This window comes from Argiope bruennichi, chromosome 1 (genome assembly GCF_947563725.1).
Source record: "Argiope bruennichi chromosome 1, qqArgBrue1.1, whole genome shotgun sequence".
Taxonomy (NCBI): Eukaryota; Metazoa; Arthropoda; class Arachnida; order Araneae; family Araneidae; genus Argiope; species Argiope bruennichi.
This window is the reverse complement of record NC_079151.1, coordinates 27,269,392-27,513,184: the sequence shown is the minus strand read 5'-3', so window position 1 is coordinate 27,513,184 and position 243,793 is coordinate 27,269,392. Positions and strand designations below refer to the sequence as shown.

Genomic DNA, 243,793 nt, shown 5'->3' with positions numbered 1-243,793 from the left:
ATTAGATAAATTAAATTAAATAATTAATTTTGTTAATTAATAATTAAGTAACAAATCAAGACACATCATTTTGTCTGAGATAAAGAACTGAAGCATCTAAGTTTTTGACTTACTAAAAAAATTTGTCAGAACTTATGCCAACCTACATAATTTCATACAAAGATTGATAAGTTTGGTGGGAAGCATACTTCCCACTGCCCTAGAAAGGGTTAAATAAGAATTATTGATATAAAGATGAAAGCTGGAAATAAAATTGATATTCTTAGAAAAAGTAAGAAGATATTAATAAATAAAGCTCCTTGAAAATATTCGAACGATGTTATTCAGAACACGTTAAAAAAATCGGTTTGTGTTTTAGGTCACTCTTTAAGTTTCGTATTACATATTTTAAGCATTGATAAATATTACACATTTTAATTATTGGTATTAAGTATTAATCTTTCGATTAATTTTTATGCATTATTAAAGTTTTTTTAAAAAAATTACGAGGAAAATTTATCAGTCATAATGAATTTTAAAATAATATTTTGTCATTAAAAAAAGGTTTCATATGCGATAAGTAGGTAATGCATTTTTTGAGAAGAAAATTTGGAAGAGATTCGAACCTCTAATTTGAAACATCGGAGATGATATTATATAATGATTAATTCTTCTATCCTGATTATACATATATATATATATATTTAAATTTAGCAGCAAATGAAACAAAGCCTTTTCTCAAATCGTAAATGCCTACCGCAGGGTGTCCTATTCGTATAAAGGAACTGGACAGGAATTACACTCAACAGGTGTTCCCCTTCTGTTATTACTCTGAAGAAAAGGACGATTTCATACTGTTTTAGTAACCTACCTCGGATTGGGTTTTGAGGATTAAAATCCTCACATTCGCCGAATTCATAGATATTGGATATGTTAATATTGTGGTGAATTGCATATAAGCCAGTAACAGCGCTTCTACCCGAACAGCTATTTTGGTGTAATTGATAAGTTACTGGACTGCTAACCACAAGGTCCAAGGTTCTATCCTAGCGCATCCCTCACCGCTTCATTGGTGACCTCGGACTCTGAACCTTCAACCTTCGTACAGCTGTTGTGGCGCCATCTAACCGCAAACAAAGTCGTCAGACACACTTGGCACATCAGCACCCACACACGCTCGCCATAACGCTTGGCGCTTTTCAAACTGGGTACAGGTCCATTAAGACAACAGCTACTAATAATAATAACTCAATACATCACCACTCAACATCCGTATCGTTCGTCTCCCCTTCGACTCACTGGAGGGAGAGTACTGTGATGAATTGCATATAAGCCAGTAACAGCGCTTCTACCCGAACAGCTGTTTTGGTATAATTGTTAAGTTACTGGACTCCACAAGGTCCCAGGTTCAATCTTAGTGCATCACATACCGCTTCAATATCATACAAATTTGCACACAAAGTTTAAATTAAATTTAAAATCATGTGGAATTCATGATCACAATGTGTATGCGATAATACGTGACGAGGGAAAACAGGTTAAAAGAGAGGGAGGGGAAGATTTCTATTCACAGTGTTATTGAAAGTGGGTTCAATCATTCACAAATGTTTCCTGCTATGTTCATTATAGTGTGCTCCAAATGTTGCAATTTTGTGGAAAGTCACATCCAACATTCCACAATAATTAAATTCCAATACAGGCCGATTTCTGTGCACAACTTTCGCAGTTTCTTCAAATAATACTAATTACAGTGACATGCGATCTCGAATGATTTGAAGTAGAAATATTTGTGATTAAAAGAGGAAAATGAATAACCGTTTACCATTAATAGAATTTACCGTTTTCCTTTGTAAAAAACTTATCCCATTGAATGGAGTGTTAAGCTTATTTCCTTCCGTCCTAATGTTAACAGACCATTGCTTTAAAATATGACCTCCTTCTTTTTTGGTTTTGCTCAGAAAACCATTTTTATTTCTTTATCCCTTCAAGGGGAGAGTTTTATTTTATGTGGAAGCTGAAATGTATTAGTACTATTTGTGAAATATTCCTTTGGAAAATGAATCAGAATTCCTGTTCTCGAGGGTAACCGAATTAAATATATTGAATTGGGCCCTTTAATTGATTGAATTACTGACTCAAGAGGGGTAATTGAAAAAAGATTTTGTTAGAGTTATATCAGTGATTGAATCATAGCTCCTAGGTAATACTTTACTATTATGGTATTTTTGAGTATTTGATATTGCATAAGCCAAATATTCCACATCCATCCATCGACTATCGATGATGCCAAGAATTACTGCTCTTTTCGCTTCTTCGGTGGTTTATTATTACCTGATGCACATATTTTTATTTGATGAAAAACAAAAATAAAAATGAAGAATACCAAGCACAAAGTTATTTACAAATAGGAAGAAAATTTTTTAACTTATTTAAAAATTCTCACATTACAAATGTTGACAAAATTCTAATTTATTTATTTACCTTGTGTTTGTTTATCTTTTTATGGCACGTGATAGTCGAATATCCGGAGAGCTAATATTTTTATCGTATGCGGCTGTGAGTTCCAAATATTGCTGAAAAGTACCGCATTACGGTTCAAATAGAAATAAAGCTTTCACTATGTTAGAAATAAAGGATTGTATTCATGGTCCGGAAAGAATAATTTTGAATTAAAAAGAAACTTAATATCGATTACTAATAAAGTAATTTCAGTAATTTTTTTTTTAAATTAAGAAATAAAATATGGTTTTCGAATCACTTGTAGCAAGTCTTTTAAACAAACTTCTTGGAGATTATGTTGAAAATTTTGACAGTTCTCAGTTGAAATTAGGCATTTGGGGCGGTAAGTAAAACACTGTTTCGTCTTATTAAACTTTGAAAGTTCATAACGAAACCGAAAACGCCTGTCATATTGCCGAGTACATACGCACTATGATCCACCCATGACTCATCCACATATTTAGCTCAAATTTTTCCAATATTAAATAATAAAATTTAACTCTAGCCATTTTACTTTAGTATAGTAGATTCAAATAAATTATCCGATTTCATTCTAAGAAATAATTTTAATATTGTTTCCTGAAATAAATACAATGCTTGAAAATTTTATTGGATTATTTAAAAATTTAAATATTAAAATGGGACATGCTATATCTCATCTTTAATGATTTTATTAAAGTATATATTATTTATTAAGGATTATGGATTTTATTAAGTGAAATATTAATTGTAATTGATAAATTAATCTTTAATAAATTATTGATGCATGAAATTAATACCTTTGATTAAAACATGTACATTAAATATAGAAAATTACTTTTTACTTATTGACTTCATGATTAAATATATATGAACCTTTAATAAGTATTACAATATAAGTATAATTATAAGTATACATGTATATGAGTATTCAGTACAATAAGATTCATGATGGCCTAAAATTAATTTTATATTTTCATGTAAAGGGCTTTAATTTGAGACACATACATATCTTACATATTCAAATATTAGATGTGAATGAAGGCATTAAAGAAAACTAAAATTAAACATGACAAAAAATAAATTATTAAATATATAAAGAAAGCATTTTTTTTTTTTTTCTATCAGCAATATATATGCTTCTTGCATTTTCATTTTTAAACTGAAATGGATTTGAAATAATTTTTGTTTCATATTATCTAAACTGTTTCCAATCAAAAATATTTTTAAAGTTGAACGAGAATTTAACTAGATTATACTTTTCATTGTCTGATTAAAATGTGTTTTATAATATATTATTTAACATAACATATGTCATTTATAATATTAAAAAAGTTTTTGAACTTTTCAGTTTTACCCAATTAGTAAATGTTTAATGCAGTTTTAACAGTATATTTATCGTATTAATTAATATTTCTGCTATAGAAATTTGAAGGGATATTTTGAGTATTGATGATTCACTTAATTTGTAATTTTTGGTTTTTGTTAGATATAGTTCTTATGCTCAAAATTGCAGGTAACTGCAGATTTATTGGTGAATTTTACTAAATGTATCCTTATGATTATCTATTTAATCAAATATCAAAATATATTTCTTTTTAATTATGTTGCTGTTTTAAATGTGAATCCCCCCCCCCCTAATAGTTTATCCCATAGTATGATTCAATTAATTGCACCAAGTTTTTTAATTTTTTTTTTTTTATAATTTTGATATGAATAAGCAAAAATCTATTACCTTACTTTTAAACCCGTTTAAGTTGGAAAACACTTTCTACCTATATTTTCAAAATTATGCAAGTAAGTTAATTGCTTGCCCAACCATTCATTCTTTAGAAATTTCATGAAAGAAGAATTCAGCTACAAAGTGAAATATATCTGTATGGCAAAAAAAAAAAAAATTATATTAGATTGGAAAGAAATATCCAGAGCTTGACTAAGGCAGGGACATATGGGACGGTTGCCCTAGGCCCCCACATCAGAGGGGGCCCCAAATCGAATAAAAAGTTTATTTTACATTTCCTTCTTTAATGAACTATTTTTTACTTTATAGCTATTTTAGGTTCTGTTCAATTTTCTTATTATATATCTATGATGAAGTGAAAAATTTAAATACTTCCATAAAGTTTGGTTCTTCATATTAAAGTAGTGAAGCATAGAGGGCTCTCAAAGAAGTTTTTGTCCTGGGCCCCAATTAGGCTAAGTCGGGCCCTGGAAATATCCCATATAAGAAGCACATCCTTAAGATATACCAAATATTTGCCTGCTGATTTACATCTGATAGATTTTTTTAAAGATAGGTTTAATTTGACTATAATCAAAAATATAAAATATTTAATTTTGAAAAGACAACTTAAATTATTATAAATTGATTTTCAGTTTAATAATGATGATTTAATGCACAAAATATTACGAATAAATGAATGTCCATTCTATTGATGCATTCAGTGTGTTGATTATTTTGCTTTGTTAAAGTTATTTTTACTAAGCTAATTATCTTATCAATCACAATGATTGTACCAAAGTTAAGTTCTGTATTTTAATATTGCTTTTGTATATTGATTGCAATTATTTCTCTATTTTTCTTATTATGTACAAACATTTCTGTAAAAATTACATATCTGTAATTTACTGTTTGTCCTATAGGAGATGTTACTTTAAAGCATCTTGATGTAAAAGAAAGTGCATTAGATGATTTAGATCTTCCAATTAAAGTTGTATCAGGACATTTAGGTAAGTAAATATAATTAAATTATACAATCTTTAACCAAAGTGAAACACAACTATATTCTTCTATGTTTTCATCATGATTTCAGTCATTTAAAAATCTACAGCATTTTATTATGACTACCTTAAAAATATTTCATTTTCAAGAGTGCTTGTATGTTACTTTTCTCTATTCATATTCTTGCTATCTTTGATGATAAGAGAAAGGATTCTTATTTTATCATAAGAATTTTATCTTGTATGTCTGGATTTTGAAATTGCATTATTAATTACAAAATGAAAAAATGTTAAAAAAACATCAGATGTATTAAAGGAGATAAAATTTAAGATCCTAGATATTTTTTTAACCTTGTATTTCATTAGTTATCTTATCACACATTTCAACATTACAGTTAAAAAAATTATCTGCAAATCCACATAATATCTTTCTTTGAACTATTTCTATTTTAAAAGATAAGGTATAAATTTATAAAAAGTTCAAGTAATTTTAGAATTATTTGTAGTATATTTATAAAAATTAATACATATGCATACATTTAAAATATTCTAATTTTCAATATTTTATTTATGAAAAACTGAAAAAGCTTTATTAGTTGCTTTAATTTAAAAAATATTATTCTTGTAAGTTTTAAAAAATTTGTAGTAAATCCCTCCCTCTCACGTGATTATTGAAAACAATTTTTTAATTACTGTATTCTGTATAACCATTACCATATTTATTTGGGCTTATTTTGAAAACTTAAATACAATGTAATGTTCCCAAAAAACATTTTTAAAATGAAAGTGAAATAAAGCATTGACTTTCCAATATCCTTCTTGAAAAAATTAAATGATTTTTTCCAATATTTCTAATCCATATTTGTTTCATAAAATACTATGCATATCAGTTAAAGTTATTGTTACGTGTAATCACATCAGACATAATCAAATTCATTCGTCATACAAAATTGATTTTCATATATGAAAAAGTTACACAAGATGCAAAAGATGTCATCAGTACTGTATGATTATCTTTAAGTGTATAATCATTTCAGTTTTGATAAATAATTAAATATGAGTTTTTTTTTATTAAGATTTCTTTTGAATGGTTTTGCTTATTAATTTATTTTTTTTTATTATAGGGAAATTAATTCTCAAGATTCCTTATAAAAACATTTATACAGCTCCAACAATAGCTACTATTGAAGGATTGTTTGTTGTGGTTATTCCAAATACTGGTAAACATTTTTTAAAGGAAAAATAAATAAATCATTCTATTTTTAAAAATGTATCAAGTATATATGTTAACAAGTTTTAAACAATAAATATCTTGTATTTAACAATTATGTTCAATTCATCTTAGTTTATAGTAAGAAAAACATTTTGTTTGGCTAAAATTTGTATTCAATATTTCAAATAAAATTATGAATACTTTTTAAGATTTTATTTATTAAATAATTTGCAACCAGTTTTTTCAATTTTATTTTTTTATCATTAGATAAGTTTTAGTGCTGAATAACTCCAGAAAAAAAAAGCAAAAATATTTATAAGGAAATTATTTAAATTTTATTTCAATTAATAATTAAAGATTTTTAATGTGTGCCTTTAACCGATATCTGTTGCTTACTATACTCTGTTTCACCCTAACTTGGCAGTATTGTAAAAGGTAGAAAATGTGATGCTCCACGTTGGAAAAGAGTTCCCCATGAATTCCGACTTTAAAATAGTTAAAATGCACGGAAATTTATCAAATAATATCATAAATTACAGAAATCTGTTTTTTGATCAGTATGTATTTAAAATTATTCTCAAGTTAGAAGTGCTTATCTGTTAAGTATTTTGTAAATAAAGCGAATGAATAAAACTAAAAGATTGACATAATGAATTCCACTTTGGCTAGGACCGGTCTTCAAGGTCAAATATTTCGCGCTTTTTTCCGCCAACTCAGCTTCATTCAGTTCGCAACCGTTATCATCTTTCGTACTTCTTCATTCTCGCTTTTTTACCAGCTGATATTTTTGATACTATTAATCACATTAGTAGTTATTAGTTTTGATTGTTGAATATTTATTCGATTTGTCATTTTTATTCACTTCTAAAATATCTGATAAATAGAAAGTGTTATCACCGACTAAGCTGTGCACACCTTCAAGACGAGTGAAACCAACAAAAAGTGAAGCATGCAGAAACATATTAAAATGTTTATTCTCGACTCCGAGAAAACCCTCAAGATTCTATTAATCAAATCGTCGATAAAATTTCGCACCATACAGTTGTTTCGCAATGAACAGTTTCCTTTTTGAAAAAAAAATAAAGGCATCCAGTCCTTTAAGTACCCCTGGAAAGAAGCGACCTGGCTTAGTAGGTAAACATTCAGGTCTTGTAAAATATGATGATTTTACATTATCCTATATTTGACGAAAAATCCATGCATTTTTTCGTAGAAATGAGATCCCAACATTAGATAAAGTTTTAAAAGATGTGAACGATGATACAGATATCTTTTCAAAAATCATTAACCGAACTACGCTTTACAGAATATTGAAAGATTTAGGGTTTTCTTTTGAGAAACGATGAAACGAAATGAAATAACATTAATGATTTATTAAAATGTATCAATATTATTGAAAAAATAATGAAAATAAGGAAACAATTAATTCTCCGAAAAAAGTGATAATATAATAAAATAAATAAATATTTACTATTTGGCGAAAAATTTGCGAGATAAAGTTTCGCCAACGATCTGCATTTCTAGTAACTTTGTACTTTAAAGTAACCCAGTTCCCCTGACAACGACTGCGATTTCGCTAGCCTAGAATATACACTACTGCCAAGTTAGGGTGAAACAGAGTATATCAAAAGCTATGCTCTTCATATTCTTCTGAATATCACCAGAAAAAAAAAATAAGTCAAATTATGAATCTACCAGCCTACTTTAAACCATACTTTTAAGTACCCTCAGTATATAAAGGGTTAAAAACTGGTTGCTAAATGTAAAATATTACAATTTTTTGAAAAAAAATTAATTAAAAAATTAATATTGCTAAACTTTATTATACTGTAAAATATAAATTAAGGATAAATAAGTTATAATTTTAAATCAAAATAGAGCATGGTAGTTTGATAGTTTTTATAAACAGGCCTTTTGCTCAGTAATTATAATAATATAGGCTTCCACTTAAGATATTGAAAAAAACATACATATAAAAAAATTCTAATTCATGAATAAGAAGTATTTACATTAATGCTAAAAAATCTCAGGAAGCTCTTCTACTACAGCTTTTTTATTCTCTTGTAAGTTTAATAAATTATGTCTAAAAATAATCAGTATTCTTTTCATAACGGAAAGTGGAGAGTTGTCTTCATAGGTATATAAAATGATGCATTGCTTTTGTATTACTATCACAAGTGAAAATTCAAAATTATAATCCAAGTTCCACCTCTCCCTCCTTACAATCAAATCAAAACTGATATAATCATCTAGTCATAATTAAACTGCAACAAAACTCATAATGCAATTAAAAGTATACTATTAATCATAATCATCAATTCTATTATAAATTATTATTAAATGTATACTATTTAATTTTTCTATATAAAGCAATATATTTGAAATTATTTTGATTATTTGTAGAGATTGAATAATAATCTATACATTTTTACTTGAGGATTGCATGCAAGCTTGTAAAAGTAATTTCTATTGAAACTGAAACTTTCTTCTCTAATGAGATTTGAAATGTTTTGGAATAGTTTCAATCATAATCATCATTTAGCTATCAAAAGGTCATTAAAACAAATAAAAGTGTTATATTTTGCTAATTAATAATGACTTGATTATATTTCTATAAAATGTTTTTAATGTTTCAGGTATAAAATATGACGCTGAGAAAGAAGCTAAAGCTGCTGAAGCAGCCAAGAAAGCCGAGTTACAGAAGCTGGAAGAAGCAAAATCTAAATTAAGTGAAAAGGGTAATAAGTAAATTTGTCTTAAATTACTCTGCTCACAAATTCTTTAATACATTTTTATTTGTTGCACTGATTCATTACTGATTAAATAAATCATCAAGATTTACATGTTATTTTATGTTGTCACATTTAGTTAATATTGCATAATCTGAAGAATGATTTTCTAATTAGCACATTTCACATAGTATGTAAACTATTTCCATTGCTTTATATACTATATTACTGATCTTTTATTTATCTTTGATTCTTATGTTAGTTTCTAATATCTGGTTTTATAAGTATAATTTAAGGATTTATTCACTTGTTCGTATTAATTTGAAGAATATACTTTTTTTTGCATATTATTGAGAAATATTCATTGAATTTTTCACAATTTTAAAGGTTTATTCATTTTAAATAAGGATTTTCTGATGAAGAAAATATGGAGAGAACTGTGTTTTCAGAAGTTGATTCAAATTCAAGAATTCTAAAAATTTGGAGAGTGTATAAAAATGCAGTGATCCTGAAAGTTTTCTTTTCTTCTGAATGATTTTAACAAATTACATTACATGTTATTATTCTGAATAAATTTCATTTTCAATAATAGAAGAAATTATTTTGATACTAAATTGTCTCCTTTATTGACCATATTTATGTTACTGTCGCTTCTTTCCATTTTCTACTCTAAATTATTATTATTAAATTTTTTTCCGTAATTTGCTAAGAGGCTCAGATAAATTTCTGTGACTGACACTTTTAGATGATAAAAGCAATTAAAATGGTTTCTGTTGTCAAATCTGAAACTATCTACAGTATTCTATTATTTAAAATTAAATAAATTGACTGTTCTAATTTTAAAAAATAGATTTCTATTGTAAGTTGTATTTGAAATTTTTCAATAATCATTTGTGCTTATTACTTGCATATTAAATCATGCCATCTAAAGTTGTTAAATTTGAATTGAATTGGTTACATTCGTTCTAATTACATTTTGTGTCTTGAAAATAATTAAATTGTAATTTTTGAAATATTAATAAATGTAATATTATGCTAAATTGTTTTTGTTTCAAATATTTTATTTTGTTTTAGGGGATGGAAAAGATGACAAAAAAGATACATTTACTGAAAAGCTTATCACTCAAATCATTAAGAATCTACAAGTTAAAATTAAAGACATTCATTTAAGGTATGAAGACAGTTTTTCAGATCCAAAATATCCATTTAGTTTGGGTTTTACTCTTCACAATTTATCATTTGAAACTACTGATGAAAAATGGATTCCAGCTATCATTCAAGAAAATGTCAGTATCATACATAAGGTATGTAATTTTTATATATCAACTAATATAAAAAGTCATATGAAAACTAAATTAGTTGCCATAAAACCATCATGAACTAATATATAAATATCAGAATTTAATTAATGAAAAAAGTTCATAAATTCCACTTCCTCCAGTTGTAATCTTCAGTCATCAATAGTTTTCTTTGTATTATTAATTTAAAAGCATAGTTCCAGATATTTTTGTTTCGTTATATAAATTATAACTTCTTTGTTTATTATTGATGCAATTCCTTATTTTATTTATTAATTGATGCAGTGTCTTGACTATAGTTTTTATCCTGCTTGAATTGATTTGTATATATTTTCTATTTGGAGTTGTTAGATGAATAATTTATCTATTTATTTACGTAATGAATTGTATATATATATATATATATATATATATATATATATATATATATATATATATATATATATATAATGTTATCCTGATATAAGTAATTTCTATCCAATTATAATATATACAAATATTATAATTTTAAACATTTAAAATTATAATATATTCTAAGCAATAAATTCTAAATGTTATTGAATGCAGGAAACAAGTAAGTGAATGTTCAAACCTCTTACTTTTATAGCAATGTCTCTTGTGTTCTGTTTCTGTTGATGTCTTTTTTTTGCACCTAGTCTTCACACTTCTTTATTCTTATAATTTTCTACTTTTTATCCTAATGCAATATTATTTGAAGCGACACAATGTTGGAAATTAATGTCAAATATTGTGTAAGTTATGTTTTTTTATTTTATTTTCAGTTGGTTGTTTTGGATAGTTTATCCGTGTACTGGAATAGTAGATCTGAATTATTTCATAAACTCAGTGCAGATGATCGAGAGGTAAATATTTTCCTATCACTCTGGGTTTTTTCAATATTTTTAATTAAATAACTTTTTATTTTTAAATTTGCACACATCCAAGTATTGTGCATTGTTTTTAATGAATTACATTATATATTATTATTTAGTTATTCATATAATGTTTTATATTATTTTATTATGCATTATTTATTATTTATCTATATGATATGTATTACTATTGTGTTACGAAAGGCTATTATCTCCTGTTAAAAGAATTTCTGACTTGGAGAATCATATATGACATTGAGTTCAATTTAAACATCTAAAATACATTTGGGCCTGCATGATGAATTGATCTCAAATCTTGATGATGTGGTATAGAATTCTGATGTCAGAGATGTCAGTTCTCTCTTACTCACACTCTCTCTTTTTATTATGATAACTCAGTTACTTGATATCTGATTATAATTGCTTGCATAAAACTATAAAACAAAATATTAATTTAAAAGAATAAATGATTTTGTTGTAGGCGTTATTATCTGCTATCTTAAACCATTTATTAGTGCCAACAATTTATGCTTTGCTGTCTTTTATGAAGATTTTTTCTTGATTCCTGAGTAGTTGCACATATTAATTTTATGATTATGTAATATTGGCCCGATTCATTGTCTACTCCATTATTCCCTACATTTTGTTCTTTATGCTTCTTAAATATTTTATTAAATTATATTAAAATCTGATTTTAAAAATTTAACAGAGAATGCTTTTACATTGGGCAAAAGTAACATTTCAAATTTATTAATATCATTGCAATTCTACAGATTTTGGAAACCTTCAGATGTTTAAGGTTGTAAATGGCTTCTTTCTTTTTTTATAATTCTTTTCCAAGCTTATTTTTTTGCATAAGTCAATATTTTTAATTTTATGCAATACATTATGATATTATTAAACAGATTATTTATTGTTTGTCTTTTTCAAATGTCTATGAATATAATCCTGTAATTTTTTTTGATCAGGTAGCTATGGAAAAGATTATAGCCACATCTACTTTTATCCCAGATAATGTTAACTACAGTATGTATTATAAATAAATTTATATTGTGTGTATAATATATTAGGTATATTTTGAGTATTTTATTAGCACTGATATGAATAATATATTTTAAAAAATCAAAATTTTATTGTTAAACAAAGTCATTATATTTTAATATTTATCCTATGGGAAATATAATTCTAAAATTCTTTTATATGAAAATAATATTATATTCAATTGTACTGTCAGTTCTAATTATTTCAAATAAAATAAACTGAAACAATGTGAAGTAAAATGCTAATTGGAATGTCATTTCCTTTTGAAACCAAATGACTTTAAATTAATTTTTTTCTTTTGAAATTAACATTTTTTGGAAATACAGCATATTTTTTTTTTTTTTTTTTTTTTTTTTTTTTTACTATTTGACTTTATAAGACAATTTATACTATATAGATTTTTAAAAAAAAAAAAAAAAGAAAAGTTAATATTCATAAGTATGTTGTTTAGTTTCTAAAGTAAATAAAAATATTGAAATATATCATTTGATTTTTTTACCTTTTTATTTTGCTATTTTTTATTGTTATTATATTTATTAAATAAGTACAATTTGTATGCTATGGAAACAATAGTTTAATAAAAAGTCTATTTACTTATTTAAATTGGTCATTTATTTGTTTGTTTCAATTAACTTAATAATTTTTGCATGCAGTTTTGAAAATATTTTCATTTTATACATATATTTTCAATGAAATATATATAAAGTATATCTTTTATGAATAAGCATCTCTACTTTATTTTAATAGTATCTAAAAATGAAAAGGTTTGTGTTATAAAAGGAAATTTATTCGATTTATGTTAAGAATCTTCATTTCTTTGTTTGCTTATTTTAATTTTTAAAACTTTGGCGTAGAATTTGGTGATTTATGAGAACTACTTTTTCATTTCTGTAAAAGACTTACTTTCCTTATTATTCTTTGCATAACAATTAAACAGATTTCAGTATGTATTAAAAAATTTCCCTTTTTAACCATAATTAAATCTATATATCTGAAATAATAAGGATAAATAAATGTATCAGACTCCCAACTTTAACTAACTGTTCAATTTGATTAATTTTTGTTTTAAATGAAAATTCTTAATTTCTAGATTTGTTCTTCAAGGGTTTTATTTCACTATATTTTGTGTGTGGAGAAAATCTGTAATAAAGTTTGCCAGCCATAATCATCAAACCGATTTTAATTGTTTTTATTTCATATGAAAGCCTATGATCTTTAGATATACTATCATGGGTGATTTTTCCTTATCTATCCTTCATTTTTGAGAGAAATTAAAGAAACATATCACTGCACAATTCTCTCTCTCTCTATATATATTTCTTATTAAAGTACATGATCTCTAGTTCTTCCATCAATGATTTTCCACCTGTTTCTTTTACATTTTGAGAATCATGCTACATAAATCTTGGCAGAGCCATCAATCAATTGAATGAATTTCATCAATTTTTATAATCAATTTGAAACTTTTGTCTGTTTGAATTACAGCTAACCAATCATAATGCTTTTCTATTATTGTGTGAGTATAATTTAAGATAAAGATTTTGTTTAATTTTACTCGCATTATTATTAATATATTTTTATTTTGATAAAATTTGATCAATTAAATATAATGATATGGTAAGTTAATCTTTTTAATACTGGATGATAATTATGGTCACATTAATAGCACAGCAGAATAATTTGCAACATAATTTTTGCCAAGTTTGATTTCTAAGCTGTTTCATAATAACATAGGCATGCTGATTTCGAAACTACAGTTAGTTATGTTCTATCACATCCTTTTCTCTGCATTTACTCTCTGCAGATCAAACCTGGATCATAGGAAACACTGTTGCTTTCCTATTGATTGACATAAATTTTCTCTGATTGGCATTGGGTGAATGATACTGCAGGAGACCAGTGACAGGTGGCTTCTTGTCTAGATTGTTCAGCTATGTATGAGATATTGAAGTGAAATGTTTGTTTTTCTGAGATAGTGAAACTTTTTTCAACTTGGAGTCCAAATTCTTGCTTCTATACAAGGTTAGCAGTGCTTATTTTTTTTATTTATATATGAATTGAAACTTGTCCTTATCTAACCAACCAAACATTCTTTTTAAATTCTGTCATTGTGCCAAAGAAACATTCATCTTTAATGAACTGCTGAATATGCAGATCATCAAACACACCAGGCTAGGAAATTAAAAATAAAATACTTGAAACAGTCTCCTTCAATAAACATAGCTTTAACAAATTGCTTTACGAGACCCAGTTTCATATACAGAGGTAGAAATATAATGTTCTTTCTGTCAATAAATGATTGATGTAGAATGTTTGGATCACCTGGTTTCAGTTAAGATTGTGGGAGTCGATTCAACTGTATCAATGCTTTTCTCGAATTTTGTTGTCCCCAAAACACAAAAAATAGGGAAATTTGGCATATCCATGTTGTTGGCCAAGGATGCAGCAGACCATTTTAAAGTCGACATAGATGATCCATTGATGTATGTGATATTGCAACAAATCAAAGACTCTCTTTAAATCTTCATATTCTTCATGCAAATAAACTGAATGGCCTATTGTACCAAATAAATTCCCATTGGTAAGAAGGGCACTTAAAGCTCCACTTTGAACAACAGATGAGTAATTGCCATTCAGTTGTATTATAGGCTGAAATTCCATATATATTAAACCATATATATTATGGTAATACACAAATCCATCATTTCTAAAGTATTGCAGAGACACACTTTCCTTTGATTGAAAGTAGGATACCTAAATTCCTTTTTCAAACAAATTTTTCTTGTGCAATCTTGATACTAACAGCCTCTGAAGCTTTTCTTTATTAGTATTAATTAGCTAAATCATTCAACTCATTCTACTCATATCAAAATCCTCATCATTGGTGTCACTTTGATCTGCACCAGATTTGATTGCCTTTATTTCCAAAACGGATAATTCTCTGATGATTGATACTGGGATTTCAAATGCATGAGCATACAAACTAAAATAGCCTGTTTTATATACAAATTTTTTCTGTTATATTTTGTTTTCGCTGTACAACAATAACAATCCTTTGATTGATCTCAGAGTTCCTGTCAAATATAGGTAAATGGAATTTCATTATGTGTTGCCTTTGTTTACTTTTGTAAACTCTCTACACACTGCATGCACATTTTGAGAGGGCCCATGAATTATCTTAATTATCTATATTGACTTTAAATAGCTTTACCTGACAAATGTACTGATGTTTATCTGTTGTCTAGGAATGGTAAAGTTGATACATATATACAAAAAAACGAGTTATTTAAGCACTTATGATCTGAACTAGCAATGTTTCTTTGGAACGATGACATAATTTAAAAAGAATGTTTGGTTGGTTAGATAAGGACAAGTTTCAGTTCTTATATAAATAAAAATGTTCAGAAATGTTGTCAAATACTTTCTTAGAAATACACTAGCCTCAGAATTAATTGAAAGTGTCCAGGAACTCTTGAAGATCTACAAAATGATTGGCTACATAATTGCATTTTTTATACAACATTCTTGCATACTCCCCCCACCCCCACACATAAAAAAAATCTTATTGCAGTCATTGATGAGCAGGATGAGCATTCCACCAAGATAAGAAGGTCATGCAGGCATGGTATCAAGGTTGATAAAATGTTCATATGATGTCTGATTGAGTATTAAGTAAAAATATGAACAGATTAAGCAGCCCCTCCCCCTAAAAAATATATAATATGTTTATAATTTAGAAAAAAAAAATCAGTTCTATTATTCAAAACAATTCTATTTGTATGAACACAATTTAACTTGCAGTAACTATATTGCCTTTGTAAGAATAAAGCTATTCTTTGTGAACAGTATATCTGATAACTCTATCAGCAAAGGGTATTGTTCGATATTTCGAAAAAAAAAGACAAGATCTAAGACATTGAAATTGCTGTTCACTATGTAATGTTAATATAATCATGTTGATTTTGATGTACCATACAGCTATCAAAACAAAGAAATTACAAGTTGAAATTATGGTCGCATAATGATGCTGCATTCTGATTGGTTAGCTGTGTTTTCAAAGTTATAAAATTAATTGGTGGTGAAACTTGATGAATTCCTTCCTATTTTTGAGTTCTATCTATTCAGGTTAATATTCTCTTAAGTTTTATTTTGCAATAGCTTTTGCAAATGAAGGTGGTAAAAGCAGATGACTGTTGATAGTATATTAGGCGTTATTAGCATTCATATGAGATAAAAAAAAAAAATGGTGAAATTAGTTGTGTAGTTGTTGCTTGGATTTGGTGTGTTGGTTTTATCACTTATTTTTAATATAACAGCTGATTGCTGAAGGGAGGAGGTAATGTTATTTTATTATGAAATTTTGTCGATCAACTTATATCTGTTAGTTTTATAATAATTTTTTAATATATTACATTCTGAAATTTGTTAATTGGCCATTCAAACTCCAGTTCCAGTGTTTTCTGAATGTATTTCAAATATTCATTATAGCATATATGAATAAAATTTTGCAAGTTCTGTATGACTTTCAATATAAATTGTATTAAAATAGATTAAGAATTACTGCATGGATAAATGATAAATGTTAAATAAAGTAAATATAAGTCAATATAAATAAGTATAAGTAGTATAATTAATAAACATTGTTTTATAATTATTAAGGTTATTTCTTTGCAATAAGTACTCTAGTGCTATATTCTGCATGTTTATTAATACATTATTCAGATTAATGGTGCTTCTTTTTGTTAGTGTTGGGACCTATTAATTCTAAGGCACAATTAAGATTGAATTCAAAACCTGAAGGAGATGGTTCAGGATTCAAAATCCCTAAAGTCTGGTTGAATGTTGTTATGGAAGAAATAGCTGTTGGTCTATCAAGGTTGCAGGTAAAAAATTTTTTTTAGAAAATATAACTCTAATTTTACAAACACATTTTATATTTCATTATCATTTTAACAATGCTTAAATTATAAATTTTGTGAATTTTAAAACCTATGTTTGGTATTTTTTTGTCATTAACTTAAATTTTTTATAGGAATGCAGATACAATATATTTGTCACTAATACTTTTCTTTCCTTTTTTTTTTTTTTTTTTTTTTTTTTTTTAGTATCAAGATTTGATTAAATTACTGGAGTCTCTAGATCGTATGACTATAGCCTCATTGTACAGGAAATACAGACCTGATGTACCAAAAGCTGGTCATGCTAAAGAATGGTACCATTGAAATATTTTTTTATGTGATAATTTTTTTACTTATCACGAGGCTTATTTTTAAAGGTATTTTCTTATGTTTATGATCAGAAATGCAAAAGAACCTGTAGAAAGACCTTAAGATATACTGTTATGTAAGTTCTCTTTTAGGCTTAAAAATTTGTAGAAAATGGCTCAATCAGAATAAAAATAAAATAATCATAAATTACTAAAAAAACAAACTTTTAAGTTACCAGTTTTCACAGATTATATTATAAGCAAATGCTGTTGTACATAAAAACAATCACATTTATAAAATATCAATTGTGGTGTCAGAGATGCTGTTCATTAATATTGTTATTTAGCTCACATCAGTTTTTGCAGTTGGGGAGATTATTTTTATATATTTATTGTTGATTTCTGGGAAGGCTTTTTTTTAACAAAAGAAGAAAATGTATTTATTTGCTAATAGATATTATGATTCAGTCATTGTATCAATATACTTTTGCTGAAAAATTTGATTTATTGTGATGTATCAACAAACATTTAAATAACAAATATTTAGATATTTAAATAAAAAAAAAATAAAATTTTGAAATGTTTAAACTTTTTACTAAAAATTTTATGCCCTTTAATCTTCATATACTGTAATTTTTTTAAATTATTGATTTTGAATAGTTATATATTCTTTTAGCCCTTAGATTTTCAATAATTCACGATTTTGATTAGTTACTATACTCCACAGAATTTCAATATGTAATTTTCATTTGTAGTTATTAAAAGAGTTCAATTTTAGGTGGAAATTTGCATTGGATGCTGTTCTGGAAGAAGACATACGCCGAAAGAGAAGGAACTGGTCATGGGATCGTATGAAGCATCACTTAGATTCTTGTAAAAAATATAAAGAATTATATGTTTTAAAGCTTCAAGGGAAGAAATTCACTGTTGAAATGACAAATCAATTAAATGTAAGTTCATCTTTGATTTTCAAAATTGAGTTTGTCTTATTAATAAGTAAAAATAAATTATGAAATCTTATCAGATTTTATTTGAAAGTTTTTAAAATAATAGTTGACAGAATTTATGTTCTACTTTAAAATAGCAGTTAATTAGCAATTTTATTAATCCATTATTTTTCCCAAATGGTTTACTTCCTGTTTATAGAAATTTTATGCATTTAATGTTTGTGCAAACATTTAAAAAAAAATTAATAGCTTTGAAAATATATTTTTAAATTATTTGTCTTCAAATTTGAATGATTTTTTCTCTTTATTGGTAATTGAAATATTTTATTATTTGGATTTTGAATTGGAATTTATGATGGAACACAATGACTCAAACACACAAGGGCTTCAATATATAAACTTCCATATATGGGTTTTTGACTGCAAGTTTGATGTTGTGTCAAATTTTGATTTCAATGAATGAAGAAAAGTGCATCTGAAGCACAATTTCTATTTTTGAATGCCGTTAAGTGTATGCCAGAAATCAATCACCAAAAGATTACTGGATAGATTCAATAAAAATGATAAATTCATGCTGAAGGTTAATATTTCATAACTATTATCTGGCAATGCCATGTAAGGCATTCCCTAGAATAAAATTTTTGTTAAAAAGTGTGCAAGAAAATTTTGGGAAAACCACTTCTGCTGATTGTATTAAAGTAACCGATTTCAATATTTATTATTTTTATTTTAGGGTTATGAAAGAGATCTGGATTTATTTAACATCACAATTATGAGAAAGCAGGCAGAATTGGAAGTAAGTAAACAATACAAATTATCATTCATAAATTTATTGAAACATTTTCTTGAAAAAAAAAAGAATTAAACAATAAGCTTTCTTAAGGCTTTGCAGTTTCTTTTTACAAGTTTTCAATATGTTGCAAATTGTCATGCATATATCAGCAATATTATTTAAGAATCATTGCAGTATGTAGAACAGCTTTGTCTTCAGAGCATAAAAATTAAATGCTCTTTTCTTGAAGTCACAAGGTTAAATCAAGAAGATCTTCCTTCTTTGTTTGAGTGCAGCTTTTAGTAATTAAGAAAAAATAGCTTCATTTTGCTTCAGAAAGCAATAATCATGTTGCTTCCTCATTTTTTGGTCTCTCTTTTGTACACTTGAGGAAGTAAGTTACTGACTCATTTCTTGCTTCTTACTTGCTATTCACTCATATTATAAACAATTTTTAAAAAAAAATGTTTGGCTTACCAACTGCTCAATCAATATCTTAAAAAAAGCACATATTTACAAAACAAATTCTCTTTGATAACTAGGCTTTATTTTTATCATTGAGTGACGGCTTATATTGTGAAGCAAAGACTCGTCTTTATATATTTTAAAATGTTACGTGAGAAACTAAAAATCAAAATTAATTCCAAAAAACAAAACTTTAAAACAATTATTGTAAGATCTAAAATATTTAGCCTTTAACTCTGATTTTAGAAATTCTTGCATTTTTCTTTGAATGTAATTTATGTAATGTATGAAGAACTAAATTTAATTTGAAGTTCAGGTTTCTCAAACTTCATGCTTATGATCTAATTTTTTATGCTTCCAGATTATATTTTGAAATTGTTACTTTATTCAATAGTAGAATCATGGTTCTTAATGAGTATTTATTTTAAATTGGTTAATGTGAAGTATTAAGTATTTGATACCTGAATTTATAAAATGAAATTTTAGTATGAATGATAGAATATAATCATTTTTCTTTTATTGGGAAAATATTAATTATTTTTCTATTTTTCTTTTCTTCTAATTTTTATTTCTTCTGATATTATTGCTTCAGAAGAAGAATATGGTAGGAAAATAAATTGTTCGATATGATTTTTCGTCTCCTGATTAGTAATTTATCATAATTTTTAATTTTTAACTGAATGTAATTAAACAAAATAATCTAAACTAGATTTATGTTCTGAATGTATTTTGTATACTTTAATACATAGGGTACTTTCTAAAAAGTTTTTAAATGTAATATAATCCATTTTCAATGTACCATAAGTCCATTTAAAAATATTAAAAAAAATAATAAAATGCTGATCGATGAATGGCATAACATTTTTCAGAAATTTTTGTGTTTTAGAATATTGCTTTTAGTTTCATCAATATTTTAAAAGAAATCAAATTCTTTACTTATAGTTTTCCAGATTTAAAGTATTTTTATGAATAAAGCAAAATGTTTTAATAACTTTTATTTATTTAAATAAATAATATAAATAATAACTTTAACTTTATTTAATAATTTATTTAAATAACTTTTTTACTGAAATTAACTTTTTTGTAATGTTTTAGAAAATATATTCATTATTTCTTAAAATAGTTACATGAATTATGTGACAACTAAATTACAATTATAGCTAATGATAAAAAAAAACCAGTTCAAATTTTTAGGATTTTACTTTATGATATGAATACACATTAAGGTGTACATACGCACTTGAAACTTCGAAAATCATTCAAAATATTGAATATTTTTTTTATTGCTTCAAAACGTTCTCTGATCCTTTATCTTTCAAACAATACCAGGATGTTCTCAATATTCGGAATATTTCTTGAGTTATAATTATTTTTCTTGTACTTTCACTAAAAACTCTAGTTTCATTTTTTTTAAAAACTCATTTTATGAAGAATGATATTTTTCCACAATGCTGCTTCATTCAAACAATTATAACTCAACAAGAAATTTACCAAATGCAAATTATTTATATATCAAAATAATAATATCTGTATGAAACAGTGGATGTTTTGCGCCTCAATCAAAGTTATATTTATAGAAATAAATGTTTAATAGCTATTTAAAATTACAGAAAAAATCTCGCTTTTTCTATTTATCTTCAATGAAAAAATTGGTTAAAAAAAAAAACTATGTATTTTTATAGCTTGATTGAGGCATACAACATGAAGACTAATATGAAGCATAATTTCCAGCTAGAATTGTGTGTCTGTACAAATTCGATTTAAGATATCATGTTTCAAAAAATATGCTAATTAGCTCATTAAATATTCAATTAATAATTAGTGTAATATGGATTTTTCTCACTGAAATGAGTTTAAACATGTATTCATGACCTACTGTGAAAAAAACTGGATTTTTAAAGTTAAAATTTTTAAAAAATCTTCTAGTGTGTACTTATACCTTAAAGGTTTTTTTTAAGTTAATATTTCTGAAATCTTAACTGTTTATTATTTGAAACTGAAGTGTTTTTTAGAACACTAATTAAGGAATTAGTGTGTTATGGTCTTTTAAATATTTGATTTAGATGTCATGATCATAAAAATTTTTGACATATTAAAATAATTGTTAAATTAGTATGCATAGCATCCTCATGATTTTTTTTGCTAGTCTTAATTTTTTATTAATTATCCATTTTATTAAAATTATTAAATTATTACATCATAGTTGAATTTTATTGAAGAGATTTATGGTTAAAAATATCAAAACATACAAAAAAAAAAAAAATGGAAAATTAAATTTTACATGCTTTGTTTAAAGTAAAAAAAAAAAAAAAAAAAAAAAAAAGAGAGTGAGAGAGAGAGAAATGGAAAATTTGAGTATATTGCAAATTTAAATACTAATATAATCAACTTTGTAGAAGCATTAAAAGTAATTATACATTACTTTCAAAGTTATTGATTACTATTTTAGATATGTAATAAAAGTAGTTATGGTTTGTGTAGTTTCTTTCCATTTAGGAATCCTTTTTGTTTGAATTTGAATTTTACCATGCTTTACATCAATGACATGAATTATGTTTAGAGATTAAAACAATTAATAGAAATTTGATTGCAGTTATTTCACTTAGCATGTTTACCATTTCTGTTGATTTAATTGCTTGTCTATTGAAATGAATTTTTTTTTGTGCTTCATTATTTAAAATTAGATACTGGAGAAAATGCACCACCTTTTCCTAAAAATTAAATGGTTTTATATCATGTTTTTGATTTGACTAGTAAAGTTTACTCTACTTTTCTTTTAACATTTAGTTAGTTATACCCATTTTTTGTATAATATTCTATTTGTATAATTTGTCATGCAAAACTTTTATTTTTTGCACCTTGAGGCACAAACAAAGCATCACAAGGTGAGTTTGCAGCCTTCTGCTTTTAAGCTTCTGCATTGATTGACGTTTTAAAATTTACATATTATGTATTGTTTCATTAAATGTTTTATTTATAATTATATTTGAAAGGAATTTTTTCTATGTGTTAGTCAGTACTGTGTATATCTTTCAAATGGTACTTTTTTGAATATTTTTAAAAATACATTTTTTTTACACACCTTGTTAATGCTTCAATTTAGTTGTTATATTTTTTTTTCTTGTAGCAGTGTGATGCTGAAATATTTATTATAATTTTAAATTTAAATTCACTTTAAATATCAATATAAACATAACCTGCATTCCTATCTTGCCATTATAGTATTAAGAAAAATTTCTTCTGACTGTTGAGAGAATTAATAATATTGCTTCTGAGTTTGTTGTTATTGAATTTCATTTAGATCACTTTTGTTATTAAATGATTCTATAATGGGAATTTCCTAAATTTTTATGCAGATGGTGATGGAATATTTTCTGCTACCCATTTATTTTTATTTAGTTTGTGTTTGAAGTGCAGAGTCAAATACTTTAATTCCAATTCCTTTAAAAATTTTAAAATGTTAACTTTATCAGTTTTGTATATTTATAAAGATTTACCCCAAAAACGTTTTTGTATTTTAATTTTATATATTATCATTTAGTAAATAAAGATGTAAATTACTATAATTCTTTCAATTTATATATTTTATATTAATATTTAAATAATCAATTGACAAAAAATATGTTGAAATTATCCAGATGCTTTAATAAAAAAAATATTGCACAGTAAAACCTCTTTAATATATGGTTAAATGGGTAATTGAAAAGTAATACATATTTAAATACTGGTTCATTATGCAACAGTTATACAATACTAGCTGTCTTTAGTGACAAGCGTATTCATCTAGATTGACATTTTAGGCTGTTAAATAGTTAATATGTGATGCAGTTTTTAAAAATTTACCTTGTTACTTGATATGTCAGGGAAATATGAATATAATTGAATTATTTTTCTGCAAATTAAAAAGTATATATATGCAAAATAAAATCAGAAAAGAGAATCTTACTATAGTGTTAATGATTAGCAAAAGCTTGCAATTGAATGCTTTGATGGATGTGTTTGAATTTCATCATATCATTTCAAAACCAATTGTGCATCAAATTGAGTAAAAAAATAAATAAATAAATAAATAAAAATAAGAGGAAAATGAGCTAAAATGAAATTAATATAATTAAAAAAGAAATTTTTTGAGTCTTAAGATAATATAAAGACCATTTTTGAAGATAATTGGTTTTTTTTTTTTTGTTTTTTTTAGAAAATATGAACATTAATTTCCATAGGCAAATCTTGGTTCATTCTGGTCACTTTTAAACACATCTTAAAAAATCGGATGAACAATTTTTTCTTCATTATTTAAATATTTATTTGAATTGAAAAATTGTATGAACAATTTTTTCTTCGTTATTTAAATATTTACTTTTGTGAAGCAAAGTATTTTTCTTTCAATCTTCAACTGTATAAATTTCAGACTTAATTAAAATTCTATTAATAATTCTCATTATTATGAAAAACAATGCTATTCACAAATGTTTCTAGTAATTTTAATATACTATGATTGCTCCTTTATTGGATCACATCACTGATAATAGTCTCTTCAGATTTTTTTAAATAAGTTTATTGAAATGTAACTGTGGTGGTAACTTCATAAGCCAGATAACAACTTGCGAAAAGGAATGTACACTTTTGCCTAGTGGTCTTGTTACTGGGCCATGAATGCTAACATAACGACGTCAAACCTCAACCTTGCACATAACTTTATTTCACTGTGTGTATTTGAAGTTTTGCATCATAGAAATGATTAAAACTCTTGAATATTTTTGGATAACGAAACACAATTTATCTATTTTTTAAAAATTTTATCTCTTGCAAAGTGTGTTGTGCATTGATTCATGAAAAATAAATAAATAAATAAAAAAGCAATTTTTCACTTTTTTCAACACTATCGAATATTTTTTTGAAGTCCATCACTATCCCAATCTTTCCTTTGTTTTCATAATGCCAACATTTAAATCATTTTGATTTTTCCGACTTTTCTGGTTTGTGCTCTTTGAAGTTGATATAACTATTAAAAGTAGCTAAATTTTAAACATCTGGTATTTTATTCATCATACATAAAAATTTTCTTCTATTGATTAAATGAACTTCTCAAACTCATCAAAAGTATCATTACCACATTTACAGTGTTTATGAAGTAGAATTAAATAATTGCTATTCTTCAATAATTTTTTTCTTTTATGGAAGATTCTAAATTGAAAGAAAGGTTGTTAAGTAAAAGACTGAGTAGAAGCTCAATTGGGAAGATTTTGAATTGTCTTATTTAATTTTTTTTAGCTTTGTTCTATAAAAAGAATGCCAGTATTAAAAAGATTGATCATTTTATAGGAAATTAAGAATAGGTAACATTCTTTGAGGATTTTATAGAGTTTATTTTGCTCTGAAATGATGTGAAGAACAGCGTTAAAATGGCATGTTTATGAGAAATATACTAAAGAGGTTTCACTGTTGTCTTTTACTTCAACTTTTTATAATCAAAGAATTAACTCGTTCTTCAGAATGACCAAATATGATTATTAAAACTTTAAATTCTGTTGGAGAAAGAATTGCTGACAAGTTTATAAATGTAAGCAATTTATGTTTGAGTTTATTGAAATATGAATGTAATTCTTTCTTTTTTCAGAAATTATAATAAAAGAAGTAATTCTTGACATGAATTTTGGTTTACATGAATATGATCGTATGGGCATTGGATTTATGCAACATCGAAAAAAAAAAAAAAAAAATCCAAAAGTAACTGAAGACTTTTTATGCAAACCAGACAAACATAAAAATCAATGAAACAAATCACAATAACTGATATGGTGCATTTATATTAAAGTTATTCAGCTTGTCTACCAAGATATTAGGCTGGTGTGGTGCATCACTATACCTTTACAGCTGATAATAGCATGTCAGCATCAATGCTACTGGCTTTCCTTCATGTAGCATCTTTCAAATCCATCGAAATAGCTTAGGTACACACAAGACTACATATTCCCAAATTTGCCAGAAACAAGTCTAGCAATCATTAGGCCCACTTAACAATCTAGATTTATCATTCGGTCTTCAGCGAAAATGGCCCACCAGAACATCTTGACCTTACACGAAGTAGCACCACTCTTCATGAAGGTGACAACAGGAAAGGCAGGCATTCCTGCAGTGGTCATAAAAAAATGTAAAATACTGTTCTGTAGTGACTGTACAGGTTTCTGGTCTGATATATAACAAAAAAAAAAAAAAAAAAAAAAAGAGAGAGAAGGTTGAAAAATGTAATGATGTCACACCAAAACGTTATATGAAAAGAATGCACTGGCTTGGATAGGTACTCATGAGCATTTCATATTGTGCAGATGCGACAGTTTTGAATATAGAATATGTGTTTCATTCATTTCTGGAGCTACTTCATTTATGCTGCACTCATGTAGCAAAGTTTAATCTTCAGTATTAACTGTTGAAGTGCCTGTGTCTAGTGTGGATACAGAATTATGATTTTTGATTAATGAATTGAAGATTCCAGAATTCTTGTTATTCTTCCAGCTTTACTGCTACCTTCTGCTGATGTCTTGGCTTCCAATTCTTCCATAACAACATGAATACGGTCCGTGTTCATGGATGGTCTGCCACTTCATGGACAATCCTCCAATTTCTCAAAATGTCATACTGAATTCGGTATCCCATTCACTGAAATTAGGCCTTTTTTGCCTTCTGTCTTTTCTCCAAGTGAAGCTTCTGCTGTAGAATAATTGTGAACTCGCCATTTTTGTAGAAAAGTTTAATTAACAATGCTTTATATGATTAAGATAGCATGCTGCTAGAATCAAATGACGAAACCATTTCTAGCCATGTGTTTTATTGCTTGCTTATTTGCATAAGATATTTCAGTATGACATGTCATTGCTCTCTTTCGATTACTTTTGTAATAATGTTTCAGTCCATGGGAAGAAAGAAAATTCCATGTCTTTCTAAACATATTCTTGCAAATTGAAATTTTTACGAATATTACTTCTTTTATTATGAATATTTGAAATTTGCAACAGGTTATTATGCTGTCTCTTTATAGATAAAAAAAATATTTATAACTATATTAAAATTTAAGTGTTTTGATAATTAAATGGAAAAATACATTCATATAGAATTTTAATGAATAGCTAAATATTAAAACATTTTTGTCTCTTCAAAAGATTATCTTTTTTTTAGTATTGTGTTTCTTAAGACCTAACCATGTGAAAGCATATTTTAAATAAAATCTTTCTCTTTTTTTTGCATTTTATCAAAGAAAAAGAAAAGACTAAAGGTGAGTTAATTTGTGCAATGTTATGGTATGTAATTAGCACAAATATAAGAACAAGTTTAATAATTTTTTTTACAGTCAATTTGCATGGTGTAAATCTGTTAAATATAAATTATTTATATAACAATTGAAATTTTAAGATTCATAAAGATTTAAATATTTCTTTTTGTATTAATTGCACATAAAAAATAAATTTCAAGGTTTCGAGGTCTTCTAAAAAGGAAGTAAAACCGAGTTGGGGTGGTTGGTTTGGAAGCTTCTTTGCCAAAGATAATCTTCAAGAAAATGCTGAGGATGAAAGCACAGGAAAGAAAATTGGTAAACAATATTTTGCAAGTATTTAAATATGCTAACAATTTTTGATTTATATAAGTATTTACAAGCTTCACAAAAATGCTTGTATAAGTTTATACAAGTATTTTTGTCAAAAACTTGAACATTTCATTTTATAATTAAAGTGTCTTTTTTCTTTAAATGTTTCTTATCTACTGATAAAAGGATAGATTACATTTCCTGGAATAAATGCTATGATTAAGTAACTGCTGTTTCAAAAAAAAAAAAAAAAAAAAGTATCTCTTTTTTTGATTTTGAAAGAATATGAATCAGTTAGTTTATTTTTGAATATTATATGTAATACTTAAATTCTATCTACAAATTACCTAGTTGTAGCATTTTATGAATCTTGCCTAAAAGTATTTTTTTTTGTGCGCTAATAGTAGTAATAGTACCTAGGATTATTAGTAATACTACCTAGATATAGTATTCACTTCATGATACACTAAAAGGATTGTTATTAAAGATATAGCAACTATGTATTTCTTTCTTCATATTGCAGTTTCATATTGCTTACAATATTTTCAGACAGTTTTACTAAATTGACTAATTTTTTATTTTTCAAGATGTGTATTTGTAATCAATTTTTCACTCATTTCCTTAAGTACTAGAATTCTGAAATTTTATGTTCTCAATGATAGTATGCTGTTTTTCAGAACTTAATTCTCAGTTAATTTACTAACATTTGATTCCATAATATTGTGTCATTATCTAGTAATGAATATATATGTGAGCAAGATATAATTAGTCGTAATTAAAAATCTGTGAAGTAAAAATTAATTAAAATAAAAAAAATTGTAATTTTATGTTCATCAATAAAAAGGTTTCTAGTAACTTTTACCTAGTTTTTTTATTTATATTCTTATATATATTACAATTTTTTTAAATATTTAACTACTTTAGATGTTCAAATGAAACTATCAACTAAACTAATACAAAATGAGAGAGCAAGTGTAGTCTTAATGTAATTGGATTAAAGAATTGATTAAAATTAATGTCTGCTACAAAATATGAAATTTGAATTTTTGTGCTTTTTTAGCAAAGCAAATTGAAGAAGCCATGACATCTGAAGAGAAGCAGAAATTATATGAAGCAATAGGTTATGAGGAGCAACCTGTTGTTACAGAGTATCCAAAAGAGGTAAGAAGAAGAAGAAAAAAAAATTATATATTAGTGATTATTGTTATTATTTTATTTAGCTGGTGTATTATTTATATTTAGCTGGTGTCAATTTTGTAAATAATGACAAAAATGGTTTTTCTTTTAGTTTGTTGAAAACAAATTATTATTTCTTCTTCATAATTTAACTGTTACTCTTTCTGATGATACAAAAAGGTAACTGATTTTAGTTTTCTATATTTAAAATTTTGTTTTGTTAGTCAGTTAACCTAAAATAGATTTGATGGCTACATATTTTCTTTTACTTTTTAGCGAACCTCAAGTATTAAAGGTGAATCTTAAAGAAGTTTCTGCATCTGTGGAACAACGACCAGCTGCTCAAGCAATGAGGTATATCCTGAGACAAAATGCTAAATTTAATTTTTGTCTCAGAGAGTAAATAAATAATTTTCATCAATTTTTAAGATTTTATGTGTGCTGTGTGATTGACATCTTTAAAAAAATTTATTAGTTTTGATGCCAAGATTGAAAGTTTTATCGTAAAAGGAGTACCATTAGGCAAAACAGTACCCACAATTGTTACATCTCGGCAGTTTGCTGGAACAAATCAACCTTTGCTCAACATATGGTTTGAAACTAATCCCCTTGATGAATCTTGTGATCAGCGACTTCATCTTTATGCTCAACCATTGGAAATTATATATGATGCAGTGAGTATAAAATTATTTTCATTGAAATGAAAAGCATGTTAGCAAGAAGTTAAGAAATTTGCCTTGCCAAAAATTAAAATGAAAGTTAATTTATTAATTAGCAAATTTTAACAATATACTTGGGACTGATTTTTTTTCTTTTTATATAAAATTCCACATGCTCTGTATTTCTGTAATCACTTTTCCATTTATTTCAGTCTCTACTAATAATTAAAAGAGAATGTGTACATGCATTTGCACACTTTGGGAGTGAACATTTAACCTTGAGCTACCAAATTTGGCTCAGATATACTTGGAGTGTGAAAATGTGCTTCTTGGTGCAATTTTTTAAAATTGAATTTTAATTAAAAATTAAGATTTTAGAAAGTTTTTTGCAATAACCGAAAATATTTTATTGCATAAAACAGAATTTTATCTTATTTTAAATTTTAAAAAGTATTATTTTATTGATACAAATTTATTTCGAATAAAATTCTTTTTTGAACTTTGATTTTTTTTTTAAAATATTTGCTTTTTGCATAATTTTTAATATTTAATTTCATTGTTGCAGTGAAATCTTGTTTTCATTGTTTCATAAATTATTTAATTGCATGATTTTCTTCCTTTATTGAAAGCTAGGAATTAAACATTCCGATTCTTTATGTAAACTGTGCAGACAATTAGTTGAAAGATAAATTATATCATTGCCAGAGATAATGTGCAATTTGTTATAGATTACCCAGTTGTTTAAGTTTTCAATGGCACTCTAATATTGTGGAACTTGATTCTATTAGGCAAACTCTTTATCTGTTCAGAAAATCAGAGATTAAATTGAAATTAAGTGCTATCAGTATTTTTTGTGAACCATTTGTTTCTAAAGGTGGTTAATCTCTAATAATAATGAAGGAGAGTGTGTATGTGCATACATGTGCTCATGTTATATAAGACAGGTCATTATTCTTAGAGCCACCAAATTTGATACCAACATAACTTAAAAGGTTGGCATATATACTTCAGAGCAATTTTTTAAAATTTAATTAAATATTGCCTATTTTACTTTCTTCTGTTATAAATTTTAAAAATATTTCATAAATGTGTTTAAAACTATTTTAAATTTTAAGGTTATTTTTTCAATCTTGCTAATTTAATCACCAAGTAATATTTAATTTTAATAGATATTTTTATGCAATTTTACAATAATATTTTTGTTGCAATGAAACTCAAATCATAAGATTTATAAAGTTACTACTGTATTTAATATTTCCTGAACTAATTGTTTTAAAAATAAATACACTACGTGCACAGTTATAAGTATTTTTCTTGTATATTACTTTGAATAAATACCTTTTAATAATTACTAATACCTTTCTTTGGTACATGTTGATTTTCACATTGACCTCTATTAAAGCAATGCCAAGAATAATACCAAGCTAAAATTTCTCGTAATGTAAAAATGTGTATGTAAAAAATGTAAAACTATGTATGTAAAAAATGTAAAAGTGTGTACAGTTGCTCTTAATTAGGCTACTTTTTTTTTTATATGATTTGGTGGTTTATTGCAGTCACCATGGAAATTCAGTTGTGTCTTTTCTTTTAATTACTTAAATATTTTCAACTTAAATTTTAGTTACTGAAATCATGTAACATTTTTGTAAATCATAGTAGAATGTAATATGTTACATAATGATTTCTAATTGCATTTAAAACTTAAGTGTTTTAAAATTTTATATTAAATGTCAGTGATGAATATATAATTTTTTAGTAATAAATATCAAGTTAAAAGGAAAAAATAGAATCCAAATTAAACCAAATAAAATAAGAATCCAGCCTGAAGACTTTCTCAAGGGTCACGCTCAGGCAAGGATTCAAAATAAGGGATTTTTTCTGTGAGAATTCTGACTTTAATCCAACAGTATTTAGCCCTCGTGACCCGAAAATCCCCTAAATTAAGGCCTAAGAGATATGTCATTTTTTACAGAAATGAAACAAAACAATAAGTTATAGAAGAATATGACCACCAATTAAGCAAAAAATACAATAACATAAAATAAATTATATAAGAACTCTCTTAACCAATTATTAAAACAAAAAGGAAAGAACATACCAGCAGCAGCCAAAAATTATTTTACAAAAAGTGTCTCATCTTGTTCTTTTTTGTTCCCTGCATCTTATTCTGTTTCTGCTTCTGCTTATGCCATTCAAGGTAATAAATAATTGGAGGGTCTCAGCGCCATCTATTGAGTTAATATGCAACGAAAAGTCTTTTTATTTTAGACAAAAGATTAATACCAAATCATCTCTTTTTTTTTAATTAAAATATCAATATTGCAGTAGTCTCTGGGAAATTCATTATTAGTTAAATTTTTAATGAGATTATTTGTTGCTTCAAAATAGGAAATTTTGTTATTACAAACTCTTTGAATCCTGTTAAATTGTGAAAAAATTAAAATTTTGAAAATTTTAGAGTTTAGATTAGAATGGTAATTACAAAGTTTCGTTATTTTAAAGTTAAATTCATCCCTTTTATCGTAGATACCAACCATTGTTTTATCATTAGCAATTTCGATTTTTAAATAGTAATTAGTCACAATATTGGTATTATTTAAGCTTATCAAAAGTAAGTCATCAATATACCTCCAACCATGTATTAAATTATATTTAATTATTTTTTTCTCATAGTAATGTAGGAAAATATTGGCTAAAGCACTTGAGAAAACTTTCTCATTGGAATGCCCTCTACTTGTTGATAAAAATTAATTCCACTAAAAACATAATTTTCGGTAATATTAAAATTACATAATTCCAGTCAGTTATTTTTAGTAATAACACTTTCATTTAGATATTCGTCATATATGAAAGTACAGACATTTATTAATTTTTCATAAGTATTAAGTTTATTAATGTTGTTATCTTTAAGAAAATCCAAAACTTCATTGTTACTATTAATTATAAAGTTATCTTCATCTTTAATTTTACCCAGGATAATTTTTAAATATTTAAAGAAATGTTTTCCCATATAGTAATTATAACTGCCAGTGCTACAAGTCAGGAATCTGAATTTTAGTTATTTTTTTATGAAATATAACTGTTGGGAACAAATAAGGATAGTTTAGAGAGCTAGTCTTAATTTTGGTTTTTTTTTGCGAAAGCTACAATTTTTTTTATCTAATTCCTTTTGCCCCGTGCTCTTTAAAATATATGTTGCATTAGAGTTATATTCATTAATTAATAGTTCTTTACAATAATATTTACAATTTAAACAGAAATTATTTGCTGATTTATCTATTACAGAAATAAAATTCTTTTAAATTTTTTATTTCTTTAATGTTTTGCTAAAATAAATCCCTTGTTCTTTAGATCTGTCAATATCTGTATTCATTTTTGTTTTAATTTCCTCTAAAATTCTTTTTTTCCATTTCTGAAACCTTTTGCAGGCCAATGGTATTTTCTAGATTATTTAATAATGAAAATATCCAGATCTCTTCCAATAGAATTTAAGGTTTTATTCTTGTTTACTTTTTCTCTTAGTCTAAATTTAGTTCCTCTTTCCATTAACTCTCTTAAAGAGCTGGATTCAATAATTATTAAATTTCCTGTAATAATATAACTTTTATCCACATCTATAAAATCTTTATAGATTTCTTTGTTACAGTTACAGTCTGTTTTGTTTATTTTATCTAAATTTTTTCTATAGTAATTACAAACTTGTTTCCTTAAAGTTGATGTATAACTAAATGCTAATGAAACACTTGCTTTATCCATTAAAGGAAAAAATATAATATTGTTATGCACAATTTTAGGTAATTTTAGTTTCTCGAATATCCAAAAATTTTATCACACAGAATTCTTATTTTTATTATTTATTAATAAATCGTTTTTTCCTGCATTAAACTTACATTTAATTAGATCAAGAATTATACATTTAATGTACACATTTTTAATCTTAATCTACTAATTTTTTATAATATATTTTTATTTGAGACTGTTTTATTCATTATTTTTGTGATGCTTACCAATACATAACTATTGCATATCAACAATGCATTTAATCAAATTATATTTTATAGATTACTGTTAATAATCTGGTAGAAGTTTTTAAGCCTCCTGAAAAAGCTGCTCTGCGACAGTATGTTATTACATTTTGTTGTTATTTTCTAAATCATGTATACTATATTTTGTTGTTATTTTGCATCAGAATTAATATGTATGGTAGTACTTAATTTGATCATTTTAAGCATTTTTACTAAAATCTTAGATTTTACTTTAAAAAAAAATGAGTATCCTTTTTAAATTTAATTTAAGAGGTCATTTTGCCATCCTCTTATCTATACAATTTTTGTCTTATAAATTTAATAGCTTATTCCTGTTAAATTCCTTCAGTCTGTTAAAGAAATTATTTTTTCTTATATAAATTTTAAATGGAAAATGATAAGGTAGACAAATAATACTTTATACTAAGCTATACATTTAAAAAAAATAATGCCAAAAAGTTTTTGTAAATAAAAATATAATGTATTTGCTTGTATTTAACTATTAAATTTCTGGTTTTAAAATTTACTGAATTTAATTTTGAAAATCTGGGCTTTTGTATTTATTATAGATATTTTATATTGTATTACAATGTTGCAGACTATTGAAATTTGCCCTATGAAATTTCATAAATTCTGAAGTCAAAAGCATTTAAATGCTTTGGAATTATATGACATAATTTTTCTTTCTTAATTCATAAATAATCTAATGTAGTTATATATTTATATGTGCACCTTGGGTGAATCAAAGGTATTTTCAAGATCTTTGTATAGCACAAAGGAATTTTTTCTTGACAAATTGAAGACTGTAATTTGCATCTATTGATAAGTACTGTAGTTACTGAAGTATTGATAATTACTGTAATTATTACTATAATCCATGTAAAATCAAGGTTCATTAACTATTTATCCAACATTGAATGAAGCCTGATCTCTGCTCTTTAGGGACAAAAAGATTAAGAAGCATTTAATAAAACTTGAAACAATATTATATTAATATATGTGTGCATTTGTTTATAATACAATGCAGTGTAGCTGCTTGTATAGATTGAACATTATTACAATATATTATATATAAATATGATTTTGTTTATCATTAATTATACCCTTGCTATTTGATTTTCTGCTGATTTTTATCAGCTGTCTTTCAATTCTTCAAATGAAAGCTAACAGTTAGCTAATTTTATCTTAGCAATCAACATATCAAAATATTGTGTGACAGTTTTTGATCTTTATATTATAGTGAATTATCACCAGCCATTGAAATTTAGAAAACTAATTTGCTCTTATCAGAATCTATGAAAACTTAAATGCCAATAATGTCAAGTTAATTCCAAAATAATGGCATCTTTGAAAATTCAATCATTTTCAAAGATGCAATTTTTAGTAAATTAAAAAAAAAAAAATTGCAATTAACAAAAGGAAAAAAAAATGATTCAATAAAATGTAATTTTAGTACAAAAATGGAGGCATGTACTTATGAATGCTTATGAAATTTCATGTCAGTGACTCTTCATAAATATATCGCACAAGCAATGTAGTGTACTAGAGAGACAGGCTGATGAAATTATTTTAAGCAACGTTTTGTTACAGGAAAGAATACTACATATTAAAAATGGCATCTTTTGAAATACAAGTAGTCTGTTTATTCTTTATTACCATGTGAAAATTAAAATAATAGTACATTGATTATAATTATGTGTATATCTTATTTAAGCTTTGGAAGTCTTTTACTAAAATAAATTACAGCTGTTTTTTTTTTTTTTTTTTTTTTTTGCTTTGCATCATATATTTAATGGTTTTGAAATAGCTTTGAAATTATTGCCATTCACAAATGATTTTTTTAAGACTTCAGGCCACTGCAATGTTAAAGCTGGAGGATCTGAAAGAGATGTCAGCTTTTGGTTTACAATATGCTATTGAACAGCATAAATATCTTGATCTGAAGGTGGATACCCAGCCTCTCTTTATTGTAGTTCCAGAGAAAGGTGTTTTAGAAGAGTAAGTTTACTATATAATTTATCTTAAGGTAAAAAAAAAGTATATATTTTTTTAAATTAAAGCTTTTAACTGCTTAACTTGAAATTGTATATTTTTATTTGACTATTTTAGACAAGCATTTCAAATTTAATAAAAATAACTTTAAAAAATTACTTCATCCACAATATTAACGAAATCAGTATAATTAGGTACTCAGTCAATTACCTTTTGAAAGAAATAGTTGTAATATCTAATAATAATTATTATCACAATAGTTATCACGATATTTATTATTATTAAGATTATAAGGCTTATACTATATTTATACGTTTTTCTTTTACTTTGTTCTAATATTTAAAAATTATTTCTCATTTAATAATTTAGTTATTTTTATTATATTTGGTAGAATAATTTCATTTAAATGTTATGAAATATTTTCACCAACTTGATTCGTATTACCTTCACATTACATTAACTAATTAAAAAATTTGTAGGAATTCATCTTTAATCATTATTAGCCTTGGTAATTTCAAAATAAACAGTCATAAAAGGGATCCCACATCTCCGAGTGTCAGAAGTCTTGTTAAAGCTGGAAGCACCGAGGTATGCAAAAGAGTTCTTTATATTGTGTTTGAGATATTAATTATGTATTTATGTAGAATTCTGCCATTTAGCAGTTACAAGTTTAACAGTTTCTAAGTTAACAGTTTTAAGAATTAAAGAATAACTGAGATATAAAGTATTTTCTAATTGACCTTAATATATTTATTGGATATTAGTTTGAGTAGAAGAAATAACATAAAATGAGATCTTTAATGAAATACTATAGTATGATAAGCATAAAAAAGCATTATGATTGCAATATAAAATATAGCAAAATATAATTTATATATTTAATGTATATATAAAAACTATGGAAAATATTTTATTCTTAATAATTTGTTTAATTTTACAGTTCATGACGCTTTAAGTAAAAATGATATCTTGGAATAATTTTTTATAGAATAATAATTCTTGGCATATTTTTTTTTGAATAATAATTCTTGGCATATTTTTTTTTAATAATAATTCTTGGCATATTTGTTTTTTTTTTTTTATAATTCTTGGCATATTTTTTTTTGAATAATAATTCTTGGCATATTTTTTTTTGAATAATAATTCTTGGCATATTTTTTTTAAATAATAATTCTTGGCATATTTTTTTTTTTTTGAATAATAACACATTTGGCATAGTCTAAATGAAACTTTATGCTGTTGAGATTATAACTGACCATATACTGAATTATTTATTGTCTTAATATATTAGCTTTTCTGTAAATAGTAGACTAATGTCAAATTTTTTCTAAGCTATATTAGTTTCAGTTAACTAATATAGCTTGGATGGATGGTTTGGATAAAATATTTCTGATATTGTTATAAGTGAATCAAATATAATATATGAAATTTTTCTATTTTAGCCACAAGAAGTATATAAATACATAATTAAAAGTTTTTGTGTAGATTTAATAAGTCAAGCTTATTTTTTTGAAAGGGCAGTCATGCATTATTATAAATAAATAATAAGAGCATTTACCATTGATACTAATTATTATTCTACTGTAATTATGTGATGATTTTTTTTCTCTCTAATGTTCCCTACTTCCTTCCTCATGTAATTTTCCTGATGAATGTGTGATTGCAATTTAGAGCTGTTTGAATGTAATATACAATATGGGCCGAATGAATGTGCATTTATAATTGAAAGGAAGAGGGGAAAAAAACCTCTGAGATCTAGAATTACTATGATTCAGTTCTATAAGTTTTGAAACTAATTACTAATAATAAGATTTTTTTTCAAAATTAAAAAATTGGTAGTAATAATACTAAAATGGCAGATGTCATAAAAAAAATGACTTGCTAGTTAAAAGTTGCTAATTATTTTCTCTATTAATTTATTTAATCTTTCCTTCTTTTTGTTTCAATTTTTTTTTTTTACATCAAGTATTTAGGTTGATGTATTTATACTAAAAGAAAGTTTTCATTTGAAATTAAGGGTAAAGGAAATGCAAAATTTAACTCTGACTATCTTTTTTGACTCAATTGTGAGAGTTTTTTTTTTTTTTTTTTTTTTTTTTTGTGTGTGTGTGTGTGTGTGTGCACAAATTTATCAATTTTTTGAAGTAACATCATTCTGATTTGAATGAAAATGTAACAAAATGAGTTGTGATTATTTAATGATGAAAAGAGGGAATATTATGCTTATTATTCATTATTTTATATTTCATTATCATTATTTTTAAGTAATTAAACAATTTGATAACTTTACTTTTCAGGAGGAGGTGTTATCTACCATGATAGACAAAGCTTATGATAAATTTGATATATCTATTAGAAATATTGAAATACTTCTGACAGATTCAGGTATGTACAAGTTATCATGTGCTTTATTAGATTTTAAAGGATTTTTTTTTGTACAAATTGTATGGATTTTTTAATATAACAATTTATTTTCTTTGCCTTAATCAAGTCAACTTCCTTCACTTGATTTAATATATTACTATGACAGTAGGGTTTTTTCCCTGCTGAATTAAAAAAAATATATATTACCTTTATTAAATTATTTTACATTTATGAAATTATTTCTTTCATCCAATTTTTTAAAATTGTTTTTTTTTTTTAAATAATTTATTTAGGTGATGACTGGAAAGAATACATTGGGAAATTAGATGATCCTCATCATTTATTGTATCCCTTGACAATTAGTGTAGACTTTCATCAGTCAATAGTCACAATTGATCCTAGAATGCCCAAGTAAGTTAAATAGATTGCCGTTACTTAAGAAATATAATTTGTTATTGGTATAATATGCATGGTATTTCTTTTACATGTTCTTTTTATTTTGATACTTTAAATCAAGGGATACGATTTGCTGTTTTTTTACTTCCACTTTTAGTTAAGTTATGTAAATAATGGCAAATAAAATCGATTTCAGTTCTTCTATTTTTCTACTAATTAAAAAAAAAAAATTTGTGATTCTTTAATTATACACATTCTTCACTCTCGTAACCTTTTTTTTTTGTTGCAATTCTTATTATTGTATTAACTGTTTAATTTTGCATTTAATTTTACAATATTAAAGAATTTCTTCATTCATATTGGTAGGATGAAAGTTGTTGGAGTTCTTCCTTTATTGGAAATTTCAATTTCTGACACTCAGATGTTTAAGTTAGTGAAAATTGGAACAAGCATTCCATTACCTGAAAGTGAACCATCAACAGAAACAGTTTCTGACCCAACCGTGGTAAGTTATAAAACAATAAGATACATTTATTCATAAACATAATATTCAGTATTTTTAATTGAGATATGGATATTTATTCATTCATGAGATTTTACCCTTTTACTATTGTTCAATTTTCATAATAAATTGCATGATTTTTTTTTTATGTTCTATTTCTTTAATGGCATAATGGCATGATGACTGAGTTTGCTACTTCTTTTTTTTTTTTTTTTTTTTTGGTTTCTTTAAAAACAGAAACCTTTTACATATTTAGTATGCTTTATTTGACTCGTGAAAGCCTGGAACTGCTGCTGTGCAGTGAAGTAAGCATCAAAAAGTTTGCAGAAATATTTAGCAAAGTGAAAAATCTTAGTTTCTGTAGAAAATTTACTTTTATACTCTATTCTAGAATACACAATTTCTGAGTTATACTCAATTTTGAATAAGTTATCATTGTAAGACTTGTATTAAAATGATTTCTTTTGTTTAATATTTTGGCAGTTATTGATTTGTATGTAAGTGCTGTCATGCTCGACATATATAAGACGAAACAAGCTCTCTCTCCCTTAAAAAAATATAGTCTTCAAAATGAATATAGAAAAGCATACATCTGTTAAAATTGTTTTTGGACTTTGTATGAATCTCTTAAATGTAATGTAACAAATCTTAAATGAATCTCCAACAGTTTTGATAGAATTTCATGCTGCTATTTGATTTTCTCCATATATATTCTTTTTCATTTGCCCAAGATACAAGCTGAAGTCCAATTCTCTTATCTCAAAAATGTAGATGAGCAAGTGAAATTGAATTGTATTTAGCATAGATAATGATTTGATGCAATTAGAACGTGAAACATTTCTGGATTTTAATGAGAATGTTTTTATAGACATTATTTGTTTAGCACTGATGCATTAAAGAAAAAAAAAAAAAAATGAGACTTCACTTTTAATTTAGTGACCTTTTGTTACTGAAATTGCACAGTTGTTATCCCAAAATAATAATTAAAAATGAACAAATTAAAGGTTTATTTCATGAAGATCTTGCAGATAGTAATCATCATAAAATTTATATTTTTGTTGAAATGAAATCTTATTATGAACAAAATTGGCAAATTTTCAACAACAACAACAAAAAGATTTTATAGTATTTTTATGCAGTTAACATATTGAGTAAATGCATAAAATATGAAGAATATATGTTTAATGTTGTTCAATCTTATATTTTGCATTTGATAATTTATTCACCTATTTAACTTAAAAATTGCTATTAAATATCAAAATATTTCTTGCAGTCATCTGCAGCAGCTGCTGCTGATTTAGTAAATGTGAAAGTGGTACGAGATATGAAAAAAGAAGCTGTGAAAACTATAAAAACTGTTTCATCAGAATCTGAAGATGAAGACATTGTTGATCAGACAAAAACAGTACCTGTTCAAAGTACAGACTTGGATCTGAAGTTTGAAATACATGAAGTGCGTATTTATTTTAATTGCACTCTTCAATTATTTTTCATAAAAAAAAACCTTAAAAATTATTCTATTTTTCTTTATTTGTAAGAAAATAATATCTAATAGGCTAAAGTAAAAGCAAAATGTTTAAAAGTAACAAATTTGTATTGTTTTTAATTCATCTTATAAATTTTAAAAATAAAATGAGACAGTATTAATGTTTTTTAGTATAGTATACTACTGTTATCAAAAAATACTAAAATGCTTCATTTAAAATACATAATGTTAGAAATAATTTGCAAATTTTCATTGCATATTTTTTCAGTATCTGTAAATATATGATAATTCAAAATATTTAATTTAATATTTTAATCTGGAAATAAATTTTTTTCACTGAAATAAGAATTTTAACTTAGTTGGTTTTTGAAATTGATTGTTATTGAACAAAGAGTATGAATTAATTTTTTTCCCCCATTTCAATTTCTGCTATAAAAACATTTGAAAAATCGCAAGAAGTCCTTTAAAGACATTTTTAATTTTTATTTTATATGTTTATTTTCTTTATCAAAGATAAAGATATTTGAATGGTAAAAAATGTTTAAAAGTATAGGATTTTCCAATGATGAATTACATTCTAGTATGCTTTATACTTTGTTTAATCATCATATCCATCAAATCAGAGAGTTAGTGTTTAGTAATTGTCATTTAATAGTTAATGGCATTATTTAACAAGTTTTTATATTGAAAAGGACCAAAATCATAGATAATTCATTGTATTTGTACCTTTTCACAATACCAGTATTATTATTTCCGAGTTTTTTACAAGAAATTTGCAAAGCTCTGTATTCATCAAATATATGACTTATGCTTGGAATTGCCTCTTTATAAGCATAGTTTTGAATCTGTTGATGCAATGAAAGGAAATTTACTGTTAATCCTGAAAGAATTTCATAAAAGAAAATTTAAAATTTGTTTCAATAAGCAGAGAAATATTGTACAAATGCATTGTAATAAGAAGAAATTGCTTTGAAAATATAATATTGATAAGTTAATTGATACAATTAGTTTTATGATAACATTCCTATTATTTTTTGATAAAAGCTTTTCATAATAGGCTTTTCTAACAAAAACTTTCTTTTATATTTAATGAAATTATTTTCTCTTTTTAAAAATTGTTATTTTTGCTATATGATTTAACAGAACTTTCATTTATTATTTTCTTTTTTTCTTTTCCCTTAGTTTTCATTTGGCATATCTCGATCAACAGAAGAACAAGATATTAATCTTTTAAAATTGGCTTTTCATAACTTTGGAGCTGGTTTGATAATGAGAACTTTTGATATGACAGCAGATATTTATTTGGGAGGAATTGTTCTTCATAACTCAGAATTTTCTAGTAAATATGATTAGTTTCATTTTTTTGTTTTTATGTGTGTGTATATATATATATATATATATATATATATATATATATATATATATATATATATATATATATATATATATATAATATGGTGCTGGCATTCTGTTTGCATTTAAATCTGAAATTACTTTGAATTATTTCTTTGAAAAAAAAAATGTTGCAATTTATTGTTGAAGGATTTAAAGTAACTAGTTTCCACATTGTGCTAATGTAACTAATTCCCCATTGTTCCCTATTAAATATTAAGTAAACATTTAAGTATTAGTTTGTGTATCTGGCTAAATTTAATTGTTAGTTGAAACAAGGCATGATCTGCATTATGCTGCAAGAACAACTCTTTGATTCTTAAAATGTTTGTTTTGCAATATGTCTTCCTATGTAAATTATTCAGCCAATTTCATTGAATTATTGTTATATGTTGTCATATAACTTTTATTGCTTGATATAAAACTATAATAGATTCAAAATTTAAAAAAATTGTTAATTTTTATTTTTATATATGATTATATGCATCAATTAATTGCTCAATGACTGTATACATCAATCAATAGTTCACTGATTATATACCTAATCAAAAAAGTTTGACAATTTTAATTTAAATAATTTTGAAAACCTGTCATTTTGTTCCAGTTTCGAAAAGGATTTTCTAATTTTTTTATTATAATTTTTTTTCTATATTGATTTCTAATCTTTGTTTTTTAAAAAATACAAAAGTTTATGTGGCACTAAATATATACAATGTCTATTAAATATTTTTGAAGATTGTTAATTAGTCAAATGCCTCATTATATGTCTCATTTTGAATGTTATTACATTTTTATATAAATTATTAATGAGCAATTCTACATTCATTGCACTGATTTGTCCACCAATGATTGAGGGCATTTAGAATTGGGCAATGCAGCAAACTATTACAACTAAATCTTTTTAATATTTGTAGTATTAAAAATGCATTGCCATTATTTCAAAGTGATATTACTATCTTTCTTCTGAGATATTTATCTAAAAAGGAATTGTTTATCATTTACCTAATATTGTTTTTAATTTACAGCTCCAAAAGGAGAACCTTTAAAGATGATTTCATCAGTTGCAAACAATTCTGATGAACCTTTATTTTCATTGAGTTACTTATCTGTAAGTTCAGAAATTTTTTGAAACAACTATAAAGATTTACTTCTGTCTAATCTCTTTTAAATTTGTTTACTTAGTGTTTTCTAATAAAATTTTGTATTCATTTTATTTTGCTTATTAGAAGTGATTTCATTTTCAGGCTTAGTAATGTTGTAATTATTCATATGCAATAATGGTAATAATAAAATTTTATAAAAATGCATGATCACAGAATTGGAAATCAGAATTTTATTGATCTGGGAAAGGTATGGAAAAGCCAGAGCTCTTAAAAATATCTAAGAATTGGGAAAATGAATAACAAGAGCCTTTTGCACCAAGCTCGAGTGTGTTTGGCAATTTAATGTAATCTGCATCCAAAGCTTTAATTCACCAAAATGATCATATGTCATACATATAAAATAGCAACTTTGGAATGACTTTCTTTCAAAGGTACAGCAACTTTTTAGAATTTTATTATAATAAAAACCATAAGCTGATGAATATGTGTAATAACTTTTTGAAAAGGTCTGTGTTCACTCTTTAAAAGGCTGAGTTAATAATTCTGCTCTTGTAATTTTGCAATGATGCTATATCATTATCACTGTGGTACTTTCCTAAGGTAACAATAATGTTGAGAGAGAATAAAAATGGATGGAAATAGAATTTGGGAGAATGTGAAAGGATAAATGCTTATTGTAAGAAGAATTGTTTATGATAGTATCTAAGCAAATGATGGAATCAGTAATTTTGAAGTATTAAAATAATTGATTGCAATTGCAAAGAACTCATGAAGAGTATAAAGAGAAGGAAAATGAAATGGAGGAAAGGAATGAAATGAAACTTTGAAAAGAGAAAAGAAAAGCAAAATTTCAATTTAAAGAATAAATAAATAAATTCTAATAATAAATAAATAAATTCTTTAGGCAGTCCCCAATGAGAGTTTGAGTTGAGAAAAAAAAATTATAAGCTGCAAAATTTTGCAACAGAAACTTTTAAAATTGTTTTATTTATTTAAAGCTGTACAAATATTTTTTATTACTATTTTAATAATTAATGTTTCAGTCTTGAAATTAATAATTATTATTTATAATTCTTTGCATTTTAAGTATAATGTGCAAGTATTATTTATTACAGAGGCTGTTATCTGTAAATCAGTATCTTATGCTTAGCATTATTTGTAATGAATGCAATTAATATTTATTTCTAAAAGAATAAGTTTAGGATTAGGACAATTAATTTCTTATGATTTGTTAAAAAATATTTGAAGTAATATTCAGGCAGTTACTCTTGTGTAAATCTTTGCTAAAATGTATATTATTCGGTAAGCATAATTATACTAATTTTATATTTATGCTGCAATATGTTAAAGAATAAGCTGCAATAAGTTGTTTTTGAAAGGCAATCCAACTCAAAAATGCTACTACTAAAAGTTTTGACATTTGATAATTTTTTATTCTCGAGAACCAGTTTAATATCTTTAATTTGAAATTGACATGCTCTTAATTTGAAACTGAGATGATATAGAAGAATCCCCCATTTTTTTCTATTTTATAATTATAAAGCAATTCATTATCCTGATTAAAATGAATTTCAAGAATTTTTAGCTATTGCCTTTTAGAATTGGGTTATTAGTATTGGATTAACCTTTAAAATTTAAATTATGTTCTTGAATTTTTTAATGTTTTATAATATTTTCAGATAAATAAAAAAGCTCCAGACTTTGAAACATTGTATGAATCCACTTTACAAACCATTTCTGCAAAGTTTAGAGCTATAGATTTTATTCTTCACCAAGAAGCAATTTTAAGCATGATGGATTTTGCAAATTCTATTTTATCTAATGTACAACCAATATCTGATAAGCCTGCTTCAATAGAAGTTCCAAATGAACAGAATTTAGTAAAAAAGAGGACATCTAGTGAAGAAAAATCTTCACAAAAATCATCAGGTATATAACTCAAAATATACTTTTTTTTTTGAATTGCCACTTAATATTATATTTGTGAGCCGATTCATTTTGAATTTATAATTGATTTAATGTTTGTTTTGAGCTTTTACTGATGTAATCTTCCAAATTTTAATGTTTTTGCTATATATGGGTTATTTTAATCTCATATTTTTCACCTTGGAGAACTAACTTTTGAAAGATTTAAAAAAATAACTTTTGAAAGATTTAAAAAAATAACTTTTTTAATTTTTTTTTTAAATTTACGATATAATTTTAATTTTAATAAAAGACATGTTACTAATCAAATAATATATGAAGACTGCCTATACATGTAAATTAATTGCTTTTGAAGGGAATTAACCCTATTTTTTATGTGTAAGATTTTTTTTGAATTTTAAATTTAATATAAATTTAAGGTAGAATTTAATTTTTTTTTTTGAAAACATAGTACTAATCAAATAATATATAAAGTAATTTAGGCTGCTTTGATACTGAAAGAGTCAGGTTGCCTGACATGCTAAAAATCTTTTATTTACAGTTGTAATATTTTTGCTGGACGATAGTTTAACATGTTATCTGCCATCACTATACTCTTCAAGATTAATTAGATAGCATATTATAGATTTCAAACTAGGCTTAAAAGTCTCTTTATACTTCACTTCTGTCACTCCCCTCATCTTTAAAATCAGGACTTTAAAGTTCTGACTACATTTATTGTTGTAGCATTTCAAATTTTGAAGGTTTAATAAAAGTTATGTGTGTAAGTTGTTTATGAAGTTATGATCTGTTTGATTTGAAAAGAATTTTAGTAAGGCAAGTCTATATTTAATTATGTTATAAAATTCATTATTTTTATGTTACAATTATTGGTTACTTTTCCATTAGCCGGCGCAAGCGAAAAATTGCCAAATAATGTAGAATTCTGCCAAATTTCTTACGCCAAATTCGCATCTGGCTCACAATTAGCGACATTTGCACCCGGCTAACGAAAAAGTACCAATTATTGTAGTTTGTTATTAATTTGTTAGATACATTAAATTGCATTATGCATTCTACATCTTGTTTTTAGCCTCAAAGAAGAAAGTTATTTCGCAAATAATTGATTTGAAGTTGAATGCTGCATTAGAATCGATACGAGTTGTTGTTTGTAATAAAATGTATGATTTGACAGACATAAGAATAAAAGGTATATTTTACTTTTCTTTTTTTTCCTGTACTTAATTTAAATGCCTGAATTTGCTTTTAACTTTGACTTATACTCTTATAGGAATGAATGCTTCTGTTACGATGCAAAAATCAAAAACTTGTGTTTCTGCTTCTCTTAAAGATGTAATTGTCTCAGATCCCTCTGAAGGAGCTTTGTATCCCCAGGTGAGAAAGAAATTTGGGAAAAAATTACCTGAGTATTAATCAACTTTTATAATAAAATATTTAGATGAAAGATGATACCTTCTGAAAAAAAAATGAAGATCTGCTGTTGATTAATTTGCTCTTCGATTTAAAATAAATGTTTATTCCCTTTTGCTACTAACAAGAGCTGCTGAATTTGCCTGTATAACTTTTGATATGTACAAATAGCTGTTACTTCGGAAAAAAACCCAATGTAATAAAAAAATTCTTGTGTTGCTAATTTGAATTTTATTTAAGTAATAAAATTTATATATTAAGTAAATATAAAAGTTATTTGTCCATATTTGTATATTTATATATTAATTAAATATAAAAGTTATTTGTCCATATTCCTAGGCAATTTAGAAACATTAAATATGTAGCAAGTTATAAACAAATATTTAATTTAAAAGGTATTCTAATTTAAAAATTTATAAGCTATTAAACATATGACATTAAAATAATTATTGCAAATCAGTTTTTATGTTTCATATGGAGTGAACAGAAATATGAAAAGAAAAAAAAATCATTCTTTAAAAATGACAGGTTTTTGCACTATTTAATATTTTATTTAGTTAATATTGCTGATAATTGGTATGATTAGAAATTTTTAGGTATTGATACTTGCATTCTAAATTCATGTATACTTAATAATCTGTGATGTTGCATGTTCCATATTAAAGCACAATTTCCTTGACTAGAATATTGTATATAAATTAAAGTTACTTTAAAGGAATTTTGATTTTGTCAATGATTTTATATACAAGTAAAGCAATATTCTTATTATTTTGACATAAAATTAGTATAAGAAATTAAAATTTGTGTTCTCTTAAAGAATTTTCCTTCCATCTCCCCCATTTTTTTGTGTGCTCATCAACTTAATTAATTAATAATTATTATTGTCTCTGTATCTTCTAATTTTGGCATTAAAAAACTTTTTACAGATTATAACAACTGTAGCTGGGGAAGTGCTGGATGTAAAATTTACTATGTTTAACAATGCTACTGAGGATGAAAATTATTTTGATATGTCTGCAGTGGATATGAGTGTTTCTGTTAGTTTTGGCAGGATGAAAATAATATTTTTGAACAAGTTTGTTTCCTCCTTGTTGGTAAGAATTTTGTATATGAAATATATAAGCAAATGATAGTAGTAAAAGTTGCATATATGTATGTGTGATTACCTTATAAATATTTAAATAACAAGAACTTTTTTTTTTTCCTTTAAAATAAATTTTAAGAACTTTTTTCTTTCTGAGAACCTTTTTTTCCTTCTGTGGATATTCAAAATATTTCTTTTAAATGCTTCTCATTTTAAAATAGATATTTTATATGTTGCTTCAAAACAGATATTTTATTAAAGTTTTCCTTTTTATATTTTTGAAAATATACACTTGCTTTTCTTTACTGTTTCTCTTATTTAATCTTCCAATCTATTTAAAGTAAATTACATGATCAAAGTATTTTGCAAATGTATCTGTTGTTAAAGATGATGAGATTATTTGAGGTATATGCTTGTTCTTTGGCTGCTTTATCTCAAATGATCCTTGATTCCAGCTGTTAAGCGACATATTGTATATTTCCTTTCAAAATTGTTTTTCCTCCCATTCAAAACAAATCTGTTATGTATTTGTGTTAGTGTTTTAAGCAATTTTTAATTTATTCTATGTACCCATTTGTGTATGCTTAAGGATATAGTAATTTTAAAATGGTGAAGAAGTGTGTAAAAAATATTATTCTTTTTGGGTACATATAATTTAAAAACATGAATGTTATAGAATACTTATTTAATAATTTTCTATAAGATGAATATTTTTAAGTAATTTTATCAAATCAAAATAATGATTTCTCTGTAGAATCTTTTATGTATTATTTTTTATGTCATATAATTAATAAATTATAACTGAATGATATTGGTTTGATATTTATTTCTTTTATAAATCTGTTATATTCATCTTATTAATGGTAATAAATATTCAGAGATAATTGTTTCATTTTGTTTTTTTGAAATTCATATGAAGAATTTTTGAAGCTATAATTATCCAATTCGTGTTTTGGTCTATAATTTGTAACTTTTATCATTTTTTAATATCTAGCTCTTCTTGGACCATTTTCAAGCTGCAAAAGATAAAGTTGCAGAAGCAAGTGCAGCTGCAGCTGAAATTGCCAAGCAAAATATGGAAGAAGTCTATGAAAAATCAGTACGGATATTGCTGAATATTATTATTGAAGCTCCTGTGATCATTACTCCCCAAAACTCACTATCAACTAATGCTATAGTTGCTGATCTTGGAGTTTTAAAGATACTGAATAAATTTACTCTTGGTGAAAAAAGGAATGAATTAGGCATGCCAGCAATATTTGAGAAAATGAATCTGCATTTGACAAATCTTCAGCTTTTCAGGTATTTCTATCAAGGAACATATTATTTATTAGCCTTTTCTGAACTCTGTGTTTTATATTTCTTCTACCATATCAGTAAATTATTTTAATTGGAAAAATTAAGAATTTTAATATACTAGTGTTATTAGAATATAAAAAAAATATTATATTAAAATTCTTGTTTTTAAATCTTCATTTTTATTATTTTTTGTGAATAAGTAATTACTTATAATGAATAATAAGTAATATGAATAAGTAAGTAAGTATGTCTTATTATGTATTTTTTCTACTATTTGAATCATTAAATATTTTTTTTATTTTACATACTAAATCTGTAAATTAAATTGATTGTTTTTGAAAATGTTCAAGAATTTTTTCAGACACTAGAATTGAACTCTGTGTTCATTTATAGAAAGTTTTATATTTTGTATACAATTTATTTTTTTGTTTATTTAGAGCCATTGTGAAACCAGATACTGGAAATATTACTGCAGAATGTTTAATGTTAGAACCTGTGAGTTTCATCCTGAACATTATTCGAAATCATTCATTTGGTTGGCATACTGAGCAGCCAGAAATGCATATATCTGGTGAACTTCTTGCTGTTAAAGTAAGAAATTTAATTTTTATTCTTATTTTGTAAAATCTTTTCAGTCTTAGGGATTTTTCAGTGAAAACAATTTCTGTAGAGTGGTAGACCTATTTTAATATAATACTCTAGATAGTATATTGAGTATCTCAGAGAGTCTTAAACAAACTTCATGATCTATCAGATAACGATAAACAATTTTTGCAAAGGAAATTATATCAGTAAATACAACCATATAATGGTGATACACAAAGGATGAAGATATGATGCTTATTAGTTCTTAAATAGTAGTGTTAACATGTTTGTATTAATGTAAGTTACAGCAATTCATTTAGGGAAAAACATTATGGTTGCATTCCAAAAGTTAGAACCTTCTCTTAATGTCCCTTCTCCTCCACCCACAAAACAAACTGATACTTAATCTAGTTGCCACCTGATGCTATGCGTGTTTCTATCTCTATGGGAAAAAATCTTTGGTAATGAAATCTGTCAAATAATTGTCTGTAAAGTATTCTTTGTATACGTGTGCTTTAGGCTATCCATTGTTCCATATAATTAATGTATATTCAACAGCTCTGAATAACCCTTATTCAGAATTCTTGTCTCATATGGATATTTGCATGTTCTCTAGGAAATCCTACAATGTCCTGTAGCAGTTTCCATATACAGTCTCCTTGTTAAAATAGATTTAGTCAAATCATTGAGTAAATTCTCCAAATAATTTTTTGATAGATATCTTGCATATTACTCAAATATATCATAAGTATTAATTCAATATAAGTAAGCTATCTAATCTCAAATCGAAAGGTGTAGTTAGGACATTTTTACCAATTGCTTGAGTGCTTATAAGTAATTTTAATTTATAATTAGAAATTGACTATAGAAATAGTTACATTTTCCTGTTATTTGCCTGTAACATTGGTTTTACATTTTCAAATATTGTTTCTCTCTTCTCCCTCCCCTTTATTGTTTAACACTTTTACTACTAATCCATTCTTACCAACATGCAAATTCTATACTGGGGGCTACTTTCTGTTTTAAGCAAGGAATGCAAGATATAAAGTGAGAACATCCTTGTTGATAACTCTAACTTAACCTCTCATTTGAAACAGAAACTAACCTGCCAGTATAGAATTTGCATGGCAAGTTGGGCCAGATGAGTAGTGAAAGGGTTAAAATAACAAAATAATAGGAAAATGGGAAAAAAGGAAATACAAATCAAATTTAATTGAAAATTGTCAGGTCATTAAATGAGTTAGAAATATTCATATGAGCACGAGTAATATCTTGAGTTCTAGTCTTTAGAATCAGTGTCTTTTCTTTTTCTTTTTTTCCTTTATACATACATAATCACTACTTTTTCTGTAAGATAAAAAACAATGAATTTAAAGACATTGCATTTAAATGGCTTTGAATGCGAGTATGTCATATAATTAAAGTCGGATTATTTTTCTAAATTTTTATTTGAATATTAGATTCTATTTTAATCAATGTTACTTGAAAAAAGATAGTATATTTTGTAATTAGTGATTCATTAAACTAAGATGATTTCTAAATTTTCAGCAAATAAAGCTTAATAAAGTGTCATCTTGGTTGTTTTTAATAGGTTACTTTGAGCCAAGATGATTATAACACAGTTATGAGTGTACTTAGTGAAAATTTAGCAGAAACTGGAGTTGAGAAGCAGTCTACTACTGTAGCAGTACTGTCCGAACATTCTGACAACAAACCACATACAACATCAGGTAAGATATATACTTTAAATAGACTTGTAAAAAATAATAAATAAAATTTTAAAAACTCCATTTTCTACAGTAAATGTAACTGTTATTTTAAGAACTTGTATTGAAAGTATATATAATCATTTGTGTTGTTGTTTCTGATCTCAGGTGGTTTAGCTGCACTATACCACCTCCATGAAACCAAAGATCCCTAAAAAGTCTAAAAACTAAAGCAGGTCCTATAAAATCTCAAAAATAGTAAAATTTAAACATGAAGAATATGATTGGGGGAGGCTTGATCTGTCTTGCACCAAGGACATTCAGTAAAGATCGTCTGGCCATGTTGGAAGGTGAGGGATTTGGTATGTCCCCTCAAAAAGCTAGAGAGCCATTTGCTGTTTTCTAGAGATATCCAGATGGTGACACTAACATTTACCGGACACAGGACATTTACCAAAGTACCAAGGGTGAGCAGGTGGGACCCTCCAAAGTGTAACCGACTCCATCTTTTTGATCGAGGAGATTTCAAAATAGGTTAGTGTTGGGTCACCATGAAATATGTTAGCTGAGACTGTCTTTGCTAAGTTATCGGCTATCTTATTACCATTCAAACCAACATGTGAGGGGACCCACTGAAAGTGTACAGAGTGTTCTGTGGAGAGCCTGACAATAAGGTATAAGATATTCATGCTAGTCTTGTTCCCCACTTTCGTCCAATGAGAAAGGTGCTGTATAAGGAGCACGACTGATGCTCATTTGTAAAACATATATTTGATTCATATGCATCTTAATCCATTTGTGCTTTAGATTGTTAATGCAGAAAAATAACTTCTTATTAAAATTTTATTACCTTGAATTTTTATTTTTAATGGGAAATTTATTAGTCCCTTGTGATATGCATCTTTTTATTAGCAATGAAGGAAATTTGGAAATATATATTCTGAATAAAAATATTACAAATTTTTTTTTTCAGAAAATATATCTGATAAATGTATTTGCTATTATAAAATATATTTGGTGTTTAATATGTGTCAGAAATTTGATATAAATTGATTGTTATTATTAATAAAAATATATAAAATTATAAATTCTCTTGTTTTATATTTTATGTTTTATTTTTGAAATTTTTTAGAATATTAATTAATGGATAAATATTAACTATATGTAAAGCTGAGAAATTAGATTGTATTATATTGCTGATTTGTCTCTTATTTATTTTATTTTATTTTATTTATTTTTTTTGCTGCATTCTACAAGTCGCTTTATTTGAGTATATATAAATTTATTTTGAATGTTGTACAAATTTTCAGTGTTTTATTTCAAATCTATAATAATTATTTTCCATTCAATTAAATATTGTAAAATCATTTAAGAATATTTTAAAATTTGTTGGATAACATGCTTTAATAAAGTGTAACATTTTCAGAAATTTATCTTAAAAAAGTCATACTTTTGTTATTTCTCATGCTTTAAATAATTAATAAAAAATAAACTTTTTGTTTTTATTTAGTTACACGTTCAAGTGAGAAGAGTGTTGCTACTTCTGATATTCTTGTTGCAAAAGTTCACCCTAGATTTAAATTCGATTTTGTTCTGCAAAGTGTTTTAATTACTCTCTGCTATGGTGAAACACCTTTGGTAAGTTAAAAAGTTAATTGTTTAGGCCTATATTCCTTTCTTTATATCTGTTAGTCTGCAATGTTTGAAAAAATATTTTATCTATAGAAATTTTTTTGTTTAAAATTACAAAGGTTTTAAAAAAAATATATTCTTAGAGTACATAATGCAATAGTTATTATCAAAAAGCATTCATGTTTTAATATAATTTCAATGTTTTTTTAGTGTTCTGATTAATTATACATACATCTTCAGAATAATCTTTTTAGGTTACATATTGCCAACTTTTCTCTCTAATATGCAGTAATTATAACTTTCACAGCTTCAGTTATATTTTTATTGAAAATGCCAAATTTTATGCAAATTTCAGATTAAGTACTTCTACTTAAGAATATTTTATTGCATAATTAATTTTTTTTTTGTTAAAATTTAAAAAAAAAAATTTGTTAAAAATCGCAATTTAAGAATGTTTTTATTTTAAAAAAAATGTTGTGTAGAGTTAGTCACAAATATCAAATATAATTAAAATAAATATCAAATGTAATTAAAAGTCACAAATATCAAATATAATTAAAATAAATATCAAATGTAATTAAAGTATTTTATTCATTCAAATGCACTGATCAAAACATTGAGGGCTTACGATTTCAGATTTTAATTGTGAATCAAGAAACTTTATTAGCTGACAAATGATTCATAAAAGCTTTAAGGCTTTGTGTGAAAAATTGTGTGCAACAAAGAATAATTAAATTTAGATTATTTTTGGAGAAAATTAATACATTTTTTTTTTCAAATAATAAAATCTATTAAAAATGATCTATCAAGTTAAAATTACTTTTAATGAGGTGGGTAATCTTAATCTCAATAATACTGTGATGATATTGAATATTAGGTCACTTGGATGCTACTAATCTGATTAAATCATATTATTAAGACGTTTTTATAGTGAGAAAACATTTAATACGTCATTTGTTTCCAATATCACTTATGTAAGCAATTTTGTAAGTTGCTTTCAATTTTTTTCCAAAATTTTCATGTTAGAATTAGTAGACAATATGTTGATATGAGTAAATAAACTTTCATTTAAAATTAATAAATTAAACGGTTATTTCATACTCAATCATATTTCTTTTAAATATTATAAACTGCTTATATCTTGCCAACTTATGTGTTTAGCAATGTTGTTTAAAAAGCAATTTTCCTGAACTATGTATTGAATTAATGGAGATGAAATTCATCAATAAAATAGAAATTTTTTTAAGTTGTATTTTAATTTCTTTTAAAATTGCAAGATATAGTATTGAAATGAAATCTCATGTGATGAAAATTACTGCTATATTCTTGTCATATAAATACAAATTGAAATTATCTCTGTTGTATGGAGAATATTTTATATTTCTATAAAATACACATTTTTAAGTAAGGAGAGGCATATTATTTTTATTTGACTACCATTTCTCTTGTTTTTTTTTCAATTGCTTATTCATATTTCAATTTTATCCTCTGACTGGAATATCAGTTGTTATGACCATTGAATTATATATTAAGTAACCAGGTTTATGGTTTGCACATACATCTACAAAAGTTTAGTATTTTGTTTTGAGGAGTGACTGTAAGAAGTAAATTGTTAATGCCTTGAATCTTACTACTCACTAAGACACCAAATGACAGAATGAAAGATCATTGTATAAACTATAGATGAGATTAATTATTCATTTGATTTACTGAATGAACACATTTTTAAAAAGAACACTCCTATAATCATTCTTGTGCTTTTGGAGGTCGCATTGAATTATTAATGAAGTTCTTTTTTTTAATGCCTGAAAATAAAATTAATTAAAGATCAGCTTCAGTTCTTAGTATGTGAATTATTAATTTACTAAAACTTAGTAATTATTAATTTTTATGTAAATTTTCTTTTCAAAAGTTTTAAATCTCAAAATTGGTTTATATTTTGATGACTGCAACAAAATAAATTTGCATTTTTAATATAATATAGAACAAATAAGTTTTCTTTAGAACTATTAGTCAGATTTAAAAAAAAGTGCTCAAATAATCATCTAATAATTTCTGTTAAGTAATGCTATTTTAAAAATAATTTTTAAAAAAAATCTAATCATTAGACTGTTGGGATCTGTGAAAGAAAAGAATCTTGCTCCATGGCAGAAGTCGAGGTAAAAATTTTAGAAGCACATGCTGAAATGATGACGGATTCGTCTATGTTAGCCCAAGTATTTTTAAATGATGTTCGACTAGATGATACAAGGAAAACACGAAAGTCTGGTATTACAAGGTACATTTTCAGATTTGTTAATAATTTTCACAAAGAATTTTTACTCATTTAAATAGTTTAAGGACAAATTTAAATTTTCTTATATTAATTTGTGTTTTTAGAAAGTGAATTATGAGAAAAAAATTATATTGTTATATTTATAACAATTGAATATTGTGCATTAAAATATTATTTTGAAAATTTGTATTATTTACTCTATCCTTTACCAACAAATTATCCATTTTTTCTTAGATTGATACTATTATTTTATATTGTATTTAATATTATTTATCATTGAACAGATTGATGCAGCGATCAACTTTAGACGAATCGGGTAATATGATTCACATAGAATTTAATCAAAATTCTTTAGGAGATAAAAGAAGTAAGATATTCTTTAGGATTTCATATTTTTTCAATGTTTATTTAAAATAATTGCATAAATAATGAATATATCATAAATATATTTAATTAGAACATTCTTATTTTCAAGGTATTAAATTTCCTATTTTGAATTTTATGGAATTCTTATCATTCTGGAATATAGGTATTTTTTCAACTAAAAGAGATTGTTTATTTTCTAGTTCAAGCAACTGTATCAAGTTTTTCATTAGTGTTTTGTTTAGACTACATCATGATGCTTCAAGAATTTTTTGCTGGCTCTTCATCAAAACCTTCAGATACAGCAGGTGACTATATTGTTTGATAATAATTTGAAAAAAAGAATTACTGCATTTTTTGTAAAAGTCAAAAAATTTCAAATATTTCACATTTATATATTTATTAGTTACCCCTTTTTGATTCTTAATTACTTGCTGATAATTTTTGTGAAACATTAAAAATTAGTTGTGAGAAAAACCTACTCTTTTTTATTTGCTTGAATTGTAATTACTGTAGTTTGTTTATTGTTTGTGGTTTATTTTTAGTTTAAAAAAAATTATTAATCAGGGTCATAATATGATGAAAATTGCTAAAATTTGAAAATCATTTTTTAAGTACTGTGAAAGTGCTTAATTTAAAAAAAGAAAAAAAAAAGTTCTTAAAAAGTTTTCAGTTTTTTCAGGAAGCACAAATAAAATTTCTTGTTTTGTTTCCCCACACATTGAATATGATCATTAAAAAGCATTGTTATTAGGGTTTGTTTGCCAAATGTTTCAAAGAAGAAAGCTAATAAAAGGGTGGAATTTGGAGAAAGAATCCATGGCGAAATAGATCTTGGGGTTTCAACATATATTAAGAAAACATTTAATGAACTTTTTTTTCTGCTTCCTCTTCCTTTCACAATATGCATTGCCATTTATTGAAATGCTCAAATAGTTATTCGAAAGTTTCACTACGAAATGCATGCTATGCCATAATTGTTGTTTCTTGAAAAATGTTTGATCTTCAATTTTTTATGTTTTAGATGTTTAAGAATTTATTTGTATGCCTGTAAGTGTATGTTTAACTGGTAGCCATATGTTTTCAATGATAATGAATTTCTCTAACTCTTTTTTAATGTTCCAATCTATTTGAACGCTTATTGGACTAGTCCCACTAAATTTTAGTTTTTTCTAACAGAGAGAAAGAGAACATTTACTATATCTGGTACTTAAAATTTTGAAGAGAATTTAAAAAGTTTTTCAGAATTTTTATTCTTTTGAGTTCAGATTCTATCATTATATAACAGTTTTTTTTTTTTTTTTTTTTTTTGTTTGTTTAAACTCTTATAGAAATTTTTCTACGTGTAAAGGTTTGTCTTTATTGACAGAACAATAAGAAGCATAAGCCATTGAAATTAAGATAATGAAATTTGGAAAGTTACTTCTTGGGTATTAGAGGCCCTCTAAAAACCAATTTTTCAAAATTTTAATTAGAAGTTTGAAGTTTTGTTTTTATTTTTTTTAATTAATCTATTCTTACTATAACATCAAAGCATATTATTATATAAAAATTATTTTTATACTGTTTTAAAGATTACAAAAATAGCTATTCAGTGACACTAATTTTGTTTGAATGAATGCATTTTTTCTTTAGTTTTAGTAATTTTTGAAAAAAAAAAAAAAAAAAAAGTTTTGGTTCCAATTTGTAACAATGAATATTATTACAATAAAATTCAAAACAATATCATTGCTTCTTCAAAGCATTGAGTTTTTAACATTGTAATAAAGAAAAGGGGGGAGTTTTTTGCTTTAATTTAAACTTAAAAACTTTAAAGCACTTCATTGAATAAGATCCTTTATTTGATCTGTTTTGTTAAATTTTGAAGCAATGTGATATATTTTCCCACCTTGGCTTCAAAAAATACAAATATATATATATATATATGCAAAAAAAAAAAAAAAAAAAAAAAAAAAAAAGGAAATAAAAAATTTATTGCTTATTACCATTTTTGTTCTTTTTTTTTTTTTTTTTTTTTTTCTAACTACATTTTTTTTTTTTAACTTTATAGATTTATTTCTTTTACTTATGAAAACTAAAACTTATTAGAGTTCATTTCTTTGCAAATTATATAATTTTGTCTTTTTGTAATTTTTTTTACTATTATAATAAGTTTTTTTTTTTTTGCATATAAATAGGTTTTATTAAATTTTTGATATGTCAAATGTTTAAAAAGTCTGTTACTAAACTTCAGAAGTAAGAACTGATAAGACAATTTTTTATAGTCTGACTATTTCTGAACTTTATTATTCATTTGTATTAAAATTATATTAAAAAAATGTGTTAAAAAGTTCATTTAGAACATGGCATTGTTTTATTGTGAATTTTGTGGCAGTTTTGCCAGTCTTATGATGGTAGTTATTCCAGAATGTTTTCTTAACTTTATAAAACTGCAAATAAAATTACTAAATTTAGGGAGTGAGTGCAGAGGAAATTTATACTTTCCATCCCAACCATATCAAATCCTAATTTGTTGTTACATATATAAAAATCAAATATGAAGTTTTTGGTTGTTATATTTCTTCATCAATATTAACATTTTCAGAAATGATATTTCATTTAAATGAACTAGTAATTTGCTAATTTTAAGAAATGTTAAAATGGTCACAGACTGAAATTGATTTAATTTTTTGATAAGTGGAAATTTTTCATTTTTGTAATCATTTTTAAGTATTTGCAAAAACCAAAAAGACCTCATTTGTTTCATAATAGAAGACATTCGGCAAATATAGAAATAAACATTAAAATTTTAAGAATGCACATTTAAAATTAAATTTTTTTCATTAGTATTTGTGCATTATTATAAAGCAGAAAACGTCCTATTCTTAAAAAGTATGAGGATTTATGTATGCATACATGTGCTACACTGCTTAGTTTTTTTGGGTTTTTTTATGACTCAGCTGTTTAAAAAGTGCTTAAAAGTAGTGAATTCTTGCAGAAATTTATCCCTATGCACCTTGTTAATGACTCTTCTGTTAGATTTATTTTATAAATATTAATTTTAAAAAGTTTAAATATTTGTATGAATATTTTTATGATATGCATAATCTTTCAGCCATACCAAAGTTTAAAAAAAATAATAATAGGAGCAAGTTTTATTAATTTTTTAAATTAAAAAAATCAATAAAAAATATTTTTCTTTTTTACATTTTCCTTTTTTATAAAAGCTGTTGAGGTTAATTTTTATAATATCCAAATGTATTGATGAGAGAGAAGTATTATTTATTTATGGTATTATATTGTTTATGTGTAATATTATTAGACATTATTTTATTACAGAAAATTCCAAACAGGCAGTCCCCACAACATCACACTCAGTATCTGATGATAGCCTTAGTCAAACAAGTGGTGCTACTGTGATATTTTTAAAAGTACAAAAGCCTGATATTGTGCTTGTTGAAAATATAGAAGATGGGGATTCAAATGCTATCTTCCTCAATGTATGTTTTTAAAATGTTTTGATTTTTAAACTTTCAGTAAATGTCTAATTTTAATTATTTCCATCATCATCAACAAATCATAATAGAATATTTCAAATAAAATGCTTAAATGTTAGTAAAAATTATTGATATGTATATTATTTTGGAATGAATTAAGGAAAATATCTTTCAGAAATAATATCAAGTTATGAATATGCAAGTTTTAATATTTCAGTACATATTTGAGATATTGTAACTTAATCTTTTTAAATAACCAAGTCTTTCCTAAATTTCTTATAATAATTCATAACTAATCATTCTTCATAACCAAATCAAATAATTGTTGATATTCTGGAGTTGAAAAATTAAGCATTGAATTAAACCAACGTTATTTTTCTTAATGAAGCTACCTAAATATATTTAATTTTCAATTTTTAAATATCTATATTGTGTTCAAATTAATGATTTTTACAAAATATGAAATTTGGTTATGAAATCTGTGGTCTTCCAGGTATTTGAAGGAGGCCTTTCAAAATAGTGCAATGCATAAATTGCATTTGAAAGATGTATAAAATTAATTTTATAATGGAAATGTTATAATGGTTTAAAAGTGATTTTATAGCTTGCAAGATTCAGTAAGTTTCTTTGTTTTTTTTCTTGTAACCAAAGGGGCTTAACTCATTTTTATGATAATGGAAATTTAGTTTGTTAGCTTGTGTGTGTGATTTCAATTCATTCATTTTTCTAAAAATAATTATTTCCTAATGAAATTTCATTTTAATACCTTTTTCTGAATTACTGGAGAGGTTCGATAATGATGACGGACCTTTTTTGTATTTTAAAGACTTTATTGTTTCTCCGCTTTCGGGAGTTGGATTGAGCCTTGCCTTTCGGCGTTGCTGCTTCGTCGATGATGTTACAAAGCCTGATGGTTTTTTACATATACCGCTAGAGGGCGTTACAAGTGAGAGGCGGGGCAACATGCTTACGTAACATACTCCCGCTTTGAAATTGCACAATTTCAATATTCAGACACTATATGAATTTAACACATCACAATAAATTCGACAGAATTATTACAAAAAATGAATAAATGTAAAAACAAATAAAAAATACTGAAATAATTCTTATATATAAATTTACACAAAATAATACTGAAATAATTCTTATATATACACATTTATACAAATGAGTTAAAGTCTCTATATATTATTTACTATCATATACACATATAAATCCAATTAATTTTTTGGAAGTAAACAGATTTGACTAATGCCTCTTTTAATAACACCATTCAAAACTCTTATTACAACAACTCTGACTAAACCATCTGAACCTTTTATTAATTCTTGAATTCTACCCAGTCTCCATTTATATGGAGGCAAATCTGGATCTTTGATTACAACCATATCATTAAGATTTACATTATTCTTATCAAACTGCCATTTGTTTCTAAGATGTAAATTATTCAAATAATTACGTTTCTAATTTTTCCAAACTTGTTGTACTAATTTAGTTAATTTTGCCATTTTGACAAATAATTAATTTCCTCTGAAAATTCAGAAGATTGCACCTTGCTGACCATGAAGTTGGATGCTGCTTGAATTTCCATTATTATTATCTTACCTTTTATACATTTTAGAAGAACACTTCAAATGATTAATAAATCTGAAAAGATAACTTACAATTTTAGTATAGTTGTTACTTAAATTTAAAATATTCAAATAAAATTATTAGAAATATTAGTTAGTCAATTCAATTCACAAAGAGTTTTAACTTCTTTCAGAAAGTCATTATTGATTGGACACACTCGCGATTCACTTCACAGGATTTATTTTTTGAACACACTTAGATGACTGCAGTGTAGGCCTTATTTGAGGCATCACAGAAGCAATGTAGATCTATGGTGGTTGGGTGGAAACCCATTTGTGAAGTTGCATGCCTCCTTTACTTAAAGGTTCTATTAAATGCTGTTGTAAAGCCTTGGTTTCTGGTAAGTTATTTGAACCAGTTAAAATGTCAACATAGACATCAGTAAGAAGTGCTGCAGATGCTTGAGGAAATACACTTTTTTCTTTCTCAGCTAATGCCTTGAGTGTTCTGGTGGCTAAAAATGGAGCACATTTTGTTCCATATGTCACAGTCCGTAGTCTGTATGTTTCCACAGGAGCAAATCTATTAGGTTTACACAGAATTTTTTGCAGGTCTCTATCTGTTTCTGCGACCAAAATTTGGCGATGCATTTTCTTTATATCTGTACTAAATGCAAACTGATATGTTCGGAATCTTGGAATGATGCAAAATAGTTCCTGTTGAACTGTTCCACCGTTCAATAAAATGGAATTAAGTGAAACTCCATTGTTAGAATTTGCAGATGCATCAAAAACGACACGCAAGGGTGTTGATGTGCTTTCTGGGCGAAACACGGCATGATGAGGAATATAATATTCACTACTGGCAATTTCAGGAGAATCTAAAATTCTTTCCATATGATTTAACTGGAAATATTCATCCATAAAAGCCTTGTATTGCATTGACATTGTTTTATTTTTATCTAATCTTTTCCAAAGTAAATTTAAACGTCTTTCCGCCATTTCTCTTGAATCGCCTAGTGTAGAATGTTTTTCTTCAACTATTGGTAATTTAACAACATACCTTCCGGTACTATCCCTCTGATGATTGGAAAGAAAATGTTCCTCACAGTAAGTTTGTTCATATGTTTTTGATTCGACTGAATCATCTGTATTATCACCAGGAAAAGATTCTAAGTTAAAGAAATTTTTAACAGAATTCTCCAGATTATCATTTTTAAAAATTAATCCAGAAAAGAAATGGGAATTTCTGCTGTTGATTGTTCCGGTTACTAAATATCCGAACACACTATTTTGTAATAAGAGTGAATTATCATATGATCTAAATTTTTCTGCCTTCAATAAATCAAAGAACAACTCACATCCAAGTAATGCATTAATTTGACTAGGAATATGAAAAGTGTCATCCGCAAGTTTTATCTCACTTGGGAAGTTAACTTTTGAGATATCAATTTCTTTAGAAGGAGTTAAATGCGTTATTTTAGGCATAATTAAAAATGATACAGTTCTGGAAAAATCATTGTCTTCATTAAAAATGGTAGTGTTTAATTTATTTTTAACGAAGAATTCTCCTCCGTTAATACCAGAGATGGATGCATTAACCTTTTCCCGCTTCAAATCTAAAGAATTGGCCAAATCTGCAGTTATTATGTTTACCGAACTCCCTGAATCCAACAGGGCTTTTATTTTTATTTTTTGACCAAATGCGTCTTCAATAAATAACTGCGCGGTGCATAGAAGGTTTGAAGATAGTTTCGAGTTGCTTGCAAGCGCTGACTCAGCCTCAGGGGTCAGTTTTTGGGGGAACCTCGACGAGCCAGACGGTTCATTGTTTACATAAAGTTGCTCCCCCGCGTCTGGGGGCGTTACCTCTGCTAGGCGCGTACTTAAGAGTTTAGGATCCAGATGTATCAAAGAATTATGGCCTGATTTTTGACAGCTTCGGCAGAGGAATGTGGATTTGCAGGGTGGCTTATGCAATTTCAAACAGTTCTTGCAAATGTTATATTTTTCTAAAAGCTCGATTCTTTTAGTAACACTCAATTTTAAAAATTCAGAGCATCTTTGTAAAGGATGTTCAAATTTACATAAAATACATGGCTTTGCATTACTTAGTTTATTCGTATTAAGAAGAAAGTTTTTCGGCTTATTTATTGAGCCTTGAAATTCCTTGTGGAATTTGTTACTTGTAGGGTATTTCCCTAATTGATCGAGTACCATCGCTCTTGATTCTAAAAATTGCAAGAGCTCCTTCAATGAAGGTATTTGTTTTGATTGGATGGACATTTCATATGCCTTTCTACTCTCTTTGTCAAGTCTTTCTAATATTATATTTACTAATATAGCATTTGTTAAGTCATTACTTTCTAAATTCAAACTTTTTAAACCTCTCAGACTTTTATTTATTGTGTCTGTGATATTTCGTAAGCCCTTTGCAGACTCAAAATTTAATTTTTCTAGTTTTAGCATATTTTGAATGTGAATATCAACAATTGCTCGCTTATTTTCAAAGCGTTCTTCGAGAGCAGCAAACAGTGACTCAAATGTATCATCACTTGTTTCTATATATTTAGCTTTACCACGGAGGGCAGCTTTTAAATAAAATAACTTTTGATCATTCGTTAATTCAGTATTATCGTTTATTAGACACATAAATTGATTTTTGAAATTACTGAATTCTTCCATTTTTCCGTAAAATAGCGGGAAGGGAATTTCCGGAAGTTTCGTTTTTAATTCAATATGATTGATATAAGCTTTCAAATTTGAATTTTGATCATTTATATTATGAATTACATTTTCCTTAACATTATAATTAGAGAGTAAGCATTTCAAACTTACCTCTAATTCGTTTCTTTCTTCTTCGATATCCAATATTTCTTGATCGCACTTTTGGCTTAGCGTTTCATCTTCGTCGATTTCTAAATAATCCTTGAATAAAATTTCTAATTCATTTTTTATTTCTTCCACAATTGCCAGCTTTTGTTGACAGCTTAATATGAATTTATTTTCTTCTTCAACCGTTGAACTACTTTCAACAAACTTTTTAACACTTGTTAGTTTCGCCTTTATCCTTCCACGGATTCTATTTAACTCTTTGGCTTTTTGAGTTTTATTCTTTTCCATCTTTTCGCTAATTCGTCTCCGGCTCGACGGACCAGAATGGAGAGGTTCGATAATGATGACGGACCTTTTTTGAATTTTAAAGACTTTATTGTTTCTCCGCTTTCGGGAGTTGGATTGAGCCTTGCCTTTCGGCGTTGCTGCTTCGTCGATGATGTTACAAAGCCTGATGGTTTTTTACATATACCGCTAGAGGGCGTTACAAGTGAGAGGCGGGGCAACATGCTTACGTAACAATTACATCCATTCCTGGTTTTCACACTATATGTGTTTATAATAGATACTATTACTTGAAAGTAGGGAAATTCCCTTGTGATTTTGCATAAGCTTTGAATGCATTTCCATATCCCTTTTTTCCTTGCTTTCTATCTTCTTATTCAAATTGTATCATTATCTGATGATAGATTTAACAAAGGTTTTTTTTAAATAGAATCTGAAAATGGAGCATTTTTTATAATAATCATGAAGGGATTAAAAACATTGTTTAAAGAATGTGTTACCTGTGTTAATTTTTAAAGAATTTTCTATGTTTGCTTATGTTGCAATATCCTATTATTAAAAATTGCTAAATCACATTACTTGCACATTATTACTAAATCACATTTACTGTTTTACAGCAAATGTGATTTAGTCAAATTTCTAAGTAATGATTAAATTTAGAATTCATGTAGATTTAACTTGAACTCAGTACTTTATTTTGAGATTTTAATTTTCTTTCATTAAATTCACTATCATTTTCATTCATTAAATTTTCTTTTGTTTATGTCTCCAAATAGATGCTTGTTTATAAAAGTCTAAAAATTGAGTTTTTAACTTCTTTACACATTACTTATCTTTAGTGACCAACTTCTTAACAGTAATACTGATTGTTTAATTTCAATAGAATGTCTGTTTGGGATGATTGGTAAAGACCTTTTAAGTCTTTTAAATTCAAAATAGCTTGTATAGCTAGAAAAGTAGCATGTACTTTTAAATGACTGTGAGGAATTTATTAAGGCACTACTTAAGGAGGTCATAAAAAAATGACTAAAAAAAAGCAATTGAGCAAAAGGTCCAATTAGAAAAAGGCATGTTATACCATAACAAAAATGCAGCAAAATTTTCTGTACAATTGACAGGGTATTTGTGATTAGAATTATAAAATTTCTAGTGACTTTAATAAAGGTTAACCTAAAATTGAAAAATGTATTCTGTGGCATTATCATATAATTTTTCCAAGTTAAGCAATGTCAAAGTTAAATTTCCTTGAAACAAAGTAATTTTAAATTTAAGATTGTGGCAGATATTTAACTCATATTCTTTTAGTTTTATTTTCTATTTTTTGTCTATATTAAAGTTTCTAATAGTGATGTCCCATGTCCTAATTACAATCATCAACCAACGTATAATTGCTTGTTATTTTCTTGTTTCTCAAGCATACCAAAAAAAAAAAAAAAGCAATTAAATTTAAGCAAATTTGGGCTTACTGGATATTTTCCTAATATTCTTATTATCTTGAAGAATTTTGCTCACAGTGTTATTTATTTATTATTTTTTTTTTAAAGAAGGTGTAATAAAAAGTAAAATTCATTAATTATTTCTAAAGAATACAAAAAGCAGAATCTTCATTTTTTAACTTTCAACAATTGCAGATTAATATGCAAATATCTGTATGAACAATGAAAATTATCTAAATTTCATTGAAATAATAGAGTGCATTGCTGTGAATTATGCATAGAAATATGTGTGAAGCATTTTTTTTCAAATTAGGAAAGAGATTGGATGCATGAATTATAACTACATTTGGTGTCATTAGGATGATTTTTTTAAACCTTAAGATAGAATAAAAAGTTTCATCTATAATATTTTTGAAAGTTATAACCTAAAAAATGACTTTTATTTAATTTTTAAATAACAATGTAATTATATTTTTTAAAATATTCCAAACTTTCCAGAGTTTACATGTACTGAATTTGGGAACTCTAGATCAAATGGTATGCCTTGGGAAAAATTTTAAATAACATTTTCCTTTATTATTATAAACCATCTGCCTTTGATAACCAGCTGGTTCACTGGAAATATTTGTTTTATTTAAAGTTTGTTTTGCTATGCATGATTTGATGTCTTCAACAACATTTTTAAGCATCAAATAGGGATGGGCATTAGAGATATGTTATTTTAATAATCTAAAGGTTCATGTATAATGAGTGTAACTGAAGGAAATAAGTTCCATGATATCCTAAAGCCATTAAAAAGTTTTCTATATAGTTAATCTATTTTCTCATTGCATGCTGTTTAATGATACTGCATTTTATTTATTTTTTTTAAAGCAAACTGCACTGATAATAGAATCTTTCTTCCTCGACTTTTATCAAAAGGGAAAAATCACATGATTAAATATCTTATGAAATATTGAAAATTGTTGGTAAATTATGCAAAATACATTTTTTTAATTGCTTAAAATTCAGATAAAAAAATTATATCAATTGAAACCTTTTTTTGAAATAATGTGAAAATTATTTTTTATGTAGTTACAATTATGGAAGTTATTGTAGAAAAAAATGTTAGCATCTTTTTTGGTTTTTAATAAAAAAAAAATTTTTAAAAAAGGATTCATATTTGTCAGATTTAATAAATTTATGTCAATGGTCTGATGTCTAGAACAGCAAGAAATGCATGTTCTCTTTTACTTTTGGCAGAAAAAGTTAATTTGAACCAGTAGAATAGTTTTGGATTCTACCCTATCCATTTGAACTTTCCATAAATTATCTTTTATTTTATTTTCAGAATGAAGTTGATTTAAGAGTGACTATGTCTGGCTCTTCCCAAGCAATAACAGGTTCAATAAAAAATTTGACATTTTATACTGCATGCTTCAATTGTGATAAAAGGCATGAAACTTCTGCTAAGGTAAATTTTGGCTTTAAATTTTGTTCTTGAAATTTCAGAAACTGAAATTCCTTTTATTGTTTCATATATATATATGTTGATTGTTAGAATTTGAATTATTGAATTTTTGTTTGGTAAATTTTTCATAAATATAATGAAAATTTTTAATTTTTAGTGTCTTTTATTAGAAAATATATCTAATCTTGTTTAGTTGAATATTCTTAAAGAGTTATATTCTGTTATAAATGTAACATTATGCATGTAATAGAGTAGAAGTAAGTTACAAATTTAAAATTAAATATAATCAAGTATCTTATATGTACTTTGTTCATATATGTAAATGGGTTTATTATTTATTATAGCTATATAAATGAAACTACACCATAGTTTGCTAAAATATGTAATATTGCTTATAGCATTGTGTTATAAAACTAAGTACTGTGTTATATAACATTGTGCGCAGTCTAAAACTAAACTTCCAAGCTTTAGAAACTTAACTATCTTAAATTTGGAAATAAGTATCAGGTTTTTATGACATTGCAAACCACTCTTGGATTTTCAATATGTATAAAAATATAAAATTTCATTGTGATGTTATATTAATAGCTCCAAATTTCAAATTCATATCTAAATTAGTTTTAAAAATATAATTTTTCACCCAGAAATTTAAAAAAAAAAAATTTGGATATGTAATTTAAGAGAAGTTAAAAGGTTGCATGTTTATTTATCTTCCCTTATTTTATCAAATTTATTATTAGTTTAACTTGTGATTATTTTCCAGCATTATTTCTTTTTAAATGTATCTCATTGTGACTTATTAACATAAGAATATATTCCTTTCGGACAGTTTTCCTTTCTTTCGTGTTTCCTTTTTAATTATTTGTTTTGTGAGAAATTGAGATTCTTTTCAGTTATCGGATATTAACACTAGTTCTTTTAATATTCAATTCTTATTTCATTAATATATCCACAAGGGGAAGTTAATACAAATATTTTATATTAACTTCTTGTTTTTTTTCTTGCATTTTTTTTTTTTTAAAGGAGAAGTAATCTAATACAATTACTTCAGACTGTGCATAAGTAGTAATATTTTTTAATTTCTTAAAGTCATTCTGAAATATGCTACTGTAAGAATTGCTTGAAATACAGTAATACCTTTTTGAATCTAAAACTCTTCTGATATTTGTTATTAAAACTAAAAATATTTTTTCTTATATACTTATGCATTACAAATAAACCTATAAATGTTTTTCTTTATATTATTCAATACCTTGAATTTGAATATCTTATACATAATTTGTGTGTAAAAATAAGGATATATTTTATAAAATTTTTGTATTAAACTTTCTTTTATTATTTTTTTCATTTATTTATTCATTTTTATAGATCTTGAGTCCTTGTGATATAGACATCCAGTGTAATTTTAGAGAACATTCTCAGCATATGGATATTATGTTTAGAGATCTTATTTTACATATTTCTCCTGGCACTGTTCATCTTCTGACAAACATTTTGTCATCTATAGTATCTGAACCAGTAAGTTTGAATAAAATTTTTCAAACTCTTAACAATAATTTATACAAATGTTTATATTTTTACATGTGGTGATTTTAATATCTTCTCGGCTTTTGTAAATGTTTTGTAATTAATAATCAAAACTTGATTAAAAGTAATAATTTATTGATTTTTAAGGCATTAAAAATTATTGATTTTTAAAGCATTAAAAATTATTGAAAGAAATCACAATGTAACCAATAATATTAATGGATTCAATTAATTAGTTGTATTAATTTGCTGATATGAGATATATATTTGAACATTACATTCACAATACTTTAATTTTGAAAAAAAAAAAAAAAAAAAAAATTCTTTTATTTTTTCTATAAATGATTCATGATTTTGTATACACTTATCAATAATTCAGTCAATAAAACTTTTGCATTCATAACCCCTTTCCTCCATATTTTTTCAAAATTGAATTTATTGTAAATTTCAGTTCTTAAACTTATTGTAACTATGCTCAAGATTTATTATATAGGAATTTTATCTTTAAAAATATTGCATAATGTAGTGTTTCTTATAGAATATACCACATACATTGTATTATCATAACAAATTGAAAAGTAAAATTCTTTATATATTTTTAAATATTTTTATTGGATTTATATCATAGAGAATTAATTCCAAAAATCACATTCTGATATACAGCTATTTTCAGAAAACTATACAGAATTCTAATACTTCAACTTCTCCAGATGAATCAATGCTGTAGTGATATATGTTTTTGTTCTCGATGTATAAACTCCTTGTGTGCCAACAAGTATACCACAAGGCTTACAGATGTAAGTCAGTACGCAATTGACAGTAGAATAAATTTCAAATATAAGGACGCAGGCACAAATGCAAAGAAAGAAGAAAGAAAAATGGGGGGAAACAAGTAGATACACAAACAAAAGCAAAATGAAACAAAATTGGTCACATAGTAACAGAAACATACAGTAAATGATATAAAACAATTGAAAAAGCATGAACAAATAAAATATTCAAAATACAAATACAAAAGTATATATGCAAATATATGTAGACAAACACACTGAAGTAAAGTTTAAATCATACGGGGGAAAATACTTTTAATATATGTACAAAAGGAAATGAAAGATGATTTACTCTGTACAAAGGCAGATAAATGAAGAGGCCAAGCTATATTGTTCTTTAGAAGGCAGTTCCTGAGTTACGTCTTTCCGGAATAAACTTTGTACATTCAAATATCAAATGCTTGGCATCCTGGACTGCACCACTGTAGCACGAACACCTATCAGTCGGCGACATGTGTAGTGATATATGTTGTGAAACAGATATTACTACAGCAGTAATTTGTGAAACAAATATCAATGAGTTTAATTTTGAAAACAAGTTAATAAAAACATAAGAGTTTTTAATAATGAACTTAATCATTTGTTTAATCTAGAAAAATAAGAATTTTTAGTACAGATTTTCAATTTCTTTGATAAACATAAGTTTTGTCCTGTTTAATACATTACTAAAACAACTGCTGTATGAAAAACTTGTTTACATGTTCTACTTAATTATTTTCCCATTAAATATCTGTTAAATGTTTCTCAAGGTTATATATTATTAATGTTCTTTGATTTAAACAGTTAGAAAATATACCTTCCACATACATATATATATAGCAAATTGTACAAAAAATATAATTTTTGTAATTTGTTATTGAAAATATGTGGGAAACAATGCATTTTTGAAAGTTGAATTATAATGAAAAGTCTTGAAAAATTAGATTTTTTATAAATATTGAAATACTATAATTTTTTCAGGTAGTGGAAGAAAGTGAAGTAAAGAAAGAAAAAGAAGACTATAGTGATTTATGGAATGAAAAGTCTCTAACTGACAGCAAATATTGGTTTTTAGAAACAGTTACTGGCGAAGATGCACTTGTTGAAGAGAAAGAAGAATCTCTTGGTACACCTGCCCCTATCATCCATCAACAGGTTAATCTTTTTATCATTGCTTTAAATTTAGAATGATAATTTTATGTGGGAAACAATATTATTATATGCTAAATGATGATGTCTTGGTAATGAGTTGGTGTCTTATCCAAAAGTACTATCTCTTAATTAAATGTTTTGAAATTCAGATATACATACTTTTCAAAATAAACAGTATAGAATTGGAAAAATGAATTACTTTTAATTATGTTTGATATTGTTTAAAAGATGAAAAGTTACAGAAACAGGTTTTTGCTTGATGACCACCTCTCATTTGTGATTTCTCTTTATGGCAAAGTTTTTAAATCATCAGACGATTTAAGTATAATATAGTCATCAGCTTCACACATTTATTAAGTGCCTATCCTAATTTTATTGTTAGAATCTTATGATCCATATTTCCTTAACATCCTGTCATAAAAGTATATACTGCTATATTTTTAAATATTGGTTACATGATTTTTCATTCAAATCAATAATTTTGAAAGAGTTGTGTTGATAAAGTTGTAGACATTTTTGAAATTTTCATTTTTTTTGTTTTGTTTTAATGAGAATTTTAAAACGATGGCATCTGAATTAAGTTTAAAAATTATTTAAAAATGTTTTTTAAGGTAAATTCTATCTAGACAAAGCTGTTTCATTAAATTGTTGAATTTTATGTAAATTAAGAAATTTATTTTATAAACTTTACCTTTTCAGATAATATTGTGTAATTTCCTAAAAAACTTCTTAGATTATTACCAGAATATGATAAGGAAACTACTTTTCTCAATAACATATTCGAATGTATTTGGCAATTTAGAGTTTTTATTTGCTATTATCACTAAAAGACTATTTATTTTTCTTATAAATTTAAGAGCAAATACTATGCTGTTTATTGATAGATGCTCTTTACTATGAGAAAAGTTGTCATAACAATAGAAGCTGGTGTGGGTACACGCACTGTTCCTATGCTGCTCATGGAATCATCTTTTCAAGCTGATATTCGTGATTGGGCAAGCAATGTAAGTAGTAGCAATTTGGTTTTTGATATTATATTTTAAATGGTTTATTTTTTATTGATATGATCAAATATATTTATGTTCATTTTTTTTTGTTCACAAATAAGAAAAAATTGTATCATTTAGCACTGTAGTTTGGAAAGATTTTCATTTATTTAAGTGAGTATAGCTATAACCTCCTCATAGTAGTCTTTCTCAGAAACTTATAGTATGAAAGTCAATCCTCACTTAAGATTTTTATGTGTTGAGAATTTCTACAAATTTGACTGCTACAGTATTGCTGCTACTCTAATCTTGTTTTTATGATGAATATTTTTTTGAGTATGTTGAAATTTTACTATGAATTTTGCTTTGTACTGTAATGTTTCTAGTTAATGGTTGTTTTAGTCTCGGTGTTTTCAGAAGGATCTTTTGAGAATGTTTGCAAGAAATAAAAATATGCCTTTTTTTTTGATAAATTGCTTTAACATTAATGATACATTACAATCTTTTATATCAAAATATGTTTTTTTGAAATCAAGGATAGTAATATTAAATATAAATTAATCTAAAGATAAACTTATTCTGAAATTAATAATTTCAGTTTTTAAAAAATTTAAATCACATGACATTCCAACTATAGCCATTTAAGTAAATTAATTGTATTTACTTGTTAAAAAAAATTTACACAATAATAATTATGATAAACAGACTGGGAAGATTTCTGTTTGATTTGAAAATTTTATATTTGTGTTTGAGTTTTTCTACTTTAATATCACTCATGCAAAAAAGATTTTAAAAAAAGTTTGTTCAAGTATAATAGAAAATTTTAGATTAATTGACTTAATTGCTTAATAATTTAATTCATTTAATAGTATAATTTTGGATTTAGATTTCAAGAGTTTTACAAGAAAAACTGCTTTTTGAAAATTGCTTCATTCATTTTTTAAAATTTATTTTAGATATATATTGGAAGTTCATTCAGCCTTGAAATGTCATATTACAATGAGAAAATTGCTGTTTGGGAACCCTTAATTGAACCAATTGAAACATCCAAAGGCCATCGCTCATGGGAATTAATGATGGAGGTAAAAGTTTATTATTATTTTTTAATTTGAGAATCGTTTATATAAAAATATCTAATAGTTCTTCCTGTTATTTTTAACAAAAATCTTTTTTTTTTAAGATATCAAAAGGACATGATGCATTAGAATTAAGTACTGAAGAGGAGGAATCTGAAGAAGTAGTTTTTGAACCTCCTCAAATGTCAATTCAGATTGTTGCCCAAGATGTTCTTGAAATGACTGTTAGTAAAGCTTGCTTGGATGTTCTGACAAATCTAGGACAGGTATATGAATAAATATTTATTAGTATTCCTTTTATTTAAATATCTTGAAAAGGTAAGTTAAAACTAAATTATATAAACAAAATATAAAATAAATGTTATTTTTCAGGCATTTCAAGAAGCAGTTAATAAAGCTGTGGGAAAGAAACCACCTGAACCATATTCCCCTTTTCATGTTAATAACTATCTAGGTATCCCTATCAACATTATCCTGAGTAATGGAATTTTTCAGGTTAATTTTCGATTATGTTTTACTTTTAATATCTGAATGTTTCAGCTATCTATTTTGAGATTAAATAAATTATTTTTTGTTTGCTTTTAGATTCTTGATGAAAGCAAAGATTACAGCTGTGTGAAACTGGAGTCAGGATGCCCGCCTTTACATTTAACATATACTTCTAGTAGTACTACTGCTTATAACCGTTTATCAGTTTTAAAGAAACAAGATGCTAAAGATGAAACCTTCTTTAATATAATGGTAGGAGTATTCAATCTTACTTTATAAATTAACTATTGTACTTGTGGCTCCACCAAATTTATTAGTTCTATAATATATGAAGGGGAAAAGCAAAATACACGCACTTTTACATCATGTAATTTTCAACTCTTATTTTTACCCCTTTAAAACTTTTTTAGAATTCTCAGTTTTAAGTAATAATACCTAAATTATTTACTACTGTATAACAAATTTGGATAAATAACATTTTTATTCTCACTTTTAGCATGTATATGCAAAGATTACTTGAAGCTGTCGCTTTAGAATATCTGGTGATAATTGGACACACAAGAATAGTGGAATTTTTAGATTGAAATCAGTAACTTTAAAGCATCAAAATGTTGCACCTTTTTGAATTGTGTCTGAGAGGAGACATGCATGTGCAAGTTGTTTAAAGGAACAAACAAACTTGAAATCAAAAGTGTTGTTTCATAAAAGCAGCATATTTCTTGGGATAAACAGGAATGAGGAAAACATAAAAGTTCTTTAAAAAAAGTTGCTTGAATTATGTTGGACATAAGTCTGCTCATTTTCAGCCACATTTACATAATTTAAGCAAATATAAATTTATGAGTACATGATGGGCAAACCAAGTTTTATATTCGATTTGTATGATGCTAGGTAGATTAAAAGAACTTAAAAATTTTATAAGATAGCAAAATGAATGTTCTTCATCCATCATAGCATACACAGTTTCATATGTAATAAAATTTCCAGACTATGCTTTAAGGACAACTGATTTATTTTAGTAACATTTTCACCCTTGAAAGTTAAAATAATGAGTTCATAAAGTCATTGTTGTTCTTAAACTCCTCTTAAATTTCTGGGGAAACATTTTGCTTTAATTCTTTCAAAGAGATCATTGATATTTAAAATTAGATGAACTAGAGACTAAATTTAAGGCTCTTTTTTTGGAGTGAGTCTTCTATCATACAGGCCAAGCAATTGTCATGCGAAGTTTTCATAAGGGATATCTCTAAGTACCAGCACTTGTTTGTTAAGTAATAAGGTTTTTATGTATTATTTAAGTTCTTGGCTTTTCAGGCACTCATTGAAATTCATCTTCTGCTGTTGAAATGACAGGTAGAATTGAATTAAATTCCATACATAATTTTTCTGTTATTTTCGAAATCATGCATAGTTCAGTCAAAAACTTCAAAACTCCTTTTGTTTGACATCATATATTCTGCCTAAACAAGAAGTTTGTTAGATTTTTATGATGATTACTGTAGTAGACTATTTGATTATATTGCATAAAGAATTCTCAATTTCAGCCAATTTGGGAGGTAATTGTAGCACTGCATGCAATATACATAATTCAGATAGTGTATAAGTATTTGATATATGCAAAATAAAAAGTCCAGAATGCCTGTTGCCATTTAAATAAACACATGTATTTATATTTTTGCTTATATATATTATAATACTTTTTTATATACTTATTTTACATATTAATAGATTTCGATTTTGAATTCTAATTTGAATCAAAAGGTCCAAGAATAAAATTTTTATTTATATTTTGTGATTTTTAATTTAATTAAAGAGAATTTTAAATATGAGCATTCAATAATAAAATAAATTTTTATGATATCACTAAATATTTTAAATGCTAGAATGTATATAAATGGCTTTATTATTGTTATTTTATTTATCATTGCAGATAAATGAAGAAGATATGACTGTTGAAAGAAGAATATCTGTTGCTTGCACGGATAAACGTTTCTTTCAACTGCCTCGAATTACTTATCCTGGAAATAGATGGGGATTTGTTATTTCTATACTATCACTTTATGGGTCCAAATTTATAACATTTCATTCAATTCTACAAGTAAGGTTTATTTTAGTTTTTTCATACAATTTCAAAATTTTTCATACTAATTTCTATGACCTTGAGTTTAATTTTAATTGTTGCCATACATATGATACAACTTAATCTCATTAAGATGGAAACATAAATCTACTATTTAGTACTGCAGAAATCTTTTTGTAATAAAAATTTCAAATCATCATAAAACTCTGATGATTATTATGAGGGTTATTAAATTGATGCAAACCAATCAGTTGAAAGTAATCTGCTTTTTGACTTTTTATTATAATCTACTTCTTGACTACTTATTTACTTGAAATGTATAGAGTTTGATCTCTTATTTAACAAAACTTTGACTGTCAACATATTTCTACTGAAAAATTGATTGCGTATATAGCTATAATCAGTATCAAAATATTACTAATGTATATCGTGCAACCTCTACAGAATCTCTGCAATTGCTATTAAGTTATGTGAAAACTAGAGAATTATGAAAATATAATGATAAACTGAGGAAAATTACAAGAAAAAGAAAAAAGAAACCAGCCAAACATATCCACTTTCCAAATCCTTGGTCACAATAATGCCGCTGATAGTGAAAGAATTGTTAACATGTCTAGAGAAAACGTACAAAATCTTATTCCCTCATGAACATGAAAATACTAGAAATGCTCCTTATAACAAACATGTACATGGAGTTTATTCTGTTGTTAAATTAAGCAATGATGATTTTTTAAAAAGCAAATGTTTTGCTATTTAATAAAGGGGGGGGGGGACTAAATTTTTTAAACAAATAATTTGTTTGATCAACAAAATTGTGTTGTATGATTTTTTAAATAAAAATTATATTATTAGTATAATTAGGTAATAATAAATATTTGTTAAATAATTTTGAATAATATTTGGAAATATTTATTCTTCAGTAATTTGTTGATACTACATTAAATATAATATTTGTAAGAACTGCTACTGATGTCTTGGTAACCAATATTAGACAGTATGCTAATATGGTTAGCAGTAAATTGAAATTGCATTTACATCTTTTTACTCAAATTGTTGTTTAATAATATTCATTGATTATTCAAAAATGGATAAAGTTGTACTTAATAACTTCTTAAATATTTTTAATATTTCTTTTCAGCTATTAAGAGAAAGAATAATGTTACATACAGGATTTTGCAGATCTGATCCTTATTTTAAAATTAAAAAAATGTCACAATTGTGAAAAGATTTTGAGATGTTCATTCAAATTTTTTGTGATAATTACCACTGTGTGATTTTGATTATCTAGTAATGAAATGTTGAGTATCTTAATAGATAAAAGGCAAAAATAATGTAAGAATAAATGGAGATTTCTTTAAAATAAAATATTATTAAATGTTGGTATTTGATCTTTCTTTGAAGCCATTAACGTAAAATTTGTTACTTATAATTTTGTCAGCTGATCTTTAGAAGTTTTCACTAATAACTAAATATTGATTAGTTATAAAACAGTGCTAAATTGTTTAAAAAACTGTCCTTATTTTTTGCAGGTTCATAATCATTTTTCTGTACCTATTGATATTTACTTCATGAAGCCATCTCTGAATGAACTAGAATGGTGCTGCTGTGCTGATCCAAATAAAACAGAATATATTCCTTTACATGCAGTTTATACATCTACTAGTGAACTATTTTTTAAGCCAAAACACCTTGATTCTTCGTAAGCCTCTAAAAATTTGATGTTTTTAAATATTTATTATTGTGTTGATTAATAACATTATAATTTTGCTTGTATTGTAAAAATTTGTGCATGTAATTTATTTTTCATGTCTGTTTGGTTAAACTTGAAATTTGTTTAAATTTTTTAAGTTTTTAAAGATTTTCTATTATTTGGGCTTCTTTCAGTAGAAATATCTTTTTTTAAGAACAATGTTTAACTTTATCCAGGATTTTTTCATATTTTATAGGATAAAACATGTAATTTCCTATTTTTAAATTAGACTTTTTTTTGGCCTTTAAAAGTTATTATAATGTTCCATATTTTCTTTGAAATTTCTCTTATTGTAAATCAAATATTTTTATTATTGAATGTTTTTATTATCCACTGTTTGGGAATTTCCTTGATTTTGAATTAATTAATTTTTGCTCTTAGAAACTTCTTATTATGCTCCCATTTATTGGGAAATTTCTTTCATTCTGAAGCATTTTAAATCACTTAATCATATTAATATCTTGTAGGTAATATACTTTGTATTTTTTTTCATGTGTTTTATAACTTTATTTTTCAGATACACTCTCTCTTTGCCACCTTTTGTGTGGAGAGATTTAACAGATGATCCATCCACACAAAAAATTGTTCATTGTAAGGATAAGAAAGGTCCTGGAAAGCCCTTTTATATGAGTGTAAGATATTTTACATTTTTAATTCATGTAAGATGGGAAACTCAGTACTATATTATAAATGTTTATTTTGGTGTTTTTTGTAGGTTGCAGGAGAGGCTGAACGTATCTATTATGAAGAAACAAATCGTAAAACAATGGCTAGCTCACTTTACAAGTTAAATATAACTCCTACTGTTGTATTAAGAAATCTTCTTCTCTATCCAATTAATTATTCCATGCAGGTAGGATGAAAATAAACTTTCTTGTTATTAGATTGTTCCAGATTTAAGCACCTGTTATAATTAGATTTTTTTTTTTTGTCATATTGCAATTCTCCTTCTATTATATGACAATAACTACTGAAAAATTGCTTCTGAATTGAAGTTTAATATGATTTTACATTTAAATCGTTATTTAATCAAAGTAGCTATGTATTAGTCTCCCATCCCCAAATATTGGTTCGATTTTGCCAATTTTTGTTTTCATATGAAAGTACATGATCTTTTGATGCATCATCAATGGTCGTATGCCATCTTCCATTTGTGACAGAAATTTAAAAAAATACATTATCAATGGAGAAAACTTGTGGCATAGTTTCACAACCATTGTGCTGATTTTGAATTTTTATCATTTGAACATTCTTGATCTCCATCCCTCCCTCAAATCTGTCATCACTTGTCTTTACTTTCTCTCTCGTCGTTTCAAGAGCAATTATAAAATGAACTTTAACAGGTCCATCAACCTTAGTAATGTGACCATTTTAATTTTTGTTTTCAACTTGAAAATTTTGCCACTTTGAGTTATAGGTTAATAAACAGTATGATCTATCATTATTGTACAACTATATAGGTACAAATATATGTTGTAGTTCCTTATGTTGTAATAAATTATACTTAATCAAATCTCATTGATTTAAACTGAATGAATTATAATTGTGAACTAATTGGCACAATCAGCAACTATATTAATGGTACTATATAGTTACGTCAACCATTTTATATCTAGACGTCATAAGCTTTCATATGAAATAAAAGTTGGCAGAATTTGGTGTATTAAATATTTTGTTTAGTTGTTTTGACTCAGAACTATGTCAATGTTTTTTTACTTAGAGGAAGTGCTATAAAAAATGCTTTTGAAATTTCCCTCAGAAATGGATAATGATTGATAGAAGGGGATCATTGGTGAGATATGAATATGAAATTAATTTCATAAGAAATAGAAAAATTGGTACAGTGTTTATATTTGGGGGGAATTGATTTTTTTGTCTGTTTTGCCAATTATTTTAACTATATATATGATACTCGAACAAAAGGTTGTTGCAAGTTATCTAGAATTTTACATTATCAGATTGGAGTTACATGTTACCTAAAGTCTCTGTTTTGAGGGAAATCATGTATATGGGCTGAGCAGTCTTCTCGTTTTCATAAAATTAAAGGAGTAACTCTGAAATTTTTATATGCACTTGAATTAATTTAAGCAGTGATAAATTGCAGAACTATATAAAGATCAAACAAGTATATGAATCTATAAATAATAAAGAGTAATAAATTTGAAATTAGATAAGAATGTATATTATATTGTTATTACTGTAATTATATTAAATTCGATGTTAAATATTATTTCATTTATTAGATGAAACTACAATATTTAACAACTGAATATATTATTTTTCAGGGGGTTAATGAAGATTATAAGCTGGCTGAGGGAGAAAGTAGTGATTTATGGGCTGTGGATTTAGATAAAATTGGACTAGAAATCAGAGTAGGTTTTGTTTTCATATATATATATATGATTTTTACTGTCTTTATAAAATAAAATCATTTGTCATTTTTTTTTTCAAAAGTCAGATTTATATTTAGAATGTTATGCTTATTTTTTGTATAAGTTTTGCAATAATGTTTAAAATAATATGAAGTACATACTCAAGCAAAAGCTTTAGTTAAATTGTGATTGATTCAGTTCATTAATATTTTATGACAATAAAAATTTTATTTACTATTCATATTTATACATTTTATGATTATGGAAAGATTTTCTATTCTTGTAATATGCAGATGTGAAAGTTTTTTTATTTTTAAGTATTAAATTATAAAACCTTGATAAATGAAGACAACATATTTCAGTGCTAATATTGTTGAAAAAAATATTGAATTGTAATTAATTGAAAAAAATATTAATAATTATATGAATCGTATTTCTTTTATTAGCTGAACAATTATTTGGATAGGAATTGGTCTTGTTTTAAAGTATTAAAGAAAGAAATGGATGAATTAAGCATTTGGCCATTTGAATCTCCATCTAGTGATAAAACACTGTATTTGGTAAGTACGATGCTAATATTAAAGTATTGCTGTTTTTGCAAAGGCATAAACCATCAGCATTTTGTATATTATTTCCATTTTATATTGCTTAATTTTAAAATTTAATATATTTTTTTAAATGTATGCTAATTGTCTGTAAGCTAAATAAATATCCCTTAAAAGATATCTTTAAATAAAAGTTATATTCTGAAATTTGTTAAAATAATGTTAGAGTTTTATCAATAATCCTTGTTATTACCTTTTAATATTTAGAAAATGTTTTCTATTCTAATGGGATATCATTTTTTTTAGTTGATTTGATTTTAATAAATAAAATGAAAGTATTTCCAAAAAGTATCTTTTTCACTAATTTATTTTTCTGCTTGCAATTATTTATTAATAGCTGCTAAACTTTTCTATTAAAACTTTTTCTTGTAATGATCATCTAATTCTGTGAGATTAATGCTTTCTAAACTTTTCAATTAAATATTTTATGTAACTTGGTCTATTTCTGCAAAATATTTTTAGTCTTGAAATTTTAATAGTCTTATATTATTAAGGCCTTAAACAATTAAGTTATTTTTTTTCTTATAAATTAAAGCAAAAGAAAAATTTTTATCATTGTCAACATAATCAATAAAATATTTTCATACATTTTTTTCAATATTTTCATGATTTTTTTAAAAATCTGTTTATATTTTCACATTGATCTTTGTTTTGTGTTCTAAATATATCCATTATTTGTTGTCATTATCACATTATAAAAAGAATTTCATATGCTAGAGTATTTATTAGAACAGCGTTGCCATGGCACTGGAAAAATGGGGGAAAATACAAGATATTGAAAAATTTGTGAAAAACAGGGAAAATGCAGGGTAATTTAAAAATTTCCATTAAAACCGGGAAAGTACATATAATTTTAATTTTCCTAAATTTTTTTTTCTTCTAAAAAAGATGCCAATATCTAAACATACAAGAATAAAATATATTAGATAGTTGTTCCAAAAATGAAACTGCACAATTCAAGTTTTTGTAATCGAGACAAGTAATTTTTGCTCCTCTTTTTTTCTGCAAAGATTCAATCATTTTGAGAGGCAGTTATTTTCCTATTAGATTCCCGAATTGTAGCTAATGAGACTGAGTGAGAGAATAGAATGAATTTCTCTGGCGGGTGTAGCAACATTCAATCTGTGGAAGCATTGTGGTAGTGTTTATTTGCTCACCTGTGAGTTTATTGAATGGTTTGTTTATTATTTGAGAAATTCTGAGCTTATTCAGAGGTTTGGGAAATATTTTTAAATAATGAGATGCCCCAAATCCGTGTTTAATCCAGATTGGATGGATGAAAATGTTATTTCAGTTTTTGCTGAATGGATTAGAAAAGTTCCACAAAATTTGTTTTGCCGCATACTGCTCGCTTTGTAAGAAGATATTAAGCTTTAGTAAAAGGGGAAGTTTGCACTTACTAGTTACACTAAAAGTAAAAAACATATTAAACTATATGTCAGTTAAAAAAAATCATCATAGATATTGGATTTTTTATCGAAAAGGAATGCAGGAAAAGAAGTTATGTTAAATCCGTAAGCAACAAATTCGATGTCCGAAAATATGTTGATTTCAAACTTTTTGGTTCAAGAACAGTCATGTAAAGCTGAACTTTTAAAACTTGTTGCATCACATTTGTCCTTTAATGCATTCAATTATATATCTTAAATATTTTAACATTTGCTATTTGATAGTGAAATAGCCTCCCCCCCCCCCAAAAAAAATTGCATATTAAGGCATGCAAAAATGTCATACATTATTTGTTACATAATAGCTCCATTTTTTAACAATATCTTAAGAAATTTTTAAACTATGAATAATTTGTAATATGCTTTGATGAAGCTTTTGAACTGCATTTCTCAAAAATGCCAAATGGACCTTATTGTAAGCTACTGATATGAATCAATCAATAGAGTCAGTCCCCAAATATAATGGAATTCAGTATTTTTAAATCATACCACTCCACAAGAACTGCTTAGAATTTCAAAGACATTATATCATGTTTGGACATACAGCTACTTTTACAAATTAGTACAGATAGACCAAATGTAAATTAAAAATTTTTAGATCATATCAAAGAAAAATTGTCTTGTAAAAATGAGTGGAAAATTTTAGATCTAGGTACTTGGCAACTACACATAATCTATGTAATATTTCAGTATGAACATAAATCTTCTAGATGGAAAGTAGATGTTACTCTTGGAGAAATGTGTAGAAAATATTTAAAGATAGCCAGGCTAGATGTGCTGGTTTACTGGAAATTATAGGTTCTTCTAAATTTCATTAAAGTTTTGTTCTACCCACTGGGTAAATTGTCAGTATTTGCAAACATGCTGTAGAAGTTATTGACAGCATAAAGATATATATAGATTTCAGTAAGAAAAATTCACTTATATCTTTAAGGAATGATAATATAATAATGCTTCTCATGATAAATTAATTTTGGCTATAATTAGTCAAAATCAATCTTTCTTATATTACTAATATTCTTCAGCCGTTTCTTAAAAAATTTCAGACATCTCAAAAAATGGTTCACTTGTCTTTCACGATCACTTTCTAATATGAAAATCTTTTCATTCTTGTTAAACAGTTAATGAAAAATATTGTCAAAAGAATCATAATCAAAAAAGAAAAAAAAAAAAAAAAAAACTTTAGACAGCTTATTTTTGATAAAGCTTGATGATGATAAAAACCTGAAATAGGGAAAGTACTGGTATTGGAATTGTAACTAAAAACTACTTCATTAATAGTGGAGTTACTGAAAATGGAAAAGAGGGGCTTTTTAATGGAGGGTTTTGTATTTGTAAAAAATAATGTAAATATATATATATATTTGAAAACGTCTAAAAATTTTGCTGTTTTAAAATCTGCTCTTATTGAAGGGCAATGCATTATGTGAAAAATGAATGGTTGATTTGCTTCAATTTCGTCATTCCAAGGCATCTTCAGAATATGCAAAGATCCTATTTAAAATTGAATTGGGGAAAAAACTAAAAACTGAAAATAAAGAATGCCTTGATTCGTTTAATGAAAAAATTGTTTAAATTATTTCTATTCTAACATTTTGAAGTCAAAAGAATTTCCTAATTTTTGGGATATTGTAAAATAATTCTTGTATTGATACATAACAATGCGACTGTGGAAAGTGGATTTAATATCAACAAGAATATGATTGTTAAAAATCTGAGAGTAGATTCTTTAATTAGTCTTAGAATTAATTATGATGTCATAAGTTTTTATGAAGGCATTTTAAATGTTAAGACTTGCTTTAGTGTACTAAATTGACATGTGCAATGTATTATGAAGCTTTAGTAAAGCAGAAAAAAGTTCAGAAGAAATAAAAATAAAATGATTTCAACAGTCGTAAAGCAGCATTGCAAATGAAATTGTTGCAAATATAAACATTTTCTTTATATAATATGCATATGAATGCTGTGCGCACATTTCCTTTTATATTGCATATATGTACAGCGAAAACATAGATATTTTTTTCTGGATTTGAGTGGAACCCTATTAGAAACACACTCCATAAAGTTAACAGGGTACATTTATTATATAAATGATAATACAAAAAAGTTTATGAATTATTTATGATATAATTTTATTTATAAAGTTACTTCCTTATATAACTTATAAATAAATTGATATTTTTCTTGTATTTTTTTCCTTGTAAAATACACTAAATACAATCTGAAGTATGGATACTCTTTCAGTGCATATCAGATGTTATTTGCATTTATATGATTAAAATTGTTCCATTAATGTTGAATATTTTGTATTGATTTCTGAAATGTTAATTATCTGTATGAATGTATTATAGCCTTGTTACTTTAAGCAGTAAAGAAATGAAAATCATGAAATCCTAAACAGTTGATTGTAATTAAAATATTCAGACATTTATTACTATGTTTATTATTGCCATTATTTGTTGTCTTGCAAATGTGAAAATATTCATTTGGATAATAGACCTTTCTCTAAGGTTATTTTCACTTATTTTATAATGAGAGTTTATTGAAATTTTCTCAAATTATCAAAATTAATATACTTTTTTTTTATGTTGTAGGAGTTAGGAATGCATGTGCAAAAAATTAAAGGCTCATGTGTTATGCAGTTGTATGCTCCATTTTGTATGATTAATAAAACTGGTATGCTGTTGACATACAGGGTAAGTACTGCATTTTTTTAAAGTTCTATTTTATAGTTTCAAAAGGTATTTTTCTTCTCTGCCTGGAAAATGATGGACTTTGCACCATTGTGATTAATATCAGTCATATAAATATTTGTAACAAAAAAAGGTGGAAGTGTAGTTTTATTTATTTTAAATATTCTGAATATTATTTTATGAAAAGTGTCCTTTTAAGTAACATGGATTTTTCTCCTTAAAAGATTCCATAGATTAAATTCGTAATTTTAAAATTTTTTGTTAAAATTTATTTAGATATAGTTTTAAATCAAGTAAACATTTTTAGCTTTTTCCTTTTTCATTAAGACAGCCACTCAATCAATATGATGCAAAATTTAAGCATAGACTATAGAGTTGTTGCTGCTTGATTTTTCATGGGAGCTGGTTTTTGAAGTAGAAAATACTTTTGGAGATTAAACACCACATGTTTAGGTGATATTTATAAAACATTTTTTAATCGCACATGCACATGAATTTTACTATACAAAAATGAAAAACAAATATATAACAAAAATATGTAAATAGTTAATAACCATTTGCTCATGCTTATCTATAATAAAACATAACTTCAGTGTGTATTTAATTTTTAAGATTTTAATTCATAAAATAAAAAAAAAATTCTTGGGAAATAAAAGATTTTTGATGTTATTACTTTCTAAAAATGTAGCAAATACTGCAAATCACTAAAAGGGGAAGGGGGTCATTTTTTAAACATAATTACATTTTTTTAAAATATAGCTGAACAGCATGAGACATATTTGATATATATTTTATTTTGTATATCTTTATAAGAAATAAAAGAATAAAATATAATAAGCATAGCTTAAATAAATGATTGTTAATTTCCTTGTAGATGTAAAAACTTCTTCATTGTTTGCTTAAGTTGGCCATGCTTAGATGGAGTTTATATGCATGGTTTTAAAATTAATTATTCAGATATTTTAAACCTACAATATTTGCTTAAATTTCCCAAATTAGGTAGATTTTTGTTTACAAAACATTCTTTTTAACAATCTGGTTCAGAAATTTGGAAATGGGATGCCATATGGTTTGCTGTTATCCTTACCTGCCTTTCAATTCCATTCAATGCCATTCTTCAGTGCCTTTTTCCCACTAAAAATGTAAAACAAGATATAATTGATATAAAGCTTAATGTAGTGAATTTTATTATCAGTATTAATTGTATATGCTGAGTGTCTATTCTAATTGTGTCCGAAAGCTAATTTTTAAACCATGAGAGATAGATAGCATATACATTCTGTTGAAAAAAATAATAAATACTTTTATTTTGTTATTTGAATTAATAAATGTAATTCTGAACAAATTACATCTAATTTTATTTTGGTTATAATAGCCAGATTAGTTTCGATTATAATAGTCATTTGGAGCAAAAAAAGTTTCATACTTTTGCAAATAAAATAAACAGTTATTAGACCTAATATCACTATTTTAGGCCATTTTAATATATTTTACATCATTTTGCCCATTTTTACAACTGGAAGTCATGCTTATCCATAAAGGTTAAGAAATTGGCTGCTGAGTCACACATAGATTGACTGACTGTATATTTTTTATATGGTATCAGCATAGTTTCAATAAAGAGTTGTCAGCTTCTATGAAGTTATAAAGCTTCTTCAGTAAGTTTACCATGCTTAGATAGTTTATATTCATAAAAGAGTAATTGAATTTTCAAAGTGTCTGTATGACTTTGTAATTCTCTATAATTATGTTTGTGTTTATTGGTATTGTTTTAAATTCATTATTCTGATCAAAATATAGTTCTTGTGCATACTTATCTGTTATGCATTGTTTACTGTAGATAAAAAAAAAGTTAAGTATAAATTCTTTAAATATTTCAACCAAGTTACTTTTCTATTTTGCCTATTATTTTATTTTTGTGCGTGTGTAAAAGAATCACTATCTTGAGTTCTCTTTAGAATATGATTATAGTGATCAAAGTAAGTATTCTGATATATCAATAATGTTTTTTGAAAATTTATACACATAATTTTGATTTAATGTGTAATTTTTTTTAACAATCCTTCAATTAAGTAATGAATCTTGATTGAATTTTGCATTTTTACTGCTTAACTATTTAGACAAAATAGTGGATATTTCCTAGTTTCAATGAATGAAATTTATTGGAATTTATTTCCATTATTTATATATTAATAATTTTAATTTTCAGATGAAATATGTGCAATTTCAAAGTAGAAAGTTGCTGAATTGCTAAGTAGTATTTCTTGGTGGATATTTCATGCTTAAAATGATTTTTTCTTAGAATATTTTATTTTTGTTTCACTTTGAAAATTTCACAATTTTCTTTAATTAAGGGACCTAATTATATTAATAGATATTTTTCTCCTTTAGTAACATACTTTAGAAGTTTATAATATAACTATACTTACTATATAACAAATTTTAAAAGATTAAAAATATTCTGTATTGTTGTTATAAATTTAGCTGATAAATATTCTCAATTTGATTATTTAGAATATCAAACTAATAAAAGCATTTTTGCAGCTTAAAAAATATTTTCACGATACAAAGCTTATTTTACTAATAAATTTCTTTCCCTTATGCTTGTTTTTTATTACTTTTCCTTTCAATACTTATTCCTGAATGTACTGATTAATCATTTCACACTATTTTATAGTGATAGTTGATTGTAGAATGAATTTTAAATCTGTTTAAAGAGCTTTATTTTTTAGTTTTCTTGTGTAATTTTTCTTTCTATTTGAGAATGTCTCAGGCTGCAAATGACTATATTTATTCATTTGTTACCTTGATTTTCTTTCTCTGCGCAGCGCTCAAAGAAGGGGTTCGAGAAATTTGAGGGAAAGAATCGCAAGGTGACTTTCAAAGTTTTAAATTTTGCATGAATTTTTGTTGCTTTTTTTTCACTTTCTCGCCTATGGTTTGCTGTAAATGGGAAAAGTCTTAATTTTTTTTCAGAAATTAAAGTTTCTCTTAGTTTTAATTCTGCAGCTGAAATGTAATACTTTTTTTTATGTATTGACTAACCTCTATTAACAAGAAATTTTGTATTCTGAAGCTGAACTCTTCAACATGCACTTTCTATTCTTTGCAATTAATTTTTTTCTGTAATGAAATAAAATCTATATAAAACTAAATTTTTTTGTAATATTCTCATTTAATTTTAAAATTTTTTGATTGTAAATAAAACAGTGATCTTTTGTTTAATTATGTTAAATACGTAATTTTGCTATTATTTTTTTAATTTCCATTTCATGATAAAGAGACACTAAGACCTTAACATTTTTAATCAGCTTAATTGATGTATCTTTTTATATAATGTGTCTAATAATACATTTCTGAAAGTATAAGCTTTTCGGCTTATTACACAAATTTTATTTTTATTAACAATTTTATTTCATATTGTTGATTGTAACTTCCGTACATAAATTTGCTTTTACAATACTAAAATCATTAAACAGTATTAAAATCATTAAATTATATATGTGTGTAGGGAAAAATAAAATATATAATTTAAAGCAGTGATAATGTAATATTTTATTCATTTTGAGATGTAAATATAAAGAAATAAATATTGTTTGATTTTAATATAAGAATTTGTTTTAACAATTCTGTGCATAATCAAATAAAATAGAGACAAAATATGCTACAATAAATAGAGATTATTTAGATACTATTTAAATAAATGTGCTTGATAAATTTTTAATACATGCAAAGCTTTAATTTAATTTTATGTTAGAACATGTCTCTGAATATCAAAATTTTAAAAGTACTTTTGATCTTCAAATATTGGTCCATTTTTAATTGTTAATAAATATATCTAAATGCTTATGTTATGAAACTAATAGATATTTATATATCAAATTACTACTGCACACATTCCCATTTCTAGAATGTTAAGTCATTTCTGTTCAATTTGAAATGGATGTGAAAGAAAAAAAAAAATAAAAGATAGGGATTTTTTTTTAAATTTATGAATAGGCAACGAGAGAAGTTTTTGAAATTATATAAAATAAAATTTTAAAAATTATTTATATATAATAGCAAATGAGTTCTGATAAATGCAAAACTGTAAAAATATAATTTTAAATTGATCTATAATATAATATTATAACCTATGAAATCACAAGGAATAATTTAGACCTATTTTTATGTTGACTGATATAAAAACATCAAGTAATTTGAAGCTTTGAAAAAAAAATCTGTATGTTCTTATTTACTCTAGTAAAATGTTATTGAAGTAAATTTAAATAAATTTACTCATTTCAAGTGGCAATAACTTCTTGAAAGGAAAAAAAATAATAATAAAAATAACATGAAATGTTAAATTATTAATGTACAAAATTGTATTAAAATATAAAGATGTTTTTCTATTTCCTTTTTTTTTCTTTTCCATTTTTGTTCTGCTGTTATTAGGGTATTTACTATCACAATTTTTTCTAATATTCTTATTTAGAAATATTGTTGGCTGAAATGCAGTACTTGCTGCTTTGATGATCACATTTCATCTCATGTGAGTTTATAAGTAACAAGCATATTCTGTGTCATGAGATTTATGTTATGCAAAAAATATTTAATTAACAAATGATTCTAATTATGATAATTAAATAATTTCTTCTGTAATTGCTTTTGCTAAGGAATTTTTTTTAAAAAAATTACTTTAACTTTTAATGAATGAAAGCATTTTTATTTCCATTATTTCTAAATGCTTTTGTAATTATTTCTTATTTTTTATTGGTCTTAATTTCCAGTTGTTTCTATAGATTTTACATTTAATTATAATGCTCTGTAAATTAAAAATCTATGAATTTTATTGCACTGTTTACTTAATGTATGAACAATAAAAATAATATATCAGTTTTTACTGCAAAGGGAATTATAAACTTGGTATTGATGTTTTGCAAGTTTTGGAAGGAGTTTCATCTGCAACTAGAAGTCTTAAAAATGGTCACCAGTTTAATGAATAATATTAGAAATGTATTTTTTAAATATATATTTGCCTTCATTGTACATTAATTAAATCTTATTTTATTTGGTATTATTTCTCATTGTTATTTTACTTTTGCTTTTCTGTATAAATGGAAGATTATTTTCTATTTACATTGCAGTTTATTGAAATAATATTTTGCAATAAATATCAATAATTCTAAAAAAAAAAATGTTTTCTCAAAATAGTTTTTATTGTGAAATTAACTGCTATGATCATAATTTTTAGAATTAAATCATATATGTTTAATGATGTTTTATGGCTTTGTTTTTATTTAAACCAACCAAATGATTAGAATTCCTGTTTTGTTCATTAACCCAGAAAAAATTTTTTCCCTTAAATTATGTATTGACAAAAATAACAAAATTTAAATTTGTGAACATTTTAATAAATAATTTCCTTTTTACTAAATTTATTTTAAAAAGCAATTCCATTTAGGATCATAAAAAATTTTTCTGTCCCATTATTTTGAAAATTTGTAGCTGAGTTTTATTTCAGAGTTTTAACTAATGCATATTTATGCAACACAATTTTTATTATTAAAATGAAACTATTTGAATTAAAACATTCATTGAAGTTAATGAGCATTAACTTAAATAACAAAAACCTTTTTAGAAAAATTAAAAATAAATTTAAATACTAGTTATTTATCTTTTTTTGTTATAATTGATTTTTCAAACTTTTGGTTAACACTTGAAAGAAAAAGGAAAATTTTTTTTGTAAAGATACTACTACATTGCTGATATGATCATCAAAAATAGAAAGTGCTGCATTTTATTATTTTTAAATGGACTATAATAATGCAAAATAGCTGAAAGCATATAAAAATCAGATGTGAAAATGATGCGTAATTTCCAACAGTTTTAAATTTTTCATGATTATTTTTTTTAATAAAAAATTATCTTTTTTACTATTTTGAGTGAAATTAATTTATATTTAAATGTTCTCTGGAAGCTGTCCAATTGGTCAGATACTGAAGATTCTGGATCTTCTACTCAATCCTTGGCTTCTGTGAGTTAGATGATAATTTGACAGCTTTGCACTTTTTTTCACTTCAGCTTAGCTGCTTTTATTCATTATTAATAACTTTATGTTATTAAATATGCAGTTTGCACTTTTTGTTTCTGCATTTTTCTCATAATTGTAAAATTGATGTGGTCATTCATATTGTATTACAATGTAAAAAAGTAGTATTTTTCTCAATAGAATTTTCATTGTAATACATTAGTTGATTTTTCTGTGAATAACTTTAAGAAAGTATTAAGCTGGATAGCATCTTTTTGTCACGCAAAATGAGTGTAATATTTTTTTGTGAATTTTAAGTCTTATTGTTATTGAAAATTTTCAATTTAGTGATTAAAGAGGAAATAATTCTTATATCTGACTTGATTTTTATAATTATGTGATCCAACTTCATGTAAAACAATTTTCAATTTTTGGAATACATTTTGGAGGAAAGCAGTAAGTATGCAGTCTTCTGGATGAAGGTTGAGATTAAGGATGAAATGGAAAGCAGACTTTGTTAATAAATATTAATTCCAAAGCATTGCAGCAGTAAAGCATCCATTCAGTAATTATTCAAAAGAAAAATACTAAAATAGCAAAAGCTTTATGCTTTAAGGAGAAGAGAACTAGTAATATGTTCCATAGTAACTTGTATTAAGAGTTTTATATGCTTTTGTGCTTTTTATAGATCTTAATTTCAAAAAATATTTTAAATACATAACAACTTATAAAACAATAATCATAATAAGATACTTAAAAGAAAATGGTGTAATTATCATAGCAAGATAATAATAAAATAATATGTAGTTGTAAAAAGTTATTAAAAGCTATATTTTTAATTAAACTTGTCATATGAAAGCAGCATGTCTATTATTAGAATATGAAAATTATTTAGTTAACTAATTAGTTTGATATTATTAAAATTTAAGAATGCAGGGAATGAAATAAGTATTGAAAAAATATCAAATATTAATTCTATGTCATTACAAATGTTCATATTAAAAATCATTCTATGAATAAAAATTTTTTGAAAAATGTTTACAAAAAGAATAGTAGAGAAAGTATTCATCATTTTATTATTTAAACTCCATGCCACTTTTATGTTTATGTGTATATATATTTAAGTTTGTTTAAACTGAGAAATAATATTTGGTACACTTGGCATCAGTTTGTTAAAAGCTTTTCATGGCATAATAAATAAAATAAAAAGTGATGTAAATAAAAGATTTAAGCAAGCATAAAATCTAAAGCAGCAAAATAATTGCATCAAAATGGAATGTGATCTCCTTTATTCTTTTTTTGTTTGTGATGATTGTGCTTTAGTAACTATGTAATCATTTTTCTGGATTTATTTAACAACACTGTGTGTCTTCAAAGAAGGACAATGAATGGAAAATTTATTTTATGTTTGAGTGGTTCAAACAGATTTGAATGTTGAAGCTTAAATTGTCATTAGTGTGCACTAATGTTTTTATTAAAGGAATGTTTGCATCTTTATTTAGTAATAATTGAATTGCATTTATATTCTAATGCATTTCAAAAATTAGTTATTTTTTTTTATATGCTTCTCAATTTTCATTCGCAAGATGAAATATATTTTAATATTTTGATTTTTTAATTTGAATCACTTTTTTGTTTATTATTGAATTTATAAAGGATTGTAAATTCGATTTGTAGGAGTTAACAAAGTTGTATATAATTTACCTATTTTTGTATTAATATTTTTTCAAGTAATATTTTATGTTCATTGCATTTGTACCTGAATCTTTTTTTTTTTTCTCCTCTTTTAAAGCCCTTTCTTTTAATTTATTTTAATCCAATATATTTGCAGAAATGCTAAAGTACAAAATTAAAACAAAATCCTTTTGAATTTGTAAATTGTCCTCAAGTATGGAAATAGCTAAATAATTATTATAAAAATATTCTGTATTTGATGTAATATTATAATGTAATTTTTGAGTAATTGCAAACTTTGCTATGCATATTTTTGGCATTCCTTTATAATTTCCTTTTTTAAAATTATCATTAAAAAATATCAACTTTTTATCATAACTAATTCATTATATATTGAATTTTATTGCAGTGTGAAAATATAAATTCTTTTACATTAAAAAAAAAAATGTTTTCAAGTTATTAATGTGTACTTTTTGGTTAATTGAAAGATGAAATGTTTATTTTTCTTGTAATTTAATTTAGATGTGCCTGTATCTTTTTATTAACATGATTTATTTTGATATTCTTTATTTTTATATATATTTATATAGGGTGAAGATGATAACATCATATACCATCCACCTGAAATTAATCCAGTTTTATTTTCGTTTAAAGCTAAAGCTTTTTTTGCTAAGAAAAAGGTAATATAAATGTGTTTTTTTTTAAATCCCTCATTATTTGATAAACTGAAAATACTAAACTTCTCACCTCAAACTATTGATAAAATTTTAATATATGTATATACATATATATATTATGATTTAGGCTTCCTTAAAGATTGGAGATTCTGAATGGTCAGATAAATTTTCATTAGATGCTGTGGGTAGTTCTGGAACAGTGGTGGCTAAGACTAAAGACGGTCGTACATATGGAGTAAGCTCAAATTTCATTTCTCTAATTTAATGTATTTTGCATGCAAAATGTGTTATGCATTTTTAAATGTATCATAATAAAGTATTAATCATTATTTTTAAAAAGTTGATGCAAAACGAATATAAAGGAAAAGAAAAATGTTTTTTTCCAAGATATATACTCATGCCCAAAATAAGGTCACAAGCATAAAATCTGTGAAAATTGATAAACTGTGTTGCCATGAAATTTGGTGCATATATATTGCAATGAGAGAAAGAATATAGCAACAAAACGATATAGAAAAAATATTAATTGTGAATTAAGAAACAGGGTATATCAAAAAGTATTAAATCATAAATCATAAAAAACTTATTTTCTGAAAAGTCTGTATAATATGAAGTGTGACCACCATGCATTTCTATACAAGCCTCACAACGGGCTCTCATACTGTTTATGAGTGTGTCAATAAATGTTGTGGCAACAAAGCCCATTGTTTCAAAATTGCGGCCTTTAGCTCCTCTTGGGAGGGGAATAGCTCTTCCTAGACCATCCCATACCTGTTTAATAGGATGGAGATCTGGAGACTTCGAGGGCCATTTGATACAACAAATATCCTCTTTTTCAAGAAATTATCAAAAATCCGAGTTCTGTCAACTTATGTCTTTTGTTTGATGCAAAGTAGTGATCTTGTACTGGTATCATTGCTCTGTGGTGGCCTTGTCCAGCCTTTCTGGTGACAGTACTACTTGTTTGGAATTGATTCTATAACCTGGATACCACTTTCGGTAATACTTGTTACATCGAGTCATCTTAAGTTGAGATTGGCCAGTTTCAAACCTGTCAAGAGTTCTCTGTCTCAAGGAATCATCTAAATGATTATGATTACTCTTTCTCACTTTAAAAAAGCTAACTTATTTGTTTTAATACAGTATTCGCGGAACTGCCGGCAAATAACCGAGATGCGTAAACGATCTAATACTCCAAAAACTAACACTAAACTTCTTTCTCTAAATCGGAGGTTGAAATTGTGCTACCCATTCTTCAAATATATAATTTCTATCAATAAACTAATATAATTTCTATCAATAATAATGGTAGAAATTTAGAATTATCTTGAAAAACATGGTTGTAACCTTAATTTTGGACATGAGTATAGAATCGAAATTTTATTAAGTGACTATGATTGTTGTAGATATAATGCTTATAATAAAAATTCGTTTAAAAATAGAAATTTTAAAAGTTTTTTTAGGTGGTACTATATAGTGGTACTATATAGTTTTGAAAACAATAAATACATTTTAAAATTAAACTATTATAAAAAAGAAAAAAATCATACTTTTATTGGCTAAATTGAATACTAATTATACATCTCTATACTAATTGTGTTGTGTTCATGCAAATAGGTTTTAATTAAAAAAATTAACCATAATTTAATATGGCAATTTTCTTTGAATGTTAAGTACAACGTTATGCATGGAAATTTGTTAAGAATGTTTTTTTCACTAAAGTTTTGACTAGCAAAATTCTTTAATGATATTCCAGCTAAGTCGATTACATTTGTGAAAGAAATTGGGTAAAGAAAAATTAATATTTCATATTTTTCTTCATAGTCATTTAAATGGCTGGGGTTAAAAAGGTACTATTGCCTCTACTATCTAGGTAACATTCTCTCTTTGATAGGAATGGAAAAATAATTACTGTGACAGTAAATTTGCAAGTTTTAAAGAAAGGAGGAAAAATGTATAATCAAAACTTTGCATCATAGAAATAAATTTGTGTGGTCCTTTTTTTTTTTTTTTTTTTTTTTTTAAACCTCAACATATTTATAAACAAGGATTATTGTGACTGACTGTACATGGTCCTTGCAGTTATTATGAATGAATGATGAAGTGGCATTTAAATAAAAAATGTAACAACTGTGCTTTTCTGTATATTATTTTTAGATGCTTACATTTATTTTATTGTACCATTTTAAATATTGGTACTAAACTTACCTCATTAAATTATTTGGAAGCCATAACTGCTCATAAATTTATATCTTGCTCCAAATATAATTTTTATTTCAATGCTTATATTTTTGACATTAAAATTGGCTAATTCTTTTTTTGTAAATGTAAATTCTGATAAATGTTGTTTGGAAAATAAGATTTTTGTTTTAAAAGTTTTATCCATATTTAGATCCCAGAGCAGTGATTTATAGGTTGTGTATTAATATAGAACTGTGCTTAAACAGTATTCTTTCAAAATCCTTGAATGTTATTTTGCTACTTTCAGACCCTAAAAAAATAGTTTGATTTTTGACTGGGCCCTTGAGAAATAGGCAAAACCTATACCTCTTATTTTTTTAAGAAAGAAAACATAAACTGTTTACGACTTTTTTTTTTTTTTGCCTTGAGAATTTAAAATTTCTAATAGAAAAAAGATCTTATTATGAGAGCACTGACAACCATCAATCTGTTTTCTTTGTGTAGTTTACTCTCCCTTTTTTTCAGACAGAATTGTTGCCACAATTGCCAAGAAATCCTCAGTAGACCCAGTAGTTAGAGATCATTTCTTTGTTTATTCGTATTGTCTTCATGGTGCTTAAATGCAGAAATAAAATGAGTTTTGAATTGTTTTGAGGTTACTATTCATATAACTCTTCAATAGAGATTACAAACTTGTTTAAAAAAATGTTCCCTAGTTGTAAGAATGCTGAAAATTTTTTCTGTAGTGTAACAAAATGTTTTATGATGTGGATTGCATTTCAACTTTGAAGAATTAGAAATATCCAAGATTCAACTTAATTTCTTATCAAAATATTTAAAAAATAAATCAAAAGTTTTATCAAAAATTATAGGAGATGATTAAGATTCTGGTAATGCTATCCATAAGTAGGCTTTTTATAAGGAATTTTCTTTAAATAATAATATTGAATTTGTAAATCGTGAACAAGAAACACATATTACAGAATATTTGGTGGTAGAGAAGTAAATAAATAAATTTAAAAAAAAAACAATATAGTAGAGAATTTCCAAATCATGTAAGAACTTGCATATGGCTATAGTTATATGGTGGCTATTAGTAAAGGCACTTATCTCAAAAACCTACTTTGGATTTTTTTAGTTTTATCTTGATAATTGCGATATGAACATAACAAAAGTCTTTAACTCATTAACAAGTATTGTAATACTAAACAAGAAAGTAATGATGTATTCGAATACAAAAGAAAAGAAAATATTTGAGTTAAATTTATCTCTTGCATTTTTATATCTAAAATATGTAATTTAATGATCCTAAAATTTCCTTACATTTCGTCTTGTTTTTTACTTTTTTTATTTTATTTATATATTTATTTTTGTTTAAAGTTTCAATAAGAGTGAGAACCTGCTTAAATCATCAAGCTTTTTTATGTTTGAAATTTCTGTGTTAAAGATGTTTTTATGTTTGAATCTTATAGATAGGAGTGCAAATAAAACTTAGTCAAGCTGGATTGACAAAGATGATTATTTTTACACCTTATTATCTTCTTGTGAATAATTGTGATGTAAGTTGTTAGAAATATTTGTTTTGTATTAATATTTAATAGTTATTTTAATTATAACTTAGTCTTAGTTAATATGTAATAAATGTGAAATGTTTTTATAATTTATATGCATTAAAATTAAGTGTTCAAAATGAAACAGTGTGATTTTTATCATAGTTTATTTTATTGTTATTCAATAATGTTTTCATAATGTTCAATTTTGTTTCATAATGTTTCAATAATGTTCAATTCTAGAATATATAGTGAAATATATAATTCTGAAAATATATAGTGCAATTCTAATGCTTGGCAAATACTATCTTTTTCATTCTTTTTAAGAAGTTACAATTTAATATATGTACCAGCTTTTAAAATAATTGTAGTAAACATTAAATAAAGTAGATCTTGGAATATAACTTTACATTAATAATTAGACACTCATAATGTCAAAATTGTATAAGTCCACTTTCTTTTTTGTGATTTTTTTAATAGCTGAAATGATAAAACATCAAATTGATATTAATTTTCACATTGTAAAAACTTTAAAAAAATTAAATGTCATTGATAAATAAAAATCATAACAGCCATCTATCTGAATATTCAGGTTGTACATGTTCTAAAAATAACTAATTTTTTAAATTCATGTCTATTAGGAGTGCTTTTCAGAATATTTTACATCTTTTTTTTTAAATAAAAATATGAACAGTATAATAGTAAGAATAGTCAAACCTCAAGTCAAATATTTTGTATCTTTTCTTTCAATTCAATTAATTCATGCCAAGCAATAAAAAGTAAACAGACATTTTATTGACTGTATCAAATGAGGTATTAATGTCTTAATTTATGACATAAAATATGGACATTAAATAATTTTAGTATTCATTATATATTCTAGAGCATATATAATGTTATTATTTATATACGTGATAGATTTGATCTGATTTTTATGAGTGTTACTTAAAAAAAAAAAAAAAATTCTCATTGTTTGCTTAATTTCTCCCTTCCCTTTCTAGAAAGAAATAGAAGTTATGGAAATAAATTCTTCAGAGGAATGGATAAAAATACCTAGTAATGAGGTACATATTTCTTGCTTTTCAAAGTTTTGGTTTAATTAGAAAATATTATATATCTGATGTGGCTGCCATGGTTTTATATATTTTATACATTTAAAGATTATACATTAGAGCATGTATGAAATTAGTTTATTAGATTTTTATATTAAAACCTAAAATTGAGATTATTTGCAAGATACAATATATTGAATAGTAAAATAATGATACTAGATTATTTTAAATGTATGATTTTAAAATCTTCTTTCTTTAAGACTATTTAAACATATTGTTATCTTCATTCTTTACAGCAAATTTTAATCATAAGCAGAAAATTATGCTACAATCTAACGAAAACATGATCATTTGTAGAAAACTTGAAAATTAGAAAGTTTTTGCAAGAGATTTTATGTGGATTTTACTTTAAATTCCTGTAGATCTTGCTTTAATGCCTAAACTTTTTATTTATTGCTTAAAGTAATGGATATTAAAGGTAATTTAGTTGAAGAAAGGATTTAAAATGTTAATTGGAAAAGATACATATTCCTGCTTTTTATCTATTCTTATTAATGTTATATGAATAATCTAAATGTAATTTCATTGTTATTAAAAGCAAAATTTAACAATACAAAATGCAAATAACAATACAAAATTGTTATTTTGTATTGTTTTATTAATTTGTGTTCTCTTATATTAATTTTGTAAGTTTATTTGACATTTCTTAATATTTTCTTTAAAAAATGAAATTAGTTTTTTTCTAATGCTTTGTAAAATACCTAATTACTTTTTTTAATATTGTTTTATAGAAAATTCAGCTTAAACATATCTTTCCTGATAGGTTTTTAATATGTTAGTAAAATAAAATGCAATGCTTTTAACCAACAGGGGTTATCAGCAGACTCTTCAACTGAAACAGCAGAGAATGTATGTAAAGATAATTTTTATTATGATTGCATTGATTGATTTTGGCGAAGTTTTAGCCATAGCGCGCTTTCTAACAAGCTTTCTTACTAGATGCTTTTTAGAACACATTTTAACATTTTTGAAAACTAAATAGCATGAATACTTTAAAAAAAAAAAACTGTCAAGATTGTGCCTTTAATTGTAGCAGTTATTGATTCTATAATTTTGCTCATAAAATTTAATTGTCTTTTTCTTTTATTGAAAATTTGTATATGACTCATTTTTTGTAAATTTTTATGTCAATTTTAATCAGTTTAATAATTTTAGGAAATTTATTAATTATTTTTTACTCTGTTATCTCAAAATTAAAGTGGGATGTATAAAAAATGGATCAGTTTCTGCTGCAGCACTCAGTAATTTAATGAAGAAACATGCAAGTGTTGTATATATGCAGCATGTTCAATTTTGTACTGCTTTGCTAACTAAATGAAAAAAATTGCTTCATATCTTTTCATGAAGTTTTAGACTTTTCTGTAATAAAACTTTTTTTTTTTTGCTCTTTTTTATTATAATATTGAAATAAAAACAATATTAAGAGTTGTTTTTTTATAAGGTTTTTTCTTTGTTTTTTATGTGTAATTTTTTGCTCACGAATGCTGGCAAAATCGGACAAGGATGAACTAATTTTGTAGTTTTTGTCAGATTTTTACAATTACACATTTGAATTTCTTTTTGTATTGTGCAAGAGCTAATTGAACAAAAATAACCAGCATGATTTTTGTTTAAAATATGAAAGTTATTGAAAATTTCACAAATTCCAGTCAATTACATTATTAATTTATGTCTTTCTAGTCATGTCCATGATTTTGTCTTATGAATGAATTTATCTTTACTAATAATGACAAAAAATGTGTATGTGCATGTGTGTATGTATTGACTTTCTATAGGCTAGATCATGAACTTAACATTACTAAATTTTTCACTTATATATACATTGGAGGATGAGAACAAAACGTTTGGTGGGATTTTTTTAGAATTTCAATTAAAATTAAGTGAGATTTTGGCATTTTTTTTTTTCCCGTAAATAACTTTGGAAAATATTTTTGCATAAAAATGATTTTTACAGCTTTTAATTTTCCAAAAAATTCTTTTCAAGAATATTAATTTAATGTTTGTAAAATCCTTTATTCTACATTTAATTAACTTTTAAATGCATTTATAAGTACATTTTACAGCAGTATTTTTATGTTATGAATGAACCCCAAATCATTTTTATTGGTGCTTCTAATATTTCATCCTGATTTTTTTTTCTTCCATTGTTAACAATCAAGCTATGAAAATTTGACTTATTGTTCCAAATTGTATGAGGTTTTGTTTAAAGCATGCTTTTAATAAAACCTTAGGATATTGCAACATTTGCAGCTAATATTTAATTTCAAATGTAAGCAATTATTAACTTTTCAGGAAAATACATTTTCTTAAGCACTTTTGCTTTATTGCTTTTTTTAGCATAATGTTTTGATTCCTCACTAAAATATTCAGTTTTTTTTTTTTTTTTTTTTTTAAATTTTGAGTTATAGAAATTACCATCTAATAATCCTCTGATATTCTGTATTAATTCAAAACTTCAATGTCAATTTTTTTCCCTTATCTTTTTAACAAACATACTTCAACACGTAATTTGATTTTTTAAAGTCATATCACTTCTGATTCGGAACTAAATGTCAGATTTTGGATGAAAAGAATAAAAAAAATTGAAAAATGTGTATCACAATGAATGGTAAAAGATTTCTTAAATATTACAAGTTTTATAACTACCAAAATTTTTTAAAATATTTTTTTAAATTTTTTCTTTTATATTGTTAGTGGATAACTTAGTCTTTAAAAAGCCTTTAAGACTAAGTTATTCACAAAAAGATTTAATTGAAATTTTATGTTAACCAATATTTTGGCAAAGCAGCTTATCAGCAAATTTAACTAGTTGAATTATAAAAATGATCTGATTAAGATAATGCCTTAAAGACATTTGCATAATAAGCAGTGTGATGTATTTGAATGCATTCATCAAAAGTTTTTTTCTGTATTTCAGAGGTGCCCCCCCCCCAATTATTTAAATATGTTTTTTGCATGTGTTAAAAATTTAAAATATTCCATTAAATGATGTAATGTTGGTCCCTAACATAGTATCATTTTTGGTACTATCTCATAATATGTATAAACTGTACATAATATTTCTTTATGTTGTTCTTGTGCTATTTTCTGCTCCAATTTTTAATAGATTAATAAAAAATAATAAATGTGGAAACTTTTGTGTTTGAATATTTTTAATTAATGGAAAGATTTCTATGTTTCATTACATTACATGTAATTTTGAGAAATTTATCAACATGTATTACATGATGACTATAATTAATGAGTAGTGAATTTGCATTAGTTACAATACTAATTATTTGATACTTGTAGTTCAGCTTTAGGAACATTTTTAAATCTAAAAACTTTATAATTATAAAAAAAAAATGTAAATATATTTTAACAGTGGAATATATATATAAAAAAATATTTTTATAGTTATTATTTAATAATTATTATTTTCTTATTCTTATTAGCTTGTGAAAATTTATAGTAAAACAAGAATCGTTTTTGTGTGTGTGTGTGGATGTGTTCATTCTTTCTTATTTGTATGAACAAAATACAGTATTTGAATTGGCTCTTATGATTGCTGGAAGTTATTTTTGTGACATTAAAGTATTATCCTTGATTCCATTCTATATATCTACATAGCTCTTATGACAAGTTTATTGATACTTACAGCATTACATTATTTTTCATGAAATAATTTTAAAATGATTTAAATAGCAGGGATATTGAATCTGTTGTGTTTGGTAAACAGAAATGGAATAATTTAAGATTAAAAGTTAATACATTTTTAGTTAATTTTTTAAAGAAACTCTCAATTAAAAAATCTGCAAGTATTTGTTTTTTCTACTGACTGAACAATAAAATAATATGCCAATTTTTTTTAGCATTATTTTATTTTTATATTATTTGCATACTATTAAAGATGTTTTCTTTTATGCCATTACTAGTTTTGATATTAATATTTTTATTTATTATAATTTTGTTGAAAATCTCAAGAGTTATTCATTTTATGAACTTTCATTGCTTAATTTTGATTTCTTATTTATTCTTCCTTATTTAAAGATCATTACAAATTTGCATGTTAAATACCAATTTTTCAAAAATAATATTAAATTTTGTAGATCAAAATTTTAGTTAACCATCCTAATTTTTTTATTTTATATTTCTCTTTTATTACATGTGTGTATGTGTTATATCTCAAAACATTCTTAAAGTGGCTGAAATGGCCAGTCACAATAATCCCTGTTTATACGGCTTAATTCTGTGGCAACGGGGTGGTTGGCTTTAATTTATTTTTTTTGAAAAAAAGTGACAGAAATGGAAGGTTTTTAGATTATAAATTAATATTTTTTAATTATTAAGCAAATTATCAATTAAAAAATCTATGCTTTGGGTATTTATTCCTTTTTAATGTTGTATAAACACTTCTGTTTATACCACATTGAAATGGAATTTTTTTTATTAATTTAAATATTTTTTGTGATGGATGCATTTCTTCAATCAAATTTTAGTGTATAATTTATTGCTTTTATAATCATACAGTGCAGTCGATTTTGGCCAAAAGATACAAATAAAGCTCAGATGGTTGCCCGATATGTTGGTGAATCTCAGCAAACTTTGCCTTTCTCATTTAAAGAAGTGCATCGTACTCTCATGAGTCTCAAGACCAAAGTAATAAAATGTTATTCAAATTTAATATGTTTTTGACACATTTACTTAAATTTTACTATGCACTAATTTAAAAAAATGCTCATGCAATTCAAATATACATATATAATGTATCTTTGTACTAACGTCATCAAATAAATTTTTATACATTATGAGCTTTGAATTATTCTTTCTGTTATTGTATTTAGGATGGTGGAATAATGGTAGATTGCCAGATTGCTCAGTCGTCTGTCATAATTACATTTGAAGATTATGTTACTGGACATTCTGCTGCCCTCTTAGTTAACAACTTGGAAAACACCCCTTTAAGTTTTCATCAAAGGTTTGAAAAAAAATAACTTTGTATTAACAATATACACTATTTGCATTTATTATAAAAATAAGTGAATAATGCATTTAGAATATAATTCAGTGTATATTTATAATTTATCTTTATTTTGTATCATGTAAAATTGAAAATATTCAATTCCCCCCCCCACATAATTATAAACAGCAGGGTTTTTGTGGATTAAACAATATTTTAAAAAGGTTTTTTTAATCACAATATAAGAAGGAAACATTTTTTTTCCATATAGCATTTAAAGCATCTTTAAAGTTAAAGCATATAGTAAATATAAATTTTCTATATTAAGTATAATAATAAATATTCGAATGGTAACTTTTTGAAAGATCAAAAACTTACTATGAAAAGGAAATTTAATAAAATTTTTAAATTACATATTATTTATTTATTATTTAATTGGACTTCCTTTGGCCTCAGTCATTACTTTGTCTTTGAATTATGCCATCAACCAATTTCTGTATTGTCTCTTGTTTGATATTATGTTCCTCAACTTCAATCATCTAAAAAAAACATTATTATTTTTTTCAAGAAGCAGTTTGTAATAGAAAAATCTGTAGTAATGTGTGCTTTGGGTTATTATTTTTTTTTTTATCTTATTCTGTTTTATGATGCATGTTTATAAAAAAATACATCTTCTCTTTGGGTACTGTTGATAACCCTGAATTCTTGATTCAGCTATGAACTGTAAACTTTCACTTTCACGTCTTCTATAATTTCTACCAATGGTAAATCATTTTTCATCTAGGTTTGTCTCATAATTGTGCAGTCTTCCTTTACACTTATTTCCAGTTTGCTTACTTGCAAATCTATATGAGGAAAAAAAAAATACATTTCACTTAAAGAATAGATTTCCCACATCTCAATTATTGAGACATTAAGCCATATTGCAGCGATTTCTTTTTATCCTAAGATAATATGATAAATGATCCAGAAAAAATCTTGGGCTATACTAGCTATTAAAAATTGCATTTCATTATATTCGTAAAAAATGTATATATTTTAGGCATAATATAAAAGTGTAATCTTCTTACTATAGGCATTTATTAACATGTAATATGCAAGTAATATTAAGTCAGATTATCTTGATCCCAAGTACTTTTTATGTTAAAAACAAAATTATATCTGTTAAATTTTTTCTATTTATACATTTATTTATTAAAAAATTATTGTTTTTAGTAATGTATGTGATGAAATTAAACTTGCTCCTGGATCATGTATTTTGTATGCTTGGCAAAGTCCTCTTGAAAAGCGATTGCTATGTTGGCAGTGTGAAGAGACCTCTGGTGAACATGATTTAGTGAAGGTAAAAGTCATTTTTTTGCATAACTCTAATTTCTACTGTTGAAATTGGCGTTTTTCATTCTAAAGATATATTTTTAAAATTACTATTACAGTTATTTTGAATTAGTTTTGATATATTTAGCAGTTTGGAGATGATATTAACACAGCAATAAACTGCAATTTTAAAATTATTTATTTATCTTAAGAATGATTGAAAACTTAATCTTTAAAAAGATTTCTGCATACTTTCAACATGAAACCTTTTTAAAATATTTATTATTTTTTAAAGACATTTCTGTTTAAAATAATTTTAGGTGATAGATATTTTTAAGAAAATATTTGGTAGAATTGTAGGAGGAATATTTTGAGAACTGCAGGACTAACCTGTAATTTTAGGAGATAGATATTTTTAAGAAAATATTTGGTAGAACTGTATTATTAACTTCAACAGGCTTTGTCTGAATTTTATAGTTCTTTACTTAACACTTTTTTATAGGATGGAATTGGAGAAGCTACTCTCAAAGAGAATTTAAAAGTCTATTGGGTGTCATTTTTAGATGGTATGCAGAGAGTTTTAATGTTCACTGATGACCTTGCTCTTGCTACTGCTGCTCTAGAAGTAAGAAATAAAAGGAGGAAAAAGTCATTATTTGGATATTTATATTGGAAATACTACATAAAATCAAACGGGGAAATTTTTGAAAACTTCATTTATTTTGTTGAAGATTTTAAAGGAGATTTAAAGACCTGATTTAATTATTTTTGTTATAAATTTTAAAGCTCTCAAAATTTAGACAAAAAAAAAGTCTTTAAGATTTTTCATTTTTGTATTTCTGATTACTTTTGCATGGATACTTATTTAAATTGTTTTTCTTTATTTCTTTACTTTTTTTACAATAATATATTTTTGGCTTATCCATTTTTTTTATTTACTTACTTACCCATTTACTTATTTTCATCAATGCATAAAAACAGTTTTTTTTAAGATAATTTTATACCTTTTTAAACACATTTTAAGTTGAAAATTACTAAACTCATTTTGTGCATTAACATGGACAAAATGAGTCCCATTAAAATTTTAGGGACAAAAATTTCTTTGAATTATCAGCTTGATTAAAAATCTATAGTTAGTTTGTGCAGAGATAATTTTGCAGCCAAATTTCCAAAAAATATTTTGCTATATGATGAAAGAACAGCTATTTATATGTTTATATACAGCAGTTCAAATTTAGATGGATAAAATAGATGTAGAATTTGTCTTATTTGTTCTTTACATTTTTAATTTGAAAATATAAAGGCCTGTGTCTGTTGAGAAAATATATAACATAATTAATATTTTTATCCTTATATCTTCTCATTTCTGCAGAAACAGAAAAGAAGAAAAAAAAAAAAAAAAAAAATTGGGAAAATAAATGTTCTGCTAAAGAGGAAATAAGAATAGGTGGTAGATGCAGTTTTATTAACTATAAAACTATGTCTAGAAAATCTATCATAACATTTACAAACTGAGAAAAATAATGTAATATTGTTTTAGATTTAATTGTATATTTTTTACATTTAGTTTATAATATTGATATTTCCGCATTCTGTTTGTTTTTGTTTATTTAATTATTATTGTGACTGGTATTACTTTAAATATTTAGATGTACTTAAATTTTTTAATTTTAAAATTTGGTGAAGAAAATCATATCTAGCTCAAAAACATCGAAAACCGAATATTAAAAGCAGAAAAATCAGAATTTTCTTATTCAAATTGTTTTTGTGTCATTTTAAAAACTTACTAACTTGAATTTATATGTCAGTTAAGCAGCTTCTATTTTCATATATAATATGAATTAAATCATTTGCAAGTCAAAAATATTTACGTTGTTAAAAGTGATGATACAGTCTCATAATTTCTGTTTTGCCTCTTTTTTCCCTTGTTAAATGCTGACTTATATTTAATACATTATATTCTGTTATAATGAAGATTATTTATTTTTATTCGTAACTTGCTTAACAGGCTGGAGAGTTGGAATGCATAGAACAAGAAATTACTGTTTCACTTCAAGGGGTTGGAATATCTTTGGTAAACAATGATACAAAGGCTGAAATAATGTACATGGGTATGACAAGGTACTAACTTCTATTTCAAAAACATTTCACTTGCCATTTCTGCAGGCTGTTCTATAAATATATAAATGAAATATTAAAATTTTACAGTACTGGTGTAATATGGGAAGGTAGAAAAAAGAAAAGCAAGCGTTACAAACCTTTAAGTGTAAAAGAAGTAGAAATTATTGAAATTGCCTATCAAAGATATCACAATGAAGTAAAAGTTGGCAAGAGAACAAAGCCAATTGTTCAACTTGAAGGTAGATTGGAGGTCTGTATATATATATATTTTTAATCTAATAAAATAATTTCTATTAAAAAATTGTTGTAAAGTGTGTATTAAGTATTTCTATTATGTATGCAAGATTTATTATTTATGTGTTTATTGTTTGTTTTTTCATTGAATTAAAAGTATTCTATATTATATTTATATAATATTCTTATTTTTTGTTGTATTTGAGGAAATATTTTTTTCTCTATTAGATTTTCTTTTCAGATAAAATATTTGATTCATTATCCAAATTAGAAATTAATAGATTTTTGTTCATACATGAGATATTTCATCTATTGTATTTCACCTTTAGCTACATAATTAATCTAAAGCTTTTTAATTAAATAAGCCCATTAAAAAATGAATGTTTTTTTTTATCATCATTTACCACTTGAAAGAAACTTTATATTTTTTACTATGAATCACTGAATATAAGATTAAAAAATGAATTTGCATGATTACCAAATACTATCTCAAAATGAAAGTTTATGCAGTAGTTTTTGTATGAAGTAAGTATATTAAAATGAAATTCAAATATAGAAAATCATTTATTACACTTCCCTTCAAATTTTACGTTGTTAAAAGTGATGATACAGTCTCATAATTTCTGTCGCCCTTTAAATTGAATAATTACACACATTTAGTAGCTGGAAAAAAAGACACCAGTATTTTGAGTAACACAGTTTAATTTAATTATTTTTTTAATATCTCAATATACTATTTAATCATTTTAATTTATAGATTGATTTTGAGAATATGATTATGCTGAAGCCTCTAGTTAGATGTCTTCGAAGAACATATGTTTATGGTCTTTGGCTGCAGTACAAAACATCTCCCCATCAACTTCAAATCCATGCACGTATAAATAGGCTTCAGGTATTTATAAAATTATGCATGTTCAGTTTATTCAGCTCTTTCATTTTATCCTTGTGTTTTCTAGAAATGTATGTCTTCGGCATAAAAGTTATATTACTTAACTCATGTGGACTTAATACTTTCCTAAAATATTTACTTTTCTTATAGTTTAGGCATTTTTTTAATTCTTTAGATTGATAATCAGTTGATGGACTGTGTTTTCCCAGTAGTTTTCGCTCCAGTAGCTCCTCCTAAGTCGGTTGCGGCAGAAACAGGTATTTTTTTTTTAATGCAAATTCATCCTAAAAGTAAATTGCATTCATGTATTCATTAAATATCAAATTTAAATTATTGTATGTCACAGAAATATTGGCATAATTTGGATTAAAGAAAACATGTTTGGAGATTTTAGATTTGTAATCAATAACTTTCAAGAACTTTTTATTGTTGTAAAACGAAGTAGCATGGTTCTTTGGTGTGGTTCTATGGTTTCTTAAATTTTATATATAATATCCTGTAATAACAATGAAAAAATATTATATTCTTGATGGAAGTAGAGGGGAAGGATTAACCACCCTTCCAATTCATGATTAAAAAGTAATTTTTATCACGGTTTTTATGGCTATTTTTATTGGAAAAGAATAAAACTGTAAACTTGTTTTTATGCATTCAACTGAAAAAAAAAATGTAATTATTTGCTTAACATATGCACTTTCTTAACAGTTGTGCACATCTGATATTTATTTCTAAGTAATATTATAATGGGAAAAAAATCATTAAATGCTAAGACTGAAGACAATAGCTTCATTTTTCTTCATTCATAGACCCAATTTTCCTTTGAAGAATTATGTGCAAGAAACTAAAAGTGTGCTGTAATGCGTTAATTGCAGCTAATTAATTCTAATGTTTCTCAGTTTTTTCTCAAACAATTCTTACTGTTGCTGGAGTTATATGCCAATTTGTCAGTAAATTATATGAAATTTTTTCTGGCTATTTCATTAAAAATCATTTCATAATAAAAAAAAAAAATAATTTAATATACAAATATATTCATTAGTGAAACTTGAAAATTTGCTATTACTTTAAGTTTATTTAGTTTGTACTAATTACTGTTTCTGCTAAATTTATGTAGTAATCCATATTGTTTACTATGATATTAACTGAAAATTTATATTACAGAGCCCAAGCCTTTTACTGAATTGAGTGTAATGCTTCGTAAAGCAGAACACAGTGCTGTTCCTCAATTTAAGTAAATTCATTTTCATTCATTAAGAATTTGAATTTATGAATTATTTCTTATTCTTATTATATAATGTAAATATATAACAATCTTTTGAACTTTAAAATATTTTGCAGGTATTGCAAGATATTGATACAAGAGTTTCATATTAAATTAGATCAAGGTTTCATAAATTCTATTCTTCTGTTTTTTACTGCTGATGAAGCCTCAGAAATTGATCATGTAAGAAGTCTTTTAGCTTTGATAATAATATTTACTTTAATAATTTATTTCTTTGTAAATTCTTTTATAAAGGAAATACTTATTTTTCTCCTCCAAAATAATCCAATTAGTTGTTTATAATTTTGTTTAAATTTAGATTTGTTTTCATATTTTTAATGTTTATTCAACAAGCATTTTTCCCTATTATTTCTCCTAATTTGAAACATTTGAAAGTAGCACAAGTACAAAAATTAGTGTGATAATAATCTATATACATATTTGATTTTTGATTTATAAAAACTGTTTAATTGAATAACTGTTTTAATTGAATTTTTATTATTATAATGTTACAGATTTGCATTATTTGGGAAACAATAATTAGTTGATTTTAAACTAACAGTTAATGAAAACTGAATTTTAATAAAATTATGGGTGTTAGACTGCTCCTAAAACATTTAACTTGATTTGGATCTTTTCACTTTTTATTTTACGAAGTATAGCAAAAGAATTGTATTTGTCTAAAAACTCAAACTCGAGATTTTGATAAATTTTATGTTTTAGCCTTTCTTAATTTAAAGACAGAACACTCATTTTTCAGCCATTAATGGTGAAACAAGATTTTATTGAAATAATTTTTTTATAATTAATTTAATTGTAAGAAATGTAGTTAAATGCAGATGGTCACCTCTCTTCCTAAAATGTTAATTCCTACTTAATGTTATTGTTTTTACTAAGCAATTTCGAATTTGTAAACTTTGAGCTGAAATTCATTTTATGGCTATTAAAAATATCAGAACTTGAGATGCTTATATAAAATGCAAACTTGAGATAGTATTCTTTGTTACAATAACATGAATGAATTACTAATCTCTTTTATTTCATTAGGTCAAAATATTAGCTATTGATAAAGCATCAGCTTTGTCTTCTTTAAAAGACGTTGCTGCTGTGTATTCATCTCAGGAGAAACAACTCTACTTTGATAATCTGCATTTTTCACCTTTAAAGGTATATAATTTTGTACTTTTAAGGTATTATAATAATCTGATAATTTTTCATCTTTGCTTTTTTTTTTCTGTACTGTAGTAATATGAACTCCCGATTTTCTACAGTTGTTAATCTTGAAATATTATAGAAAATACTTTAATAATCCAATATTTTAATACACACACATACAAAAGACTGATTCTTTGTAAATAAACCAATAATTTGTAAATACAGAAAGTTCGTTTTTTAAACATAATTACAAGGATAGGTTCTATATTTTAAAATTTAATTTTCCATAATAAAAAATTAAATTTTAAAATTTAAATTTTAATTTCATGTTAATTTGTGTCCTTTTTTTAGTATCTTTTAGGATTTTTTATGGAATTATTTTACTCACATTTGTTTCGTTACTTACATCCATGAATAATATGGAATTGTTTCTATATAAAAATGGCATTGTTTTGGGATGCATGCTATATTTGGCAGAAAGGGAATCCTCCTTGATCAGAGGCCTACCTATGCAAAATAACATCCTGAACAAATACAAAAAAAAAAAAAAAAAAAAAAAAACGAAGCTTTTCCAGTATTTTATACTCCAATCCTTATACCCCCCCCCCTCCTTAAAAAAACATGTTATGCCAGGTTAAGAGTTTGAAGTTAGGCTAAATAATTATATAAAAATTTGAACTAATGTGGTCTAAAAGTTGGCCAATGCTTCTTAATTATTTAAACAGATTAATTAAACTATTTATAAAAAATATGAGCAATATAGTAGTTATAAAGGCAGTCATTAACAAAAATATAATAAAATGTGTAAAATTATATTTTAAAATATAATCACAATATGATTCTTGGGGCTTCATGAAAGGAGCAAGCAAGAGATGTAAACTCCTAATTTCAAGAAATATTTTATAAAAATTCTAGGTATGATTTGTGACATAGTTTCACTTTCTGGAGTTTGAATTAAATGTATTTCATTGTTTCGTTAAACCTTTTAATCATAAAATGGAAATTTAAAAAATATATATTAATTATTTTTTTAAAACAAGAATTTTACTTTTCTCCCTCTGATTTCCCTTATTTTTGTTATTACATTTTTTATATGATATTCTATTAAGAATGTATAAATTATTTAGGACATTTTCATAACTTCTGAACCTGTAGGCATTTTTTTATTATGCGTGCATACTATTTGACACTGAATAATTAACCAAACAATTCCTCTCAGTTTTATATTCTCATTAAACTCTAAAACAGACATAAATTTCAAAAAAATTAAAAATATTTTAATTTATTAAAGCTTAGTATTGAATTTTTAGTTTTATTTTTTAACTGCAGTATATAAAATCATTGACTTCATTTTATTTCAAAGTAGTGTGCTTGATTTTTAAAATATATAAACATTTAAGTTCAGTTAATATCTTATAAAAGTAAAAATTTTAATCAGTATTCTAATTTTTTATATTTTCAATGGTTGTAGCAACTGCTGAGTTATTTCCTAAATTTAATTTGATGAAAAACAGATTTTCAAATATTTTTAATATATATTCCACTTATCACAAAGGCTTATTTGAAAGATTTTTAAGCATGACATTAATATTATGAGGGGGGAATCAATGTTTTTTTCTTAACTGTTTTGATATGAAAATACGAGATGAAGCAATGAAATATATTCATTCCTACCTTAAAAAGCAGCAAAAATATGGAAATAATATTTGGTTATTCATTCCAAGCCCACACTTTTATTTTTGAAGAAATGTGTTCCTGATTACCTCATTTGCTTTATAATTATTCTGAATAATTTCAAAATATACTAATGATTTTTTTTTTACTGTGTTTTATGAGTGGAAATATTACCCTTTAAGTTTTAGTCCGAGTTGAAGCTATCTCATCAAATGTTATTTACATGATTCATTTGAAATGGGATGTATTTGTCTTTACTTTTAAATAAAAAAAAAAGTATTTTCAAATGTTCATGACTTGCTTATCTAAGTCAGAAACAATGTTTAACATACTGGACTAAAGTAATGGTTTTGATTTTGGGATTTAATTGAGATAACTAAATATATAGAAATATTAAAATAAAGGGAAAAATTCTTCAGTAATTTTTTTTTTAATTCTGTGGAATAAGCATAAGAAAAAATTTACTTTTTAAAGAAATTCAACTAACATATTCCACAGTTTTCCATCCCCTTATAATGGCACCCTGGTCAGTCCACCTTGGTTATGCCGCTGACCATGATGATCTCCATTTCTGAAAAGGGGACAAAACACAACCTGATGTGTTTACACTTGCAAATATGTTAATGCAATTCTTTCTTTCTTAGCTTCTTCCTTCTTAAATTAGCTATTTTATTTATTTTTGCAGGTACATATAAGTTTCTCTATGACTGGTGGCAGTTCTGAATCCAACAAGCCCACTTCTATTCATTCTGACTTTTTGAATTTGCTTTTACAAAGTGTTGGTGTTACTCTTACAGAAATTCAAGATGTTATTTTTAAGTAAGCATTATTGTTGTTGTTTGTTTGGTTTTGGTTTTGATTATTTTTTTTTAATCCTTACATTATACTTTTTTCTTTCAGATTAGATTATTTTGAAAGAAGATATGTTTTCATGTCACAAAACCAATTGGTATCTGAAGCTACTTCACATTATGTTAGCCAGGTAAGTAGAAATTGCCCTTTTTCCTCCCTCCTGAAATATTTTGTAGGCAACTTCATTTAGAGTTGACAATTCATAGTTTACAAATCCATCCATATTTTTTTCAATTTTTGATTTAAAAAAAAGGCATGTATATATAGGTTTTTGAAATATTGTAAATTCATTATTTTTAACTTCACAATGGCAAAAAAAAAAAAAAAAAAAAAAAAATCTTAATGTGATGCATAGAAAATTGGATATTTTTGAAAACAGTGTAGTAAATATCATAATTAGCATAAATTTATGTAAACTCTTAGCAAAATGTTAAATTTTGTTGGCATATGTTATTTCAATTCTCATGGTAATCGATTGGATTTTTGAGGAAGTTTTAATCTATTAAATTAGAATTTTCTATTTTTGTGGTAATTTATGCTGAATACTAACTCTAACTGTTGTATTTCAGGCTGTTAAGCAACTTTACATGTTGGTGCTTGGTTTAGATGTCATTGGTAATCCAGTAGGTCTTCTTCTTGGATTAGGAGAAGGTGTCACTGATTTATTTTATGAACCATTTCAAGGTGCCATTCAAGGGCCTGAAGAATTTGCTGAAGGACTTGCTTTGGGGGTGAAATCATTGTTTGGCCATGCGATTGGTAATATTATTCAATCTGTCAAATCAATAATAATTTTACTGGGGAAAAATCTTTTAGTTAGAAACTGATAGTTTTATTCAGAACTTAAGAGTTAAAAATTAGAAATCTGAAAGCTTTTGAAAACTAACTGAATTACAGCTTAATTATTCTTATGTGTACTTTTATGATTATTCTTATTTTTTATTCGTCTTGATAAAAAAATAGTATTATAATAAATAATAAGGTAATAGATTTGAAGTAACAAAATTTGTTATAATTCAAATATTTTTACTTTATCATTGACATATTCATCCCAACAAAATGTTATATAGGGATAATTTTGGCATCTTAAAATTCTTGATATATTTCTGAAAATTATCTCCAATCCACTTTCTTTATTTTAATGTTTGTCTAGAATCCTTCTCTGAAAATTCTTCAATTCTCCAACATGAAAATTTTAAGCTGAAAGCTGCATCCTGCAAGGGGGAAGGGGTAATTAGGAACTTCCTATGTAATACTTTCTTCTGTTACTAAAAAATGTTTGGAATATAAGGGAAAAACACAATGAATAGGTTCTTATTCTAAATGTAGATTATAAAACAAAAAGTTTTTTCCTCCCATAATGGGCCATGTCTTCATTTGAAGCACCACAGTCTAAAGCAATTGATTTGTAAGAAAATCTTCAAAAATAATTACATGCATTTCTTATGGCAGTAATAATTGTGAATATTTTAGGCTCATAAGCATTTTTATTTATATTCTAAAAAATTAAGATACTAAAAGTAGACAGTTTTTTTATGGGAGATATAGAAAATAAATCTGATATGCAAGTAATGAAAATTAAAAATCATAACAATTTTATATAAATCCTAACTGAAAATTAAAATTAATTAGCTGTTGGGCAAAAAAAAAAAAAAAATATTTAAATTAATATAATTTAAAATTTAAAATGAAAAATTTAATAAAATTTTTTTATTATTATTTTGATTGAAATAGTTCTAAGCAGATAGCAGTGTCTATTTACCTCACACATAAAAGGAAGTTGTGTGTTTTAAACATTGGACATTTTTCTGCAAGAAATTGCATTTTTCATTCACAGATATTGATAAGCAGATGGTGTTCCTATATAAGGATATCTTTGGGACAACCATTTTTGATACATTCAAAAATGAATTTGAATCTTATATAAGATTATGAATTTATACCTTAAAGATATTGGGGAAATATGATTGATTGATGTTGTTAGAATTGAAATCTTTAAAAACATTAAAAAATTTCCATATTATTATTAAAAGATCGTTATTTTAGCTATAAAATTAATTCCATAAAGGAAGCCATATTCCATTGTTTTGCTATCTACAGTTTGAAAAATAACAAGATGTTACTTTTCCAGCAATCTTTTAAATTTCAAAATTGGGAAATTGTTTTTTAAAAAAATTTAGGAGTGTTTTTTATGACCATCGCATCAGAAAGGCTTTAATAGTATGATCAAGCATTACCATACATGAAAATGATATCTTTGGAAAAGTTTTAAGTTATTTTAGCTTATCAATCTTTCAAGATTTTCCTATAATGCTTCTCTTTACCAGTTGTCAACACTCTGATCTCTTAAATTGTTTGTCAGAAAGCTCAACATAGCATAGAAACATAAACATTAATTTGCATGACAAGCCTAGATTTTTATTATCCATTTGTCTACATGAACTGATTATACAAGCCAACTGATAACCCATTCTTGCATGATCTTTTTTTTTTATGGTTAAATGATGCTTCTATACTTTGCTAGTAAATTCTGATAAGTGTTCTCTGATTTTTGTGACAGCTTTTAACTTATTGTATACAAGTTGCCCACTAAATTTCTAGAGATATGCTTATTTTTAAATTTAGAAAAATATGCTAATGAAAATATTTATTTTAGTAAAAGAATTTTTTTTCAGTCCTAAACTGCCATATATAAATATAGAAAAATTGTCATATATAAATATTTGACATAAAAAAATTTCTAATCACACATAATGTTGGCCACTTTTTTTGGACAGAAGTTGCATCATCAATTTAATAAAGAAGGTACAAGAAAATGAACATCTAAGATTTTTATTAGAATTTCAAGCATGACAATGAATTTCTTTGTTTGCATTTGTGTACTTTCTAAGATAAATGACATATATGAGTAATAAGAACCATTAGGATATGTTGACGATTTATGTTGCATTAATCGTAATTCCTGCTTAGTTGCAGATGAATATATATATCACTTCATGAATTCTTAGCATCTTTTTGGGAAGAGTGTTTACAAACTAAATGATCTTTATTCTCTTGGACAAGAAAGAGGAGGATAAGATATCATACATGTGATGCAGAAATTTACATTTTGCCTTATTTTTCAAGTATGTTAGCTTATGAACACTCAGTTCAAAATTCAATGTTCCAAAACCAACAGTATGAAGAATATATTGCAAGAAGTGATGTCCATATGGTTTACAAATGCACTCATGTCCATAAATTAAGGATAATTCAGAGTCAGGCGGAAATCGAACTCTAAAATACATATATCACAAGTAAAATGACAACACAAAAATCATATGCAGATTGCAGGAAGCCACCAGATGACACCGATAGTACGTCACAATGACGAGAGTATTGTGACATATTGAAGGAATACAGGCAAAGAAGTAAAATTGTTCGCAAACGTTTTATAAGCCTTTCAGTGCAATATATCACACAAAGGATGCATTTGGATGATTTTTTACATGGTAGAATTATCGGCCATCTGGATTGTGGGTGTACCCAGCTGAAAGTGTCCGAGGAACTTGGATTCATCCAGGCTTTGGCAACAATTCCAAAATGATGGCAATGTGAGTAGACGATTACAGCACAGGTTGGTCGCGAGTTACAATGCCGAATGAAGACCGGTATTGGGCAATTACTGCCAAAAGAAACAGGTCAGACCTGTCTTGTCAGCTCTCTTCAACCACTGGTATGACAGTTTCAAGGCAGACCGTGTACAGACGCTTAGGGCAAATTGGTCTATATGCTCATAGGCCTAACTGCAACTCATTGTCATCTGCTGTTAGCCTGAAGTAGAGAGCACACATTGTGGACACCGCCACAGTGGGCTTGTGTGAAGTTTTCCGACGAGTCCAGGTTTAGCTTGCAGTCTGATTCTTGCTGGACTTTCATATGGAAAACGCTAGGTACCCATTACCACCAAGAGAACATCATTGAACGACACCGTTACGGCGGTGCAGGATTGTTTGTTTGGAGAGGAATTATTCTGGGTTCCAGAACCGACCTGCATGTTCAAATTGGAACCATGACAGGCAAAATCTAAATTGACGTCATTCTGGAACAACACATACGTTTGTTTTGGGGCACCATGGGCACAGAATTTGTGTTTATGGATGACAACGCCTATCCTCACCGTGCAAACATCGTAAACGAATGCCTTTGATCAGAGGATATCACCCCATATGGACTGGCCAGCATTCTCATTGGACTTAAATCCAGTGGAACATACTTGGCTGACAAGTTGCAGCCCATCAACCACCTCCTACATGTCTACCGGAACTTCATTGCTTGATGAGTAGTGTAATATTTCCCAAGATCAAATCGATAATTTGATATTCAGCATGCCTAGGCGTTGTAGGGACTGTATTACATTGTCTGGGAGACATACTATGTATTAACCATGATATCCCAACCATGTAATATTGGTTTTTGTAAATAGTTTTTTTTATTTATTTGCTCCAGTGAGCAAAAAAAATCGCAATTTTTATTAATGATAACATATAGCATCTTTTTCTCTTTACCTTTTGTTTAATAAATAGACTACAAATAAATCACATTTGTTTTGCTTCTGGCTCTTTCTTTTTCTGAACATGACATGAGTGTATATGATTGACGTCTAGAATTTTACACTTAAGTTCTATCTTTGGTAAAAACAAATTCTTCTTTTCTAAGAATGTAATTTGGACAGACATTAGTTGCTACAATCGAAATAGAAAGAATAACCTTCAAAATGATCACTATTGGAACAGTAATTTCATACAAGGAGTCAGTGACAATTTTATAGGAGTTCATTGTCAGTGACAAAACTAGAAATACTATATATTTCTAGTTTTAGAAACTCTTTGCTTGGTCCCTTATATACAATAGTATGCTTTATAATGATCACTTTTTTTCTTTCTTTCCAATTAATTTTTATTGGATTTGTCAGTACACTTTGCTGATGAATGTAAAAAAATCTGTCGCAAATGATATGCACAAATATTGTTAAAAGAATGCACTTTTGTATAGATGTTAAAGGCAACAAATTTTTAAATGCCTAATGTAATGTATTATTTGAACATTTTTCAAAATTTTAATGAAAATAATGCATTTTCTGATTTTCCTCTTTTAATAATCTTTTATCATATGTATATTATGCCTAGAAATGACTATAAAAGTCTCATTCTGACATAGAGCATAAAAAATGTTGCATTAAATACATTAAATAAATGTTAAAAATATCTTTTAATATCTCAGAAAATTTTACATTTGGAAGCATAAAACGTAGCATGTGTGAAGATGATAGTAAAAATATTAACATTTTTTTGCTCTGCTAGCCATACAAAAATTTAATTTTTTTAAACTTCTTACTATCCCTCTATACTGCATTCTATTTTCATACATTTGGATACTTAGTTTAATGAAATTTTGCAACTGGAAATGTACCTTAATTGCAGTAATTAAAGAAATGTTTGTCCCACTTTTTTGAAAAATTCTGTAAATATCCCCTGCAAATCTCATATTTATATATTTAAAAAAAAAAAAATCTGTTTTCTTTAATTGATCTCTTATAACAAAAAATTATAATTATAAAGGTTTTTATATATATTGAAATAAAATTGTTAAATGTTATAGTTATTTAATTTGTTTCTTAAAGGCTTTTGCTATGAAAATAAACAAAATCATATCTAATATAATTGCTGTATATATGAAATTTTGAAACTTATATTTCTTTTTTTAATTAAATAGGTGGAGCAGCAGGGGCAGCATCTCGAATTACAGGCACATTGGGTAAAGGTATTGCTGCTTTAACAATGGATAAAGATTATCAGAAGAAGCGACGACAAAACATCAGTCGAAGGCCACAAGATTTTGCTCACGGTATTGCTGAAAGTGGAAAAGGTTTATTTATGGTGTGTGTTTAATTTTTTTCTAGATTTACATTAGTACATATCGAATCTTACTGGTCCCCCCCCCCTTTTCTTTTTACTATATACAGTTGAAAAATAAAAAGATTTGTAATTTTTATTTTTGTTCAATTTTTCTATTTTTAATTTCTTTTTATTTTCTCCGTGCATTATATGAATATGAATGGTTTTCCCTTTTTAAGTCTTCCAAAGAGACTTCCTTTCCTCATTAGAAGAAAAACCGTCTTGCCATTGCTTTTTTTGCGAGTATAAATGATTATGGCCTAAGGCATTTCTCTCAAGAAAATTAAAATTAATTACTGGTAGGCAAATTAATAATATATAAAATTTAAGATATATGTTCTTGTAATTTAAGCTGATTTGAAAGTTTCTTATATACTACTACCTCATTAAGTCAAATTATTCATATTTCAGATATTTAAAAAAAATTATATATATGCTTTATGTTTTTTGTTCATTTGTTTGCTTGTCACCATAATGCAGATAATTTTAACTTTTCAACTATATTTTTTTAACTACTTATAAAAGAAATTTTCATGTATAATGAAAAATAGCTTTAAAAATTGTGTTTATGATTTTCTTCAAAGAAAGAGTATTATTTATTTAACCCTTTAAATTTTCTTGCTACATTTTATTTCTAAAAATTCTAGTTCCAAAATTAGTAATCTTATGTTACCTTCCCTTAATTTGCCAAAACAATTTAATTTTTTGCTAAAAATATTTCTTTAAAAAATACTGAAATTACTCTTTCCCATTGTTATTTCATATTATGTCATTTTTTTAAATACTTTGCTGAAGAATGCTTTTGCTTTATAGGGTGTGTTTGATGGTGTTACTGGAATTGTTACCAAACCTATTGAAGGAGCTCGAGAGGGTGGAGTTGGTGGTTTCTTTAAAGGTGTTGGCAAAGGTTTGATTGGATTTGTAGTACGGCCTACTGCAGGTGTTGTGGATTTTGCCAGTGGTTCATTAGATGCTGTTAAAAGGTATGAATTGTGTTTAAAAATAAATAAATTGTAGCTAGTTGATTTGAATATTTTAACCGTTTTCTAATATGTTTTATTTTTATGGATTACTTTGTACAAGAATGTCAGGTCTGAAATAAATGAATTATTTATCATGTAATATGTTGTCTTGAATTATTTTATCTAAAATTTGGCTGCATTGAAAATTTTGTTTCCTTTCTCTTTGCAATATTTGGGAGTTGTTTCAAATATATGCAGCTGAATATTACTGTTTCTTGCTTATGTAGAATATATGTTAACATATATGCATTTTTTGATAGTTAAAATGAACTTTTTATTTTTATATTGAAATATTTTATCTTATTATACACTTTAGATGCAGAAAATTATTTAACATTAAATAAGATTTAAAGAAAGAATAGTTAAATTGGAATTTTAAAAAATGTTAACTTATAAATAGATTGTGTTTTTCTAATTTGAGATAAAATAATATTGATATTATGATGTGAGATATGTTACGAAATTTATCTGCAGTTGATATTCTTGACTTAAAGTAATATATATTGTATGCTAATATATATTTAATAGGAAAATTTAAAATTGCATTCTATATTAAAAAGATTTTTTTTTAAATTTTATGTTAGGGCTACTCAAGTTTCAGATGAAGTTAAACGTCTTCGTGTACCTCGTTTCATAAAACCTGATGGCATTATTCGCGCATATGTAAGAAGGGAAGCTGAAGGAAATAAGCTTTTGCAGGTTTGTAAAATTATATTAATTAAAAAATTTTGTGTTTATCTTTAGCATTGTTATGATATTTTCTTGATATTCTCTAGTATTCAAAATGGCTAACAGTAGGAATTAAATTATTTTGTAATTTCTTTCAAATGCTCTTTATTTGTTCATTGAATTTTTAAACTATGTTAATAAATCTACAGATTTAATTTGTTTTCTAATTAAGCATTTTATTCCTTCATTGTACTAGATATAATTTTTTATAAAAGCAGTGACTTATTTCAAAGAATTAAATGAACCTTTGCTTAAGCAGGGCAGTAGTGTTTTTAATTTTCTGCTAGATTTAATTGGGATTGACACCTTAAATAAATAAATATTATTTCTTAAATATTTGGTTATGTTTTAGGTATTTATTTTAGGGTTTTAGATAAAATGATTAAAAAAATTTGTTTGAATTCTTACATGGGCACAAAGTTATTTTAATCTATATCTATATCTATACTTATAATAAAGCTCAATGTGTGTGTGTGTGTGTTGGCGCTCTACAGGCCAGACCGGTTGACATACAGCTACCAAATTTGGTACATGTATACCTTGGAGGTTGGGAATGTGCACCTGGGGTTTCTTTTTTCGAATTTTTAATTAGAATTTTAATTATTAATTAAAAACTAACTTTCCCGCCAAAAAAACTTCCATTTTCCCCACCGCCAACTTTTTCGCCAAAAAATTCTTTCATTATCCCCAGCGCCAAACGAGAAAGGCTTCAGTTTTTTTTTCTCCCAACAGTAATGAGGCTAGGGTTAAAATGTTTCGGCGGATTATTTCAATCGGTTCTGTTTATTTTCTTAATGTTTGATGCATTTAAAATGAAACATTGTTAATGAATCAATCTTTCAGATTCATTCTGAAGTACTTTTGAATTAAAATAAAACAGAATAAAGGAAATTAAAAATTTCTAATCCGCATAGCGTTACCCCAACTGGTGTAGAAAAAATCACGTATTTGCGTTACGTAACCGGCGAAGAAAATTCACGCATGCGCATTCTGTTCTGATTGTTGCCATGACAACGTTATCAATGGATGATTTAAATTATTTTTGGGTTAGTTGCATGCTTTTGTAAGTAAATTTTATTTATGTTAGTTATATATTTTTTTGTATATGCTTATAGTTTTAAGTACAACGTTTTTTAAGTAGTTTTTTTAAAACCTGTTTTCAACCGTTTATTTTAAACGATTCGTTTTATTTTCTTAGTGTTTGATGCATTTAAATTTAAACATTCTTAATAAATCGATCTGCTCATAATGAATCTAAGAAAATTTTGTTGACCAACTCTTGAGATATTATATAAATTTAAAAAGATATTCTTTAGTGCCCATAAAGTTTAAACGCTGAGTGACTCTATTTTCAGTAATCAGATTATAAAAAAATGCTTTGTTTCAGTAAAAAATATTATTATATTAATTGAAGATAAATTCTTTCCACTTTAATTTAAAGCATAAATTCTACGGGTGCTAACAGAAAATGAGAGAGATACATATTACGTTATGACTGAAGGCCTTTATAATATTATGAATGAATTATATGATAATCAAAATTTGAAGTTTTAAAATATTTTGATGAAGAAGCTATTAAAGTAGAAATTGCATAAAATATTTAATTATTAAAATTTTAACGAGCATTAAGATTGGCGAACCGGCTGGTCGCCAAAGGTGGCTAGTATCAAATAATTGTAAATTTATTATCAAATAATTTTTCAACCTTGCATCATTATCAAATAATTTTTCAGCTTTGCGTCGTTTTTATTCTATAATTGTAGTTTTATTATTATTTAGCCTTAAAATGGGAAAATTTTAATTATGATATATTGGTATCCATTACATGCATGTAATTTCATTTATAATGATTTGCATTTTATTCATAAATTAATTAATAGATTTTATCATACATATTTCTTTTATTTTTAAGAGGCAGTTAATGTATAATTTTTACAAATAATCATTGCGACATTCATTTGGAAAAGTTATATTCATTTTTTAATAGTTCTGTGAAAAAAAGCTTTTAAACAAAGCATAAGGTAGCAGAATTATTTTTGAAAAATAAAATTGTAAGGCTGAAGTGCTTAAATATGGGGGGGGGGGAATAAAAAGATTGAATAATGAAAGAAATAGAAAAGAAAGTGAAGAAATTGCAACTAATCTAAAATTGTATTAATCTTCTGAAATCTGTAAATTAAAATAATTTACTGAATATGTTAATATTCCTACTATGTGTTGTAATTTCTTTTCTATTTTTAGGAAGTAGAAAAAGGAAAATATTCAAACACAGATGTATACCTCGCACATGTGGCAGTTGGAGATGAAAAATTGTTTCTTTTGGTGACAAATAAGTAAGGCTAATATTATAAAGAAATTGATTCTTTAACAAAAACATGCATTGAATACTATGTATTTAAAACTGAAAATCGCTAATTAAATTGGTACTTATAATTTTTCAGAATTTTGTGCTGTTCATCTGAATTTGAACATCAATAGTTTTAAAAATAACAATTTATTAAATTTTAATCAGTATCAGAGTTTTAATAATGATTCAATTCAAAGAAATGTCTTAACTTCTACCCTCAGAATGCAATGAAAACAATAGAAAGTTCTGATGTTGTATTGTTACTTTTGGAAGTTTTTAGAAAATGGAACTGATTGTGTGAACTACTACTGATTGTGTAAATTATTTTTTTACACTCACAGGGTGCAAAACAACTAATTCAATAAAAGAAATTTTACTATGGAATAGATCCTTTATTTATAGCAATTATTATTTGAATATTAAATTTAACTATAGATTTTTACTGAATAAATTGTGTTCTATTTAATATTGGCATGGGCAGAATTCTTTGAGCTTTGAAATTAATGTACCTTTCTGAAAAAGATGCTATTGATGTTAAAGGCAAAATAACAGTGTGTAAAAACTTGTCTAAAATTTATAATTTGTGTGTTTTACATTTTGCTTGTATTCTAATCGCATACTATGTGTTTGCAGATATTGATTCTTTTAAATTTATAATTTAAAAGAAATCATATAAAGAATTTATAAGAGAATTTTTATTTTGTTTTGTTTGAATATAATTTTTTGTTTTATATGAAATATTTATTGTTATGATATGATATACTCTTTTGCTTACTTTAGCCGAGTTATGTATATTGAGAAGGGTGAAATATTTGGTCAGTGGAATACAGTATGGGAATATCGCTTTGAAGAGTTGAAAGAACCTCCTACAGCTACAGAAAAAGGATTAAGAATTATGCTGCAGGTATGTATTTAGTATTAATTTTTCTAATTGTTTTTAAATAATAAATTGTAAAATCCTCTGTTTGAAAGTAAGATTTTGAATTGCAGAAATAATTATAAATATTTGTCAGATTTTTTCAAAAATAAATAAAAACTTGCTTAGAAGGTTTCAACCATTTTATTTGTTTTAATTAGGAAAGTATAATGGAATTTATATTAAACTATGATATCAAATTAGTGATTACTTTCAAAATTAGCTTCCTTGTTAATTAAGAAAATACTGAATTGAAATTTTTTAAATAAAACTTGAGGGATTGCTTGATCATCATTAAAGTCAATGGCTGAATTTAATGAAGTATACTACTTTCTTATGTTAAATATGTTACATAACAAAAATAAGAAGTAATCGATCTTTGTTTTTATCTTGGATTATTCTTGTTTTTTTTTTTTTTTTTTTCTTTATAGTAATTAATTATATATAACATTTCTTTTAGACTCCCCACCGCAAAGGTATGTTTAGTAAATCTGTAGCAGGGAAACTTGTCCATATAACAGATATAGAGGTTTGCAAGGTATGGTAAATTTTAATAGTGGTTAGAATTTGAAATTTTTAATTTGTGTGTGTTAGATACATCCTCTGATTTGAATGAATAAACATGATCTGATCAATGAAAATAAAATAATAACCTTATTTCTGTAATGTTCAGTTAGTTACTGTGCATATGGAATACAAAATTATCTGGACAGTCTGTGACAAAAATTTGCATCTACATAGCATAAGCCTACTATATAATAAAATGAGAGAGAAAATAATAATATCCCAGAAGCTGTCTTGTAAATGTTCATTGATGAGGGAAGTTATAATTACATACTTAAAAAATAAGTTTGTCATATATTAAAGAAAGCAACATACTTTTTAGAATGTATTGATTGTATGATATTAGCTATTACAGCAGTATGCAAAACTGGAAGTAAAATCACCTATTCAAAGCACAACAATGGATGAAAAATAGTTAGGAGAAACAGTTGCTGAAACACATATAGTTTGAAATCTGAAAATAAAAGTAATTTTGTTTAAAAGTAGCATTCTAAATGAAAGGGCATATGTGGGATCGATTTCCACCTTTGATTATCACAAAGAAATTCCATGCTGCAAGCAGTTATGACTGAGTGACAATTCATGAATGTTAATAACTTCTCATAGTTTTGTAGACCATCATCAGTGATCTACAGAATAGAACTTCAGAATTCATCCTAATTCAAATTGGCATATAATCTGGCGAATGGTCTCTTTGTCAACTGTTAATCGTGGAGATGGTTTCCTATTGATATAGATTTTAATTATCTTGCATTGATAAATAATAATTTATTATTTTGCAATGATAAATCAATCACCCATACTTTGCTAAGACTTTATTCATTGTAAAGATACTTTTTTTTAAAAAAAATATTAGTTCTCTTATTCACATTGCATGCTTTGGTGAAATAGATAATCTCCTCTAACTGTCTCAATTTCTTGACTTGAAGGTAATTGAGCACTGTTAGTGTATCTAGATAAAAAGTTTTAGGATTGAATTTTGCTTTCAGCAATACTTGCAAAGTTATCGATTATGAAGCAGTAAGAATAAATTCCCTTAATAAATTCAATTCTCTCAATACATCCATCCCATGCTACATAAATGTTTCATAAGATAAGTAGCTGACTAATCCTCTTTTAATAATGATTTTCTCTCATTTGTTAGTTTTTATTTTATATTATTCTATTTTATATTTTTTGTTTACATGAATACATTTTTGTAGTGTAAATTATAATATTTTTAAATGCTTAGATAGTAAATTAAAAAGCTAAATTATCTGTAGAGCTTGATGTATTATGTTTTTTATTTTCTTTAGTATTAAAATAATATGGAAGTAAAATGTTTGTCAGCGAAAAAACCTTTGATCTTGTATCTTGCTTTCTTAATGTATTATTACAACTTGAATTGCATTTAACATAATGAAATATTTTCAGATCAATTTTATAATTTTCGTTTTATAAATTTCAGTGGGTTGCTGATAAAATAACGGATGCTATGAAGAAATAGAAGTAAGTTAATTTAATTTGTTCTTGATAAGTTATAAAAAATTTGTTCCCTTCTTATTTCAGGCAGTCTTTTCTAAAAAATATTGCAATCTTATAAAATATTTGAATTTTATTTTGTATTAACAAGAAGCATCATTATTATCTTTTTTTTCTTCTTTTTTTTTAATTCTAAGATTTTTTTCTTTTTTTAATTTGTGTCAAAAATTCTTTATAAAGTGGGTTATTGCTGTTGAATTTTTTCTCTTAACTATCAGAATATGACATTAAATACACTATACATTCATAAGAGGGTGTGTGTGTGTGTGAGAGAGAGAGCTATCTTATTTTTTTTCTCAGGCTGCCATATGTGATCATATAATTTACAATACTAAAATTTACTACTTTCTATTTTTGTATATGTTGATTCAAACTATTCTTTCTAGGTATCAAAAGCACCAACCATATAAAGTTTTGCTTGATAACAGAAAATTAAAGAATGGAGGAGCTGTTTATGAAGTGGAGAAAGGGTTTGTGTGTTATCTCCAAGGAAATGAGTTACTTTTGATGAAGTTCCTGCCATCTTGTTCATAATTGCTTACAACTTCAAATTTGAGCTTCTGTTAGGACAAGCTAATAATGAATCATTTTATATTCTTTAAAATTTAAACCAGTGTTTGCTCTGATCAACATGTTTCTTTCAAACATACTTTTACTTTTGCAGTTTGACTTCATGGACAAATTACTGTTTTCATTTATATCTAGTAAAACATTTTAAAAATGTTTTATTTCATTTTCATTTATTAAATAATTTTCTTTACTAATTTAAGATTTTGTTTATATGTATCTGTCAATTTAATATGGCATTTTTGGTGCATTCATTTAAAGTTGCTCTAAATCTAGTCCTTTTTAAATCAGTATTTCAATATTCTTGTGTTTTATTTTTTAAAAAGTGTGATATATTGAGTACTTAAAGTATTTGTTTCAATTGATGTTAATTTTGTGTATTTCAGTCGAGTGATATAACTATGTTAAATGTAAATATAAAATGTTCTTCTCTTATCTGTGTATTTGCGAGAAAAAAAATATAATATTGGATTGAATGTGCCATAATGTCATTTATTTCCATGTTGGTGTGTTTTCATGTTCTTTCAATTTGTCTCATTTTTTTTCCCCTGTTTGTTTTATAATGGTGTTGTGGTGATTTTACTGTTTTATGGCTTGCATATGTCTGCACAAATATTTTAGCTGGATGTTTGTATGGACTCGGGGTGTGCTACTATATTTTATAATCGTGCATAGGAATTTTTGGAAACTGCCTTTGATGCTGTAGTAATGCAGAGATTATAATCATCTTGTTTTTTACAAAAGACTTTTTAAATATTGCCATTCCTTGTTTCTGCTTAAATAAAAAAGTTTCTGATTTGTTAATTATTATATAAATGCATTTTGATATACTTAATTTGAAGAAATGGTATATCTTCAGTGCAACTGTTTATACTAATACTTAAAAGCCTCAGAAATAGATTTTTGTTCATTTGTTATTCTGTGATAAAATTTTTCATATGTTATCAGTTGCTTTATATACTGATTTTTTTATGACTTTGTATCATATTTAATCTGTTATAATTCAATTGTATATATTATGTTTTTGTTACACATGATTGCATGTTATACGTATAAATTTTTATTTATGAAAGTTAACTTTTTATCTAAGGATCCTTCTAATCTATTTCCAGATATTAATTTCCAAAAAGTGAAATTTAAGGAATATAGGGAATGTAAAAATGGGTTATATTTTAATCCAGTACTGCTTCCTTTCTCCTTAAATTATTTATTTACAAATTTATACACCTTTCTCACATGAAAATAAAAAAGAATGAACCATAAATTGATTCATCACATGTTGAACTATAGTAGATATTTATAATTGTATTGTTAAAATTGTATTATTTTGGTATAAAGGGTCCAATTTTATATTTTTGCTATAGTCTACTAGATAACATGCAGTTGCTCAGAAATATGAAAATTGTATCTTTTTGTGTAAAACTCATTCATGTTATCCATCATGGATAAATGAACTGCACTTGATAATTCATAGTATTTTTATACTCTGCCTCAGCGGTAAAATTCTTTCCTCAAATTAGATGATTTTAGAATGTCGCAAAGATCTTATTCATTTAATAAAATAATTATGGTACAAAGGTGTCATTAAAATAAGTGTTCAAATACTGTGTGATAGATGTTTGTTTCATCCTAATGAAGCAATATGGTTGAAAAAACTATTGTAGATGCTTTTGTCTTTGTTTGTAACAGTGGATTGTAATATTTTCTTGCAAGAGATTTATTTTTTGCTTTCAGTAGTTGAAGATGTGATGAGCTTTTGAAATAAAATAAATTAAGTTTTTCTCCTTGTCCTTTTTTCTTTCTGTCTGGACATATATTGATTTTTATGAAAAAGTTGTTTCTTAAATGTGGCATAGGATTTTTTGTCTTGAGATTATCGTTTGAAGTATGATTTTATGTCAAATTTCATTTTAAGCTAATGATGTGATTTAAATTGCAGCTAATATTATATATTTTCATTCTTGCAGAATTAATCCTTTCTAAAGTAATGAAAAAATATAATTCCCATAAAAAAATATTCTTTCTACTTTTACACTGTCTACTTTTTTACAGTTATTAATTTTTATAACCTTTTATTAATAACCTAACATCAATAAAAATGCTGAAGTCTTTAACCACATATTTGTGGTTATATTATTCATTAGAGTTAGACATTAATGAGAAACAAAGTATGGCATTAATAGCTTCATTTTTCTTGAAATTACTCTCTTTATTTAAATCATTAACTTCTAATCTAAAGTATATTTTAGTTGTTCTTTAGTTATTTTATGAGATCTCAATATTTTACTTTCTCCAATGAACATTCATATTGCCTGAAGATCATATAGTTTGAATTCATTGCAGTAGAATTGTTAGGAATAACAAAACCTATACAACAAATTAGACTGTTTAATTATAGTTTATCCACTTTAACACATTGTGGCCAAGGTCAAACAGGTAAAATTTTCTAGATGTTCCTGACATGATTTTTTTTAATTTGTAATCCATATTTATTTGGCATCATATATATTGTGTAGTATATTGGTTAAATTATATCAATTTTTAAGTTATTTAGGTTATTTTATCAATTTTTAGGTTCTTGCATGTGCACTATGTGACATTCAATATAATAAAGCCACTCCAAAATAAAATAGATTCAAGTAGGAATCCAGTTAATGGAAATGGCTTAAAGAGATAAGTTTGTTGAGATAGAAAAACTGATTAACCGAGTTAATTAACTATGTTAATGCGATTTCGGAAATAATAACATATTAATTAACTACTACTATTGAGATAAATACTAACATATTAATCAACTGCTATTTCGAAATTTTCACATTACAGAAATTGAGATGTTTTTAATAATCCGATTCATCAGGCCTTTTAAGGTGTATGAAATTTCGTTTCGAAATTCGCTGTAGTTTTTGAGATATACTTAATTTTGTTTACTGAAAACTCCTTCTAAAAAAAGAGCCAATCAAACAGGGACCGTATATTAACAAGGAACTTTTATCTCAGCTTGTTAATAGCAAAATAACTTTTTTTTTCTGGATTTTATTCATAAAAATTCCGGAAGAATAAATATTGATTCAAATTTATTCTTAATATGAGTAAAAGTTTTCGATAGATATGTCAATGTTTGTTTTTTTATTTAAATATTGAAGTATTACTATTATTTTTACAATCAATTCATCATTCAGCCTTTTTAGTTGATCCCACCATAAGAAATTGATTGCCATCTTAATTTTTATGATGAATGAAATAAATTGTTTAATTCATTTTTTTTAAATTGCTGATGGCTGAGATGTGAATATGATAAAAACATTTTATGCCAATGAAATAATCTATGTTTATTAAAAGGAAGGAATTTTATTTTCAAGTGGAAACGGTTTTTAATCCAATATAAGATTTATTAAGTTTCAAAGCAGCATTTTATTATAATAAAAATATTACACGTCTGATTTTCACATAGTGCTAAATGCTTTAATTGTTCCATGATTTAAGCAAATGTTAAATATTTAAAAGATTTATCTGATAACACTATAACCATTGTGAAAGTTAATTAGCAGATGAAATTCCACTTATCTAATTATGCAACTGCCTGAAGGTAATGGTGATGAAACAATATTTGAAATGAATATTTTTTTACTTGTCCATTTACTGATTAAACGAAACAAAAAGCTGTAATTTTCAAATAATTTTTTTTAGTGAATTTTCACATTTCAGGTAATTCTGAGTTTGAAGAAAAAACATATTTGAATGACATCCATCTATCCTCTGTGAGCACGCTTACTCAAAAATGAAACATAGAAAGATAAAAAATTTTATATGGTTTCTACATCAAAATCAATTTGAATGAAATTTTAAATGAAATCATCTAAAAGAAGTTATCTCACTACCTAAAACTGTGCAAACATAAATAATAATAATAAAATTTTGTATAAGCTCAATCGTCAGACTTTAAAATCCCAGTTCTATTAGATGTTCTTTATCGAATTTTTGATTTAATCATTCGAAGAGATAAGGTATACTGATTGAAAGCAATAAACGAAGAAGCATAACTGAAGTCTAGCTTATAGAAAAATTTAGTAGAATTTAAAATCGTGAGTTCGATGAAAATTCTTGATAATAATTCTTGACATATTGCTTTAAAGGTTTTTTTTTTTTTTTTTTTTTTTTTTTTTTTTTTTACATGTTGATATTTGGAGATTGGTATGTTATCTGTAAACTCCGTGGTTAAGCAAAAATCAGTCATTGAAATTTTATGAAAGAAAATTAGTACTATAAAGAACTATTGTAAAAATGACAGAGTGATGGATATTCTTGCTGTTATGTAACGACTGATGCAATCAAAACAAACAAATAAAAACGAACTGAACCAAACACTTTATCATGCTACAATTTTTCGAATGAGAAATTCGAAACCATGTTTTTTCAAAAAAGTAATTGCAAAGAGAGGAATATTTCAAAATTCTAAGGGAATCACCCAAAAAAACTAAAAATATTTATGAATGAGTGCTTACTATTAAGCCACTGAGTATATAAATAATAATTGCTAATTAATTTTCTTACTTTAGCTTTAATTAATTTACAAAATGGTGCTGAATTCTTTAGATCTTTGTTTCATTTAATTGCTAAGGATTAAGTATAGTATGTTTAAAGTATAGCATCTGATAAAATAAGGTAATCGCAAATTATCATTAACCACCAAAACAAATTTAAATTTAATCACTGGGTTCTCTTCACCCTGTCGCATTCTGTTGATTACCGCTAACTCCAGCAATTCCTCAGATTTATAAATAATAGATTTTCATTTGATACTGTCAACATGATAGATCAAAATATGCATATTTATTGAAAAATTAACCATGGATTATTCGAGATAAATTTATTCCTTTATCATCATATTCCCCATTTCTTAATGAAAACAGTCGGGATTATCATTTTTTCCCCTCAGCATTACACTTTTCCTTTTCTAGATGCCAGTTTTCTTTCACATAGATGTAAAACAGCATCAAATCTTTATTAATAACTAGCCGCCTTTGGCGACCAGCCGGTTCGCCAGTATTACCTCTCTCTACAATTTTCAATTAAATATTTTAAGTAACTGGTCTCTTAACAGATTCTCAAATAAAACATTTTTAATCTTCAAATTTTGATAGTCCTACCAAACTTATACTGTTGTTTAGATCGTTTCGTTCAATTTACTATATATATTTTCCTAATTTTTTGTCATTTCCGATAAAACTTCAACTTTAATTTAAAGTGGAAATGCTGAAATTGCAATTAATATAAAGATATTTTTTAATAAAACCAAGCGTTTTATTTTATTTATAATTATTGTTATTTATTTATTATTATTATTATTGAATATGAGTATTGCAAACAGAATCGCTCGGTATTTAAGTCTTATGTGAACTACAAAATATTTTTCATAATTTATGTAATATCTCAAACAATAATTGAACAAAAATTTCTCAGATTCAGCATAAAATTCAGTTTTTAGTTTTGCTTTTTTGTTCCGGCCTATAAATATATTTCAAAAATTATGAAATCTAAATTTAATGCAGTAAGGTATCATATTCTGAGAAATATTCTGGACACACCAAATTTTAAATAAATGAATGAATGTTTCTATTTTCCACGATCAAGTAAGACTTATTTATGAAGTTTTGAATGTTAAAAATTTAGAAAAACTCAACATTTTCATAATCTTAGGCCAATTAATCTTGAGAAACCTGCGCAATGATTGGCGTATTTTCTTTGAAACGATCGATGAAAAATCTAAAATTATCCTTTTTTTATTGAATAGTGATATATAAATTTTCATAAATCAGTCAGTTTAAGTGACTGATTTAGTTGATTGGAAAATAACTCTTTTTATTTAAAATATTAGTGTTTCAAGAACATTTTGTTATTCGTGATTTCCACAGCAGCAGCTTTATGTAAAATCAAAAATTCGTTATTTATTAGAGCATTTATGGAATCAAGTTACATAAAATATAATCATTTTCCATTTAGACCATTTTAGCAGATCTGTGTCTTACTAAAGGTTTACAAATTAGCTGTGTGGCCCTGATTTGAATGGATATCCTGTTCATATTAAACAAAACTTGCCTTAAAATAAAACTGATTTATTGGATTAATAATATAGAGAGTGTAAAAGATCATAAAATAATTTTTCTTGAATTTATTTTTAAAAAAATAATATTTCATATTTGTTTCATTTCCTACAGACACGTGCCGAAAATTATATTTTTGCAGATTTCATTTCCAAAAAGATTCATTTTTAGTTGAAGCTTTAATCAATGTGATGGCAACACTTTGAAAAAAGCTAATTTTTCCCCATGAATGCGAAACGTGCTCGTGCAGCTTAAATTTTATTTTTATTTTGTACAAAAAAAATTGTTGAAAAATATAGTTAAAATATTTATTTAAAAATTCATTAAAAATAGAAATTTAATTTTAAGGTTAAAACATTGGTATCATTTAAAAGATAAATTTTTTATCTTTAACTTCATGCAAAGATCTTTTTTGTGCGGTAATATTTTCGGAAGTTATAGCAGAAGCACGCCAAAATTTCGCTTATTTTTTAAATAAATAAAATTCTAATTAAAAATTCGAAAAAATAACCCCCAGGTGCACATTCCGGGCCTCCAAGGTATACACGTGTCAAATTTGGTAGCTGTAGGTTGAATGGTCTGGCCTGTAGAGCGCCAACACACACACACACACATACACACACACATTGAGCTTTATTATAAGTACAGATTACTTTCATTCGTGGAAGATAATATATGTGTAGATCATACGGCAATTCTTTAAAATTATAGGGGTTTTTTTATCACACAATACGAGATTAAAAAAATAAATATTATTGGAATGACGGGACGCTACCATGTGCTTAGATATATCACTTCCTATCGTATAATAAATTAGCCCAAATACATAAAAATATAGGCTTTTATTACATTGAAAACTTGTTTTTAGTTACCACTTCATGAAAATTGTTAAGAATTATTGAGAACATCTTTTTGTTTCTCAAGATAAAGTCCCTAAACGAAAATTTAATCTTACTCGCAGCTATTATATCTTTCAGACCCCTCCTCCCCCAAAAAGTACATATCTTTACTACTCACGTTAGGGAAAGGGAAATATACAGAAAATGTGGATAACGTAGAGAACGGAAAATTTTAATGAGGAAAGTCTTGATTTCTCCCGTTTGCGGTAAAGTGTTGCTTATCTTTCTCATTAGTGTCTTTCAGAAAGGACATGCATTTTTAGCTCCCCAAGGCTCCAACGGTGTGCACTGTGGTCACCGTTCCTATTTATTCCTTGTTCTCAATTACCTTTTCTGTTTTACAGAATTCATTTCCCTTGAAACAATATGAAACTGAATATGGAGTCTGCTTAACCACATGTGGAAATAATGCATTCATTTTTAAAACATGAAATGCATTTTTGAGAGAGTGAAAGATTTAGCGCACTACAGGACAGACTGGTTGCTCTAGAAGTAGAACTTTCGAATTTGGCACAGACATATTTCAGAGGGTGGAAATATGCATTTTGGAGCGATTTTTTTTTTTTTTTGGTGTTTTTAATTAATTAAGATTTAAGCGTTATTTCTGCATTTCCTAGCGAGAACTCTAGAAAGTATTATTACACAAAACTGAATTTTACATTATTAAAAAATTTTAAGAAATTGCCTTTTTAATGATACCAATTTAATTTAACCATTTTTTTTTTATATTTTTCCACTTTAAAAAGGGTTTTTACATTATTTTCAACTAAAAATTTCTTTGTTGCTCTGAAATTCAAACTGATTTAACTTTTCCAACAAATATTAATTCGTGGATGTTTTCTTCCAATGTCGCAAGCTAAGGAGGAAAGATTCTTTTATTATCTTCATAGTCCATATGCTGAATGATTGAATGAAGTTTCAATTCCACTAAAGACAACCTACAATTAGACGATGGATTGCCGAACAGTTGCGCTCTCAAGTACAAGTCTGTTGAAATAATAGGATTTGGTGTTGAAATTTAGATTCTTTGTAATTCTTGCCAAAAAAATTCTTTAAAATTGTATAATGGGATATGCATTTATCAAAACATCTCCGTCCACAAATCCTTTTGATCGCGATATTAACTCAAAGACAGCCGACGAAAAAAATTTTCTTTTCAAAAATACCTATGGTGTCTTTTGGCGTCTTTAGTTCACCATACGATTAACTTTCGCAATCACATTAAACAAGGTTTTTGATTAGTCCTTGGAAGTTAAGTCTCTACTTGCAACAACAGTGTTTTTCACACTGACAAATAAAATTTGGTTGATGCCAAGAAAATTATGTGAATAGAAATATCGAAACAAAAACGCCGTGGACAATTCATCTGGAGTTTTATTGGTTTCATTTTTTTTAATTCTAAACATGTGACAATTTCATGTATTTAATATTTTATAAAAAATTGCAACAAAAACATTGGGCAGGAAAGTATTTTCATCCTGAACAATGCAGGATGTATCACCTAGCAGACAATAATTCTGTAGTTAGAAAGTGTAAACAGATTTAAATTTCTGTGACAGTAAAAACAAAGGCGGTGTTAGAAGGGGGCAAGGGAGATTGCCCCATGTCGGCAACCGTCAACGAGAGATTGAGAGTTTCGTCGGCAAAAATCTTCACCACTTCATTATGCTGTTCATTCTGCACATTCTCGAATATAATAATTTAAAAACTACCTTAAAGTTAATATGAAGTAAACAGTCGAAATATTCAAGTAACGAATAACGCAGTTTGATTATTTTTGGCAAAATAATCGCTAGGGTGGCAAGTCAATAAGATGCCGCATTTTGTGAAGAATTTTTCAATAAGCTTATTCCTTATATTTCAATAAACTTATAATCTGCATTACTTTCGGCAGTATATCCGACAAGGTGAAAAAAAAAAATATCGCATTCTACCGACAATTTCTAGACGGCCAAGTATGAATTAAATGCGATGGAAGCCGCGCAGATTTTTAGGCATCTGATTTAAATATCGTTCATTCAGTTTATAATTTTTACTATTTTTTTCATTATAACCGATAAGGTGACAGGTGAATGAAATACCGCAATTTGCCAAAAATTTTTTATCAGTCGACTGAGAACTCAATGGAATGAATGCTGACGATGTTAAGTCCAGAGATTTTTAGACATCTGATTTAAATGTCGTTCATTCAGCTTCTAATTTGCGCTACATTTCAATAATCAATAAGCTGACAAATGAATAAGATGTCGCATTTTTGCCGACGGTCTTTCGGATGAGTTGTTATCATTAGTTAGGAGAAAAATTGTTTTCTTCGAGTATTTCGATTACCTGCAAGTGGAATTAGGGAAATATACACTTTTATATTAATACAAATACTTTAGTAAAGGGAAGTTGCCTTCGTTTAAGCTATTGACTTAGTTTTAAATATTGTTAAATCACTACCTTAAGACCAATGAAAACATTAAGAAAGACATTTTAAAATAAAAGAGGTGTTTGCTAGAGTAGTATAAAGGGCAAAAAATGCCAAAATTTTTGTTAATTTCTAATTAATTGAACAGTTAATTAATTTTCGCCTTTTGAAAATTTGGAAGAATTCGGACTAGTTGCTTAGAAGTGGATGCGGAACATGTGTGATTACATACATGCATACATAGCCACAACGATTTATACTTGAGTTAAGATGAATAGAAAGGAAGACAGCCAAGACAGTGAAGAGTATACCTATCTGGCTTTTTATAAGCACTTAATTATTTTCAGGGAAACGGATGACGTTACATCCGACAGGAATGAAAATTGCCATATGAGAAAAAAGAGGAAATTTTACAGTATGTCAAGAACAATATCGATTATCCCCTTCAAAACATAAGTTCGTTATAATTTAAATTCAACACTACTTACCGTCAGTTTCAGTAACAAAAATATTTTGCACATTATTCTTATTTTCGAAAATAGCTTCAGAATTCGTTATAAAAATTATTATTAGATTTTTGATAAGCATTAAGTTAATTTTCATAGATATATTTTGTTCGAGAAATTATTAATTTAAAAAGACATTAAATTTAAATATAAAACCAATTTTCTCAAATACATGTTATTTTATTCCTTCATAAATGATTTGATTTATTTTTGATAAATCCTTTGATTGAAAGCAGCAAAATAAAGCTCAGATTAAAGAATCAATTATCTATTTATATAACACAGGTGAATACTCTTCAAATTATATCTGTTTATTATTGAATTCAGAAGAATTTGGTGCCGTAAGAAAAAATACGATATAATTAAATTAAAGTAAATATTTTATATTGAATATAATCTCTTGATATTTATTTAATCGTTTTTGTTATCAATTTTCTAAAATCTAATATATCAAAGCTTTCAATATAAAATTCAACAGAATTATTTTTAATTCGAAATTTTAAAATTACTATTTTCTATTAATTCAAAAAATGTGAATATCATTAAAACGCTTCGATATACTTTTTTGGTTTATCGGCAATATAAAATTTTCTCTGCGGTCATCCTTCAGACAAGAATTAAAAACTATTTTATTGTTATGATTCAACAGTGCATACCTATGTTTAAACAGTGATTGTTAAAATTCAATATTTGTTGTTAACAATACTTGAAATTATTATTGATGATATAACAATGCAATTATAATCTAACAATACACTATTATTTGCTTGTTCGCATTCAAGTGTGGTGAGCTTGAATTTGTTTGCGATTTCATCAAGTGAATTTAAGTCATTGAAACTGCGGAGATTGTTATTATTCCTTGTGCTTTTATCCATTTTTTGCCGAATCTGTTTTAAATATTCTGCCTAGAATTTTTCAATTGCCTTCACTTCATTCAATACGCAATTTACCTCATCATCATGGGAAACTCGAGCATAAAAAACAGGAAAAAGACTGACGTTTCTGTGCAGACAGATTATCAACAGAATCAAGCAACCAAACATGCTTCAACTTTGACTGATATTTACGGCTCTGGCGAAACTGGAGTATATGTGTTTGATGTTAATTCTGCACAGTTGGATTTTGAAGATATAAAGACTAAATGTATTCGACCTGGTAATAATCCTTCCTTGGACAATTTTGTTGCGTCCCCAATTGAATTAAAAGGAAATAATCCATTCTTGGACAATTTTGATGATTTTGCAGATGTGAAAAAAGAAACAAATCCTTTCAAAACTGATATTTACTCGAATGAGAAAACATTGCTTTTATACCAGGAAGTCGATGAACCTCCAGAAATAGATCCATCCTGGTTTGAAGTAGACGAACCTGAGTTAATGGAAATATTTGGAAACTCCAAAAATATCTTCAGTGTTCTTGACAATCCTTCGGAAAACGATTTTGCTACAAATCCATTTTTGGCAAGAAATCCTTTCGAACTAACAAATAAAAACCCGTTCAAAGAATCAATCATCGCAAATGATAATCTCTTTTCTGGTATTTCAAATGAAGAGAAAAAAATGTCTGAACTTAACACTTGTTCATGTCCAAAGCAAGATAACCTTATATTAGTGGCATCACGTCCCAACCATTATTTGAAACGAAAGGTGAACAAAGTTACGTCTTGGTTGAAGTCAAGAAATATGGTTACCAATTCACCATGTTATTTGAAATTAAAGTAGTTATATTATTGTCGGACAATAGTGAACATTTACTTTTACAGGTGTTTTTATGCATATATACAATCTGACAATAATGAATATTGAAATAATTATAACAATTTTTAAAAAAATAGCAAAAGTTATTGAATTACTTATGAGCTAACTATTCAAGAACTGGGAGAAACATTTTACATCATCACTAGTCCTTCAATAGCTGAGAGGGAACACATAAATGATTCTCTGTCCTGTTCTACCAATATTCTAAAAACGCCATGTAAATCATCTTGGGAACAACTTTTTCGAGAAATATACGAACACTTAGTTTCTTCAAAGATTTCTGAATTTATATAGTATCTGACAAAGGCTGAAAAGAAAGAACTTATGGATTTAAAAGCACAAGCTCAACAACCTGCTAAGAATCTCCTTGTCCTAATGGACACGAGTAATCATTGTATATATTGTACATATTGTATATATTATTTTTTGTGTGTGTGTGTTTGTTGTTTTATATTTCACCGGCGGACTCTTATTTATTATTAAAACTGTGACTTTTATATAATGGATATGTGCTATGTGTATTTAATATGCATGGCATGATAGCAGTAAATTGCAACTGTTATTACTTGATTTGAAAACTTTCCCGACTATGACTAATACCTCACTGAGGTTTACCCTGATTATGACTTCGGACATCAGCAAATTTCTGAGAATCAAGACTGCTATCACATTAGTGTCATCTTTATGGCTACAGACATTCTTTCGCTTTATTTCCTAGCGATTGCTGCAAACTTACCATTTCGCTTATGCCTTCTCGGTGACTCGTGATTTCTATCTTGTTTCCTCATCTCAGCGGTTCAAACCTTACCAATCATTCTGCTATTTCGATGGTTCCACAGTTTCCATCTCGCACAGTTTGAAAACGTACCATCTCGTTCTATCAAAAGGTGGTTCCAGATTTAGAATCTCGCTTTGTCATCTCGGTCTTGCAAGACTTTCCTAAACGCTCTGTCACCTCGGTGGTTCCTGATTCGTCATCTTAGTCTTTCATCTCGACGGCTCCAGGCATGTTCTGTCATCATGGCTCCTCTATTACCATCCCGACGACTCCAAAAAGAACTTGCTTCCTCATGATTTTATAGAATAAAGACTTTTTATGCAATAGTCAAAATTTCCAATAGCCCTGTCATGATCCTTCACACAAATAAAATTTTCGGCTTCAATTTTATGTCTCATTATTTATTGAAATGTTTATTGAATTAATTATATAATTTCTATTCTGTATTTTATAAAATATAATTGAATAAAGTTCCAGTTATTATATAATTAAAATATCTTGTATTGTATAAGTATCCACCCATAACTTGTACTGTATAAGAATATCTTATATTGTAAAAGTATATAAATATGAACATTTCATTCTCTTTCTCAGACCATTAAGTAATCAATATTTTAAAATGTTTCTTGGGAAATTGCAGCTACAGTTAAATTCGTACATTTGAAAGAAGCAAAGATGTTGCTTTATTAAAAATCAGCGGTTTAAAACAAAAATGTAAGAATTTTGATTGCTAACAGAAATGCTCTTAGCAAGTAGGAAATATAATGACAATCATGAAGCAGAGCTTTAATAAATTTTTATTGACACCCTATCTAATGATATTCATTTCGGCCTTATTTCCTTACTTGCCGTCTTTGACTATAAGTCGGTTCGCTAGTATAAATATTGGCTAAAATTTCCAACTAAATATTTTATGTAACTTGTTCTCTTAATAAATTTTTCTGCAAAAGGTTTTTAAGCTTCAGATTTTGATAGTTATATAATTCAGTCATACTATTATGTAGGCCTTAAACACTTCTGTTCATTGTACTACTTATATCTCTCTCATTTTCTGTCAGCGCCCATAAATTTCTACTTTAAATTAAAGTGGAAATGTTAAATTGCAATTAATATAAAAACATCTTTTACTGAAATCAACTAAAACTTTTTTTAATATGAAAATTGAAAGCAGAAATGTTCGGCATTGAAGGTGTATATGCACTACAGAATAATTTTCATATTTTATATAATATCTTAAAGAATTATTCAACAAAAGAATCTCTTATTCATCGTAAATTTTAGTTTTACTTTCAAAATATTTAAATGATATAAATAAAAATATTTTATTTTATTTCAGTCAATAAATGTACTTATGAAAAAATTATTAGTTTATCAGAAAAAGTTTACATTTTACACATTCCTTTGGTCCTAAGGAGTCATAGTCTGCAAAATACTTTTGACACTTCAACTTTTAAATAAATAAATAAACGTTTCTACCTTCTGCGATCAAATCTGCCCCATTTATGAAGTTTTTTTTATATATCAATTTTAGAACAATCTACCTTTTTATAATCATAGGCCAATCGCTGTCTAAAAACCTTGGCGTATCTTCTTTGAGACGGTCGCTGAAGTGGTCTAAAAACGCCAATTTTGATAGAAAAGTGATTTTCAAAATTAGTCAGTTTTAGTAATTGATTTAGTTGATTGGATTTCAACAATTTTTATTTAAAATATTTTTGTCTCAAGAATATTTGGTTAAATGTGATTCAAAGGACAGAGTACCTATGTAAAAATTTTAAATTTTTAAATCATCAGATCATTTATTGACTCAAGTTACATAAAATATAATTATTTAGTTCATTTAGACCATTTTGTTAGCAGATGTATGCCCAAAATTAGTTGATGGGCGCTGATTAGAGTATTATCATATATATATATTAAACTATGTTTCTTTAAATTAAACTATTTTACTCAATTGAAATACAGATATTGTCAAAAGTCATAGAAAGCTCGTGCAAATTAAATTTTATTTTATGGTAAATAAATTGTTGAAAAATATGGTTAAAATATTTATTTAAAAATTCGTTAAAAATAGAAATTAAAAATTGTAGGTAAAAACATTGGTATCATTAAAAAGATGATTTTTTTGGACTTCAATTTGATGTAAAAATCATTTTTGTGCTATAATATTTTCGGAACTTATAGCTGGAAAACGCTGAAATTTCGCTTAATTTTTAATTAATTAAAATTCTAATTAGAAATTCAAAAAAATTGCTCCGAGGTGCATATTTTCGGCCTCCAAGGTATATACATGACAAATTTCATAGCTGTAGGTCGAACGGTCTGGCCTATAGAGCGCTAACACACACACACATACACATTGAGCTTTATTGTAACTATAGAATATGCATATAATAAGGTGATAGAGTTGTTTTCCCTAATTCAAAATTCAATGAATAATAATTTCTAAGATTCATTTTTTGAGAGGAATATTAGCTTGCAATAGCTTCGAGGGAAAAAAAGTATTTAACCATAAGACCACGTGCCTAAAAATGAAGATAGGCGAGTTCATATTTAAGATCTAATTGTTTTTTAATACAATGCATTGCTTCTTTACTATCTCTTATACATAATACAGAAAAAGTATAGTGAAGGTCAAAAAATTCAAACTCAAGATTTTGATGAATCTCCACGTTTTAGATCTCCCTGTATTCAAAAAAACATTTTTTGGATAATGACAATAACAAAGATAACTCAAAAATGTTTTCAGCTAGACGGATGAAATTTGGTTTACGGTCTTTACATCAAATGTGTAGATTTCTGTCAAATTTTGAGCAAAATCTGCTCGGGGGAAGTACGTCTGTCCGGCTGCTCGAATGTAAGTTAACACGATAATTACAAAGCGAAGGGAGGAAGATCGTCAAAATTCGGTACACAAATTCAACATCTATAATATAAATTTCTATCAATTTTTAATCTAAATACAACTACGGATTGATTATAAATCGATTTATACTTTCAGAAACATATAAACTCGATAACTGAAAAACACAATGACTAAAATATTATAATAAATTAATTTATCGAATTTGCTATGTGATTTTGTGATTACATGTGCCGCTTTGTTTCAATCAGTTGAGAAAAAATGCCTGAAACAAAAATTCAATTTTTGGATACTATGAACGCATGCTAGGGATTAATCGCCAAATAACTCGCCAAGAATGCCACCATAGATTCATTAAAAATGCCAAATTCACACCAAAAGTTAATATTTCGTAACTATTGTACACGAAGACCATGCAAGGCGTTCTCTGGCATGACAAGTTTATTAGAGAGTATGCGAGAAAGTTTTGGGGAAACCACGCCCACTGATTTTAATCCCAAATATACATTGGAAAATAAATACATGGGAAACCTAATACTTTAAGTAGTCAGTTTTTCACATTTTTCATATCTTACATAAAATAGTAACTTTGCACATATATTTACAAAATATTTTCAACAACCTTCTTAAGAAACAGTACCTTTGTATCTTTTCCGCATTCTATTTTCTTCACTTTATATACTTTACTATTCTATCTTTATCTCTATTGAATTTCCTTTAATCGCCAAATAACTGTTTATTTGTTCGCCAAATGCCTGTTGTTCATGTCCAAAGTATAGTAAATTTTTACTGTGCGCGAGAGCTTATTCATCTTGGATTCGAAATACATCCGAATTCCTGCTCGTTTTTGCAATTCTTATAAAAATTATTTTAGGTAGGGAACTACGCTAAAAAATCGATTTTTTGGCGAGAACATCGAATATTTTTTAATTTATTATTTTGGATTTCTAAAATCTTTCTTTTTAAATTTAAAATAGTGCTAAATTCATTTTATATAGCTTCCATGATAAGAGTATACATTTGTTCATTTAACATGATATGGCATTCTGGTGCAATCTGTGTTTCTATCTATATAATACAATCTAGAATGAAATATAACTATATTTTTTCCAAAATTAGATCTCAGAGTGAGTAAATATCAAGAAGCTCATAAAAATAGACTAAAATATTGACAAACTTTTGATGGGCAGTAAAAGAAACTGAGAACAATTTTATACAAATAACTTAGTAAATTTTTAATAATGAAAGAAAAAGTTAGTATCTAAATTAGAAAAAAAGGCTAAACAATAGTTGATTTTCTTTCATTAAATGTAAAAATTAGTTATTATGAGTCACTTCGAAGCCAAATTAGAGAAACTGTGCTTGCCCCCCTGTCGGATTTGTCTTGCCCCCTCGTAGGCAAACCTTTGCCGCCGCTCCTGAGTACAAAGCATTAGAATTTTGAGTGAATAAATTATAATTGCACTATTTTTAAAAGACAAAGAATCCTTAATGTCTGAGAATGAATTTTAATTTATTAAGTAATTGTTTCCATTTCAAGTTTAAAATTAAGTATTTATTTAATTAATTACGATTTCGCTTATTTCTTTTTTGACTTTCTTTTTACAATAAGGAATATATAACATATCCAATTTTTTCATAAAAGCAGAGGTTTAAAAAGATATTTATTCATTTTTAATGATCTTTAAACGTTTTTACTTACAAAAACTGGTGCAGTATAGCCTAATGCGGCTGCTGCGTCCTAAAGCTACAGTAAATAAACTTTTTTTAATGGAACATATAATGTATATACATATATTTTAATATTATATCAAGCATAGAAATTATACAGATAAATCAATGTCACCTACTGAAAATATTGATTAAATTAAGTATAAGAAATAGTTATTAACGCAATATGTTCAGATAAATCTTATTTTCACTTTATTGAAAATTAATAAAATATGAATATCTTAGATTGATAATAAAGCATTTCAATAATACAAAACAACCGATAAATGAATGAATATAATTTTCAAGAAAATGACACGATTATTGTGAGAAAAAAATGTAATATATTATTTATTAAAGATAATATGATTTGAAATGGCAAACATTAAATTAATTAAATTTTTTAGACCAAATATTTTATAAATGTCAAGCTGTTTCATGAAATATTTTATACATATAATTTCAAAATTGTTCTGAAATGTTTGTTGATCTAAGTTCTATTTTAACGTTTAAAATATGTGTTTAAAGACTAGACAGAGTAACAGAAAAATAGAATTAATATTTAACCACACTCAAGATGACTAGAAAAACCAACTAATATACATTTTATGTATGTATAATTAACGAAATCCAATGTTATCAGTAATAAGTTCCTAATCCATTCGTTCTGTGAGCGTGGTGGGACAACGAATGCCCTTGCAGATTCGGGTACAGATTACATGTTGGAGAAGGGCCTGACCAATAGGACCCTGACATAGCTGGGCTAAACAAAGGTCCTTGTGAAGTAGCTGGGATCGAACTGGCTCTTGGAGTCAGATAATTCAATTTTGGAGTGTGATAGGTTGGCAAGAAAAAGTCCGACTGGAACTTGTAGGTAGTTGGATCATTGCTGCCTGGTTGGCATGCTTGTGCCAAGCCGTGGAAGTCGAATTTGTACGCATATCTCTTCCCGTGTACTTTGGTCATGATGTTTTTGTCATAGTAATAACGCAGAGCTCTGCTGAGTTTGTCGTAGTTCATGTTTGGTTTGCTTTTTCTTTCTCCCCATCTGCGAGCCACTTCGTCCGGATCGGTCAGTTTGAACTCGCCGTTGGTGCCCTCCCATGTAATGCAGCTCGAGTTGCTGCTGTCCGAGAGAAGTTCGAGCAGGAACTGCCAAAGCTGGATTTGTCCGCTTCCTGAAATGATACGTGAGGGAACAATTTTAACTAAGTAATAAATAAAATTAAAAAAACAACAACATTCACAACTGAAACTATTAGTAATAAAATAATACTATAATTAATAAATGAATTTAGTTTCTATCGATACATTTTGAGTTGTATTCTTCAAACAATATCCTGTTTTATGAGGGCTTAGTTTAGTTTAGTTATATTAACGCCCCGTTTGATGCAACACTACAGTTATTTTGGGACGGACCTCGTAATTTTGAACCGCGGTAAGATGACGAGGACGACACCTGAGCTGGCACCCCCCTCTCCACACCACACCGGCGGGAGGACGTTTGGTCAGGACGGATTTAACGTACAACAGACCTCCTTACACGACGGTTCTTCTGTGGATTCGGGTCTCGAACCTGAAACCCTCCGTTTCCGCAGCCGAGACATTACCACCAGGCCACCGCGGCCCGCTTCATGAGGGATAAACAGGTTTCTTATTTTTTTGAACATTTCAGCTTTTTTTCACAGGCTTCTTGGTAGAGATTCAGCTTTATAAACAGGTTTTCCGGTATGTTTTTTTATCCGATTTCAAAAAAGATCAGTCATCCACACTAGTATGGTGCAACTAAAATCCATCAATTTCAAACGTTTTTCTCCTAAGTAAATTTTTGAAGAGAATGGACTTACGCTTTGTCGTTATCATCTGATTCAAAATGAAGAAGTCTGTTCCAAAGATAACCCAGTGCAGCTTCAAAATTTACCATTAATCAAATTAAAATAAACTAAATCTTTTTACAAAAAGCATTTTCTTTAGTTTAGAATAAATATAAATAATTGCTGCAATTTATGTATATGATGTAGGATAATAAATTGCATCTTATTTTTATTTTTTTAACTACCTGGTTCCCGACGCATTGCTGCCACAGAAGAAAAACTTTCGGAAATATCGTTTGAAATTTGAAATAGCTATCTTGTTTAATTGATAGAAAGAATAATAGAATAGAATAGGAATGATGAAAGGAATGATATTTATTTTCTTGTCGACAATGAATATATTCATTGAAATTGAAAGATATGTAAAGAAGTATAAATAATATTTATTCTATTTTTTGACTTTAGATATAATAATTGTACTATGCCTATAACCTTCTCGCAAATGCAGGCAATAAGTTAGTAAGCCGGGGTCCTGGCATAAGGGTAGCGCGTCTTCTACGTGATCGGGGTCGTTCCGGGTTCGAGTCCCGGCTCGTACATAGTTGTTTTACTTCTATAATCTCTCTGTTAGGTGTGTGAATGTGCCCCCCTGTAAAAAGGGATTATGCAAGTGAATGCGACGCATGAAGTAGCTCTTGGCCTTAGTTGGCGCTACTGAGAAAGCAAGAGACGCCCACTTGGCTTAAATCGTTGACAGATCTGTCAGCGGGCTTGTAAAGTGCCATAAATAACAACAACATAAGTTGGTAAAGTTTTATCGCAATCGGATGAATGGTACGGCAGCGCATAAAATACGAACAAACAAACATTCCTTTTTATATATTGGATGATAGAAATGTAACCATAAAAAGATTGATTTACAAAGCAATTTGCAGGAAGAATTTCGAATTTAAAAATTATTATACAATTAAAAAAAATGCAAAAAAGGAATATAAAGAATTTCTTCTTCTTCTTCTTTTTTTTTTTTTTTTTTCTATCTAGCGAAGTTGTATTTTAAGATTTTAAGATCAAAGATTTTAATAAACGTCCAGTCTCGATTGCAAATAAAGTTTCTATTTCTTATGATTTGAATTAAATCAAAAGGTTTCTATTTTTGCATTATTTCTGATCTTATCATTATCAACGCTTATCAGTGTGTTCGTTTTAATGCTAAAAGTACGTTTGAAAACGCTTATAAAACAAAAAAGAATATATGGATATATCCCTCGTAAGTTTTTTATGCATTACACGCGTCCTACAAATTGTAGCACCACAACGGCGCCGGACACAAAGGCCCTTGATGACGGCGTAAAAAGCAGGATTGATTGTTAATGGATGTAGATTGAAGTGTCAACATGAAGAGACTCCACTCGACGCTTTGTGAAAGTCAACACTCCAACCGAAGTCGACCGCAATCACTGCAGTCGTTAATACGGCTTCGGATAACAGGCGACCATCTGTGCCGGTTGTCAGGCTGACGGACACTTGAAAGCGCACAGCTCCGAAGAATCGATACTGATGATCTTAGGCATTGAGTAGAAATTTAAACTCTGTTTTCATCGTGATTTCTAGTTTTAAAATTTAAGCTTATTCATTGATTTTTAGACATCATATTAAAATAAAAAATTTCAAAACGCACTTTTATAGTGCAGTGAAAAGTCGAAAACAATATTTTTTTTCAAATCAAATATTTTAACGAAATAAAGAAGTAAGAGCGTATGTCACTCAAATCTATCTATCTTGAAAAAGAAATAAAATACTATCTTGGATTAATTTATGTTAATTTATAGAAATGCTAGCAAAGAAAGTTTCGTGGGTTCCCCCCCCCCCCCACTTATAGAGAAACTAACTGAAAAAAAAATTCAAAGGGCTTTAATAACTCAACGTTTGAAAATAACATGCTTAGAATTGAATAAACTTAACAAATGTATAATATGCATTTATTGTATAATACTGTTACAATATACGTAATACGTTCCAATTAAAAAAGAAAAAAACCTCCGAAAAAATATTTTTTCCTGGAATTATCACTCATAAACTTTTTTAATACGAATCAAATAAAGCAAAATAAGATGTAATATAGTTAATTTCAATTAACAAAGATCCCTTTCAGAATTGTAATGTGATACTGATTTTAAACATTCGAATGAAAATGGGAGGCAAATATGGTATAATTAAAAAAATGTCCTTTTAACTTTTCTATTTAACGTTAATAATTTCTTAGATTTCAGAATAAAAATTTGGAATTTTTTTTTATTATAGGAATCCTATTATTAATTTTCTTTTTCTAATTTAGTGCTACTATTTGATGCCTACACTTGAGATCAATTTAATAAAATCGAATACTTTTTTTTTTTTTGCATTTGTGCAATATTTTATTATAGTTCAATTCAGTTTGTTACTTTTAATGTTAACTTTGAAATATTTCATTAATGAGGGATAAATATTTATTTTTCTTCTACCAACTTTTAAACCGAAAAACATTACAGTACTGATTATATTTTGGAATCACTAATGCATTAAGATTTTTTCTTCGTGCACTCTTTGTCGTCATTTAATCGATTTTTTATAAAAAAATTCCTAAGGACTGCATTTTTGTCTAATATAGTTTATTGTTAACAGGCTGTTCTAATAAATAACGATAGCTTATTTTTGTAACAAAATTACAATTAAGGATAGTACAGAAAGATCATCGAGAGGTGTGCACGACAAAATATTTAAAGCATTATTCATTGTATTTAAATATCAAAGCTATGACTTATTTATATTTCTGACTTAACAAAATGAAAGTTGCAGTATAGAATAAATTGCTTTTGAGGACTATAACATCTTATAAAAAGAAAGTAGTGAAAACATTTCTTGTTAAAATTAATATTACCTTGTGATGCTAATCTGCTACTAGCGGCACTGAGAAGTTGATATGGATCAGTAACTGAAAGAAAAAATACCTTTTTAATTTTTGATATGGATTAAACAATCGGAATGATAATAATCTTTACAGATAATAATAAAAAAAAAATGAATGTCTCTCTGTGTGTCTTTCTATTGATGCTGTATATGATACTATATATTCACTCCAGACTGTTTTATTTACAGATAGAAAATTTCGCATAAGTATGTTTTGAAGTGTAGAGATATCCACCTCTTAAAGAATTTTTTTATCTCGGAAATTTTTATCAGAATTTTATTTAACTATGAATTTAGCTAGATTTTGGCGTTTTCCCACCATATGAAACAATGCATATTGCATACAAAAAGGGGTTTTCTTCACCATTTAAAAAAAAAAAAAATAGTTTTTTTTTGTATATTAATAATTTTTCAACAATATTTTAAAATAATTTTTAACAACATTGTCACGAAGATACTTTAGTAGGGTACTCAAGATAAACAAGAAGTTGAGCTAAACCAATTTATTAACTTAACTCAGAACACAGTGACTGACAGATCTTCTGCTTTTATACTAGCAAGGAAAGTTCCAGAATACTTTTCTATAGACTGTAAGAAAAGTCCAAAACACTTGTTTAGTAAACTAAAGAAATGTCCAGAATCTTCTGGAACAAGAAATAAAAGAAAATATAAAATCACGGAATTAAATATTCACACAGACTGTGAATCACATTGTCTCTAACAGGATTCGAACTTGCCGATCTCTTGATTAAGAGACCAGTGCTATGACCAATCGGCAATGGAGAGTCGATTGCCTCTTTTCAATGCGGCATTATTATTGTCACAACGAATTCAAATGTTCGGTTTAATATTTAATCTCATAATTTTCTTTCATTATTGACACTTGAAGAAGAAAGGTATTGTTTATTATTCGCACAATTACCATGTGTAATCAGAAACTGAAGTCTCAAAACGGCGAAAGGTGCAGCTCGTATCTATCAACATGCAGCTCGAAGAACGGTTTAATAGCAGTGTGATATCATAGGACTCACTCCATTAGGAATGTGCATATACATGTTACGGCCAAAGCCCGAAGTACGGTCAGTTCGCGAATTGGCTGGCCAATTCGCGAACTGGCCAAGAGGTTTGGCCAAAGTCCGAAATACTTGCAATTAATATTGTATTTTCTACTTTGGCTGGCCATTTCGCGAAGTGGCCGGAAATCCTTGGCCAAAGTCCAATGTGAAAATCTATACTTATAAATAAAGCTCAATGTGTGTGTGTGTGTGTGTGACGCTCTACAGTCCAAACCGTTTGACATACAGTTATCAAATTTAGCATATGTATACCTTGGAGGTCGGAAATGTACACCATAGAGCGATTTTTTTTAAATTTTTAATTAGAATTTTAATTAAAAATTAAGCGTAATTTCGGCGTTTTGTCGCTATAACCAGAAAATAATACAGCACAAAATCGATTTTTGCATCAAATTAAAGCTCAAAAAATTATCTTTTTAATGATACCAATGTTTTAATTTATAAATTATGCTTATATTTTTAACGAATTTTTAAAGAAATATTTTAACCATGTTTTTCAATAATATATTTCGCTCAAAATAAAAATAAAATTTAATCTGCGCGAGCACGTCAAATTTAAAAAAAAAAAAAAAAAAAAAAAAAAAAAAAAAAAAAAGCTTTTATCAACGTGTTGCCATCACATTGATAGAAGTTTAAATTAAAAATAAATCAACTATTATTGTAAATTTAATAAATGAAATTGTAATTTTCGGCAGGTGTCTGTATAAAATGAAAAAAAAAAAAAAATGAAATAAGATTTTTTCTGAAAAGTAAAAGGAGGAAAATTTTTCTATGAGCTTTGAAAATACATATATTATTAATTCAATAAAACAATTTAATTTCAAGCAAACATAGTTTAATATACTTATAATCATTCTAATCAGTGGTCATCAGCTAATTTAGGGCATACATTTGCTAACAAAATGGTCTAAAGGAACTAAATAAGTATATATAATATAACTTTAATCAATAAATGCTCCGATGAATCAGGAATTTTAAATTTTTACATAGGTACTCTGCCCTTTGACAAAATATTCTTGAGACACCAATATTTTAAATAAAAATTGTTGAACTCCAACCAACTAAATCAATTACTAAAACAGTGCACAGAAATACTCATTTTTAAATACTTCATTTTTCACAGTGTGTAAAACAATCTGCTCTTGATTCCTGTCTTCCTACTTTGGCCGTTCCTTCCAAGCCACTTCGCGAATTGGCCGGCCAAAGCCCGAAATCAAGAAAAGATCGGACATTGGCCGGTAAGTTTACAGCAACGTTGGCCAGTTCGCGAATTGACCGGCCAATTCGCGAACTGGCCGATTTCGGGCTTCGGCCGTAACATACATAATAAACAGAACAGCTATACAACAATTAAAATAACATTATTTTTATGTTAGTCGTAATTTGATGATTAAAAATATTTTGTTGAAAAAAAATCATAAGCATCAGGTTATGCCTAAAAGATTCAGTCGAAATTAATTGCAGTCAGTATTTTCATTGGAACGAATGATTGCCATATGAATCGCAAAAATACTTTGGTAATAGTGCCCTGATTTTAAAGTTTAATGTTCTAATATAAAGGTTATAAAAACATTTTATGCTTTGATATTAGTGTTAGTTAGCCTTTTTATTTATTTATTATTGTACATCTTTATTCGAAAAAATGTTCCACCAAGCCTAAATATTGAGAAACAATATTGTACAGCATCATTTTTTACAAGTGTCACCATACTGTAGGATTTTATTTATTTATTTAATTTGACAATATTGGACAAAAATTATGTATTACTTCGATTATGAGACAAAATTTTTCTTTCAAATCATAATTGTTTGTGTGTTGAAATTAAATGAAAAAAATGTATTTAAAAATCTCTAGAACTTTCTGATTAGCTATCGCTTTATTAAAAAAAAGACAGGACATTAAACCAGTTACATATTTAATTGTATCAAAGATTACTTAATAGAAATTTTTTGGACATACATCCCTTTAAAGCTACTAGATTCCTTCGATTAATAAGCAGGTAAGTTATATTTTCAAACTGATTAGTTTTAAATAACGATATCTCATCGGCAACCATGTGCTTGTAATAAATCACCCGACAAAAAAGCTACTTTTAGGAACCTTGAAGGATTATTATAGAAGCTCGCCACTTTGGATGGCTGAAAGGTTCAAGCTTATTATTATTATTATTTCCTTGTAGCCTAATCTTGATATTTTTCTTTGATCGCCAAAAATCATATACTTGAACAGATTAAAACAAAAATTAAATATTGTTTGAATTTCTGAACATTATTCATAGGATTTTTTCCACCATTTCCATTCTTCAAATTTTTTTCAAATTCGCTTAGAAAGCAGTATGAGCAGTATAAAGTATAAAGTGGTATTTTGTCCTTCCCCCGTCCCCTCAATAACTCTCACAAATCAACAGCTCTGTCAAACTCTGCATTAAAATATTTAAATTCTGTTAAAAAAAATTGAAATTTGTTTTACCCTTTTTTTAAAAAATTACCATTAAGCTTAATTTTTTAAAAAATTTATTCGCGAGATACCATACAATTAAATATTTTATTATTTCAACTAATTTTGTCAACTAATATTTTTGTTGCAAAAACATTAGTTACTTAAAAAACTGCTTATTTAGTGATCAGATTAAAATTAATAAAAAATATATAGTTTTGAAAATTGGTAAGGGGGAATAAAAGCCCCGAGACATGTATGGCTTTAGGGCCCCTATAGAGCATAATCCGGTCCTATTAGATCAAATAGTTGTTCATCATCTGGCAAATCTATTTCTCCACTTACAAATTTATTTCCAGCTAGAAAGATGGAAGGAATTGGAAAGAAGGAAGTGACATTGCAAGTGTAATTATACAAATAATCTAAATATATGTCTACATAATTGAGCGTGGTTGTGTGTCTACCAGTAGCACTTTATACGTTGTTTAAATTTTATGAAAAGTCTTTGCATAGAAAAAGATCCCGAGTTATCGTTTACTTTTTAGCTGTCAAAATGTGAAAGCGGGAGTCAGTTGATCTATGGAAGTGCTTTTTGAGTTATCACTTAAAATAATCAGTTATTAAAAACATTTACTATGAAAATTTAAAGTGAAATATATTTTTAAGTATACATCAGATTTTGTATTGCATTATTTTAAAATTGATTCTAATAATGCTACCAACTACATTGGATTTTAATAATGCTACCCACCACATATTTGTTAATTGTAAACATGAAACGATATTAAATAAGAGATTCAAAATTAATAAAAAGAACCAATGAGTGTAGTTTCGACGAAACTCTATCGTATGTTGTCTAATTTCTTTAAAAGTGTCTTCTGTCTTCCCTTCCTTCATAAAACTATGGACAGATTGTGCTTATTTTTATTTTCAGAACCTCGCACATGAGATTTTTGTGCTTCTTATTATAGTAAGGAAAATCGAGTATATATTTTGGGCAATTTTTTGAGATGAATTGAAATTAAAATTTTCTGATAGAGATTTAATTTTAATAACAAATCACATACCGAATTCGTTGATCAAAATCTTTGCATTTTTAAAGTGTCACATTATGAAAACGTTCAGATCAACAAACGGACAACCCGATAACTTATTACATTCAAATTTCGAATTTTCTAAAAATATAACAAATTTTATTTATTTCAGTCGTTTCATTTTTGAGCTATTATGCTTGCATACATGTGAAAGTACTTATAGACAGTCAATCTTTTGATAGATTTGATTCATAATTTACTACAATATAGTTCTAAAGAATTTTATTCGTACAGATTTTTGAGTTTCGTAATTATCATGTTTATTTGTATTCAGATAGACTTCCTGTCCACAGATACATTCCAATGTGGAGATTCGTCACAATTTCGAGTTGGAGTAATTTGATGATTACAGTACTTTGTCTTTGTATGCTTCGGGAAGTAAAAAGCTTTACTAATATTCTATTATGCGAATTAGAACTAAATTATGGAAGAAAATACGAAAAGGAAATTAAAGAATCATTTCTATGAGCGAAAGAATGTTCTTGTTATTACGAACAGCATTACGCGCCATCTGTTTTAAACTTGAATTAGAATATGTCTGTTTAAATTAATTTTTTGAGGATGAATTGACTCATTTAGATATCTCAGACCCAACAATCTCCTGCATTGCGTTATTGGCAATAATGATCGTAAATTTTTGAACTTTATCATACGATTAAATATTATTGAGGAATCATGGCGCTCAATCATGAAATGAATATGCTAAGTCAGAAATCAGATAATAAAATTCTATACACTTATCGAATTTTATTAATTGCTGTAAGGTTTTATTAATTGAGAAAAGGGATGCCACTAACAGAAATAATATATAAGAAAATTTGATCCCGAAGCTCTTTTTTTTTATTCCCTTTTTTAGGAATACTCTTCCCTCATTTGTAGTACTAATACACTTTCTGATTCTCTCATCCCACCCCCACCCCCATAATTTAACTTTGAAATGTGAATAATAAAAACGCATTTAATTAGAACGCATTTAATTAGAAATGCATTCAAACAATATTTTTTACTGAGATTAAGGGTAAATACATTGAAATATTACTGATAAAATGTCTGATTCATATAAAAACATTTTTTTTATTCACAAGCTTGATATAATTTTTCATAAATCATTTAAAATATAGAAACACACTTTTCCAATTTAAAATTATCTTAAGTCAAAAGATCTATGTAAAGCACTGATTGTATTGGAACGACTCTTTTTTTAAATTTTTGGCAGCTCAACACTATGGAAATTTTGTTTCTCCTTTGATGATATACATGTTTTAAAAATTCTTCATCACCATCATTTATAGAACGGTGTATAAATACTAATATTAAATATGTAGATTTTAATATTCAGAGGTTTTTTATTCAGAAATTTTTAATAGCCTTTGTATTAATTTTTTGCATTTGTTCATTTATTTCATTAGCTTGATAATATGAAATTCTTTTTTATTTTTCCAAAATAAGATTTCTGGAAGTTTCTCAATGTCATAATTCTTGTATAACATTATCCTAGTATAATTTTATAAATTTTAGTTAAATATGCTTTAGTTTTCCTCATATATAGTTTTAGAAAGTATAGCTTTTTGCTTATATACAGTTTAATATTTATAATCAAAGATTTAGAAAATTCAAAATATCAGTTTTTTTTAAAATAAATGTTTGTAAATTGGATATATTGCTAGGTTTATCCCTTTACCGACATTTAAGAAATATTCGAGCATAAAACCCTGGAAAAAGAGTTTACATAAATTTATACTCACTTAAATGCAGATTTTTATACAATTTAGATTATTTCTATTTCTTATTAATTTTAAATACTGTCTAAATGCGCCTTTTCTTGTTTAGTTTGTATTAAATTGAATCGTTATTTGAACTAATTTATGGGAAAATCAAAAATTTCTGGTCATTAAATAAGTTATCATAAAGTATTTGAAAGGGATCATATAAAAAAAATTCAAAAACCAAGAAAATTAGGAAAAGCGATCACCTTGTACTTGGGATTGTGCCTCCGTCGCTTTAGCTGCAAGCTGACCAGCAAAACCTGAAAAAAAAAAGGTTTTAGCTTATGTGGCTAGGTGATAGTTAAAAGTAAATAGAATAGATTTCTTTATTTGGTTAAAGATTATACAGTTTATTTTTTTGCTTTAGGGTTCGTTACATAGCTTATTTAATTTGAATCACCTCAGACTCTTTGAAACATTCAATCTTGATATTCTTTAAGAGAAATAAGAAAGAAAGAAAATATCACATCTTGAAATGATATAAATTGCTAAACAGAAAAGCTATTCGGGGATAAATTGTACGTAGTATTTTTTTAAAAATCACCTTTGAAACATTATATTGGTTTTGATGACATAGCAAATTGGTTGAATATCACGAAAGTATCAGCATTATTCGTGAACTTATAAAATAAAAACATCATACCCCACCCCCCAAAAAAGAAATGAATAAAAAGCAATATATTCTTCTACTTATTAATAAATTTAATTGTAAGAATATTGAAGGACTTAAAAATTCATTCTTCGTATCTAACTTCGATTGAAGGGCAAAATCACATGGAGGGTTGTTATATCATAAGCTCTTTTTTTATTGGAAAATTTGACATCTGAATATCAATATTACTGGAACCCAACCACAAAATTGCCTTGAACCTAGTCAAAATAATAATGCAGCTTAAAAGCAGCGAGAATGATTTTTCCAACAAATTCTATAATAAAAGCATTTTTGTATTAGTAATAACATGCCATTTGGTGAACAATCGCTACAAAAGAGCCTTTTAGTGGCGATTTTTTTTGGCGATTAATCACTAGGGTGTATTTAACACAAAATACCAGACAATCAAATACGTATTTAGGGCACTTTTTTTAAAACCAAATTTTTTCATAGAAAATTAAAAACAAATTTTTTTACAGAATTAGAATTGTATTCACAAAATCATATATTGAATGTTACGTATTTAAATCATTGCATTTTTGAGTTATCACATTTAATGCTATGAACGTTCAGACCGACGGAAAACTTTTAACGCATTTGGCTTCAAATGTGACACACATCTACATTTTAAATGTATAAATCTGTATGCCAAATTTTATACATCCAGCTCTTTTCATTTTCTGATTATCATGTTAACTAAGATTCAGACAGTCGAATAGACAGACTTACTATAAATGGATTTGGTTCAAAATTTGACAGAAATGTAAGAATTTGGAATAAACATCATATTCCAAATTTCATCATCTATTTCAAAGCATTTTTGAGATAGCATCTTTACAGAGAAACAAAATTTCAATATATTGTAATTTCGGGGAGATCTGAAGCGTGAATATGTGTCTAAACCTCGAATTCAATTTATTATTATTATTATTATTATTATTGACGATTATTGTACTATCTCTTCACATATGGGAAACAACAACAACAACAATAATAATAATAATAATAATAAACCAACTCAAGAAATTTTTTTTCCTCATTTGAAAATGTACAAAATGACGATTTCGTCTGAATAGTTATGCAATGATTTGAAATTGAACTTTTCTTTAAAAAATCAATCAACTCATAAAATATATGATTATTTTGTATCAGCAATATTCGATAAATCTTAATTCATTTATCATATCAGATTCAAGAAACTTCTAATAATAATTTTTTCTGTATTTTAGTTTAGTTATATTAACGTTCCGTTTTAAATCAACAATAGGGCTATTTTGGGACGCACCACGCAATTTTGAACCGCGGTCAGATGACGAGGACGACACCTGAGCTGGCATCCCCCTCTCCACACCACGCCACACCAGCGGGAGGACGTTTAACGTGCCCCAGACCCGCTTACACGACGGCTGTTCGGTGGAATCGGGTCTCGAACCAAATTTTTTCTGTGAGAAATCTTAAAGCCACATTTCAACATCAATCCTTTATCTTTCGATTATTTTTTTATCACAAGTACGGCATTTAAACAATCCTATAAAACATGACACAGCAAAAAGCAGCAATCACCGTACTTGAATTTAGATTTGTTGCTGACTTTATATGAGGCATGTAGTGATATATTTTCTGCGTTAATACGATCTTTGTTTTCCTAAATTTAGTTGGCTGATTATTTGCCATTTTTGTTTCTTTCACATATTGTTTTAACAATCAAAATAGAAAATAGCTTTAATTTCATAATTTATATTTTGCATTTATGAATTTTTTTTTTTAATTTCATGTTCTAAACACACATGAGACTACTATCCAAGCGAAGAAATATTGATTAATTTCTAAACGTATGTAAAAATTAAAAGGAATTGAGGCAAGTTGACGAGTAGATCAAGAAAAGAATACTTTAGTCTATATTCATATAAAGTAAAATTCATCACCTATGGATACTACTAGCAATTAAATTTCCGCATATCGCTAGAAATCAAATATTGTCACAGCTAAATCATTGTCTTCCTTTGTTATTTGTTAGAAAATATTCGTGCATTTTGAATGACTGTTGTAATCTTCAAGGTTTGCGATATAAGATCTCTCTGCCTAGCAGGGAATATATATGATTATATTTGCTATAAAGGTCTTACATTTTTTATAATCAGTATTTATTCCTATCTTATTCTTGTTAATTCTGCCTTAAAAAAATGTCTTATTTATTTATTTTTTTTCAAATTGCGGTAATCCAGAGTAAATTGGTAATTTCTTCAACTTGGTATTTAAATGCATTTATTACATATTCTATGCGATTTTCTTGATCGCATGATCCACAACCTACTTCAAACCATATAGTTAGTCGCATACACTTATAGGTAATAATTTAACAATTTCATGTTCGGAAGAATAGGCTAATTTCAAAGGAAACGTATGACACAACAATAACATTTAAAGCAACAAAAGCAAGGGGTTCATGTTGAAAAAGGAAAAAGAGTAAATAATAATAATACATTGGAAGTGTGAAAAAGCACAAAAAGCAATTAGATTAATGATATTAATTTAAATCATTAAGACACCATTATTTGCGATACAGATTTTCCAAATTTATTAGTAGATGTCATTAAATTGCGCCCCTTCGGCACAGTTTTATTTTTATTACCCTAATAGTAATTTTATTCAATTTTTATGATGAAAATAAATCTGTTTAAAGCATTTGTAAGTTGTCTAAATAAAATTTAAAAAAAACTTTAATCAAATGATTAATAAGCCATTTTGAGACTACAGGCGGATTTTTCTGGGACGGATCTTGCAACTTTGAAATGTCAGCAGATGACAAAAATTATATCTGCACTGGCACTTGTGCCTTCTAGACCACAACACGGCGAGCAGATTTGACTTACTTTAGTTTTAATTTGCGACAGACCCACAAGCATAACGGATCTTCAGTGTAATCGGGGATCGAACTTGTGGTCCTTCAACTCTTGCCCTAGACCTTCGCATTCTCTATCTGAATGGATAATTACTTTAAAAGAAGTGTAAAAAAATTTCTTTTCTCCCACCCCTATTTTTAGATTAAGCAGTAGAACCCCACATATCGTGCACCGCCATAACGTTTTTCGCTTATTACAGATTATTTCATTTGAGTTTCCTATATTTTTTTCTTGGTTATTTAAAGCAAATAACGGTTTCATAATTTTATATTTTTATAAACATATTGTTTTTTTTTCGGCAGGATAATATTTTCTTTGAGTAAAGTTCATCATGTTATCTTGGTGAGTTTCCAATAAAAAAAGTTCATTTTTTTAAAACACATTTTTTTGGATTACTTGTTATGGCTTGATACTTGATTACATTACCACAGTTTTGAAAGTAAAGTTTTGTTTAGTTGAAAAGACATTCGTTTTTTTTTTTTTTTTTCCTCATGATAAATTTTGTCATTCTTCAAGACTGCTTTATTCAATGTTTTCTTCATAACTGAGTATTATAAAAAAATTTATTTCAGAATTTTGATAATCAAATATAAAATAATATAAAAACAAATATAAAACCATTTATATTTCCTACATTAGTCATTCTCTTCAATTAGGTAATTAACAGATAATAAAGTTCAGTTTCTTGATTAGTTAATTATCGTGAAAGTGAGCACAGTATTTACAAAATATAATTAGGTGAAAAAAATTATGTCGACGCAAGACAAAACAATACACAATAAATAAATCTCATGTTTATTCTTATAAACCTATTCCAATTCAGGAAGGAAAAAAAATCATTTACCTTTGACACCGGTTTTTTGAAGAGTATTAAACTTTTAATCGTCTTCATACCAAAAAATTTTTGATGAAACACTTTCCTATAAATTTTTCCATTTCTTTTACTTCCACTACTAAGATCGAAGTTACACGATTTGGTTGGATGGTTGGAGTCAGGATGCTTCTCGTGCATGTGTCTTTTAGCGTAATCATTGTAAAGCGTTTCTTACATAGAACCTTCAAATTTATATCGATTATACCTGTGTGTCATTTCAGGTTCAATTAATGAAATATACGTTATTATAATGGAGGTTATATAAAATGATTGTAGAAACTAAATTCAAATAGTTTTATAAAAGAAACTTTCCAGAAATCCAGAATAATTAATAAAAAATACTCTATATTTTCTCTAAAGATAGATCTTTTTAACATAGTAATCTACCTCAATAAGGACTGTAAACTACGAATCAGAATTCAGATGTGCACCGAGTCTGATGCGAATGAGATCGCGTACACGAACAAAAATTTATTATTTTTCGGCCATGAACAATATAGAATACAGATAACATTCGATGTTATGGTTGCTTTTTAATATGGTTAAAAAATATTTTGTAAATACACGTATTTACTAAAATTATTCTTTCAAAATGTTTTCGTAATATATAAAAAAAACGAACTAGTGAGAATTAACTACTTTAAAAGTAATTGTGATCTAAATATAGATATTTAAATATGTGTATATTTAGACTCAAATATATTTTGTTCAAAAAGAATCAAATCTTGAAGTTGAGTTCCCGTATCTTTATTTTTAGATATGTGTTCTTATTATTAAGTACATTCCCTTCCTCGTAGAGCTAGTACAAGCTGGAATATTCTCAAAAAGTAAGCTTTCTTTCTCAATCTGTGCATTGATTTTTTTTTCAATTTATTGTCTTTTACCTATTATTTTACTAAGACACTTTATCCAAAAGTCTGTTGAAAATTTAGAATCATTTCGAATTATATAGCTTTTGTCTCGAATTGGCAGAAAAAAAAGAGGGATGATTACATTCCGATTGCATAGCAATAATACTGAATGTAGAATCAGAAAAAATTAGGTACTAATATTTAACAAGTTTAAAAGTATGCTTGAATAAGCCCTTTTATAGTAATTAAAACATCTCATTCTATATATTCATTTTTGCCCTCGAATTGCAGTCAGTAATATCTCATGAGTTGTAGCTTAAAAAATGATTTTTATCATAAAAAAAAACGTTTGCAAAAAAACCGATATTTTACAATTAAATTGTTACATTTGCAAAGTTTAATTATTCCATTATTTATAATGAATTCACATCATTTGGCAGCAGCAAAGCAATATTTCTTACTATGCTTATATTGCAAAACAATGTCGAGAATAGTCACCTAAGTTTTTATTAAATGTGCGTTAACCATTAACGAGATTTCAGTCAGGAGATCATTATAATGAAATAAAATATAATAAATTAGAAAACTTTTCAAATTAATTTACGAGAATATAACAATTTGATGAATAAGATATTGCTTCTAATCTGAACTATTCGATAAATAGTAAATAATGGGAAAACAATCCTACCACCTTATTCATGAGAAATATCGAAGATCTAATTTTTAAAATAATTCTACAGCCAGGCGATTGAAATAATGAATGGGAAATAGAATCTTATCTTTTCAGAAATCGTTATGATATCTTAGCTGGAAGACCATTAAAAGTCAGCAAAATTGCAACACTTTTTCGCATGCCACCACATCTGCCAAGAATAGAAGATAATTGAATCAGATGTTGAATCATTAACGTCATCGAATTGAATCTTAAGTCCAATAAGAAATCATAAAATGGATTTTTTTCTCGACCAACCAAACATTACCGGCAAAATGCGACATCATATTCACTTTCACCTTGTGGATTATTCTGCCAAATGTAATACTAAGTATAGGCTCAATGGATGACAGTTAAATCAGATTTCTTATAATCTGCTGACGTAACGTCACCGGCATCCATTGCATTAATTTCTTAGTAGATCGTCCAAAAATAATCAGCACAATGTGACATCTTATTCACTTCCTATGCCGTGTCAGTTATTTTGCTAAATGTAATCATTCAGTCTACTTAAACCCTCACTCGGATATTTGGTCTACATTATATTAATTTCAAGATGGTAATGGTATGGTAATTTAAAATTACCATACTTTTGTTCACACCCAGCTAGCCATTAAACCGCTCCGATGAGGTAAAAACTTTTACTGACGAAATTCGTAATTTCTAGCCCATAGAGGGAGGCAAATGATAGCCGAAAGAGTTCTCCTATTGCCACCGTTTTTGCTCTATAGACAAGATCTTTTTCATTTAGAGCAATTATATTTGGTATAAATAATCTTTGGAAAGTGATAAGGTACATGATTTTTCTTGGAATGATTTTTATTAAAATTTTCATTAATTAAAAATTAGCAGAAATTTTCGTTTTCTGCTTCTATAATTTCCTAAAATGTTATTTCACAAAAATAATGTTTTTACATTTTTTTAAAAATAGTTTTTGATAATAAATTCTCACTGCTGCACTGAAATTTAAAACTTTTTCCTTGTTTCATCAAATATTTAATCGCGATTCTGCTCATTATCTGAGTAGTTTACTTGCTGAACAAGAAAACGAAGTCTCAGTGTTGCGAAGGACAACATGCAGTTAAAAGAATAACTACCCACATATTTACGTTTTTAAATGGTAAATAGTGACGTCATTAAACTCTCTTTTAGGAATATTCGAATACACAATGAAATGAACATGTGTAAGATTATTAAATAAATAAAACTTCAATGTCTATAGTAATTTGATGTTTAAAAGCTACTTTCTTGAAGATGAATCATGAACCACAACCTATGCAAAAGATATTTAATCGAAATGAAGTACAACCAATAGTTCTGCGAATTAGATTATCGATACAGGTGGCTATTAGAAGAATGCAATTCCCTTGGTAATATATGCGCGATATCGTGGTTTATGAACCTCTTTTGTTTGCTTGATATTATTAAAAAATATAATAAATAATTGCAAAAAATTATACAATAGTTTATTACAATAAAATCGCACAGCAGCTTTTCAATATTTTGTAAAATTTGACGGATTATCTTCTGTTACAATTTCAACAGTTCTCCCTTATTTTTAAAAATCGTGATGAAAACAGTAAATTAATCTATTATTTTTATGTTAATGGCTCCTTTTCGCAATAATAGATTCCACATTCCGGGTTTCTGTATAATTATCATTTTAAGCAGCTATCAAATTATACTGAAAAATAATTCAGATATTAAACTTAAATTATGTTTATAATGTTTTTGCGAAGAAATAAGGTTTGAAAATGCATCTTATTGACAAAGACTATTACAGCTTTCTCTATTCTTTCAGATGTACCAACTATCTAAAAATAAATCCACCAAAAATATTTTTATTTTTAATCAGCTTACTTTTTTATTATATTTTAGATATTTTCTTCTGAATATTTTTAACTACTGATATTTAGAGAGTATTATTATTTATTATTATTATTGTATTTCTGGTATTTATTTATTAGATTGTATCTGCAGAATTTTTAGCTGCAAAGAACTTCTCAGATAAATATTCTACAGCAACGCATCCTTAATTCTTTCATCCAGCTTTCAAAATTAATTGCCTATTATTACAAAGTTTTTGAGGGTTGTTAAAGCAATATATTTTGAGCTAAATAACTTCTAACAGTCTTCTCATTGAGTGTCAGTATCCTGAAGGGTCGTTTGTAACAATGAACAAAATATTAAAATATTACAAATCCTTCATTCTAATTTTTTTTTTTTTAAATCCTGGAAGAAAATTTTGTATATACGCTGCATAAGGGAATCACAATCTTGAAAAATTTAGGAAATAAATAAATTTTCAAGTAAAAGTATTTATGAATAAAAAAGAAGGAGATAGGTAATTTCTCAGCGAAATAATCAGAGAAAAGATGAAAATTTTCTTAATTAAATTGCCTTAAATTTCATACGTTAATGCCATCGTCAGTTTAAAAAAGAATAATACAGAAACAATAAATTTTATGTTTTAAATAATAATTTATTATCGATGTTTGACAAGCCTCAATAACAAGTGGGACATCTCCTTACCTGCTGTGACTGAGGCGGCGGCATCGTAAGAAGTGGTGGCGGCAGTCGCCGGATTCCACGCATTCTTGCGCAAAGCTTCGGTGTAAGCGGAGCTATCTGTTGTAAAGAAAGAACACAGAATAGTTATACTTAACTTTATTTAAAAAGAAAAGTTTTTTTTAGAATATTAAAGCATTGTTTTAGGTAGTTGAAATGTCATTTTTTTTTCTTAATGTTTTGCAAAAAGTTTTAAAATTACACAATTTCAGAAAACGAGATAGAAATAAAATTTAAATGTGTTTTTCATGTGATACACTTCAAATATGTTGGTATTTTTTTAATCTAGTTTATAAACATTACGAGTCAGCTGTTTAAATTAATTTAGCTGCTTATTTTCAATACAAAAACGAGAATTCCGAATGCCAGATTCAAGAATGAAACAAAGAATAAATATTCCCAATGCCATTTTACATATTTTGTTCTTAAAGCAGATGAAGATTTCTCAAGCTAGAAAAACTGAACAAGAGAGTAACTTTTGATGCATAATCTACTTGTCATCTTCTATATATATTTTTATTTTCCTTCGCTCACAGAACGTGTCTGTAACATGCCTCATGGCATTTTAATGTAAATCTTTAATGAAATATTGAATGAAATAGTTTAAATTAAGAACATCTTTAAAGTATTTTAATACTACACATTTAATCTGTGTTTCCTTATGCTTCCTGTGATACGCACACATTATTTATATTTATCACATTCCATGTGCATCAAACCTATAGCAATACGAGATTTTTAAATAAAAATTTCATTTATTATTTGGCACAATTAACGCCAAAAAATCGTGCAATTGGTAGATTTCTTGATTCTTAAATAATCATCAAATATTTATATAGTATCGAGAATATATTGAATCTCAAAATAGAGATGATCTTTATGCACAAGCAATTTAAATTTTCTCTTAAACTCAAAATTCTAAATTGCTTTGAAAATTTCAAAGTAATTAATAGATTTTAGTAAAGCTCAGTTACTTAAGCATATAAATAAATGTTAATTAGAGTATTTTTTTCTACTTTTAAATACTCCTTATTAGAGAAATTATAAATATGGTACTAACCAAATCTTAACATGTATAAAGTATTTAGACATGTACTTTTTCTATCTTATGCGAAACAAATACGAAATATTATTTGCTTTTTAAGAATCATTCACTAGATCAAAACACATTTACATGAGAAAAAGCTAAAAGAGAGAGACTACAAAATATGCCATTATTCTTGATTTGTTGTTTCACAAGTATTTAAATTTGAGAAAAAAATGTATTACTATGCACGCTGTTTCCTTATTAAATTTTATTTAGAAATTCTAGCTTATTTTCCAAGATCTTCATTGATTTTTATAGCCTACAAATTCAGAAAATTTAAATTGTTACATTTTTATTTACAAGATAAAAAAGAATATAATAATTTAATAAATATAAAATTTAGCAAATATAATGATTCCAATAAAATGCAATGCAATGTAACAGAAACAGATTTTTATCAAACCATCTTTCTTTCTTTCTATCATAAATTTCTTATAGATATACTTTTTTTAGAATGCTTTTAATCAATGACCGTTTCATTAAAGCTTCGTTCATTGATTATTTGGAATGATAGCAACAAATAGAGGTATGGCCAGATATGGCTCTTGCGGCATAAAACTTTAAGCAACCAACCAACAAATAGAGCTACATGCATTTATGAGACTAGATGAACACGAATTTCTTAAAATCCATTCTAAAATACTATCCATTCTAAATCCAGAAAATATCTCATATTAAAATGAATTTTAATAAATTCCCATCCACGATTGAAGAAAATTAGATTATTAATAATAATAATAATAAAACATTTTTTCATAATTTTAGTAAGCTGAATTGCAACAAGTGGTATCTTAGATTTAAATGCTTACTGCAGAAAAAAAAAGTTACATTTGCAAAATTCCTAAAAGCACTCAAAATGAGAGCTTTAAAGTTGCATACACATATTGCAAAAAACAAAATACATTCGACACTTTATAAATAATAATATTTTATTGCATTTTCTAAAACCCAGTACTGGATATATGGCAATGATATATATATTGAACAACTTAACAAAATACAATATTTTATTATCTTTATAAATTATTTTATTTCGTTGAAGCTCTTCCGGTGGACAAATTAATGGCGATATTAAAATTAACATGCAACAATTAAATTATATTTTCTTAATTGAAAAAAAAGGGAATTTTTCACAATAAATCTTTATAACGCAAGATAATACATCTTTAAAATATCCTGGAAAATAATTTTCATAAAAAATCAAACTATCTACATTAATTCACGAAGTAATAAATTTCACCGGTGGCATATTCATTATGTTAAAGATAGAAAACTTAAAGTTTAATTCTATTTTAATTCGAATAGAAGGGCATAAAATGTAAAAAAAAAAAAAAAAAAAAAAGCATTTAGTGGGCGAATTGACTTAACATTTCTTTTTATAGTAAATTTTATATTAAAAATAATTGCAGTTATTTAAAATGTTAAATATTAGCTTTCTTAATTTTGACCACTTGAAGAAAATTGAGAAAAAGGAATAAAACGACAATAATTGCAGAAACCAAATATCTTTAATTAAAATATTGGCATGATTTAAAATAAAGATAAGAAAAAATATCTATTGGGAATCGTTCTTTAGATTGGAAAGAAAAATTAGATAGTTGCTGCAGTAATTCGTTTTTCAGCATTTTGGATAAATAAAAAAGCAAGAATTGATTTAGAATATCAGGCTATTTTCAATTCAAGAAAATAGTGAAACGAAATAAGAAACAAGGGAAGGAAAAGTTATCTTGATTCTATTCTACAAAGTATTCAGAATTTTCAAAAGTTATTCGTCGCAAATTGCCCGAATAATTTATTTTTACAAATCAAAATAACTTTTCTAGTTGAAATTTCAGAACCGTAGGAACATTACAATCAGTCTACTGATATTTTTTATTTTGGCATTTATGAAATTATTCTTCTTTAATATTCTGATTAAATGCATTCTTCAATTTAAACAACAAGCAAAGAAAGAATGGATATTCATTCATAAGTAAAACAAATATATTATATGAAAATGAACTCACCACTGTACAACATGTTCAAAAGAATAGTGTTCTGATTCGCAATATATTTCGAATCCAGAGTCTATGCAGCATAAAAGAAGAAAGACGTATCTTCTTGATCAGTTACAAGGAGGCGATTAGAAGATTTTGATAAAGGAATTTAAACTTATTAAGTTACGTCATTCTTTTTCTTTGATTGAAATAAAGGTTTCTTTAATTCATACATTGCTTTAGAGTTCAGGTTAAAACATTATAATTTTCAAAAATATTGTATTTTCCTTTTCTGTGAACAATGGAAATCTAAGGGATAAATCTAAATCAGAAGTTCTTTCGTTTACAAATTTTATTCTATTGTCTTTAGTAATCTCATTGTTATTTCATATTTTTCAGGTGTTTAGTTGTACTAACAAATATCTTTTACATTAAAAAATCCTAATATTTTATGAATAACCTTTTTTTAATGAAAAATAAGCAAATTTACACGATTAAATCGTTTTCGAACTCTCAGTAATCACGACTTTGGCGGGATTTCTGCGTGACACGTGGAACGACGATAACTTCACGGAATTCGCAACTTGTCAGGAAATGGCTCAGGAAGGACAAACCTTATCAAGATCAAGTGATGAACTAGAGATGAACTTCCTGAGGTCAGGCACAGGAGTCAAATCTGCTGACCTCAGTGTCCAACCGCGATAAATATTTCTCTGCCGTCCAATCGGTTTACCGCCACAATTGGAAGGATTACTACGGCTCAACGGGACGGTGGACTCAACAGCCAATGAGAGGGAATCTCGACTCCGAAGACACGCCCTCTGCTTTTCTGAGTGCCAGTTTTTTTTTCCTTCTTTTTTTATCTTATCAAAGGGGATCTGATTTTGTGGATTTCCTACATAAAACCTTTATCTCTAAGATCACTTTTAATTGAAGTGATGTATGGATAATTTACTGATGCATGATTTATTGACCTTGTTTTCTTGAAAGATATTTTTAATCGAAATGATGCGTAGGGAATTCGACAATTTATTTTTTAAACAAACAAATTTAAACACGATTTCCCCGAAAATTATATATATTCCCATTGTATGAAGCACAAAACTTAATTAAACTTGTGTTGAATTAAATGACTTTTTTTTTTCAATTCTGATCGGTCTTTGAAAAGTTGCACAATATCTATGTTTTGCATAGGAGGTCGTATTTGAAATCGGATTTTACTTTCATTTAGTTTAGTATAATCAAAATTAGATATGTATTTTTGTTTTCTCATGAAGAAAGTACATATAAATTCATTTTAATCGTACTATTATTATTAAAGTATGTTCAAATCATTGTAGATTCATTTTTTTTTTCTTTCTTTACTGTTATCTGCCCACTCCCTTCCCATTTTTTACATTTTAATTTCCCTATTTCACTTAAAAGATAAGAATAAAAAATTACAAAAATTTAATTTTTTTCCAACATGCTTTTATTTGTTCAATGTACAATAAAAAAATTATCGAAAATATGTACGTGAAAAAAAAATTGTAAAAGTACGATGAGTTGAATATAAAAGAATGCAAAATTAAAGTAAAATAATCCGACATAAAATCAAGGAAAATTCCATATCCAGCATTAAAAGTTAAAATATTTTATACATACATGTGCAAAAATAAAAGTGACATCGCACACATTTATAAGCGTCGATAAACAGTACTTTCATGGAGTATTTGAACTAAAAGATTCTTTTAATCTCCAGAAATGAAAAAAGTGACATAACAAATTCAAATACCTATTAAATATGGATATACCTTTAAAAATGCAAAATGAATACATGATAAGAAATATATTAGATGCAAGTTGAAGAAGGATGGGAAAAAAATCTGATATTTAGCATAAAAAGATTACAAGGATTCACTTAAGATGCAGCGATAATTTCGCCCCTTAGTCATATTGGTGTAGGAAGACACCACATTTTGAGGTAGTTAATTACAGAACAATTACCCAGGTTTTCTTTTATTTTTGAGGTGATTTGTAGCATATTTTTAGCTTCCTTAATGTAATTTCATTAATTTATTTCATTCATTCGATCTGATCACAATATAAAATGCTTTTATATTTCAATTTTTTAAAAAAAATTATTGAGGAAACTATGAAAGAGTTACACACAAGAGATTTAATTAGAATTAAACATTGTCAAGGCATTATTAAACCTACCAAGAATATTGGTAATGTTTAATGTTCAATTAGCCGTTGGCAATTTTGCATGAATTAGAATATTTTTTTTTTTTTTTTCCATTATTCCAGATTGAATTTCACATTTTATTCAAATCGTGATTTAGTGGACTTTCTTAGTTGTACAATTTATCGTATTATTTTCATGCCAGCTTCAAAATTATTGTAATAAATTGCACATTAACATTGTTAAAATCAGTTTGACCCTTAACTGAAATACATATTACTACAAAATTAACAAAAATTATGCAATTATTTGAAGATTTTTGTCCATATGTTCATATATGCATGCATACACAAATAATAGAATTCATTCATCAAACTTTCGGAATGCTCTAGATTTTCTTTCCAAAAAACAAATTTTAAAATGATTTCTTTAATACAAAAATATTGAAACGCTTAACCAACCAAATTTCAAATAGCCCAACTGTTCTGAAACATACGAAACGTATAAGAATGCTTGTTTTCAGAAGAATCAATGTATGTAAATAGTTAAAAATAAAATAATGAATTCATTTCAGTTAAAGGAGAATAATTAAATAATTCTTTTTTTTTTGAATTTTGGAATGTTTAATAAATTCAAATAATTATCTGAATTGCTTATGTTCAGTGTTAGTTAATTGAGTGTTAGTTAGTTGAGCGTTAGTTAATTTTTGAATAATGAAAAAAAAAGAAAGAAAGAAAGAAAGAAATAGCTTTCTGGAATTGGAATTGTTTAATAATTTCAAATAATTATCTGAATGCTTGTTTGAGTTGAAACTTTTAATCATTTTAGAATCATTAACGTATTTTTAAACCCTTAATACGATTAAGATTTCTTTTTTATTCTTCTTTAATGACTGACAGCAAAGAAAAGACATTCGTATATTTTTTGCAAAAGTTTAAGATTTAAAACAATGGACATTCTTTATTAATGCAAGTAAGAATCATAATTTAAGAATCATTCACCAAAAGATTTTTGATTCTGAACATGCATAATATGTGGAGAGAAAAAAAATCGTATCTAATTTTCCTTTTTGGAAAATTTTCACTATTATATTAAGTAAGGAGTTTTTCAAAGGAATAAAAATTATTGATATATGCTAAGGTTCCCGAACAAAGTTTTTTTTATAGCTTTTAAAAGATTATTGAAATTTTATGAGAAAAAATAGGACTGAATATCGAGACCACATATTATAATTTCACGTAGAGAATTTTTTTAAGTGCCTTTGGTTAAAAAAAAAGTATATTTTATCTTTTACAGAAAAAAACTGCATGTATTAACTAAAAGTTTTGTTGCTTTTACTATACAAGTTGCGAAGTTGTATAATTGATACTTCACTTTGTAAAGGTTGTCTAAACGTACAACTTTGGCTTGCTTCCTTTCAGACATGTGTTGAGACATTATTAACCCTAAGTTTCATATACTTTTGAAACTGTACCTTTGAAGTTTTTAAGCTGTCAACTTCAATATATTTGATGTGCCATCCCATATCAAAGCATCTTAAACTTTTTGTTCTTACCTTTTTGAGTAAAAATTCTTCATGACCTCAATTTTACCAAAAATACTTTGTTTTGAACTCATAGCTAAAGAATAATAACAATAAAAATAAAAATGGTAGCCTCAATTAATTATAATTAAAAGAAAATTCCTTAATTAACGATTATGTATTTTAAGACGATGTTACAGTATTGTGTTTACTAGAAAATATAGCCGATTGTAAAAGAAGAAAACTTTAGAACAGTTTTTATGACACCAGTATTTTTCTGCCGGCGTCCTGGCATAGGAGTAGCGCGTCTTTCCCGTGATCTGCGCTTCCTGGGTTCGAGTCCCGGTTTGGGCATGGTTGTTCTGTCGGTGAGATGTGTGAATGTGCCCTCCTGTAAAAAGGGGTTGTGCAAGCGAATGAGTGATGCGTGAGTAGCAAAGTCGTACTTTTGGCCCCAGTTGGTGCTACTATAAAAACAAGAGACGCTTCCCCTCCGGCTTAAATCGCTGTCTTCGTAACAGCGGGCTTGTCCGTGGCAATTGCCATATGAAGCAACAACATAATTTTCTTTTTGATTCCCATTAAAATCAGGCTCCGGAACCTTGATTTAAGGATCTCATCATAGGCCAAACGTAATTTACAGACTCATGTCATGAATTGACTTGAAATATGTGATTTCTATCTCTTTAGTTCAAATCAAAGGTGGAACTGATGCCGGCTTCGAAAAACTGAAATCAAAGCGAATAAAAATAAAATGTTAAGATGCGCAAACTCAACCAAAACACTCTATTTTCGACCAAAGATCGTAGTAAACCAAATGTTTGAATATTTTGATACGCATATAATCACATTGAAAACTATTTTTTTTAATAATTTTTAAATTTAATTTCTTCAAATATATTATTTTTCAAAATAGTGAATATTTTCTTAAGAATTTATTCACTAGCATGGAACCATAATTTATCTGCTTCAGTCAGAGGAAATTGGATTCATAATATAAAGGTCATATCGTTACAAAAAATTATATTGATTTTTTTTACTACTAAATCTAATCTTACTACTAAAAGATATGATTTTGAAACTTTCCTCTCCATTTATACCATAATTAATCATTTTGTGTGTGTGTACGTTATCTGTATTCAGTTTCTTTTGTGAGAATGTTTAGTTTCACCTCATTCAATCCATATCAAATTTATTTTTCAAATATAACGCCATATTTTTTATGAGTCAATAATATATAATTTAATTTTTATATAGCATTATTTTATCTCGTTTCGTTATTAAGCATATTAACATTTGTTTCACATATAAAATCGATTGCTCGAAGAAATATTATAATTCTAAAAAATGTTTCTGAGAATTTCTGAGTCATAATTTTAATAGAGATTGCTAAGTATTTCTCCTGTATCTCTCAATTATTTAATCTTAGAAGCTAAATCATTAAAACTATTCATTTTTAATGATTTGTTTTTGCGATTTGTCTTTTAATTAAAATAAATTTAAATATATTAATTTTAATTACATGTAAATGTATTAATTTTATTTATATTTTAATGTATTTTTATTCAATAGTAATCATACATAAAGGTATGATAGAAATTTTAATGACAAATATTATTATTGCAAACATTTCAACATTTATCTAACAGTTCCATTGAAAAATTAAATGCACCATTAATTCAGTAGGTCATTAAAAATAATTTTATGTCATTATGAATAATTTCCATAGATCGAAAATTATAAATATATCAGCATTTTCCATTAACACTTAAAATTTAGCCACCTACACTTAGTAAACGCTCACCCGCCCAAAGTTATAATGAAGAGGTCAAAAAGTCAATAATGGGGAGGCGTTGATCGTTTTTATCGGAGAAAGTGTGATGAGGGGGTCTTTCACGCGGATAAACGATCTCTCTTTACGCTCCCCGAATAAATAGATGTATGGTAGGGGAGGAGGAGAGGAGATTGGCATATGGCACGGATCTGTTAAATGCTTTGGACTTGGGATGAGTCGCGCAGTCATTCGATATGAATCTCATCTTTTCACTTCGGATCTCCCCTTTGGTATTATGAGTCCCTCAAAGAGGGAAATTGTTTGAACGTTTGCACTATGACCGCAATATAGAGCCGAATTAAAAGACCACCGACATGGATCGTTTCAAATAATAATGGCGATGAAGTTAACATGAAGATGGAAAAGATTGAAATAGTTCAATGCTTTTCAATTTTGTATTATTTTTTCAAGATTTAAAAGGAGCTAATTAAAATTTTTTGGAATACAATTTTTGATAATAATAATAAACATTGAATAAAATTGAAGATCTACTAAGGTAACTGCAGTCTACTTTAACCGTTAAACCTGCGATTCATTTATCATAATGATTCAATGATTTTACTGCAAGTGCCAACTAGCGCCATCCAGCAACTTTGAAAAAAAAAATCGGTTTTAAATTTTTAAATTTTTGTATCTATTTTATTCTTTTAATTAACACGCTGTTCAATGCAATATATATATCCCAATATATATATATATATATATATATATATATATATATATATATATATATATATATATATATATATATATATATATATATATATATATATATATATATATATATATATATATATATATATATATATATATATATATATATATATATATATATATATATATATATATATATATATATATATATATATATATATATACTTTTCTATACTGATCTAAACTCATCCAGCATTTTATTTCTCATTTATTTATTTTTTCATTTCTTTGGATTCTCCCATTTTATTTTCTACTATTTATTAAAAATAAGCTATAATCAGATAAACATACACATGATCGCAAGTGTAGTGAAGCTATCTTTACTATTTGTGCTTTAGAGTCCATTCTCTCAGTAACCATGATAAACTTGTTAAAATTTTTATCCACTCTGTTCTGTTCTATGACACTATCAATTCTACATAGCAGTTTATGTAATTTGTAACTTTCTGCTTAAATCTTACTTCCATATGCACGCTTACATATGTTCTTAGATTAGAAATGAAATCTAAATTTATAAATAATTGATGAAAGTGATCATTAAGTTTTGCCTCACATATCGAAAATGTTAGTCATTAAACAACCTCTGTCAGTGAGGCTTGGAAGTATGGAGAAAAGGGATGTCGTCTTTATCATCTGAATGCACTAAGGAACTTATTTTTTTTTAAATGTATTTGTCGGCCACAAACAAAAATGTGTTTTTAAGAATTATTTTTATTAAAGCTATTTTTGCTTTTATAACTCCAATTCAGATTCCATGACACTCTATTCACTTTCAATGGGCCCCTCATATGTTGATTTAAATGGTAATGGGACAGCGGATAACTTAGCTAAGACTGCCTCAGCTGACATGTTTCATGATGATGCAACTCTAACTTATTCTGAAATCTCCTTTATCAAAAAGATGGAGTTGAGTGCACTTTGGAGAGTCCCACCTGCTCACCCTTGGTACTTTAGTAAGAGTCCCGGTTGGTGTCACCGCCTGAATATCTCCAGAAAACAGCAAACGGCTCTCTCTTGTTTTTTGAGTGGACACATCAAATACCTCACCTTCCAACACGGACGGAGGATCTTTGCTGAATGTCCTTGATGCAAGACAGATCAAGCCTCCCCCGTCACATTCTTAAAGGCTGAAATTTTACGAATTTTGAGATTTTAAGGGATCCGCTATTGTTTTTTGGTTTCAAAGAGGTGGTAAAGCGCCCAGCTATAACACCTGGGATTAGAAACAACAGATTCCATGAAGCATTTGTAACTTCAATTCAGATTCCCTGACGAATCGATCTTTCTGCAGAAAGGATTCAAAACACTGCATGTGATTCAGAATTAAACTGTATGAAACTACATGAAAACAATAATCGCAGTAAGCTTGACATGATTCCAGGTATTAGGTTATAACTGTTTTACTTTGAATTGAATTTAATAAAATTCAGTTTTATGAAGAAAGTTTAAGGATTTCCATTGATGTAATCTTCTATCTGAATAGATGGTTTATAATTGTTACCTTTCATCATGATTTAATGAGAAATTATTTTAATTTGTTTTCAGTTGTTTCGGTAAAGGATATAATGCTATTATATATAAAAAAAGAAATAAAGTGTAAAATTAGAAACATCTTTTCTAAATATTACAAAATAACTTGAGACAATAAACTCGTAACATTATTAATGAAGACATTTTTTTGCAAGATTGATAACTGTTGCAAGTGGGATTAGAACCTTCGGCTGTGTTGATTTAATTTAAACTTTTGAAACGACATTGCAAAAAACTTCAAAGCTAGTTTTTCATTAAACGTTTTCCGTAACAGAAACGCATTTGAGTTTACTACTCCAGTTTCTCCATCATCCAGGCCTCTGTATCTCATAAATCTCTGACCAATATCTAAGAAAACTTTTCACTCCAGAAATGGATTCTCATTCGCACTAACTTCCTAAGAGAATGGCCCCCTGCTCCACTCATTCCTTAGAATTTTCCACCAGAGCTTCTAATGAAAGAGGATGGGCGGGGTGGGCGAGCAACAGAAACAGGAACTCTCCCATCAAGCCCTCAGTATTGGAAATAAGTGAGGTGGCCGGCTCTGCGTTAAACGGGAAAGAGAAAGGATTGAAGCAATTCAACTCTTCCGATAAGGAAAGGAGGCAGAGAGGAAGTCTTAAAAGGAAAACCCTCGCCGACCTCCTTTTAACAAATTCCATCCTTTCTCGACGATCAAGTCGTTGCGGGGCTTCCGGCTTGCGGAAAAAGAGGTTTTTCTCGAGGAAACTGCCATTTTGTTATGGTAAACAGCCCCCGCCGATCCCCTCCTCACTGATAAGAGGTGCATTATTCCGGCCGGTGTTCAATCATCCTGTCCGGCTCGCCGATAAGGCACTGATAAGAGTCCGGACGGCGAAATTGCAGGAAGGAAGCGGTGAAAGCGGTTGTTGCTACCAGCAACGGCTGCTGTTCCGTGGAGGCTGCCTCCACTCAATGAGCTCGGGAGGCAGAATAGGAACGGTTTGTAAAGAGAGGCGGGATACACTTTAATTTAGGATCAGGTATTTAAGACTCTTTTAAGAGCCTCACAGGCCGTTATCGGATAGAATATCGCTGATGCTATTTGGAAGGTTGAAAAGATTTGTAAACGTATTCGATATCTTTTGAAGAGGATGTTTTTTTCAAATACCAGAAACTAACTGGAAAGGAATTTTATTTATTGTGAAAATACAATGGTATGGATTTCATTCACTCAACGACACATTAAAAATTATTAAAACAAATTGTTAAAAACCTTAATTTCAGATATCTGGCAAATGTCGACATTTTTCGAAGAATGTCAGCCTTCGGATATCAACATTCACAGGAGGAGAGTGTCGATATTCACCAAAGAATGTTGAAAAGTTGATATCTTCTTATTTTGTTCTCTCTTGATAACAGATCCACTCAAATGAGGAGGAATACACATATTTCAAAAATGTCAGCTTTAAATAATTATTAATCTTTTTAGGTTTTGGATAAGGTTAAGCTAAATTTATAAGAGCAAAAATTTACGATTATGAACTAAAAAATTAAAAACTGGTTATTTGTTCTGACAATCTCTTAAAAGAATTCCAATTATCTGAATGATCTATTATAATTATTTGTATCACTTTGAGAGAAAAAATGAAAGTAAAATAATTCATTGTAAAATTTTCCCCAAACAATTAATTGGCAGTATGTTCAAGAAATGCTAATTTAATACAATATGAGAATAGGTACAAAATATATCTATTAAAATCACTTTTATAATCTTTAAATTAATGTATTATATTCAAATATTCTTTCCCCAGCCATAAGAAATAACATTTTACTTGAATTATTGGAGTATTTTTGTCCAGCCCCTAGTGCAAATTAAACCACATAGTGAGAGATTTATAACAGTTTGAAAACTGAACAATTATGTATTTGAAAATACCAACTTCATTGCTAAAAAAGAAAACGACTGTATTTTTTAAAAAATATGAATTTAGTATAAATTTAATAATCTGTAATATCCGTCTTGACTTTTTTATTGGAGTGAATATGCAGGAGAATTTCATGGACCTAAATTAGAAGCCTCAGTTCTCAGTTGTATAATTTACCTGCTCATTTATTTCAATTATGAAGTATTAAATAAAAATTATCCATTATGAAGTATTAAATAAAAATTATCAATTATGAAGTATTAAATAAACTATCAATAAATTCCGAGAAATGACAAAATAAAAAAAAAATTGAACTTGACCTTGTATCGAATTTAGTGAACATTTTACATTATTTATAAGAATGAAAGATTTTCATGTCTTGAAATCTGCAGCTACAATGTTAAATCTGTAATTTCTTTTCCTGAAATATATAGATGTACACGATGCATAAATATATCTTTATTTCATTAGGAATTTTTTTTCTCACTTTCTTAGTATAAAAAATATTCTTCAAAAGTGAACAAAATATAACAACAACGACCTGTACAATTTTCTCTAACCGTAATTTCAAGTCTTAACATTATATTCGACGCATTTCTATAAAATTGAACTACAGTTCAATATTTATGTTGTATAAAATATTTAAAGTGGCTTATTTGTTTTTTATTCAATATAAATTGCTCTTAATTAACGTTACAAAAATTTCTCTGTAATGTCCTGACGATAAATTTGATAAAAGGTATCATTACGAAGTTCACTATTTATATGAAATCAAGAAAAAGTCAATAATGACAAAACTAACTTCAATAAGGTTTATAAAAATATCATTATGGTTAATCATAAAAAACTCTGTATTCAAAAATTTTACGCGTATTTTAGTCCTTTTTCGAAAGTTTCTTAGTCCAATTCCCCACTAACTCACCTATTGTGACAGTACTGAATGTTCAACAGTACCTTTCCCCCCCTTCCCTAACACATCCCCCCCCCAGTCTTTATTATCTTTTGGATGACCAAATCACAATATTTTATGACTCTTCCACCATCATTTATCACCTAATAAAAAATAAAAAGGGTCAGAGTGTCGATCAGGGGATGTAGGGGAAGAAAAAGAGGCTTATCCTATGTACAGCATGAATCGACTGCGTGCGGCTGTGTTTGTTTTACGGTGGGGATGACGCAAAGGAACATGGGTATTTGCTTTCTGTTTTTTCTGAGGTTTTTAAAGCCATATCGGATTTCACCGCAGTTTATTCACCTGCTCGCCTCCCATCACATTGGAGGGGGAGGACAATTCAAATATTCTATTCTCCCTGATTTAATGGATGTTTGTTTAATGTTTGAGACAGGGCCATAAATGTAGATATTGGACTTAGTAAAGTAAATTTTAGAATTATCTCTGGTTAAATGGTTTTTGGAGGTATTGTAACATATTGGCGAATTCATCGACTTGATTTATATTTCAATAATAAAATAAAATGATTACATATATTATTTTTTAGGTTATGTAGTTCAGAATGAGGAATTCGAAATTTGAATGAATATTTAAATTAAGTTTGAATTGAAACATTTTAACTGAGTAATAAATTTTTATTTAAATTGTTAAGCCACGTGCTTTTATGTTTTCGTGCAAGAGAGTTAAAGCGACGAAAGCAGCTTTGCAAGTATTATATGAAAATGTGGCTATAATTCTGGATTACTGTTATTCTAAAGGAAAGAAGTTAAGGTTATGTTAACGATATTTTAACATGATATACACAAATTTATTTCAGCCTTATGTTCTCAAAAAGGTTTTAGTTTTGTGGTGTTAGTGAGAACTTTAAATATAAATTTATATGTCCACTATCCTGCTTCGACTATGCTGAAATATGAAAATGTAATGTAGGATATCAATTCTCAATGGCTAATTTCCAAACTATTCAAAATAGGCATATACTTCCAACTGTAGAAATGTTTTAAATGATATAAAAAATTATATTTTATGTTTGAGCCAATAAACGAATTGTTAAAGAAAATTACGAAAAAAATTTCTATATATTTTCAATATATTCTTTTAAAAAATTTCTATATATTCTTTCACATCCCAATTTACACTATGTGAGTAACATAAGAAGTGATTTAAATAAATAAATAAAAAAAAGTTGCTCAAATTTTGGGATTACAACTTTTAAAATAAATATTAAAAAATAATACCACTCCCATCTTGAATTTTTTCTTAAAAATTCTGGAACGTTGAGCGAGAAACAAGAGTATTATTATGCTTTTAGAAGATATTTCGATGCTCTTCAAATTAAATAGTTAAATAAATATTATTTAAATATTATAAAAATTATTAAAATTCAAATTGAATAATAAAAATTCAAAATAAATAAATTAAATAAAAACAATGGCAAATGCCATTGAGTTATTCAAGAAGAACCTTTAACATTTAAGCTTTTGATGAAGGAGAAAAATATTTATTTAGAATAGTCTCGACTGTCTCTTAGAGAAATTTTAAGATCTATCAAAGGTTAAAGATTTGAACATATAAGTATCAATTATTCAAATATGATTTATCCAAAATGTGGACAAGGAGTGCAAAAGCATTATTATTCAAAAATTCAACTAATTGTATCAATTGCGTTGAAAAAAATAATACATTTGGCTTTGATGGAAATGTAAGACATAATGCAAATGACAAAAAAAAAAAAAAAAAAAAAAAACTTTTTAAACTTAAATTTGGGTAATATAACTTACATCATGCAGTTTCTTCCACTAAAAACCTTAATAAAAAGAGCATAGAAAGAAATTAGCATTGCATGCATACAAGAAATTTATCAAAAGAATAGCAGACAAACTTTTTCTGCAAATTTTAAATTTTTCTTCTTAATTAAGACAATCTCAAATCAGGCATCATTGCCTATAACAAAAATCTTCTAATAATGAAGGCTTTCTTTTCCAATAATGTCCTTGTGATAACCATTCGTTTTTTCAAATCAACTTTAATGCTCATTTCAGTTTATTACCCCCCCCCCTTCAAAAGATACCGAAGCTATTTTAATTAAGTTAGAAAATTGTTTAAAGTACCCTAAAAAAAGAGCAGGAGATTTCAATGCAAAAAGCACAGTATGGGGTCATGATTTTGAATATTATAGGACTCTATTTCATTTGATTTTCTCCTTTCAAAAGGACTTGTTATAATCCAAATAATGAAAATTCAGCTCCAACATTTGATGGTTCTCTAGGAAGATCATGGATAAATATTACCATCAGTAACCCTACATTATCAAAAAATATTTTAAAATGGGTAATTGATTTAGAGCCAATATGTAGTGACCCTAATAGTGCAGTGACCATTTTCATTTTATACTGAAGGACCAAAAAGGTTTTAAAATGAGAGAATTTATTTAGAAAACTTAAATTTACAAAATTTTAGATCTGTACTTACCTATGATTTCCAAAAGATGGAAAATATAGAAAATGAAATGTTTGATGTTAATTCTGAGAATTCCACAAAATATATTATATTTATCTGTAAAAGCCCCAAATTAAATATGTTAAGCCTAAGAAAAAAAACATAACTGGTAATCAAGAAAACTAGAGATTTTCAGAAGTGATTTGGGAAGAGCAAAAAGAAAATTGTTTAAGACCAAAAATATAAGAGATAAGAAATATCTTCGAATGCTGGTTCGAATGAATTCGAATTCTAAAATAAGTTTAAACTGGACAAAAAGAAGGGACTGGTCTAATTTATGTGAAAATTTAATCAAGTGAACCATTTGGAATTTATTTCAATGAAGTTAAAAATCCAAGCAATAGATCCTTCCAACTTAGCGCTAATGGAAAAACAGGCAGTCCTTTAGCTCAATATCCTAAAGAAGCAATAGATCCTTTACTTCAATTTCACTGCCCCGATTCCCCCCACCCCACCCCACCCCACACTGCACACTTTTTCATAAAAATATTCGAAACAGTAATCGAATTCCTCCAAATTCTCTAGATGATCCACCTTTTTTAATATTCGAAGTATAACATATTATCAATAGTTTAAATAATAAAAAAGCTCCAGATCCAGATGTTATTTCTTCAGAAATGATTAAAGAAGCATTTAAATGTAAGCCGAAATTTTTCTTGGTATTTACAATCGATATTAGTATAATGGATATTTCCCTGCAAAATTAAAATTAGCACAAGTTGTGTTAATTAACAAGACGAACAAAAGAAATATAGATCCAACATATTTTCGGCTTATTTGGCTTCCTGATTTCATTGGAGAAAATATTTGATAAAATGATTACACAAAGAATATTCTTTCATTTATTAAAAAAATAATTATTTGCATCAAAATTAATATGTATTCATTCCTGGGAAAAGTGCACCTGAAGCAATTATTCATAATAAGAACTGGATTGCTGAGGTAAGAAAGAGCTCAAAATATAGTGTTATTATTTCTTTAGATGTCAAAAGTACTTTTAGACGAGTTTGGTGACCGTAAGTTCTGCACGATTTGAAAAATATGAACTGCACCTAAAACCTTTTTAATGTGGTTTCAAGTTTTCTCAACGATAGAAAAATCTTTTCAGATTATGGTGGTAAAAGTTTTAGTAATGAATATTCAATGCCTTTATTGTTCCAATTCTAGACCTCTGTATTGTCTCCTAGTAGCAAATAAAGTATTTCAAATTAATTTTGGAGAAAATACTAAAATAATTGCTTATGCAAATGATTTTTATCTTTTTGTGGCAGCAACTGAGAAGCATAAAATTCAAGACGTGGTTAAAAGAGCATTAGAAAAATTAGACTGTTGGAGTAAGAATCCTAAAGTTACTTTTGCACATGAAAAAAATGCAGCTGATTCGTTTTGGATAATAAAGGCGTTATACCTCCCTCCCTCCGTATTGTCCTTATGTTGGCAAAGCAATAAAGATTACAAAAAATAGGACAGATTAAATGGTGTGTCATCAACAATTATACCAAGAATCTTCAATTGTTGCTGACATCCATTTAATCTGTCATATTTTTTGTAAGCTTCGTTGCTTTATCAGCATACGGATAATACGGAGTGAGGGAGATATAACGCTCTTATTTTTCCAAAAGGAATCAGCTGCATTTTTTATATAAATCCTGTGAGAAGCAAGATGACTAAAATTTTAAACAGACTTACAGTTGCCAAGTACATCAGAGGAATATCAGAAAAAATTGTCACAATTTTATACAAAAGGTTCCTGGAAATAATTTTAGCATATGCTGCTCGAAGGGCACTAATAGACAAAGAAAAGATCAATAGTGTACAACGTCAAGCATTCTTAGCAATTACGAGGACTTTTCGTACAACATCTCTGCTAATAATTATTGGGCTTGAACCAGTATGTGATATTGAAACCATTTGGTATTGGATCAATAATGACTGTAAAGGCATAAATTTGTTGGCAAAACAATTGAAGGTTCTGAATAGTTTAATTATGAAAATAGATGGATTCATCCTTAGTAATATTGAAAATAGTGAAATGTTTCTTCAATTATAATTCTACATCTATAAAGACGGCTCGAAAATGTATGAACAAATTGGAGCGGCTTTGCACTTTTAATGGAGAAGATAAAATTGATGAGTTTCAGTACAAATTTGGAAATCACTGTTCGTTTTTCAAGCAGAACTTTTTTTCAATATTTCATGCCAGAAATTGGGAAAACCATAACAAATCATATGTTAATTATTATCTGTTCATAGACACTCTAAATGTAATAAAGGTTCTTCAAAAATCCAAACCAAAAATAATTCAGGGCATGTTAAATGTCTGGTGAATAATAATATTTCATTACACTGGTAAAGCCCACGTTGACATCAAAGGAAATGAACTAGCTGATCAATCTGCCAAAGCTGCTTCAATTAAACCTGCAAAAGACTATTACCCTGGAGAATTTGAAAAAGCAATCAAAACTCGTCTTCGTAAAATTTTTATCAATGAATAACAATCAAGATCGGGAAATAATGAAAAAGGTCGCTTTACCTGTAGTATCTTTTCTCAGGTAAAAAGAAATAGATGTATTTATGGTAAATATTTAGCCCACTACAAATCGTGGACTTTGCCCGCATTATCTTAGAAGAGTCAATTTCAAAAACTGTAATTATAGATATGGGGAGGATTCAGATGACATGCATTTTTCATCATTTGAGAAAATTTATTAAACCTCAACAAAATGTATCACGGATTTTATCAAATAAAAATTGACTTTAGAAGTTCAATCTATCTTGGATTACCTGTATTAGAATGAAAGTAGAATCTTCCAAACTGAATACAAGTATATTCTTTTTTTTTTCCTTCTCGGTACTATTTCTCCCAATTTTAGACTCTGCTCTGGTCGGAATCATATGTTATTTCACAGCAAAGACAAGTGGACATTTTTACATTCCTGTTTGATTTCAAATAAAAGCTTTTTTTAGAAATAGTAAACTAGCCGGCGTCCCACCTAGGAGTAGCGCGTATTCCCCGTGATCTGGGCTTCCCAGTTCGATTCCTGGTTCAAGCATGGTTGTTCTTTACCCTGTTTTCTATCTGTGAGGTGTGTGAAAGAGCCCCCCTGTAAAAAGGGGTTGTGCAAGCGAGTGTGTGAGTGTCATCTTCATAGGAACTTGAAGTCAAACTTCTGCCCTCGTGTGCTCAGAAGCCTTTACCTCAGAAGCTACTGCGCAAGTCGACTTAAATCGCTGACTTCATCAACAGGCTTGTCTAAGACAAATGCCGTAAGTAACAACAGTAGTAAACTTTAAATCTGACTCTACCAATGCTGAGCATTTCAAAGTCTGCACAGAGAAAATCAAGTATTGTTAAAAGTGAATAGAATCTTATGAATATAGGGAAAAAAGGCAAAATGAACTCTTTCTAGCCTTTTGTTCCTGAGCATGGACTCTAAGACTGGGCCAATTTATATATATATATATTTTTTCACTTCTTTCATTTATTTATTTATATATTTTCTCTTTTCTTTAAAATTCTTTTATTCTTTTTTATGTAATTAATTTTTTATTTATTTTTCTGTTTTTTAAGTATAAATTGCCTATCTTTGGTAAATTTCATTAATTTACTAATTATGTTTGATGATATTGTTATATGTAATATTACACAGGCTTTACTGTGCCCTCCGCGTTTTCTTTTTATGCCTGACCCAAAATGTTTTGATTTTTAAAAAACTTTATTGTCTCTACCTTAGCTTCCCTTGCACCTTGCAGACATACAAATGAAAGTTTTTTTTTTTTTTTTTTTTTTTTTTTTTGTATAACTAGTCCTTTGATAGCTATTTAAATTCGATTTTTTAAAATTTTAATTATGAGCTCTTTACTATGTAACGCCACTTATAGCATACACCTAATCATCATCAGAGTACTGGGGGGGGGGGGCGGGAGGCTAAGCAAGGATATTAAACCAGTTTCAAAATGTAAAGGAAGCAAATGTTTTTTTAAAAGAAAAATAAAACAATTACATGCATACACACACATACAGGCACAATGATTATATTATTAATTATTTCTAAGAATTTTTCTATTAATAAGATTTTATTAAAACAATGAATATTTTGCAAATTGCACACGCATAGTTTATTTGTAAGTGGTGTGTACGTACATACTTACTGCCATTAAAAAGGTTTAGAATTCATATTTTTTTGCGACTAAAAGATATAAAAGAAAAAAGAAAGCGAAAAAAATGGATATTATTTTTGAAATCTTTAAAGCAAAAATCGTATAATTTAAGTAAATTTGTGTAAATTATAGACAAAGAAATCTTCTAAAGCTTGCGAAATTTAGGTTTTCAGTATGTTAGGTTTCATTGAACGTATTCTACAATTAGTGGATTCTTCTATGCAAACATATTAAAATTTTAGTCATTTTAGTCAGTGATTAGAGAAGGTATTTTTGAAAAACGCAATTAATAGGCTATACAAATGCAAACAATAGGCATTTTGTTTCAATATGAATTAAATGTTTTTGAAAGATTTATTTAATATATTTAATGGAAATCTTTAGAAGTATTAGAAGTTGTTTCATCATTTTCTAATTTTTTATTTTTATTGTAAAATTTTTTAGGAATACGTGTTTTTACAGTTTTTTCAGATCTTTAAATTTATTTCCGTTGCTATTTGTCACTTGCAAGTTTTGCTCTGCAAAGTAATTTAATAAATATTGTATAGAAACAACAATATTCTGCAGACTCTGAAATTGTAAGAATAAAACTCATATGATCATTCTTTTTAAAAACCAGTTTAATCTTCTTTTTGAAAAGTCACATTTTAACAACAATTAACCTCCCCTTTTTTTTCTAGACTAGAACAAAAAGTAATCTTGACCGAAATAAATTTCCAGCCTTCTCCTCCCTTCTTTTGGTTTCATTTTTTCGAAAGATATAAGGGCGAGCGAAACCTCAAAAAGTAATTGACAAAATAGGGTTTCTTTCCCCCGCACTTCTGTTTTCATTAACAGCGTTTTGCGGCGCCGGCGTGTCAACGGCAACTTCCGGCCCCGGATACTCTGTCTTAATTTGGATGCTCTGCAATAAAAGAGTTTCTATCAATCACGGCACCTAAATCCGGCGCGTGTGTGTTTTTATCTCCCTGCAGGTTGCAATTCAGATCAATAGATTTTCATTAGGGCTGCTCTCCGAAAAAGATCGTGGGCTTTTCATTCCGGGTCGAGGCGCAGCGTGCGGCCGCTCATCTCGCCGATAATCTCCGCTGGGCTGGCGTCGCCAATGCGAAAGCAGTGATTACGAGAACAATTAACTGGCTTTTATTGATTGTTCAAAGCGAAATTGAGCGGAAAGCACACGCACCGAAAGGGGAGCGATTCAAAACTGAATTCTGTGCTTCGAAAAACTTTTGGTGCATTTATAAAGAATGTTTCCTAGCCTTTTTGGTTGTACAGACCACCTGTTGTGTAAAAAATATTTTAAGCCTTAAAAGTTTTAAAAGGAATATTATATATATATATATATATATATATAATATATAAAGTCTTACTCTTTATATATATATTATCTTACTCTTTATATATATATAAATAAATAAAGAGTAAGATCTGGGGCAAGTTGTATCATATTGCCTCTTTCGAGATTTATCTTGCATTCATGTGATTCATGTAATCAGAATATTAACATGAATATTAACATGAACTATCAAATATCAGATCTCTCACAAAGGAAAGAGTCTCTCTGCAGGAGTCTAAAAGTGATTCAATTAATAAAGTAAATAAATAGATAAAAATTACAATGAATAAAAAATAAAAAAAACTGTAGTTTACCTACCCAATAAAGAAAACAATTGAAAAAAAAACACACGACAACGTAATTAATAAGAAAGAATAAGGGAAAGTTTAAGAAAAAAAAATCCAAAAGGGAGGGCAAAAGAAAAAAAGGGGGAATAACTAACACACTAATTCTTCTACGATTTTGTACTAACACACTAATTCGCAAAAAGAAGAATGGGTTTGCATAGTTTGTGGTGGCATGCGTACAATAAAAGTGACTATACATTATAATATAGAAAATTATATTAACGTTCTATCATGAAGCAAGGTTAGGATTATTTTGGGACAGATGACACCATTTCTAGCAGCAAGCAGATGGCAGAGACGGTGCCTGAGCTGGTATTTTCTTTCCTCTTTCCATACTCCCGAGGAGGAGAGGGGACTTTCAACCCTGTCCCCGTTCTCACCTTTTTGTAACATCAGTCTTGACTCTAAATAAAGTTTCATAAATACTTGGAATACTTTATAGTTAAAAGCAGAAGAAAGGAAAAAAGGGTCCAGAATTTCGAGTATTTCATTAAAATTTATAGAAAGATTTATTTTTATCTTTGCAATATTTTTCAGATTTTATTTTTTCAGTATTTATTTCATTTCAATCTGATTTACTTATGGAATTAGTGATGATTTATTTATTTTTTGACTGGTTATTTATTCCTGGGGATGTAAATAAATAAAATAATAAAAAAAAAGCTTAAAATGAAATTGTAATTTCTTTTTCCTGTCTTCGTCAGTTTCAAACACAGTAAGCCTAACAATGATTTCAACTAATAAATAAATATTGGGACAATTGCAATATTTATTTATGTTTTTAGAATGATTTTAATGCATCATTTCATATAATTATAGTTCACTAAGAATTTATCAATAATCAAATCCCTCATTCTTTTTTCAGATCAATGGCTGTTCTTTAACAAGAAAAAAAAATCAAAGCATCATGCTAATGGTGTGTTAATTACATCAAAGCATTATCATATTCTTTATATGATGTTTAATTAATTTATGCGATGGTTACAGTTACCATGTTGTTAATTAGAAATCCTCGTGAAAGTTGAATTGAGCCTTTTTCTAAAATTATAAAATTAATATGTAAATCAAATTTTAAAATGAATTTTTATCCATATAACTTTATTTTATAGAATTAAAGATTTTATTTAAAAAATGAAAAATAAAGAATTTAAGGATATGTAGTACTGATTTAATTACAAGTAAAGTTCATATTAAAGCATTTTTATTTCAGTCTTTTGTAAGAATCAAAAGCTTTGCATTGAACTTCTCTTAATTGCTAAATCAAAATAATTACAGAATTATTTTATTTTACATTAGCGATAACATAATCATGAAAAGTAGAATTAAGTTGTTCTAAATCACCAGAGCAAAATGCTGCTCTCTTTTTTACGTGTGTAAATGTATCATCTAAATTTATATACATCTTGATTCTGGCTCCCTTATAAATACATCTGGATCGTGCCAGATTAAGTTAATACTTTCCCACATTTTCATAGGATAAAACGGAATATTTACTGACATGTTTAACGATTATATTATTCTCATGTTCATCGCTTACATTTGTGTCCTAAATAGAAAGTAATCAATTGAAAATGTAACTTTTGTACTCCGACCTCTTCTGTATTTTTCCTATCTCATACGTATCAACGCGAATGAGATTAGAAGCTAAGATAGGATCGAAACTGTTTGATCTACGAAGTACCCCGGTGACTTTTAGAGTTTGATCCCCATTCATAAATTTCGCGAGGCAGAGCCACTTCAATGGCGTCCAGAGCCATTATTAACTACACCCCCATACCCTAACCCCCGGCTTGGTCACCGCTACCCCCGCGCCGGAAAAAGGGAGCCGCCAAAGCCAGAAGAGCTATTATTCAAATCTCCTCCGCATCCCGAACTGCAACCGTAACCGCGACGGCAACCCTCAAAATGAACTCCCGCTCGGTCGGGGGGCTCCTCTGCTGTCGAGCATCCCTAAAGCCCCGACGTTATGAGGCAATTTTTCACGACGAGCCCGACGACGCTGCGTTTCTTTTAAGCCGGGGACTAGGTGCTGGGAAAGGCTTAAAACGTCGCGATTTCGCTTATTTATTTTTTACTTTATTATTATTTTTTTTCTATCTTCTCTTGCGCTTTATGATTTTTGGTTTTGAAAACGTGATTGTGCGGTGGGGGGTGTGAGACAGAAATAAATGCATAAAATCGTCTTAAACGAGCTTAGTCATCGAGGCAAAGTTGCCGTCGAAGTGCTTAAGAGAAAGAATGGAAATGAAGGGCAAGAAAAAAAGCTGTGTTAAGGGATGTGTGGTGGAAAATGTCATTTTTCACCGGCTCTTAATTATAGTTTGTTTTAACGATGCGGGCATTCAGGAGGAAATGAGCGGTTTCTGTGCTAATTCTTTTCGGGGCAAAGAGTGATTTTATAGTGGGATGGATTAAGTTAATTTTGCATTAAATTTTCCCGCTGTTCCTCTAACTCGCATTAATACATAATTTAAATAATGGTGGATTAATGAATAAATTTGGTAAAAAATATCTTTTAAAGAGATGTTTCCTATCGACGTTGGGCGATTTATTTCCATTTTACGTAAAATGTATAAAATATTAATAAGATGGCTAATGGATAAATAATTTCTGCATTGAAAGGTGGGAATGCACGTATTCTATTGTAGTTTTTTTTTCTTTTAATCTCTTTCAGTCATTTTTTTTTCATTTTTTCTGCAATAGAAAATGTATCATACTTTAAGATAATTCAAAGTAAATTATTAATAATTTCTATAAGAAATTTTTTTCTTACTTTCTTTACGTTTCCTTTGTCTTTCTCAATTTGTTATTTAGTTTGATATTTAACTTTAGTTCAAAAATTTATTTATTTACATTTTTTTTTATTTAATGATAAAAATCCCTCAAAAAATTTAAAGTGTAAAATTTTTTAGAACTCCCACATTCCAAATGGAATAAAACCTTTTTCTATCCTAAGACAAAGCAATTATTGGAAAAGAAATTATTTATCATGTTATTTTCTGTTTTTTAAAAAAAGTTTATTAGAAAATTTCTTAACGAAATCCGCTGTACTGAAATTCTGAAGTTTTAAATGTACATTTTATCCTTTTTTTTGTTATAAACTTTGTTAAGTGAGTTTTTTATACTTAAAAATATCTCATATTATTTGATTTCAAGTTTAAAAAAATAAACTTAAATTGTATTTTTTTCTATTTTTCAAATTACGCCACTGAAGAAAGCTTATTCAAGAAAGATTTCTTACTTCCGCATTATCCATTTGAATTACGAAATCAGTTATCGGTACTGTATTGTCATAAATTAATTCTTTGGATTGAATTCTGCAAGTAATATTTTAAGTGACTTTTAATATTTATAACACATATTAAAACAAAATTCGAGGACAGTAATTTTTCAATAAATCATTACATCATCTTCTTGTCAAACTAAGCGAAAACTTTATATTTTATAATAACGAGAAATTCTCAGGCCTTACTTCTTTAGTTGAATACCTTTTGAAGTTTAATATGACTTAATTAAGTTTTTCTTTTAGAAGGAAATTAATTTTCCCTGTTGCACGCTATTTTTTTTTCTTTATATTTTTATTTATCAAATTTGAAAATCTTTTTTGCTTGAAGATTTTTCCATTTATTTTCGCATTTGTTAAATTGCTTTCTTTGTTTCAAGCATAAGTATAATTTCAGAAGTTATTTGTATATGAAACAAAATCAGTCACTGTTTCAAGATGATCTTGAAATAGAATAGAATTGGTGTGCCTTAAAATTATAAAGTATTGTCCAAAAAAGGAGTTTCCATCTTAAAATTTTATTTCCAAAACGTATGCTAATCATTAAATAAAAAAAAGGCTTTAATTGTACTTTAAAAAAAAGAACTAGTTAATGGGATGAAATGCAATATGTTTTAGATGATTTTTATGTAAAATGATGCTTAATTTCAGATAAATGCCTTTTAAAAATATTCTATGCATCCGAAATGAAATAGTGCAAAATCTATAATCATAATTCGTTTTATATACTAAAATAATTATAAATATTCATTTCAGATTTCATTCTTAACTCCACACAGATAATTAGAAGTAACAAATAACTCAGAACGTATTTCTAAGAGATGATAACTTAAAATTAAGTAAAAAATTTAAAAACTGGGATGAGAGAATATTTAATTTTTAAAATTAGATTTAAAAAGATAATTTTTAATAAAATCATATAAATTAGATTTTTTTAATTCTAATGTTTAATAATTATGCTTCCATAATCTCATTTCATTTCAAAAGCATACTATAAAAATAAGTGTTTTCATAGAAAAATATAAGATGAGTGTTTGATTTTCCTAAAAATGAATTTGAATCAATAGCATAACTACTTAAGAAGATATTTTTTTCAAAACATTTTATGGATCCTCTTTAACATTAATTATCCAATAATTCTAAGGTACGCATTTTTTGATGCAGATAATAAGCAGACCCTGTTAACTATTAAAAAATTATTATTGAATGTTTTGAAATAAAAACTATGTTTAATTGACAATGATTTTGATGGGAATTAATCTGTTTTTTTTTCTATACTCTTGTCAATAATTCAAAAATATTTATGCTAGTTTGTCAGCTTCCTTTAATTTTGAAGGATATTTCAAACACTGCAAGAAACAAATAACTTGAATAATACAAGAATATCATTTATAATGTTCCCAAGCCGTAATACTGTTTTCTGCTGTAATAGTCTTATTGCCAGAAAGTAACATTTACAGAGAGTTTTTAATTGATATGGATTCTTCATGACCTGATTTCCGCGAATATAGTATTATATTCATTCAATCATATTTTTCCATTAGAAAGATGTAAATACCATAGAAAGACCATTTCCATTTCCATAGAAAGATGTAATAAGTATTACCATAAATAAACTCTAAAGTTCAGTTATTTCTGTATTTATTTTGTTTTTATCATTTAATTACTTTTTTAAAGTTATGTGATGTTTCGGTTAATTTTTAAATTAAATTTCTATCGCTAAAACTTCAGCGAATTAAAAACAACAAAAAAAAAAAAAAAAAAAAAAAAAACCCGGGAAATTTCTGTTTTTGAATTATTCTAAAGTTTTTTTTCCCTTTAAAATCAAAGATAAGCATCACAAATGGTACATTTCAATGTGATTAATATCTGTGTTCTACGAAAAACGAAAATTGACCAACAGTTATCGTTACAAGGAGATTCATGTAGAAAACCATGGGAAAATAATGTGCTTCTATATTGTATTGTATACACTTTCAAGATTGTCTGAGAATACATATTTATCTATCATTTATGTTGCCAATATGCAATGAAATATTTAGAGCATTACACTTTTGCGTCGAATTATTTCTGCAATTCATTCTATCTTAAATTAACTCTTGCCTAATAAAATAAAATATAATATAAAAGATGTGAAAACTTAAATTTATTTTATTAATTTTTGAAAAGAATTAGTTTTAGGGAAATAAAATTTTGTTATTACATGAAGTCAAATCTAAATTACGGGAAATTAATAAATATGGAAATCGCAATTATAAATATCTAGTTCTAATGACTTAATAAGAGAAGGAATATAAGTAATAATTACTGAAAACGCAATTAAAAGGCTTAAATACGAGCACTAAAGTAAAGAGTAATCCCTTATTGCCTTATTATTTGCTTTAATAACTTTTCATTTTTTACGATTTTTTTAAGACATTTGTATTTTTAATTGAAGCAATTTATTAAACATTATAATTTATTAAACATTATGAACCATTTTATAGTACTTTATCAAATCCATTTTTTTTGAAGGAGAAAAAGATTTCTGCTGAATTTTATCCTGTTTAAAATTTCCGGGAAAAAATTCAAAAATCCTGTGGCTGGGTGTGGAGCGAAAATTTTCAACAGATTCAATAATAAATAATGAGGCTTTATTCAACACGAAAACAGGAATATATAGTAGAAAAACATAGAAGATCAATACTTGCAGTAAATAACAGCACGCAAGCAGCAAATCGGTACAAAACAACCATACGAGTACAAAGTGCGAGCTTAGAGAAAACTCTCAGATTTCACTTAACAGTCAACCTTTCTAGACATACTAGATATACAATGAAATATTGGAAGAGTTTGAGCAAAAGTTTATGTAAATCTAAGATTCTAATATTAAAACCGCTTCACAGATTTTATATGTATAAGTGTTTGAGTTTTAAAGTTATCATGATCATACAAACAGACATAAAACTGTCTTTGCATACCAAATTTAACATAAATGTTGAAATTTTGGCATAAAAATCACATGTATTTCATTTATTTTTCTTGCTCAGCATTTCCCAATGGATACAATTCCAAAATTTTCGGTCTGCAGATTTGCAGATTTATCCAAATCTGAAGGACAGTTTTTCTTTTAACGAATACTGTCTATGATTTATAAAAATATGGAATGATTCGCCTGTGCGTCTCAATATGGAATGACGCGTCTCAAATAGGGAATGAGACGCCTGAGAGCACCAAATAAAAACAGAGTCACCTATTAAGAATTATCAGAATGACGGATTCACGTTTTTAAAAGATGAAAATTTTGTCATACTTTATATACTGAAGTCCGATTTCACTAAAATATTTTTCTAAAATTTGTATGAGTTTTATGTATTAATTTTCTAAATCTTACTGATTGAGAAAACTTTTAACTTTCAGTAGGTGAAAACTTACAAATTAAAAAAAAACTGCTTCAATAGGAATTTTTTAAATAGCCTTTTGTTTTAGTAAATAAAAACATTCATTGGCAGAGGGACTAGAGCGAGATGTGAAAACCCGAGCAACGTGAATTCGTCGTTATCCATTGGATAAAAAAATCGTCACAACTACTTCATTTCCGTTCTTGATGTGTGTGGGTGCTTTTTGCTGAATCCTGACAAATGTGTTCTGCATGTAGTGGGGAGGGAGAGCAAGTAATGCTCTGTGAGAAAAATAAGTCATTTTGAAGTGAAAAAAATAAATCTATTTCCTGATTGGAAAATAAATCAATTGGATTCTTTTTATAAATATCACAATGTGAGTTTTAAACTCGAAACTGACGAAGCCATAAAAACATTGGTTTGTTCGAGATCTGAAAAACTAGATTTAAAAAGGAATACAGCAAGGGATCAGTTTAGTTATATGAACTCATTTGGAAGCAAAATCGAGTCAATTTTCAGGCCATCTTCGTAATTTTGATCTGAGGTTATATAATAAAGACAAAGCATGAGCTTGGACCCTCTCTCCAAATTCCTGCATCACACCAACGGGAGGGCGTTTTGCTTACAATATCAGATTTAGTATATTCCTGAGCTTATACACGATAGATCTGAAGCACAACGGGTTTTGAGCTAAGACCTTCACGACCCGAAACCAGGTTTTTACCCCTACGCCACTTGGTCCTCGAATGCAGTGTGGGAAAACAATTTTTTAATTAAAAGTTTAAGTAACGATTTCTTTTCAGTATTTGAATGCATTAGTGCGGCTCCGCGTAATGCTCAATACAGTCTTTCTATTTTAATGACTAGTTAATTTAATCTTTCATTACCATAAATTATGCTATTTAGCTATTTTATTTTAATCTTTTATTTCAATAACTTATAGTCTTATTAATTCATTTTTAATCTATACTTATAATAAAGCTCAATGTGTGTGTGTGTGTGTGTGTTGGCGCTCTACAGGCCAGACCGTTTGACATACAGCTACCAAATTTGGTACATGTATACCTTGGAGGTTGGGAATGTGCACCTGGGGTTTCTTTTTTCGAATTTTTAATTAGAATTTAAATTATTAATTAAAAATTAACTTTCCCGCCAAAAAATCTTCCATTTTCCCCACCGCCAACTTTTTCGCCAAAAAAATCTTCCATTATCCCCAGCGCCAAACGAGAAAGGCTTCAGTTTTTTTTTCTCCCAACAGTAATGAGGCTAGGGTTAAAAATTTTCGGCGGATTATTTCAATCGGTTCTGTTTATTTTCTTAATGTTTGATGCATTTAAAATTAAACATTGTTAATGAATCAATCTTTCAGATTCATTCTGAAGTACTTTTGAATTAAAATAAAACAGAATAAAGGAAATTAAAAATTTCTAATCCGCATAGCGTTACCCCAACTGGCGTAGAAAAAAATCACGTATTTGCGTTACGTAACCGGCGAAGAAAATTCACGCATGCGCATTCTGTTCTGATTGTTGCCATGACAACGTTATCAATGGATGATTTAAATTATTTTTGGGTTAGTTGCATGCTTTTGTAAGTAAATTGTATTTATGTTAGTTATATATTTTTCGTATATGTTTATAGTTTTAAGTACATCGTTTTTTAAGTAGTTTTTTTAAAACCTGTTTTCAACCGTTTATTTTAAACGATTCGTTTTATTTTCTTAGTGTTTGATGCATTTAAATTTAAACATTGTTAATTAATCGATCTGCTCATAATGAATCTAAGAAAATTTTGTTGATCAACTCTTGAGATATTACATAAATTAAAAAAGATATTCTTTAGTGCCCATAAAGTTTAAACGCTGAGTGACTCTATTTTCAGTAATCAGATTATAAAAAAATGCTTTGTTTCAGTAAAAAATATTATTATATTAATTGAAGATAAATTCTTTCCACTTTAATTTAAAGCATAAATTCTACCGTTTTCAACCGTTTTTTTTAAACGATTCGTTTTATTTTCTTAGTGTTTGATGCATTTAAATTTAAACATTGTTGATTAATCGATCTGCTCATAATGAATCTAAGAAAATTGTGTTGCCCAACTCTTGAGATATTACATAAATTTAAAAAGATATTCTTTAGTGCCCATAAAGTTTAAACGCTGAGTGACTCTATTTTCAGTAATCAGATTATAAAAAAATGCTTGGTTTCAGTAAAAAATATTTTTATATTAAATGAAGATAAATTCTTTCCACTTTAATTTAAAGCATAAATTCTACGGGTGCTAACAGAAAATGAGAGAGATACATATTACGTTATGACTGAAGACCTTTATAATATTATGAATGAATTATATGATAATCAAAATTTGAAGTTTTAAAATATTTTGATAAAGAAGCTATTAAAGTAGAAATTGCATAAAATATTTAATTATTAAAATTTTAACGAACATTAAGATTGGCGAACCGGCTGGTCGCCAAAGGCGGCTAGTATTATATAATGGGAAAAACTAGCAAAAAGCAATAAAATCCGAAAAATATTAATCTTAACAATTAATGAATAATTTCCTTACGTTCAGATAAAGGCATTTAATTAATTATACTATTGTAATAAATTATATCGAAAGAATAAACTTCAAAAAATATATAACATTGAAAATTGTTATTTTGTAGGATTTACCAAGTGGAACATAATGTCATTAGTTAAATGAATAATTAATATTTCAATATATTAATTATTCATTTAGCCTTCTTTGGTGACCACCTAGTTCACCGGTAATAACTATCGCTAAAATTTTAGATTATATATTTTATGCACCTTAATCTTAATATCTTCCTCAGCAAAATATTTTTAAGCTTCAAGTTTCGATAGCTACATAATTCACATTGCTTTAGAAGTTTTACACCGTTCTGTTTATTGTACTTGATATTCCTAATTTTCCCCATCCTTCCTTAAATTTGATCTTTAATTTGAAATGGAAGTGATTAAAATTCAATTAATACCAAAACATTTCTTCTGAAACCAAGCATGTCTTTTAAAAATCTGAATACAAAAAACGGAGGTTCTCAGCTCAGCATTGAAGTTTTATGTGTACTATTTTATATTTTTTATAATTTATGTAATATCTCAAAAAATTATTCAGTAAAAATTTCTCTGATTCTAAATAAAATGCAATTCAGAATTTGTTCAAAAAAGTTCTTAGTACCGAAGATCTGTATAAATAAATAAAAAAAAAAGTCATAATTCATTAGATCATTTATTGACTCAAACTACATAGACCATTTCCTTTAGACCATTTTTCTTATTCGATACTTATGCCTTTTGTTAATGGTTTAGAAATTAACTATTAGAATCCAAATAGAATGGTTGTTCTGCATACATTAAGTTATGATTACCTTAAAGGGATAGTGAACTCTATTAGACACTTTTATGAATTATTCAGTAAGGGTTATGAAATATTTTATACTTATGTATTAAGATAAAAATACAACAAATTTCTTAAAAAACATTTTTAAATGAAATATATTTTGTTTTAAAAATTTAAAAGATATAAAATTTTCAAAAATTTCAAAATATTCTAAATGACTTAATTTTTAATTTTTTCTATTATTATTATTTTTTTTTTACCCAGTGTAAACTTATTTGGAACAAAATTACGTATAATTTTGTAATTCTAATTAAATGCTGATTTTTTAGAAACATTTTTATGCACACTTATTAAATTTCCATAGGAATTTTATATTTTTCTGAACTAAAAATAACTTACAACGGACTAAAAAAATCTCGAAACATAAAACGCATACACCATTTTCTTTTAAAGCTTGACCAAAATCTTTATGATCAATTTCATTTAATTTCTTCTAAAATTAAGACACCTGGAACTTTTCAAAGACATTTAAATCTAATTATAATAAAATTTTGAGAAAAGTCATTAAGATGTACTTTTTTCACTTTTAATCCTTCAAATATTTATTTTATTGAGCGATACATTTTATAACACTATTTTAGTTGAATATAAGCATTTATTTTGATGATGAAACGACAAAAATAAAATTGCAAGTTTTCATCCATTTTTGCTTATTTCAAAGTCCACTGTCACCCAAAGTCATAAAATAGAATGATAATATAGATATTTTAAAAGGTCACAGAAAACTTTTTCTTCCATTTGTTTTTGCAAAAATATTATACTTCACCTTTATTTAATTTAATAAAGATGCGTGCTGAAATTTATAGTCTTTTAAGTTTAGTTTGAAGTGAGAGTTAACTTTAATAATCTTTTAGTTTATGCTTTTTTTTCAAAGTGATAGCAACACGTTTAAGAAAGATAATTTTTTTCATGCTGAAATTTAATTTTTATTTGGTCTGTAATGTATGATTGGAAAAATAGGCTAAAAATTAATTTTTGAAAATGAAATTAAAATTTTAAAAATTATGCTGAAGAAATAACAAATATCGTTAAAAAGATATTTTTTTTTCAATTTTTTTAGATGATATTTTTTATTTTTAGTCTTTTAATTTTTAAGTAATTTATGTGCTCTAAAAGATTCAGTTATCTCAGAAGAAACACAAAAATTATAGCTTAATTTTGAATAAATTAAAATTTTTATTAAAATTTAAAAAAATTCACAACGAGATGCAAATTCCCACCCTCCAAAATATATACAGTGGCTCAAAAAATTGAGAGTACACCTTACATTTACTTGATAAATCCGACTTTCAATATAAATAACACATTACCGGGAAGTGCAAACATGTTTCTATTTTTACACATAACAAATGGTTTAATTTAGAGTAAAAATAAAGAAAAATCAACGGAAAATTTCTAAATTGAAAAGTTTCAGAAGCATTTTAATAAAACATAGACAGAATTTTCCCTCAAAAAATTGAGAATACAGCAATGAAATTTTTGCAATATCACTCAAAGAAATAAAGTGTCTTTTGGCCCCTATAATGGCCTCTAAACGTCGTGGTACCGATTCAGCCAATTTTTGATGGTATCTGATGCTATTTTACCCCATTCTTCTTGCACCACTTGTTTTAAATGGATTTGTTTCTAATTTTGTGTTTTTGAACCACTTTTTCGAGTATGGCCTAAGAGTATTCAATGGCATTGATGTCGGGGTACTGTGGTGATGTGTGTAACTGCTGTTTACAATAAAAAAGACACCATATTTTGACGTTACGTGCATTCTGTTTATCGTTGTCCAACTGGAAAATGGAATTTCCATCTAAACCCAAATTTTTAACACTTTCCTTTAGATTGCTACGACCATATGGTTCATCCAACTTGTTTCAGAAACTTTTCAAATGATTGGCAGAAGTGTAAGTGTTGAAACTGTGCGAAAGACAAGCTGGATATAAAAGTAGCATTGTTAGAGAGAAACCATTCATCGGCTTGCAAATTCAGAAAAAGCATCTGAAATTTGCTAAAGCTCATCTATTGAAGACCAATAACCTTTGGAAGAAAGCTATGTTTATTAATGAAAGAAAACTCAACATTTTTGGCAGTGACAGCCATCGTACTGTATGGAGAAAGCCTAATAATGCTTTGCATCCTACAGTTAAACATGATGGTGCCTCCGTCATGATTTGAGGTTTCATGGCTTCATACGGAGTAGGAAATTTAATTTTTATATATAGCATTATGAACTATATGGTTTACTTGGATATACTTCTCAGCAATCTAAAGGAAAGTGCTAAAAATTTGAATTTAGATGGAAATTTCATTTTCCAGTAGGACAACAACTCCAAACAGAATGCACGTAACTTCAAAATATGGTCTTTTTTCATTGCACACAGCAGTTATACACACCATAACAGTACCCCGACATTAATACCATTGAATATCTGTGGGCCACACTCGAAGTGGTGGTCCAAAAACACAAAATTAGAAACAAAACCCATTTAAAACAAGTGATGCAAGAAGAATGGGTTAAAAGATCTTCAGATACCACCAAAAATTGGTCGAATCGATACCCCGACGTTTAGAGGCCATTATAAAAGCCAAAAGGCATGTAACTAAATATTGACACGTTCATTCTATGCGAGGTATTACAAGAATTTCGTTGGTGTATTCTCAATTTTTTGGGGCAAATTCTGCGTATGTATATTTAAAATGCTTCTGAAACTTTTCAATTTAGAAGTTTTCTGTTGATTTTTCTTTATTTTTTCTCTAAATTAAACTATTTGTTATGTGTAAAAATGAAAACATGTTTGCACTTCGCGGTAATGTGTTATTTATATTGAAAGTCGGATTTATCAAGTAAAAGTAAGGTGTACTCTCAATTTTTTGAGCCACTGTATTTGCCAAGATCAAATGGTCAAGTCTGTATAGTGCCAAGACACAGACACACATATTCATCGTTACTGTAATTAGATATAACTAATTGATGGGCCGGGATGTCATGGTTGGTAGGGCGATGGATTCGCGTCTCTTGGGTTGCGAGTTCGAACCCCATCGGCTGAGGACTCTCCGTGTGTGTGTTTTTTCTGGCGCACGTATAAATCTATCGTGGTCCCAATGTCCTCCATGTCGAAAGTAGTACCACTTGGGGTACTGGAACAGGGGTGCTCTTTTTCTGATTCAGGTCTAAATTACGATCTGTGAATGAAATGCAAAAAGGAAATAAATGAGAAGACTCTTCCAAGAAAGTTTGTTTGGTTAACATTAGCATTCAAAAATAAAGATATCCTACTTCTTTCAAAAGTATCGAGGTGAAATTTTATTTAAATAAACCAATTGCGATATGAAAGGCTGAACGTTATAAGATTTTTTAGAAGAAAAAAAAAATCCCCTCTTTCTTTTTTTATTCTGGATTAGATTTTTTTTCTGGAGTATTTCGGTTAGTCTTTTCTGTATTTGAGTTGTAGATGCACTACCCGAATTTTAAGAAAACTAAAAAATAAATAATTAGAACTTGATTATTAATTTAAAAACTAAAATAAAATCTGGATCTAATTTCTTTAAAAAAAGATTATTTTTGATAATAATAATAATATTTTAAAAAGTTTTTTTTAAAAAAGAATCCCGTTGAATTATTATTATTTTCTTCTTTGCTTGTTAGTAAATGAATTTTTAAATATATTGATATAATAAAAGTCGTCTGCTCTCCAGCATTTTGAAATCGTTTGTTTTTATTACACAAAACTTCATTTTAATATAAAGGCTTCATTTCAACAGAATTGTAGGAAATTTCTCAGTTCTTTTCATTTGATTTAAAAATATCTTTGTTACTTCAATACATTATTGATTGCTGAAAAATATTTTTTAAAGTTTTTTGAAAAGAATTCCGTTGAATTATTATTCTTTTCGTGTAAGTAAACGAATTTTTAAATTGATTGATATAATAAAAGTCGTCTGCTCTCGGGCATTTTGAAATCGTTTGGTTTTATTTCACAGTTCTTCATTTTACTATAACGGCTTCGTTTCAACAGAATTTTCGAAAATTTCTCTGTTCTTTTAGTTAGATTTTAAAATTCCTTTGATATTTCAACACATTATTGATTTCTGAAAAATTGAAGGAAGGTGAGTAGATATTTTTATGGCATTGAAGATATCATTGTGAAGCAGCTGATGCTCTTTTATCTTCTTTCTTTAAACATCTATTCTTTGATAATCTATTCAGATTCCTTATTTTCAGTAGGATTATTTGCATTTTGGGATTCTACTGGATTCCCTCTCAGGAGTCTAGAAAAGTCTTAGAATGTTTTTTAAAGTGAAAAATTCTATCTGCTGCTCAATTGAAATGTCGCGAATATCGCGAGTATGATTTAACCTATTCCACTTGTTTTATTTTAAAAAGTAACAAATTCCTCATTTTAAATGTGGTGATGAACTGATTGGGTTTCAGCTCCCTTTTAATCAAAGCTGCTGTTTTTTCTTTTAAAAAAAAGGAATAAAAATGTAATTGATGTTTTTTTCAAATACCAAACCATTGCATGTTCTAAAATAATTCTTTATTTCGTATTATTGAAGATGTAATTGCTTTCTCTCTGAAATATATAAAAATGATTTGAATTGAAAAATAAATTAAAATGAAACTTGATTAGTTTTGATTAAAATGAAACTTGACTAGTTTTTAATTCTTTGGTAATTCGAATTTCTTTTCTTTGTCTGTTAAGTTTTCTGTTATCATAATTATAATATATAGTCTATAATTACAATTTTTTTTCAACTTCAAAAAAAAATAATAAAAATTCCAAATAAACGTAACTTTTTTCGTAATTTAAATGCTTTAATAACGAATTTATTTGTGTTTTTATTGGCTACGATTTTCTTCTTCCTTTAATTCATTTCCGATGGATTTCCCTTGAAGACTTTATTACTTTAAAGCATACTCAATCAAAAAGAACAAAGAAAAATTTGTTGAACTTTGAATACATAAAATATTTTTAGAACTGTAAATATTGAAATTTTATTATACAATTCTTATTTTTATCGAACTTAATTCTGCTGTTCATTGAAGTTGCTTGCTTCTTAATTGAAATTAATATTTTTAATATTAAGTTTAAATTTTAATTTTAATTCCTATAATTTTCTTTGTCTAATTTAATTTACATACTGTTTATTTATTAAATACTAGTTGGCCTTGGAGACCAGCTCGTTGACTAGAAATATTAACTATCGCATTCAATTAAAGCCTTTATGCATAATATGATATTCACGAATATTCCAAGAAAATATTTTTAAGCATCAAACTCTCAAAGCGATATTATTTTAATAGCTTTACATCCATTGTGTATATGAAACATCTCATTAGAGTCAAATACCCTGCTGCCACATTGCTATTCAAAATGTAACATGGGTAATAAGGAAGTGAAATTATCTTCCAGTTTTCGCGGTAATATATTCCTCATGTAAATTCGCAGATATTCAACAGAATCCAGCGTCCTTAACTTTCAATAATAAAAGAAAATCAACGGATTAAATATTTTGTAGAACAATGAAAATGGTTTAAAATTCTGTTCAACAATGAAATCTATTGTTGAAAATTATGCAAGGAAATATATTTGAAAAATTTCCAAAATTTAGGATAAACTTGCATAACAATTAAATTTATATCATCAAAAACATAATTTTTTTTAAACTTTTAAAATGTTGGGAAAATTAGTTTTGTGCAGTAATATTTTTGGAAGTTACCGTAAAAAACTCCAAACTCTTCCTTAATTTTGATTAAAATTCGAATTTCATTTTCAAAAAAAATTGCTTCGAGGTGCTTATATCCACTCACCAAAATATACAGGGTGGTAACAATTCAAGTTCCACTTTAAATGGTCATAAAAGGAAAACTACTGGACCAAATGTTATCAAACTTGATAATAGTTTAAAGGAGGTCATGGGAATTTCTCTTTCGACAAAAAAAAAAAAAAGTTTAAAAACTCAACACCAGGGGAGAAATGGCACTGTATGCAATATTGTTAAGCAAAATAGGACTTGGTGACATCGGTTTAAAAGGCGTTGAATCGTTTCTGAAATGTGTTACAAAACATGTTCAATGTGGCGTCCCACATTTTCTTAAAGCTAGTTAAATCGCATTACTGCATTCTCAAAAGTAGCTCTTAGCATATCAGGAAGAAAGTTACGCACATTCGGTGCATCGCATCTTCCAGTTCCACCAAAGTGTTTAGATTATCACCATAAACAGTACTTTTGAGATAACACAAATTGAATTTGCATTGTAATACATTTCAGAATTGATTAAACACATTTTAAACCGATGTCTTCATGTCTTATTTTGCTTAAAAATATTGCATACAACGCCATTTCACACCTGGTGGTGAGTTTCTGAACTTTTTTGGAAGAAAAGAAATTTTCATGACCTCCTTTCAATTATTACCATGTTTGATAACATCTGGTCCAGTAGTTTTTCTTTATGACCATTTCAAAGTGGAACTTTAATTATAACCACCCTGTATTTATGCCGAATTTGGTGGCCCTAGGTCAGACAGTCTTTTCTGTTGTGTTCTAACATTATACATCTGTATATATTATCAAGTAACAACACCTATTTATATTTTCCAAATAATATAAGGGGAAGAGAGGAGAAAATGAAGATACACAACCACTGACGAATCTGGTGGATTTCTTTACGCAATTGATATGGACATGAGACTGTACATGTACTTCAGAAGAGAGAGAGAAAAAAAGCCTGCCAAATTTGTTATTGGCTCTGTAAATTCAGGGTCCTCTTCCCATTTATAAAATTTGGAAAAATGAGAGAGATGATTTGGCTTTTTATGGTGTATCAATTGCAGATTTCCGATTATACAGATTAGACTGCTAATATTAGAAGATTATTAGCTAATTGCCAAATAAATAAATTTAAAAAAATATATAATTATTAATATTATACTACAATGAATTTATGAAATCGACTTTAAATAAACAGAAATATAATTAGCCAACTCAAGTCATCCAAAATTACTTCAATCAATAGAATTTTTTTGAAGAAAAATTGTTATGGATGCTTCAAAAATTAAAGAAAAATGCTCAACTGTTATAGTAAATATTACAGAAGGAACATTAAAGGTCGGATACATTTCATATTATAATGGTTTTTTTATTAGTATGACGCAATTCTTCTGTAAATCAGCAAATATATCGATGAAAATCAATACCATACCTTATTAATTGATAGTTTTTTAGAACTCAGAACATCATCATACTCAAATATTCATTCAACACGTGACATCAGTCTCGTAGAAGAGCACAAAAATTACTAGTCACTCAGGAATAATCGAAAGTAGATGCCGATTTTTTTACCGAAAACACATCTAATTTCGGAATCTGGAATTTTCATAAACATTTGATTGAACATTTAAAAATATCTAAGCTAAACAACAACAACAACAACAACAACAAAACTGAAAATGACTAGAAAAATTCAAAAAAATTCACTTAAATTTCACATTTAATATCCACATTAGCACCACATAGATTCGTGCAGCAGCGAATCTCAACATCAATTGCTTCCATGTGATCTCAAATTCAATGCCTTAATCTATTCATTTTCAAATTAAATAGTATCTAATCAGAACCAAATCTAACAAATTTCAATTACCGTCAACTCTGATATATGGAGTTTATAAAATTAAAGAAAATCGTGAACATCTACCTTTTTAATATATTTGTTTTGAACATTAAGGAAATGCATTTCGTAGTGAAATGGGTTTTTACTTATTGGTACACTCATAGATATTTTGACCTTTTTAAAGATTTTTTTTTTTAAAAAAATTCGTAGTAGTGGAGTCTTGATGTTTCATTTATGATAAAGACTGATTTCAAAATGTTGTTTTTTTAACTTTCTTTTTTCATTCCCAATGTAAAATTGAAATCAAGGATAGAACTTGAACATGAAAAAAGTAAGAGCTAGGGATTTAGCTATTTTTCTGTGGTTCCAGCAAGAAATTTCATTTACAAACACAAGCGAAAAATCAAATATAATTTAAGGTAAAGACAACAAATGAAAGAGCATATATTTCAAACAGCTTCTTCTTCTTCAAGACTAAATAATTATTAGTAAACAATAACAATTATTAAAAAACTTTGTACTTTTCATATTTTTTTTATAAAACAATGAAAATCAGAATGCATGCTCTCTCAAATAATTTATAAAAATTATATTGCGTATCTCATTTCTAGCTTCGTTTGTAACTAAATACATTTTTACTGTCCAGATTTTTATATAGATCTTAAATTGTGATTTTTAGACCATATTACAAATTGCCTTCTTCTAACCCTTTGTTATTTTAAATTATCTCTTTAAATGTAACATGAACAAGCAGATTTCCCCCTGGATTTCTTTCAAAAGATGAAACAGATCAACGATTTGAAGGAAAAACCGAAATACAAAATTTCATTCATCTAGTTTCTTCGATTTTTGAGTTTCGTTCAAGTAGACAGAGATATTTCCAAAAACAGTTATAATGGTATACAGGTTGCGGTAGGGTTTAGTTTAATTTTTGTTGAACTGAGCGAAACAGGCTTTTGGGACTTATAGAAGTCTAAAAAAACTGATTCAGAAGGCAAATCTTGAAAATTACAATTTCCAAGGTTTGAATCATTGTATACTTCATATAATAAAAATAATATCACCTGGTACCGACTTCCTGGCCTAGGAGTAGTACGCCTTCCCTGTGATTTGGAGCTCTCGGATTCGAGTCCTGGCTCGCGCATGGTTGTTCTTCGCCCTGTGTTTTATTTGTGAGGTGTGTGAAAGAGCCCCCCCCCCTCCCTGTAAAAAGGAGTTGTGCAAGCGAATGTGTGGGTGTCACCTTCATATGAGCCAGAAGTCAGACTTCTACCCTCGGGTGCTCAGGGGTCTTTACCCTCAGAAACTACTGCACTCCCTTTCCGTGGGGACGGCATTATGATCAATAGCATCTGGTTTGTGAAAGTACATGTTACTGTTGAAAGGTTTTGTCCAAAATTTGGTGCAAAACTCCCATACGAGTACTAAAACTACACATCATATTTAAACTTTCTAACTTATTGATTTTTTAAATTTCATGTCCACATACATATAAAAAATTAGACAGATAGGCACCGAGAAATGACTTATGCTTATTTTTCTAATTCGGAATTACCACGCAGATATTTCTTTAAAAAAGTTGGCATTTTTAGTTTTTGTAATATTTTTTATACATATTTTTCATATTGGCAAAATTATTAACCATCTTTACTTTTTTTGACCAAGACTGTGAATCATCTGAAGGCCTTGGGGAATATCTCTAATAAAATACAATATATATCTCCCGAAAAAAAATATATTTATTAAAATTGTAGATGAAAAAAAAAAAAGATTAAATATGGATGGTAAAAAATTATAAAAATATGGTTTACTCATTATCAGATTTTACAGGTCTCTGTCAGAAGAGTTGGAAAATTTATTCAATTAATTTCGAAAATATTGTCACATTCTGAGAAACACTGCACGTCTCGTCGTGGCCTAGTGGATATGCTTTTGGTTGCAGATAGTCAGGTTGATGGTTCGAACCCAAGCGAAGACTGCTGGTTTCTCATGATTGTTACGTTTAAAGTACGATGTATGCGAATTAAATATATGTAAATTTACATTTTGTAAGTAAATTAATGTAATTTGAATATTTAATTCTTCATTTGTATATAAGGAATTACTATCAAGTTGATGACAGCTTCTAAAACTTTACTAATATAAAGCTAAAACCTCATATAGCTTGCTAATATTAGCAATCAACTTATTCAATAATACAGAGGACTGCGGTGTTCTGATAGTAAGGTCTCGGCTTCGGAACCGAAGGGTTTCAAGTTCGTTACCCGATTTCACTGAAGATCCGTCGTGTAAATGGGTCTGGAGCATGCTAAATCCGTCAGGGCCAAATGTTCTCCCTCTGACATGGTGTGGTAGCTTGGAGAGGGGAGAGAACCAACTCAGGCGTCTTCCTCGCCATCTGAACATGGATCAAATTACGAGGTCCGCCCAAAAATAACCCTAGCGTTGCTTTAAAATGGGACGTTAATATAACTAAACTAAAACTGTCCAATAATATAATTTGTTTTTGCTTTATTTCATTTTTTTAAATTAGCCTTCAACTCTAAAATTGTATTAAATTAATAATTCAATCAATCGTCAAATTTTTTTTTTAACTTTTTAAAAAAAGTTAAAAATTATAGTTGTCCTGCTCAATCATAATGTTTGAAGCCTGCCCAGGACTTGAATTTAAATAAAATGTATCATGCTGACCACAATCGGGCTTGATATGCTTTCATTACTTTGCATAGTTCACAAATATATTAATGTTACAGAAATAGTAATAAAAAATATTTCGATCTTTCAATTCTAATATGAAATCTGGATATATCTCGTCATTTAGTAATAGAATTTCCTGACATATTCCAAAACATTTTCTTATCTATTTCCTTGACGTCAACCATCCAGAGAATTAATAATAATTAGGTTTTATCTTAATCTTATCTAAAAATGAATTAAAATTGTTAAACTAAAACCGTTTTATTCTATTCGTAGCTTTTATTCTTAATTATTCATGATGGTCATCTTATTAAAAGCCTTTTATCAGATTAATCACTACCTTTGAATCTGATGCAATTAACCTCAATCTGTTGGTTTTAGCTATTCCTCAGGTTCAATATTAAGAAGAATATTCGTATCAACTATTTTCTTTTCATAAATCACAATCAATTTATAAATATTAAGAATGGGTTAATAATTTATGTTAATTTACAATGAGCCGGACATGTGCCGAATTATTGTATTTTTTGTTAAGAATAAAATTAAATCATTCATAGATTTTTGCAATTTTATTTTTGTGAAATGTATAAATATTTGAAGAGTTTTAAGAATTTTAAATACAATCAAAACAGCAAGACATACTCCAGTCACAGAGAGTGTAAATTTATTATACAATAAAAAAAATTTAGAGATCTAAAACTGAAAGTCTGTTTGAAGCTTATACAATTCCACATCTCTTAATAGAATTTAACATAATTTTCCGCATACACTCCTTAGAACCTAAAAGAATTAACTGAGCTATTAAAAATTGCTACACTCCTTTAAGGAGATGAAATGCGGGTAAAATGATATTCAATTTTCCACCATGACTCCGGAACACGGCACTGAACAAAAATTAATTTTACACTAGCTTAAAATGTAAAAATTTAACTTTTCAGTGATATAAATTTTATTTTTCTACAATCAATTCTTTAGTTTTAATTAATTTTCTAAATAAATTTAAATGACATATAACAATGCATTTTTGCCTTTTTAATTATGCCTATTTTAAATATAAATCAATTAATTAATTAATTAGAATCGAGAAATCTAAAATATCTTAAAGGATTGAATATAAGAATTAAAAAACTGGACTGGAAATAATATGCATTTTTCTTTCCATTTCTGTTTCTATTTCCTAGAGAGATCTCTCTCTCTCTCTCACACACACATAGATATTAAATGATTCTTTTAGCGATGATAAATTGAATCCTTGCATTGAGTTTAGAAATTCTGTTACAATAATACCGAACGGGAATTAAAATGATTTCTTTTGTTCTTGTTTAAGGTCCTACGAACAGAATAACTTTAAAATATTTGGAATATCTCAGAATCAGTAAATAAACTATTTAATGATAATATAATAATTTAATTAAAAATTCAAAATGAAATTCATTTTTATTACACTGGCTGAGATCATGAAAAATGAATTTGTTGTTCATTAAATAATATATATTTTAATGATTTACTTTTTTCGATATAATATTTAATTAATCAGAGCAAATTAAATGCCTGTAAAAATAAAAATTAATACTGTTCCAGTGTAGTTGAATCAGGTAGTGCATGATTTCGTATTCCATTTTAATTTTATCCCTACTATTAATAAAAGCTTATACGTCAACTTCATAAAAAATTAAGAAATTTGATTATTCAGACAATTTTATGGATGGATTATCTGTTATTATCAATTTATAGAATTTCAATTATTTGCAAACTTGACAATGGAACAGTACCCGGCTGGAACATGGAGCGACATAATTAAAACAAATTAGCTTAATACTTGGAAATACAATAATGAAAGGAATTGCAATTTTTCATTAATACACAGAAATAGATACGAAATATATCTAATATACAGTGCAATAACCAAATCAACCTCGACTGCCAAATTTGGCTCATACATACTTTGGAATGTACGCTTTGTAGTGCTATTTTTTAGGAGGGATATTAACCCTAAACGAAACAATTTTTTTACAGAAATTTCAGAAACTGGAAAGACACACAATGAAAAAAGAAGATCTATGACTTCCGAGATAATGTAAGTTCAATTCATATCAAATTTAAAAAGAAAATATTTTGGTAGAGAAACCATTAAGACAAAGCTAAGCATAAATGATTTTAGCAAAATTACTGCAATTAATAATCCTTGCAATTTAGATGGTGAGTAAAAAAAAAAACGGTTAGTAGCTTATATATATATATATATATATATATATATATATATATATATATATATATATATATATATTATAATTTATAATTGAATATTAACTACTCCTTGTGTATAATAAATGTACAAAACGGCACTTATAGAAATAAATAAACAAATAATTGAAAATTTTTGCAACAAGATTACTTTATAAAAGTTAAAAATATAATGAAACACAAAATAAAAAGAACCTAAGGGTGGGGTTAGCTTAGTTGGTTGGGCGTTGGACTCGCATCTCTTAGGTTGCGAGTTCGAACACCATGGGTCGAAGACTCCCCGCGAGTGTAGTGGCTGGCGCGCGTATAAATCTGTCGTAGTCACAAAGTCCTCCATGTCGAGAGTAATACCTCTGGGGGCACTGGATCAGGGGTGATCGTTCTCTGATTCAGGTCTAAATTACGATCTGTGGATGTGCGAATGAAATGCACGAATGAAGTCCACCCCATAAAAAAGGGTTGTGACGTATGTGTAGCTAAGTCGCACTCTTGGCCCTAGATGGCGCTACTGAAAAAACAAGAGACGCACCCTTGGCTTAAAATCACTGACATGTAAAGTCAGTGGGCTTGTTTATGACAAGTGCAAATAGAAACAACAAAAGAACCTGATGATAATGTGTAAAATAGAACTATCTCTCAATATATATACACAAACAGATAAACATATATTATTGCATTCAAAACTCCACCGAAAATTGAAAGTCGGAATTTTAAAATCAACATTTTTCAAAAATAAAACGGATTTATAAAACAAATTTTAAAATAAAAAGAAAATAACTATGCAAAAGAATTAAAAGAGATAAAAAAATTAACTAATGGAAGAAAAACAATTAAATAAGAAAGATAAAAGAAAAGACAAAGAAAATGCTAAGTCAATACTTACTTGACAAAGAAATTACTAATTCAATAATGATAATAATGACCAAACACTTTGATATTAAGTGCATAAATATTCCGTTTATAAAGTGAAAAAATTATATTTATATTAACAAGGCTGAGAAAATGCTGTAAAATTGAGAAAAAAAAAAAAAGGATTTTATATTAACAAACAAAATGAAAGCGACTGGCGAAACCTTTACTGAAATTTCAAATTTTTGTTAAAGAATTTTCGGAATGTGCAGATACCAGAAAATAATATGCTTTGAATAGCTTATAAATGAGTAAAAAATTTTCAACAATTAAGATTTTTTTTTTTTTTTTTTTTTTTTTTTGCAAAATTTTCCCTATGACTTACGCGGATCACGCGAAATAAAGAAGGAGAAGATTTATTTATTCATAAAATGAATAAATAAGCCTTCTCCCTTTTTAGAAATTTATATTATTTATCTGAATTCATAAAATGAAATGAGATAAATACTGCTCCTTTCAGTATCCTGAGACGACCACTGTTCGACGATTCTATCTCATTTAGGGGTGAGACGAGGAAGGCTGAGCTCATTTCCGGAAGGTCCATTTTTTGACCTTAATTTCCGCACTATTAGATATTTTTTCATTCATTTTTTTCATGTGTATATGAGTATCATGTCATTTCTTAGCCGTATGTTTTATTTTAATTCAGTCCACGAGTAATCCGAGTTTATTTTATTGTTAAATGTACACACCTCCTCCTTTCATCTTTCTTATCACCCTTATTTTGACGAATTAAACTCGTCCTAATGCACGCGGAAAACCGTGGAGAGTTTTAGACTCCGTTGGCAAACAATAATACAAACTTTTAAAAATACTTCCAAAGTACACAAATATCAATAAATAAGTTTTTCGCTTATATTAATAAAACATATTAAGTAAAATCGATTATTCATAGAATATAATTTCGAAAAAATATAACTTAGCTCAATTTACACACTTTTAAAGCACAGCCGGCAACCTTTGACCAACAGCCGAATCAATACTATTCAACTTTCAAAATGGATATTGTAAGTTGATTGAAAAAGCAAAATAACAATGAGAGTGTTTTACCCGAAATTTTCTCCTATATTCGCTAATAAAGAAATTATTCCCCTGTCTACTCCCAGCATAAGACTGTGCCATGAATGCTCAGATTTTTACTTTTTTCCTCGAAATTTTCCCGCAGTTTTCCTCGAAATTTTCCCCAGAGTTGTGTGCTACAAAATATAGTAAAACGCACCAGTATTTGTGTATTATTAACTTTATGACATTTGGAGAACAATTAATAACCTGTTAGCGCGATTTGCCGATGTTTTTTTTCTTTTGGTGATTAATCATTGGGATGCAATACAAATACCAAAAGACAAACATGTATTTTAGACCCTTTTTTTTTTTTTCCCGATTGATTCAAATCAAAATTTAACAGAGAATTACAATTTTTGTCACAAGATTGCGTACCAAATTTCATATATTTACGTTATTGCATTTTTGAATGTACGCTTTTAGATGCATGAAAAATACAGACAGATAGATGATCAACCTTTTGATGGATTTGGTTCCATTTTCGATACATATCTACATTATAAATGCCAAGTATTTGTTACTGTATATTTTATCTATCTCGTTGTTTATATTTTATATTTGTTTGTTTGTATATATTATGCTCGTATGTTTGTCAAGATGTTCACTTGTATTCAGACAGCTGGACAAAGAATTTAATTCCTTTCAGAATTTCATTCAAAATTTGATAGAAATTTACAAATTTGGTGTAAAGATCATGCACTTAATTTCACATTTTTACCTCAAAGCGTTTTCAGTTATCGTATCATCAAAGAGATAGTCAGACACAGTTCCAAAAATGCATTTTTAGGCTATAAGGAGGTCTGAAATATGGAAATTCATCAAAATTTCGTGTTAAAATTTTTTGAAGATTACAAAACATCCTCTATTTTATAAAAAGCAGGGAAAAAAAGTAAAATTCAGGATGCACTAATTTCTTTATGGAAAAGGGAATGATTTCTATTTTTCCGGATTAATATGATACTGAATTTCAGGATATTTGGTTTGAGGTGATATTCACAAGAAATTAATAGTAAATTTATTATCAATGCAACATCTAAACTTTATGTTTCCTTTAAATATCAGTTTAATAATGTAACTTACTGCTGCTCTTTAAGGCCTATAAAGAGACCTACCCCACATACCATAATCTTGAATAAAATAAAAAAGTGAAATATGGCAAACAGAAAATGAGCTATGAGTTTCAACTGAAGAGAAGTAAATTAATTTAGAACAAATTCATAACATTGAGGACAAACTCAAAATTTTGCAAGTAATTTAAAGCAAATTTTCTAACATTGAGGACAAAAGCAAACTATTGCAGGCAATTTATAGCAATTTTATAACATTGAGGACAAAATCAAACTGCTGCAGGTAATTTAGAACAATTTATGACATTGAGGACAAACTCAAACTTTCACAATTAATTTATAGCAAATTTTATGACACTGATAACAAAATCTAACTGCTGCAGATAATTTATAGCAAATTTTATAACATTGAAAACAAAATCAAACTATTGCAGGTAATCTAGAGCAAATTTTTATAATATTGAGAATAAAATCAGACCGTTGCTTATATTGATGTGAGAAATGCCATTAGAATGTTGATTCTCAATTTCTATAATTTTCAAAATAAATCAGTATGCACCAAGATGATGTAAAAGTTCTTATTTTATACAAATCATGCTTTTATTTCCACTTTTTCTTAAAATAATTTTTTAAAAAATGTATAAAAATGTGAATTAATTTTTTAGTAAGCTCAAATAAAAACTGCTCATTTTTTTTTAAAGAAACATATCATTAAAGCTGAAAATTTATTTAATGATCAATCTTTCTCGGAAATTGTTTTCTTCTTTTAATGTACTTCTAATTTCAAACGCACGTAGCAAAAATGAAATAAAAGCGAATCCCCTTTGCGTATGGATCCACAGCAGTATTTTTTATTACAAATCACATGCAGAAGGAGCGAAAGAAAACAAAAACATTGTTTTCTCCACAAATCAGAGCCTTCCAAGTCCGAATTCCTACATCTACATCGTATTTTCTTAGCTAAAGAAAGTATCTATGTGGTGATAAAAGAGGAAAAATGCTCGGTGGAAGAAAAAAAAGATCACCGGCGAAGAAAAAAAGAAAAAGAAAAAGGAAGCTTATTCAATCCAAATAAGTCCTCCTTTCTCTCTCATACCAGAAAGCATAAAACCACATTTCACGTCCTTCCTATTGAGAGTGAGACATAAAAAGGAGAAAAAAAGAAAGGAAAGGAAAAAGGAAGGAAAAGAATCTTGATCTCCCGGTCGTCATCTATCACCGAGGATTTTGGCGCGAAAAGAAACTCCAGCGAAGGAGTTTGTAGGCGAAGCAAACCAGAGGTGGAAGCGGCAGTTTGGCATACGGAAACTTACACTTAGTACGTGGAAATCCGGCTCACCCCGCCCCTCGCTTATATCCCCGCCCTCCCTTTCAATCAGCGACGAATGGAAATCACTTCCGGAGAGGAGATTTGCGCTCCTGCGTCATCGATCCAATGCCCGAGATGCGGCGGCGGTTGATCCCCGTCGCCATGGATACTGCATCACGAGCCCAGAGATGGGGATTCGAGATGTTCTGCTTGCTCTCAGCAGCTGGGGGAATAAAGTGATCGATTGTGCGAACCGAAGTGAAGAGTTTTTCGGAGCTCCCCTTCTTGTCCTCCCCCCTCCCATTCTTTCGGTGAAGATATTAAGGGATTTGGTGAGAGAAAAAGAAGTTTCTGCGAATAGGATGGCTTACGGTTGTGTCTTGGAAGAAGGATTTCTGCTTTATTTTTACATAGGAACATTTTTTCGCCTCAGTTTGCCATAATATCGAAATTTATGCATCGATATGCTTCTATTCTTAATTAATACTTATTGATTCCTCATTTTAGCAATATAAATATTTGATAAAAATATGAATCATTTTATATGAGGAATACAAAAATTATTTTATAGGGGTTATTTCAGTTAATATCTATTGATTTCTCGCAATATGAGAATGAAGATGGCTGGAGAAGATCTGAATTATTTTAAAGAAGAAAAAAACTTATGTTTTATTTTGTAAATGGCATCGATCAATTATTCATTCTTTATTTATGATTATTTAAATGAAGATGGCTGATGGAGATCTGAATTATGTAACAACAGAAATAGTAATTTTTTAAAAATTTATCAGAGTATTCCGTCAATAAATATTTATTGATCATTTTCTCAAATTACAATTGATAACGACTGATAAAAATCGGAATTACTTGAAAAATGGGCTTATTTATTATTCCATTAATGGTTGTTGTTGTTTGTGAGTTTTAGTGGAGCAAGAGCCAACCTTGGCTAAACTGCGCCAAACGTATGGTTAGAATATTGACGATTGTGGAATAGAAACAACATTCCATTAATGGATTGTACCAATTATTATCTATTGATTCTTCATTCTGGTTGTAAGGGCATCTATTAGTCTAACGAGTTGAAACAATTGAAAGCAACGTATATATTTCCTTTACTTAATGTCTATTAATTCCTATTACAGCAATTAAATGCTGGAGTTGAAGAAGAGGAGAGGACTCAAATTATTTGAAAGCGGAACTAATGTATGCAGAGAGATCATTATTACAGTTAAGATTTTAAAACGCTGTATAATAATAACCACTGGTCAGAATGATATAAAATTTGATCTAAATTATCTGAAAGTAATGAGAAAGCTGTTTGAGAAAGGAACGAAAGAATATTTCGAGAATGTAATTAGAAGCATAGAGAATGGTAATTGTTTGAAAACTGTCTTTTCTTGACACTACCGAAATGGATGAAGAGGTTTACATTTAATGGTATTTTTTGTCATTAAATCGCTCTTTCCCCATCTCACAAATAATAATTTTTTGTTCGGCTGACAACATTTTATCTTATTGAGTACGTTTGTGGGATTTTTGTAATAAAGTAATTTTATTTGAATTTTAGTTTAGGGTTCCCCTTCACTTCGTCAAGGAGGCCAATAGTGCTAAGTCGCCAATCAAGATGGCTGACCCGATAAACAATACTGCAAAACAATTGTTGCTAGCCATCTTGATTTTTGTCTTTGGCCACTTGGCCTTGTTGGCATCTCTGATGAAATGAAGGAGATCCTGAAACTAGATTTCAACTGTGATTTTTTTTGTGGTATTTTAAGATATTACTATTGAATATTAACTATCAGCAAATTTTTGAAATTTTTTTTCCCTTTCACCAAGGAAATTTCCATCACTTCAAATATTTTTCATTTCAAAGATATATCACTTCCAAGGAAATTTTCATCAATCCAATTTGAAATTATTCTGGTTTTAGAAGTTTTGAATTTACAGCATTTTAGAATCACAATTTTGTAAATGTTCTATATTTTTTTTTATGGAGAGATTCCTTATATTAAGAAATCATATCGGATTAAGCCATATAGAGATCTTTAGGCAATGAAAATCTTAGGGATCTCCTTTTCGCCTCTTTAAAATTATTTATTGATAAATTTTTTAAATTATTTTGTCGATATATATATATATATAATTTTAGTATAAATCAGTCTAATATTCTTATTGATTTTAATTCTTTATATAAGCAGTTTTATGCAGGAATTCTATCTAATAAACGCCAAAAAATTTCACCAGAATGCTTTTCAAGAGAATTGGTTTCAGTATTTTGCATCTAATAAAACTCAAATTTCAGTTTTAAAAGCAATTTGAAACGGAATAGTAAAAATCTTTTGAACACATTCTTAATTCTGTTTAATATAAAGTAGGATTTTTTTTAAAAAAATTATAAAGCAGTATATTTTTTTAAAAAGATTTTAAACTACAAAACTTGCAGAAAATTAATTTAGAAATAATGTTCTAATGATTAAACTAAGTTGATTTTCATTTGAATCAGTTGTATTGCAAAAATCTTTTTAATGAAATGAAGTATAAAATTAATATCTTCAGAAAATAGTGCAAATAATATATTGAAATCTGAATTTTGAATTCTAGCTCTTAAGAAGTTTCCAACTTTTCTTCCTCATCAGATACTGTGGTTTAAGCAGACAGTTTATTCACCAATCTTGAAATTGAATTTTGTGATTGAGAAAATATGGGGAAATAGAATAAATTTTTGAACAATAAAAAGTATTTGAAGCATATATTATTAACAAGTTCAGAGATCCGATTGATGATCCAATGTAGAGTCTAAGATAAATATGACCCTAATGTTATATTCACTCTTTTTTAATGCTTTGATTTAATTAAGTTATCTTTTTAAAAAATAAAAACTCTAGATACACTAAATTAATCTATTTTATACTAATGTTTTTGCGAATCATGTAGATTCAATGCTTTGATTTAAGAGTCTTCGAAATAAAAGCTAGATGTTGATATAATTCTTTGATTTGCACTTAGATTTCTATCGAAAAGAATCTTGTTACTTAGCAAAAATAAATAAATAAATAAAAATAAGAAGTAGGAATTTTACTGAATTTTCATTGCAAATACTATTCTACACAGTTACTAGAAAAATGGCTAAAAGTCTTACAGTAAGATGCTTCTTTTATAACAAATATATTTTATATTTGTACATATTTCTTGCAGTTTTGTGCTTTTTCAGCTCAGGAATGAATAGTAATGTCAAGAAGGTACAGTTAAAAAATAAACATTTTGATCTAATACTTTTATTTTAGTTATAATGATGTCCCATTTTGAAGAAAACCAGGGCTATTTTGGGACGAACCTCGTAATTTTGAACTGCGGGTAAACGATAAGGATGCCACCTGAGTTGACTTTCTCAAGCCACGCACTACATTAGAAGGAGAATATTTAGCCTCGAGGAATTTAGCATGTATCAGATTCAATTATTCGGCAGTTCTTTGATAGAATCGGGTTTCGAATTCGGAACCTTCCCGTCCTAAGACTTTACTACTAGGCCACTGTTGCTCAAAACGGCAAATGAGAAAAAGCGAAAGGGAAAGAGATAATGAAGGAGAGCTTTACTTGATAAGGGTGGGAAAAAAATATCAGTTAGCTAAGCGCCGAATCTGAGCCTCAAAAATCACAGCTCATGAAACTGTTAAGCTAAAGGTGAAGAAACGTTGCTTTATTATAAGCAATAAGTTAATGTTAACGTAATTGCTCATTGAGCATTGCTTTCCATGCTACTCAGTTTGTAGTTATGTTGTACTTTTACTACTTGTCGATTCATTTTCTCGTATTCATTCGTAGATTTTATTTGATATTTCCACTTTCTTGTTTTATTGAATTCTCTTTGTAGGAAAATACCCCTATCCTACCCCAAAGAAAACAACAATACATTTTGAAAAACTTTTTATTTTCTATAAATGCACATGCCAAACGTATTTAACGGAAAATTCCAAGACGTGCCCTTTGGTTGTGTGGGAAGAATCCATCAGGATCAATATTAAAAAACGACATTTTATTTCTCACAAAAGCATGACACACAAGAGCACTTGTAATCAATAACAGCATACAAGAAATGGGACGTCAATAAACAAACACAACAGTATAGATCGAGTAAACAGAATTCAAATATTTTCTCATGATCTGACTACTACTCTCGATTACCCTTTTCAACTCAAGTGAACTCATTACTGACTGACTGACTGACTTTCAGTTTTTCTCTTTGCTTTTTATAGCTTCCGTGACAGGACAACGAAACTTCTAGAATAAACTCCGGAATTCGAGTCTTAATAAACTCGAGGCAAAGATTCTCGAATATTTTGGGTCTTTCATTTTTCTCCCAAGATCACCAAATTTGTAATTAATTCGCCAGGGCCGGGGACTATTGATAAGACATTCATTGAACGATCATTACTAAATTTGTGAAACTATCTTTCTTACCAGGATTTTCTTACCCGTATTGTGCGGGGAAACTTAAAAATGTGCTACCATTTTGTTGTCATTAAAAATTTGTTGTCATCAAACTTACATTCGTCCAGATACAACAATTATATGACCAAAATTTGCCGTACAACTCAAGTAAGGAATAGTATTCGAAATATAACACAAAGGTTCTAAAAATTATTTTCCAACACATAGATTCTTCAGATGATTATTAGCATTCGAGATTCAAAGTAACATATTAGTTTTAATCGTTCGCCACCTGCATTTTTTTGCTTTATTTTAGTTTCTTCTAATGAGTTTGATATTTTAAATGATAAAATTATATATCAGTTATTTATAAATAACTACCAAATATTGAGAATAGTATTTAATTTTTTATATTTTCCCAGTATGTCTTATATTTCTTGCAGAAATAAGAATCAGGAATTCTAAATTCTGAAAGAATAGTAAAATTCTTCAGTAATTAGTTCAAATTTTTTGTCTTTATGATATTATTTTCCGCAGAATAGCTAAATGGCAAAGAACTACAATTAAAAGATGCAGTCTTTAAAAAAGGAGAAAGAACTTAGCTTTAAAATTATTATTTGTAAAAATCTGGAAATAGCCCCTTTCCCTTCTTTGAAAACACTCTTTTATCTTAAATAGTAAAAATTATTTATCGGCTTTAATTTTTTGAAATCCTGTATCACAATCAGTTCTGTAAATTTAATATTAAAATCAGATGGATGCTCAATTTTTGCAAAGTAAACATTGTAACCTTTACAAATAATTCCAGATATTGAGGAAACAATGAGTAATAGATGAATGAATGAATGAATGAGGAATGAAACTTAACAAGGTGGCAAACAGTTTAAAAAATTAAATTCTAACATTTTCTAAAAAAATTTTAATCTCTTTCAATAAAAGGTCTCCAAAAAGTTTTCTCTTAAAGAAAATTTTCATTTTGCTCTTACAAAAATAATCCGTTTTCGTCGAAGAAAATAAGTTTGATAATTAAAATGGTTCTTTGTGTTTCTGCATTTAATTTTGGATTAAAATTACTTTAAAAACTGAAATTTAAATTAAATTTTAAAGAAATTTTATGCATTTCTGTATAGAAATACAATAAACTTTCTTTCTATCATTTTGGAAAATTAGAAAAAATAATGGGGAATTATTATAAATCTAAGGGGGAAAATTTGTTGAATTTTTCGATTTCTATCATCGCCTGAAAATTTTCATGTGCAAAATAACCAAATTCGATCCTTGCGTCTCAAAAACCAAATTAATTAAATGAAAATATCCCAATGGGGTCAATTCATGTGACGTAAAAGTCACATGTCACGTACCTCTTGCGCATGGCATTTAAGTTTCATCCGCGCCGCTCTCGTCGATCAGTCTGCCATTAACGTTCTCCGCCGAGTATGAAGTGGATTTTTTTGTTTACATTTGCAGTTACAATTTTTGAGTCATTTTCTTTCCTCTTATTACGAGTTAAAAGAGGAAATACTGGTGTGCTGATGGATGCTTTAATGCGAAACACAAGAGTGACTGTCATGATCAAATGTTTTCTTATTTTCCTTTCAACAATCCTGCCTATGGTTGATACCTTTGGTATAGATTTTTTCAAGCCTTCGAAGTCGGTGATATGCTTCGATCATTTTGAAGAATTCATTCAGTGTGTGTCCATTTATTAAATATAGCTGTTCCAGTAATTTGTTAGAAAAACTCTTCGAAGAAAAAGAAATCGGTAAGCGATTTGCCACCAAAAACAATCAAACAAAATCATGAGTGCATTTCTAATTTACTTCATTCACATTTGATGAAATTTCTGATAATTTTGAATATGTTTAGAAGGTTTTAAAATGTTTACATGAGTATTACATTGCATTTTTTTACAAAATCTTATCTAAATTTAATTTATGTAAGTAAACAAACTCCTATTGCAAAAATAACAACTGCTATAATGCTAAACTTAGGTGGAAGTGAATATTACTAGTTTTCTAATTACATTTGCAGATTTGTGATGGATTCAAAGTGAATTTATATCAAACATCTTTTCTATTATTAAAAATGAAATGTCAATAGTTTATTGTATTTAAACAGAAATTCATTGTTATCATAATATCCTGTTATAACACTGTGCACCTCAGTGATTTCATTTTTAATAAATAAAGGTCTTTTCATTGAAAATCAATTTCCATATCAGCATTTATTATATAATTTTTATTCCCAACTTCATTGCTACATGCATGTTTCACTTTTTTTTTCTATTTCTTTAACATATCAATTTTGAATTATAAAATTCTGTGAAAGCATAAAAGTGTTTCTTTCATCTCCTCATTATATCCTATTTAACTTCTCTCTCTCTCTGTATATATATATATATATATATATATATATATATATATATATATATATATATATATATATATATATATATATATATATATATATATATATATATATATATATATCATGACCTTATTCCTGTTTATTCATTCAATATAATTTTTATCAATGTAACTTTAGCATTTAAAAAAATTTCATAAATGTCCTGCTTTAAAAGTATACTGTTCAACATTATGTTTTTATTAGTGATAAAAAAAACTGTTCTTTAGTATCTAGGATGTTTTTGTTGAATAAAATTGATTTCATCATTTACATTAACATTCTTGTCATACTGTGTTTATATTATTTCTAAGTGTCTAGAAAAATAAATGTTGATAAATAGTAAATAGTTTTTTGTATTAGTGAGTACATTAAAACATACATTTGATCATATTTTTTCAAATAATTATCACATATATTTTATCTCTCTCTCTCTATATATATATATATATATAATATAAATAAAAATTATGAAAGCGTGAATTTGTTTGTTTTCAGTTAATGATTTCAACAAATTAAAATGAAATTATTTATTCATAAGTTGCATAGATTTAAAAAAAGGTATCCATACCTTTTATATTTCATAATTTGAAATTGTAAACATAATTTATTCAATATATACTAATTTGAGTTTCATGTTCTTTCTTCTAAGCAAACTGAAAACATCAAAGTCTCAATATTTATAAAAGTAATTACATAAGGAAAAAAAATATATATATACAATAATTTCATTAGTAAGCTTTAAAATATTAACTTATCTAAGAGTAATAATTATTTTTAAAAAGAACTAACTGGGGGAACTATATTAATAAAATTCAACATTCAATACTATTTAAATAATATGTAAAAAAGAACATATGTAATTTTTCAAAAACACTGCCATAGTCATTTGTCAAAATGTATCCTTCGGACAAAAAAAAGGGGGTGGGGGGATATGGGAAAGGAAAGAATAAAGCGGCACCAAACGAATTAAAAAGTGATGTTAATTAATTTTGCATAAACAATAATTCCATTGAAAATACTAATTAAAATTTTAATATAAGAAATAAAATTATATAACTAAGAAAATGTGGAGAAAATAATTCAAAATAATATCTTTAAAAAAAAATCAGAAGTTTTTAATAATTGATCGGCTAGCTTAATATTTACTAAACAATGTCAACAACAATGTAAACAGTGTCAACGTTATCGGCAGACATAACGACATGCGCAGAACGGTTGAAAATTGAACAGAAGCGGTTTGTTTGGTACCTGACACGTGACCGTGAATTGACCCCATTGAATAAAATAAAAATAAGTACATTGTTGTCAGACAATTTTCATTTCTAACATATAGTGTATATTTTAATTAATCAAGAACTTTGAATTGAAATAATTTCTCAAAGCCGGACGTCATAGATGTTTAATAAATGTAATCAGTGAGAAAAAATGTTTTAAAAAAAGAATGTCTAACGTTACTTCCAATCTTTTTTGCCAAAAATTTTTAAAACCATCCTATTTAATCGACGATTGTTTGGGTTGCATTGTCAATATTTTCCCAAACTTTAATGATATTGGATAAATTTTTTTAATAAGCTACTCTACATATTTAGCTTTAAAAAAAAAAGAAATGAAAGAAAATATATTTGATGATTCACATATAATGTAATAATTATCTATTACAAGTACAATTACAATTACAAATTTAAAAGCATTTCATTTTTATTATTATTTTACTTTTAATATAATGATTTGCTATCATATTATCATATATTTTGTATGTTTTATTTAACTGATGAAAATTAAGTATATTATAAAACAAAAACAAAAAAAAAACATACAAAACAATTAGGATTTTAAAGTTTTGCGAATACATGTGCTATTTTTACAAAAATACTTCCAAAAACAGTTGACAGTAAACGAAACCCTTGATGAAAGTTGAGAAACATTATCAGATTTTTGTGAAACGACAGCTGAAAATGCTTAAGAGAACAAATTATATTCAGTTCAAATATTTTTCTTTATCAATTTTTGTCTAGACCTCTAAATGCCTCATCATCGAATCTTTATTGTAAAATCGAATCTTTATTGTATATGAGTTCAATCATATAGTACTTTAAAAAGGTCGAAAGACAGTTAAAGAAATTACTTTTGATCATATCATGTTAATATATACAGTATAAATTTCAATTACTTACTTTAGAATGGGTGGAATTAATTATAGTTGTTTCAATAGAATTAGAAGAAAATGAATGAAATTATATTTTACGAACGTCAATTAATTTAACTTTAGTTATAATTTGTTGAAAAAAAAATTGATATATTTGAAACCACTCTATTAAAAAGCACAATAAATGCTTTTCGAGATTTTTAATATAATTGACTATATTTCTGAATATATTTCTATGTTTTGATGCCATCATTCCTAAATCTCACACACACATACACACAAAAGAATCCAAGAAGAAATTTTCCAAAGTTTTTTTTAGAAAATGTTTAGTTTATGATACAGAATTGCAGTTTCTGAAGCATGTAAACTCTATAATACCAAGGAGCTAAAAATTTTAGCCTCCCTCCTTTTAAAAGCAAGGGTATGAATTTTTTTTTGATGTAAATACCCATAAATGGATGTTTTTCATAAACATTATATTTATTGATTACCTAAAATTGACGAGAGTGTTTATATTATCGAGAATCAGCAAGATGTCTGAATAATTCTCTTCATTTGATATGAAACCGTGAAAACTGATATTTCAGTATGGTGAATGCAAATTTGCATTTGTATAGGATTTATTTTAAGGGCTAAAGATAAAAATTCATTAAACTAAAATCATAATTCAATAAAACAAAAAATCATTAAATAAAAGGGTTTTATACAAGTGTAGTTTGCACAAAAGAGTTAAAAAAGCAATCGAACTTTTTTAAAATAACAAATAATAGATGTAATTCTAAGAATTACATCTATTATTAAGATTTAGTTAAATAATAGATGTAATTATAGGAATTACATCTATTATTAAGATTTAGTTAAATATTAGATGTAATTCTAAGAATTACATCTATTATTTAACTAAATCTTTAAAAGGATTGAATAAAAAAGCAAGAAAAGTAAACTTTGCATTGCTTTGTTTAAACTATAATTAGTGAGCGTCATTTCAACCATATCGGATGCGATAATCAAATAAACAAATATATATAGATATTACACTTCTTTGGGAGAGTGCAAAAGTTTCGAGATTTCTTTTTCTTATGTGTTATCCCTGTAATTTAATTTAGTTCTTTTATTTCTTTTATAAGGAAATAATTAATTAATTCAATTAACTGAAATTAAATATAATTTAAATTTCAGGACATTATTCTAAGGATTTTTTTCTTCATTGTTTTGATTTATTTCGCTTGCTTGTGTTCATTTTTTTTAACAATTGGCTGACCAACTCAAGAAAAAAGTCCTGACAATTTTTACATTAGAGCATTTAATTTAAATTTAAAACAACTTTCATTTCTTTTATCCTGAAAAATTAATTTCAAAGCAGTAATTAAAATTTAAAAATAATTTTACACTTTTGTTTAAATTTACTTATTTTTTTAAATACCATATACGAAAATTAAATCTCTTTAAGATAACCTGCAATGAAATGTTTATTATTTCGTTTGTTGTACTATTTAGAATTTAAAAATCGTTTTTAGGTTTTTGATATCTAAATCAACCTTCTCTCATTTTATAAAATCGACCCCTTTGGGATTTAATTACATTTTTATATCACGTGATATGATATAATTAAAGTGAGTTATTTAACATATGACAGCTGAGTGCGAGAAGTTTGAGTGAATTCCACTCATGACCTGTCGAATGATGCATTTGTGTTCAGTTAACATGGGAAAAAAATAACTAGTACACAATTAACTTGAAATAATCCGACAGTTAAAAATCTACTAAAGTTAAGTTTTTTGATAATGGAGGTTATTTTATCTTACAAATTCGATTTATCTTCATTCTTCATTAACTTACACTTTTACAAGTATTCGGAAATGGGTCTACAATGAAATTACTATATGGATTGGGGCACTCCCCTGCGTGGAGGTAACTTAAGACAGCATCTTTTATGTCAGATATATAAATCAACTATGCTTGATCCAGTAACATAGTATACTGCTGATATTTAATGAAGAATTCATATGTATTCGGATACTTCAATAAAAACCCGGTTTGCATAAAACAGTTTTAGATTTTGCTTCAGTGCCCTCTAACGGCAACTTTTGAAACTAGATTTTTTTTTTATTTATTTAAGGGGTGACACCTTATTTTTCTCTTAACCTACTTAAGAGAGCTTAAATTTTTTTTTTATCGACATTTGTTCCTTTTGAATAAATATTTAAAGTTTTTAACGAATTAATATCGTGCCTTGTATATTGCCTCGAGTTAACTTTTTAAATCAACAAAAATTCGTTTATATGCAATAAAAAAATAAATATTAAATTTTTAAAGGAATGACAAATTACTAATAAAGCAAGTTCTAAAAAAATCAGCTAAAATTTGTATATGCCATTTACTAAAGCAGCATATGCAATCCCTTTATTTCATTATTTCTCATAAAATTTCTAGACAAGCCGATCATATTCACTTCTCAAACAACAACTACAACAAAAAATCTAATTAATAGAGCATTCACAGTTGAATTAGTAGCTTTTGTTGCCTTCTTATCACTAGAATCCTAAGAGGCTTTTTTTTGTGTGTTTTTTTGGGGGTGGGTGGGGTGGCCGAGTCATTGATTTGGCAAGACTAACATCTTTCAAACTTTCAAATTCTACAACTCCATTCCTTGTACTGTGAAATTGAAAAGTGCATCCAGGAAATGTAAATAAGGGGCAATAAATTAATTGAATAGGATTCATAAGTTTTTTTTCTATTTTGTAGTTCAATATGATAAAAGTCATGATCCTAATGTTATTGAATTGAAAAAACGATATAAAACAGTAATAGATATTACCCGATAATTATATAATACTTATATAATACGAAGATAATTAATAAATTATACAATAAGAAGAAATTGAGCATTTCTATTTCCTATTTTAGCGGAAGAGAGAGAGAAAAGAAACTGCGCACACGCACACAAAATAAGCAAACATTTATGTATATTTATTGAAATCTTTAAGATTCAATTTGTAATTCTTTTATAATAATATTTTGAATTTATTTGCTTTGTAACATTTTCAAAAAATATTGACACTCTTTTTTAAAAGTCAATATGGAAGTTCTCTTTTATTTTATGTAATTAATAAAAGATGACATCAACTTAAAGGCTTAGCCATTATTTTTCGCAATTAACTGCAACCAACTGTCAGGGTAAAAACTTCACCCATATCTAATTTTTACTTACATGATGTTTTTTTTACCAACATGTACCAATATATACCAAAATAAAGCTTTTACCTAGAAAATTAAAACAAATGTTAATGAAAAAAAAAAAAAAAAACGCTGGTGAATTTCTGCTAACTTAAAAAATATATGAATAAAAAAAGGTTAAAAAAAAGTTAATTATTTGTTTCATACATTTTGAAATTTCTGCAATGTAATTATTAGTGAAAGCATTGTAACATGTTGTAAAATATTTCACTCTGTTTATTTTTTTGTCTTATGTATGTGTTCAATTTAAGATTGTGCAATATTATTTTCAATGTCTGAATACAAACCGTCCACCTATAACCTAAGAATTATTTGTTTTGTTTTGATTTAGCTTGTACTGTATGGCAACATCTTGTAAATAGTGTAGTTTGTTTTTAATGTGTTTGTCCGTTAATAAAGAACTGTGATATGCAATCAGGGTCGTTAATTGCATTTAAGAACACTGATTAATACACTTTTTCGTGAGTATATCACTCATCTGGAGATCTTTTGATCATTTGAGTGAATTGTAATAGAAAAGGCGTCCGCAACGATATTTTTACTGACATTGTTTACATTTCTGGCGTCCGCGACAGGACATTGTTTTTGAATACAAACATGTTTAAAACAGTAAGGGCTTCTTGAAAGAGGACTTGTTGTTTGCAGCAGAAGAAATAGGAGAGACACTGCCTGATAAGGTAAAAATTTCTGAACTGAAAGATATTATTTTGAATAGCAAAGAGTATTTGGATGATCCAGACTTTGTGACAAATATTTTAGTAACGGCCGTGAGCCAACGAAAACTAAAAGAAGAACAAAAACAAAAGCAAACAGAATTTGAAAAAGCGGAAAGATTAAAACAGCTAGAATACGAAGAAAGTGGAAAAATAAGAGAACACGAACTGGAATTGGCGAGAATCAGAGCAACGTTGCCAATTACAGGTGAGTCTCAAAATACTGTTATATCTGGTGCTAAAAAGAAATTTAATCTGCCAAAATTAGAATTTAGACAGTTTAATGGCGATATTAAAGATTGGCTACAATTCTGGAGCCATTTCAACACATTCATAACGATGATGAAATCGCGCCTGAGAACAAATTTCAATATCTTGTGCAAGCTACTGTAAATGGATCACGAGCCCGAGAAGTAGTAGAAAGCTTCCCGGCAACAGCAGCCAATTATGCCAAAGCAGTTGAAAGTTTAAAAGCACGATTTGGGAGAGATGAACTATTAGTAGAAGTTTATGTTGGGGAATTATTAAAGCTGATAATCTCAGTTCAGAAACATGAGAAAATATCGATGACATCTCTCTATGATAAACTCGAATCTTATCTGAGAGCCTTAGAGACTTTAGGAGTGACTACTGATAAATGTGCTTCAATTCTTTATCCCATGGTGGAGTCTTGTTTTCAAGAGGACTTTTTGAAAGCATAGAATAGAAGTGCTTCTTCAGCAGTCTCAACTGATGCTAAAGACCGTTTAACCAACTTGATGACTTTTCTTAAAGCAGAAACGGAGGGCGAAGAAAGAATTAATTTGGCAATGGCTGGTTTTGGCTTGGGTGCAGATGAAAATCGCCAATCATTTAAGAAAAAAGTAAGAGATTTTCCAATGAAAAAAGTACCTACAGCTGCCAATTTATTTACTACAGCTTCAAAAGAAGTGAAGAAAGAATGTGTTTTCTGTACTGGGAAACACTCGAGCCCAGACTGTTTTCAAGCTCAGAAGATGAGTTTGGCTGAAAGGTATAATATTTTAAGAGAGAAGCAATGTTGTTTTGCTTGCTTAACACCAAAGCATACATCTCGTTCCTGTAAAGCATTTTTAAGATGTGTAATATGTGGGAAAAAGCATGTCCCACTTATGTGTGAGTCTCTAGAGGCTAAGAATCAAGATTCATTCAAGAGTGAGAATAAGAGTCCAAATGTTGAAATTAATATGGCCAACAACACTTCTAGTCCCAGGGTGTTCCTCCAAACGTTGAAATTAAAAATGGTGTGTGGTAACAAAGAAATCCCAGTTAGGGCAATTCTAGATTCTGGGTCACAAAAGACTTATGTATTAAAGAATGTTGTTGAGAAAATGGGATATATCCCACTCAGAAAGGAAATTCTGATGCACTCATTGTTTGGGGGCATTAAATCTGACAAGTGCGAACATAATTGCTATAGGATAAAACTGAGAAATCAAGACAACAGTGTTACATGCAACCTGGAAGCATTAGACCAGCCATCTATATGTGACAAAATTTCATCAGTCACTCCAGGTTCATGGATTACAGAGCTCCTTGAGATGAAGATCAGGCTATCAGATGTAGGGGAGGAGCCACAATCTGTTCAAGTGCTTCTTGGTTCAGATGTGATAGGGAAGCTCATAACTGGCCAGCGTAGAGTTCTATCCTGTGGGCTTGTTGCCATGGAGACACTACTTGGCTGGACTCTGTCAGGTAAAGTTCCTGAGAATGAGATGTCATCATGCAATGCTATGCTGGTGGCCTCCCTATTTGTGAAAGAGATGGATATCTCCCAATTATGGAGATTAGATTCCTTGGGGATCCAAGATCCTTCAGAACAAAAAACCAAAGAGGAGCTTCATAAAGCGTCTATGGAGCACTTCTTAAGAACTGTCAAGGTCGATGAAGAAGAGCGATTCCTTGTCTCCCTACCTTGGCTTGACGGTCATTTTCCTCTTCCAGACAACTTCAATTTGGCACTCAAAGGGTTGCAAGTGACAACCCATAAGCTGAAGAAGGAAAACTTATTTCAAGAATACGGTGATGTCTTTAAAGAATGGGAACGAGAAGGCATAATTGAAGAAGTTCCCCAAGAGGAAATAAAGTCTGCTTGTCACTATCTGCCCCATCGACATGTGGTGAAGCCGAACAGCACTACGAAAATTAGGCCCGTCTTTAACGCTTCATCAAAACAAAAGGGAGCGGTCAGCCTCAATGACTGTTTGGAAAAGGGATTAAACTTGATTGAATTGATCCCTTCCATGTTAACAAGGTTTCGACTGTATAGGTTTGGCATTTCGGCTGATATACGGAAGGCCTTCTTACAAATAAGTCTATATAAGGAGGATCGAAATTTCCTGCGATTTTTGTGGCACAGTGAAGAAGGAGAACTCATACATTACCGACATTGCCGAGTGGTGTTTGGTGTTTCCAGCAGCCCTTTCTTGCTTGGGTCAACAATCCAATACCACTTGGAGAGAAAGTTGCAAGAAGCGCAGCAAGGCCGTGGAAGATACCCTGAGTGCATTATTCAAAAGTTGATGAACAGCTTTTACGTGGACAATTGTTTAGCAAGCGTCAAAACCCAGTCGGAGCTAGAACGATTTATTGATGTAGCCACGGAGATCATGGCTGAAAGAAAATTCGAGTTACGAGGGTGGGAGCACTCAAGCCCATCTGATCCAATAACAAGTCCTACAATCATCCTGGGAACGATTTGGGACAGACATTGTGATACTCTTTCAATAAATCTTCCGGATTTGAGAGAACTAATGGAAGAGGTTATCACGAAAAGAAATATTCTTGCTGCTTCCCACAAAGTGTTTGATCCCTTGGGGATTACTAGTCCAGTGTTGCTATTGCCAAAACTCTGGCTACAAAATTTGTGGAAATTTAAAATCGGTTGGGATGAAGAAGTAGATCTAAAAACACGTCAAGATTTTCTAAAGTGGCTAATGGAGCTGGAATATTTGAAGCATGTTAGAGTACCAAGATGGTTACACTGTGATAGTGGATTTGAGAATATTTCATTGCATTTTTTTTGCGACGGAAGCAAACTAGCCTATTCTGCGGTTGTTTTCCTACGAGTTGATAGTGGAAACTCTGTACACATACAACTGGTGCAGAGTAAAACTAGAATTGCACCTTGTGGGAAAAAGGAAACAACTATTGCAAGGCTGGAACTTCTTGGTGCTGCTATATCTGCTCGTCTTTCTTCCACTGTCTTGAAAGAGTTTCCAACAGACAATGTTTATTTCTGGACAGACTCTACTACTGTGCTGGCTTGGTTGAAGAGAGAAGAACCGTGGGGTGTATTTGTTTACAACCGTGTTCAAGAAATTCGGAAGCTGACACCAGTCAAAGCTTGGAGACACGTTCCTGGATCACTGAATCCAGCGGACTGTCCGAGTAGAGGGTGTTCAGCGAAGCAGCTTTGCAGTTCGAAATGGTGGGAAGGTCCCAGTTGGTTGTATCTTTCGTCTCATGAATGGCCTGTTAGTGATGTTGTAGTAGATGTCAATGAGGAAGAAGTGAATAAAGAGAGAAGAGCTATCGTGAACTCTATGGTGAATATTCAAACAACAGATATAAAGAGTGAATATTTTTCCACCTATAGTAGAAACATCAGAGTAGTGGCTTATCTATTGAGAAGACTCCTGATTTACCTACTGACCGTGTTCCTGATTCACCTGCTGATCATGTTCCTGATTTACCTGCTGACCAGGTTCCCAATTCTCCTGTTGAAAGGACTGATATTTCTGAGGAGATACACCATACCAAAACCAGATTAGGAAGAACCATAAAAGTTCCTCGTAAATTGGACCTGTGAACTCCTTTCAATTTTACAGATTTCACGAGGAATTAAGTGTTATAAATTTCAGTTTGTTTTATATTGCAAAGTTCAGTTTGTAACCCTTCACTTTGCAAGGTGGGAGTATGTAACATGTTGTAAAATATTTCACTCTGTTTATTTTTTTGTCTTATGTATGTGTTCAATTTAAGATTGTGCAATATTATTTTCAATGTCTGAATACAAACCGTCCACCTATAACCTAAGAATTATTTGTTTTGTTTTGATTTAGCTTGTACTGTATGGCAACATCTTGTAAATAGTGTAGTTTGTTTTTAATGTGTTTGTCCGTTAATAAAGAACTGTGATATGCAATCAGGGTCGTTAATTGCATTTAAGAACACTGATTAATACACTTTTTCGTGAGTATATCACTCATCTGGAGATCTTTTGATCATTTGAGTGAATTGTAATAGAAAAGGCGTCCGCAACGATATTTTTACTGACATTGTTTACAAGCATAAAACAAAACAGTCGTTAAATAATAATCGTTCTCTTTAAAAACATTTAAAACTAAATTAAGTTCTAATGAAAGGGACTTTCAATCTAAATCGGAAGATCTTGTTTATTTTATAGAACAAAAGAGGGCGACACGATATGCAGATATTTATACTGGAAAGGAAAAAAAATATAAATTCCTTGCAGGAAAAGTGAACATACAGAGTAGAAGAATGTATGTATCATGTATAGAGTTAAAAATAAAATTTATACTTTTATCATTTTATTTCATGGATTTTAAATTTGCTGTTATTAAACGCATACTTGATGAAAGCCTAAAGCAAAAATTAATGTTTCTCTATTTCACTGTAAAAAGACCTTTTAATATAAAATAATCCTGAACTGACCATCAGTTTATTTAACCAAAGATAAGAATTATTGATCTTGCTTCATGTATTATATAACGTCGGACGTAATTGTAATTGGTTGATTATATTGGAAAGAGAAAAAAAAAATTTAATCCTCCCCCCCTCTTTTATTCGTTTTTTTAAAAAATCTGTTGTAATCGGGGCCATTTTGTTAGCAGGCAATACCTTTGGCCCCCCCGGGACTCCAGATTTTTTCTGTTAGTATTTTTGCTACATTTTCCAGTTTATTTGTGCTTTCATTTGATAAAAAAAGCTATTTTTCTCGAATTTATTCATATTAAAATCAAGCAATATTTTACTTTCAGATAATTATCTTCAATTTGTTTTTTCATGTTTTTTAATTTACTTGCAGATCATAGCTGTTCAAAATTTTTAGTAGTCGGCTGACAGATCTACAAATCAATATTCTTGGCAAATTTTTCGTACGAACATTTATTTCGTATTAAAAAACTTTGTAATTAATTTTTACATTTTACAATTTTGTTATCACACAAGGACCTGATATTTTGGGAAGGGGATTTGTGATGTCGAAAAAACTTGGCAAAACAAAAGCCATGGTCTAATGACCATATGTTGGATTGATTAAATATAAGGAAAAAAAAAATCCAAATTCAAAATGTTTCAATTTAATTTCTGAATTATAAAAATCTACTTTTAATTCTAATTACATTGTTGAAAATATCTCTGAAGGTCGATTATATGAAACTCAATCAACTGTTTCAAAATATTTCTAATAATTTGATTCATGAATGCGTTATATATGATCAATTATAGTTTAAAAATTCAACTTCCGTCAAACAAAATTGATATTTCAAGATAAAAACATTCGCACTTAATTTTAAATTAGCAAATTAGAAATTTTTAAATTCAAATTTGTTAAGTGCCATATATTGAAACTAATTTTCTTCATAATTACATGTTTATTCGACAATAACGTGTGTCCGTCATTACTTGTTGTTTCATTTTAAACTGTAAGTACTATTCCAAAGACTAACTATTTAGAGATTTAACTAAAATAAAAAGTATCCTAAAGGTGAAGATTAAAAGGTACCCTGTATTGGAAATTAAAGAGGGAAAAACCCTTCCCCCCTCCCGAAAATTTTCTTATTTATGGGCCCTCACAGATATCGACCTGGTCATGATTCTGATGCCAAATTGTGTGACTGAATTGGAGAATGCATTCGTCAGAATCTGGGTATAACTCAGGTACGATTTTTAACATTTTACTTGTTTAATGTTTGTAAAGATGAAATTTTGTTAATGATTTTTCATTGATGTAGTGTCACTTTCTGATGTGTTCGAATTTTCAGATTATTTAAATATCTGTAATAATACCGGTTAATTAAATTTTGATATTAGGTTAATTAAATTAGAAAAAATTAAATTTGATCGGTTAATTAAATTTTAATTTGACCATGTGAAGTTCGAAAGAAAGAATTACATTATTCTACGATACTTCTAATATCGAATTTTCTACTTAAGGCAAAACAAGATTGGGAAATAACTAATTTTTGGTACAACAAATAATACAAATGTGATTTTAAAAACTGCTTTCATTAAATCTGTTAAACAACTTTTTTATAATGTACATTTATTACTGATTTCTACTCATTGTGCATTGGATGTTTCAAAAGAGGCGTTGAATATGCATTAATATTCTCCATAATCAAAATAATGTTAAGGATGGTTGTTCTTATGTTAAAATTCTTAATTTCTAGTTCGAGCAACACTAATGGAAATTCTTGTTTTTTAAAACAATAAAGAATTATTTTACCAATAAGATCATAATGCTGGACCCACATATTATTTTAAAACGTTCGTGTATTTTCATCCATTTTTCTGAGTTGTAGTTTTATTATTTAATTTTAAAAAAATGTGCAGGAAATTCGATGTGGTCGCCAGTCTGATATGAATAAGCTTACGCACATGAATTAAATTTTGCTTTATTACTACTTTTAAAATTTACAAGAGTCTTAAAATTTTGCTAAAAAAATGATATAATTCGTAAAAGACGAGAAATTGATTAATAAAAAGACCAATGTAGATAATAAGCTTAAAAATTTTATAATTAGCTATAAATTGCCGCTCAACTCGAGACAAGATCAGAGAAATCGAAACAATTCGAGAGACAAGATCGAGACAATTTCAGAGTAAAAAGATTAAATTTTATTTCCAAGTGATAAACCAGAAAACTCAGCAGAATTTTGATGTTGAAACACTTTCCGATTGTTAATATAAAGTTTTAGCATCTAAAGATCTTTAAATTTTGAAGGATTGACACTTTCGTTTGCCAAGAGGTTGTCAAATTGATTTGTATGTTTGTATGCATGTAAACACTACAGCTCATAAACACAATTTAAATACATTTGGTATGAAATCTTATGACTAAAATTGCAGTTTTGTATCCCATTTTGGTTTCATTTCGGTAGAGAAAAAACACGTGTCCAAAATATTTATTCGTCTTTATAAATAAAGCACAAAATTCTTATGAGTGGTAAACATAAAAATCTGAGCATTCATGGCGTTTACGACTTGACCCCAAATACAAAATTTTATGCTGGGAGAGGAGAGGAGAGGTGAATAACACCATTATTAATAAGTTAAAAACTAGCGGCAGTGATTTCTCAAAGTTTAACTGCTACTATAAAGGGCACAAGTAGTCGTGCTGCCATCTAGGAGACGTAACAATGACTAGCATTTTAAAAATAATTTCTACGAGACTTGCCACATGCTTCAGAAAACTGCAATCACAGTTACTAATTTGGGATATTAATCAAAGTAATTTCATCGTCTTTTAAGAAATTTAACCGGCGAATGCGACCAGCAAAGAAATTTAAGTATCTAATTAAATTTTTGCATAGCAAAGGAATGTTGATGGATAAATTCCTTTTATAAGTTCAAAATCGCTAGAGCGGTGGTTGTAGAAGTTTTTTTAAAGAATTTTTAACTTATTTTCCTTTTTCCAGTAAAGTGCTTTTAGAAGAGATCTTAATATTTATGACTGCTTTAACATTGTCGAAGATTTTGATAAGTCTGAAGAAGCAAACCTAAACGATAGGGCAAAGCTATGATGCGAATAATTTTACAAAGATTAAGATGACCGAGTTCTTAGCCCCAAATAATTTATATACTTTTAAAGTTATTCGCTCAATAGTGTGGTTAGTAAAAGAAAAGACGGACTATGTTCTCTAATTTAACTCTGAGTTTTTACTGCCAACTGTTTGAAATTCTGGGGACTCCTGGATATACACCTCCCTAGCGATCATAAATATATTTAAATCGCAATTGGAACTGAGGTTTCAGATGCTGATCTTTAAAAATCAAAATAAGGAATGAATAAATTTCTTTACAGTATCGGAAAAGGTCTCAAAAAAATGTTTAAAATTAATATTTTAATGCTTTTACAAAACAAATTCTGCAAATTTATACATAAATTGTACAGATAAAAAAAAAATTAAAGAAAAAAACACCGAAAAGTATAGCTAAAGAATGCAGTTTCTGGAACAAAGACCTCAGGGTGCGCAGTAATAAGGTTAATAAACTTTTTAAAATATAATTACGATACATTTTGAAAAGAAATACATCGACAACCTGTTAATAGTTTCGGGTATAGTTGAAGACAATTGTTATTTATCAAGAGAGAAACCTGGGTGAAAATTTCCCTCAAAGATACATTCGAGTTCTTCAATTAGATTTCAACAAAGACTAGTGGCGACAAAATTAGAGTTAGAAAAGCCCAACAATGCATTTAAAGACAAAATTAATCCTATGTTGGGCTATTCCTTCTCGAGCTACACCTCCAATGTTTTATTTACGTATACAACCAAATAGTGATTGAGACTTTCGAATTTACCGATCTTGAACTTTTACTTGGGAACCTAAAAGGTGGCAAAGTCCCAGGATGGAACAGGACAAATAACCGTATGTGAAGAGCAGTTGTTATATCAAGTTAAAAAAAAAAATCAATGGAGTATTTTAAATTTAGTTGCTACCCTGAGAACCCCAGGGATACCCGAGTTTTTTTTATTAACCTTTTGTAAGGCCATGGGAAGTGTGTTTCCCACCAAATTCATCAATCTTTGGGTGAAGTTACGTAGATTGGCTTAAGTTCCGACAAATTTTTCAGTTAAGACAGAAACTTAGATGTTACAGTTCCTTCTCGCACAATATGGCATGTCTTGATTTGTTACTTAATTAACACAATAAATTAATCAAATTAAATGTATCTGATAAGATAAATGAATCACTTTCCATTAGCCAGTCTTATTCCAAAAAATATTTTACTATACTACGACTAGAAAAAAAAAATGGCATTTTAAAGGGTTAAACTAATAAAGTAAAAAAAATAACTATCAAAACTCCTGAAATGCACACTTACCAACGATATGGCTTAGTTGTTCGTTGAACTTATTAAATTACTAAATTTAAAATAACGTTCAATTGTGAAGAGGTAGACATTGGTCTTCCGGGGTTTATCATACTAGGTCTTTTTAAAAGGGGATCCCACCTCTTTAATAAAAAGAACCAACGTTCAAAATTAATAAAGTTACAAAAGTCACAAGATCTTAGGAGTTATTCTTAATAGTCTTGAGATATCAGTTTAGTCAATTTGAATGAATAGTTCAAAAAGGATAAGAATGTTTAGAAATTTTAAAATATATTTCTATATCAAATGATTTGAAAATTCAACTAAATTGATCGCATTAAATGCTTTGTATAATTGAACTAGGAAATAAATTACTTTATCGCAACTAGATGTGATATTTTTAGCCAAGTCCACTGAAGTTAATCACAGAACTTTAAATTACGTTTTGTACAAGGGCCAAAAAAGAACTAATTTTAAACTTTTGAAATTCGGCACACAAGTATTTTCTTCTTTAGTTAAACGAATCTATAATCCAGTATTTCTATAAATCTGCATGTTCACGATTGCAAGAAAATATAAAGATGGAGAAAAAAAAAATCAAGAAATGCAGTCAAAAATCAGTATAGAGATACTTAAAACACTTCACTTTATTTAAACAAAGTTGCAGAAACAAAACATATGATTGCAGTAATTATTTAAATTTAACAATGTTTTAATATTTTATATTAAATTTCAATAAGTTGGGAATAAATCATTCGGCATATTTACGAATAATACAATCTAATAAATGGAAACTATATAATGAATAAATTGCACATAAAAATACAAATAAAAGTTCACAGTAAAACATTAACCAAAGAATCGAAAATTTAATTTTCAAACTAAGTGAAAAATATAATGAATAGTAAAGTTTTTTTTTTTACACATGAAAACATTGTAAAAAACTCAGCATAACAGTATATTCAATATTTTACAATAAAATTGGAAGATGATTGTGCTGATACTATGACAATGATACTTTTTATAAAAAGAAACAATAAGTATAAATTTAAACATGTACCTGTGAAGCACTTTTTATCCATTAGTTTGTCATAAAATTTATAAAATCATACAATAAAATTTATTACAACATACGCAAACAAAAATGTCAGATTAGAAAAACATCTTTTGAATGATTTAATACAAATGGCAAACTACCAAATATTTTCAAAGTACATTATAACTTAAAATTCCATTGTTAAACTGTATTCGCATACAAGTAATTCAATGAAACAAGGAAAGTTCATTTTGATTTTGAGACTGGGTGATGAAGTGAACAATCTAAACTCATTTCTCAATTTTATCCATGTATCTGCAAATACACGAGGGGCTTTTTGATGTAAAAAGCATTATTAAAGATCCCTCCATTCTAAAATTATCTTCACCATCTTCAATTATCTTCTGGATGTTTACAGAACCATTAACGAACTCATTGTCAGAAAGAAAAAAAAAACCCCAGTGGAATAAATGTTTCAATATCATTAAAAAGTCACTTCCTCATTCATGTACTGAAACTATATCACGTCCCATTCAAATCGAAAACTGCAACAAATGTAAAGTTCCAGAACTTGTTTAAAACCACAGTTTTCCTCTTAGTTATGGAACAGTTGACTTGCGAAGGAATTTTCGAAAATATATATGAACAAATAACCAGACTGAATAGTCGCTGCTAGCAAAATAAAATACAATTATTTGAGAAATTCGAGGAAGGCAATTTAATTTATCAATCGCTTAGAATTACAAATACTATCACCGGAGAATTCAACTACTATTGTATATAGGCGTTTGTTTAGACTAACGAATAGACTTGATAAAAAGTGGCCCAACGTGTTTATGTAAAAAAACTTATCAATATCTGTCCTACGTATCTCAACCTCACCATTAAATTCTTTAGCAATATAGCTTTCCAATTGAGATGCAAATTTATCCCAAGTTGAAAATATCAAAAGAACGAACTTGATAAGGAAACACAAGTCCCCTTATTTATAATATATTCATAAGGAAGTCAAATAATAAAGTGTGTCTCGAGTCGGTAGATTTCTTTAACACAAATATAGACGACACCTAGATAATACAAGATAGATATCATTTAATATTTCCTCTCGTAGGAAGAAACTCCTCAGTGATTAAATTATTGTATTGTGAACAAATTCTCAGACGAATTCTCATCCATGCAAATGGTTAAAATAACAGCAGAAATATCAGCCATCAGAGTCTAGAATCTCTCGAAAGCCGAAATATTTTTATATGTAATTCCAGATACCAAAATTTTTTGGGATAGAAACAAGACGTTGAATGAATCTTTCATAGGTTAATTGAATGTATTTACTGCCATCATATATTCCCTTGAAAGTAGAAATACGTCATCAAGCAGGCCTTTGATCATTTAATAGACTAATAAAATAGTTTGCTGCTGCAGTTGCATTTTTTTAAGATAAGTAAAAATAAACAAAATTATAAATTTCAAATATCTTGACTGGGTTTTGACGAGTCTTCTGGTTTTACATATACTCGGTTTGGATTACATTTGTAAGTGTGAATGATAATACAAAGCCCTATCAATGAAATTTGGTTTAGTTTTTTTTTGCAATAAAAATCCTAGATCTACAACAAATTGTAAAAATCCTTCTAATGGTTGGCCGTTGATCTGCATTCTTGTATATGAATGAAAATGATCAACATTGCATCAGGCGAGATGAATAAAACTGCAGAAGAATTCTCCAAATTACAAACCCGAGTATAATTAGAGAACCAACTGGCCAAGAGAAAAATTCAAAATCCATAGTCTACTCCCTTCATTAAGTTAAGATAAATACAAAATGCAGCCTTATTGTATAAGGACGCAAAAAAGACGAAGAGAAAAGAACGATTGGTTCATATTTCAGTTACAATTATAGATAAACATTCCATGTGCGAAAATTGGTCTTTTCCCCATAAATTAAGGATTTGTTGCATGTGATGCACATTGAGAGTTAATTACTTAATCAATTGATGGCTGTACTCTGGTGCAAAAGACTGCCCTTATCGACCTAATTTTCCCAATAACTTTTCGGTTTACATTCTGGCCTGAATTTTATCTTCAAGGATACATTTCCTTTGATGGCAATACAAGAGGAATACAATCAATATTTTGACTAAATCCTATTAACTATTCTAATTATCCAACACCTTGTTCTCATCATGAATCTAAGTTCTGATTTGTAAGCAACAGAAAATTCAAATTGTAAGGAATACAATTATATATATCATGAAGAATGAATAAAAATTGATGAATAAATAAACCAAGAAGCTTCCCAGAAACTTATACAACCGAACCAGGACAATCAAAAATTCAACAATCTTGTTTAAAGTTTCACACTCTAACCTCAAAATTTGGCAATCATTTCAAACACTTTCCTAAATCCAAGAGGTCTTTGAAGCCAAACTTAAAATTAGCCTTAAGCTAATTTCTGAAGTATGACAAGATCATTTTTTCAATTTAAATAGCTTGGACTGTTCACATGAAATTCTCGAATTTCGAGTACCCTCAAATGTACATTATGATTTGTATATTGTATTTTACTGTGCTCTACTGAATATCCATTAAGTATGCAAATTCTAATGGAAATAACTGCTTATGCGTCGTTTCCTGAACCTTCATTAAACTAAAAATGGAATAAATGTTAATGAATTAATATTTTTAAATAGACATTTTAGACTTATATTTGGAAGAAAATTTAAACTTTAAAGTGTCAACGTCTTATTTTAAAATTGTCGATATCGGCTCATTTAGGGTGTATACCGAATTTTGTTTTAAAGCTCTAATATTTAGGAATAGAAACTTAAACAATTTTTCATATATGCGAAGAAATAATTAAAGTCTTAAACCATGTATTTTATGAAATCCTACATCGGAATTAAGGAATTGCCACATTTTCGAAAGTAGTCTCATGTGCTTGCGTTTAGCTAACCACATGTATAACAAGATATCTTAATAACCTACAGAATTAAAATAGAATTGAGAAAACTACCTTCGAGCATATTGAACATTTTAGTGCATACAGTTAGATAAAACTCATTTTAAATTTAAATATATTTCGAACTCGGCAAAAACTAAATCGAAATTAAAAGTATGGAGATTATGAATAACATAAAACCTTGCATTGCTAAGATGAATGCCTATGCCTCCCTTATGACGCGCAGTTGGACTAGCAAAAAACCATTAAAATAATTTCCAATTTAAAGAGCTAACAGCATCTAATCCTACAATTACATCTGCCAGTTGACAATTAAATCTATCAATAATCCGCCATCTTTAACTAAAGAGAAATTATATTGACTGAACTGCCAGAACAAATCAATTTCTACGGTAAAGCCAATGACAACTTCGATTATCTTTAAAGATACTCGAACATTGATGAGAGCTTTCATATCAACTAACAGGACAGTCAAAAAGAAATGTGCGATAAATATATTCCCAGATTAACGATTATCACCAATTATTAAGCTTCAAATTTTTGAAATGCAATGAACATTGAATGTCTTGGAACCACGCGTTCCAAGAAATACAGCCGATAATTCCGATCCAAATCAAATCTCAGCCGTCAATACTTCGTTATACCAAAATTCAAATTGTGGAATTCCATTTCAGGAATAAAAATTTCTTTAAATTAAGAGTTATCGATTTAAAGAATTTAACAGAATCCAGCTGTTAATTCTTAAAAGACCTCCTCAACTAAGTTGCAGAGCTTTGAAATCATTCAAACCTCAAAAGTTTCGGTTCGGTTCGGTTCAGTTCCGAAAATTCTATTGTTCAGGGACATGAAACCAATCCCGATGCTTAGAGCAGTTTTGCTCAAATATAACACTTGGATGTATTTGGTTGGTTGGTTGTCTCCAAAATCGATGTTAGCAAATAAAAATGCCCCAAAAGGCCCATTCTCTTCATATTTCATATTGTTAAACTGATTAACTATTTTCAAAATAAAGAAATTGGAGAATTTAGATAGTTATACTAAAGATAGTGGTTGATAAAATTAATTTAGCGATTGATCACCTAATTATTTTTAAATACAGAAATGACTTCAGAATAACATGTTTTTAGCTAGAAATGCGATAAAATGTGGATATAACCAGTTAATTCATTTTGCAATAAGTTAGTATACTCCCATTTCCATAAGGAACTCGAAGATGGGAAAGTTAAATGACATAATCTGGAAGATAATTCAAGATCGGCAGATCAGAGCAGTATTAAAAATCTTCATTTCTTTCAATAACAAGTAGCGATTTGGGGAAGCCTTAGTATTCTAAATCCAATTGTTAAATTCTTTGAAAGTATGGAGTTCAAGCTTTATTTAAAGAGAGAACTACAGCTTACAAATTTGAAGCCTTAATGTTTTCTTTACTATTATCGAATCAATCTAGTTGTAGCACAGTGGAGAAGCTTCAATTCTGGAATATCTGTTAACAGAAGTAGGAATAACATACTGTGTAGTAAAGTTTGAAAAAATTTCAGCACATGAAAATTGTAAGGAGATAAAAACAGCTATTGAGGGAATAGAAAATTTAAAAACCAGGCACTCCAAGGAAATTTATATGGTTATTGTAAGAACTAAATCCGTTCACAATATAGTTACAACAAATAAGATTATTCTAAATAGTTGTTGGCAGTGTAAAAACAAGTACGAATTTTAGGCAGATCTCGCTTCTATAGTGAACTGAGCACATCCTCGAATTCTTATGTTAAATGTAATAGTATCGAATATTTGTACTTAAGAGGAAAGCTTAGCAAAAGATTCTAACAGAAATGTAGAAATTGCGGGTTCCGAAGATATTTCAACTTAGCTCAAAATAAAGGTGGTATTACATAATGCGATTACCTCGTACATGTTAGTGATATATAGTAATATACCCTCTTCCTGAAAGTAAAATCATAATCAAACACACGGGGGCAGCGCTCCACAAACACACGGGGGCAGCGCTCCACAAACACACGGGGGCAGCGCTCCACAAACACACGGGGGCAGCGCTCCACAAACACACGGGGGCAGCGCTCCACAAACACACGGGGGCAGCGCTCCACAAACACACGGGGGCAGAACTCCACAAACACACGGGGGCAGAACTCCACAAACACACGGGGGCAGAACTCCACAAACACACGGGGGCAGAACTCCACAAACACACGGGGGCAGAACTCCACAAACACACGGGGGCAGCGCTCCACAAACACACGGGGGCAGCGCTCCACAAACACACGGGGGCAGCGCTCCACAAACACACGGGGGCAGCGCTCCACAAACACACGGGGGCAGCGCTCCACAAACACACGGGGGCAGCGCTCCACAAACACACGGGGGCAGCGCTCCACAAACACACGGGGGCAGCGCTCCACAAACACACGGGGGCAGCGCTCCACAAACACACGGGGGCAGCGCTCCACAAACACACGGGGGCAGCGCTCCACAAACACACGGGGGCAGCGCTCCACAAACACACGGGGGCAGCGCTCCACAAACACACGGGGGCAGCGCTCCACAAACACACGGGGGCAGCGCTCCACAAACACACGGGGGCAGCGCTCCACAAACACACGGGGGCAGCGCTCCACAAACACACGGGGGCAGCGCTCCACAAACACACGGGGGCAGCGCTCCACAAACACACGGGGGCAGAACTCCACAAACACACGGGGGCAGAACTCCACAAACACACGGGGGCAGCGCTCCACAAACACACGGGGGCAGCGCTCCACAAACACACGGGGGCAGCGCTCCACAAACACACGGGGGCAGCGCTCCACAAACACACGGGGGCAGAACTCCACAAACACACGGGGGCAGAACTCCACAAACACACGGGGGCAGAACTCCACAAACACACGGGGGCAGAACTCCACAAACACACGGGGGCAGAACTCCACAAACACACGGGGGCAGAACTCCACAAACACACGGGGGCAGAACTCCACAAACACACGGGGGCAGAACTCCACAAACACACGGGGGCAGAACTCCACAAACACACGGGGGCAGTATTTTCAACATTTTAAAAGCCTATAGGATTTATGTTAAAAACACCAGTATTAAAAATAAGTAGCCCAAGGAATCCATAAATAAGCTGGAACCAAAAAAAGTGAAACGTTTAATATCTTCAGAACTCTTTATTTACATCAGAATCTATTGAAATTGCGATTTTTTTTTCAATGGACATTCATTTTAAATACAAATATTCGATACATTTCAGCTGAATGCAAGAATTCGAGGATTATCTCAGTTTTCAAGAAAGAAACGAGCTTACTCCAAATTTAGAAGTTTCCACACTGCCAATAATTGTTTATTTTGTACCATCTTGTTTGGTGTAAATATACTGTGAGCAGATTCTTACAACAACGTTTAAAGTTCCAAGGAATACCTAGGTTTAAATTTCCTTCCGTTTTTAATTGCTTAAAATGGTTTTCATGTGCTGAAATTCTTTCAAACTTCCACACGGCTTGAAATTACAGATATTTGTTAGCAGATACTCCAGACTTGAAAGCATTCCCACTATGCCAACAACTAGATTGATTCGATGTTCAAGAAAATATCTGACGTTTTAAATTCTTAAGCCGTAGATCACTTCACATATTCGCAAGCTCCCATACTTTCAAAGAGTTCACCTTTCGATGAAGAATACTCAAATCTTCCTTTATTGTCAAGTATTGTTAGAATATTGTAATGTTACTATATTATTCCAAGCTGCTGATCTTGCATCAACTCCAAGGTAACAATGTTATTTAACTTTCCCATCTAGTCTTTACGGAAAGTGGAGTAAACGATCTTATGGCAAATGGAACTGCAACGGATAATATCCACATTTTAGCAGATTTCTAGCCAAGACATGCCATTCTGAAGTCATCTCTATTCATAAATTATCATCTGATCAAACAATAGAAAATTCCTTTCATTAATCTTTAGGTTAATTATATAAATTCACCATTTTATTTGTTTAGAGAATAGACAACCATTTTAACAATATGAAATACACAGAATGTCTATCAGAGCATTTTCATTTGCTAATATCGATTAAGGAGACAGCCAAGATTCAACTATCGCCTTTTAATAAAACGACTCTAAGCATTAGGATTGGATTCAAGCCCCTGAACACAATTCTGGGGCCTGAATCGAAGTAAAGGTTGAGGTCTGAACGATTTCAAGGCTATGAAACTAAATAGTTGAAGATTTATTTTAAGAATAAATAGCTGGATTCTGTTAAATGCTTTAAATCTAAGATTAATTTTAAAAATATTTTTTTTTATTTCTGAAATGGAATCCCATAGTTTGAATTTCGGTATAGCCAAGTATTGCTTAGCTGAGATTTGAGATGGATCGGGATTATCGACTGTATTTCTTGGAACAGTTGATTCTAAGATATTCAGTGCTCATTGTATTTCGAAAATTTGAAACGTAATATTAAGATTAGTAATCCTTTTTAATCTGGAAATAATGTTTTTATCGCACTTTATTCCATTTTCACTGAGCTGTTAATTGATATGCAAGTACTCGTCAACGTTCGATTATCCTTAAAGATACTATTAGGTGATAATGAAATCTGTCTTTGGCCTTAACATAGAAATTGTTTTGTTCTGACAGTTCAACCAATCTTTTTTAGAGGTGAGGTAAGGTTTCGTAGTATTAAAATAATCCTAAAATATCCCACAAATGTTTAGGAAGTAACGCAAGAAAATTAAAGATTTTAGTAAGAAAAAATAAAATCGGGTGCCCCCCCCTTTTACATTACACTATTAAGGTGATAAATATATTTAACTTTCACACTGCTCATGCTCTTCAGGTTTAGTAAGTTGTAGTAAATTGAACGAGTTGATTTAAATTAACAATTCCGTAAACTCATTTAAGCCTCTCAGAATACATTCCAATTGAAAATTTAGATTTGAAATCGTTCTTTTACAATGCAAAAACAAATTTTTAAATCCTAACTATGGAATTGTTAAAATATTCATGTTTGATAGTTACATGTTTATTACATTTCAGGCGATAGAAAAATATTTTAATGTCACGTAAACTTTAAATGGAGAAATTATTAGACTGTTTTACGCAGTTTTTATTTTAATAGCGGGGAATATTCCAATTAAAAACTGACGGTTTCGGACTTTAATAATTCGGACTTTGTTACATATAAACGCAACAACTTAAAATCAATGGCAAGTGCTGAATGTACAGCCTGAAGAAATTCTAAATGTCTGGAAAGACAAGAATTCAAGTATGATATTTTTCCTGCAAATCTGCTTCCTGTAGAATGCACTTGCTTATCTGTTTCTAGTAAAGGGGATGTGGTAAAATGCAACTGATAGATGACGCCCATAGCGGTGCCAAAGAGGCTATATATACATCTCTTAAATTCTCATGCAAAAGGGACGAAAGCGTTTTTCTGGTCTACATTAGAATTTCATTCTCACGATATCTTAGTTATAATGCACACAATGATTCAACCCCAAACGCCCCTTTACTCTCTAAAACCCAATGAAAATCGTATAATGCTTTGTTAGTAAGTAAAACCTCTTAATATACGATGCAATTATTTTGGTTAGCAACCAAAATTAGAAGTAATGATCATAGTAAAGGTTTATTTGTTTGAATAAAAAACTGAATTGTGTTTTAAGCCTGATGTCCCTGCAGTGGAACTAGTGCTAAGAGTTCAACCATCAAAACCCAAATTTTATGACAATTACTAATACAACCGTCAACCACGACTAATATGATAACTACCAATTCAACCTTCATATTACAACATTTAATATCCAAGATTCGACTTGAACGTCTCTGCCAGAACTATTTTGAATGGATGATTGTCCATAATCGAGATTCAATGCCAATAATTTTGCGATCAAATTAGATTTAAGAAACTTCGCTAATTCTATACTATCTTTAGCAATGAATATTTTAGGCGTTTAATGTTATCAGTTATAATTGTAGGGAGAAACTTACTCGGAATGCACAAGATGCAAAGATTATTACAATCGGTGAAAACTTAAGCCAGACAAACTCAAGTTCTTCGTTTGAAAGTTTGAGTATAAATTGCTTAAAGTAATCAAAGAGGAAATAAACGAAACACGATGGTAACTGATAACCAGTCAAGTGAATCCACTCCTAGAATGCAAAATTATGCAACTTCGACAAACATTTTTTACTAATAAACAAATTAAAATCCCTAAAAGCATACGAATTGCTTTCTTCCCACTACATTCTGCTGAAACATTTTAATTTCTGCTCTGATAAACTGAAATTAAAGATTTTTACAATGTCCATGATAGTGGATACTTCAAAGTAACTGTTGGGACCGATGTTTCGAACGACGGATACCTCAAAGTAACTTAACAAACCGATGTTTCGACAGGCAAGATTAGCATTGCAACTCCCGAGTATGCTCGAAACGTCTCCAACTGTTTGATTGCAAATACACACAAATCTATGATGCGCATAGGAGAAACATACCATGACGCATATTTTCACGTTGCAGAATTTACAGTGTACACCAAATTCCCAAAGAACTCCCAAACTTGAAAAACCACCAATGCAAAACCGAGAATCCTACGAAAATCTGCAATATAAAAACGCAATCATTTCGAGGAGGATATTCCTATTCCTTTGATAATGCTTTATCTAGGTATACCAATATATCTCAATTGGTCCATTACTACCACATCAAAGGAAACAAGTCCACTCCTGTAACACAAATCGTCAATGACTAACAAAACAGCTTTGCCAGCACCTAAGAACACAAATATCTGCCATATGTTAATTTTAGATTATATCCAGTTTTAATTTATAGGATTAAATAAAGCTTCAGCCTTTGGTTAAAAAAGCTTCAAGTTTCCATTTAAAATTAGTTGGAATATCATGCAACTTAAAAGTTTTGGACATTAAAAACCGAGTCATAACTAAGTCGATCCTTATTGGATTCTAAATTCTCCACAATAAAAGAGAAGGCAAGATGAACAATTTTTCACTAATAGCAGTCAGTTCATACGATCTTAAACGGAAGCTATTAACTTGGCTCACAAATTTTTCATCGAATGAATTTCCAAAATCAATTCAGAAACATTTAAAGAAAGTATTTGAAAAATCCCAAGCAGTTGAATGATTTTATTGAATAATTATATATATGATAATATAACTGAATATATATTTATAGTAAAATTCGATGAGAAATTTTACTCTGACGATCCGTCGACATTTTAAAGTTGAAGATTAAATAGCTCACGACTCGCCGCTAATCAAGATAATCGATAAGAAACGGATGTTTTATGAAGAGGGTATTCAAAGACAACTGTGTCGCTCGTCTGAAATTATCCATATTCAACCAATTCCGTCTGGTCGTTCCTTACAATTGCTTGGGGGACCTTTTGGTACAGAGGCTGAGAAAAGTCAATCCTTCGCAGCCATTTCATAAGCGACTTTTCTTACGAAGCGGAGGTTTCTCTTATTGAAAAAGCTGTGAAATAAGCAAACTTGTGAATACCAATTGACCTTCCATATCGATTCTATATAAAAGAACCATTGGTTTACATTAAAATGTTTTAAGTTTAAATACACTTGTTTATATTCCGAAATTATTTTAATCAATGCGAATAAGATGTCAAAAAGAGTCGAGCAAAAATTATCAGTAGCATTGGCATTTTCAACTACTGATCCAAGTCTTATCAGATATCTATCATACAATAACAAAGATGCAGTTTGTGGTTGCAAAAGATGAAATAATAGACATTCGAAGTTAAATATCGAGCAAAAGAAATTCTAGGATGGATCTCACAAATTTGAACCATTTTAGATGTCGAAAACGACACCCGTATTCTCCTTTTTAAACATGTACCAGCAAAGAAAAATGTGTATTTCAAATCAAATAACATAGCATTTGGTAAGAAAAATCGAAAATTCTTCAATACTAATATTAAAAATAGAAGGAAGAGTTTCTAATACTACCTTTTACTAAACTTGCAAACCAACAAGGAATACAACTAAGGTTGACATCAAATTATAATACAATGATTGGAATTTTACAAAAATGTAAACCCAGGAAACTTTTCTACAAGT

General features: G+C 27.6%; 4 protein-coding genes across 10 annotated transcripts; 2 read left to right on the top strand and 2 right to left on the bottom strand.

Annotated features, from left to right (window-relative positions):
• The first annotated feature begins 2,520 nt into the window (after positions 1-2,520).
• On the top strand, positions 2,521-125,743 carry LOC129977637 (intermembrane lipid transfer protein Vps13-like). 7 transcript variants are annotated; one of them, XM_056090574.1, is made up of 83 exons: positions 2,521-2,821; positions 5,101-5,187; positions 6,303-6,398; positions 9,028-9,129; positions 10,195-10,424; positions 11,201-11,281; positions 12,259-12,316; positions 17,078-17,214; positions 17,437-17,543; positions 18,316-18,487; positions 19,218-19,280; positions 22,586-22,606; positions 26,974-26,991; positions 27,189-27,306; positions 28,361-28,461; positions 28,589-28,656; positions 28,753-28,830; positions 28,952-29,150; positions 33,197-33,255; positions 35,006-35,158; positions 35,632-35,740; positions 37,450-37,537; positions 37,810-37,927; positions 38,279-38,417; positions 39,688-39,867; positions 41,083-41,239; positions 42,318-42,400; positions 44,075-44,324; positions 45,394-45,510; positions 45,592-45,695; positions 46,658-46,825; positions 47,810-48,117; positions 48,552-48,705; positions 50,291-50,429; positions 51,916-52,043; positions 54,146-54,315; positions 54,597-54,679; positions 54,879-54,983; positions 57,994-58,154; positions 65,612-65,734; positions 67,100-67,249; positions 69,049-69,222; positions 70,104-70,223; positions 71,162-71,287; positions 71,386-71,547; positions 71,654-71,776; positions 71,867-72,022; positions 73,701-73,868; positions 75,380-75,549; positions 76,118-76,232; positions 76,316-76,453; positions 77,886-77,972; positions 78,419-78,532; positions 82,620-82,721; positions 85,547-85,591; positions 88,678-88,734; positions 90,993-91,082; positions 91,207-91,314; positions 94,733-94,819; positions 95,812-95,874; positions 96,733-96,771; positions 100,432-100,560; positions 100,746-100,879; positions 102,077-102,203; positions 102,678-102,800; positions 104,184-104,296; positions 104,384-104,546; positions 105,288-105,422; positions 105,595-105,676; positions 106,581-106,650; positions 106,758-106,863; positions 107,728-107,847; positions 110,195-110,328; positions 110,410-110,491; positions 110,931-111,120; positions 116,116-116,279; positions 117,111-117,280; positions 117,904-118,018; positions 120,290-120,381; positions 121,176-121,299; positions 121,772-121,849; positions 123,323-123,363; positions 123,783-125,743. In XM_056090574.1, the coding sequence occupies exons 1-82, from the start codon at positions 2,722-2,724 to the stop codon at positions 123,359-123,361; spliced, it is 9,816 nt and encodes a 3,271-aa protein (XP_055946549.1). In that variant the 5' UTR covers positions 2,521-2,721; the 3' UTR covers positions 123,362-123,363; positions 123,783-125,743. The 7 variants fall into 7 exon arrangements, with proteins under 7 accessions (XP_055946549.1, XP_055946548.1, XP_055946550.1 ...); XM_056090573.1 differs by lacking the exon at positions 88,678-88,734 and adding an exon at positions 87,193-87,249; XM_056090575.1 differs by lacking the exons at positions 22,586-22,606; positions 88,678-88,734 and adding an exon at positions 87,193-87,249.
• A 15,740-nt stretch (positions 125,744-141,483) lies between these two features.
• LOC129971556 (transcriptional regulator ERG homolog) lies at positions 141,484-164,404 on the bottom strand. The gene is made up of 5 exons (XM_056085436.1): positions 163,774-164,404; positions 160,645-160,740; positions 152,327-152,380; positions 145,719-145,772; positions 141,484-142,165 (listed from the first exon to the last, which is right to left on the bottom strand). Exons 1-5 carry the CDS (start codon positions 163,784-163,786, stop codon positions 141,627-141,629), a joined length of 756 nt encoding a protein of 251 aa, XP_055941411.1. The 5' UTR covers positions 163,787-164,404; the 3' UTR covers positions 141,484-141,626.
• Positions 164,405-223,413: 59,009 nt separating this feature from the next.
• LOC129972129 (uncharacterized) lies at positions 223,414-226,433 on the top strand. Its single transcript, XM_056086139.1, has 2 exons — positions 223,414-226,170; positions 226,224-226,433. The coding sequence occupies exons 1-2, from the start codon at positions 223,414-223,416 to the stop codon at positions 226,431-226,433; spliced, it is 2,967 nt and encodes a 988-aa protein (XP_055942114.1).
• An 11,207-nt stretch (positions 226,434-237,640) lies between these two features.
• Positions 237,641-238,750, bottom strand: LOC129972124 (NF-X1-type zinc finger protein NFXL1-like). Its single transcript, XM_056086125.1, has one exon. The coding sequence runs from the start codon at positions 238,748-238,750 to the stop codon at positions 237,641-237,643; it is 1,110 nt and encodes a 369-aa protein (XP_055942100.1).
• Positions 238,751-243,793: the final 5,043 nt, after the last annotated feature.

What these genes read in the sequence shown, in the direction of transcription:
- LOC129977637 (XM_056090574.1), top strand. Translation starts at nt 2,722, where the DNA reads ATGGTTTTCGAATCACTTGTAGCAAGTCTTTTAAACAAACTTCTTGGA. An exon ending in TTCTTTAGGAGATAAAAGAA is followed by an intron (nt 54,680 to 54,878) that starts GTAAGATATTCT and finishes TTTATTTTCTAG; the next exon opens with TTCAAGCAACTGTATCAAGT. An exon ending in TTTCTTTTGGTGACAAATAA is followed by an intron (nt 120,382 to 121,175) that starts GTAAGGCTAATA and finishes TGCTTACTTTAG; the next exon opens with CCGAGTTATGTATATTGAGA.
- LOC129971556 (XM_056085436.1), bottom strand. An exon ending in CGCCGCCTCAGTCACAGCAG is followed by an intron (nt 152,381 to 160,644) that starts GTAAGGAGATGT and finishes TTTTTTTTTCAG; the next exon opens with GTTTTGCTGGTCAGCTTGCA. An exon ending in TAGCAGATTAGCATCACAAG is followed by an intron (nt 142,166 to 145,718) that starts GTAATATTAATT and finishes GTATCATTTCAG; the next exon opens with GAAGCGGACAAATCCAGCTT.
- LOC129972129 (XM_056086139.1), top strand. Translation starts at nt 223,414, where the DNA reads ATGGCTGGTTTTGGCTTGGGTGCAGATGAAAATCGCCAATCATTTAAG. An exon ending in GAGCTATCGTGAACTCTATG is followed by an intron (nt 226,171 to 226,223) that starts GTGAATATTCAA and finishes CACCTATAGTAG; the next exon opens with AAACATCAGAGTAGTGGCTT.
- LOC129972124 (XM_056086125.1), bottom strand. Translation starts at nt 238,750, where the DNA reads ATGTTGAAAATACTGCCCCCGTGTGTTTGTGGAGTTCTGCCCCCGTGT.